Here is a 270,000-nt window from a genome sequence, read left to right as displayed (position 1 = left end):
AATTTCGTTTCGTCGCTTCTTAAGCACCGAACAAGCAATTGTACACCAGAGCGTAAAGAAAATAAAAAGTAAAAGTAGAGGGTACGTACTACGAATAGATTCGCGCCCTCAAATGGCACGTCCTTCACGCTACACCAACATTGCGCAGCGCACACCCTCTCCCAATTTCCGTGCCCCCTGAGTTACTCGTCAGCCGCTGACGGGCGCGTAACGGTTGGCTGACCTGTGACGTCACGCCGGACGCCCACGACGGGGGGGCCAGCGAGACCACTGCGCGTTGCGGCAAGTCGGGCAACACTGGGCCTCCGCGCGCGCGCGCTTTCCCGTCCGCCTGGCAACCGTAGCGACTCGCCGAAGGTGGATCGAATTGCGCGAGCAATCGCACCATCGATCATACGAATCGGCGGGCTGCTACTTTCTCCGCGCGCGCTCCTCGCGTATGCGTCGACGGGCCCTGAGCTGCACTGCCATCCATTCGCACGTCGGCAGAAAGCGTGTGAGTGGCCGTCGGCGGCAGATTGGACCACGTGGCCAGCTGAGGATTGCGAACACACGCGCCTGCATGGACGCCGTGCTTCGGTGTTTGTGAGTGTTGCTTCGTTGCGAACACGTTGGCCACCGAATGCATTTCGTATGCGTGCCCCCCCCCCCCCCCCCCGTGAAAGCACGAATTGGACGCGGAAGCAGCGTCGATTCCTAACAGGCGAAGGGTGCGTGCATCTGCGGAGCTTGTAAGGTCACTTCCAATACCCTCGGCCAAATGCGTTGAACGACCGCGTGGGTACATCAGTTCTGAAAGAGTCAATTCAGTTTCAATTCGATTCACTTCATTATGTGTTCCAGCGGAAGATTTTGGTGTGAGCGAGAAAAATAAAGCTTCATTGTGGGCAGCTTGACGGCGGGTGCTCGCACCTCGTACACTTAGGCACGATGAAAAAGGCGTGAGAAAAGAAAAAGTTGCAAGAACTAAATGAGGCAGTTGCCATTTTGTCCCACTTAAAAGGAAAGATGATCCTTTTCCGTGGAGAGGGAGAAGATGGGAGGAAAGACGGGGAGTCTTCCAGATGCAAGTCCAGTTTGCTAATCCAATTCAGGGGTTTTACGTGCCAAATCCACAATCTGATTACGAGGCACGCCGTAGTGGGGGACCCCGGATTAATTTTGACCAACTGGAGTTCTTTAACGTGCACGCAATGCGTCCAATTTGCTGCGTTATGTAAGCAGGGGAAAGAGAGTTCCGAAATAAAAAGAAAGGAAAAATAGAGAGAAAGAAGAAAGAAGCAATCAAACAAGCACTGAGGGTGAATACAAGCTACATGTGCACCCCCGGATCAACGCAAGTGCAGGTATACAGCTTGTATTGTATAGGAGCTATATGCAGCGCGACTTCGCGTCGGTGATCAAGAACCGACAAGCATTATAAACGCAACCACTCAGTGCCTACAAAGATATACAGTATATAGGCGAGCTATAGTATAGTTACGGTCGTAGTGGGGACAGGTTTGCTGGTGATGTTCTATATAATCCTGACACCCGCTGCTGCTGGCTGAATTAGCATTCTGTGACTAGACAACTAACAAGATTACTGGCTAATAATAGTCCTAATTTATTACCCTGCGCTTTGCAATGACATTTTGCACCATTGCACATGTTAATTTTGTATTGATTTTCGATAACTGTGTTAACTTCACCAGGCTTTTTTACGCTGATGCAAACCAGGAATACTTCGGCTCAGAATGCAATACATTTCCCTATTCAGATGTGCTACCATGAATATTTTCCTAAATAGCGTACGTAAATTACATGATAGTATATTTGACGGGTTCTTTTCTATATTTTTATTCGGTGAATAATTGTGTCGCAGCCCCGTCTCAAGACATGTCAATACCGTTGTCGACGCGTCCAAGTACAGTCAAGAAAATGTTGACGAGGCTGAGCCGGAGTTGACAGCTCCGTGACACCTCCCAGGAGGTCACTGACGTTATCTGTTCGATGCCACACGTATGAAAATGAACAAAATGACAGTCCTAGCAGCTCGGCGACACTGCGCAGCGTCAAGCTGGCGCGGCCAAGAAGCGTCAAATAGCTTTTCCAGACGCTCCTCTAAGCGCCTAAGAAACGACGCTACCAGACAGCTTCCTACCACCGACAACTTCACTTTGTTTCTTGTTTCTTTTTCTTTCGTATTTCTGCCCCTCCGTCAAATAAAAAGCGCTCGGCACTGTAGTAGCGCTCAGAGGAACGCGAGAACACTCTCGTTTCTCACCCACGCAAGTCTCTGCAGGGACTAAAACAAGTGAGAGTGTGAAATGCACAGACAAAGAGACGGGTCTGAACACCACACGAGCGCGGTGGTGTTGAGCTCCGTCTGTGTGTTCCATGGTCTGGGATATTTAGCAATGCAATACCAACAAGCCCAAGCACCCATTCTTCAGGGACGTTCAACAGGATGCCTGAAGATAGAGAGCAGCGAGAAAAAGTGCATAAGAAAGAAGGTTCCGCAAAAGGCATCAAGCAGGAAATAAGGTGCAGTACGCGCTACGAGGTACAAGCTCGGCGCAGTTCCAGACTTCGAGAACGAACTCGAGTCTGCTTCTCAGAGCAGCTTAACCAACTCTCAGACCTCCCCCTCCCCTTCCCTTTGACCACGCTCCCTGCCCCCCCCCCCTCCCCCGTCCCCGGATGCCGTCTTTCTTCACCGGCCAGCCTGCTTCCCTTCGTTTCCCTGGCCGGCGCCCAAACTCCGGTCTCGTCCCACTTTCTCCTGCTTCTCCGTGATGCACCGCGCGCGAGCGCTCTAGCTGCGACCCACACGGGGCACGAGTCGCAGACAGAGAAAGGCAGATAAATAGAAAGAAAGACCATCGGCGACGCAGGGCGAGCTCGGAGGAGCGCGTATGGAGACGGGCGCCGCGAGCGAGCAATCCGAAAACGGAGGCGTTGGTTGCGCTGCTGCTATGTGCGAGCGCGCCAATATCGCCGGTCCGCGTAGTACAAGCTCCCCGGCACTCCCACGTCTGGCGGCTCCTTGACGGACGCCAGACAGCTCGCACCGCGGGAAACCAGCGGGAGAAACAAGAAGGGAGAGCAGAGCAACAAACAGAAAAACAAGACGAAGCAAGGCGAGAGACGCCTGCGCGGGCCCTACTATCCCCGCAGCGCGCTTTGGTCCAATCAAAGCGAGGGGCATAAATAGCGAGTTCCTCTTCCGTTCGGCCGCCGCTCCGCTCCACGGGCTTCACTACACCCCGCTTTCCCTTTCTCTCTCTCCCCCCTCTCTCTCTCATGGCCCGTAGCAGGCGCGGCCGCCCGGCAGATGTGCTGCTGCTGCTGTTCCGCCGGTGACGGCTACGGGCCGAGGCGGGGAGTTGAACTGGGGAGGACGGCGGGTGTGTGTTGCGAGCGGTTCGAAAAAATTCGGCCGGAACGAGCGTGCTCGGGCGGTCGTTCTGCTCGTTTACAGCGCCAAGGTCTGGTTCACAGGCAACGCGTTCCTCCTTCTCCTCGCTGCGTCCTTTTTTTCAGCGGTAACTGTTGCGGTCTCTACCCCGACTTTTTAAATTGATGCACGAGTTCAGCTCAACCTTCCGTCGCAGTGTGCGTGGCCGTGGGGGTTCGGGCCTCTGAGCAATACCAAGTCGTGGAGTTCGGTCTACGGCGCGCCATTCCGCTAGGGAGCGGAATGCAAAATTTCACGAGTATTCTATATAGACAACCAGCGGTGGTGAAAATTAATCCTGGGCCCCCCTGAACAGCGTCCCTCGGAAAACTTCGGCTTTGGAACCACTGACGCGGTGGAGTGATTGGACCACAGCGACGCGAGACCGAGCAAAGAGCAAGCGAGACCCCCCCCCCCCCAAAAAAAAAGAAAATATAATAAAAATATAAAAACAGCACTTTAGCATGCTCAAATCACTTACACATACTTTCATGAGATATGCTACAGTTTCGCCTCCACAAATAATAGCATGCATGTATACTGAACCACCGATAATCATAAGCATGGGTCTACCAGGATTTCGCCAGCTCTCACTGTCAATGTCTCCCATTTTCTGCAACATTACACACTTTTCTTGCTCTCTCTCTCTCTCTCTCTCTCTCTCTCTCTCTCTCTCTCTCTGTTTTTTAATATATTATAAAGGTGAGGACAGACGTTTCTGGACCACATGAGCTATGAAAAATACCGAATTTTGCCGTTGTCAACGCAAACGGCCAGAGACTCACTGGGTCACGCTAGATGGCGTACGCAAGAAAAGCCTATAGGGGTGTGCTAATAGTGATTTTTGGCACCGAATAGAGTGCGAATCGAGTAGTGGCAAAAGCGTATCGAATCGAACACTTTTCGAATAGTTTTCGAATAATTAACAGCCGTTATCATTATTAATATCAAACTATGTTCACATCCTGGTATTATTAAAGTTAGCAAGTTTCTGTCATTACGCAGTGCGTTATGAAGTTTTGTTTATTAACAGCACAAATGGTGCATTATAAGCAGACAAGTAGTTTCTTCCCATGCACCGGACTCTTAAGAGCGTGCGAATGATCGCTATACAGACTGTAAAGTATGGCTACCTAAGTCAAGTAGTCTGCCCCACTATGCAAGTTCTCATGTTTTATGCCTATACTACGCCGACGGTTGTGAAAACTTAACGTACTTTTCTCCGTTTTTATGTTCATTTAGGCGCAGTTCACGTTTTGAAATGTTGGAAAAGTACATTTAAAAAATATTCGCATTTAGAGACTATATGACACCGAATAATGACAATTCGAATACCGAATCGAATAGGACACAATTCGATTCGTTAATAGAAAGTTTCGAATATTTTCACGCCCCCCCCCCCCTGCTTAGATAACATTACTCAATTCACGATGCACGAGCGTAAGCGTCCCAAAAAACAAAATTAGTTTCGCCAGTAACGCGAACCAGTGCACGCTATGACTGGTGAAATGCAATGCGCAGTGAGTCTTAGATTGACTTCTTTAGAGTGGTGTTTGTTGGAGCAAATATTCGCAGATGCAAGCGAGTCATGCCCATTCGAGAAGCAAAATAAATGTGAGTGCTACTCGTTTGTGGATGTTTGCACATGCCGGTGGCGAAGTGGAAATACTCGGCATTTCTTCCTGCTCTTACCTATACCCGGACTTCGCAACTGGTTTCTACTTTATCTTTGTGTTCGTTATCTTGGTCTTGTTTCTTTCTTCGTTCTTTCGTTCACTTATACTATTTATGCTGGATTCGAAACAAGGGACATAAATAATTCAAATGCGGACGAAATTCTTCCGTCGTCCATAGCAGCTTGAAAATTGAGCAATAAAGTGTTTTTTTTTTTTTTTTTTTTTTTTTTTACGAGAGCGCGTGTGCAAGCGAACGCAGCGAGAATCGGCCGAGATTCATGGAATTTGCGCTCCGTCTGTATATGCATTTCCTCTTATTGCGCCACTGTCGATTGTCTCAGGATGTCGTATAACGCAAAATATTTTCCTTCACCGTTGCCAGCCTGCATGTAGAGGCGGTCAACTATATTATTAGAAGTACTCTTCGTAAACATTGTTATCGTTTAATGGCCGAGAGAGTAAATAAATTTATGACGCTTAGTCATTAAAAATATTTATGGTGAATTACGATATGCAACAATGATATATTCAAAGTAAACATGTTGGACGGTTGTTGATCAAATGGAGATCCCACAATAGATCCATAGGCAACTGTGGATGTAGTATCGTACGAACAGCATATACTAACCAAAATTTTGGCCTTGGCGTGCGCCGGCACTGGCTGTTCAGTCAAGTTCCCTTGCAAATGACCGGCAGTACACGGATTCGTATAAACTTCGTCCCTTTGGACTTCCAGCGACCTTGTGGATTGATATATAATAATAATAATAATAATAATAATAATACTTTATTGATGACTTGAGAATTACAGTGGAAGAAATCGGGCCTGCCAAAGCCACAGTGGGCTTGAACGGCAGTGCCTGGCAGACAGCGACAGAGCCATCAGAAACACATTAGACAACAGTGAGAAAAAAAAAACACAAATGACAGGCTTCCCATCACGCATTAAAGTGTCTAAGAGCCTTTCTAAGACCATATTTCGTTTTCACATCTTGTATGCTTTGAGGGAGTAAATTAAACATTGCTGGGACATAATAGTTACGGAGTCTTCGACCATATCTCGTTTTACAGCGGGGTGTAACGTAAGGATTCTTTGGTCTCAGGGAACGAACAGGCACATAAGGAATTTTATACTGACTTATCCAAAAATGCTTTAAGACAACAGTTTCTAGCAGCAAAGAATTGAAATCAGGTAAGGACAAAGTTTTGAACACATCAGATTTGGGGGAGACATCATAAGCAACATGCTTCAGAATGCCACGAAGGACGGAGTTGACCCGGTTTACCAAATGTTGAGCGCCATGACCATATGTAGATATCCCGTACCGGATCACACTGTAGCATAAGGCATGTGCTACAAGCTTTCGGACAGACAATGGCATGTAAAATTTTATATTATACAAAACACAAGACACTGCGCGAAGTTTTTGACAAATATATGCGAAATGAGAGTTCCAGGATAAATCACTGTCAAAAAACACGCCAAGGTATTTAATTGAACAAGCGTATTGCACTGGGGCACACGAACAGTGATTGCAATGTGATGTGTGCAAATATAATGGGGACGATAGGGTAACTTGCTTGACAGGGTTGTGGAAACAGATTAGTTGAGTTTTGGACGCATTGATATGGACTACATTGATATGAACCTTATTCTTCAACAAAACAACAAAAACAACTGAAGAAGGAAGGCAGGGATGTTAACCAGTTTAGCCTAACCGGTTTGCTACCCTACACATGGGAGCGGGATGGGGGGATGAAAGATGGAGAGAGAGAGAGAGAGAGAGAGAGAGAGAGAGAGAGAGAGAGAGAGAGAGAGAGAGCACATAACACAGCAAACACATCGTCACGCTCATTTTGATCCCAAGTATGTTGTACGCTATAATTATTAGCCGCCTATGTCTTTTAGGTTCTACGATTCAGTCGGTTTCAAGACATCGCAAATAAAAGCGATTCTTTAGGATATAAAACAATAATTACGCATTATGTGTGTTACTGACTAAACGTAATATAACATTAGGGACAACTCGAATGCACGGTGGCTGATTAATACGCCGGAAATTTGGTAACCTAGTAAGGTAACGGAGCAAGTTAAAACGCTTAATTCACCGTTCTCCGCTACCGCTTTTCCTTTTTTACAGTTTCACTTTTCCTTCGCTCAATGTATATAGGGCAGCAAAACCGGACGTTCGTCTTGTTGGCCTCTCTACCGTCCATCTTCTCGCTTTCGCCCTCTCTCTCTCTCTCTCTGACCGTTATGAAGTACCATTTTGCGCCAAGAAAGCAACAGAGCCGAAGAACATTAGAGGACGAATGAACGAATCCAAGCAAAATCGCGGGAAAATCCATGTTTTACTGCCCGCGTGTACTCTGCAGTTGAGCCATGATGGCTGAACAGCGGCGGCACCAAATTTCGCTCTAGTATATTTAGCATGAAACGCTAGAAATGACAGTCTGTCCAATTCGCGTGCACGCTTACACGCACATTGTCACATAAAGCGAGCGTGTCTTCCGTACGGGCGACTCACTGGGCACACCAGCGTAGCCGTGTTGCTGTCTACCATACACGCGTATAATCGATGAAAAGTGTGCATTTTACTGTTGTCTCCGTTCTCTCTGTTCAACGCTGTTATATAACCTGGAAAGAAAAAGTATGCCATCTCCTCAGAAATACAAGCCACAGTTATACTTTACTCTTCGTCTGCGCCAGTATTATACATTAAGTGGGTGGGTGCGGAAATTATATACGAAGATTTTCGGTGTTGCGCACGCTTGTCACTCTTGCTGCGGTATAGTGCAGCACGCTGAATTCTTCCTCGTGCTCATAGGGAAGAATGCCTTGCCGAGGAGGAGGAGGGAAAGCGAAAAGCAGAATGCTGGGAGGTTAACCAGAATAACATCCGGTTGGCTACCCTACACCGGGGGAATGGGAATGGGGAGAAATCCGTATTAAGCAATAAATGACTGTTCACGTGAGCACTTTTTGTTGTACGGCCTATTCTGGCCTTGTGATAAGCCACGTGGGGAGAACGAGCAATAGGAAAGCAAGAACAGAAAGAAATACGAAGTATAAGGACAATTCACTTAGAAAGACAAGGTCCCCCGAAAAGTATTCTCAGCTGTGCAAGGTGTTGGACACCGCCTTTCTTTTCCATCCTGGATGACGGTAGCGGATTTCCAAGAACTAAGAGTTCGGCTATAGGTCAGCGTTCGCCCTAGAAGGCGCGGCATATATTAAATAAAATGACAAACAAAAAGGCTGCATACCGAGTGGCAAATATTTCAGACCTTTTGTTCAATTTTTTTTTTCTTGCGCTGACAGGCTTGTCAGCAGCTGTACGTTCCATGAGAACAACAATTGGTCAAGTCGTCTCACACAACAACCGGCCGAAATGGTGATGCGGCTTTGTAACAATCGTCGGCTCTCTCACCTTGATAACTGTGCGAGGACTGCTTACTCAGTTTGCGAACATTCGCTCCTGTATGTTCTTTCGCGTGGCTGGCATTGTATTCACTCATGGAGGAACACAACGGAAAGCACGTGAAACGCGTTTCCGACTTATTTTTGTTATGGCCGGCGCTGCCCCATGAAGTGTCGGTGCGTCGTCATGAAGCCACGCGATTCCATTCATTTCGAGTCGGTCAAATGACCGGAGTCAAGTCAGACTCCGGTCGAATACAAACTTCTGGGTGTGATGCCTAAGCATGAAGATGTTTTAAGACAGCTTGGCAGACAGGACCAGGCGACCCTATATAGAGGGTGTGCCAACTATCATGCACCAAGATTTAAAAATATGCAAATGCCACGTAGCTGGACAAAACAAAGGTAATATTTTTTGCCGTCTCTTGGAGATACACCAACTATTTTTTTATCAGTTCGCCTAACAAGATAAATAGCCTTAATTAATTAATCAACTTCTCAAATATCTTAATTAGATAAAAAGTGTCAATGAGAAAATTGTAGAGCAACATGAAAAACTCCGATACAGCTCTCTGTTGCTCAATACGTAAGGCACCTTGCGAAAACACGCAAGGGGCCACGAGCGGCCAGTCGCGCAGCAGTTTTGCGTGTGTTCGCGGGCTCCAAGCGACGGCAAACAACATTACCTTGGTTCTGTCCAAATAAGTGTCATTTCGATATATTTGAATCTTGGTGCATGTTTTTATATTCTGGCAGCGGCTTTCACATCCAGTCAAAAAAAAAAAAAAAGCATGTGTATACTGCTTAAACACACCTTAAAAACGAATCATACATCAATACATAAAAATAAACACTTAGCCATATATTGACCAAAAAGAAACCGAATTCACGGAGCTTATCGTTCGCAAGTACTGTTTGCTATTCGGCGCCGCGGTCGCCTTCGCTAATAATATTTCCGGTTTCACGACTGGTTGGCATCTCCAGTTAGGACCAGTTTTAGTTTTTTGAACTTCTTTGTGGATCGGGCTCCAGTTCTACGCTACAGCCTGCAAGGTGGATGAATGTTCATGACAAGGAAAATTGTCATCCCCCCAACTTTAGCAGCAAGCTACAAGGAAAACCTATGCTATACGGGCTTCCCACAAAGAAATCTTTGCAGCTGAAGAAACATTAGTCAGGGCCGGCGGATCGAACCCGGGATCGACGCCTTTCCGGAACGGCCGTTCTTCCACCTGAGCTAATCAGGAGGCAAGCAGGTTGCAACGCGAAGCCGAATTGATCGACAACTTCGAAGGACTGGAACCAGCACTGGATACGCCATATTAGTTCTGTGGAATCCCGCAAGGTTGAGGAAGTTACAGAGGGACTGTCCCAGAAAGGCGTTGGTCACTGGTTCCATCCCCGGACCCCTTGATGAATGTCTCTTCAACTGCGCTTGAGGAAAACAGCCCTGAAAAACAGGACAGTGGAGAGAGGAGATGAACACGGCGCTGATTAACAACCAATTTAAATTGCGGGTCGACGTGAATAGGTACTGGAAGCAGATCAGTATACGCAGAAAAACAAACAAACAAGTACAGAAGACATTACTGTTAAGAGTGCTATGTCACCTAGCGGACAAGTACGTGTTTCCGCTGCGGTGCTAATTGATTAGTTAATTGTATCCGGAAGCGATGATGTCTGATATGGCCGAACGAAACTTTGAGTTGTCCTTGATCGCAATAACTGCACCGGCAACGTGGCTCCATTCCTGAGAGGAGAAATAAATTATTCGTGACAGGTTCTGGTGAGGCACTGAATTATTCCAACCTTATGGGTACGATTAATGCGAGAGGAAATGCAAGTAGGAGATTATGTAAGATTATCGCGCAAATAGGAATTGTGGAAATATAGTTTATGAAATAAGGCAAATAGACGCGTACTTCCTCAACAGGCAAATATTTTTATATATAATGCATAGATACTACCAATTATTTCGTACTTCTTTACTATATGTGTCAAAATGACAAAACAAAATGAACAGAAAATCACTGCTGCTCAAGAACGAGCAATACGTCTAATTGCAAATAAACCACGGTACACACACACACTAACCCGTACTTCAGTGCTTTTCATATTCTCAAAGTCAAAGAGCTGTATCCCTATAAGTGGTTGAGCATTGTTGCGTTTCGCCTGCGACACGTGGTTTTGCCGGCGCGACTGCGGCGGGGCGGCAGACATTTTGGCCCGATCGTCGTCGCCGCAACGCTCATCGGCAGGTGTTTCCAGGCGCGACTGCGGCGATGCGACCGCAAAGGATCACCCTCTCATTCCAGTCATTGTGCCCGAACCAGGCGATGCGAAAGCAGGGATCATCCTCTCATTACAGTCATTGTGCCCGACCGGCAGCGCTACAACAGGGTGCTACGAGATCGTGCTCGACATGGTGCTACGGCAGCGCTACGACAGGGTGCTACGAGATCGTGCTCGACATGGTGCTACGGCAGCGCTACGACAGTGTGCGTCACCATTAGCCCATTGTACATTCACGTGCTCGTCTTTTGAGGGGTTCCTTCTTGCCCTCAACTGCGAGAGTATAAAAACAGCTGCCCCCGGACGCCAAAAGGAGGGCTCCGATTTCTTCTGTTGAGTAAAGTGCTCTCCCGTCTCTCTACTTCGGTCAACCTGACCGCCAACTCTTTGCGATGTTAAAATAAACAAGTTGTTTTGTTGTTACCAGTCGACTCATGCTTTGCCGGGACCTTCGGATGCTTCCAGTTGTACCCCAGGCCGCCAGGCCAACGCTACCCTTGGGGCTTGCGACCCAGGTACAACCACGGGCGTCAGCGCCGAGTTCCCAACCGATCGCGCCAGCGGTGCGTTCCAAACATCTGGTTGGCAGCGGTGAGATCGCCTCCGACTTCAAACAACTGTCTGCCAGCGGTGAGATCGCGACAACGGAGGCCAGCAGCGAAGAGATGCAGTTGACTGTATGCTGAGCAGCTCAACGACGATCCGGGAGCAGTGCAACGAGCCCTGTGTGACGACTGGTTGCCTGCAGCGGAACGACTGCGCGGAATTCCTGCCTGCGAGGTTTGGTGAGTGCGGGACTTTCTTCTTCTGAGCTTTGCCAGGCTTTTTGTTAGTGTCAGAAACAGAGCTGGTAATTGTGGTTGTCGTTGCTGCCGGGTTAGTTTGCGGCAAGACAATAGTAAGCAGTAGAGAAAGCAGCATTCAGAGCAGCCATGGATTTGAAGTCGTTGCGCAAACCGAAATTGTTGGAGCTTGCAAGAGAGTTGGGTCTGGATGTCTCAGACAAACTCAGAAAACCAGAACTGCTAAAGGCTATTCTTGAGTTAGAGGCTGAGGATGACGAGCTGTCGGAATGCCTTGAGACCATTGAAGAGAGGGAGACTGCAAAAGAAAAAGAAGAGCGTGAACGTAAAGAACAGAAAGAGCGAGAGCAACAAGAGCGTGACCGTCAACACGCTTTGGAAATGAAGCGTCTTGAGGTAGAGATGGAACGCGCTCGTAATGGAAGTCAGGCACACGGTGCAGGAGAACGCGTATTGTTCAAAATGACTGACCTAATGCGGCCGTTTAAGCTTGGAGAGGACATTGGTTTGTTCCTGGTTAACTTTGAGCGAACGTGCGAGAAGCAGGGGTTCTCTCGGGAAACGTGGCCACAGCGCTTGCTCACTTTGTTACCCGGCGAGGCGGCCGACGTAGTCGCTCGCTTGGATAGAGAGGAGGCAGAGGATTTCGACAAAGTAAAATCGAGTCTGCTAAAAAAGTACCGGCTGTCTGCGGAGGCGTTCCGTCGGAAGTTTCGGGAAAATGAGAAAGGCAAAAGTGAGTCATATACAGAGTTTGCGTATAGGCTTATGTCGAACATGCAGGAGTGGCTCAAAGAAGAGAAAGCGTTTGGTGACCACGATAAAGTTCTGCAGTGCTTCGGGCTAGAACAGTTTTATAGTCGGTTACCTGAGAACGTGAGATACTGGGTCTTGGATAGGCCAGACGTTTGTACGGTGGCTAAAGCCGCTGAGCTAGCCGAGGAGTTTGTGACGCGTCGAGCTCGCGGAGTTAAGGACGGTCAAAAGGGTGAATTTGGCTCGAAGTTTGAGAGGCCGAAGTTCACGCCCATGAGATTAAAGGGGGACACGCGTAGTGAGGATGCGAGTGAAAGCAGTCCGACCAAACGTAAAGAGACGGCGGCAGCCAAACGCAGAAAGCGGTTCGAGATGAGGCGAGCGGGCGTTTGTTATACGTGCCAGAAGCCGGGTCACTTTTCGGCGCAGTGTCCGGAAACAACACCAAAAGTTGTGTTTTTTTCAATAGGCAGCACTGACGAGAACATGAAGCTTCTCGAGCCTTACATGCGAGACCTCCTCGTGAACGGGAAAGAGTGCCGAGTGCTTCGCGATTCCGCAGCTACGATGGATGTAGTTCACCCGTCTTACGTAGAACCCCATATGTTCACGGGCGAGTGCGCGTGGATCAAGCAAGCCGTGGAAGCTCATAGCGTGTGTCTGCCGGTAGCAAAAGTGCTTATTGAAGGACCTTTCGGAGCGCTTGAGACGGAGGCGGCAGTGTCATCTATGCTGCCCCCCCAGTACCCGTACCTATTTTCAAACAGGTCCGATCACCTCCTGCGCGAGAAGGGGCTTTTGTTTGGTGAAGCTAGTGTTCAGGCCTTAACCAGATCGAAGGTTCGGGAGCTCGCTGCAAAGGCGGTAGTTGCGGGGCCGACGTTATCAAACAACGAAAAAGGGTCAGAGGCGCAGCAAGCTGATATTCCGAGCACGCCCGAACTGAATAAACTTGAGTCTGTAACGTTAAAGGCGCCAGATACTGGAGAGGAAACGCCCGACGCGGGAAAGTTAGAAGAGCTATCTACTGATTTGCTCATCGCGCCTACGTCAGACGGACTTGATAGGTTGCTAAAAGTCAGCCGGACGGCTTTGATAGCCGAGCAAAAAAAGGATGGCAGCCTGGAAAACGTGCGCTGCAATGTCAAAGAAGGTATCGCCAGGAAAACTGCGCGTTTTGTGGAAAGAGGTGGAGTCCTGTACCGGAAGTATCTAGACCGCAGAGGAGTGGAGTTCGATCAGCTGATCGTGCCTCAATGCTATCGTCAGGATCTGTTGCGCTTGTCACACGGGGGTTCGTGGTCCGGACACCTTGGAGTTAAGAAAACTAAGGACCGTCTCTTGCAAGAGTACTATTGGCCAGGGTGTTTTCGGGACGCAGACCATTTCGTGAGGACATGTGACACTTGTCAGCGGGTGGGCAAACCAGGGGACAAATCGAGGGCGCCGTTGAAATTGGTACCTATCATTACGGAGCCTTTTAGACGGCTCGTTATTGATACTGTGGGACCTCTGCCGGTAACAGCCACGGGGTACAGACACATTTTGACTGTGATCTGCCCAGCGACAAAGTTCCCTGAAGCAGTGCCGCTTAAAGAACTCAGCTCAGTTGAGATAGTTAATGCACTACTGTCCATATTTGCGCGAGTTGGTTTCCCTGCGGAAATCCAATCAGATCAGGGCACAGTGTTTACTAGCGCTTTGACGACAACTTTTCTCGAAAGGTGTGGGGTAAAGCTGTTACACAGCTCAGTGTACCACCCACAGTCGAATTCCGTTGAGAAGCTCCACTCCGTCATGAAGCGCGTGTTGAGAGCGTTGTGTTTTGAGCATCGAACTGACTGGGAGCTGTGTCTGCCTGGGGTGATGTTTGCTTTAAGGACCGCGCCGCATGCAGCTACGGGGTTTTCGCCAGCTGAACTGGTGTACGGTCGCTCGCTTCGATCTCCGCTTCGCATGCTTCGAGAATCGTGGGAAGGTAGGGGCGACGACCCAGTCGTGGTGGAGTACGTGCTTAAGCTCCTCGAACGCTTAAGAAGGGCACAGGAGTTGTCAGGTGAAGCAATGACAAAGGCCCAGCAGAGGGCCAAGGTTTATTATGATCGGACAGCCAGGGCCCGTCGTTTTGAGGTTGGCGATGAGGTCATGATATTGCGCACATCGCTAAACAACAAACTAGACGTGCAGTGGGAGGGCCCAGCACGAATTGTTCAGAAACTGTCGGACGTTAACTACGTGGTAAGTCTGCCAGGAAAGCGGAAAGCACAGCAAGTTTACCACTGTAATCTGCTCAAACCTTATAGACAAAGGGAAGCAGTGGTGTGCATGATGGTAAACGTTCCTGAAGAGCTTCCGGTCGAGCTTCCGGGACTAGGCTCTGTGACGAACAGGGAAGACACCGGTCAAGTCATTAGTGACCTTATCAGTAAAGCACCGCTGTCGCCCGAGCAGAAAACCGAACTACACCAGCTATTACAAGAGTTTCAAGGTCTGTTCTCTGAGAGGCCTGGTAGGACTTCTGTACTTACTCATGATATAGAACTTACCTCCCCAGAGCCAGTACGATCCAAGGCGTATCGGGTGTCACCCCGCCAGAGCGATATTATGGAGGCTGAGGTAAAGAAAATGCTACAGCTCGGTGTTATTGAGGCAGGTGAGAGTGATTATACCTCCCCTTTGATTTTAGTTGAGGTACCGGGCAAGGAACCTCGTCCTTGCGTCGACTACCGCAGGCTTAATTCCATCACTAAGGATCAAATTTATCCGATCCCTAACATCGAGGAGCGCCTTGAGAAAGTTAGTAGCGCTCAGTTTATTTCCACCCTAGATCTTGTCAGGGGTTATTGGCAGGTTCCACTTACAGAAGAGGCTAGTAGGTATGCGGCGTTCATTTCACCAATGGGAACATTCCGTCCTAAAGTGTTGAGTTTTGGTTTGAAGAACGCGCCATACTGTTTTTCAAGTCTCATGGATAAAGTGTTGCGGGGACAGCAAGAATTCGCTTTACCGTATCTAGACGACGTAGCGATATTCTCCGCATCCTGGTCTGAGCATATGGCACACTTGCGGGCAGTGCTAACCCGCCTGCGCGAAGCGGGCTTGACAGTCAAGGCTCCTAAGTGCCAGTTAGCACAGGCCGAGGTTGTCTACCTCGGTCACGTGATTGGTCAGGGTCGTCGCCGCCCCTCTGAAATAAAAGTGGCCGCTGTGCGAGACTTTCCGCAACCGCGCACCAAGACCGATATTCGGTCGTTCTTGGGTGTCGCCGGCTACTATCAGAGGTACATCCCTAGGTACTCTGATATCGCGGCTCCCCTGACGGATGCTCTAAGAAAAACAGAGCCTCAAACAGTCGTCTGGGACGAGACAAAGGAAAGAGCTTTTAGCGCCCTAAAGAGTGCCCTAACAAACCAGCCTGTGCTACGATCGCCAGACTATACAAAAGGGTTCGTTGTTCAGTGCGATGCTAGTGAGCGAGGCATGGGCGTTGTACTGTGCCAAAGGGAAAATGGAGAAGTAGAACACCCCGTCCTGTATGCTAGTCGTAAGCTGTCCAGTCGTGAGCAGGCGTATAGCGCCACCGAGAAAGAGTGTGCGTGTCTCGTGTGGGCCGTTCAGAAATTGTCATGCTATCTAGCCGGCTCGAGGTTTATCATTGAGACGGATCACTGCCCTCTCCAATGGCTGCAGACCATCTCTCCCAAAAATGGCCGCCTCCTGCGCTGGAGCCTCGCTTTACAACAATATTCCTTTGAGGTGCATTACAAAAAGGGGAGTCTCAACGGTAACGCCGATGGCTTAAGTCGAAGCCCCTAACGTAGGAATCAGCCTCAAAATTGTTTGTTACTGATGTTTTTCTTCCTGAGGCAGGATTTTTTTTAACATATTGCTTTTGTTTAGTGTTTCAAAGTGATGATATGCTTTCTAGTGCAATTTTTCAATTTGTGGACGCGTTCTGAGTGATGCTAGACTACTGTAAGGAAATAGGCAGGGGTATAAAAAGGGGAAAGAGCCTGGCAGGGCTTAGTGAGGGTTGTGCCGTGCTTGCTGACTGAGCGGTTGAGTTTCAGCGTAGTTCTAACGCTTGCCGGGAACGAGAACAAAAATGTGAACTCTCCCGAAGTCACTTTGCAGTGTCCCGTGCGAACCTGAACGAGAGAACGAGGCCTTCTCTGTGCGCTGCGCTCAAGAAACGTCGAGGGACGCCCGACTTCGGTTATGAGCATCATCGAGCGACATCCCTCCGGACAGCGGATGCAGTCCCCTGTCCATCGGGATCTCCTTCCCCCGGCGGGGCGGTCTGTTGCGTTTCGCCTGCGACACGTGGTTTTGCCGGCGCGACTGCGGCGGGGCGGCAGACATTTTGGCCCGATCGTCGTCGCCGCAACGCTCATCGGCAGGTGTTTCCAGGCGCGACTGCGGCGATGCGACCGCAAAGGATCACCCTCTCATTCCAGTCATTGTGCCCGAACCAGGCGATGCGAAAGCAGGGATCATCCTCTCATTACAGTCATTGTGCCCGACCGGCAGCGCTACAACAGGGTGCTACGAGATCGTGCTCGACATGGTGCTACGGCAGCGCTACGACAGGGTGCTACGAGATCGTGCTCGACATGGTGCTACGGCAGCGCTACGACAGTGTGCGTCACCATTAGCCCATTGTACATTCACGTGCTCGTCTTTTGAGGGGTTCCTTCTTGCCCTCAACTGCGAGAGTATAAAAACAGCTGCCCCCGGACGCCAAAAGGAGGGCTCCGATTTCTTCTGTTGAGTAAAGTGCTCTCCCGTCTCTCTACTTCGGTCAACCTGACCGCCAACTCTTTGCGATGTTAAAATAAACAAGTTGTTTTGTTGTTACCAGTCGACTCATGCTTTGCCGGGACCTTCGGATGCTTCCAGTTGTACCCCAGGCCGCCAGGCCAACGCTACCCTTGGGGCTTGCGACCCAGGTACAACCACGGGCGTCAGCGCCGAGTTCCCAACCGATCGCGCCAGCGGTGCGTTCCAAACAGCATGTAGAACACCGAAGTTCTGGATTATAATGGCAGAGTCTTGTCCTTGTACTAAACTCTTCCCTATCTGGTTACGAAACCTGACATTCTGTCCAATGGTGTCAACCTTTCTGTAGCGTAGCACTACATATCGCCAACCGTCTTGATCAAATGTCTTACCTAGGTACCTTAATATTCTCGAGGCAAATACCATTTCTGTTGAACAAATCCCAAAGGGCATGCTGATTAAGTACCTATACATGTTTGAAAACGTTTAGTAATTATTTATCTCACCTGTTCTAGCTGATGAGTGTTGTAAACGTCATTCCTTTATTTATTTGTACAAAGATACTTGTAATATTAAATACTTGTATGTTTCAGTAGAAGTGTCTATGTTATATAAGGGATTTATATTCTATATTTGCTTGTGTTTTTGACGGATGAAAATAAGTCGGTTTTAGTGAATTCTAAATCGTTGTCTTAAACAATCCCAGGCGTTGCTATTGCTCCATTTTGTCTGTACAATGCATCCGTCCAAATGACGTGTGACCTACGGGCGCCGGATGTTTCTCAAGCTGCAGAAAGCAGACTTTTGCTCGGCGTCCGTTCTTCGTGATGTGTAAACAGTACCACAAAGATAAACAAACTTGTATTGTACTATTGAAGTAGAACGAAGACGTACACAAAGTGTATATGAGTGACACTTTACGAATTGTAACTGTCGATACAGAGGCACTTCACATCCCGTACGATTCCTAACACATAAATACAAGCCCCACAATCTGTAGGTGCAGTAATCGTTATGATAAGTGGGTCATTATATAAAAACTTCTATGTTATCGTATCATCACACTAAATTATTGGACATGGGGATGTGAAGCACGCGGGTTTTTAAAGGTGTACGGGGCTGACCGCTAGAAATGCGTGTCTGCGTCGACAACCAAAAGGGTAGACGGCCACACGCTGTTCTCAACGGCGGAGCGAACGCCAAGCCAGACGAGGATCCGCAAACGTCGCTATAGCACACAGTGAACAAATAAATCTGGCATTCTATATGCGCTTTATACGAAGTGCAGAAATAGAAGGCATACAACCGCAAATCCAGGGGCTTGTAAACCGAGCTTGTGTAAACAAAACGCACCAATTCCGCGAGGCACACAGCCTTCGTGTATACAGCAGTTCGTCTTCTGCGTTTACGTAAAGTGGTTTCGCTTCCGCAAATCGCTCGTGTGAACCGGCACTCCTCGCCGCAGATTCATCGCGCGGTTCTTAACACCGACTCACGCGCGTCTCCGCGGAAGGCGAGGCGACGGCGAAGAGGATGCTCGCGGGGGCCCAGGCTTACCGAGCGAGAAAAAGAAAGCGCCCACTCCGAATGAGAAACGGCCCCGCGAACACGAGTCGCGTATCGCTGTCACTTATCTCGATCTGTTGTGTAGACAAGCTGAAAAGTCGCGCTCCTGCGCCGGCGACGACGCAGGCTTGGCCGACGGGGAAGTCAAGGGGGGGTGAGGAGGAGGGCTTCCCTGCACGGGCCTCGGCGACGGAAAGACAAATGACCGGGGGCTCCCGCCCCCGCGACCGACCCCCGGTGCCTTCGCTCCCGCGGTCGTTTATCAGGCCGCGCGCGCGCGCGCACGAAAACGGCGTTCCTCCATGATTCGGTCGCGGCGCCATTTCTCTTCTTTCGCTCGCGCTGCTCCTGCTGCTCCACTGGCGGGCCCGTGAATTCTCGCGGCACATGGTCGCCCTTCCGCGCCGCGGGAAACAGCGAGTCGGCGTGTCGGCGCCGCGCACAAACACGTGGTGGCTGTAGGTCTGCGCGTGGTGTACTTTGTGGCTGCTCCTCCCCAACGCGTTCCGCGATTGCGCTGTATGTAAAATGTCTTTTTTTTTCCTCTCATCAGAGAGTTTTCGCACCGCCCCCCTTGTCGTATAAGCTGTGGGCACATACGGTAACGGGAAGCTTTGCATTCGCACGCGTTCTGCCGGACGAGAAGTCTAAATCAGCGCAGGAAGCGTTGACCCGCGGTAATACGCAAATGCCAACGCCCTCATTAACGTGCCCATCTAGTCAAACGTGAAGCGGACAATGCATTCAGAACGTAATGCACGTTGCTCATACGCTGCAGCTCCCCCGACATTTATTGTTATATATATATATATATATATATATGTTGTGTTTATATACAAGTGCCTGGAGCGGCCAGTCGCGCGGCAATTTTGCGTGTATTCTCGGGCTACTTTCACGCTCGGAAAAACACTTTTATGTAGCACGTATTGAGCAGCAGAAAGCTGTGTCGGGAGTCTTTAACGATGCCCTACAATCTCCTCATTTACACTTTCAAACTAATTATAATATTTGAGAAGTTGATTGATTAATTAGGACTAATTATCTAATTAGGCGGAATGCATAGATAACATGAGCATCTCCAAGCGACGTCAAATAACATTACCTTGGTTCTGTACAGCTACGTGGCATCTGCATATTTTTAAATCTTGATGCACCATACTTGGGACACCGTGTATAATGCACTTCGTCGGAAGTTTGGGTTAGCGTGTTTGGAGAGTGGAGTTGTATAATCTCACGGTTTTGCTGAAGGGGTGAGGGTGCGGAGAAGGGGGAGAGAATTGAAGGAAAAGTAGAGGGCTTACTATACGGACGTACAATTCGCTACCCCGCACGAGTGTAAGTGACTGCGCTCTAAGAAAATGTTTAATTCCTATCTATTTACGATCTCACATAATTCACCACTCAAACTTGGTGCGTTGTATCGTACTATGTGCCAATCTCAACTTAATATGAACTCCGTATTAGCGCGCTCTATATTTTCTTTATACTATATTAATATTCTGTCTCTTTTGCCTGCTCGTTTGTTTCATTTTACTGTTTGCCTAAACGAGAAAGTGCTGCCGATTTCTCGTGCACACGCAATTAATAATAATTATTAAACAAAAATAGTGGGTAGACTACTTGACAACTGACCCGGTCCAGTTCTTTGAAGCACGACATGTGCTCTTATGTTGCTGTTTTGATAATTTAAATTGTCAAAATCTAGATGATCAAAGTGTCTGCCGCTACAGCTGTGAATTTCGGCCAACAGTTATTTCCTTCTTTCAAGTTATCCACTCGTAATCACTGAAAAAGGTCGCCGCTGAAACGTCTGATATCTGCACGCGTTCATACATGGATGCAGTGGCCGTACTAACATCAAGCAACTGAGCCTACTGAACTCAGAAAAAAAAAGAATAAAGAGAGAAAAGAAGAAAGAAAAAACCTTCTCCCGGGATCTCCTTCCGAAACTAAATAACCTCAGAGTGCGAGAAGCTAAACATTTCTGATTCCCCTCACATCTGATTCCCGAAATGAAGCAGTTACACTAAAGAACGAATTCAATATCCTTCACTGCTTTGTTCTCAGCTATAGTTGGCCCTCGCTGAACGTGGTAAATAAAAAAAATATGTTGTATTCCAGTCTGCATAGAAATAATCTTCGCTTGGACCACCTTGTGCTATAAGAACTGACAAAGTGAGCTGGAGCAGGTGAACAAGATTACGAACTTGGACATTGAGTTACTGCATTTAACTGGAAGTCCCGTACAGATGGCCTCTGTAAACTAAGTTATCCTAATCATGTTTTATTCTCGAAAATGCTCAAAAATTCTTAGAGCGAAGCATAGTGGGGGGATTCATTTGAGTATGCTCCATGTGACACCGTGCATATCTTATGGAAACCTGAAGTTACTCCTATAACATATATTTAAAACCACTAAATTATTCCAGACTAGAGATCTGAGGTTATTAAATTTGCGCGAACAGGCAGACCATGCATACCTTCATTTGTAATCAAACAAATAAATAATGTCTTTGTTCGACTTACTACCGTTTCGCGTTCGTTGCGAATAAAATGACCCTAAATCAAAATGATTTTTCAATGTGACGTACTTGTGGCATCCAGGACAATCCCTAGTTCCCTATTTCCAGATAAACTTTTCATACCGATGTCAAGTAACGTTTACGGGAAGTGGAGCATAAGGTGCGCCTGTGTCAAGGCGGGGAATGACATTCCTTCACTTATTATCTGGGATTTGCAAGACACCCCACTCCGAAAACATACTCTACCTTCACAGGTCATTCCTAGTCAACGTCTATATGCACTGGGTGCAGGGACATGGTCAGAACAAGTGCAGCAATCTATAGAAAACTATAATTCCGCACCAGAAATTCCACCTGGTACATTCCTCTCTGATACCCGTTCAATCCTTTTAGCCTTAACTCACTGTCGGGACATATGTGCCTTAATTCCTTCGTGTGTCTGCACCCTTCCCATAATTTTCTTCGAAGGGGAGGGGGGAAGGTCTTTTCGAAGGATGTGCGCTGGGCAACTCTCACACCTTCCGTCACTTGCCTGAGGTCCAACGACTGAAGAACCAGTGGGCTACCTGAGGTGTTCCACTGTAGTTTCTACAATCGACATTCACAACCTGTCGTGGCTTTGCCTGCAACCACGACGGCTATACTCGAGAAATAATTTTGAGAGCTGCCAAGCGCCGAACGAATTAGGCAGATAGTTAGAAGCCTTGCCATGGCTCATGGATAATGTGGCCAGACGTCCCGAATTAGGCGGGCCGCTTTCACCGCTGTGGCCCCGCTTTCCCACGGCTTACGCGCGGGACTGTTTTGTTCTGCTTTTGACCTTTCCGGGCCACTTACGAGAATACTCGAGAGGCAGGCGTCAAAGCAACACACTGCCGCAGCTGAGGCAGCAACTTCTGTGACCTCGTACGGTTCGGGAAACCAGCAGTTCCTCCACCTTGCTGGTGAAAGCGCGGCTACGATCAACTACGCGAGAACATGCAAACTGTTCGCTTTCTGAACCATTGTAAGATTTGCGCGTTCTAGAACCTGCGACCACTGACGGGTCATGCGTTTTCTCTACGCAGCAATGGCCTTCTGAATGCGCTGTATAACAAGCGTAACCAAGTCAAAGCGCACTGACCACGCCGTTCTTATATGCCATCGTGCTTGTCGCGTATGTGGTGTTGCAAGAAAGTGGGATAATGGCGAAACGCGAGTAGAAATTCATTTAAAAGCTTGGAAAACAGTTTTCCGTCACATAAATAAAATTGAAATGGATGTTGAAATGTCGTTTCTATCTCTTTCTCTATATCTATCCTGCTTGGGACTCCGAGGAATCTTCATAAGGAGGGCGTTAACGCATTCATTTAGATACACAGATATGCCGCAGGGCAAGCTTCAAAAAAATAAAAGAAACACATAATTTATATATTTATGTATTATCCCTGTTTGATACTACCATTAAAACATACATATATTTACAGATATGTACATTGTCATAAATATGGGTTATGTATATATTAAAGCAGTCGTTTGCATATGTCAAAATGAATCAGAGGCTTTATTAACTATTGTTCGAAAATTTTTCTAGAGCGTCCTGTGGTAATGCTACATTAGCTGAATTTCCTTGGTCGCTTTTTACCTTCTTTATTAACGTACACCGCGCTGCCTTCCAATACTGCTTTCACGTTCTATGTTTGACGCCAGATCCATAACTAGCCTTTAGTCATGAATAGTGCGCTTCATTTCTGTAACAACACGCGTATACGCTTGCAGCAATAAATTCATCTTAATTCAAAACAACAAAGCGCTCCCGGTCTCTCGCCGATCATACTGAAACAGAAAAGACACACTTTGGCTGCTACCTACACAGAGGTGAGCGTGTACTGAGATTCGGGTGCATTCTGGGAACGATCAATTGCGCATATAAAGCTACCCAAGAAGGAAACCTGATTTTCGAACGGCGGCGCGGAGATTCGGCAAAGCCGTCGCCTTTCATTTCCGCAAGCATAGAAAGCATGCCATGGTACGCGGCAGCTGGCACGGAAGACGAGAAAAGCGAATTCGCGGAAAATGCAGAACATAGTCGAAGGCCGCAGTCACTGTCGTATTCCACAGCTGCAGCTGTTGTGCATACCAATATGAGAGGAAGAAATCGTTTCTTTTTTTTTTTTGCGTGTGTGTGCTTTGTTTTTCATGGTCACTGCGTTCTCGGAAGTTCTCTGCAATTGCACACGAACGTATAAACATCGCCGCCAGTCAGCGGGTCTCGCTCATTGTTTCGAGTTTGAGGTGGGAAGCTCCTATAACGTGAGAGGTGGAACACCACAAAAAGTGCGGCATCAGATTAGACGCGGCTGCAGCGTTCCGACAATGGCAGCGAATAATACCGCAAACACACAATGCCGGTGCGAAAAGAAAAGAAAAAGATAGCCGCGAGTAGCTGTACATGTGACAATCTCGGAACCTTTAGAAATCAGAGATCCTGTATTCTGATTGCTTCAGTTGCCCTACTAAAGGCCAGTTGTGAGTGTGCGGGCAGACGATCCACATAATCATTCCATTCAATAGCATGCACTATATCCATCGCCTTAACACTGCATATTTCGCTGTTTCGTACGGTCACGTTACTGCAGAACACATGAGCAGAAACCTTCGTGACTGAACGACAGGAAAGCGTTGACAATTACGCATCCTGTCAATAAATTTACATGAATATGATTCCCGTTTGAGTGTAGAAAGTTGCTTTCGATCAAATGCAGTTGTGCTCTCCAAGCAAAGCTTCGAAGAATGTTTCCGCGGGCTCTTCACGTCCCACGATGGGCTCCACGTATTGGTCGCTACATGATACATGTAACTGGCCTATCATTATGTTAGCAAATTCTTTATACAACTTGCCTACGTTTTCACGAAGCTGCAGTACGGCGGCGTCCACATTGCTTTACGACTTCAGCTCTAACGTACATGCCGCCGTCCCACCTAACTTGAACAACGAAGACATATTTATTGCGGCAAAAGCTTGGCAAACACGGGCTGTGAGATCCAAACATCGAAAGCTTGGGAACGAAAACGCGTTCAACGAGCACCATTCGAGACATCCCAACCAGAAATCTCCAACAGCATTAATGCGTGTTCGAGTTAATTATGACGACGACTGAACATTCGCGCGCTGAAGTAACAGAACACCGTCACCCTGCTCCCAAACCATTTGTCAAACCGCAATTGGGCATCAGCTGACGGAGGTTAGCCTTAATTCTTGTTCAAGACATCTTGGAGGGTCCTGAAGAATATGAAGTAAAACCAACTGCATAGCTAATGCGAAAACCTAGGTCAAAACAGGAAGGATGCTTCGTTACGTTTGCCCGCGAAGCCTTCCCCTGTACTGCAGCATGCCGAAAATGCAGTCCTTCCGACGAGTACAGATCCGACCCCCCTGGTCTAACGTGGTCACGCACCCATTTGGTTTGCCCTCGTCTCGCCTGCCAAGGGGAGCTCGCGTACTCTCGATCATGTCACGCGGCTTTTGCAACACATGGCGCACATCTTGCTTCCCTTGCCGCGCTGCTACACCCTCGCTTGCCAGGGGCACGAGTTCGCGCGAGCTGCAGCTCCGTGAGGCCACCCTCAGTCTTGTTCTCGGTGCACTGGTATACTGCCCCGTTGCGCTAATCTCAAAGCGGACTCTTTACCTAAAGCGTCGGCAAGAAGGCGGCGGCGATACACTCGGTGCGACAGAGGGCGCGGGAACTACGAGACGGAAAGCATCGCTATCGGCATACTGGCACTGCCAATAGCTTAGACCCCACAACGCTTCATGTTCAGGTAAGCCTGCCGTCTTAGAGCAAAAGTATCGCACTCACGCTCAGACAATTTCACTACAGGGTTTCTTTCCTATGAAAATTACGAGAGAGAACTCTGGCGCTGTAATCCTTCCGTTACCTTGGAAACGGTGAATAATAATAGGTGGAACTGCGCGATAAGTACAGGTGCAGACGTGCATGAGGCGTTATTTATTACACTTCGTCGTTCTAAATTTCCAAGAGTCGATAGCTTTCTATAAACGCGTGTGCACAGAAGCATGCGCACCGGCGTGTTATTTGCAGATTTATGCAGTTATAAAGTAGTATTCTTTGAAGGCGATCGATTTATACAGTAACAAAACCCTCGAAGCCAGAAAGGTAAGTTTAGGCAAATCAACCCATCACCAATCATTTCTATAGTGGCTGAACAGTAACACTCGCAGCTCCCAGACACTAGCACTAGAGTATCCGCTAGTGATATTTTTATTGAAAGTTCTGACAAGAATGCTTGACAACCACAAGTGCCGTGAAGTGTAGAAGCACTGAAGACATCAAATATTATTAAAGCATGTTTTCTTGTTGGTTCCTTCATAGTGTATTCGTACATGAACCTATATTCAGTTGGGACTCTGTATAACTGAAGTGTTAGGTTACGGAGTGACTTGCTAATCTTCAGGTTACCGATAAGTAGAACGTTATCGCGTGATGACAACATACGCGTAAGAAATTTTACTGCAAATACTAAGTTAAGAGAGATAAGGTCGTTAGGTTAAAAATAAGGTGAAGATAGGGAAAAAATGGGTATTGTTGCTTATTACATTTTTCACTTTCACGTTTCAAAACCAGAACGGGTGTTATGTCCTTAACGAAGAACGTTCGGGGGCAGGATTGCGAATACCTATACGGAGCGCTTTTCCTTCGATGTTAGAGATACGCCGAACGAAGCAGACGACGTTGCAGACCAAACAACGTTGCTTACGTGATGTGATGCCGGGTCAAGCAATTAATTCCATAGCTCGCTGAGTGCCTAAGGTAATTAAGGAAGCCAATAATTTGTTCTTACGTGAGCTGTTTTCAGCAAATAAGGATAATTCAATCGCAGCGGTTATGCTTAATTTTCAATTATCACTTTTGCTCTCCGACAATATTGTGTATCATTTTAGAAACCATGGTCAATACATCAAGAAATATCAGCCAAGAAATAAAGAAATAAACGCCCGATGAAATTATCAATTTTCGCCCCGCCACTTTGAAAGGAGAGCGTCGGAAGACAAATTTGTGATTTTCTTTTTCAATACTTTTCTCTTGGAACAGACCTTGTGGATGACTGTGTCGTAACCGTCCATTCATATATACTTGCACTCGTTTGCACTATTTGCGAATTTCCCATTTGCAAATAGGCCTTTCGTTCTACCGGGCTGAGAAATTGAGCCATCCGGGGTCACATATGTCGTATTATTCTTTAGAATCGAATACAACGCGACATGTATGCACTTGTGCACAGAAAAAGGCCCGAACAGCCGTAAACCAAGACATGCTACCTATATATACGAGCACAGGAACGATTGGACAAGTATAAGGCGCAGTCTGAATTAGATTCAGCTTTGAGTAGAATGGGAAATCGTAGCAGTAGAAGGGAAACAATTGTGTGAATAATAATGGTTTCGTGGAAATGTAAGAAACAGTACTGACGTCTATATGTATGTATATCTATATAGCCTCGCAGAAAAAGTTCCTTTTACACGTAACGGCAGTAACTTGATGACGCCACATTCACGATTTCGTGGAATATATGTGGACAAGTCTCTCTGTATATAAAGAGCGCAGTGGTCCTGAAGTTACGCCGATCCTTTTATTTAAGCACTTTTCCCCCTTATTATACCTATTATTTTGAAGAAAGTATTTGCCTGTAGCTTTCTTCTTTCATTCCTTTTTGAAGCTTACGTGTGCGCACACTTTTACACGTAAACGCTCGCAAACATGCTATGGTGTGACGTTGACAACAGCGCCTGCAAGGTTATATGACGTCACTTTTTACGATTTCGACCCGCCGCGGTGGCTTAGCGGCTACGGTGTCGCGCTGCTAAGCACGAGGTCGCGGGATCAAATCCCGGCCAAAGCTGCCGCATTTCGACGGGGGGGCGAAATGCCAGAAACGCCCGTGTACTTTAGATTTAGGCGCACGTCAAAGAACCTCTGCGGGTGGTCCAAATTAATCCGGAGTTCCCCACTACGGCGTGCCTCGTAATCAGATCGTGGTTTTCGCTCGTAAAACCCCATAATTTAAAGCTTTCTCCAATTATTACCCCCCCCCTTTTTTTTTTTTACATTGGAATAGCAGCTGTATGGACTCTCGAGGCATATAGGCGCCGCCGTGCTGTCCTGCTGCCGACGGCGCATGCGCATTCCGTGCGTGGGCCTCCAGCGACGCGCATGCGCGCAGTGCATTTAACTGCAAAAGCGACGAAGTCAAGTGAACGCACCATATATATAGCGCTCCGCTAAATCGGTTCTGCCATGCTCAGGGAAGCTACTAGATCTGGCTTGTTCTTCTGGAACGCACGCATTAGCGCTGCTGGAATTAACGTTGCACTGCTGAAACGCACGTGTGCACATTAGCGTTTCCTGCTGAGCAGTTGTGCGCATACACTGGTCTCACGGGAATGGACAGTGTAAGCGTCAAGTTAAATCTAGGTATTTCCTGTTCTTCTTTCTTTCTTTTTCTTTCTTTCTTTCTTTACTTTTCTTTTTTTTCTTTTTCTTTCTTCTTTTTTTTCTTTTTTTTTTTGAGCGCCGACAAACGCTGCCGGTTCCATTCGGTCTCGTCTCTTGCACCATCGAGATGCGATGCCAGCAACCCCATCGGCGGAGCTCGTTATCAGGCCAACGTTCCGAAGCGCATCCATGATGTAATGCTAAACCTTGTTGTCGCTTTCAATAGAGGCTTCACCTTCGGTAAAACTACACATCTTTAAAGTAGATATCTGCGTTCGGTGCCATACCGGCCACGTTTTGGCATAAGTCAGAAGCATCGCCCACGTGTCATTAAATACCAACTACGTGTTCCTATTAAAAGGGGACGCCCTGTATATATAGGGACCAGCAGGACTCGACGCCCGAAACCTTATCGCTCGACGTAAATTCCGAAAAAAAAAACACACACACACACACACACACAACTCGCCCGGGCTTGCGCTTCGGGAAAAGCGCCCCGAACTGCCTCCTTCGCTTGATCAGCGAAGTGCGATGCACCCTTCGCAAAAGAAGAAAAGGGAGGGAGAGAGAAAGGAGGAAGAAAATGAAGGTTGGCTGGTTGTTGTCGGGCGTCTGTTGTTCGCTATTTTGCGAGTGTACGAGCAAACACCTCATATGCTCCGTGGCTTCGATTCGCACGGCCACTACGAAATCACACACGCATATGGGAGACTGCGGCAAATACACGCGGGAGAAGAGCCATAGCGTCAGGAGAAAAAAAAAAAGCAAGAGAAGCGGTATAAGTACTCCGCTTACGTAGCGCGTCCAGTACGTTCGCAAGCCACGCATGTCCGGGGCCTCTTTCTTTTTTTGGGCATTCTCCAAGCACGAAAAGAAATAAAACAAAATAGAACAAAAGCGAAGAAAGCGAAAGAGGCTGCGTATAGGGAAGGAACGTCGATTTGACTGACAGGAAAACTACGTCCGTCCCGATCTCAGCCGTCGTCGAGTGTGCGGGCATATAAGTGGCGCCCCCTATACGCAATATGAAGAGGGATCCTTCGCATAAGCGCCTGGGCTCTGTTTGTACAAGGCGCGTTCGTGGAAACGACAAATAAGCAAAGGAGAAAGACACGCGTAAAACAAACAACTATACAACACAAATACGGTTGCAAGCAATCTGGATGTGTACCGGGAAATCTTTTGTATGGCCGCGCAGCAGCAGCACAAAGGCTTCCACGCCAGCGGCATTGTCTGTGCGCCGCTAAGCGGTGGCAGGACGCAGTGCTTTTTCTTTTTCTTTCTGCAGCCCAACAGTTTTCGACGCAGAGTTGTTTTCGCGGTCCGGAAATACTTGCCGTGACAAGGACGAAGAAGTCGAGCAGACGCGGCGCGCATGACTCACTCGCGGTGTTGTATCTCCTTGAAGACAAGACGACGCCCGCTTCGAATGCGCGTCGTACGCGAGTGGTGCGCGGAACTTTTTTTTTTTAAACACGAGAGAGATAGATTGAGAGAGAGAGAGAGAGAGAGAGAGAGAAGAAAGGTTACTGCAAATCCAACGCACTTGTTGGAATCAACGTTTAACGACGCTTTCGCCAAACATCTTAATTAAATGCCGTGCAAACAGACGAGTGCTGCCTGCAGTTTTCATTTTGTGTGTAAGCACCGCCGAACGTTCTCGTCACATTCTCCTCCCATCGCAGAAGTTTTGTGTCGCTTGGCTTCGTGGTAAAACCGCATGGAAACTGTTTGCCGCCTGCACCATTTTTTTTTCCCCATGCAGCGTATATATGCCGATAACGTGCCTTCTCTGCAAGATGAGGCAAGACGCGTGAACCCGCACCACATGACCCACGTGACCCCTCGGGGATTACACTGCCTCCCGGATCCGCCCAATTTTCATTGCCTAATCTAAGAAAACGGCTCGCTTTAACCGGCGAGAGAGAGCGAGAAAGCACTTTATTTGCACCCGTCAGGGAGTATGGGTGATCGGGGTGAGACGCAGCTCCCCATTTCACCGGCGAGAAACCGACCGAAAAGACACGTCAAGTACCGAGGAGGAATCCATAAAGAAAACATCCTTTTATTAGAGAAAATATGACGGCTTATATATGTTGCAGTTACGATTTGCAGGTGGCGTTTGCTCTTTCAATACGTAATTCTGTGCACTCATAGAAAAAAAATAAGTCGGCAGGACCAACGCTGGGTTGATACCTTTGTAAGCGTCCTTCAGCATATTATGTTATCTGGCAACGCACACATACACACACTAATATATACATACCTATTACATATCTACGTGTTTATTGTTTTTCACAATAGTTTTCATTGAATGTCCACGCCTTTTCGTACTTTCGTCTGCTTTTTTGCTGACACCTCTTCAATCCGGCCCTGTCGATACTGCATGCAGATCAAACACACAGGTTAGAATAAAGCGGAAGCGAAGCTTTATTGATGAAGCTTATGTGATTATATGCAGATATTGGTTTGGTTTGGTTTCGTTTGATTAGTTTTATGCGGGAATCGTAGTGGGACATGCCCATTCGGGAGGATTGGCAAAGAACGGGCAAACACCCAATGACACATACTAAGTGGCCAAACGAAAGAAGTAAATCAAAGAATTCATTAAATATAGCTCAACATACCCTTAACAGATTGATGGGATTTAGAGATTCCTGTAAGCCGACATTACATGTTCAGGTTTTATGTAGCAAGGCAATTTTTTGTTACCCAAAACTAACATGGACATACTTGGTCACCATACAGGTGTCAAATAGGCTCGTTGGCTGCTACCTTCATTTGGCGCCTGGTAACACCTAGTGGCATCCAGCGTCCCAAGTCAGAAGCAAACATTTAATGTGCATATGTAACCCCATTTGTCGCACTTTCATTGTAGACGTCTCCATATTTGTGACGCATCATTGCACATGTAGTGTTATCAATGTTATTTACTATGTATGTCTATGTAGGTCAAACTTGACTACTGTTTTGGGATTGTTGTGAAATTACAGTGCATCGTACTAGCATCTTCCAGGTCGTGAACATAATGCACAGTGCATTTCACTGTTGGTGGAGTTCAATATTTAATGTAGTAATAAACGTTTCTTTTTCTAAACACAAACGGCCAGAAACTGACGAACGATAAAGTGGGAGGGAAAGCCAAAGAGAGCTGTCGCTTTAAAAATTTGTAAAGAGGCAGTAAGAGGTGTGGTACTGACTATACAACCAATTGCGAGCTCTTTAAAAGCGGTTTACTATACCTTCGATAATTCAATAGCCCTGACCCACACAATTAAGACGGGTTCTGGAAAAAATTTACCTTGCAGAACTCTCGAGTAATGATCGATCGCAGGTTAACAGAAATATAGCCCATCAATATTGCGATTTCAGAAGCTCGATAAACTTCCTTAAAGAAAGACGTCGAAAAGAACGAAGAAAGGGTGGCAGTTGCAGCCAGATATGAAAGGCGCTTTGAAACAACAAACATTACCCAACCCACAAACAACAACAACAAAAAAGGAAAGACCAAAAATAAATGTGTCACTCGTTTCTTCATGTTTCCTGTTTTTTTCTTTCCGTGATTAGACTGCGCTGGCACGCTAATAAAGGCACCTTGTCTTACTGAACGGAAACTATTATGCACACACATTTCCATACATTTATGTCGGCATTAGTTCGTGCACTGAAAAGACAAAGAGAGTTCGCTGTAGTGAATTCGCTGACAAGAATGCTATGGAGACCACGAATACACGCAAAGTGCCTCGAGCGGCCAGTCAGGCGGCAATATTGCGTGCATATGCGGGCTTCTGTCACGCTTGGAAAAAACACTTTTATGTAGCAGATATTGAGCGACAGAAAGCTGTATCGGGATTTTTATCGTGTCGCTCTACAATTTTCTCATTGACACTTTTCTCATTATAATATTTGAGAAGCTGATTAACTAATTAAGGGTAATTATCTAATTAGGCCGACTGAAGAAATAGTAATTTGAGTATCTCCAAGCGACGACAAACAACATTACCTTGGTTCTGTCCAGCTACGTGTCATTTACACATTTTACAACTCTGGCTAAAGTTAGCTCGGACACCCCGTATATGTAAGCGCAATGCAAGCGCAGGCAATTACAGCATCTGGGCGTCGCCGCAAATGCATTATCTGTGACCCGTAAAGCCTGTTGAACGTGACTCCCGCGTTCGTTCATAATATATTCCAGGATTAGGAAAAGCACGAGAATGAAAAGCCCGTCAACTTGACGCGAACCTACATACTTGCTCTCGCAAAGTTGAAGAAAACAAGTCGTTTTTTGCCTATGCCAACCGAGCATATTACTTTGAAATACAGCGTGCGCCACCAGCTGTGCGAATTGATGAGTGGCTATAGCCCAGAGAGTGCATGACCAGTCGTAGAGAGTCTTATTGTCGGCATCGCGCGAAGAACGTTGCAGTAACATGCAATACAGTCGGCGTAATAAAAGTAATCACATGAAGATTTTTTTCTCAGACTACGATGACCGTCAAAAAATCACACTGCCACGATTATTATTTCTTACTTTTCCGTTGGCTCAGGAGATATGTAGCAGCTCCGGAAAGAGGGGGCACATTTGGGACGTAATTATAATAAACGCCATATATGCACGCGCTGCAGCCAATGAACGCAACGTGCTTCTCCTTGCACTTAAAGGGTATCGCGGATAAGGAAGCAGTGAGCAGAATATCGATGCCGCTGCAACCTTCTAAGATGTAACAACATCTAAAGATGCTGCACATTCTATAAACGCCCGCTCATTTAACGCTGTCGAGTCAATCGGCACAAATAAGAGGAGTGGGGATGGATCGGTCCATTGCTGCTGTGCGTTGAAAAACGCAGCGACTGTAGTGTCGCGGCGTATAACACTTATTTGTGCAGAATGTTTGGTAGCCAATGAAAAAAGAAAAACATACTTTTCTTTTCTATTTTCACCGACCTGTCAGAGTTTTGTGTTCTGTTCGCTATTGCTTTGCCAAAGCGTTGCTGATAGGATCTTTTTCCAATTCTTTTTTTAAATGCCAGAATACGGAAACCCAAATTATAACGCAATACAGATGTAAACGCTGCCATACATGAGTTGAGCGCCTGATAGTGACTTGCCGGAGAGCAAAACGATGCGCATTATTTCAGCAACAGCACTTAGCTTGGGTGTTTATGTGGCTTCCTCTACGCCCGAGCAATGTCTCCTATTGCACGCCAAGCTGGAAAAGCCTAAGAAGCTAATTGGTTCCGCTGTACATCAGTCGAACGCACTAGACGGCAGTGTTCCTTATTTGAAATGCAGGCCTACGGCAAGAGCGGACTTGTTACACCAAAATTATAATTACAACACTTAGGCAGGACTAAAGAAGGTAAAAGAAATTATGCAGATCATACGCACGCGTTGGAACCAATGCGAAGAGATTGCGCATTCCTGCCGCGGCTAATTAGATGTTATACAGCTAAATACGATGCGTACCGTTCTGTTTATGTTGACCCCATGCAGCGTGTAACCTCATGCAATGTTTATGTTTGTGCCCTACACCATTCGTAAACAATGCCGAGATACAAACACCAAATCGGGCTGACGCACTGTGTGAGGCGTCGACGCAGTGACGTCACAAACATGATTGCGACGTTAGCATGAGTGTTTAGATGGAAGAATAGTGACCAGAGAGCTGAGACGGAGAGAGAGAGCGAGAGATACAAAGGACAATGGGTGAGGGGTGGACAGAGAAGTGCTGCGGACGTCTAGCAACAATCTTGTGACACAGTCGCACATACCGATTCTGAATGATCGGCCAAAAGTGGGCACATACCCTGCAGTACCTACGTACCCAATGATGCAAGAATGGAGTAGCTCAAATGTTAGAGATATGAGAAAATTGCATAAGCAGCGGAATATCATGCGTTTTTCCACCAAAGAGGTCTGCGTGCTTGGGATGTATACCTATACAGGGGTGTCCCGCATAGCTTGAGCCAAACATAAATGTATGCAAACGCCACGTAGCTGGACAGATATAAGGTGATGGTCATTGCCGTCGCTTGCAGGTACTCATTATTTTTTAAATACCGCCTAATCAGATAATTAGTCTTAATTATTTATCAACTTCTCAAATATTATAATTAGATGAAAAATGTCAGCGAGAAAATTGCAGAGCAACATAAAAAACTCCCTATACAGCTTTCTGTTGCTCGGTACCTGCTGCATAAAAGTGTTTTTCCGAGCGTGAAAGAAGCCAGCGAATATATACGCTAAGTGCCTCGAGCGACCAGTCGCGAGGCCATGGCGTTTACTGGCGTTGACGTATCGCGTTTAAAGCCTTTCGTACGCTGTTGACCGCCATAACCGGCGGTCAGGTTCGCCGCTTCCACGTTCGGGTGAAGTATTGTGAGCATTGTATTTCCCCTTCATCTTCTTCATCTGTATATAAATATTATTCGTCACGGCCAGCGTCGTGCGCTTGAGCACGTGACCTGCTGAATAAGGCGTTGAGGTTTAACACCTGCCCCGCAATATGTATTTGATTTAGAGATTTAGGTAAGCTAGAGTGGCCTTGTATGTTATTCTTGTCCATGGCGCGATTCAGCGATACCACTCGACATGGAATCGCGCTATCTTCGCGCGCCTTTTTCGGCTTTCGTAACAAAGGCAGCGCAAGCGTCGCCATCTGGAGATCAAACGTAGAAAGATCGATGCAATTCAGGTATAAGATTAGGAGACGGATCATCTCGTTTCTGCTTGCTTCATATATACGCGACCAGACTATACGCACAAGTAAGGCAAGCGAGGTCCATTCGATTAGCTGTGTGCGTGATTTCGCGTGAAACAGAGTGACAAAATATTATAAATTGGAATAAACGCTACAGAACGCTGAACAAAAAAAAAAAGAAAGAAAAGAGACTCCAAAGCAGGAAAACAAGCAACAGTTGCGTGCCCTTTAGCTCGAAGTGTGAAAGCAGCGGCAGCGATTTGAAGAGCTGCTGGGAAGCATCTATAATGATTGTTCAATTTTTTTTTTTTTTTTTTTTTGCGGAGTGTAAATTTGCATCTGCGAAGCCGATGTTCAAACAGAACGCCTGCTTGTCTGTCCATTTTTTGCCCTTGTTTCCCTTCTAGGCATTCTTATTTTCATTCGATTCGTTATTTAACCTCCCTGTCTTTCCTTCCTGCCTTCTCTCTTCTCATTTTTTTTTATTATTTAGTGAATGAATGCGTGATGCTTTGTGGCGGAAGGGCCAGGTATGGCCAAAGAGCGTCATGCCTGTGTTGATGAGTTCGTAGTAATGAGTTCTGGGAAGTTGCTTATTAAATGATGCAAAATGGGGACGTAGCTTTTTTCTACACGCAGCAATGCACCGAAATCTGAAATGCCTTACTCAGAAAATAATTTCAAAAAATTAAGAGAAATGAAGCAACAATAACAACGCAAGATACACTAACGGGAGTCACGAGCGTATCAGTAACATTGCTTTTCTATTGGTGATGGTGATGATAATAATTATGATCTTTCCAAGTGAGCGTTCGTTTTCTTACTTTTCTTACTTATTTTATGAATATATATAATTTTGCATATGCCTTGTTTTAAGAATTTTAGCGCTTACTTTACTAATTTTTTTTCATGCTTACCTAGTCGTTCACCTCAATGACTTGGTGTAGCATGGCAGGCATTTAATTACTAACACCTCATGCTCTAAACTCTTTCCGTCTCTCTCTCTCTCTCTGCGCCAAACACAATTCCACACCTGTTTGCGATGTAAGTGCGAGTGGTCACACCATACGTGGATGTTGGTGTGCGTTAACGTGTTTAGCGTACGTTGCTTTGTCCTTTTTGCTTGCTATTTCTTTTTTTTTATTTCCTGAGAAGTTTATTTATGATTTTGGGACAATCTATTCTAACAAGGACAATCTTCCATTTTGCCATGCCCGGAAATTATGGTCGCCCATTATTCAGCTATCGGCTCCCTCTCAGAATCTGAGCCGGAGTGTCACCGTCTGTTGACGTCAAAAAAAAAAAAAAAAAAAAAAAAGAAGCGCGCGTATTTGCAGTTCGAAGAATACGGCCCGGTCAATGGAGAAATCAAGCGAAGGCCTTGTACACCAGAATGACGCGTCTGGCCGCACAGCATGGCGCGGGCAGCATTTCTTGACAAAAAATGAGAAGTCAACGCTACCTCACCCTCTCCGTACCATGGGTATCTTGCCTCTTGCGACTTCTTAACTCCTAAATATGAAACGACCGGCGACGTTTTCAAGATGTGGAAGAGATAAAGAGAAAAAAGAATACGGCAGAAGTACTCAGAATCACCAGCTTGCGAGAGTTGCCAAACAGTTTTGAACAATTCATAAAGCGACAGGACGAGACCGTCGCCTCCAAAAGAGTGTATACCTTAAGTGTGAATCATGTTATGAAATGTTCAAAGGATTATGATAACTAAAATAAAACAATTCACGTGGCTTGAGTCCCCTTCCTGCGCGAAAGATGTTTTGTGGCGTCCGCATGTGTGCTAGTGCCATCACTGGAGAGAGAGAGAGAGAGAGAGAGAGAGAGAGAGAGAGAGAGAGAGAGAGAGAGAGAGAGAGAGAGAGAGAGAGAGAGAGAGAGAGAGAGAGATGAAGAGGAAGGGCAGGGAGGATGACCATATATCAGTCTCCGGTTTGCTACCCTACACTGGGAATGGGAGATAGGGGTTAGAAAGAGGACAGAGAGGAAAGCGTTAAAAAAAGAGTTACACGCACACACGGAGACACACACACAAAAGGCGTTCTAGTTAAAGACGTTCACAAAGGCCGGTAGGTCGCAAAAAGCTCAATAGTGCCTGCACGGCCTTCTTCTGTGACGTTAGGTCCTTCCGGTGGTGTAAAATTCTTTTCTCCGATAGCGGTTGGTCGTTCAGCTGGTCAAGTTCGTGACGAAGGCATTCCCTCTGTGGACTGTACTGCGGGCAAGAGTACTGGAGATTTCCATCACTGGAAATTTCCATGCACCTATATTGCCATATTTGTGTTCGACGTTGCCTTCGAAGCGGTAACCTGGAGAGCTTTCGAGATGATCTTATACACTACGTGTTGTCGCTCGGTTGCAGGACACCATGACGAGGCAGCGATACGTTGCTCTATACGAAGTGATCGAAAGCTGCGGTATAAAAGAGCCTGGTATAAAATTATGCAAAGATGGGGACGTATACCTTTTGTCAATCCTATAAACATGGCCCGAACGCTTATATGCTTCAGCTTACTTCAAGCTTCGCACCAGCACTCTAAAGTGAAAGCATATTTAGCGCCAGCAAACAAGCACTCTAAAGTGTTTATAGGTAACACTGTTTTGTTACCGGACAGTCTTTCTTCATTACGTGTCCAATAAGAAACGATAACACAATATGATTATGGCTCCGTGTTTTCGGAGTTTATTTATTTATTTATTTTTTGAAATTCGGAGGGCATTTTCTCGGAGTTTACATTTTTGGCGGAAATTCGGCGTTTATCGGAGTTTAATTCTCGTAAATCTCCAATTCTCTGAAATTGGGAGTTTAATTTGGCATTATTCTCAATACACCAAAAATCTTAGATGAAATGATCAGTGAAGACGAAAACATCAGAACACGCGAGCGTATTTAAGTTTTCTGGAAGGTCTCAACGCACAAACACATGTATACACACAAGCACAAATACTTGAATACAAGACACCCATGTTTGTGCGTAGTGCAACCTTAAAATTTGATGTAATAGACGCAAGCATACTTTACGAGGTTGCTGTCACTGATGGAAGCGCGCTCCTTTCCATTGATGATTCTCAGCTTTGAAAATGCACTTTGAAACAGTGAGAGCCATAAGACTATGCGCGCAGCGAGAAAGCACTGACCACTGGACAGTGTGAAGTCTCCAAAACGACAGGGGTTAAACAATGTTACTGATTTCATAGCTCTGATAGTTCGCAAAATCCCCTCATGAGCTGGCTCATGTCGTCAGTTTCAAGAAACAAGCCCTTTGTTAAATGTGCGATGGGTGCGGTCTACGAGATATACTGCTGACGTGAGGTAAAGCTTATATCGGCCAAACCGGCCGATGTATCAATGACCCCTTAGAACATGCCCTTTATTGAAAGGCTTTCGATAAAGAACGGAACAGGGTCATATTGGCCGCTAAAATCGGATTTCATCGGATAAATCCGAATTGTCAAAAATTTTACCGGCGAGTGTTTATCGGATTTTTTCGGATTTATCCGAAAACACGGAGCCCTAAAGATGATATAGAGGAGCACACATACAATATTTTTGCCTGTCGGGACGAAAAGAAAGCGAGAGAGATTGTTGTAAGCGCACAGTTAAGGTTGAGGTTAAACCTAATATATCGATTTACATATACCAGCCATCAAACAACAAGTGCGTCACTCTGCTATACAGACATAACAAAAAGCAAGTGTTCTTTTACGGATGTCTGGGCCATAAATCGAAAGGTGTAATGCTTTCAGCAACGCGGAGACCGCACAGCCAAATCGTTTATGCATGCAAGTCGCTTGCCAACAAGCTTGTCCACGCCACGACGACGGTGTCGAAATTGAAAGCTGGCGGCTCCTGCAGTTGCACACGTGTGTCGAAAGATGGAGAGAACTTCTCACGTATTAGTGCTGTTGCGTGTGCACTGGGCAAGCCCGCACGTCCGCAAAAGCAAGCAGAAACATTATTCTTCTTTTTCTTGTTTGAAAGAGAATACAGATTGATTGATTGATTGATTGATTGATTGATTAAACAGGGTGAGCCAGGCTGGCTACCCTGCACTGGGGAATATGCACTGAAAGAAGAGAACAAGGGCGGAAGTTGACGTTACGTACGCGACGAACACTTAATCGAGCGGGCGTCTAAAACCAAGCGACACATTGCAGTCTGCGTCACCGTAAAGTGCAATGACAAGCAATGATGATTGCTGTAGGTTGACGCTCGATCAAAGCAATCAGGCAGGATCTATCACTGCAACATTTGGACGAGAGAGTGACCTTTTCATATTTGAGTACATTGCGTCTAACGCGTTGGAAGGAATGCTTCGACGGATCGGAGCTCAACCAACTGCGCAGCAATGGCTCCCGCGTGGTCGTTCATATATGGGCGGGCATTTGTCTCGACGTTTTTGTGGCACATGCCTTATACTGCGCGAAACGAAAGCAACGCCGGCAGACTTATAAGCACTGTCCGGGGCTGCTCGCTTAAATAGGACGCGTACGACACCCCACGAAGGTAACTATCTTCGTTTTTCCAATCAACGACTGCCGGTCCTCCCTTTTATTATTTGTTCCCCTGGAGGAAGTCAGGCGTCTTATAATATTTGACAAGACGTAAACGGAATCCAGGCAAAAAAAGAAAAAAAAAACGAGAGAAAAGAAAAGAACACTGATGCGCAACGTCATCCTTGTGCTTATATGAACTGTGTAACTCCTCATCCGACCGCCACTCAAGGTTGCTTCGATCCCCCCCTCCCGCTCCTCCCCCCCTCAACGCACACACCTCTCCTTCGGCTTTCTGAGCAATTATAATCCCGCATGCACCGAGGCTATGCCACGGACCGCCACGCTCACCGGCACGGGACGTGATAGAATCGTACAAGCAGGAAAGTACGTGACCCAAACTCAGAATCATGGCGCGCACGCACGGGGCACCGCAAGAGAGAAAAGTCCGCGCATGCGCTCGCGGCTCGCAGTCAGCGAGGGGAAAGGCCGTACAACGAGGACAGCTGCCACAGCTCTCGACGCCGCAGCGCGTGAGCAAGCGATGCGAGAGACCACACGGAAACTTTTAAACTCTAATCTCCCATCTGACGACGTCGGAACATGGCTCGGCGTACACGGAATTGTACGGCGCCGAAGAAAAGAGGGCCGCCGGGACCGCCGCTTCTTGCACCGCGCTGGGGGAATCCGCGGGGAGGGACGCTCGGCGTCGTCGGCGGCGCGCTGTGTCACGACGCACCGGTGAAGTCAGGCGAAAGTGGCCCGCCGCCGCCGCCGCAAGCGAGTCTGCATGCAGTCGTCCGCCTGACTGCCTCCGCGTGACGGCATCGCTGCCGACGCCGACGAAACCTCCCGGAGGGCAGCGACGCCGAAGAGAACTGCGCGTATAATACGCACGGCCGATGAAAAGAAAGTAAGGAACCAAAGAAAAAGAACGAGAGACAGAGCAGGGAATAAGCGAGAGAGACGACGAAGAGACATCCGTATAAGCGAGAAAGCGGGCGAGATGCACGGCAGAGCGCGGCGGAAGGAAACGACGGCCCGAAAAACAAACCCAAGTCATCGCCACCGCCGCCGTAGAATAAAACTCGACGAGAGGGAATGAAAGAGAGAGAAAAAGAAGAAGAAGTAGAAAGGAGCAAGGCTGGCGACGGACGAAGCAGCAACAAGAAGTACAGAGATAAAAGACAAGAAAGGAAACCGCCGCGCGCGCGCGCGCCAGTCAAAGAAAGATAATTCGGCCACAATCTTCACGGATTGTTACCTCAATCATGTTCCGCGTGGTGCGGCGGCGGCCTTGGCTCTATAGGTGGGGCGACCTGTCATGGAGAAGCCAGAAAACGAGTGCGCCCGTTTCCCGGAGGAGCCTCGCTCGCACACAGTTGAATTCGCAACGACCTCCACGGGGCCGACAGCGACGGCGGCGGCGCAGCGGGGATGAAACCCGGCGACGACGTTCGCGGCGGTGGCGGCGGAGGGCGAAGCCGACTCGGTCGTCTCACTTGCCCGCAGCAGACACTACGCTCGCCAACCTGGCAGTGAGCCGCCTTGCTGGCTGTGCGGAGGCATCGCCGACGCCTTGGAGTAGCAGCAGCAACCGCCGCCTCCGGATATAGCGAGCCACGCCGCCACCGCCAAAGCCGGGACGCAAGAGGCGCCGCATGCAAGTGGCACCGGCAGCACCGAACCTCGAGAGTTTAGCAGCTTGGCCGCGCCGCCAACGCCGGAAGGAATGCACTGACACTGAACCGGTGAGCCCCCATAGCTCGTCGTGGGACTTGAGCCGAGAAACGGGCGTACTACTGCCCCTCCCCTCCCCCCATCCCGCCCCCCCCCCCTTTTTTTTTTGCCAGCACATACAAACACACTCCTCTTTCCCTTTCACCTGCGGCTTCGCCGCGAAACAACTGCTGTCTTATACAGCTTTGTTTTCCAGCGAGTCGTGTTCCCGGAATAATCCCCTCGCTACGTTCTCTTCTCTGCGGCGCCAACGGTCATCGACGCGTGCTGTTTCTCCAGCCACGAGTGCTTTGCGTTTCCGTGGAAGCGCCGCATCTCATCTCGATGTCCTTCGCGCAACGCGCGCTCTTCTCCGCTCGTGCGCCGCAGTTTGCCACCGCTGCGTCCCGTCACGCTCCTTGTGTCTCTTCCATTGTTCTCCCTCGCTGGTCCGCAGTGGTCCGTATACATAGCGTCTCAGTGAAATTTCCGGGCCGGGAAGCGATTCGGCCTAGTCAGTGCGCGCACGCCCGCTCTCGCATTCGCCGCGATGCGCGCGCTTTGGGTGCCACCCGTGTTGCCGGTTTTTGTTTGCTCTTCCCTGGCGGCTCCGTTTGTTTGCTCGTCGTCCCCCGTATCTCCTGAGAAAATTCAGCTGGCGCGAAGTGCTGCCTTCAAGTACAATGCGTCACCCGCTCTTGCCACAACGTGGTGCGACCAGCAAGTATTTTCCAGAAGCTTCGTCTGGGAGCCGCAGAGGTGGCTGTGCCACTCTATCCGAAGAATGAACCAAGCAGACAGCGCAATATTCAGATGCATGCGCAAAGGAAGCTAGCGTAGGCTGACACAAATGGGCTGCTGCCAGTTGAATTAGCTTCACAACACAGAGCAACATAGTAAGAAAATTGCTGCCAGCAGCGATGCAGCAAAATGTTTCTGGTGCAATGAAGAAACAAAAGAAACGGTACAACGGCATGTTCATGCTGTCAGACAGTAGTTTACGTGCGACTCCCTTTGAACACCTTGTGAAGCGACCAACGCTTAGATATACAAAAGGAATACACAAGTTGACGCAGCGTGTAATTTGTCTCTCATACTATAGTTGCGAGTAAGAGCACGTGTTGGGGGGGGGGGGGTGCTGTCGCCATCCATCCAAGGCTGTCACGTATACAAAATGAAAAACGCTCCTGATACAAGGGTCAACGTTCGGGCTTACGGCTGCTTTAAATGCGCTGTAATAGTTGCAATATACCTTGTGCGGCTTAAAGACATAACGCCCGGTTGTTTCAAGCATTCACCACGCACACCACTGAAAAGAACGCTTTGCGACGAAATGAACAATCAGCGCTGCATCTTTTGCCTGCGTATCGGCAGAACATAGTGACAATGAGCAGTGATTTGGTAATATTTTCATGTTGTTAAAACCTCTAGACGAATGAGACAAGAAAATTCAGTAAAGACAATTAAGAAATACGCGTTACTTATTCCCTAAACTAACCTGCACAAGCTTTCCACGGAGACGCACAAGGAAAAGCGAAATCGATAAAGAAATATAGAAAACCTGACATAAATCATATTTGCATGAGTGTTATAAGTAATGAGAGTTCATAACTGTGTGCTATAAGAACACCAGTACACGCACACAAACAAATACCATATCGATGGAATAAACTTCGAGCAAACACTGAGTATAAAGAAAGTTGGCAACAAAAACTAACAAAGAAGAAGACAACCCAAACTAAATTGATTAGGCGTTTGTCCACATGTATAATACGAACGTAGAATCAGTACAACACCGACAAAATGTCGTGTATAATAGATGCTTTCTGCCACCGCTTTTTTTTTATCTTCACCTTTGTCGCCGTGAAAATTTTCCAGCGCGAGCATTTATCCCGCCTTCCTTTATTACGTCTTCGCTATTAACACAAAGTTTGCAAAAATCTCCGCGATACGTAATTATTCACTAAGTTATGCAAGCTATGCGGCTTATGTATACGCTAGACGACTATACAAACCCGCATGCAAACAAATATACAAATCTCGCGCTGGGTTTCGGGTTTCGCAGCATCGTCACTTACGAAAGGGACACAGGTGGGTCAATGGGAACGGCTGTCAATTAGACTGATCCAGTGATCTAGTGGCTCAGCGAGCGATACGTCGGCAGGGGGAAGTCTTTGTCGGCTGGTGTCATTGTTTCGCGTTTCGCCCGCTGTCCTCCACGCTTGGCGACCGCACGAGTGCGTGCGGAAGCAGGTGAACGGACGCTCTGTCAATCACTTCATGCGCCGTCATGGCTGGGTGGCTTCCGTATGCCGCATATACCATACACGTTAACAATGCGTACGCATTTGCCTGGCGATTTCAGTTGCGTTTGTCTCCAGATTAGGGCTCTTTTTCAAACTTTTTTCTTTTTTTTTTGAGGAACGGAAAGGGGGTAGGGGATTTGCTCAATTCGTGCATGTTACAACTCACTTAACGGTTTTAGATCGCATTTTTTGATGCCTCTCTTGAGCCATGTGCAAGGTTCTGATGACGAATGGCCTAAGTGAAATTTGTGTATCGCTGGTATTTCTTATCGGTAAGAAAGTGTGACGCTTACGAAGAGAAGTGTGTACATAGTGGAAAATGGGAATGTACGAACGGTGCCATGGCTTAAACATTTAATGCTACAAAAAAGAAAGGTATGTACCAAGTTTGAGGCTTCATACACTTCTCTAAAAAGTTCCTCTCCCGCAAATTTACTGCAAGACACGGATACAGCACACGCGGCAAATTAACAAATAGATGATTAATCAAATTCCAGTAATAACTTTAGGGTTCCTGAGGCAATTGCTGGATTGAAGCCGGCCAATTCGGGAAACATGTGCAATTCATTATCAGGAATCTGGTGACTATAGCACTCGCATAAAGATGTCCTTAACCGAAATTGTGGAGACACTCACTGTCGTTTAACCTGATATTAGGAGGAAGCTTAGTTTTGCACTGCTGGACTAATTGAACTACAGGACATCTACGTTTCTTTTTCTTCATAAAATGTGGGGGAGAGAGTGGGGAGGTCACTTCGGAAGTTGATAGTACATGCAATGTGTGGCTAGTTTGGCATCCCTATTTAATCTGTATGCATGCCTCGACAACTTAAGAGTTTGAACTCCGCTGATGTAACGTGTGACATAAAATAATAAAATAAATGTATGATAAGTAAGGCATTGCTAATTATTTTTTTTTTACTAATTTGGGGTGACAGGAGTGCCCGTGCTGTCAAGTAATTTAGCCGGGGGGGGGGGGGGAGGCTGAAATAGCAACAGCGCTTACAGGTGATTTTTTTTATGAATATGGAATAGCTGAAAACGCGAAAGCACCCCGTTCCAACAGAGAGAGAGAGAGAGAGAGAGAGAGAGAAACAGACAGACATGCACTTACGTAGACCCCCGAACTCAAACCCTCAAATCCAAGCATAACTGGGGCTCACTGGCCGTAGAGCAAAATTTTTACAAGCAAACATATATCGCAATCTTACCGCCCCAGCCCATTTTATGTGGACTTCTTTTGTCTCTCCAGCTTGTTTTAAGGCACTAATGGTCACCTTCCTATTTACAGTGATAGTGTTGAGTAATTTTTGCCATACGCTTCCTTCGAGTGGGCGTTGCAGAATGTTGTAGGAAGTCTAATTTGCCAGCAGACAGCGAAAACGCACTTTTATGGCGAAAACTCGGAGTCTCTTTTCAGCTCCGACGATTTTCGTTCCAGCCTTTCATCATCAGCATCGCAGTGTCACAAATACTGACACAAAGGAACAGAAAGCGAACGGCCTATCACATCATTAGCAGCGCCGTTGCACGACTACGCACCGCACAACAAGCATAGCATGATCGTTGATGTCTAGGGTCGTAAAGTCCATTCACAATTGTTCAAACGTTTTGAAGCCACCACATAACATGCAGAACATGGTGATCCCACCATGCCCCATTCATTTCTACTCTGAGGTGTCGTCTACGTCTCATGCAACCGGAGAACTCTTCACAACTGGTGTCACTGTTTGACAAAGCTCTTGTGGTGCCTCACGGCGGGTGCTAGGTCCTTATCACAGAGCAAGGTCAATAATGTTCTGAAGTTCAATATGTAATGTGATGAAAATTCGCTCTTTCGCTGCACGGCCTCGGAAAGCGGGGAGGGTGGATGACATTCCCATCAACCATGGTGTAATATTGCAACACTACCGAGTGGAAAGATGACAATATCCACTCCCACATCCAAAATTAAGCAAGGAAGAAGCCACCACGTACGCAGACAACAAAAGAATACGTATATCTATGGAATTATCATGCACCGGATGTGTCCCACAAAATTCTCATACATATATGCAGATTTTGTGATGCACCAGACACCCTCCAGAACATGGTGTTGCCATGCCTGCACCGCGAGAAAAAAGAGTCAAGATCAAGATTCAGAACCGCTACAAGTCATCGAAGAAACATGGGAGGCAATGTTAACGGCACACAGCCTGGAGGATCAGCAAAATCTGGTGGACCGGGCCCGGGCCGCGTGATATTAGCGAACGCCTTTCTGGACTGAGAGAACTGCCCGCCTAGGGCGAAGAAAGAACACTTTCTCGCTGTTTCGAACAATAAACGTTTATTCCTCCTCCTCCTCCTCCTCCTCCTCGCTGCTTGACACCAGCCGCCTCATGCCACCCATATACAATAGCAGTGACGTATCGCGTCGAGTGTATATCTACAATGCATGCTAATAATTATCATTCCCTATTGCTGTACCATAAGAAATAAGTTCAGGGGATGCAGTCCTAACATAATATACATATTAAAAGCCTAAAAGCATAAGCTAAACTGGAACAATAATGAAGATGAAGAGCAAACTTTGTCAGAACACGCTCGAAGGTCGTACAAGCAATACTTTATACAAACAACTCAACCGGAGAATTGCTACGTAATGTTACAATATCTCGCGCAGTGTCACGTTTCTTACTCATTTAACACAATTTGCAATGTTCTTAGGAGCCTTACTATTCCATATTGCGTACGTGTTAAAAAACTTGGTATATCAGCTGAGACCGGGAACGTTAAATAGCCACTGGTTTCTGCGGGTTCGCGATATTGAAGAAATGTTTGCGTTTGACCAGTTTTACTACAGTTATCAGTAGATGATTATTTGTTAGCACAGACATCCGCCAATTTAGTAAATTTCTGTTAAAGATGAAGCAGCTAAATGCCACCTTAACTCTAACCATTTTCCTTGGCATGAATTTTCTTTTATCCGTATTATGCCGGGCTACTGTGGGCGGGTTCAGCATAGTGGTAGTCCCTCAAAGGAGCGTGCAATAAAATGAGCGTAATGAGGAGGAGGAGGAAAATTGCTCGCCGCAGGCAGACCTTTGCCGTAGCGTTGCAAAAGCTACCAGCATGCTCCGCCCGAGCGCCACTTATCAAATGCGGTAAGGGCCTCAAGCGCATCACATTCCATCTACTATACAGGGTGTCCCAGCTAACTTTAGCCATAGTTTAAAGATACGCGAATGCCACGTAGCTGGACAAAACCAAGGTAATGACGCTCAAATTATTTTTTTTTTCATTCCGCCTAATGAGACATATAGCCTTAATTAATTAATCAATTTCTCAAATATTTTAACTAGATCAGAAATGTCAATGAGAAAATTGTAGAGCTACATGAAAAGCTCCCGAGACAGCTTTCTGTTGTTCAATACGTGCCACATAAAACTCTTTCCGAGCGGGAAAGAAGTCCGCGAATACACGCGAAGTGCCTCGAGCGGCCAGTCGTGCGGTTTGTGTTGTCAGTCGTGGCTATCATCACGTTTATTTGCCACGAGAAGCACCCCCACCCCTCCCACCCACCCCATTCTCCGCCCCCTTCCAAATAAAGAAAAGTTCAAAACTTCATTTACGCCCATCAAGGATCTGGTTTTACACTGTAAGGATGAAGGTGCTAGACCTGGGACAAGCCAAGCACTCCCCCTATATGCACCCATGGAGGCGTTAAGATGTTTGCCGTGTGTTGTTATCTCCAATTTGTGGCGCCCTACATAACTCTAGCCGATCACTGCTCTGCATATAAGCATAGAGCCGCAATAAAATATAGACGCACGTGCCCGCTTGGCTTGCGCTCCATAGATGCGTGCGTCCGCTATACGTCGGGAGGGCGGATACGCTTCGGGAAACACGAACGGAAACGTGTGGAGACGAGCTTGAGCGCGTCGCTGCAGAGGAGTGATACAGAGTACTCCCCGGACCCTCTTGCGCGGGAAAGAAAGCGCGGGAAACAAAGCGCGCGCAACACGCCCAATGATTAAGCGCGTTTTCGTCGGTGAAAGCGAGGCAGGGCCGTACAGGACCGGTGCGGAACGAAAAATGCGGTCTCGCGTCAGGATGGGCGCAAGAAAGCGTGCAAGCGTTGCCCACGATGGCTGGGCGGCCATGGCGTTCCGCTGCTAAGCGCAAAGTTCGCGAGCTTAGTTCCCCCGAAACATCTAGGCCACGCTGCGATGGCTGCAAAATAAGTTACCTAAACGATCTGTCCATATGTACTTTGGCTTGAGTTCTTTCCTTACTTTCGTATGCTCTGTGTGTTTAATGTCACTGCGGCATTTATATTTGAGGTCTAAATTTCACATTCTCGATCAATTAGTGCAGGGGGAAACAACACAGCAGATGTGACGGTAGCATGCGTTATATATATATATATATACTGACACCAAGGACAACATAGGGGAAATTACTTGTGCTTAATAAGTGAAATAAAGAACCGATAAATTAATGAATATTAAAGTGGAGGAAAAAACAACTTGCCGCAGGTGGCAACCGAACCCACAACCTTCGCATTTCGCGTGCGATGCCCTACCAGTTGAGCTACCGCGGCGCCGTTTTCCCATCCACTTTCTTGGGTAATTATGCGGCCTATAGTAGAACCCTGGGAGTTTTCCCATCAAAGAAAGTGGATGGGAAAACGGCGCCGCGGTAGCTCAATTGGTAGAGCATCGCACGCGAAATGCGAAGGTTGTGGGTTCGGTTCCCACCTGCGACAAGTTGTTTTTCATCCACTTTAATTTCCATTAATTTATCGTTTCTTTATTTCACTTATTAAGCACAAGTAATTTCCCTATGTTGTCCTTCGTTCAGTGTTTGTTGGCTTCTTATGATATGACTAAAAAACATCGAGCCCCTCTGTTAACCCCCTACCTTCTCGTTTATATATATATATATATATATATATATATATATATATATATATATATATATATATATATATATATATATATATTAAATAGACAACAAAGCTTTGATGCGGGGCAAAATAGCCGTCCCGGCATACCTTCCGTCTCGCTCGCAAAAACCGTCCGCTGATTTGATTGTAATAATTTATTTGTCCAACAGATGTAGGGAAGGCTTTAAGCCTTCCGACCTAGACGACGGCCAGGAGTTCTTGGACCCTATAGCGGCGGTTTCGGCCAGTCGGACGGTCTTCAGTTGAATCTCCGGGTCGGAGCTGAGTAATAAGGTCTCCCATTGTTCTAAAGACTATTCCTCCCTCAGAGGGAGCCTGTGGTGTTTTGATCGCACCGCTGGTACGATCTGTTGGGAACTCGGCGCTGACGCCCGTGGTTGTACCTGGGTCGCAAGCCCCAAGGGTAGCGTTGGCCTGGCGGCCTGGGGTACAACTGGAAGCATCCGAAGGTCCCGGCAAAGCATGAGTCGACTGGTAACAACAAAACAACTTGTTTATTTTAACATTGCAAAGAGTTGGCGGTCAGGTTGACCGAAGTAGAGAGACGGGAGAGCACTTTACTCAACAGAAGAAATCGGAGCCCTCTTTTTGGCGTCCGGGGGCAGCTGTCTTTATACTCTCGCAGTTGAGGGCAAGAAGGAACCCCTCAATAGACGAGCACGTGAACGTACAATGTCGTAGCGCTGTCGTAGCACAATGTCGTAGCGCTGTCGTAGCACAATGTCGTAGCACAATGTCGTAGCACAATGTCGTAGCACACTGTCGTAGCGCTGCCGGTCGGGCACAATGACTGTAATGAGAGGGTGATCCCTGCTTTCGCATCGCCTGGTTCGGGCACAATGACTGGAAGGAGAGGGTGCCCCTGCTGTCGCATCGCCTGGTTCAGGCACAATGACTGGAAGGAGAGGGTGATCCTTTGCGGTCGCATCGCCGCAGTCGCGCCTGGAAACACCTGGCGGGGAGCGTTGCGGCGACGACGATCGGGCCAAAATGTCTGCCGCCCCGCCGCAGTCGCGCCGGCAAAACCACGTGTCGCAGGCGAAACGCAACAGACCGCCCCGCCGGGGAAAGGAGATCCCGATGGACAGGGGACTGCATCCGCTGTCCGGAGGGATGTCGCTCGATGATGCTCATAACCGAAGTCGGGCGTCCCTCGACGTTTCTTGAGCGCAGCGCACAGAGAAGGCCTCGTTCTCTCGTTCAGGTTCGCACGGGACACTGCAAAGTGACTTCGGGAGAGTTCACATTTTTGTTCTCGTTCCCGGCAAGCGTTAGAACTACGGTGAAACTCAACCGCTCAGTCAGCAAGCACGGCACAACCCTCACTAAGCCCTGCCAGGCTCTTTCCCCTTTTTATACCACTGCCTAGTTCCTTACAGTAGTCTAGCATCACTCAGAACGCGTCCACAAATTGAAAAATTGCACTAGAAAGCATATCATCACTTTGAAACACTAAACAAAAGCAATATGTTAAAAAAAATCCTGCCTCAGGAAGAAAACATCAGTAACAAACAATTTTGAGGCTGATTCTTACGTTAGGGGCTTCGACTTAAGCCATCGGCGTTACCGTTGAGACTCCCCTTTTTGTAACGCACCTCAAAGGAATATTGTTGTAAAGCGAGGCTCCAGCGCAGGAGGCGGCCATTTTTGGGAGAGATGGTCTGCAGCCATTGGAGAGGGCAGTGATCCGTCTCAATGATAAACCTCGAGCCGGCTAGATAGCATGACAATTTCTGAACGGCCCACACGAGACACGCACACTCTTTCTCGGTGGCGCTATACGCCTGCTCACGACTGGTCAGCTTACGACTAGCATACAGGACGGGGTGTTCTACTTCTCCATTTTCCCGTTGGCACAGTACAACGCCCATGCCTCGCTCACTAGCATCGCACTGAACAATGAACCCTGTTGTATAGTCTGGCGATCGTAGCACAGGCTGGCTTGTTAGGGCACTCTTTAGGGCGCAAAAAGCTCTTTCCTTTGTCTCGTCCCAGACGACTGTTTGAGGCTCTGTCTTTCTTAGAGCATCCGTCAGGGGAGCCGCGATATCAGAGTACCTAGGGATGTACCTCTGATAGCAGCCGGCGACACCCAAGAACGACCGAATATCGGTCTTTGTGCGCGGTTGCGGAAAGTCTCGCACAGCGGCCACTTTTATTTCAGAGGGGCGGCGACGACCCTGACCAATCACGTGACCGAGGTAGACAACCTCGGCCTGTGCTAACTGGCACTTAGGAGCCTTGACTGTCAAGCCCGCTTCGCGCAGGCGGGTTAGCACTGCCCGCAAGTGTGCCATATGCTCAGACCAGGATGCGGAGAATATCGCTACGTCGTCTAGATACGGTAAAGCGAATTCTTGCTGTCCCCGCAACACTTTATCCATGAGGCTTGAAAAACAGTATGGCGCGTTCTTCAAACCAAAACTCAACACTTTAGGACGGAATGTTCCCATTGGTGAAATGAACGCCGCATACCTACTAGCCTCTTCTGTAAGTGGAACCTGCCAATAACCCCTGACAAGATCTAGGGTGGAAATAAGCTGAGCGCTACTAACTTTCTCAAGGCGCTCCTCGATGTTAGGGATCGGATAAATTTGATCCTTAGTGATGGAATTAAGCCTGCGGTAGTCGACGCAAGGACGAGGTTCCTTGCCCGGTACCTCAACTAAAATCAAAGGGGAGGTATAATCACTCTCACCTGCCTCAATAACACCGAGCTGTAGCATTTTCTTTACCTCCGCCTCCATAATATCGCTCTGGCGGGGTGACACCCGATACGCCTTGGATCGTACTGGCTCTGGGGAGGTAAGTTCTATATCATGAGTAAGTACAGAAGTCCTACCAGGCCTCTCAGAGAACAGACCTTGAAACTCTTGTAATAGCTGGTGTAGTTCGGTTTTCTGCTCGGGCGACAGCGGTGCTTTACTGATAAGGTCACTAATGACTTGACCGGTGTCTTCCCTGTTCGTCACTGAGCCTAGTCCCGGAAGCTCGACCGGAAGCTCTTCAGGAACGTTTACCATCATGCACACCACTGCTTCCCTTTGTCTATAAGGTTTGAGCAGATTACAGTGGTAAACTTGCTGTGCTTTCCGCTTTCCTGGCAGACTTACCACGTAGTTAACGTCCGACAGTTTCTGAACAATTCGCGCTGGGCCCTCCCACTGCACGTCTAGTTTGTTGTTTAGCGATGTGCGCAATATCATGACCTCATCGCCCACCTCAAAACGACGGGCCCTGGCTGTCCGATCATAATAAACCTTGGCCCTCTGCTGGGCCTTTGTCATTGCTTCACCTGACAACTCCTGTGCCCTTCTTAAGCGTTCGAGGAGCTTAAGTACGTACTCCACCACGACTGGGTCGTCGCCCCTGCCTTCCCATGATTCTCGAAGCATGCGAAGCGGAGATCGAAGCGAGCGACCGTACACCAGTTCAGCTGGCGAAAACCCCGTAGCTGCATGCGGCGCGGTCCTTAATGCAAACATCACCCCAGGCAGACACAGCTCCCAGTCAGTTCGATGTTCAAAACACAAGGCTCTCAACACGCGCTTCATGACGGAGTGGAGCTTCTCAACGGAATTCGACTGTGGGTGGTACACTGAGCTGTGTAGCAGCTTTATCCCACACCTTTCGAGAAAAGTTGTCGTCAAAGCGCTAGTAAACACTGTGCCCTGATCTGATTGGATTTCCGCAGGAAAACCAACTCGCGCAAATATGGACAGTAGTGCATTAACTATCTCAACTGAGCTGAGTGCTTTAAGCGGCACTGCTTCAGGGAACTTTGTCGCTGGGCAGATCACAGTCAAAATGTGTCTGTACCCCGTGGCTGTTACCGGCAGAGGTCCCACTGTATCAATAACGAGCCGTCTAAAAGGCTCCGTTATGATAGGTACCAATTTCAACGGCGCCCTTGATTTGTCCCCTGGTTTGCCCACCCGCTGACAAGTGTCACATGTCCTCACGAAATGGTCTGCGTCCCGAAAACACCCTGGCCAATAGTACTCTTGCAAGAGACGGTCCTTAGTTTTCTTAACTCCTAGGTGTCCGGACCACGAACCCCCGTGTGACAAGCGCAACAGATCCTGACGATAGCATTGAGGCACGATCAGCTGATCGAACTCCACTCCTCGGCGGTCTAGATACTTCCGGTACAGGACTCCACCTCTTTCCACAAAACGCGCAGTTTTCCTGGCGATACCTTCTTTGACATTGCAGCGCACGTTTTCCAGGCTGCCATCCTTTTTTTGCTCGGCTATCAAAGCCGACCGGCTGACTTTTAGCAACCTATCAAGTCCGTCTGACGTAGGCGCGATGAGCAAATCAGTAGATAGCTCTTCTAACTTTCCCGTGTCGGGCGTTTCCTCTCCAGTATCTGGCGCCTTTAACGTTACAGACTCAAGTTTATTCAGTTCGGGCGTGCTCTGAATATCAGCTTGCTGCGCCTCTGACCCTTTTTCGTTGTTTGATAACGTCGGCCCCGCAACTACCGCCTTTGCAGCGAGCTCCCGAACCTTCGATCTGGTTAAGGCCTGAACACTAGCTTCACCAAACAAAAGCCCCTTCTCGCGCAGGAGGTGATCGGACCTGTTTGAAAATAGGTACGGGTACTGGGGTGGCAGCATAGATGACACTGCCGCCTCCGTCTCAAGCGCTCCGAAAGGTCCTTCAATAAGCACTTTTGCTACCGGCAGACACACGCTATGAGCTTCCACGGCTTGCTTGATCCATGCGCACTCGCCCGTGAACATATGGGGTTCTACGTAAGACGGGTGAACTACATCCATCGTAGCTGCGGAATCGCGAAGCACTCGGCACTCTTTCCCGTTCACGAGGAGCTCTCGCATGTAAGGCTCGAGAAGCTTCATGTTCTCGTCAGTGCTGCCTATTGAAAAAAACACAACTTTTGGTGTTGTTTCCGGACACTGCGCCGAAAAGTGACCCGGCTTCTGGCACGTATAACAAACGCGCGCTTGCCTCATCTCGAACCGCTTTCTGCGTTCGGCTTCGGCTGCCGCCGTCTCCTTAGGTTCGGTCGCACTGCTTCCATTCGCATCCGCACTACGCGTGTTCCCCTTTGCTCTCATGGGTGTGAACTTCGGCCTCTCAAACTTCGAGCCAAATTCACCCTTTTGACCGTCCTTAGCTCCGCGAGCCCGACGCGTCACAAACTCCTCGGCTAGCTCAGCGGCTTTAGCCACCGTACAAACGTCTGGCCTATCCAAGACCCAGTATCGCACGTTCTCCGGTAACCGACTATAAAACTGTTCTAGCCCGAAACACTGCAGAACTTTATCGTGGTCACCGAACGCGTTCTCTTCTTTGAGCCACTCCTGCATGTTTGACATAAGCCTATACGCAAACTCTGTATATGACTCACTTTTGCCTTTCTCATTTTCCCGAAACTTCCGACGGAACGCCTCCGCAGACAGCCGGTACTTTTTTAGCAGACTCGATTTTACTTTGTCGAAATCCTCTGCCTCCTCTCTATCCAAGCGAGCGACTACGTCGGCCGCCTCGCCGGGTAACAAAGTGAGCAAGCGCTGTGGCCACGTTTCCCGAGAGAACCCCTGCTTCTCGCACGTTCGCTCGAAGTTAACCAGGAACAAACCAATGTCCTCTCCAAGCTTAAACGGCCGCATCAGGTCAGTCATTTTGAACAATACGCGTTCTCCTGCACCGTGTGCCTGACTTCCATTACGAGCGCGTTCTATCTCTATCTCGAGACGCTTCATTTCCAAAGCGTGTTGACGGTCGCGCTCTTCTTTTTCTTTCTCTTTTTGTTCTTTAAGTTCGCGCTCCTGTCTTTTTGCAGTCTCCCTTTCCTCAATGGTCTCAAGGCATTCCGACAGCTCGTCATCCTCAGCCTCTAACTCAAGAATAGCCTTTATCAGTTCTGGTTTTCTGAGTTTGTCCGAGACATCCAGACCCAACTCTCTTGCAAGCTCCAACAATTTCGGTTTGCGCAACGACTTCAAATCCATGGCTGCTCTGAATGCTGCTTTCTCTACTGCTTACTATTGTCTTGCCGCAAACTAACCCGGCAGCAACGACAACCACAATTACCAGCTCTGTTTCTGACACTAACAAAAGCCTGGCAAAGCTCAGAAGAAGAAAGTCCCGCACTCACCAAACCTCGCAGGCAGGAATTCCGCGCAGTCGTTCCGCTGCAGGCAACCAGTCGTCACACAGGGCTCGTTGCACTGCTCCCGGATCGTCGTTGAGCTGCTCAGCATACAGTCAACTGCATCTCTTCGCTGCTGGCCTCCGTTGTCGCGATCTCACCGCTGGCAGACAGTTGTTTGAAGTCGGAGGCGATCTCACCGCTGCCAACCAGATGTTTTGATCGCACCGCTGGTACGATCTGTTGGGAACTCGGCGCTGACGCCCGTGGTTGTACCTGGGTCGCAAGCCCCAAGGGTAGCGTTGGCCTGGCGGCCTGGGGTACAACTGGAAGCATCCGAAGGTCCCGGCAAAGCATGAGTCGACTGGTAACAACAAAACAACTTGTTTATTTTAACATTGCAAAGAGTTGGCGGTCAGGTTGACCGAAGTAGAGAGACGGGAGAGCACTTTACTCAACAGAAGAAATCGGAGCCCTCTTTTTGGCGTCCGGGGGCAGCTGTCTTTATACTCTCGCAGTTGAGGGCAAGAAGGAACCCCTCAATAGACGAGCACGTGAACGTACAATGTCGTAGCGCTGTCGTAGCACAATGTCGTAGCGCTGTTGTAGCACAATGTCGTAGCACAATGTCGTAGCACAATGTCGTAGCACACTGTCGTAGCGCTGCCGGTCGGGCACAATGACTGTAATGAGAGGGTGATCCCTGCTTTCGCATCGCTTGGTTCAGGCACCATGACTGGAAGGAGAGGGTGATCCTTTGCGGTCGCATCGCCGCAGTCGCGCCTGGAAACACCTGGCGGGGAGCGTTGCGGCGACGACGATCGGGCCAAAATGTCTGCCGCCCCGCCGCAGTCGCGCCGGCAAAACCACGTGTCGCAGGCGAAACGCAACAGTGGGCATTCCCACGGAATGTGATTAAGATTAGCCCTGGCTTTACATAGCTTACACTGGCTGGAGTACTGACCCGGGTAGTAGAGGCTGCACGACACCGGGCTTGGAAACGAGTTGGTTTGCAGGCGACGCCAAGTGGAGGCCTGGTTCTTGTTTAAGGGTATATCAGCCGGAGGATATTTAACCCGCCCTATAGTCTGTAGTGTTGTGTGATCTCTCTGTAACACACTAAGCGGTCCCGCCCCGTGAAGCCTTCGGCTAGCCCACCAGCTCGGAATGTGAGTCCTCGAGCTGATTCGTGGGCCGCCTCGTTCCCAGCGAGGGAGGCGTGCGCAGATGCCCTGATTATTTCAATTTTCCTGCTATCTCTGCAGGTCTGCAGGATTCTGTTCGCCTCGGGAGAAATTCTGCCTCTGGAAAAGTTCATCACCGCAACCTTAGAGTCGCTGACTATAATTTTGGCTGAAGTACTTGCAATTGCAAGTGCTATGGCAGATTCTTCTCCAATCTGAGAGCAATCCGTTGGAACTGTGCCGCTGGCTTTCAATCTAGTTTCAGCGCTCGCTACAGCTAGGGCCATGCGGCCGTTGCCATAGTGTGCAGCATCATTGTAGAGCACGTCCTTCGAGTTTTTGAAACGCTTCTCAAGAGCCTCGGCCCGTTTCTCTCTGCGTTCCTTGTGATGGATTGGGTGCATGTTTTGAAGTAGTGGTGGGATTATTAGTCGGCTCCGTCGCTTCGCGGCAGGTCGACTTTGATGCCTTCCTGCCCCTCGTAGTTTATGCCTAGCCTAGCTAGGATTTTCCTGCCCGTAGGGCTTCCCGCAAGTCTCTCACACTGCGAGATCCTCACTGCTTCAATAATCTCCTCAAGAGTGTTGTGGAGCCCTAGAGCTAAAAGCTTTTCATTTGCAGTGCGTATGGGAAGCCCCAGCGCCTGTTTTATACTTTTACGTATGATGCCCTCAATCTTCTTCTTCTCGAATGACCTAAAACTGAGGAAGAGAGCAACATAAGCTATTCTACCTATAACAAAGGCCTGGACTAGCGTAACTAGATTCGCTTCTCTCGTCCCGGACCACCTGAATCATCCCGTCCACTGAATAATTACTCGTGAACACAGGCGCACACAAATACACGCACATTGAAGCAAACGAGCGCGCATGTACACGCATACACGCCCACATACAAACACAAGAAAATAAAAAAAAAGAGCACACATATACACACACACACACGCAGCAGAGGTCGCGCTCAAGCTCTCTATACAGAGGGCCTGTGCAACTTGGCGAGATATGTACACAAAGTATCTCTCCGGCGAACACGACAAGTTTTATCGCGTTATCACGTTAACCCGTGAGCGCGGCTAAATTACCGGTTGCTAAAGCACTGTTGGACAGGGCGCAGCTCCGCCAATGGCGAAGTTGTCGCTGCTCGAACACAAGAGCAGCACTATGGAGAGCGAATAAAATAGGCCAAGAGCGCATACGCTTTCCCGCGGACTGTCGCCACATCGCTCATTGGCCTTGCGTCGCCTTGAGCGAGCGTATTCCAGGGTGGCCCGATCGGGGGTGATCGATGCGAGATTTCCGCCTGGCACGGGTTCACACTGTGCTCCTGCTGCTGTACGTTGTTCCATAATGGGATAACGTGCGGACACACAGGGCAAACATATACTGGAAGTGTCGTGGTAGGATTCATAGCAGGCACTTGTGCTCAGGTGCTCACGACACGCATACGCAGGCTGAAGCTCCTGTGTGGTCTTCTCTGAGGCTTTCAATTATAGCCGCTCACTTCAAGGGTAGTAAAGCGGTACATAATATTCATTTCCGTGCCTCTAAAGAGTCGGTTGCTAATTTCACAAAAGCATATCGGAGAAGAACTAAAATATGAGGCAGTGTAGTAATGGGATATACAAAAGTAGTAGACTGCAGATGTCGATATGTAGTGGTCGTGTGTGTTGCAGCGGCATTATGAATGTGAACCTTGCAGCGCCGCCAGAGAAAACGACGGAATGCATTCGAACAACAGTAGAAAATAAAGACGTGATGTCACATACTTCCTAATGTTCTCCTATTCGCCATTTTCGTTGTGCTGCTGGATATCAGCGCATTGAGACAGCGCGAAGCGTTTCACTGTGCTGGCAGTGTACAACAATATGGTGGCCTCGAAGACGTCAGTATACATAACCACCTATATAGCGCACTTCGTACTGAGTTCGACCATGTAAGGCAGTAACTTACACCTTGTACGGTGAATTAATATCCTCTGTAAAGTGCACAATACGTAGCCTCCTCATTTTAACCGTTCAGAACAGCATTGCACTGCATTGTTCGTCTCATGAGCAGCATCATGCCTCTGTCATGCCGTCAACGCTGTTCTTCGCTAACTTTATCTGTGCAAGTAGGGCATATTAATATCAGATATCCAGATATGGTAAAGCTGTCGCGGAATTCACACACACGCACGCACCTAAACACGCACCTTTATATATATATATATATATATATATATATATATATATATATATATATATATATATATATATATATATATATATATAGGAGTCAGCTGACGACAGGCATGAATAATGGGAGATTGCTGGAAGAGGCCTTTGCCCTGCAGTGGACGTAAAAAAACCTGACACCCGCCGTGGTTGCTTAGTGGCTATGCTCTTGGGCTGCTAAGCACGAGGTCGCGGGATCAAATCCCGGCCACGGCGCGGCCGTATCTAGATGGGGGCGAAATGCGGAAAGACCCGTGCACTTAGATTCAGGTGCACGTTAAAGAACCCCAGGTGGTCCAGTTACTCCGGAGTGCCTTACTGTAATGCGTGCCTCATAATCAGCTCGTGGTTCTCGCACGTGAAACCCCGTAATTTAATTAAATAGCCTGACGAGTATACTGATGGTGCCGACGGCAATAACGAAAATGATGAATGGCGGAAGTGGTGCTGAGTGGAAGGCAGCCCATGTAAATGATTTTCTTCCCTGCTGACATAGAAGGCGAGTGAAACTTTTTTTTTGTTCGCAGTAACACAACGGCACTGTTTGCCAGAACGTTCAGCCTTGTAGGACGCGCGGGGCTTCACAGCGCGTGATCTCGAAGAGAAATTGGTCTTTCGATTACCCTTACAAACACCTCGGCTTTTTCGGAAAGTCGTGTGATTTAGCCAGAAACAAAGCGGTGAAAGCATGAACGCCTTTAAATATTAGTCACGTTAAGGTAATTACCTCGCGTTTAAACGGGATCCTTAGCATGGATATGCCCTTATACTGCGTTTGGCTGCGCGTTGCCTTCTTTGAATATTTAATAATGTAGTGAGCATTTCGTGCCCCGCTGCAAAAGAACTTGTTCAAAGCGTTCTCATTCGGGGCAAGAGCACACCCAGCTCTCGTTTCTGCTCGCTATCTAGATGAGTTCAAATTGGCTGAGTGCATAAGCATACGCAGCAGCTGTGGACGTTGTTGGGCGTAGCAGTCCTTTCGCACCGACATAAACAGGTGATAACAGCTACGACCCTAAAACAAGACAAGCACACAAGCACATACTCATTCAGGCACGCACATACGCGCACGTAAAATAAATAAATAAAATTAGCGCATACCTCGGGACAATATCGGGTAAAGAGAAACACTGTGCGGCAAGCCGACTATATACGCAGAGATTTGAAATCATTTTCGGTGGGTTTTACAAGACTCTGCCGCATACGGCTCGCATATTTTGTACGAGGAGGTGCAACAACCGGAGGTTACCTACAGGCATCACGCAAATACCTATAGTTAACTCACACCAACGTACCATACTGACGCTATTCTATAGCTACCGTAATGTTCATCATACTTCAAGAGAAATATAACCGCGAAACTAGATAATTTAGCAAACCTATATCGCAGTTTATGCATATGGCGCACAAGGAAATCACTCGCAATCTTCGTCCCGCATTCCTCTACTACCGCCCCGCACCATATTGACCATAGCACAAAAACTAAACAAGAAGAACGTTCAGGGCCCGCTGGCGTGAGTGATATATCCGATCATGCCGAGCAGCACACGAAGTTTTTCCTCAATTCCTTTCAAACAACGCGTGCGCACACAGCACTTTTCTACCGTGAGCGCCCTTTCAACGTCTGAACCGGTGATCAACATGTGCTCTTCGTTCGCAGGACATTCGTATCAAGTGAAACGGCCATTCGTCCGAAGGGGACGGCACTCAGCGAGCCTTAAATAAGGCCCTCAAGGCGAATTTGTCCCCGCGCAATGTTCGACGCCAGACAAGGAGTCTACACACGAATCTTTCAGCGCGTCAGGGGGAACGTTGGACAGGACAAGACTAAATCGTCAAGTGTACCAAAAAAATAGTAATGAAAAAGAGAGAAAAGAGAACAAGGCGCTGCACACCGAGGCTGCAGTTGGCTTATCGACTCGGCCGCATACACGCGTGGCAGTCGAAAGCCCATCGGCTCCAGAGAGTATAACGCGAATAGCGGGGCGCACAATACAAGGCGACCATGAATAGGAAAAAAGCTCAAGCGAGTGAGTGGTCCCTTACGAGAACGAGCACGGACGCGATGCATTATTGATCTTCGTGAAGCGCTCAACGCCGGCTGTATACGCGACGACCGGAGGGGTGGCCGCCATATATGCATGCGCGACCGGACGCTTCGAGAACGGAACAACTCATGAAATATTCCTCGCCAAGTCCGCGCTCGGGGAGATTTACTTCGCTGCACTTTTCTCCCCATCTCTTCCAGCGTCTCCGCCCACTGCAGCTTCGGAAGATTCCCCCCCCCCCCCACCCACCCTCACTTCCCGCTTTTTTTTCTTTTTTGCGCCCTAAAACTTGCCTCGGCTTGGCTTGGGCTTGTTTCAGTTTTATTTCGTAAGCCCAAGATCGGTCGTGTTTCCAAACACAGAGCACACCACTCGCACGTGCGTGCTCTACACACGGCTCGCGCGTTCGGCGGCTGTAATGGAGACGCGCCGTTCGGAGACAACACAACCACGAGAAACAGTGGTCAGCGCTCTAAGTGGAGGACTGCATATAGGTCCTTCGGTGATACTTGCTGTACGACGGCCAGTGCGGGAAATGCGTCAAGTTCTCCGTTGCTTGCAGCCAAGTCTTCGAAGTACATACATCGAACGGTGCGAAGAGAGAGAGAGAGAGAGAGATGGAAAACATACTGCAAGATATTTTCATACTCGACGTCGCGTCGACTTCGCATGATGCACACATTGCAGGCACGCCGAGAAAGGAGCGCACGCCAGGGTGAACTAACGGGCCCCGATAATGCATCGCGCTTCATCGAACGACCGATTGATTTTCGCGTCAGCGCGAAGCAGGCGACTGATGACGAGGACGGAGAGAGACGGGAAACGACGGACACATGCACACAGCCAGCCTCGTCAAAGGAACGGAGGAAGACGACAAATAAAAAAAAGAGGCACGAAAGACTGTCAATCTAGAGGACAGTGAAAATAAGAGACCGACAAGGCGGCATGCATGCAGGCACAGCCGGGCGGCGTGCGCACGTATACTATATAGATGTGTGTTTGCCGCCCGGTCGAAAAGCTGTCACATCGGGCGCGCTTTGCCATAGTGGCATAGTACGCGGTCCTCGTTGCGCTGGCGGGAGAGGGAGAAGCTTGCTGACAGCCGATACTTTTTCTTCGATCGCGACGAGCGCCATTATGAAGACGTGTCGAACTGCAGCGGTGGTCAAGAAAGGCGCCCGATGAAAGCGAGGCACGGAGAGAAGAGGGACCGATGGAAGGAGATCGGCGAGCGTATGCGCACATGTACACAAAAGCGAAACCACCGGCCTCGCAAGTATGACCGCCCGAGTTCGACGCACCGAGTCCACCGAGGCGTCGTTAATGACGAGGTTCGCAGTAACCGTGTACGAGCAGCGGGGAACGAATCAACGAAGACTAAGTTACGAACTTCATCCTCCCCGGCGATCGTTTCGATCTCTATTTTGTTCATTCATTTAAGTTCTATTTCAGGCTGACGGCAAGTGGTGGTTCCAACGCATCCACTGGGCCACAGAATTGTGGTGCGGGAAAGACGCGAGCTGTGCATAACCGCCAACGCTGTATATGTAGATACTATATATGTATACATGAGGTATGTACATGCACGTGTGTGTTTGTGTGTGTGTGTGTACGTGTGTTTGGCGTGCCGTATGCCGTACCATCTGCGTTTCTCGCTGTGTGTACCGGCGTGCCTGCCGCTGTTCACCGCGAGCTGAGGATGCAAGGTTGCGCGCGGGATTATTTAGGCCCACTCTATCATTTTCGCGGCGCCTCTGACTAGCGTGATGGAAGGTGCGCGCTGGAGCGGAGGGGCTGGTGCCGCGAAGAGAACCGTTGTTCGCTGTTCCACACGACCCGCATTTCGCGAAGCAGCAGGTTGCTGTTCCTGTCTGTGCGGTCACGTATACATCTTCCTCTTTCCGCGTTCACGAAGGACGTTTATGCGCGTTTTTTTTTTTTCAAACTACGCCGACATCTTAATTTTGACCGTGCGTCCCGGCACCCATATACAGTGACGAATGTTTAACGTAGCGGCAAGCGAGATGTATTTGACCGTGCTCCGTATAGTGTTGGCCTAGATACGAATATCAGCTAGTTTTGGCCTTTTCAATCTGCCTAACGAATTGATCGCTGAGATTTACGCTTGTCCAATATTTATGCCGTATACCACATCTGTTCAAAATTTTTCTACACCAATCAGCATATCCTGGTATAAAACTGAAAGCACAAGCCCACCCAAGAGTCCACTGAACGCTCTCTTGGAAACGGGCACTGCCCAATTATTCACCAAGGCCTTGACTCCTATCGTACCTGTCCTCGTTATTTTGAAGAGAAAAAAATCAAGTTGGGCAATATGCTGCTGCAAAAGCAATGGGAAAATTTACCGTATACTTCCCGCTTCAAAGAAGCCGTTGTACTAAAGCCTTGCTTCATTCATCAATTTCTTCACGCACTGCTAACACGAGAGCGAATCAGGAAGTATTTGCCCTTATTTTTTTAGCCAAATTACGGCTGTAAGTACGAAGCCAACAAATCCATTCCCAGCGGTGGGCATCTCTTGGACCGGCCCGACCTTATCTGCCGGTAGCTCCGCGGCACGGCGCTGCTGTCAGTTGTTGAAGATGGCGCTCGTGCTTCACACGTCCACGGCGTACGAGGAACGAAGTGTGACTAGTTTCGTACGGAGCAAGGGCGGAACGCCCATCGAAATCCACAGGGAAATACAGCCCACGTATGGAGAAGGGTGTCTCGCTTTGAGAAGTGTGAGCTGGTGCGGTGTTGTGATTTCGCAAAAGGACCGTGAAGCCACGACAAGAGTCCGACGGTGGGGCCACAGTCCGCCAGACGAATTCTACCACAGGAGGCATATCAAGTTTAGTGCCGCAATGGGACAGGTGCCTGAACCGGTGTGGGAACGATGTGTAAAAATGGTGTAAGGTACGTACAATAGTACGTGTATTTAAAGTTACCTGCATGTACTTTATTTTGACTTTAAAAAATATAGGCAAATACTATCTTATTCGCCCTCGTGGATCACGATTTTAAAGCATGAAAAAGAGTACATTTCGGCTGGCACTCAAGTCTAGTACTCTGGTACTCAAGCTATTATACAAATCTTGTTGCGCAAGGAAGAGGCGGAAAACAAGAGCGACTTGGTCACGCCATCTGCAATCGCATGGAACAGTTCCAAGAACGGAGCAATCTGTCTTCTTTGGCAGCGCCTCGAACGTTGTCGCAGAGCCAACTTCGAATTCTGCTTCCACCTAATCAAGCTATTCAAGGGCCGTTTGTGTTGACGATTCAATGCCTTTAAAATGATTCGCTCTGGTTCAGGAAATCGATTCTCTGTTGGTCGGAGTCCTTATGCCTTGCTGTGAGGGCAAAGACACTGTCAGTCGGAAACCTTTCACATTTGCTCCATATTAACAGTTGCAGTTACATTTCAGTTCCAGGTTATTCGTAGCGAAGGAGCTGGACTTTAAACGTACGATTTGTTGTTGTCTTTTCCGGAAGACAAATGTTAAGGTATTTGGGAGGTACACGTTCATGTATATACGCGCCAGAGCCACTCTGAACACGTGAAGCGAAACGGAACGAAACGAAATCGCTGCTACAGGACGAACCTGCCTGGTGCAACCACATCGCCACCGCCATCGCTGCATGGGGGCCTGTACGCGTCGGAGCAGGAATATGACGAATGCTTCTGTGCGGCTCGCGCAGACGTTCGCGGACAACTTCATTATACGCATTGCGCGATCTTGGGAAGCAGGCTGCGAAGTGAGAAACGATCTGCCCGAGTTAATCTATCAGCGCGCTTCCAACCTTAGAAACAAAGGACGCCAGTTGGGATGCGAAAGAAAAAAAAAAATATGGAATCGCATCTGCCCGCTCGGACCCGCGATACCTTCGCACAGGAAGCGTGCGCCACCTTCGGGTGTTTTTTTTTGTGTGTGTGTGTGTGCGTTTTGTCTTTCGCGTGTGGTTGTTTTGGGGACGACGTGCGCGCACCTGCCAGCTATGCGAGGCGGCTCGTTTTTAATAAAATTGTATTTCCGTCTTCCGGCGCGCTGCGAATACACGTGCACCACCATCGACTCAACGTACTCGCCTTCAAAAAACTAGCGAGGGGTTCTAAAGAAAAAAAATAAAGCGAGAAGGAGGAGCAGCGAACAATCTCAAGAAACGTAAGAGGAGAGGTAAAAAGAAAAGTTTGCGAGCAAACCTGTTGTTGCTCTGGTGCCCCGGGGCGAATGAAAACTCGTTACGGACACGGAAAGCTGAAGGGGAACGCGACGTGAATATATAGGATTTATGAGCAGTCTCCCCGAAGAAAAAAATAAGAGAGAGAGAGAGAGAGAGAGAGAGAGAGAGAGAGAGAGAGAGAGAGAGAGAGATGCGCGCGAACCACTGCGACTTGCTGCCATGCGGCGTAATTAATGGACGAGATTAGCAGCGGCAGCGGCGTCGGCAGCAGAAGCCACGGGTGTCGGGACGAATGCGTATGTGTTTGCGATGCGTTCACACATACTACCGTATTTATACGAATCTAGGCCTATAGGTTATTTCTTGTCCCAAAATGTGAGTTATGAAACCTCAAGTTGGGCTTACGGTCGACGGATTTCGTTATGGAAGTGGACGGAATCGGAATAATATGATCTGCCGCTATACCGTCAACACAAGAAGACACTACTGCAGCCATTGATATCCACTGCCGCAGCAGCACAGTACCACAGGGCACTGTAACGGTAAGCCATTTTGAAGCGAAAAGCTTCACTACGCTAGTCGACACCGCGCTTCGCGCGAGCTGGCGTATGTCGGAATTGGCTCCGTAAGCGTGTCCGGATACGGCGCAGGTGGCCACTGCCGCGCGCCATGCGTCATTGTTTGACGTTCGCCGCAAGAGCGTGTTTATCGCGGAGGCCGACCATATATATAACCGCTTGCCAGAGAATAGGCGTGCGCATTCAACATGGAAGGAGAAGAGAGTGATACTACCGATACAGAGATGCTGTGTTTATGGCTGTACAGAAATCGCAAGACAATGTGCCCAACAATGATGAATAAAGAAGTTTGATAATCCTGAATAACTTATGGTATGTATCGTTGATAAGCAATTTGCATAACTACACAAGGCACACGTGTAGCATGACCATAAGCTAACCAAAGCATATGCATAAGTGAAACCGTAAGCATAACCGCAGGCTAAATCATAAAGCATAACCATAAGCTAAACCGTAAACATATCCATAACTTAAACCGTAAGCATATCCATAAGTTAAACCGTAAGCATATCCATGGGCTAAATCATAATGCATAACCATAAGCTAAACCGTAAGCATAACCATAGGCTAAATCATAAAGCATAACCATAAGCTAAACCATAAGCATCACCGAACCTTTTCGCTTCGAGATATCCAGGCTTAACCTTAGCTAAGCCCAGCCAATTTTTTTTACCGCTTTGAATGCGTGCAGTGCTCGCCATTTTTTTTTTTTTTTTTGCAAGTTCGTTGTATGCGAGACGCGCTGGAACCCAGCACGCAGTGTTAGTACTGTCGTGCCTGTACGGCATTTAATTTAATTTTTTAAATTATACAGAAACTTCAAAGACCGCCTGTGGCAGATAGAGCAATTGCTAGTCGTTGAGCTGCATTGCTCGAAGCGGCGGACATTACTCTCTAAAAGACCTAAATGGATAATTAACTAAATAAAAAGAAATCACTAATTAACATTCTGATTATCTAAACTGCGGCACGTACTGAAATTAACGACTTGTAGCCGGTGAGCTTGTAAGGCATATCCACTCGCAGGGAATACTGAGCATGTCACCGGTTTCCAGACGTTAATTCTCGAACTTTGCGCCAAAGTACCCGTGCCACCCTCAATATTCGCTTTACATTGATATACGAGTACCTTACAAGCTCACGGACTACAACTCGTAATGTGCAGTACGTACTGTAAATTAATTATTTAAAGATTTAGTTAGTACATTCTATGGACATCCGAATTTAAGGGGCCCCTAAGACGCCGGCTTGAAATCGAGGCTGACTTGGGTTCGAGTAAATACGGTATATGTATATGAAAGAAGCGAGGAAGAAGCCTCGCGGCAGTCGCGTACGTGAGCGCATTTGCCATAGATTTGAGGAATGGGTGAGAGTGTCGGGGAAAGGGGGAGGGGGAATTGCCGCGATGATAGGAAGTTGTGGTCGACGCTCCGTAGCGCATAGCTAGCAAGCCCTCCTGCAGAGAGCTGTAGGAGCACCTGCGAGGCAAAGTGGCGCGAATATGCGTTGAGCCCACATTAAATGCTTCCGCTAGCCCTGAGCGTGGCCGGGATGCCTGCCTGCCTCCTCCGCAAAGCCCTTAATGAGCGTCGACCTGCGAGTTTCTCCCGATAGCGACGCTTCACCTCATGGCACCCCAATCTCTTATCTCAGGGCTCGGGAGCTGGCTGCAAGATTATGGGTTCATTTGTCGTGCTTCCTGTGTTAGTCGCCCTCGGACGCGGTACTAAACGTTCGATGGATCGATAAAGCGTCGGCGTCGATACAGATACTTTCCCATCAATTACGACCCCTTTCGTCGGCTTGGAAATGCATCGAAAACCTTTCTTTCCTTCTTTTTTTTTTTAATTTAGTGTTCCCCAGCATTTCGATATCGTACGCCACCCGTTTCTACGTAGGTTATACGCGCGTTAATATTCGCTGGACATACCTAGATTATGTCTACGCTCTACTGAATACATGCAGATGATGCCAGAGGTTGCTCGTAATTTATTACCCACCTTCGCAATTTCAGCCCTTCAGCCCCTGAAGCTACCAGCTACGATATGATAGTTTAGTCGCAGGAGCGTGCGTTAAGTAAGTAATATATGGCTGTACATAGTACAATCACGTCTTGCATGGTGCGTTTTTATGAAACAGCGAGAGCGGTTTAAATCCGTGACGCGAGCACCAATATCACTTGTTGAATTCAGAGGGCTGTGAAACGATCGACTACGGAAGTCACGCGAAACCCTCTCTCCATACAATAATGGGGCACAAAGAGGGTCTTAAACGTAGACTTTGCATAGTTAGACGCAGCACGTGCGTGGAACAATGAATATTTAACAGTAGCCGCGAGGACAATACCCAGTAACAATCGAACAACAAACAGGCCATTCATCACTTCCTGGCCGTGCACTAATATTTTTGTACTTCTAAAGCTGTACATCACGTATTTCTCCCTTTTACACGTCGCAATACCCACACTGTGCAGCTTGGAAGCGAAGTATATAGCAGGCTTTATCCGGCTCATAGCCGAAGACAGCCCACGGGACATAATCGCTTTTCAAAGCGCTTCTTGTTAACGACTGGCATGTTGCGAACGCGAACCCTGTGGCCCCAGAGGCCCGTACCCAGTGCACACACCCTGTACGCATACCCGGTGGCACATATCTTTTGACTGCACTATCTCAATGGGATCGGCCCAAGAAAACCACGGGATACACCATGTACACAAGCTGGGTTGGCTCAGAGAGGAATGCTTCGCATCATTGGTGAGCGCTTCTTCTAGCTGGTGGTGAAGAAAGCTTGCAGGACGAGTTCGTTCTCGAAATTAGATCATCGTACTGTATAGCGCTCTTGCGTGTTTCCACGGGGTCAAGCACGCCGTGTTTTGTGTTTCAACGAGTCGTAATGATGAATAGAAGCACCGCTCCCTCTGCAAGATCCGCCATTGTGGCTGAGGCACGCGTTCGTCACTGAAATCTGCAGCGAATATCTCGGCTTTTTTTGCGCAAGCTATATCTCTTACGAAGATATCGATCCGCGGTTGTAAATACTTTTTTTCTTGCTTTGTTGAAGTGCAACAGTTAAATGCGGTAGGTAGAACCTCTATGGAGGAAGCAATGGTGTACTTCTGCTCATTCTCGCAAAAAGCCCTTCTTCTTTTTTGCTTAAACGTGGAAATGAAGTTGTGTACGTATCGAATGTAGGGTTGTTATTTCGAGGTGCAAGATTTTCAAAACATCTCACGGTTTTCGAAACGCACTTCATGGGTGCTTTTGGTGATCCTTGACGACACAAAGGTCGGTGAAGCGGTACATCATGCTGCCAGACGGGCTAGATGGTTACCATGGATTCTCTATTAGTGTTAGTTGTCAGTGCACAGTCAAACGGCTCACGAGGAAAACGCATGCGCCACAAAGGTGTCAAGGTAAATAAAAAGAAAGAGGGCAGGGGGCGGGGGGAGAGCGTTAGTGGTGTGCGTCTTCTCTTGGTATATAGTTTAATTTCGCGCTCGTAACATGAATGAAGAAGATCTCATTAGATGAGCGCCATATTTCAGGAACGCTGACGAGTATGCCTTGATGGCACTGGTCTAAATCTCGCAACTACACCTACCTGCTCCGTTTCTTATGCTGTTTTTCGTCTAGAATTTCGTTATAGTAACCTTGAGTCAGTCGTTATGTTGTTCCATTTGTACAAGCGTCCCCTCATTTTTTTTTCTTTCTTCTATCGCCCTACTTATGTATATTTTATCTACCCAGTCAGATCATGTATAGTTGTCCCCACCTTGGAAATGACGTGCATTTGATGCGCTGCCGTTTTACTACCGAACATGTTTATCACACGGTTTGTGTAGTAACTGGTCCTCAAGCCGTGCTGACTGTGTTCTCTTCTATGACAGGGGCAAAACGGTGGGAGTGCGGCCTTCGTTTTTGTGCGAATTGTAATATGATAATTACTGATTGCAGCTATGTTTATCTCTCTCTTTCTTTCTTTATCTCTGTCTTCTTGTGTGTTTCTTTCACTTCTGTGACCGCGTTTTATAAACACATAATTAGCATTTATTCCCCTGTTGGGTTTTCGAATTGGTAAGTTCTTTTCTCCTTCCGATTTTATCAAGAGCACCGTGTGGTTCTATGTACGGAATGCAGTACGTCTTTTACTCATGTCATATGTGCGAGCGCGGCTCTTGCTATCAACGTATTTCACTTTATCTCTCTCTCATTTTTTAAAATCTTAACATGCAGATTGTCCAATGCGGTCAAACTACATAGGGGGCCGCGTTTTGCCAAGCTGTCTCTAAGCAGCTCTCTTCGGACTCCCCCTTTCTCCCTTGAAATGAAATAAAGATTAACTGGACTTGTGATGAAACACCTTCCATTCAGTTATATCAGGGATGAGTGTTTTATGTAGCCTCTTCCGAGGTCATTTCGAAAAGGATCGTAGGCAATGTACGCTGTATGATGTCCAAGGGGTCGCGCGATGATGCGAATCCCGTGCCTTCTGGTTAATCAATCTGCATTACGTGAATTTACTATTTCGATCTATTCTGAAGGACACGAACATGATGCTGCGTTTTCATTTAAACAGGGTGTTTGAATAGCGAAAGTTGCGAATTGAATTCAATACGAATATTCGAGCCTGCTTTTTCCCCACTTTTGCATTGAAGTCGCCCTTTACTACAGCATACTGAGTTTATGCTTTTCTCATCGCGAATTCAACATCTTCATAAAACTGGTATACTTCATCGTCATAGTGACTGGATTTTGGATCGTAGGCTTGTACTATCTTTAGTCTATACCTCTTATTAAGTTATGCTAGACATAACGTTAAAATACAGAAAGAGAGCGGTATGGATCAGAGAGCAAACGGGTATAGCCGATATTCCAATTGACATTAAGAGAAAAAAAAAATGGAGCTGGGCAGGTCCTGTAATGAGCAGGTTAGATAACAGTTGGACGAATAAGGTTACAGAACGGATACCGAGAGAAGGGAAGCGCAGTCGAGGGCGGCAGAAGACTAGGTGGGGCTATGAAATTAGGAAATTCGTGGGCGCCAGTTGGAATCAGTTGCGCAGGACAGGAGTAATTGGAGATTGCAGGGAGAGGCCTTCGTCCTGTAGTGGACATAAAAGATGATGATGATGATGATGATGATGATGATGATGATGATGATTCGAAAAGAACGACCTTCGAATATCGAATCAGATACCGAATATTTTCTATATCTAAACAAGGTAATGCATGATGATGACGCGGGGTCCGTTTGGAAGCAAGATGCTTATTTGCGTTATCTAATACATAATACCTATAACAAGTGGTCAAGTGATAAGCTCAGAAATGAGAAACAAATAAAAGGTGATCGTACCTGATGCGCCTTGACAGTGAATGTAAAGAATGAAAAGAACGGCGCGTCACCAGGCACGCATATATAGTGCTATAGATGAAAGACTCAAGTACCATTCGTACTGCAGCACCACATGTCGCTTTTTGAGGAAGCGAAACCCAATGAGTTTGACCAAATTGTAAATGTCATTGCGTAAATTGAGACAGCAAGCTTGTAGGCTGCCTACGACGAGCCTCGTTCTCTGTATCGACCGGAAACTATTGGCAGAAAGTGATACCGTCCACGCATTCTCTCGGGAACTGGCTCGTCTGGCAACCACAGCTGTTCTCCCGAAGCAGAATCATATTCGGAACAGCCTTCACTCGCGCCAGCCTTTACCCCTGCAGAAAGACGGAAAGAATATTCTACACCTTTGAATATAGTGATTACCTGAAACGAACACGAATAGATGGCCCATAGCCAAGACCACTCGATTGGCAATACAAATTTGGAATATTCGCAAGCTCCTACTTAAAAGTGTAAAATATGATAACTATTGTCTAAAATAACACAATATAACTTTTTTCTTTGGCTATTTGGTTGATACCCGGTGAAACCATTCTAGCGCAAATAAAAGAAACAAAAAAAAAAAAAACATCCGCAAGACCAGGTGGCACGGGCACTAGAAAGTTGCGATAGTATACGCAATATCCTCGCTGGAGATATCAAGAAACTTTTAAGCTTGTTGAACGGCTAATAAGTTCTGGCGCAAGTTTTCCGAGGAGTGAGTGCTGTTGCATCAGTGGAGTAGGATGAACTGAGTGGCTAGAATTGAACTATGGAGAACAAGAGAGAAAACAGCACAGAAAGGAAACGACAGCGTCAGGGACCACAGGACAAAAAGGAGGATCATCGCGTCAGCTAGCCACCCAGTTTACCATGTTCCGAAATAAAACACAACTCTCACTCTCATAAAAAAAAAAATCTGCACCAGAATTTATCAGTTTTTCAACAGGCTCAGCCGTTTGTTGAAGATCTCCAGCGATGTTATTGCGCACGATTTGCCGCTTATTCGCGTTGAGCCTACATGTGAGAACATAGCACACATCAACTGCACAGCACCATACACGCATGTTCTCAAAGCATGGCGCGCCTTCTTTTGGCAGTATGGATACAGCAAATCAACGGAGCTTCGTAACACATCTCTCTGGAGTTCAGCTGTTTCTTTGTAAAACTTTTTTACACCGATTAAGGGTGTTGGCTTGTCCCATGAGTAACAACCCGACCTTTATGGCCATGAACATTTGGAATTAACAGCGAGCTCTGACTAAACAAGCGATGAGAAAAGCGTAGTTGAAAACTGTAATAACTATGATCACTTCGGGCGCGCAGAAATATCTGACAAGAGAATTTAACAGCCATGGCCTTGAAAGCTAATTAAGTGAATTTTTCTGTCGTCTGTCGCAGCTATCACAATTTTTACTTGCCACAAAATGTCGGCAAACCAGAAAACTTCATTTGTATATATCTCTATAAAGGTTCGAAAATGTTTAGTGTGATTTATGTAGACCTGCGGCTCTCACCCTCCTCTTTTTCTCTCGGTAGTACAAGTGTGTTGGGTATCTTCTACAACAGCGTGCCTGCCAGAATGTGTTACGTTTGAATAAACACTTATTGAACCCATTGAACATATTTTTTTTTTCAATTTTGACACATTTTCTTCCATTACCCACATCAGCACGTGAGGACAGTGATCATTCAGGGACTCCATCGCTTATTGAACCAGAGTTTTTTTCTTCTTATTCTTATGATCTTGTAAACGTACTCTGCTAAGGGCGACTTTGCATAGAAAAGAAAGGAGGAAGATCATTGCCACCTAGCCGCCGCCACCCTAAGCACCATTAAGCAGGACGAATGACTGAGGCGCGTAAAAGCGCGAGGAGTTTCACGGCTTCTGTTAGGGAAATGTACTTCAGGCGGCATACACAGCCAAAATAACCGAAACTGGCCAATAGGAAAGATGCAGCCAAGTATATATAAACTTTGCTTCGTTCTTCGTGTCAAGCATCCATCTTCTAAAGTACATTACGGCTCGATCGCTCTCCTTGCACCTAACCAAACCTAACGCGCCAGTGCTCTGCGCCGGCCCTTGGCAATCGGTTTATATTTAACCACTAGCGCCACACCCTCCACCACGGCACCTTAACATTGTTGGTTATTTTCTTGCCAAAAGCACCTTTTTTTCCCTCCCAAAGTATTAGCGAATGCTAGAAAAGATACCCTAGTATAAATGGCGCAAAACATGGCTTAAACATGGCGGAAGAGAAAGGATAAAAGAAGTAAAGGAGCATAAACAGGGAGGCAATGCACGACTCGATGGAGCCGCCGCCGGAAGACTTCCTATACCGCCCACCCCTTCGAAGCCATTGGCAATCATTTCCCAATCAAGACCAATTCGCGGAAGCGCAACACGTTGTCCTAATGGCTCGACCGACGGCTTGGTGGTGAACAAAAAAAAAAAAAAAAAGAACCAAGACAAAAAGAACCAAGAGAAGACGTGGACAACAAGGTTCAAGAAGACCATCACGAGGACAGTCCCCCCCCCCCCTCCTTTCCCCAGCGACGAGCAACCGGTGATGGGAATCCAGGGCCCGGAGCTACGCCGTCTCCCGCCCCGTGGCTCGGCGCCGGTCGAGAACCCCAGCGCTCCAAGTGGCGGGCTCGTGCAGCGAAGGTGGCGTCGGCGGCGGGAGGAGGGGAGGCGGTTATATCATTCTCGCCTTGTTAACTCGGTTCCGGGCGGAAAGCAGCCCTTTAATTACAGTGATCGATCAGGACTCGCCCGAGGAACGAAGGGAAGTCTCGATCGGCGAGCGACGTTATACGCGACTCCGCGACGCCCCGAGCTCCCAGCGTCAGCAGCCTTAGCGCCAAAGTAGCCGGAAAGAATGGGTCCGACCGACACCCGCGCTGCAGCAGCCTGCTGCCGCCGTCGCCGCCTCCCCACGTGTGTCAGTGGCGGCGGACGGCGTCTCGTCGGGAACGCTCTCGCGGGAGGGCCTTCGCCGACGAAGGGCTCCTTCCATGGAGTCCGGTCCGAGCCTCTTTAACAGGAGCTGCTCTTGATGGATACGGACCCATACATCACGCGGCAGTCGGCGCTGGAATGCCCTCCCAATGAAAAGGCTCCACTAGCTAGGCGAGCCGACTCTTACAGATCACCGTGACCCCTTAGAGGACACGAGCGCGACAACGACAGCGAAATAAAGCCCGGACGCTCTCTCGGGCACGAACGTGCAGACACGCACAAGCAGACAGATAGCTATAGATACTTGCGTGCACTTACACGCACCTTGATCGTATTATGTCGGCGGCCGGAAAATGTGATTGCGCGCGGCACCATCGAGTCAGAGGAGTGATTTCGGTCTTGTTCGTCGCTCTTTCGGTGAGCGTGTATTCTTCGCCGTATATACTCCGAAACTTCTGTGATCGAGCCTCTGTTTCCAAAGTGTCCCGCCACCCATCTAGGCTTTTCTTATGTTCCTTTTGTCCCCGATTTTTTCAGCATTGTTGTCGTCTTTTCGTGTTGCTGCTTGCGGAGTCCTCGCAAAAACAGCTGTTTCGTGCTGTCGCGTCGGGTCACCACCAACAGACACCATCGGACATTTTGATGGCTCGGAGCTAAAAGCGTGGTGTTATGTTATGTTTTTTTTTCTTTCTTCTTTTTGTGTTTCATATTCTTTTCTTGTGTTTCCCAGCGTGCTTTCTTTTCACCGTTCATCGATTGGCGTCGAGGACGCTTCTGTCAACAACAGTTTTGAGAGCATCCTTCTTTGAGAGCGACCGTTGTTGGCAAGTGACATTCAATATAAAAAATTGCTGCGATGTGCGTTCGAGCAGAATGGAGTGAATGGCGAACAAAAAAAAATCCATAAGGCAGACCTCGCTTTACGATTACCTCGGCAAGACGACAGGAAGTATCGAACATTTTCGGACGTTGTTAAACCTGTCCACATCCGCCACGCATGTATACGAGACACAGCGACCTTCTGTCAAGCCAAGCGAAGACAATGATTTGACATGTTTTGTCCGTGTCTTTCCCCCCTTTACCTGACTTATCGGCTAATCATTACTAACTAGACCTTCAAGTGCTAAACCCTAAAAAGACTCGATACAAGTTACAAGTGTGGAGCTGGCGAGACTTGACTTGCAACATCCACTGGGTCTCGAAGTCTTGCAGTAATATGAAATAACTATACGGCAACGACACCGCGACGGCTGGAATTACGTTTATACAGCTGCGGCTGGAACGACAAAACTTGGCCCACGGCCACGTACAAGTCTGTAATACTACATTGAAAAATGGCTGTTTTGTTTGTAATATTTAAGAACGGCTTCATCCGGATCAACGGAGATAAACACCACATGCATAGGCGCCGGGGCTTCGCGCGAGTGTCATGAATGCGTGGCTTCTGTTGTCAACTATGATTTATGGTCAGACGGGTCGCTCCGGGGCGGACGAAGATTTTGCACGGTCGAGGCGCGTTGCTTTTAATCTGCAACTGGTATAGCTATACAAGAAAAAAAGGCACTGAAAAAAAAAGAAGAGCAATATTTAAAAAATAAAGGAGGCATAACTTGTTTGCTCCTCTTCCTATCTCATTCTTAGCACCGTCCCTGAGCAACTCTCTGGACTGCGGTTCTTTTTTGTACGGTGGAGGTACACATATGAAAGGCGGCGAACACGCATCTGCCATGTTCTCCTCTCGAAAAGAAGGTCTCGGAGAACTTTGTTTGCACTCGGGGCGAGCGTTCAGCGCGCGCGGGGAGCAAGCGTATATCGCGTGACTTGAAGAAATGTACGCGAGGAAGAAGAGCCCCCTGAGAGATGGTGTTTTTGGAAGCAAATATATATGCGCGTTGCTGCATCAGAGAGCAAGCCTGTTTGTACATCTGCATGCATAAGCGTACGGGCGTGCGAGAATTTGGCAGTGCGCACGCCGATATCTTAACCGGGACTAAACCTTATACGCAGGCCGGTAGGAGGCCTACATATAGGCGTCGAAGGTATTAGAGTTTATTAAAATCTTCAGGCAGGCTGAGAACGGTGCTTTTAATGTTTACGAAAAAAAAAACATGCGTTTGTATCTTCGGCGAATCGCGCGTTCAAACAGTGCGTATAGACACATGCTACGCGGGAGCCTCGGACAGCTTGCACCACTTTGCTGCACTCTGGAACCAGCGAAGTCGCAGCTATGTCTACGACGACATGAATTTTGCATGCTCCCTACGACGGCCGTGGAGCACAGTTAGATAAGTTCAGCGTGAGCAAAATGTGACTAGCTAGATGGGGAATTTTTATTACGACAGGCTACAAACATTTCAACCGCCAATTCTCCCAAAGCGCTCAACTGAAAAAAAAAAATATATTAGAGAGCACACTCTGTTACACTGCATGTGCTCCCGAGATCTGATTCGTATACAGGGGCCGCCAAGGATTCAAGTGCAGCGCCTTATAGTTTATAAAAACGGCGAACTATATTCTGTATATGGGACTTCCGCGAGATATATAGGTATACTCAGTGCTGGAACAGCTGCGCCACTTACGCCGAACTGCACCGAGGGCGCTCCTTTGCGCCATCCTGCGCCAAAACGGCACTTTATCGGAAAATTACTCCGAGCCTGCGCCAAAGCACGCTTTAGAGCGAAGCCTTCCTTCCATCGATGCTTCGCAGCTAGAAAAACTGAAATGAAAACCAACAGCACACTATCATCATCATCATCATCACAGGAGAAAGCAGAGGGCCGTCCATATAAAGTTTCTCACTATATATAGTGAGACTCTATGGGGCCATAGGAGTCGTCTTGTTCATCATTCCCGTTTTTTTTTTTTTTCTTCTCTGATGTACGTACAATGTAGGGCCGCTGTACCGTCTTGCTGGTGCTTTCTTTCGATATTCATCGAACCCGCGTGGTACCGTGGAGTTTGCCGAAGGAGTATGTCACATCCTATAGGGTTAAAGGTGGGCGTTTTCGATGTTTATAGGTGATAGCCGGGCTTTGTAAAAGAGCCGTTGCGATCAGAATCGCCCGTGGTGCATAGCTAAGAATGGTATTAGCGAACGAGGGCGAAGTGGTGCACGGCGATAGCCGCCATTCGATGATTGCCGCCACGTTCGTTAACGCAAAACTTTTACGTCGAGTTTGGGTAGCTGCGTTATTTCGGTGAAATAGCGCCGCCGGCGCCAACGCAACACCCTATTTGCTTCTCGCGAATGCGCAGAGGGGCTGACGTTTTCTAATTTTTTTTGCGGCCGCAACACCTTAGCGGCCCCTATTCGAAAACTCCCTTATGTGCGTGCCATGACATTCATAAGTGTATACTACATGATGTCATGTTCCACGCCGGCACGCGTACTAGATCGATCTTGCGGTGAGCCTTCGCCCACAAGCCATGGCTATCGCACTGTGTTGCATCCTGGGTTAATACACACACGTTTGTCGACGTTCTTTCTGTGGTGCCTTCTCTGCGCCATGTCAACGAACCTGGCCATAGCACCCTTTGTGGGTCGTGGTGTGCAGCATCGCGTCCTTTCCTGACCGCGCTTGCAGGGTATACGCCTCGCGCCTCTCCGCAACATAGCGACTATATCATTTAAAGTTTGCATGGTATATCGTGAGCACACGTTCGTTGGACTCTGCGCCAAAAGTGCTTGCTGCTGCACCAAATCGACTTTTTGGCTGCGCCAGGACCTCTGCCGAAAGGTGAAATGGCTTCAACCACTGTATAACGCTAAGTCTTAACTCACGCCTTCGACTATACTGCGCATCTGTGCATAACATGTGGTAAATAATTATGTAGACCAAACGTACAGTTCGGAATGTATGTGAAGCGAAGCTCTCGAGACCCGGTTAAGTGCTGTAAAACTGTTGACCTTCTGCAAAGCGCTTTGCGGCGCAGCGATTACGTGCCTGCCCGGCAAATCAGCAAGGCGTGCAAAACCCCCACCAGGCGACCCATGTGATCGACGCGCCTGCAGATTACGCACGTCTCCTAGATCGCCGCCCACCTTTCAACAGGTCATCTCCAGGATCAGTCCAGGTTACTAATTTGTCTCCAGGACATGCCCATTTTACCCGGCAAGAAGCCGACCAAGCAGACGCGCCGAATCCCGGGAAAGAAGGCGCAGGAAGCTTCGCTTTAATAACAGAATTATGTGCTTGAAGGCTTATATCTTTTGCGCTGGGGATATTTAGGTACTGTTTGTCGTTTCATTGCACAATTCTGCAGTAGGAGAGAGCCGGCCGCTGGCACATCTGCAGAGGTGTACAGGCGCAGAGGGGGCTGCACATAACCACGATTCGTAGCGACGTTTAGTATTGTTTTTGAACTATTAGACAAGGCGGTGGCAGTAGGAAATTTGATGAGGGATTGCGTATAGAAAGCTTCGCTTTAATGCTGCAAGCATTCATCGTAGATTTAATAGCATTTCAAAAAGACATATAACGTTACTCGGTGTATTTCTTATGCTACTGCAACGGAGAGTTCTCTGCAATAAAGTAGCACTGGCGCCGAATGAATAACGCGGGCGCCGTCAAAGTGAAACACCGACAGAGTCCATCGCGACACGAGCAGCTGGGGTGCACTTACCAGCTCTGGGCATGCGCTCGAGTCGTCATCGAGGTGCTCCACCAGCAGGACACCCGCCTGTGGCCTGGTCTAGAGAAGCAGCGAGAAGCTGTATAGGGAAACAGCTGTACGCGCTATACAGAAGCACTTCGATTTACTTTCGCATGCGCTAGGGAAAACAGCGACCACGCGTTTAGTTTCGAAGCCCAGGTTCGCGTCCTGAAATAGCCTTTATTTTATAAACCCGGCGTTGGTCAAGCTCGCTACAATTTCGTGAAACTTCGAGTGTGTGCATTTTGCCTCGCTGACTGTCACTTGGGCGGCGGAGTGCTAGACGACAAAGCGAAGTGGGATCTCGTAATGATGACAATGACGATAAGCCATGGGGCTTGATATGACTGAGCATCTCGAGTTTCAGGAACGAATACTGTTTTATTACGAAAAGAGAATGCTTACTTGCAAAGGCTTCTGCAACAAAAAAACTAAACAAGAAACAAAACAGGAATACTACTATCTTTTAATCTTTCGCACGCCTATTCGTTTTGAGCCAATACAAGCAAGGAAGATATCCGCAGTCCATACAGTCAAACTAGCGGACTCCGCGTCGGAGGACTTGACGGGCGCCGAAAATGAACGTTTCAAGCTCATTTTGATTTCACGGACATCACGGGGACGCTCGCAACATTTGAAATAGCAAAACTGTCGGTCTTAGAATTAGTGCTGACTCTGCATTAGGTATTTCTTTATTTACTTTTGAAACACTGCTGTTGAATCGAGGCTACACACTTAAGCGTCGCCGAAGTGAGTTCATCATGTATACACACTCGCCGGCAAGTGTACTCCGCAGCAACGGTAATACTGACGACGAAGTGCACTGGCTCAATGTGGCACTGAATTTGCCCGTCCGACTGCGGTATAAGATTCGGAGAGAGTTTATACGAAGGAAAACCACGCAGGTCTAGCCGGCGCCCTCCGCTATATATATATATATACTCTGAAATGGTGAAATCGAAGTGTAGCAAGAGTTGTGACGAATGGTGAGGGAACGGGACACATGTCTATTCGAATACACGGAGGTACGACCTTCCCGAAGGAGTGTGTCCTATTCCAGTGCAAAATGCTAATCTCATACGGTGCCGAAGGCGATGCCCGACATGCAGGAACGCAGTGGACAAAAGGTGGCAAATGCAAGCGGCCCCGACCCCAACAAGCACTACGACCGTGTACTATTATCCCCCTACCCTTTCCCGCCGTACAGGGTAGCCAACCGGAACTATCTCTGGGCAACCTCCCTGCCTTTATGTGCACGCTTTCTCTGTCTCTCTGAAGGCCATACTTGTGAAGCATAATCCAAAACGTTACATTATATTGGAGGGCGAGAAAATTAAGAAATATATATATAATAATAAATTTTATTGACCAACCTGCAGGAGGCCGTTAGGGAAGCGGTTACGTGGCTTCTAAATTGCCGCTGGGTACATAAGTGATGTTCAGCTCGCATGACGCACTGATATATGAAGCAGACCAAGCAGACATATGACTACAAACGTGTCTCAACTGGTCACGTTGTCATGTCTCGTTGTAATTCGGTGCAGTAACACGCGCTCCGCCATTTCACCGCCCAGCGGCATGACAATGTCGTCTCATTCGCGTCAGGCACGTCATTTATGCAAATGAGGCTCGCCGCGTTTTGCTGAGCGCAGATCATTGGTACCGATTGCCTATGGGGTTGGAAGAGAGATTCCACACAAACGCACGCGTTCGCTGTTTATCTACACGTGCATTAACATACACGCACTCACTCACTAACAGAGTTAGAGAAAGATAGAATACTGGTCATGGGTTTGCATCCTGGAAGGACTGACCCCAGATGTTCCCGGCACAGTAGTAAGATGTTGAGCTGTTTTAAATGTGCGCACCGTAATAGTGTTCAAGCGGTTCCTGCAATTTTTCATCGCTGTTGCGTTGCAGACGCAATAACAGCTCGATACTGAAGCAATTTCAACAACAACAACAACAACAACAACAACAACAAGATTGTTACCTAAATCGAGAACTTCAACAACGATAGAAGGCCAGTAGTATACGCCGAAACCCAGCACGTACTGAATCGTGAGAAAGCGGCAACTTACGCACACACAGAGAGGTATATAGTACAACATACGCCGCCTGTCCCCAGCAGAAGGCTAACGAGCCAAATCCTGTTAGACACGTCGACACGGTTGCGCGGTGAACCCCGTACTGAGAGCCGCTCATTCTCATACTCCTACAAACAAGCAGGACTTGACTTCGACACGCTCGATGCAGCAAAGAAAGCCACAGTGACCCATCTTGTTCCGTCACTGTGTGCACTGACAGCTTCCGCGGTGCACCAAAGCGCATACTCACCTAAAGACGTCTCCGTCGCTCCTGCAAGCCGGGGCCACGCGGGCGGTATCCCTAAACGGGCTAATCCCATTCGACACGCACCACGTTGCAAACGACAGCGGGCGCACCGAACACGCCGCCGTCTTCGGAAACCCACGCCGTCGCGCACACGCACACACGCATCCGTCGGGTCTCGGAGCTCACCTGCGTACCCACGCTGACGCGCCGCGAAGGGGCAGCCTCGCTGGACGCAAACAATGGACGAACCCCGACGGCCGCCCTCCCTTTCGAGCAGGCGGGATCGCTTCTCGGACTCGGGCAACTTCATTACGGCACCGCGGCTCGTTACCGCTAATTGGCCTCGTCGTTAAGCGTCCGGCCGCGCGTCTTGCCCGTCTTCGTCCGTGCGCGGAGCAGCCACTTCCCGCGGCCGCAGAGCCCGACCACGCACCGTCGCACACACACCGCGGTAACCTTTTAGCGCCGAACTGTCGCTGCCTGCCGCGGCGGCGTTCCTTTCTTTACATTCCTTCTTTTTCCCTTCGATTCTTTCTCCTTCGGTCACGGAGAACATTTCGGGAGAAAAACGGGTTCGCCGCAGGCCGGCCCGCCGACCGACCGCGGGAAGTAGCTGACCGGCGAGAAAAGAACCCGAGCTGCGTACGGGCTTGGAGAGGTCGACAGGTAAGAAAAATTGGCCCCGCGGGAAAAGAACACCGCTGTTTCCCTCATTTGGGACCGCGCCGCCAGTGAGGCAGGAAAGAATGAATGGCGCTGCGGGGAGCGCTTGACCACGCGGCTCGTTTCGCCTCTGCGGCACTGCAAGAACACGCGTGCACTTACGCACAACCACAAACGTTCTTCTGCTACGGCTTCCTTCTTTTTCTTTTTCTTTTTTTTTCCCTAGACGTCGGGGATCTGAGGTGGAGACAAGTTTCCGGGCACGTCTCCTTTCTCATTTTGCACTCTCTTGTCTCTTTATTATTTTATGTTTCTTGTTCCACGTAAGATATTCGGGAAAGTAAAAAGAAAGGGGGGGGGTAATGGGGGAAGAAAGAGGAAGCGAACGTACCGCAGCTTTTGCACATTACTACTGCCTGCACGGCCGTACGTGGACGAAGGTCCGTTGTTCCTCCCGCCGGCAACCCCGCCGGCAGCACGGGGCCGTTTTCGGAGCCGCAGTCCACAAAGGACGCCAGAAATGCGAGGACATTACTCATCTTTTATAAGAGCTGCCAGTGCGAGTCTTTATCGTGGAGGTTCGCAGCCCTTTCGTTTCCTTTTATTACTTTTGACCCTCTTTCTTTGCTGTACATATCATACCGGCGTTTATGGGCCGCGGACGAGGAGAGCTTCGGGCACAGAGGGGTCTTGAAGCGCGCGGGAAGAAATCGGGGGCTTTTTGGTCAGGCCAGCGGTTCCCGACAAGCGCGCCTTTTAGCACGAAGGTGGTAAATTCTTGTTGTCCCTCGAAACGGCACGGGAGCCCCTGCTGGGGACAGGGAAGCTGTTGGCGTCGTTGTAGTTGGGCCTCGGTTTTCGCACGTGTAACGACTAGGGCAGATAACCAAAATAATTTGTCCATTTGAATTGGAGCCTGGGGTTTTACGTGCCAAAACCACCATTTGATCATGAGGTCATTTGAGGTCATTTGATATGAGATCATTTGATCATACATACATACATACATACATACATACATACATACATACATACATACATACATACATACATACATACATACATACATACATACATACATACATACATACATACATACATACATACATACATACATTATTTATTTATTTATTTATTTATTTATTTATTTATTTATACTGTCAACCCACAATGGGTCATTACAGGAGTGGAACAAGTACAGAAAGAACATACAAGGTGCGACATTTCTCGGCAGCTAGGGGAACATCATGCATCAATGTTGATTTTCTAGGTGCAAGAATATTCTGTGCGATGAAAACTTAGGGAAAACAGCAGTTACCAGGTATAGAAGATCAAGAAAGTGTGTGTTGTACACAAAGGCACTCAAAGTGGCATACAAAGGTGATGCATAGAAAGACATACAAAGAGTGTCCAGACCCTAGCAAAAGTAACATGCGGTAGGGATCGGAACATTGCACTTCTATTAGTGTCTTCATAGTTGAGCAAATATTCTAACGAATGAACACTTTCTGGAAAACGCACTATAGAGCACTCATGAACAAATTAGGGTCACAGGGGACAAATTGTGTAAAATATGTAGACCTAACTTTTTCGAGAAATTCACCTATTGTTGCTTTATAGTGTCTGGTAGCCTGTTCCATTCATTTATAGCCTTAGGAAAAAAACTAAATTTAAGAGAATCAATAAAGACAGAGGGAGGGGAGGGGGTATGTAAATACTGTGTCTATGCCTAAAATAGATGTCTGGTTGGATGATAAGGTAATCGTTTTTATTTATGCTAAAGAGATCATGAATGACAAGAAAGAGAAATTTTAGTCTTTCGAGGGAAGTTCTAGACTATAGAGTGTGTAGATTGGCATTATTGTTAAGTTCTGAGGGGGAATCATGCCATCGATACTTATAAAAAAAATCTTAAAGCGAGGCGTTGAATTTTATCAAGTTTAGATTTATTCGTTACCGTGTAAGGGCCTCATATTAATTTGGCGTAGTCGAAGATTGGTCTAATTAACGTTTTGCATGCCAGAATTTTTATTTCAGAAGTTGCGCTATGAATGCGCCTTCTTAAGGCCCATAGTGCAGTGCGTGACTTGGTACACACGTCATCGATATGAACATTCCACCTTAAGTCGGAGGCTATAGTAACACCAAGATATCTATGAGCGGAAACCCTTGTTAAGGAAGCGTTCTATGGAGTATGTTTGAAACAGAGGTTTCTTTTCTCTCGTAACCCTCATGACAACAGTTTTTTTTTTTGTGTTACCATTTGTGATACCATTTGCCATGTGTCACACCAGGTTTTATTCTTTTGCAAGTTTAATTCAAGAAGAGTCTGGTCATCGGGATGTTCTACCTTGTATACAAGACACAATCGTCTGCGAACAGCCGAATGGGTGCTGTGATATTATTGGGCATATTATTAATGAAAATTAAAAAAAAAGGAGCGGACCCAAAACGCCACCCAGGGGTACACCGGATAGTACCCCTGAGGGATCAGAGCGACAGTTTTCAAGCACAACGCACTTTTCTCTGTTGGAGAGATAGGATGATAGGATTTAGTGATCATCGGATTTTTGAAAATTTTATCAATCTTTAGGAGTAATTTAGGGTGGGAAACTTTATCGAAGGCTTTGGCAAAGTCAAGGGATGTTATGTCTACTTGTTTGCGTTCGTTCGAGGCACTTGCGAGATCATGTGTTAATTCAACCAACTGAGTTATTGTCGAGTGCTGCTTACGGAAACCATGTTGGCAGCGATCTAGGATATTGAAATCAGCGAGGTATACGGATAATTGTTTAGAGACAATATGCTCTAGTATTTTGGCACATGTACTAATTAATGATATAGGTCTATAGTTATTAACATCCAACTTGTTACCACTTTTGTGAATTGGAACAATTTTTCGCACACTTCCAAGCAGAAGGAAAGCAGCCAGTAGAAATTGAGCACCGATAGATACCTGTGATGTATTTACCGGTCCACTCTGCATATCTATACAAAAACTCATTAGGAACGTTATCGGGTCCTGGACTATTTCGGCTATCGATGTTCAATATGAGATTGAATACGCCCTGTTAATTTATTTCAGTGTCATTCATAGGGGGTTGATTGGGAATTTCGTCCTAATTAGGTGTGGAGCAATCATCTTTAGTATAAACGGTAGAAAAAAAACTGTTAAGAGACTGAGCTTTATCTAAAGTATTATCCTTATAGTCAGTGCGAGGCGAGGGGTTGACATATCTCCAGAATTTACTAGGGATATTTTTGAGGAATGATACCAAGGTAGTGTTGAAGTTAGTTTTTGAATCTTTAATAATTGCTTCAATTCCTGGCTTATATTCTTGATAACATTATTGGAATGTGGGCTACCAGACTGTGCAAGCACCTGACGCCTTCGCTTTAATCTTCTTTTTGCATGAATAATGTCTCTGGTTATCCTTGGATTTCTTTTTCTAGTGTTCTTAAGACGGTGCGGAACATGACAATTTATGCAATGTTGAACCCCGTTGGAAAAATGATCTCAGAGTTTGTGAACGCTCTCACCAGAACGGTGCATAGTAATGATGTCTTCAAATGATAAGGCAAGGTGATCTAGTATGCATACACCTTTAGCATCTTTAAAATTCGGGATCAACTTTCGCAAGCGGTCCTCCGAGATCCTTGCATCAAGCCTAAAGCATGTGATAACCATCTTGTGGTCAGACATTCCATCCTCAACCGAGCAGCTAGAAAGATAGGGATGTAACGGCTCAGAAAGAAATACACGATCTAGGATTGAGGAAGTATCCGCACACACCCTAGTATGTTCTGAGACAATTTGGGATAAATTAAAGCCGAAGTTGAAAATAAGCAGTTCTTCACAGGATCGAGGTTCGGATGAGCCAGGATCCGCTGTTACCCAATTGACTCCAGGTAAATTAAAGTCGCCAATCAAGCAAATATTATCTGTGTGACAAAAACATGCATTCATATATGCTCTAAGGTTTCCCATTACGCTGTCGGTTGAGCCAGGAGCTCTGTAAAATACACCAACGCAAAGTGAACGACACACACACACAAAATCACACGCACATACATACATACATACATACATACATACATACATACATACATACATACATACATACATACATACATACATACATACATACATACATACATACATACATACATACATACATACATACATACATACATACATACATACATACATACATACATACATACATACATACATACGTGCGTGCATGTGTTATCTCGTTTATGTTTCCCATTTCTTCGTTCTCGTCGTATATTTGTCCGCTTTGGAGTGCTGTAAGTTTCTGACTATTTCAGGCTCTTCTCAGTTGACATTTATTTATTTCTGCAGCCTGTTTGCATTTTCTTTATTGGAATTGTTCTCAATATCAATACCGTGTGTCGAGCAGCCGTTGGCAACTTATGTAACACATAAGCGCGTTTAATTTGTTCTTCGCCAAAGAAAAGAAAGACAAAAAATTTAAGAACATATATGGCGAACTTCCCAAAGTTCAATCAGTGAATCATTTTCTTTTTCTGTTCCATGTTGGTTCTCTCGAAAACGACTTCGCTGATCAACAAGTCTCCCCCGAAAACACGCGGACAGGCGCACGCACGCGCACACGCAGAAGCACACACACACACATGTTTAAACCTCAACACGTACGTACGCAGGCACATAGCCATTTGCAACACGCGCATGTCGTTTTCGTGCTGACATTACCATCACGGCATGCGGCGCGTCCTGCAGGTCCAGTTTCGCGCTACTTAGCGTGTGGCTCCCCTACCGTCTCATCTGCGGGCGGGAAACTTATTTCACGCTAGCCCGTCCTAATGAGCAGGAAAATTAGTCTAAGAAGTCGGTGAGAACGTTCCTTTCTTTTTTGCTTCTTCTTTTCTCTCTTTTTGATTACCCATTTCTAGAACGTCGATGAGGTTTTAAGTGCCGAACCACTTGGCCACCAACCGCGCTGGCAAGCAACGGAACTGCCGCGTTTCCGCGGAAGCGTTTTTCCGCGCTACCAAAACCAGATGCGAAGCTGCGCAGGTTCGCTCGGCACAAATCGCTCGGCAAGGCGCGAAACGAGCTTCCCCGCAGCGCAAGACCAGCCTTCGCAGGCTCGGTCTAAGGGCAGCGTTTTGATGCGTTTCAAGTGAAACTGATGCTTCAGTCATCCATCAGTCGAGGGGAAAAAAATTTCACGCCAGCGCTTCCGAACGCTCCGCGGTTGGCGTTTCAAAGAGCGGCTGCGAGCTCGTCGCGAAGGAGAGAAACAAAGCCTACTCAAAGAGTGAGGAAAGCACTGACAGATCTTCGTCCTGTTACGTCTAGCTTTCTTTTTTTTTTTCTTACTCAAGACGTTCCTTTCTTTAGGACGCATCAATTCTTGTTTTCTCTTCCGATGGATATGTAAGGCCAGTGTTACGATTTGCACCGCCGCACATGTATGCATTACGGCCCTAACGGATAGCCCCTTCCATCCTCCCTTGAAGTCCTTACTTTGTTGTCCGTATTACATCACGATTGCGGATGATGCATGTACGTATACGCGGCGCGATTAGGGCCGAATCAATCATTGGTCTGAATAAACAATCACTCACTGCCGCGCGCAAACTGTGAAGGAGCTCCATAGAGCGGCCGCAGAACCGTGGAGTTAGAATGACATTGCTGATACATCACGCCGGCTTTATGTCGAAATATTTCACAACTCGCGGCCGTCTTGATTGAGGAGGTGCTGGAAGCCGCGGCGGGAGGAAAAAAGAAAAGCGCTCGCGCTCGCGGGAAGTCGAAAATCTCGGCGACGCTCTTCTCTGAGCGGTTCGGAAAACGCTCTCGACACGATGGAGATGCGAACGGGGCAGAATCCCTGTATCACAATGTTTCGACCTATCAAAGGAAATCGTGTTATCACGCAGATGTCACCGCGGAGAGTATAACATAGCTTCACACGACTCGACATTAAACATTTAGATGAATACGCAAATGCGGCCTTCTGCACTCGGCAAGACAGAAAGGGTGAAAGGCAAGAAACCGGATTGGAGCGTCCAGCGGTAACGCTTCGCATACAGCACCCGTTTACTCTGACTCGTCAATGAGATACCGCCAAGTGGTTGCGTCGCACGTTGTATAAACCCTCGAAGCCTGTAAGGTAAACTGCGCCAATTAATTTCTAGACTGTCGGGAAGCAGACGGCACGATACGGTTGCCTATACCTGTAGTTTGGTCGCGCACCATTTTTGGTCAACTACACACAAGTGGGGCGTCAACGGACGACAAGAATCCTTGTCACGTCCCTGGCGAAGACTATAGTCCCTTTGTAAAACGTTAGCTGCAGTGACATCGCTTGTTCGGTCACTGCTGATAACTTCAGGCTTCCATCTTCCTGCTATATAGCCGCTGTTTTGTTTAAATGTGTGTGCGTCAGGGCATATAGTGTAGCGAAGCGAAGGGAACTCACTGGGAAGTTCTATTCCTTATTGAGTTTTTTTTCCTTTACCCCGGCCACCATTGTGTTGTCTTGTGGTACCGCAGGAAACGCCCTCCGCTTTAATCTCCTTTACCTCAAAGGCTCACCATCTTGGTCAAACGCATCCGCAACAGTGATTTGTGGATGAGTATAACGTTGATAACCACCGCCGATATCGAGCTCACTGCTGCGGACAAACGGACTGACCTGCAGCTCAATCTCCGTCTGTCCGCAATAGTAAGTTGATTACCGGACTGCTATAACATACTTATGTAGTGCCACACGGGCTGCTGAAACATACGTAGCCGGACATTATGCATGGCTGTTGAGGAGCAAGTTCGGCGCTCAGCTGTCCTTCGTGAAGGTCCATGTCAGGCCAAAAAAAGAAAAAATAGACAGGGAGAGCGCATTTATTCTTCTTTCTTCTTACCTGCTGCGGCACGCATTTTCACAGCTGTCCATCGCGGTCAGCAAAACAAACGCTCGAACGCCGGCCAACGCAATAGCGTCTTGTACCCAAGCTGTTCTTTTTCTCGGTTTCCTTTAATTTCCTCATACTCAGTATGTGTGCCACGAAGTGTATGCCCATTCTTGCTATGTCATCCAGAATGGCGATGTGCCACTGGGGCACAAAAAGTACGTAATCCTTAAATGTAGCAAGATGCGTGTCGTGCTTCATATACGTGCATGCGCCTTCACTTAGCATTCTTTCCTCGTCAAGCGTCATGCATGCATCGTCTCAGCCCTCCTAATATCGCTGCGTAGACCTATCACGCTGAGCTACGGCCCGAATTGGCGTTTGCACTTCGGCATCGCCTGTGAATGCTAACCACCTGCGGTTGTTCAACGTCAATCCAAATCTACGTACGCGAGCGAGCGTTCTTGCAGTTACTCCCCCCTCCCCCCCTTCCCCTTCGAGAAACGGCTAGCCGCGGGCAGGATCGACTCATGCGACCTCGAACTCAGTAACCCAACGCCATATAAGGAACTATAAGCTAAGGCAGCGGGTCTGGTTTGATTGCACACCACTCGACTGGAGCTTCGCTTCAGATGGATTCGAACCTGTGCGTTAGATCAGCATATTTTTCTTTTTTCCTCTACAGCTTCCGTTTTGCAGCCGGATACGCTGCATGCGCGAGGCCGGCTTTGCGTGGTCGTCAAAACGTGCAATCGGCGCTTGCGACGGCGTGAAACCCGGTTGAGGCTTGTTGCAGTCTTTGTGTTTCATGAAGATGGGAGGATTTCCACATGTGGCTTCGGGATTCAGAAGTAAACACTGCTCTGGACAATGTTTTCATTTCGCTTGTGGCGAGTCTCTGCAGGTTGGACGGCTCGCAATGCTCGAGGAGCATTGTGACCGCCTGATTTCGAAAAAAAAAAATAAAATGAATGAATGTTTGCATGAACTGTATCGCATTTTCTGAGAAGTAGCGTTTGACAGCACATTTCTGAGCGCTTGTGCAGTTCTACTTTGTGTAGCTCTTTGTTCATTGCATTTCATCGGTGCTGGTAGCTGTGACATTAGTCGCGCTATCCGAACAAGAGAGAGATTCAGCGCAGCAAAGGTAAAGCATGCAACTAACATATATTGAGCTACACGCCCCTGCTAGCAGTTCTCATTTGATTAAATATTATTCATAAGCTAAACTGTCGAGCAAGGTGGTGCAACTTCTATGATACTTTAAAATTTGTGGCGACCTTTATTTCAACGGGTGTATTATTCAATGTATACTGCGCCGATAAATTCAGTGGCTCTGTCATTGTATATCTTTTCCCCTTACTTTTTCCCCAGCAGGTGCAGGGTAGCAAACCCCAATGTCTTCCATTTAACTTCGTTACCCTTCCCACCACATTTCTCTCTCTCACTCGCTTTGATGTCATGGACCATTAAAATTACAGTTTAATGCGTGCCTGGTGTTGCGATTAGATAAAAAGAAATATGGAGATTGTGTTTGGGAAGTAACGGTCGGTAATTTTAACTGTAATGAAGAAATTTTATAGTCACATGAGAATGTTATTCACATTGTCTCATTAAGCAGGAAATCATCTTGAGCTTGAAATGGTGAAGAGGCAAATATTCGTACAGAGCGTCTTTTAAGTCTACTCAGTGGTTCTATATATGCTTTGTAAGTTCGTCCCCAGATTTCAACGCAGTAACAGATGGGGCTATGATGGCACAGTGACTAAATGAGCACAGTATGTTTTTTTTTTTAATATATCGCGGTGCAAGGGAGGCATCGAGATCGAGATGGACAGATGAGAGTGATGCACTAGTGAGTCTCCTGAACGTACTCGGAATACGGCCGCTGGATTGAAGGGCTGCCGCAAGGAAGGGTTGGCGCAAGGAGGTGTTGTCGGCGGCGTTTCTTGTGCGTGTTCATATTTCAACTGACCGCTTAACTGAATGTTATACATGTACCCGAAACATCTTTCGTTGTTAAGGAGGAGCATTACGCGTAAGAAATTTCCTGCGTTTAAAGCCGGTCATAATGACCTAGGGCGCCCGCAGTGACAAGACAGGCTATGTCGCCTCATTTCTCTCGTCTCTTCTCAAGTCGTTAACCGCACGGCAAGACGGCCTCTTAAACAAGCGTGCATGGTGATTCTTTAGCCCTCTTTAAGTCCCCTCTTGATGGGACACGCTGTCTCATCAGCGCTGGCTCTTCAGTATGCACCGCGGCTCCGAAACAGGGAAAGAAGGAGGAGGTTGGGGGAGAGAGAGAGAGGAGGAAGGGGCTCTTCATGAACGGCCACCCTCGCAGAACCAAAGGCGTCAAGTGGCGGTGCGCGCTGGAATTCCCGCCGGCTAATCTACTCTGACGGGAGCTTCATTAATTTGCGGTGCCGACAGATTTACCCGGCGCTCTTTATTTAAGCTCATCGCGTTGCTCTGACACTCCGTTCACACACCCCCTGCCACCCCCCTTCGTCCTCTTCCTCATTTTCTATGCTGGCGCCCATTTGCGCCCGTTGAACCCTTTCGGCCCGTTCCTCATCCTCCGAGTATACCGCGCTTTCGCCGTTAATCCTTCTTGCAGGCAGCAGCCTCTCTCCCCCTTATCTGCGTTGCTGTTCCGCTTCACTGGCCCTCATAGCGCGCTTCAACGCGAAATCTGTCATGGATGAAGCGGCTCGGTTAATTTGCCGTCTTTATGACTGCGACGTTTCGGCTTAATGGCAGGCTCACATTTTTATCGATCAGGTGCGTATGCACGACGTAGTATCGACGCGCGTGTGTGAATGAGAAAAAAATCCTTTTCTGGTTCGGCTATAGCGTCGCGCTCAGTCGTCTTCAATAGACCGCTCTATCATAGCGTGTGCAAGCAAAATGAGTTAGAGGCCTGGCGTATGACGTAAATGAAAAATAGCACTGCCTTCACTGCGCGATTCTCCGTGCGTTGCAGGGCGACAGTGGTTCAAGTATGCTGTATGCTAACGTATACGCTACTTGGGGAGCCTAACTGACAGTCGACGTCAAAGATAAACTGGGTGCAGGATCTCGGAGAAGTCTGAGTATTTCCGCATGCCCCGGTATACGCAGCCTGGAATTTATATCTGTGGCCTGCGTATTTGCATACGCGACCAACACAATGTCGGGCTATTTTATTGGCTGCAGGCAAACATGCCGCCAGTAATGCCGCGATATCTGCGCCCCGTAATCTGACGGGAAGCCAGCCTTATTCAGCGATTTGCGTCTTTCCGGAATTCTACAGAAACAAGCGTGGCCACAGCCTGATCAACCCATCTCGTCCGCTCAGCGTGGCTGACATTCCATATTCAACTGCAAACCCTGTGTTGTTACGCCTTCGCGAAGTCGAGCTATGTACTAGAACACCATAGTCTATGGTCGAGCTGCGGCATGTGCGGCAGGTCATACGAACAGCACCGCGGCATTGGCTGGGGGACGCCAGTTTCGATTCGCGTTGTTGCGTTTCGCCTGCGACACGTGGTTTTGCCGGCGCGACTGCGGAGGGGCGGCAGACATTTTGGCCCGATCGTCGTCACCGCAACGCTCATCGGCAGGTGTTTCCAGGCGCGACTGCGGCGATGCGACCGCAACGGATCACCCTCGCATTCCAGTCATTGTGCCCGAAACAGGCGATGCCAAAGCAGGGATCATCCTCTCATTCCAGTCATTGTGCCCGAAACAGGCGATGCCAAAGCAGGGATCATCCTCTCATTCCAGTCATTGTGCCCGAAACAGGCGATGCCAAAGCAGGGATCATCCTCTCATTCCAGTCATTGTGCCCGAAACAGGCGATGCCAAAGCAGGGACCATCCTCTCATTACAGTCATTGTGCCCGACCGGCAGCGCTACAACAGGGTGCTACGAGATCGTGCTCGACAGGGTGCTACGAGATCGTGCTCGACATGGTGCTACGGCAGCGCTACGACAGTGTGCGTCACCATTAGCCCATTGTACATTCACGTGCTCGTCTTTTAAGGGGTTCCTTCTTGCCCTCAACTGCGAGAGTATAAAAACAGCTGCCCCGTACGCCAAAAGGAGGGCTCCGATTTCTTCTGTTGAGTGAAGTGCTCTCCCGTCTCTCTACTTCGGTCAACCTGACCGCCAACTCTTTGCGATGTTAAAATAAACAAGTTGTTTTGTTGTTACCAGTCGACTCATGCTTTGCCGGGACCTTCGGATGCTTCCAGTTGTACCCCAGGCCGCCAGGCCAACGCTACCCTTGGGGCTTGCGACCCAGGTACAACCACGGGCGTCAGCGCCGAGTTCCCAACAGATCGTACCAGCGGTCCGATCCAAACATCTGGTTGGCAGCGGTGAAATCGCCTACGACTTCAAACAACTGTCTGCCAGCGGTGAGATCGCGACAACGGAGGCCAGCAGCGAAGAGATGCAGTTGACGGTATGCTGAGCAGCTCAACGACGATCCGGGAGCAGTGCAACGAGCCCTGTGTGACGACTGGTTGCCTGCAGCGGAACGACTGCGCGGAATTCCTGCCTGCGAGGTTTGGTGAGTGCGGGACTTTCTTCTTCTGAGCTTTGCCAGGCTTTTGTTAGTGTCAGAAACAGAGCTGGTAATTGTGGTTGTCGTTGCTGCCGGGTTAGTTTGCGGCAAGACAATAGTAAGCAGTAGAGAAAGCAGCATTCAGAGCAGCCATGGATTTGAAGTCGTTGCGCAAACCGAAATTGTTGGAGCTTGCAAGAGAGTTGGGTCTGGATGTCTCAGACAAACTAAGAAAACCTGAACTGCTAAAGGCTATTCTTGAGTTAGAGGCTGAGGATGACGAGCTGTCGGAATGCCTTGAGACTATTGAGGAGAGGTCAAAAAGACAGGAGCGCGAACTTAAAGAACAGAAAGAAAAAGAAGAGCGTGAACGTAAAGAACAGAAAGAGCGTGAGCAACAAGAGAAAAAAGAAGAGCGCGAACACGCTTTGGAAATGAAGCGTCTCGAGGTAGAGATGGAACGCGCTCGTAATGGAAGTCAGGCACACGGTGCAGGAGAACGCGTATTGTTCAAAATGACTGACCTGATGCGGCCGTTTAAGCTTGGAGAGGACATTGGTTTGTTCCTGGTTAACTTTGAGCGAACGTGCGAGAAGCAGGGGTTCTCTCGGGAAACGTGGCCACAGCGCTTGCTCACTTTGTTACCCGGCGAGGCGGCCGACGTAGTCGCTCGCTTGGATAGAGAGGAAGCAGAGGATTTCGACAAAGTAAAATCGAGTCTGCTAAAAAAGTACCGGCTGTCTGCGGAGGCGTTCCGTCGGAAGTTTCGGGAAAATGAGAAAGGCAGAAGTGAGTCATATACAGAGTTTGCGTATAGGCTTATGTCGAACATGCAGGAGTGGCTCAAAGAAGAGAAAGCGTTTGGTGACCACGATAAAGTTCTGCAGTGCTTCGGGCTAGAACAGTTTTATAGTCGGTTACCGGAGAACGTGCGATACTGGGTCTTGGATAGGCCAGACGTTTGTACGGTGGCTAAAGCCGCTGAGCTAGCCGAGGAGTTTGTGACGCGTCGGGCTCGCGGAGCTAAGGATGGTCAAAAGGGTGAATTTGGCTCGAAGTTCGAGAGGCCGAAGTTCACACCCATGAGAGCAAAGGGGAACACGCGTAGTGCGGATGCGAGTGAAAGCAGTCCGACCAAACGTAAAGAGACGGCGGCAGCCAAACGCAGAAAGCGGTTCGAGATGAGGCGAGCGGGCGTTTGTTATACGTGCCAGAAGCCGGGTCACTTTTCGGCGCAGTGTCCGGAAACAACACCAAAAGTTGTGTTTTTTTCATTAGGCAGCACTGACGAGAACATGAAGCTTCTCGAGCCTTACATGCGAGACCTCCTCGTGAACGGGAAAGAGTGCCGAGTGCTTCGCGATTCCGCAGCTACGATGGATGTAGTTCACCCGTCTTACGTAGAACCCCATATGTTCACGGGCGAGTGCGCGTGGATCAAGCAAGCCGTGGAAGCTCATAGCGTGTGTCTGCCGGTAGCAAAGGTGCTTATTGAAGGACCTTTCGGAACGCTTGAGACAGAGGCGGCAGTGTCATCTATGCTGCCACCCCAGTACCCGTACCTATTTTCAAACAGGTCCGATCACCTCCTGCGCGAGAAGGGGCTTTTGTTTGGTGAAGCTAGTGTTCAGGCCTTAACCAGATCGAAGGTTCGGGAGCTCGCTGCAAAGGCGGTAGTTGCGGGGCCGACGTTATCAAACAACGAAAAAGGGTCAGAGGCGCAGCAAGCTGATATTCCGAGCACGCCCGAACTGAATAAACTCGAGTCTGTAACGTTAAAGGCGCCAGATACTGGAGAGGAAACGCCCGACACGGGAAAGTTAGAAGAGCTATCTACTGATTTGCTCATCGCGCCTACGTCAGACGGACTTGATAGGTTGCTAAAAGTCAGCCGGTCGGCTTTGATAGCCGAGCAAAAAAAGGATGGCAGCCTGGAAAACGTGCGCTGCAATGTCAAAGAAGGTATCGCCAGGAAAACTGCGCGTTTTGTGGAAAGGGGTGGAGTCCTGTACCGGAAGTATCTAGACCGCAGAGGAGTGGAGTTCGATCAGCTGGTCGTGCCTCAATGCTATCGTCAGGATCTGTTGCGCTTGTCACACGGGGGTTCGTGGTCCGGACACCTAGGAGTTAAGAAAACTAAGGACCGTCTCTTGCAAGAGTACTATTGGCCAGGGTGTTTTCAGGACGCAGACCATTTCGTGAGGACATGTGACACTTGTCAGCGGGTGGGCAAACCAGGGGACAAATCAAGGGCGCCGTTGAAATTGGTACCTATCATAACGGAGCCTTTTAGACGGCTCGTTATTGATACTGTGGGACCTCTGCCGGTAACAGCCACGGGGTACAGACACATTTTGACTGTGATCTGCCCAGCGACAAAGTTCCCTGAAGCAGTGCCGCTTAAAGAACTCAGCTCAGTTGAGATAGTCAATGCACTACTGTCCATATTTGCGCGAGTTGGTTTTCCTGCAGAAATTCAATCAGATCAGGGCACAGTGTTTACTAGCGCTTTGACGACAACTTTTCTCGAAAGGTGTGGGGTAAAGCTGCTACACAGCTCAGTGTACCACCCACAGTCGAATTCCGTTGAGAAGCTCCACTCCGTCATGAAGCGCGTGTTGAGAGCCTTGTGTTTTGAACATCAAACTGACTGGGAGCTGTGTCTGCCTGGGGTGATGTTTGCTTTAAGGACCGCGCCGCATGCGGCTACGGGGTTTTCGCCAGCTGAACTGGTGTACGGTCGCTCGCTTCGATCTCCGCTTCGCATGCTTCGAGAATCATGGGAAGGTAGGGGCGACGACCCAGTCGTGGTGGAGTACGTGCTTAAGCTCCTCGAACGCTTAAGAAGGGCACAGGAGTTGTCAGGTGAAGCAATGACAAAGGCCCAGCAGAGGGCCAAGGTTTATTATGATCGGACAGCCAGGGCCCGTCGTTTTGAGGTTGGCGATGAGGTCATGATATTGCGCACATCGCTAAACAACAAACTAGACGTGCAGTGGGAGGGCCCAGCACGAATTGTTCAGAAACTGTCGGACGTTAACTACGTGGTAAGTCTGCCAGGAAAGCGGAAAGCACAGCAAGTTTACCACTGTAATCTGCTCAAACCTTATAGACAAAGGGAAGCAGTGGTGTGCATGATGGTAAACGTTCCTGAAGAGCTTCCGGTCGAGCTTCCGGGACTAGGCTCAGTGACGAACAGGGAAGACACCGGTCAAGTCATTAGTGACCTTATCAGTAAAGCACCGCTGTCGCCTGAGCAGAAAACCGAACTACACCAGCTATTACAAGAGTTTCAAGGTCTGTTCTCTGAGAGGCCTGGTAGGACTTCTGTACTTACTCATGATATAGAACTTACCTCCCCAGAGCCAGTACGATCCAAGGCGTATCGGGTGTCACCCCGCCAGAGCGATATTATGGAGGCTGAGGTAAAGAAAATGCTACAGCTCGGTGTTATTGAGGCAGGTGAGAGTGATTATACCTCCCCTTTGATTTTAGTTGAGGTACCGGGCAAGGAACCTCGTCCTTGCGTCGACTACCGCAGGCTTAATTCCATCACTAAGGATCAAATTTATCCGATCCCTAACATCGAGGAGCGCCTTGAGAAAGTTAGTAGCGCTCAGTTTATTTCCACCCTAGATCTTGTCAGGGGTTATTGGCAGGTTCCACTTACAGAAGAGGCTAGTAGGTATGCGGCGTTCATTTCACCAATGGGAACATTCCGTCCTAAAGTGTTGAGTTTTGGTTTGAAGAACGCGCCATACTGTTTTTCAAGCCTCATGGATAAAGTGTTGCGGGGACAGCAAGAATTCGCTTTACCGTATCTAGACGACGTAGCGATATTCTCCGCATCCTGGTCTGAGCATATGACACACTTGCGGGCAGTGCTAACCCGCCTGCGCGAAGCGGGCTTGACAGTCAAGGCTCCTAAGTGCCAGTTAGCACAGGCCGAGGTTGTCTACCTCGGTCACGTGATTGGTCAGGGTCGTCGCCGCCCCTCTGAAATAAAAGTGGCCGCTGTGCGAGACTTTCCGCAACCGCGCACCAAGACCGATATTCGGTCGTTCTTGGGTGTCGCCGGCTACTATCAGAGGTACATCCCTAGGTACTCTGATATCGCGGCTCCCCTGACGGATGCTCTAAGAAAGACAGAGCCTCAAACAGTCGTCTGGGACGAGACAAAGGAAAGAGCTTTTAGCGCCCTAAAGAGTGCCCTAACAAACCAGCCTGTGCTACGATCGCCAGACTATACAAAAGGGTTCATTGTTCAGTGCGATGCTAGTGAGCGAGGCATGGGCGTTGTACTGTGCCAACGGGAAAAGGGAGAAGTAGAACACCCCGTCCTGTATGCTAGTCGTAAGCTGACCAGTCGTGAGCAGGCGTATAGCGCCACCGAGAAAGAGTGTGCATGTCTCGTGTGGGCCGTTCAGAAATTGTCATGCTATCTAGCCGGCTCGAGGTTTATCATTGAGACGGATCACTGCCCTCTCCAATGGCTGCAGACCATCTCTCCCAAAAATGGCCGCCTCCTGCGCTGGAGCCTCGCTTTACAACAATATTCCTTTGAGGTGCGTTACAAAAAGGGGAGTCTCAACGGTAACGCCGATGGCTTAAGTCGAAGCCCCTAACGTAGGAATCAGCCTCAAAATTGTTTGTTACTGATGTTTTTCTTCCTGAGGCAGGATTTTTTTTAACATATTGCTTTTGTTTAGTGTTTCAAAGTGATGATATGCTTTCTAGTGCAATTTTTCAATTTGTGGACGCGTTCTGAGTGATGCTAGACTACTGTAAGGAACTAGGCAGTGGTATAAAAAGGGGAAAGAGCCTGGCAGGGCTTAGTGAGGGTTGTGCCGTGCTTGCTGACTGAGCGGTTGAGTTTCAGCGTAGTTCTAACGCTTGCCGGGAACGAGAACAAAAATGTGAACTCTCCCGAAGTCACTTTGCAGTGTCCCGTGCGAACCTGAACGAGAGAACGAGGCCTTCTCTGTGCGCTGCGCTCAAGAAACGTCGAGGGACGCCCGACTTCGGTTATGAGCATCATCGAGCGACATCCCTCCGGACAGCGGATGCAGTCCCCTGTCCATCGGGATCTCCTTCCCCCGGCGGGGCGGTCTGTTGCGTTTCGCCTGCGACACGTGGTTTTGCCGGCGCGACTGCGGAGGGGCGGCAGACATTTTGGCCCGATCGTCGTCACCGCAACGCTCATCGGCAGGTGTTTCCAGGCGCGACTGCGGCGATGTGACCGCAACGGATCACCCTCGCATTCCAGTCATTGTGCCCGAAACAGGCGATGCCAAAGCAGGGATCATCCTCTCATTCCAGTCATTGTGCCCGAAACAGGCGATGCCAAAGCAGGGATCATCCTCTCATTCCAGTCATTGTGCCCGAAACAGGCGATGCCAAAGCAGGGATCATCCTCTCATTCCAGTCATTGTGCCCGAAACAGGCGATGCCAAAGCAGGGACCATCCTCTCATTACAGTCATTGTGCCCGACCGGCAGCGCTACAACAGGGTGCTACGAGATCGTGCTCGACAGGGTGCTACGAGATCGTGCTCGACATGGTGCTACGGCAGCGCTACGACAGTGTGCGTCACCATTAGCCCATTGTACATTCACGTGCTCGTCTTTTAAGGGGTTCCTTCTTGCCCTCAACTGCGAGAGTATAAAAACAGCTGCCCCGGACGCCAAAAGGAGGGCTCCGATTTCTTCTGTTGAGTGAAGTGCTCTCCCGTCTCTCTACTTCGGTCAAACCTGACCGCCAACTCTTTGCGATGTTAAAATAAACAAGTTGTTTCGTTGTTACCAGTCGACTCCTGCTTTGCCGGGACCTTCGGATGCTTCCAGTTGTACCCCAGGCCGCCAGGCCAACGCTACCCTTGGGGCTTGCGACCCAGGTACAACCACGGGCGTCAGCGCCGAGTTCCCAACAGATCGTACCAGCAGACCGATCCAAACAGCGTCTTTTGGTGCAGGTCATGTAAAGCCACCTCTTCTGTTCACTGTAGCCAATTTGCCCTTCACCACGGCTGCTGCAGTGTTACCTGCCTTGCTTTGCCATTCGAATTTTCCCCGGCCGCTTTCGCGTTGTTTTTGAGTGTTTTCTTTTCTTTTTCCTTTTCTTTCCTTTTTTTTTTTTACAGCTACGGCAATGTCGGAGCTTTGCGCAGTCTGCGATGAACTGCTTTCAGAGGATGCTTGACGTGATATATGTGGCATACTCGCAATGCCGAAGTGGCTGTACCACCAAGTTAGGCAAACGATTTGCACTGCAATATCAGTTTCGCCCGTGAATAGGCATGCAAATTGGTCAATGACTTACATCCTTACACCATTTTTTTTGTGTGTGTGTGTATGGGCGTGATTTCTAGACCAGTTTACATGCTTATTCACTTTTAAGGGTGCAAGTGATATTACAGTATGGCTGCTCGCTCTCCACCTTTAATGCTGAATGCAACAAAGCCCGTCCGTCGTGGCTATGCGCATGCCTGCTTGTTGCGCAGCGGCATCGGAGGGCAGCGAAAAGGCGAGCGCGACTTCCGATCTGACCCCATTGTTTGGCAAACGCAAGTTGCAGGTCTGGCGCGCTCGCTAATTCAGCATCACACGCGCGAGAAGTGCAGAAGGGAGATTACAATTATGAGCGAAAAACTGGGGGTTAGGCCTGAATTGCTATGTTCTAGCGCGCACCTCGCGCGAGCTATAGAGGAGAAAAGATGAAAGTGCGGATTGTAGGAAAGCCGGGACGAAATAGTCAGCCGAGAAGTAACACGAGAAAACGAGATCCGAAACCTGGAAAGAGGAGTCACGGAGCAGCTCGAAGGCAGTCATGGAAGAGAGAGAGAGAGAGAGAGAGAGAGAGAGAGAGAGAGAGAGAGAGAGAGAGAGAGAGAGAGAGAGAGAGAGAGAGATTACTGACCATCTCAACATGACTGTTGGCGGTCTTGAGTGGCGGAGCAGAAAGTTAGAAGTGCACGACATACCATTATCAGAGGTAGAAAACCTGCTTGCTAAGTTAAACAACGTGAACTGGTTCCGCGAAAATTCCACATCTGACACTATACACGACGTTTACATCGTATACTGCGACGAGGCTAAATGCTACGCCCTCTAAGCGTGGCCGCGATGAACTGCTACTCGGGCGCAGTAAAATTACTGTCTTCGCAGCTTCCCGTGCCGATCTCGTCTCTTGGACCTTGGCTAACTTTATCATCCATTCGGTGTCCCGCCGCCAGAGCGCTGCAAGCCTCTGCTTTTCGACGATGGTCAGCTGTGGACGCGAGTGGACATAGACATTGTTTCGGTGTGCTTGCTGAGGAGAGACGACGGCATCCTTAGGATTGGTTGCAGTGCACATATGTCTGAGCCTACTGGTTTCTACTGGTGCCTCCTAATCCCATTTGCGTGTTCATTTATCTACCGTTGCTGTATTGGACAGTGTAAGGTGTTAAGATGTCTCCGCTTTAATTCCGGACCAAGCGTATAAAGAGAAATAAAAATATATAAGGCAAATATTTAGCTCGTTTATCTGAGCATTGTGGCGTTTTCATATAATATTTTCTTGCGCATTCAGCTTCATTTTATCTTTACAAAACGTCTCAAAAAATGCCGTTTAAACTCTGTCTTACGTAAAAAAAAAAAAAAAACGCTAACGTCAGCTACTATTTGTACACATGGGGCCGGCGAGATGGTTTCTCTCGTTACCAACTACAACCACTTTGAGGAGTGATTGATTCATTCATTCATTGATAGAACAATCTATTTTGTTGGGTTTGTTTGTTACATATAAAAGAAAAATTTTAATTTCTATGGATTGCACGAAGTAGATTTGCAATTTTGGTGGACAACAACTGCTGAGCATTGCAAAATTAAAACATGAACTCAAGCATAAAGTTTAGAAATACGGAACAGAGTAAGCACAATATCGCGATTCTGTTAAGCGCACCGATTCCTTCTAGTTGTTGGGATAGTTGGTTCATACTTTCTGCAGTGGAAAAGACGCGAAAACAAATGAAAAAAAAAAACGCAGAACGTTCTTTCCTGTCCAGTTGTTTCTTTACATGTTTTCGCGTTTGTTTGTTTCTTTCACTACAAGAATCTTGCACCTACTGAGATCCCACTCTGAAATATACGACTATAATTTCTTAGCGAGACTTTCGCAACACACTCACAAATATTGTAACAACTGCACGCCAACCTATAAAATCATAAATTACACTGGTGGCGCTTGAGATCCTCTGCGAGATATTGTTTACAGAACTGTGTTAGGAGTTTACGGTGCAGAGCTATGGATGTGCGAACTTTGTGCTTCACATTTCTTTTCAGCTCACCGATTTTAGCAAATGTTTGTAAAATATATCAAGTATTACAGCAAAATTCTGCTTTATAGGCCAGTATAGTTCAGCCTTCTCTACTAAATGCGACCAATTTAATTCAAAACGGTGCAGAGGCGGACCAATGATAGGATTTATGGTTTTCCCATGCATATGATTATACAGCAGACATCGCAGTTTGCACCGAAGTAAAGCTTGGAAGGTTTTGTTTGTCGAGACCAAAAAGGACGGGCTCTATTTTACGTATAAGCCCCCAGACGAGATTAGCAAGAGTGAATAAGGTCATAACTACTTCAGTCGCGAATTATGAAAGTTTGTTCCTAATGCCTCCAAATTTGCATATTTCCCTGGAAATATAACAGAAATACTGCAGAAAACATGTATGGCATGTAGCATAAATACAGAACTCACTTCAAATGAGTATTACAGCGAAGCTGTTAGCGTCTCAGTTCTCAGTAGTCGGTACTTTTCGTGCCCGTCTGTGAACGAGGATTATCATCATCAGCAATGGCTCATACCTCCCTAAGCAAGCAAAATTACAATGGCTCATTTCCCTAGTAATGCAGAGGCTACAAACACTGAGCAAAGTGAAGCGAACAGTGCGTGCATTCATTGGAATCACGCATGCAATGTACAGGACAACGCACAGTTCAATAAAGAACAAGCTCAAAACAGGCATCTATAATCATCAGCAATGGCCCATACTCTCGCAAGCAAGCGAAAATGCAATGACTCAATCCCCCTTAAGCAAGGAAAAAATGCGATGGTTCATACCTTCTTGAGGCAGAGGCTACAAGCACTCGGAAAAGGGAAGCGAACAGTGCATACATTCATTCAAATCACCCATACAACACAAAGAATAGCACACGTTTCAATAAAGAACAAGCTCAACAGAAGCATCCGAACCATCAATAAAGCACTGGATACCACCCCTCAGCAGCTGTAGTGAGGATTTCGCATCCGCTTCGCTGGGCATCCACTTTCCCACGGCCGCGATGGCAAGCCGCTTCTTAAAATATTACAAAAATCATGATGCTCTAAATCATGAAAAAAAAATTGATGTGTTGGTTACGTGGATGTATGTACCGGTTATCACTAAGTTGCGCGCCTTCTTCTGCAAGATAGAAAAAAGGCGAATTAACGGCAGCGATAAAGAGAAGCTCGTTGAACGTCTCCTCAGTTCTGCAAGTCCACCTCATAAATCACCTTTGTAATTAATTTTCGTACTAAAGTGACTTATAACATGACTTTTTGGTTAGCAGAAGGTCACGTCTACATTAGGAGCTATGCTCAAGGGGTGTGAGTGCGTGTGCGTACGCATGTGCGTCCGTGTGTGCGTCCGTGCGTGCGTCTGCGTGTGTGCGTGCGTGCGTGCGTGCGGAAATGAGAAATTATAATTATTAGAAATTATATGGAGTCTCAACAAGCAGGCAACGACAGTGATTATGATAATGGCAGGAAAGCGCTGAGGCACAAAGCCTGTGGCGTCCTTACTCTAAAGACACGGATGAATTCCCGTGACTCATCTAGACAGCTCCCCAAACATATCTTGTTTTACACAGGTGCCACTTCAGATGCGGCGTATACAGGACGGAACAGGTGGTTGGAAAGTTTTTCGCGAAATGGATGACTGAATGCGTTCCTCGCCGTCAGGATGCGCAGTTCGGAGTTTTACAAATGAATGAAGCTAACCGCATACAGAAAGTGCAAATTGAATACATTCGTTCAGTTACAGGTTGCAATATTTTGCTAAAAGCTTATCTAATTTCTTTTATTATTTTCATTTTTGCGAACAAATTTATTCATTCCTTTTTTACATATAGATTCAGTTACATCAATAAATTTTTAAGAAGACAATGAAATCATGAACTTCGCCAAAGCACTGACGGACAGCTTGTACGGCGCGGCATGGTAGGGCAGGACAGTATAAAGCGCAGACAGCTAGCACCGCCATTGTAGTTCACAGACTTCACAGCTCTGCACAACATCGTGTGCTTCATAAAAAAAGCCATGCGAAGCCTCTTCAATAAGAGAAACGTTTTCTTTGCTTTATTTCAAAGATTTCGTTTGCGGTATTCCTTGAGAAACGCCTTCCAAAGAGTATCTAATTCAACATCTACACACAATCTTTCTATACGTATATTATAACTTTATAATTGGTCCCATTTATTAGCCGAAAAGAGTAGGTAAGCAGGAAGTTCTCAGCGACCCTATTTGAAGAGCCGCGTTCTTAATAGTTCCCAGCTCACGTTGTGCAACCGATGTCACAGCACCCGCGGGCTCCCGGGTACATCCCTGTCTATTAATTATCTCCATCGGCCGTTGCAAAACGTACCAGCGAATGTGGCTCTGTGGCTATGGAGCTCTGTTGCTGAACACGTGGTGAAAGGTTCGAGTCGCCGCCGCAGCGGCCGCATTCCGATGGGAACGGAATGCAAAAAGGCTCGTGTATTTGATTTAGGCGCACATTAAAGAACCCCAGGTGGTCAACGTCTGTTGGAGCCTCCTCCACTGTATATACGTCATCTTCCATACAGCCGGTGTGTTGCTTTGGGAGGTTAAGCCTTAGGATTTGGTTTTGGTTTAATTTGGCACCTGACGTGCAACTGAACCTACAATTACAGACGGACCGTTTTTGCATTCCGCCCCCATCGTAATGTGGCCACCACTGCGGGGAACGGAACGCGTGAACATGCGTTCAGGAGCAGAAAACATTATCTACGGAACCACTGCAGCAGTTCAATTCGAAGCCTGCGGGCCGCTCTGGTTGTAACATTGAAATAGTAACAAAAAAAAACAATAAAGAAAGAAGCGTAATCACATCAGGAACAACGACAGTGTTATCCTGCACGTCATCAGACTGGGAGTCACACGGATCGACGCCCCAAAGGCGCCAACTTTCAACATTGGGGGTTATTCTCGGACTTGTAGCAAACCTGTCACAGACCGGCTCGAGAGTGTCGCAAGACCTTTATTGAGAACTACAGACGGTAAACGAAAAGGCCAACAAGCAAGTAAGCAAGTCCTGCGTTGTCTTTGACACACGAAGAGGATTTAAACGTGAAATATCGCGCCTAAAGCAGGTGTGATACGGGAAATAGGTGAAAACAACAAAACAAAACAAAAATAAAGAAAAGGAAGTGGCAGCGGTGATTGTTCAAGCAGCAAAAGCTACGTTTATTCTGCGCACCGCGAAGTCGGCCACCTGTGGAGTGCGTATAGTGGCAACCACGGGCACATGCATGTTTACCCAGATTTTTTGTATTAACTCCATGCACCGTCTTTCGCAATGGGCGGGAACACGCTCTTTTTGCAACGCTTTCGAAACTTGCTATAGCCCCAGTCTTTGATCTCTTAGGATGCTACGTTGTTGTTCTTTACCTATAAACATTCTACTAGACCCGAGCAGACGCCAATAAAGAATATGTGACGTCACGGCGACCTGCGCTGCGGATACGTCAGGTGGGCGTTGATACCTGTCTTTCGACTTCGCACCTTTTATAGATTTGATAAACCTCCTCTCAAGGTAAAACTGTCCACTCTGCTATGGAAGACGTTCTTTTTTATTTTATTTATTTTTTTGCGAAGAGAACATCTATCGACACATTATTGTGCGCACTGTTCTTGATGGGAATAACAAAGACAATCACTCTCCAGCGCACTGGGACGACTGGGCGATCGGATTCTGTCCGCGAATGGGCTAACACTCGTCAGTCAAAACAGGCATTGAAAGCCGTGACTTTTGTCTGCTTGTCGAGGGTGACTGGCCATGTGCGAACGTTTTCACTGCATGGCGCTGTCCGTGCGAGCGCACCAACATTAAGCAAACACGACTTTCTTTCCTGTAGCTTCATTCACACCGACGCGACCGAGCGGTTCGGGCTGGGTCACCTCGACTGCTGACTCGACCCGCTCGGTCGAGTTCATCAACTCGAGTGACACGTCGAACTCACCCAGCTCAACTCGACCGCGGTTATGGGCATCTTGCCATCCCTAGTAGGCGAGTTGACAGAACTCTCCTCGACGCCTCGCTCTGCCCGATCCGCTAGCGATCCGCACGGGACTTCGGTGCGACAAAAGAAGGAAATGCTGAGAGCTGACAGCCAAGTGTGCTTACAACCGATCAACCGGTTCCGGGTCAGCAGACAGCTACGACCATGAATGTCGTAGGTTGCTAGTAAGAGACAAACAAATAAATAAATAAATAAATAAATAAATAAATGGGAAAGCACTATAGTCAACCTGTTCTCTGTCGCTTCAGCTGGTCACTTCAGCGTCTTCTTCATTCGGGCTATAGATGTATAATATGGTGTTTGTTTAGCTGCGCCAAATTTCTAAAGATTGCCTATGACAGATAGCACAGTTATATCCCTCGAAGTGAATTCGCTGAATTATTACCATAATGGCAATAATTAACTTTTTAATTAATTGCACTAGGGCTCGCATTTGAGCCTATTAATCGTGGCTAGAGAATTTGCCAAGCATGTCGACTTAGAGCGAATTCTGAAGATGGCACCGGTTTCCAGACATGCGCCACCAAACTTGTGGTAAAAATGCATTGTTTCATTCAGTTAAAAAAAAAACGCAGTTTTATTCATTGAAACCCAGAAGTAGTTGAAACGCCAATGCATTTCATCGGACACATTGAGGTTAATACATCGAAACTGATGTAGTCATGAGAATCCGTTCTAAGTAGATACGCCTTGCGAACTCATATGCGTCCTAAATTAATATAATTAGAAAGTTAATCAGTATTGCCACGTTAATTATTCAATTAAGCATTTCGATTTTTTGTAGAACTAATGGGCCGCCTCAGTCAGTAATTTAGGTCGAGGGTTCGAATTATGCCATCTGTAACAGGAACTTCTTTAAAATTTGATGCAGCTAGAAAAAGAAAAGAAACGCCTGATATATCCACACGCAGTTATTGCTGTTCAGGCACAGACAATACCGTTCATAATCTCATCCTTGCTTGACAATAAAGCTGCACAAAAAGACCAGCGATAAAGTAAAAACAGCCACTTTCATAGGGAGCAAATCAGGACACAGCATCCCTTCGTAGAGTACGTTTGGCACCTTCCTGCGCGAGATCGATTGTGAATTCTCGTTGGCTTAACGTTCCATCTGCTCACAAACGGTGTGGTCCACGTAATTTATTAGACGTCTTTATCACTTACATAAATAAATATGGCGTTGATGTTTATTTAGAAGTAACTGACAATGAAATGCCAACTTGGACATTAGGGTCATGGTTATTCTTTACTCCGAAGACCCACACTATTATGAGTACACATTATATCACTATCCAAATCTTAAAATACTAGTATCATTGTTGTCTTGGGCCTCCTTACTGGTAGACCCGCTGGCCAAGTAGCTGTGTTCACTGCATTTGCTGGTGTTTGGTCTACTGGCCTGACCGCCAGTTAGGTGCGTATACCATACAAATAGCACCAGGTCATCGGTACGTGGCAATAAAAGTTCATGTCAAACCTGGAATCCTAGATGGTAAAATTGCAGTCACAGAAAACAAATAGGCGTAATCAAACAACAGTTCGAACATTGCTAGGCAGACATCCGAAATAAAAGGAATAATGTAACTTGAAAAGAAACACAGAAAAAGAAAATTGACTCTCCATCCCAGCCCTCCGAATGTGGATGACCAGCGAAGCTGCTGTAGAACCACCACTACAACTGCTGCGGGGGGTATGCATTGCATAACTTATGGCTCGGATGCTTGTTTTGAGGTTGTTCTTTATTGAAACGGGTGCTGTCTGTGTATTGTGGGGGTGGTTTCAACGAATGTATGCCCTGTTCGCTTCATTTTGCTGAGCGCTTGTAGCCTCTGGTATATGCCGTGGTCTCACCGGGCGCCGCGGACGTTCCTGACTGCATGGGTTTTCAGGGAACACTTGTCGAAGCCATCGATACGCCTTAGGTTGACATTTCATTCTCTATGGCTCTCTGACTTCGCTGATTCGAAGCTTTGACATTACAAAAGAACGCTGGAAATATCGAAGGTTATCTGCTGCAGACAGGTACGCAGCGAAAGCAAAGCAGGAAATAATAATAATAATAATAATAATAATAATAATAATAATAATAATAATAATAATAATAATAATAATAATAATAATAATAATAATAATAATAATAATAAAGTTGGTTGATGGTATTTCCTAAGCACGCCAGCGGTTCAACAGTTTCTAGGGAACATTAGCTGCTCGCCGGCAATGTTCGCATGCTGCGAATCACCGCGCAGACCTCGCCGCGTATATATTTTTCTTCCTTCCTGGCTCCCGTATCTTTGCGGACGCTCGTCATTCGTGACGCAAGGCGACGTCATCTCGCCGCACCTACGGTCGAACAAAAAGAAGAAAAAAAAAGTCATCAGAAGAGAAACCGAAGAAAATCCGCGTAGCAGGGAGAAAAAGGCGCGAGAGAGCGGGAGCTACAGGAAGCAAAGGGCCACGTTGTGGCAAAGAGCCGGGTCGAGATACGTACGAGGGTGGTAGGGGGTGTGGGGTTGGCTAGGAAAGGGCGAGAAAACACGGAATGCACGATCCGAGAAGCGCGAGACAATGGCGAAATCAATAGATGTCGACTGTCACTCCTCCGGACGACAGGACAATACGACGGCGATACTTTCGCCCCGTCGCCATGATCCCCCCACTCTTCGTTCGCGTCAATAAGAAACAACAGGCCCTCTCGGGCGACAGGGGCGGAGGGGCCGGCGGCAAAAGTGCACGCAGAAGCAACAGAAGTAGAAGAGCAAGTCGAAGAAGCCACAGCTACGTCGCGCCTGTAGCTGCTCCCAGCCTTCGCCGCTGGAAACGATGAAGAGACAAGGCGGACATTACGAGATGCCATGAGCCTCGGAAAGGGGAGGGGGTTTGAGAGGGTGAGGAGGGGGTCGTGTAGAAGCTTGCCTACAACTTCCTCTTTCCACCCTTACTCCCCTTCCTCGACGCGCGAAGAGACAACGCGGACGGCACATGACAGGAATAACAAGGAACGCCACGCAGAAGATCTGCCGAGATGTACGGACGGAGAGAAAAAGGACCGTTTTCGGGCTGGCGGAGGGCTTCTCTCATCCCCCAACTGAGAGGCCTGTTCCCTCTGTCTTGCTGGCGGGAGGCGCACGGAGAAGAGAGACCATAACGCGGACCGAAGAAAAGCTGGTGCTACACATACAGTCCCGATAAAACCGTGCAGTGAATTGGGGGGGCTATAACGTTGGCGTCGTTCTATCAGAACCCCGCGCAGAGATGCTCACACTTAAGGGTTGCTAGTGTCTTCGCTGTCGCGACGCTCTTGGTCCCGAACGACGAGGCATGGGCGTCAGAACATCTCGAACCATAGTGAAACGCGAAAACAGCGTCGCGAATTGGGCTTGTAAGTGTTAACCGTAGCTGACGCCATGCTGCACCCTTGCACAAAAGAGCACGCATTTAGTGTCAGAACGCATAAACTGCCGAGCAGCAAGCAAGCGGGAAGCCGCTACAGCGCTGCCACATTCGCAGGCAGAAAAGACAAACTAGACATTCGCTTCCAACTCCCGCTGCTGGGAGCCCCCCGCGAGAACTTTTTGCTGGACCGATAGGAAATTAGCGACGGGAATCAGAACGGTCCATCGAGAGGGGCACGAAAATGCACTTGGCGGTCGCGCGCCTCCCCAGGTGGACGTCGGGTGGCGTCGGAAACGTCGGGGGCCCGGTGGAGACACGAGGGGACCACGCGACACCAGACACGGCTTTCATCGACCGATCGATCGCTCGAGCTCGCAATCAGTTCTTCAGGTCTCCCCTCTCGTCGGTGATCGCGGGGAGCTCGTTGCAGGCCCTGCGCGCAGTCATCTTCGTTTAGTTTCTGGCAAGAAAATAGCGCTTTCTGCAGCCGTCATCGGACACGCACTCGCCGACTTGTCAGGATGGTCAACGAGATAGCGCGGCAGCGGCAGCAGCATGTGGGCTGCCTGCGTTGGGGATTATTATATAGTCTCGCCTTGTTGTCGGGGACGCACTCTCGACGGAGAAAAGTAGGTCGCGCAGATAGGCGCACACCTTGTGCAGCGATTCTCGTTTGACAATCATCAGCAGCTCGAGAGACGAGGTCGCGGATCGGTGGTGTTCCGTTCGAGGACTTTCGCAGCCCTAATGACGAACCTAAGTATCAGTAACGCTAATGTCTATACATGGGATGAACAAATCAAAACGCACATTCTATAGACAAACAACTGTGGCGACGAGAATTGACACTTCGGGCAGGCCCTCGCCTCGCCATGCCAGCTGATATGCCCAAGGGGTGCCCGAATGCTCACGTGTCTTTCCACCTGTGCTTTCAATAACCAAATGAAGAGTAGTCTTTTTGTTTATTATTAGCATTCGAATAACTGAACGCCGGGGGATCATAACAAGAACTTTGGCATTGCCAGTTTTAAACATGCAAGCTATTGATTATTCTGCAATTAATTTCGTATCGTGTACCGCGCGTTCCCATTGTCTGGCGACTTTTGCACCGGATTTAAAATAAAACGAAACGCGTGAGTTAGTAACATTATCGCCAGGTGCCGTCGTACGTGGTCTCAACTGCGACGATGCCATGCCTGCGGCGCTACGTCGCGTGGCTTATAGGTTGCGTTTCTTCTTTTCTCGCGAATTTATTGACGCTGTTGTCAACCCATACTTTCGGTCACCGTTACTTAATATAATAATATTTGGGGTTTTACGTGCCAAAACCACTTTCTGATTATGAGGCACGCCGTAGTGGAGGACTCCGGAAATTTTGACCACCTGGGGTTCTTTAACGTGCACCTAAATCTAAGCACACGGGTGTTTTCGCATTTCGCCCCCATCGAAATGCGGCCGCCGAACCGTTACTTAGAGGATGCGGTACATATGCAAGATGCGGAATAATGTATTTGCAAAGCGAATCAAAGGCAAGGTCGACATCACCGCCATCGTACTCGTCATGAGCACGCAAACTGTAAGTCGGCTGTGATGCATTTACCTGTGCCCTCCGGCACAGCGTTTGCGGAGTGCCGACAATGATCCACTGTCAATGCAGCAGAACTCGCCTTGTGGAAAGTGACGATCCGACACATTCTTGGCTGCGCATTCCGAAGCACAGCGTTCACGTATACGTCAGGGAAGCTTGCGTGACGACAGCCTTCGGCTTCGCGTGTAGAAATTTAGACTTACTTGGGAAGATATTTCGCAGGAAACCGGTGTCGCGTGGTAGCAGGTCCTTTCTTTTTCGTGGCGGTGATGTCAAGATGTGGTAGTGAACATTGCTATACACAAGCGTGAATCCCCTGCAGGTAGTCCGCCGATCCTCTGAAAAAAAATATATATATAGACAAAACAGTGTGGTTTCGATCGACAAAAGAGAATTAATAACTTCTGCAGATAATTTTCTTTAGTTCACCAATAGTGTGTCACCTTTTATTTTATTTTTGCCTTGTATGAATCACTTTATATCGTAAGTTTGTCAGTACTATGTGACTGTCCCCGTTACGCAGTGCGAAGAAAAGGGCTCGTGACCGCTCTCGCAAAACTGGACAATCGCCCCTTTACAGAGGAAAAAGCTCTAGGACATTGGTCCAGACGGGCTTCGGCACTCAAGGCCTTAAGGGCTTTGTTGAAGTTTTTAAGGAACTGCGAATTGTGCGACCGCCTTTGAACGTTGTAGCGCGTAGTTTCGCGTTACTGTGTGAATTTTCTCTTTTTTTCCCATTTTCCCCCTCTTCTTCTTTGTCCTTTTATTCCCTTTACCCCTTTCCCCAGCACAGGGTAGCCAGCCGGTACTTACACTGGCTAACCTCCCTGTCTTTCCTCTCCTTTGTCTCCTCCTCCTTGTCAGTACTGAGAGGAAAATTAGACAACGCTTGCGCAAGTCTGTAACACTTGCTCTAACCTCAAAGGGCAAACAATTTCGTAAATGCAGACGACACTGATAGGTTGGTCAATGTCCGAATCATCGGACTTGTTGGACCGCTAACTCTAGTTCCGCGTAATACCGCGAATCCTTGTTGAAGCAGGTGTCCTTATTAGATTCGGTAGTTGAGTCAAATTGCTTGACAATATGGTTCACTGCAGCGATCGTCCTAAAATGCACAGTAAATGAAAGGCCGCCGCAAATGAAGAATAAATGTTATGGTATGGTGAGGCAACAAGGGCTGTTCTGCTCATTTGGCATACCCTAGACCCTAGAGCTAAACGATACTCTTTCCTTTTCAAAGTGGTCGTCACCTTGCCCTCATCCCTGGAGTTAGCATGCCCGATGAAGGACGCTATCGTCAGAGAACATATACGCATGTTAAAGATGTCTGTTCTAACGAAAAGAAGAAAATAGAAACCCCGATACGAGCTGCAACAACGCTAATCGAGAAACTAACAATGTGGACAAAGTAAATTGATGACAAAGCGTGCCGCCCTAAGTGAATAAAGTCTATTTTTGCTTTACCGGCACACATTAGGCAGACACGCAAGCACAGGCGACCGCAGAAGTTTTCGGATCACGGAACTGGCGGGAAAGTGCACTTTCCTCGCTACTTTGCCACACAGCACGTAGCTTAGGGGAACGGTGCATTGGTCGCATACGAGGAGGTATTCTCTGCGGTTTTAAATATAAAGGTGGACATAGCGACCTATATACATATATATATAATATATATATATATAAAATATAAAGGTGGACATAGCGACCTATATATATATATATATATATATATATATATATATATATATATACTGCAGACCATGCATCGGTCCTTGCAAGCAGGGCACCCAACCATACAAGGCAAATTAGAAACAATGCAAGTAAAAAAATGCAAATATAGCCATATAAATGCTATACATAAATACAAATAAATATGCATAGCAGAGAGCATATGAGTAACGAACTTCACTAGGAACGTTTCAATACATCGCGGGTCGGGAGTTACACTCAGACACTGTTCTGGGGAAGAAAGAAAATTCGTATCTATTTGTCCCGGCGAAATGAGGGGTAAATGCGCATGTTTGATCATGACGTGTACGTCTTGTCGAGGATGGGGTCCCGTATACCGAGGGGGCTAAGGATAATTCACGATTAATTAATTGCTGTGTGAAATTCAGGCGAAGGACCTGCCTCCGTAACAGTCTCGAGGAAGGGAATGTACTTTGCCACCATTAGCTGTGTGCGTGCGTGCGTGCGTGCGGGGGGGTCTGTACGCTTAAACTTAGAATAAATAAAACAAACAGCCTTTCTCAATATAGAATTTCTTTTTTTTTTTTTCAGGACCTCCTGCTGAAGAAAGCTTTTGCAGTCGGAGGTATACTTAGGTAAGCCATTTCCTTAATTAATTGAGCTCTTACCCGTTCTAAAATAATTATTATGTCCATCAGTCAAGATGCATTGGACGCTGACGTCTGTAACTGTGAACATTTACAGAAAACCTGCCGGCTGCATAAGCAGTCACTGATGCAATCAGGTTACCGTGCGGTGTGCTCTCACATACAAGAAATGAATGAAGAGCAGCTGTGGATGTTTCACGGCGAATGCGCCCAACCTTGCAGCACGCGGATCGTGATCGGTATAGAGCTGACACGTTTCTATGTACGCATGCGCAGTGCAGTGGCGTAGCTTCAGCCGGAACTTCAGGTCTCCCCTCTGACAGACAAATTACAGGCAAAGCTGGAGTGCACGCAGAGTGTGAGCTGCACGTTGGCGTGTTCAGTTGCTGAGCGTTGTTGTTTATTAAGTGATGGGAGCGCCGCAAGGGCGGCAATCAAAATCATAGTCGATAAACTCCTGTGAGTGAAGAATGTAGGAAAAGCGAAACAAAAAGGAAACAAATGTAGAAATGAATGCAAAAGCTAGAAAAGGTAGAAAAGATAGCGTCAGCTAATTCAGACATAGCCTGCTATGCAATAAGTTTTGCGTACCGTGCTGGAACAGTGATATGCGTACGTTCATTCCCAGCGGGCGTTACCATGACAGCTTCAATCTGTACAGCCACGACACACACACACACAAAAAAAGAAGAGATAACCTTATGCATAGCGAAGAAGAAAGCGCGTAATGAATCAGTGCAAGTTCGCATCAACGAGTACCAAGTTTAATACTCGACCGCGCAGTACAACAAATGTGCATTAAATTTGTTGCCACCGGCATTATGTCAAATTTAGCAAGAACTGTCCATACATTAATATTTGGCCACTCACACGAATAAAGAACAATAATAAAGCAGTGCACTTTTCCGCTCATCCTTCTCCCGAACGTGGTTCCGTCTGTTCCACTTTTTACCCGCGGACTTCCTCGAAGCGCACCTCTATCTTTTTCTCGTTCGTCCAAAACCACGCGCTATTTCCTTCCAGGCTCGGGCGTCCGCCCGGTGCGCATAGCTGGGCTCAAGCACGCGCGCAGGCGGGTAGTGCAGTACACTGGTGCACCAGAACTGATTCGGCGTCTCTGCCTGGCGACGGCTCGGAACACCTGGCCCCGTGGGCGATGTCCCTGGAAAACCTCTCCTTCGCGCCGCCAGCTATCCCCTCCTCGCTACCCCCTCCTTCTTCCTCAACTACGTTGGGTCCCGGAAGAGAGAAACTAAATATAATGCTCCCCTCCGGCGCCTGACAGTTATGGATCGGGCCGGGCATGGGGACGCGCGCGAGCACGCACACTGGCTTTCATTGTGAACTTCGGCCCCCAGTTCGAGCTGCGGGCTCGGTGCTGTGCGACTGTGGCGTCCGCTGCTCCTCACTTGTGCCATTGGCTGACGCCCCTCGCCTACTAACGTACCGTACCATACTCGCCCTCCTCCCCCTCCCAACCCCCCCTTCAACGTCCCTTCGATCCCTCCTCCCATTTTAACGAGACTCGGGCCTCCGACTTTTGTTTACGGGTGTCTCAAATAAAGCTCGGGAGTCGCGGTTTGGCACCGATATCACCGTGCCTGATTTCAGCCGCCTTTCTCATCCGACTGCTGGTTAGAGCTCGCTCGTTCGTCACTTAGCCGCGGATTTGCATCGAGGCGAAGTCAAGCGCAGAGCGAGGTGTCGTAAATTTGCGACTCGCGCCAACTCGTTTCCTTCTGCAGGTTGTCCATGGCGCCTTCAGTATTGTGGCTTGGTCTGCGACCAGGGTCGTCAGAGCCCCCAACAACATATAGAACAGTCAAAGAAAGGAGAAAAAAATAAATAAACGATAACCCGGCAGATCTAACGCAATGTTCAAAACTAACTGAGAAAGACGGGCTAGTTGGTGGTCGATATTTGAATGCCTAATGTAACCGCGCAAACGGCAACGGAAGAAAAACGAAACACACTGGACAAGCGCTTGTCCAGTGTGTTTCTTTCTTCATCCGTTGTCGTTTGCGCGGTTACATTATGCTTCAAAGTTCGAAACTAAAAGGCGTTAAGCTTGTTTGCGTTGGCGAGGTTGCAGCAGTATACAGCAGATGACTCGAGCTCAGGCTTCGTCGCCTGTAGCTGTTAGCTGTCACGAGGACGAATGCTATGTACGATGCTTCTTGAAGGAAGAATGGGGATTAGAGTTGTGTGCACAGAGAAGTACGACACATATCTAAATACAGTTTAGGCCTCATATCTCTTACGTGGCAGGGCCCATAAATACTGGGGGATTCGTGAAGAACGGGCACGTACGTACAGCTCCTAATCAGTAGCCTAAGTTGTCTTATATATATCCACAAATATATCCGGCGGGGAAACGAGGACGAACGCCAAACCCCGGAATACAGGCAAAGAAATGCTACATTGAAATAGAATTAAAGTAAGGAAAGAAGAAACAGTATTCAAAAGAAACAATGACCTTAGCAAATCTTAAGCTTTATAGCGTCTAAAGCGGTAATACGGTACAAACAGCGCTTTTCACAGCACTAATGGCTCTGCAGTTACGTTCGCGGTGTTTCCGTCCACGCAAGTGTAATGTTTAAGAAATTCCGAACGTCATTTCATTGCATTAGTCTTTGATATTATATTTATAGCAGTAAGTTAAGGGGTTCGGGGTAAAAAAGAAATAATTTGACGTCGCATCAACTCATTTTGATTTCTTTCTCGTGATTTTGAGTGAACATCACGACGAAAACCTCAGGTAGCGCTCTTTCAGCATGATCATTGTTGTTCAACAAAGCACGCAAAAATAAGCTGGCAGAATGATGGTTCCGCATTCGATGATCAGAGAACGCGATATATACAGACCACGGAACCAGCCCGGAAATGCCCGTTGTCCAGGTTCGAGTTAAGTGATTTTGCTTTGCTTTCGACAAGGTTCGGACTTGAATAATATATCTCCGCAATTAGGGGCACTGTCCGGTATACACAGGGTGTCCCACGTAACTTGAGGCAAACATTAAAAATACGCAAATGCCACGTAGGTGGACAGAACCAATGTAATGTTGTTTGCAGTCACTTGGAGATACCCAGGTTATTTTTTTCATTCCGCCTATTTAGATAATTAGTCTTGATTAATTAATCAACTTCTCAAATACTATAATCAGATGAAAGATGTCAATGAGAAAATTGTAAAGCAACATGAAAAACTCCCGATACAGCTCTTTGTTACTCGATACGTGCTACATAAAAGTGTTTTTCCGAGCGTGAAAGAAGCCCGAAAATGTACACGTAAAATCTCCGTGCGACTGGCCGCTCGAGAGACTTGGCATTTGCATATTTTTAAATCTTGGTGCATAGTAGCTGGGACACCCTGTATATATATATATACAAGGCGCTGCAGCGAATGCTTTCGAAGTTTTTGAATAATTGCCTGTACCTGTTGGCAGAGTTCTAGTCAATGAGCTTTTCTACTCGAAGACGCAGACATTTACTTCCACAAAAAAATTGAAATATACAGTCAACTAAATAACATTTCACTAAATCAGTTTTTACCTAATTACCCTATGGCACATATTGCAATTTACAAATTCCAGGGGCTGATACTGCAAGGCACACGCACTTGAAAAGAGTTGTGTAGATGACACCATTTACGAGATATGCCCGTCAACCTTGCGGTAAAAAAATTAGCTGTCGTTCCACTTACTTTCTTAGCAAAACGTCGTTTTGTGCATTGATGCACAAAATTAACTGCAACGCCATTGCATTTCTCCGCAAACTTCGGGAATCAGTATCGTGAAACTGGTGTCTTCCTGAAAATTCGTTCCAAGTAGATCCATCTTGGGAACTTACTGGCAAGAATTTGTGAATCGGAATATGTGCCACAAGGTAATTAGGTAAAAACTTGATCATTGAATCTTTGTTAATTAATCTATTATCCATTTCAATTGCCTGTGCAAATAATGTCCGCCTCTTCGAGAAGAGCAGCTTACAGACTAAAATTGAGCTATCTGCCACAAGCAAGTTTTAAACATATTTGATAGTGTTCGCTGTGACACCCGGTATGTGAATGTTGAATGAAACCACCACTGTAGCGGTTGTACTGAGAAAGTATGCGCGGTGGAGAAAAGCAGATCAATGTCAAAAACATGAAGGCCACGTGACCTAAGAGTACTGTCCCTACGTCCACAGCAGCCAGCCATTGGCTGCAACGGCCTCCACTGATATAGCGCGGAGGAGAGGAGGCGCCCAGAGGTACAAGACTACGGAGAAATCAACCTAGATACTACGCGAGTTTGTGCACGCGTAGCTAGTCGCGTGAGAAAAACGCGACTTCTCCTCTTTGTGGGTGCGATTTTATTTGAACATTTCCGTATGCCATTATAGCTATCGGTAAAGCCTTCTTTCAATCTACATTGCCTTGCGGTAGCCTTGCGTGCCTTATACATACACATAAGACCGCACAAACGTGTTTGCTAAGCGTATACGAAGGCCTGTCGCAAAAGTTACACACACACACACACACACACACACACACACACACACACACACACACACACACGTCATAATGGGAGTCCGAGCATGACGCATGGCATGTGGGCACGTGCTTGTGAACGCGAGTGTATACGAGACAAGTTTGCGCCAGTTGCAACCAGCTCTCAACGATAGGTCATCTGACCATGAGATTGAGGCGGCCGTCCACGCCACTATACACCTTTTCAATAAACGAAATTACAAGCAAACCGCATGATATCTCCGGGCCAAGAACACAATGCGAGCACGTCGTTCGCAGAGCTTCCGGGCACTTGGTCTTCTGCTATCGTCCGCGTTCGCCACGCCGGAGGAGCTGCGCTTCGCGCAGCCTTGGCCTCTGTGTCGCGCAACAAACAAGCAGCGGCGCCTGGCAGTCAGCCCAGGCGGTGCCCAAGACGCGAGCCACAAGGGGGACCAGTTTGCCTTCTTCCCCTTTCTTTCTCCTTTTTTCTTTTTTTGATCAAAAGAGAGAGCGAGAGGGAGATTTGACCGTCATTAATCATACTGCCACGAAGGACATCCGCATAAATCCCCGCAATCCATCGAAAGCTCCGGTGGGCCAGTTTTATGTAACGCCGGTCCGCGGGCTCTGAGCGGGCCGCGGAAGCCGCGCGCTCGTATGCCAAACACACAAACACGCTTGTTTTTTTCTCCCTTGGCGAGGGTTGGGCAGCGCTGCCGGCTCGCGCAAAGTGCTCTCTCGTCGCCGCAGCCGCCATGGACGAGTCGAGAGCGCTGGCGCGCTCGCATGGTCGCGGATCCAAGCCTGGCGCGCGCACCCCGCGCCCGACGAACGCGGAGGGGACGTGCCCATTACGCCAGAGGCGTTCCGGCCGTGCGCGGCATTATACCGCGGCTCACGCTTGAGCTGCAACGCGAACACACGCACGCACACACGCGCGCGCGGGCGAAGCGCGCAATTTCTTTCTTTCGCGAGGCACAGGAGAGGATAACTTCGGGCGCCGTAGAAGGGGAACGGAGGAAACGAAGACAGCGTGGAACAGGGGGGGTGGGGGTGGAGGGGATGCAGTGGGGAGAGATCTGGATGGGCTTCTGGAGCGCTTTATCCTAACAAGACAGCTCGTCGCTACTGCGGCCGCCGCCGCCGCCGCCGCTCCAATCTCGTGGTGTTGAAATTCAAACGAGGTTTCACCCTCTCCCACGGTTGCACGGCGGCAGCCTCCCTTCATTGCCCGGGCAAGTGTTCCCGAAACCACCCCGAGAAGGGGCGAGACCGAGGCTGCGGCTGTAGGGAGAGGGGGAACAGCGTAGCGCAGTCCCCGCCGCCACTGCACTATACCGGCGGCGACGGCGTCCCGAAAATGGAATCATCGATTTCTCTCGGGGTGCGCAAAAAAACAAAACAAATGAAAGGGGGGAGGGGGAGCAACACGCGCAGAAGCGTTTGCAGCGGCGGCAGCCAGCTTGAAGGAACGGGGAAGGCGTCGCCATCGCGAAGAGAGGAGAGGGTTGCGTATGCAGATGCGGGAGCTGCCCCGCGCAAGCGCTTGCACGTCTCGCAGCAGCAGCAGCAGCAGCGTAGATGCCGGCGGCAGCGAGAGACAGAGAAGGAGAGGGTATATAATGAGAATGCGCGAGTGTAGACGGTGCCGCCGCCACAGGCCCGTCCCAGAGGCGCGAACGCCCCAACAACGACAGGCGCCGCGGCGTTAGGCAATAATAAAAAAAAAAAGTGGGGGGGGGGGGACAGGGGAAGAAAAAGCAAAAACAGCACCCGACTTTTGCGGCTGTCTTTGCTATACTTTTTTTTTCTTGCGTCGCTTCGCGGCGGGCAGAGATTGGAGGCACGTTTGCGTTTGCGAGTCCGGTTTATCGCAAGCCTCGCGAGGAGGGACGAAAGTGTAGATGGGAGAGGAGACGAGCCCAATCTCGTTGTTTTCGAATTCCTATTAAATGGTGCTCCTGAAGGAAGGAAAGTAAGTAGCCCGTAGAAGAACGGTTAAGCGGCAGCGGAGGTGCGAGCATGCCACCACTCTCTCTCTCTCTCTCTCTCTCTCTCTCTCTCTCTCTCTCTCTCTCTCTCTCTCTCTCTCACGCGTTAAACACGTTTCTGGCTCGTCCAAATTTAGACGTGCCAACACGGAGTGATACAACGTACTTGATCGCGTTTGGCTTTTCGTCGCGTTACCATTCGACAGCGTTTACTTCGCTACACCGGCAGATCTTGCAGGAGAGAGAAGGAACAATCTTAGTTTAAGGAAAAGTTCGATTTCTCGGATGACGTTTAGTGTGAGCACAGTTCCTGCGAACGACGTCACAGAAACGTGACTGAGCTCGCGAAGCTTTTAGTCAGCAAGAAAATATTCGGCGGGTGCCATGGATATATGCGCAATAACTTTTGGCCAGTCCCCAACATTCTTAATCATATTTGCGCATCATAGTTTGTGAGCACAGGTCAAGGTTTGGAATACAAACCACGTTGTAACTGGTGCCAAAACTAAGAAGAAAAAAAAGGATATGCAAGCGCCACGTAGCTGGATAGAATCAAGGTAATGCTGTTTGCTTTCGATTGGAGCAAGTCAGACTATTTCTTTTAATATTTCGCATAATTACATAATTAGTTATTATTGACTAATCAACTGCTAAAATATTATATTCAGAGCAAAAGTGTCAGAGAAAATTGTAGACCACGCTGAAAGATTCCCAATCTAGCTTTCTGTTCCTCAATACGTGCATGCCACATAAGAGTTTTTTTTCCAGGTCCGAAAAAAAAAAGAAAACCCCGCGATATGCGAAAATGCGCCGCGCGACCAATCGCGTGGTGCATAGGGTATCAATGTATCCTTCACGAAAACATATGCAGGGATCTTTTTACTTGCCAAGGTTGACGACTGGGCGTGTTGGTATAGCGAATTAGAGGTTGGATTGCGCAACATTTTCACGAGACACGCAGAAGAGAAACACACACCACAGAGCACAGAACACATACCGCAGATATCTTTCTACAACTTAATGCGGTGCAAAGACAGAAGTAATTTAGCTGTATACATACATACTTCTTGTGGATGAAGCGCCCAGGTACAGTGACCTTCATTGCGACACCTGAGGTCGTTAGACGCGCGTCGTGATCGAACGCGCATTGCTCATACGGCTCCGGCTCCAATTTCTCTCCGACGTCTTGTAGAGCTTTGCCTTGTTCAACCGGAACCACCTATATATTGCTTTGGCAGCTTCGGAGTCCAGTGAGTGATAAACAGGCTTGCAGGATCAGACTCGTCGTTGTGTTATAGTGTTTCAGACGCCAGCTTCAGCCAGCAGCATCATGAAATAGCGTGGTGTAGAAGTGGGACCTGAGCGGCTAAGTCTGTCAATGAAACACGCGCGAAGACGGAGTAACATTTTATGCTGCCGTTCTCCATCACATCACGGTTTTCTTGACAAACCGACCTCATCAATCGTCCGTAAGGCAACGAACATTCAGCGCGGTCCTTCCCTCATAGAGAGAGAGAGAGAGAGAGAGAGAGAGAGAGAGAGAGAGAGAGAGAAAGGAATGGGAAAGGCAGGGAGGTTAACCGGATAAGATAGACGAGCTGCCGGGCAGAGCTAGTGCACACCGCAGTATTGTCTTCACATTAAGTGTCGAACATTCGTGTGTACAACTGCATAAACGCCCCTTTATATACTATATACACCACTCTCCTTGGTTAACCTCCATATCTTTCCCTCTTCGCTTCTCTTTCTCTCTCTCTGGCTCTCTCTCTACCCCTTTTCTGTTTCTTTCATGTTCATTTTGTTTTGTTAACTTGCTACACTGTTTATTATTGTCAGTAGTGCATGCTCGATAAATGTAGGAAGGTGAATCCTGTACCTCCGGTACTGCTTTGTTGAAGGGGCTCCAAACCACGGCAGTTGAACTCCACAGCTCACTTTTGTTCAAGACCCTTCTATATTGTACGTTGTGACACAATCGAAATAAATGAAGTTTTCATTTGTCGGGGCTATCGTCGAGTTTATACCCCGCTAAATCGACTGAGTGAGCCTATATATATGCATCGCTCGTCGAGGTTCATTCCGTGCAAACTCTGCACCGTACAATATTGACAAGACGTTGTTTATAAGACAAAGCGTCAGGAATTGGAAGGAAGGAAATTGAGGCTGGCCGCATTAACTGTCTAGTTCGAATGGCTGACTCCTGAAACGCGCCCAGAGAAGAGGGGCAGGTTTAACACTAAAGGGGAACTGGATACGTAACAAGGACAGAGTAAGAGGTGAGAAAATGCTATGTTCACTTTCTATATACAAGATTCGCGACTATAGGTCAGATTGTTCATCGTAGTTCACGTGTTTGGCACAGCATATCATTACAGGCAATACGTTACGCTATAGTCCGTACGTTCACGTCAGGTCGGGCCAGTTCGTTTCCTCGAAGGCTTCTTTATCAGGGGCGCTACATAAAGAATAGGGAAAAATAATGAACATTTCTGCAGGATAAGATATAGTAACAAACCGTTCCCTTCCCTTCGCGTTCCCTTCCAGTTTGTTTCCATCTTCGTCTAGGATATGTTGTTGTGTTGTTCCAGACTTCCTGCCTAATAATTTGATGTGTCTTGTCACTGTCACTGGTTACAAAATTTTCTAGGTGCGACCTTCTTTTTCTCACGTATTTCTGACAACGAACGTTTAGTTTCACCTTTTATCTTTGCTTGAACCAGTATTTGAACCATATATTTTTTTCCCCCATATATTTACCATGTTCTGGCCACTTCATCCTGCGGTAACTGCGCTTTTTTTGCCTGCCTGTGCTCTCGCGATGCTTTCTGTCCCTCAGCGATCGCTTCTCATATCTCCCTGTTCCACGAGCTTTCCGGTTTCTTTTTTCCTTTCCAATGAACATGTTGCTTCTCTTTTCGTATTTCTGTCGTTAGCACACTTGGAAGCTCACTATATTCCCACTCTTTGCTTGGCCATGTGCCAAGTTCTTCCCCAACTCTTGTGACTATATTTGTTATGTTTCATTATGTTTCGTTGAACATATAGTTCAACGAAAGCGCGTCATCTATTAAATGTTAACGTAACTAAAGATACCAGCGTCGCGATAATGGCAACGCATACATGCAGTCTGCGTGGAAACAACTCGCGACCCAGTTCGAGTACCGATACAAAGGAATCCCCAGATTCGGGGCACCGAACATCACTTTGAAGTACATTCACTCTGTAACTCGACCGTAAAACAAAATAGAGTATTTTAGTGCATCACATTTCGAAGAAGAAGTGGTCTGATACGTACATTTCGTCATTGTTGGCCGGGGCCTTCAGATAGCCGGTTCTGCCTATATTCATAGGGGGATGGTAAAGAAAAATAAACATTAAAGATGTCATCTTAATTCGCCTCTAGCAAGCGCTGGTATGCACGCCTTCATGCCAACCGTTTACTTATGCAAAAATTCCGCCAATCTCCATAGCTCTCGTTGAGGTGGTATAATTCATCAACCACCAGCAACGCTTTACATTTAATTAACTCTAAGCTATATAAACTATATACGAGAAAGAAGCTTACGAATGTCATCTCGTGCACACCGCCAAGACTCATTCTGAATTAAGTGTTGGGGGCGGGGGGGGGGGGAGGAGTGAGGGAAGGAGTGGTTCCACTTGTTTCGGTGAACACGTTTTTCACCAGCACGCGCGCACCAATCTCCGGGACGGCTATTTCGGCACGTTTTGCGCAGGGACAACTTCCTGTTGAGACGATACCTCAGCCAGACGTTGTAAACCGGGAACATCCAAGCCCCCGCTGAGGTCGCTCAACATTTTCTGCAGTCCTGTTTAGTTTCGCAGAGAGAAGCCCTGTCAGCGCCGCTAAATCTCACTCCGCCCTCCGCTGCACATCTCTGCATGCAAGCTTGCAAACCGTGTATAACGCATAAATGAACGCACATATAGGGGAGGGTGCACAGTCTACAGTATACACTAAGCACAGAAAAAAGAAATAATATACAGGCAAGAAAACACCCCTTTCTAGCAGGGAAACGTTGAGCGTCTGGAAAGCATGTATACACCCATCTCCCTGTTTTTTTGCCCACCTCTCGTTTGCGTTTCGCGGAGCCAGTCGGCTGGATTCTGTCTCGCTGTAGCAGGAGAAATTGGCAACGCTGCTCGCTCGCAAACGCGCCTATAGTATAACTCGGGTGTTTCTTGGCGTGTTGTCGCAGCTGCAGAAGGCCGCAAGAACTATGGCCACGGTGTATAACTAGCTTCTAAAGTGGCTGTGCATGGCGTCGCAATGCTGGGCTCGAGAACGCGGGTTTAATCGTTGCCGCAGCGGCCGCGTTTCGATGGGCGCGGTATGCAAAAGTGCTCGTGCAGCTACGGACTTAAGCGAACGGTAAAGGTCTCCAGGCGGGTTAAATTGGGTGGAATTTAATTTTAAATTTAAGACACACAAAAGCGCCGCTGCGATTACTGAAGATAACCGAAGAGTGCGAGCGTCTGTGATGCACATCAGAGCCAGCAATTTTCGCTACGTCTCGGTGGCATCAATATAGTTTATGTTCTCTCTCTCTCTCTCTCTCTCTCTTAAATATTTCTCTCCCTTTTCTTCTTTCCCAAGTGCAGGGTAGCCAAACGGTTTCAGTCCTGGTTAACCTGCCTGCCTTTCATTTGTGTTTATTTTATTTTTTTTCCCCCGCTTTTCAAGCGCGTTGGCGAGTCGCAGTTTTGTTGCATTTCAGAGTGACCGCACCCTGGCGAGAAGTAAGAATTTTGCTTCACTCGTCACTGATATTGTTTGCCTGAAGAATATAAACGGCGACCTCCTGAAAAACGCCCGGAGCTTCCACGGAGCTTTCTGTCTGACTAGAAGCACCCTCCGCGAAAACATTATATATATATATATATATATATATATATATATATATATATATATATATATATATATATATATATATCCCTGACACCGGCAGTTACAAAGAGCCCTTTGGCGATATTGTGAGACTCTGTCGCTTACTGAAAACGTATATACGATTATTATTCGCCGCAAGACCACACGTCTGCTGGTGAGCCAATGTCTAAGAAAGTACGAGTGGAGAAAACCAGATTTGCAGTCCGCAAGATTGAGTTGTATGGAAGCCTTCGACTTCTTTTCTTGCGGTGAAGTGAAGAGCGTGAACGCTTCTCATTTTGTGGCGTGCTTTCTTTTTCTCATTCCTTTATATCTGAATACTGCATGTAAAGGCATACTAAGTTATGTTGATCAAGATCATGACACACCTATGAACAGTAAGAGTGTTCCGAGATTACCAAGCATCATGGGAGCAGCTGGTCGCTTACAGAATCCGCTGGTGTGTAAACTTGCGAAAAGGAATGGAAGCGATGGCCATGCAGAAACACAACTAAACCCGGAACTCAAATCGCTCGTTTACGCCTGCTTGGCAGCTGGCATTCGTGAACGTCTTCGTCTTCCTTACTATTTAAAGTAGCAACGGGCTCTACCACTGCTTTGAATTGATCTAAAGCCTTGAAGGTTACCGATATAAGAGCCGCATAATATTAGCCTAAAAAAAAAGAAATCTGCCTCGCCTTAGAATTTCTTATTCTATCGGCTGCGTGTAAGCCGAGCATGTTAGCCACTAGATCACGCGGATTTAGTTATTCATGCCACAAATATATTCTTATATGACATACCCGCATAAAAACAACTGGAGCTAGAGAGGCCTCCTGAAAATGTGCCTATATATTTAAATAGACGTTCCTCTCCTAGGATATGACGAGGACAAAGCCCATGTGGGGTGCGATTGTTAAGGCAATAATGGTGATCACGTATTTACGCACACAGAAGTGCGACATATATCTAGCTACACTTAAGGATTGCGTACCTCTGTTGAGAAAGTACGAAGGTTGTGGGATCGTTTCCCACCTGCGGCGAGTTGTTTTTTCATCCACTTTCATTTCCATTAATTTATCGTTTTTTTATTGCATTTGTTAAGCACAAGTAATTTCCCCTATATTGTCCTTGGTGTCAGTGTTTGTTGGCTTCTTATGGTATGACTAATAAAAATCGGGCCTCTCGGTTAATCCCCTTTTTTCTCTTCTCTTGAGAAAGTGGCACATATGTCCATTCTGGAGGATTGGTCATCGATGGGCACACGCCCGGCGATTAAATTGAAGACAAAGTAAATCAAGGAATTCGTTCAATACAATGCGTTATTCCATTATGAGGACTGTCTGCTTTAGAGATACTATTCAGCTGACGCTGCATGATCAGTTTCATATTGAATATTTTCCTTCCCAGAACAAAGGCGCGATCAGAAGCACTAGTGTGTCGTTATATATATATAACGACACACTAGTGCTTCTGATCGCGCCTCTGTTCTGGGAAGGAAAATATTCAACATGAAACTGATCATATATATATCGCACGCCAAGAAAGAACAAATCTTATGCTTTAAAGATGACGAGGGCGAAATTTTCACCAGAAAAATACGTATTATATGTTTGGGTTTTGCCACATGATTATGAGTCACGCCATATAGGTGGGTGGCTGCGGATTAATTTTGACCAGTTGTGGTACTTCAATGGTCACCTAAATCAAAGTATACGTGAGCGTTCTTGCCTTTCGCCGCCATCGAAATGCGGCCGCAGCGGCCGGTACTCAACCCACAACCTCGAGCTGCGTAGCAGCTAAACGCCAAATCCACGCGCTCTGCTTCGGCGGCTGAAATGCTGACAATGTGCACGAACATATACAGGGAGACAATCGCAACCTCAGCAGCGCTTCACATTTCACCTCATATTGCGCGCGCGTATGCATCTATAGACAAGCGCGTTTAGCCGGGTATACGGAATGCGTCGTCGCTTCACCTTCCTCCGTCTAGTTCTCTGGCGCGCGCTCCGCGTCGAGAACGTATGTAAACCGCCCGCGCCCAACACACTTGTTCCGCAGGTGCAACAGCAGCGGCGGCGGAGGTGGCGGCGGCAGCCGCGCGATGACAATGGGAACAGAGCGACAGACAGATGTCTCGACGACATCGCATCCGTGCGGGAGCGGCTCCTGCGAGCGCGCGGTCGCTGCTGCCGCCGCCGCCGCCGCCGCGAGAGACTAGAGTTGATCCGGTGACTTCCGAGGCACTCCCTACACATTACGTCACGCCGACGCCGCGCTACGCGTATACCGCCGTATCGAGTCGGTCGCGCTACCGCGCTCTGCGCGCGCGTGTGTGTTGCGTCGGAGGATTAAAGCGGTGGCGGCGAAACGACGCGTCGCATGTGCACGTACGCCTCTGTTAGCCGGCTGCTGCTGCTGCTGTTTCAGCAGAGGCTTCGTCTGTGTGGTATCGTGTCTGCGAGTGCAACGTTGATACGCATGCGCGAGCGTGCGCGCTTGTTCGATGCACCAGCGAATCCAAGTGGTCCCCGAGGTCTCTACCGGAGGCGTATAGATACGCGTCGCAAGGCGCGCTCGCCGGCATCGTCGCCCGACTGCCGAACGCGCCTCGATCGGAACCTGTCGGCGAGGTATTGAAGCCACCACGACGCGGTGCAGGGAGTACTGCTCGGCAAACGGTGATCGCGCCAACTGAAGCTACGGTCCGAGCTGTCGGCGGCTGGACTTACGTTTTTTCTCGAAAGCAGTGAGTGGCCACCTGTCGCGTCTTGTTTTGCGCAATGAGACTTCCTTTCCATCTCCTCCCGTCAGTTATGTCCCCTTCTTTTTTTTTTTTTGGTTTTCTTATTTTTCTTACACTACAGGGTTGGTCGCAGCGAGCGAGCGAAAACATTACTCGTAGTCTGTGCACTTAAGTGAGATTAATGAAGCTTCGCATGCATTCTTATTTGTCTATATGGCATCCGCGTTAAGGCATTGCACCGCGTAAAACGTAAAACGGTCGGTTATATTTATATATTCTCGCTCGTTTGTCTGTTTCGTCATTGTGTTGGCTTTTAATTCAATTGAGATGGAAGGCCGTTATCAGTTATGTTACTTGACTTCAATATGGCAATTGTTTGCAATATATTTTGCTCTGAGGCAGTACGGGCCGGCCATACATTATCCGGCCTGAAATCATATGCCCGCCTGTGTGCCGCTTGATTATGTAAACTGCGGAACGGTCTATTGAACGAATCTCTTATGCAGTGAATTGAGACCTGCGCTTATAGAAAGTAGACATAATGGAGCGTTTTGCATTAGTAATTTTGTTTCTGCCTCGCATTCTTCAGTATGCGCTACAGCGAGGATGGCCGCTGTAAAAAAGAGTATACTATACGGTGAATATATATCCTATAGTGAAACAACAACTATACAAGTAGTAGGTTCCCATGTCTCACGCGTAGTCTTTTCAGAGCACCTACTTGACAATTCGAACCGCCAGCAAAATTAGAGCTTCTGTGCTCGCGAAGGCTGCTTCTCAGTGACAAACGCATTCATTGTCGTCTCGCCTGAAATCGGGATTGATTGACTGCCGCATATTGGCATCAACCACTACTGTGTGCACATATGTATACTGCCCGATAAACGTGCACCCAGGTATCGCTTTCTCACAGAAAAAAACGATAACATACCCGTATCCCATACAGGAGGCATCACAGAAACCTTCTAAACACAAAGCTATACATGTACGCGCACCAAGCAGGTTGTGCAGGAGTACAGTTTATGCAGCAGTGCAGGATATACAGGCATGCACAGGGTATGCGACTTCCCAGTGTACCGCATACAGTATAGACTATGCAGTGCTGCAGCGTGCGACCTGTGTGCAGTATACATAGGGCTTCGAAGTATACAGCATGCAGTATTGTAGTTACGAACGGTTTGCATGAGAGAACTCCGCAGGCTGCTGCACACGGTATACACGGTATGCAAATCGCACGCGAACTACACGTATACAGCTTCGCAGCTTACTATACGATAAACCGTGCGCATCCTATTGCAGTGCACAAACTGCATGCATGCGAACCGCTCCACAGTGGCGACCGATTAAAGAACGCAATATTAGTGGCTTAGCAAGGAGCGAAATGCGTGCCTGAACTTGAGCTTGTTGGTACGGCTTCATAACCGGGAAACGGCGCGATTAAACGAGACAGGAGAGACGGACAGGCCAGCGCCTGTCCTGTCCGTGTTTCCTGTCTCGTTTTGTCGCGCTGTTTTCCCGTGATGGAGTGAAACGGGAAAGCTAGAGCACGTGTACTCCTGCCTCTCATGGTAATGTTCGTTTATTATTTCACTTGGCTTAATCGATATGAATAGTATTTTCCCCAAGCAATACTAATTGTAGGCTGTCGTTAGCCTTTAGTTAAAATTATAGGTCGATCCTGCACCGAAAACGTGCCGTGACGCCAGACTTAGTGCCAAACTATAATCAGTGCTGACTGCAAAAAGAAAGGAAGTGGGTTAAATGATTCTTTCAAGGTTTGATGGGACATTTTATTACTGTATTCGGCGAGTACCCCCCGCGACAAAGTAAAGGAAATGCTTTTGTATTCATAGACATATAATTGATAGGTGTGCTTACAATGCGTATATAGATATCCTTTATTGGTTACTATATTTAAAAACTGAGATTTAAGTATTACGTTCTTCTATTGCTCCGTCTTTCCATAGAGGCATATATGCCAGCTTTCCGGCTTAAAAAAATAACATAATCGCATTAATTCGAATACTATTCAGCGTAAGAACTATGAAAACAATTGCGGGCAAAATTGACACAAAGAAAAAGTGAGGCGTTGACTACGTTAAAAGGACCCGGACTCTGCCGCAAACTTCAGCTACCACAATAATCGAGGATTCCGACAATATATTCCACCTAACGAACTGATAAGATATACTGTACCGGCATTTTATCAGGGATGGCGGGCATACTAATCACGTTTCTCATAATCCGAGTCGACTGACTGATTTCGAAGTACCATGCTATTGGTAACTTTTACTCGCAACTAAATTTATTTCCACATAGATAGAAAGAAGGTTAGCTCCGAGGCACCCCGTATACCGTGCAGAATGTGCTCAGTCATCGCGGCCGCAGTAAACGAACTAGCAAGTCATGCGCGAAGGCCAAAGACAAAGAAAGAAGGGAGATGAAAAGAAGAAGGGCAAAGAAAAAAGATGGTGCACGTAGGTATTAGAACGCACTTGCAACTATGACTTTTAAGCGCTGCCGGGTGCGCCACATAGCCGAGCACAGAGCGCGGCAAAAGAGCCAGACAACAGCGTCGCAGCAGGAATGCGACCCGAAAAGAAAAACGGTGTTAAATGTCACCAGTACAGACTGCGGCGTGTTGCCGGCCCGCCAGAGACGCTCTTGCGACGCCAGAGACAGAGAAAAAAAGGAAGAAAAAGTCATCCTCGCGGCCGCCGCGGATAATAAGGCGAAACATGCATCAGCAAGAAGCGCTTCGCACATGGCAACAGACGAACAAGATGAGATGTGAAAAAAAGAAGAAACACGAAAAGATCAGAAGGCATCTTCCGTCTCCTATACAGTGTGTATGTCCGTAGTGCAGGCACCTGAACGTAAGACACAGGGAGAGAGACAAAGATAGAGAAAGACAGAGAGAGAGATGTAGCAAAGCAGCCTTAGAGGCAGAATAAAGAGAACTAAGGCTTCCAAAATGTTACCCTATCAACCGAACCATTTATTAAAGGCACCCGTAAGGACACAATCGCGTAACCTTGTATTAGTGAACTACGCTTCTGCAGCCGCAATATAGCCGCTCTTATACTGAGAAGAGCTTAGGCACAACGACACACACACACACACACACACACACACACACACACACACACACACACACACACACACACACACACACACACACACACACACACACACACACACACGCACGCACGCACACACACACACACACACACACACACACACGCACACACACACACACACGCACGCACGCACGCACGCACACACACACACACACACACACACATACACACACACACACGTACACGCACGCACACACACGCACACACACGTACACGCACGCACGCACGCACACACACAACGATGGTGTAGAGCATCGAACGCGTACTGCGAAGCCGTGGGATCGTTCCTCACCTGCGGTACTTACAAATTGAATTTTAAGAAATGACACATTAATGGGAATGAAAGTGGATGGAAAAACAACTTGCCGCAGGCAGGGAACGATCCCACGTCTTCGCATTACGCGTTCGATACTCTACCATCGTTATATGTGTGTGCGTGTGTTTGTGTGTGTGTCGGGACTCCTCTCACGATAAGAGCGCCTATATATATTGCTGTTGCAGAAGCCTAGTTTACTAATAAAAGGTTACGCGATTGTGCTCGTAAGGGTGTGTTTAATGAATGGTTATATATATATATATATATATATATATATATATATATATATATATATATATATGTATACTTACATTTATTTTTCCCTAAATTGTGTCAGTCGGCGCACCTGTTAGCGACTGACAAATCCGAAGTGTGTGTGTGTGTGTGTGTGTGTGTGTGTGTGTGTGTGTGTGTGTGTGTGTGTGTGTGTGTGTGTGTGTGTGTGTGTGTGTGTGTGTGTGTGTATGTGTGTGTAAATACAAATTGAGACAACGACACATTGATAGCTCTCGCATTAGCTTGCTGTGACGTCTTGAAGCTGGACAGAGTTTAGTCAGGTATTAACTGTTCTTTTTTTTTTCGTAAAAGAGGACTACATTGTATTCGAAAGGAACCAAAGGCTCAGTCTAAAGCAGCTTTCTATAAATTCGTCGTCGTCGTACTTTGAAATACATTGGAGCTCGTGACGTCACACTAACACATCGGCGCGAAATTTAGAAAATGGAGAAGTTGACCTTGGTTTTTCTAATGATAAAATGTTTACCGCCAACTGAACAAGAATGGTGTTTTGAAACGATAAGTTATCCGTATAAATTTATTTATTGTCTCTTCTTTGATGCTGCTTTAACAGGATATGACCCTGACAATTTATAGTCTGCGACTTCCGTTGCAAGTAACTATGCCCACGATCTCCAACGAATGTTGCCTAACACTCTTGGATAATCCTGAATTGGTACGCAGCATGATGTTATCGTTAAAGAAAGCTTTTTCAGAAAAGTACTCGAAGAGATATCGTTGGCGATGACGCATTGACATTACCGCAACAATTCCTCGTTACGCTGGATTTCGACAGCGCCTGTTGGAAGCGGGTTGCTGTTTGTTTGTCGATGGCGAAAGAGCATCACATTTTAGTGGAGATTAAGCAAAATTCAGAGATGCTTACCGCTGTAAAAGAACTGTCCAAATGGGTGACGGTTACGTGAAATCCGCGACGTCAAACCGATTGACGCAATGAACGCGGAAATTTGAACGCGAAATTCAGGCATGATAGCTTGCCCTTTATTTTTACCCAACAGTACATCACTTCCTCCAAAGCGAAGCAAGTTTTGAAGAATGCTGTACCAGTGTAAACTGACCTAACCGTTCTCTTTAAAAGACATGTTAGCTTATAGTTTGATCGGTTGGAAATGTTAGATCACAAATGTTAAGGGAGATAAATACATTTTAGCGCCCTTAAGAAAATGAGAGAAATGTTAGAGACAAGCGTGCAGACATATGTGCAGACACCATGCGACCTGGCCAGCTGATGGGACAGAGAAAAACGAAATGGACTCCTCGTCGTGCGTTAGCAGGAGCAGAAGAGCGTACGCTACATGCATGCGTGTTCTGCAGTGCAGAAAAGACGCATTACATCTGTCTATCCTACTTGATACCCCCCCCCTCTCTCTCTCTACACCCGATTTATCTTTTTTGCTTCGTTCTTGCCACTTCATTCGTTCTTTCCTTCTTCTGCTCGTCATTTCCTTCTTATTATTCACGATTTCACCATCGTCTTCCTGAAGGTACACACGAGTTCCAGCTCGAAGAAAGGCAAAACGTTACATTTGCCGGCGCGAATTTCACTTATTTTCTTCCCATCTTTTCTTGTTTCGCGTTGGTTTCTTCTGTGCTTCCTCCCTTCCACTGACTTTGCCTTCGTCTACGCGGAACACAGCTGTGTCGGCTTTCGGCGTGAGAACAGCGAAGAGAAATAAGCGAACGCGTCTCAGCGCATACAATTGCAACACCAACTGCGCGTATCCACTCCAAGCAGTGCGAGGCAACAATAGACGCCACGCAGCTGCGGGTTCGAGCGCGCGCGATCCGCTCGGAGCCCCGCGTCCCCAGACAGGCGTGCGGCCATGTATGCGCGGAATCGCGAAGAGGAGTCACGTGGTACAGAGCGGCTGTTCCAACGTTGCGCCGAGCAGGCTAGCACAGACGTAGTAATCGCGGCACCTGAAGCGATGAAGACAGGGAGACGATGGAGAAGGACATTCTGCGTGTGCAAGAACGCTATTGAAAAGGCGGGCGTAAAACGTATACAAATATTAAAAAGAAAAAAAAAATGATGAAGGACGACGTTGGAGGAACAAGAAGGAAGTACATTCTTCTGAACTTGCTCGAATAGAGAAAATAGGGGGACGGCACTCTAGAGCTTCCCTTTCCACTTCCCTGAACGCAGCCTTATGCTGCATAGAGTCATCCGGGACGCATGGAAGGCGAACGCAAGGACGTTTTGCAATCGTTTCGAACTACTGCATGCCTCTTCGTGGAGACGAAAGCGAAACATAGCGAGAGATAATTTATGCGCCTCCAAGCGCCTGGCGTGTAATCTCGGTTGCTTCGGGAAACTTTGGGAGGAAATTCGCTTAAATGAATGGCAGTACGAAAGAAGAGCGGTTATCTGTTAAGGCGACTGTAAATAGAAATCATCGACCAATCTCAATACTTATAGCACTTTCAAGTTTTATTTTGCGTGTCTTCAGAGAGGAAAAAGTGCTTAATGAGGCCAATTAAGGCCGTATACGTCAGTTTTCGAATTTGGCGCTCGGACACGTGGTACCAGTGACGCCATTGTGATCACGTGAATTCCATTATATTTTCGCGCTTCTTGTAAACGTTGCGGGGCTAGACCGGCTTACGTACACAGTTTTTTTTTGCAATTGGAAGGAATCGCTATTTAAGAAATAGTGGAGGTCCCTAGGTGTACGGAAATGACTACGTTATTGTCACTTGCCCTTATATCGTGTAGAATTGCGCGCGTTTGTCATAGTGTGGAACAAGTTGCACACGTAATTAATCAGCAGCACTTCTATATGCAGTTCTGCTCCTTCCGTTTTGCGAAACCGATCATCCAAGTAATTATAATATCAGGGCCAGATAGCAGCTGGCGTGAATATGCTAAGCACTTCTTTCTCTTCGTGTGCTGAGTCCAATACAATTAACTTGCACGTTACGAGCTTGAAGCGTTGCTTGTTGATGAATTCACCATACTTAATATATACCGATTGTGTTCTTTCTCAAGAAGACAAGAAATAATTGAGAATCTATGTTGGTTTATGTATCATTGATTGATCGGACATGGCTCTGCACGTCTACAAAGAAAGATGGAGCACCTTGCAATAATAAACAGGCAAAACGTACAACAAGTCCGTGAAACTTAAAACGATCTCACGGGCACTCGTAGGGGAACAGTGTACACTTTGTAGCAATATTTTTAACCAGCCTCTGTCTTATAGAAACGTACTCGCCAAGAGGCTCTTCACAACAGCGGTTGAGATTACCAGTGCAGAAAGAGAGAAAAGTGGGCAAAGAGAAGAGAAAGAAAGAAGGCGAGGATTAGAGATTGGAGGAAGAAAGGAAGGAAATAAGGAAAGAAGGAAGAAAAGAAAGAAAGGAAGAAAGAAAGAACGAGGGAAGCAAGGGAAGTAGAAAGGAAGGAGAAAAGAAGAAATGAGGGGAAAGGAAGGAAGGAAGTTAGGTAGTAGGGAAAGAATGAAAGAGAGAAGGAATTAAGAAAAAAGGGAAGGCAAAAAAAAACTAGGAAGGAAAACAAGAGCGAAGGAAGAAAGAAAAAAGAAACGAAAGATGGCAGGAAGTACGGAACAAACTAAATTCTTGGGTTTTACGTGCGAATTAAACACGATACGATTATGAGGCACGCCGTAGTGGGGGACTACGGATTCATTTCGACCACCTGGGGTTCTTTAGCGTGCGCCATTATGCATGGTGCCATGGGTGTTTTTGCGTTTCGCCCCCATTGAAATGCGGCCACCGCTGGCGGGATTCGAACCGACGCCGTCGGGCTCAGCAGCGCATTGCCATATATGGTACTACCACGGCGGATAGATAGGAAGGAGAGAAACAAACAAGGTATACGAAATGGAAATAAAGGAAAGAAGGAATGAAGGAAATAATGAAAGCCATAGGTTACGAATGTTAAGGCAGTGATGAGCCCCCACGCATAGCTGCATTTGAAATCTCGCTTCTCAGAACCGTCAACCGCGTTCTGTGGCAGGTATTTACTTTGCGGCACTGTAGGGCAGCTTATTTCCTCGCACATTCTGTCCACGGTGACGTTCCTCGATCCGGCGCATTAATTCAGTATTCCCGGAATCGGGATTGTATTTTGGGTAACATGTCTTTTTCCGTTCTGCATTATTTTCCTTGGTTTCGTCGTTGGTTCTTCGAAATCATTAAATACACATTTTTTTGTCACGGCAAGGTCGGAGGTAGCACCTGCGCAGAAGAAAGTCGACGTGTTCGTCTGCTTGTTTTGCTGGCAGAAACCGCGAGAATTCTTGACTTCGTGGCTTTCGTTCTTTTTTTTTTCTCCTTTCGCGTAGGCTGGACACAATGAAAAGATATAGCGGGTGTTCCTGTAACGAAAGCGTGTCCTTACAGATAAAATAATGATTTTCAGTGATGCACCTCAAATATTTGGCACACGTAAAAATATTTCGCTCATCTAAGAACCAACGCGAACGCTAGACCAGATACTTGTTAATTAAGGACTTTGGGATGAGGCACGTAACTGTGCAATTCTTTAAACAATATACGAAGCAGAGCAGTTTGCTTTCAAAACTCGGTGGTTCGCACGAATTCAGAGAATCAAGTGTTCAGATATGCTGCTGAAAGTTTGTATGTTTTCATTCTGCGGGAAAAAAATGCGATGTAAGATAGAACATTACAGGAAGAGCACATCTGGAGTCCGTATTTTCCGGAAGTAGTTCTAGGCCTAATAATCCTAGCAGAAAAAAAATAGTTATCGTCCGAGTACGCGGCCGCTTAATTAAATTCTGCAGTTGTGCAACATGCCCCTCTAATTCAGTATTTGAAAAGGTTATAGTCAGTAGTGAAGTTATCACTATGTTATTAATCGTATCGGCAGTTCTGTTCAAGAAATTTCATGTGCACCATTGGCTATGAAGCTCGACTAACAAATTTAATAATTTTATGTCACATCTTTCATTATGTAAGTTTTTCTATAGAATATGCAGGTTTTTTTTTTCTTTAGTTTCCAGTGGCGGATAGCAGATTTCCAGTCGTCGCGCTCGATTGCTCGAAGAAGCCAACGTTACTTGACCGAAACATCGAAATGCAATATGAACTACAAAATTTCAATAAGTATGTTTGAATCTATTACTTTATGACACATATTGCGAGTTACCAATCATAACCGCTGAGATTTCAAGGCATATCTCATCGCAACAAATTCTGAGGTTGGCACTAGCGTCAAGATGTGCGCCTTCAAATTTGCCATGAGTAAGCTCCCTCGTTCCGCTTACTTCTTTACCAAAGTGCCGCTTCATGTATTGAAGCACACAAGTAACTGGAACGCCAGCGTAATGAATATCACGAAAATGGCGTCATCCTGAGAATTCGTTTCAAGCGGATAGGCACTGTGGACTCACGAGCTCAAATGCGTAAATGATTAGCAGAAAATTGAATTAGTTACATTTCGTTAATTATGCCATTATACAATTCAATTATTTTGCAAGTATAATGTCTGCCTCCTTGTTTTTTATAGTGTCCGCCTTTTGCAAGTATAATGTCCGCTAATCCAGCTCAATGTATATAATTGCGTTATCTGTCGCAAGCGATATTTAAAAAAATTGTATAGTGAGAAAAAATTTTGCAGAAACCATGGACGATGATTGTCAATGTAAGCGAATAGAACGAACGAACGAACGAACGAACGAACGAACGAACGAACGAATGAATGAATGAATGAATGAATGAATGAATGAATGAATGAATGAATGAACGAACGAACGAACGAACGAACGAACGAACGAACGAACGAACAAACGAACGAAGAAAGGAACGAAAGAACGAACGAAAGAGCGAGCGAACAAGCGTTTTCTTCGCCGAGCTCTCCACTAAACTCGCGCGCGACAGGCCCCTCCCTCCTGGCGCTCCCCTCACCTCGGTTGCGAGAGAGCACGTTCCCTTTCCCTCGGCGCCTTTGAACTTGAAGTCTGACCACCGACCACCAAGCAGCACTGCGCCGACCGCCGACCGCCGACCACCTTCCAACCACGAAAACGGGCCAAAGATGCAAAGAAAGCTATTCGCTTAAAAAAAAAAGTATATGTAATATTGCGTCACAGCTTGTTGCTGAGGTCGTTTCTAGTCACTCTCCACAGAGGTGTCGGTCCACTCCACGCACTGTGCATCTTGCAAAAAAAAAAAAATAATTCCTTAACGTACCTCACCTTTCACTGTACTCGAAGGAGCGCAGTTGATTACGGCATAGCGTGGGCTTTGTGTTCAGTATTTCCACAGAGAGTATACCAGACACGCCGAAAACCTGAATTGAAACATATTAAAATGAAATATATTACTGCCGCGTTCGTACTGCAGCGCCCAATAAGAGTTGCGCTACGGCACAATCCCTCCCCCCCATCACTTCTCTCAGTAATAAAAATGACGTATCATTTTTCTTGTAAACAAGGTGCTACCGTAATCGAAACTGCGTTGAGCCATTTTTCGTGCGCATGTTTGTGTGTGTGTGTGTAGGCACTGCCATGCTAGCCCTACGGGCACTGTATGACAAGGTGGCAGCGCCTATACATAATTAAGAGACGTACTCTCGTGTTGCAAATCGTATTGAGCGCGATAGTATACGTGTTTCGTTTTATGTAAGACTACGAGGAAGCGCCGCAAATTTCCCGAACAAACATACATGCCTTCAATTGGAAACGGACGTTCTCAGTGCTCCAACTCAGCTCTGAACACAGAATGCTGAAAAAGATGCTGCAGAAATCATTCTCAGATTGTTATCAGTGACAACTTTCTTATGTAACCCTGTTGTCTATGTCCATGCCAGCTCATGTATCGGATTAGAGAGGGCTCTTTCGATACAGAACCGGCGACAACGTTAAATAAAATAGATGTACTGTATAAGTGCGTCTTGCGCTAAGCCTTAACTGGATAACAGTGATAATACGGTGAAATCAGACATTACACTACGGTACTCCTGGCATCAGGTTACTTACATCGCCCGCACGCTGATGATGCACTGGCCTCGTGTTATCTCTGGGACGTCACGCCGCACGCGGCTTGCTTGTCGCCTGCGTCGATCAGTCAGTACCCTCTATCTTTCTCCCGCACTTTTGCTTTCTTCTCCGCCACTCCAGTTCTTGCCCTCTTTAGTTTATGGGGCTAGGACGCCGCACGTGAAACCACCACACGAGTAAAGTAGACCAAGAAAGATCCCCGCCTTAAAAAATCGCGCAACGATCGACTTCATTGCAAATTACGGCGGTTTACCGACAGATAAGTAATGTCAACTAATATAGCCTCGCACTTGTGGCGTACTTCTTCTAAAACCACAACACTGGACTCAGGAGTGCTGACAGTACGCCGGCTCAAGTGTCAGAACGAAAGCGATCAAATGACAGCGTCTCATTACTCGACAAGTACGTGTACTTTTAAGTAGGAGCTTTGGTAGACGGATTCTCGAAGGTCAGTGAAATGCCGAAATATGCTCCTGTGATTCCGTAGACGCCCAAGGTGAGAATAAATATACCGCGGGGCGTTCTACCGTCTGGCAAAGGTGTAATCCCAGTTGTGAAAATCCCGGGTGCGTCTATCTGTGCTGCTCCGTCGTGTAGATACGGGACTGCATTTCGACAAGCCTACCACGTTCACATCGCCTTAGTAAAGCAAGTAATGAAGCAAGTGCAAAATATGTAGAGACAGAAAAAAGTTGAGATAAAGTCAGAGACGAGGCGTATTTATTTATTTATTTATTTATTTATTTATTTATTTATTTATTTATTTATTTATTTATTTATTTATTTATTTATTACCTGCATCGCCAATAAGGCACTACAGCAGGAAATGTTTGAGTAACAATTCAGCAACGCAAACCAGGTTGACTCCTTGGTACATCTGTACGGTCCACGCTGCAGTTCAAGCTTCTGGGCTTATCTGCGTTAGCCTGTCATTCTCGCCAATACATACAAAACAAGTACCCGTACTCACGAGAGTTTACAAAGCAAGCACGTGTCTATAGTACCACCTGAGTACGTCCCAACTCGCGTAAGAAATGCGATCACTAAAGACCACCTGATCCCACCACGCAGTCGCAAGCAATACGAGAGGGGCCAACAAATTAGCTTTTAAGGAATGATTACTCGTCACGCACGGGTTCGAGTCTGACGTGTCAATACGTAACCGCTCGATACAAAATTGTAGCTTTCCCATCGAACATTTATTTAGTCTGATTGAATACAACAGTATGGCACATATGAGTTTCGCCACGATGGCCATTTGAATAGGGATTTGAGGTTTTCGTTTTCACATTGCCCAGGGGGGCAGCCTCAACGGAAGCATAGTCCGCGTCTCTGGTAGAATCCGAAATCTGACACCTTTGTCGGGCAACACCACCTCAAACCACATTCTCAGAAGCTATCGTGGCTAATCATGGCTGCCCTACACCAGCACCAGTTCTTTTGTTCTCCTGTGGTAACACGGGTGCAACATTGGAGCACACACAAGTAACATTTCTGAAATCTATACTGGCCTGAGCGACGGATTGTAGCATATATATAGGCATGATGGGCAGCCCAGTGTGCGCGAAGCGTTAGTGTCTCCTTCAGTGTTACCTCTTAACCCCTTCTCCTCTACATACAGGATATACAGTAAGCCACGCGCTCGTGCATGCAGATGACCTGCCTACCCTGTCCTCCAATTCTCCCTTATTCCGCCCTTTTAAAGCCCTTGTGACCCATATTTTACCTTGGCAACGACAACCGCACTGTTTTCGGGTTCAGAATTCCGGATTGCCATCCGCCCTTCGTCTGTTATTTCTTGGTGGGCAAAATTTAGAAGGAAAAAAAAAACGGAAGAAATTGTTAACATTTTGTTTCTTTTCATTCAAAAGTATGACTACATCGAAATCTACACAGATATATTTTTTATAAATGTGCAATTTAAACCTATGTCCACCGTATTTACGCCGGAGCGCGCTGTTTGCTTGGCGTTTACGGTTTGACGTTAATCGTTCAAAATTTAGACGTGTACTACCACTGACGTACGTTTGGTATACGTTATAGCCGCTTAGTGAACAGCGACATTTAGGATCATCCGTGACGCGTCCTACATTTCTAAGTGGCACTCTCTGCAGTCTCAACAGAGCTTAGTATCTGCTTTCTCATCTTTGCTTTTCTCGGAAATTGAAGCAGAAACTCTGGCATCTCCAGCTGGACGTGACAGGTGCGCCGCGATATTTGTTACTTCCAAAATAAATCGGTTGCCCACCTGTAAAATGAATGAGCTCAGCGGAGCCCAGCGTTGCTAAATTCCAAGGAAAAAACTTCGCGGGGGCGCGCGAATACATTACAAGCTCTCTGCTGAGTCAGACGCCTCTGCACACCATCTGTACAGGCAGTGATTAAACAGCGTGGGCGTCTTCGCTATATGCCTTTTGCACCTATCAAAAGTGAGAGGTATTTTTAGCCCAAAAGAAACAAAAACAACATGGCGATTCAACGTACATGTTGAAATCTACGTAAAGCGAAGCTTTAGTGAAAGGAATAATTAGATGGGGGGGGGGGGGTCTGCAACTAATGGCGATGCGTTTTTTTTATTGAAATGAAAATAAAAGACAGTGATGTAGTCACCTTATAATGATGACGGCTGCTGCTTTTCTCATAGCAGAAATAACAATATATAAAAGAAATCGTAGTACGAAAACGAAAAGAACCAACGTCACAGGGTCAGAAATTCACAGGACACAGTCGTATACATCCACGAACATATGAAAATAAACGAAAGAGGCGTGCAGTCCATTTACTTTCACGTTATGACATGTTTAATTCCGCGCAACGGTACCTTTTATGCACCACAAAGGTCACAGCTTCAATCTCATGCGAGTTTTATGCTTGTGCACTGTACACCCCTCACAGGACATATGCCGAAATGCAAACACCCACTCGGGCGGATGCACTCTAGTGTGAGACGCCTACGCAGCGAAGTCGCGAGGACGAAGGTGGCTTATGATGCTTCCCGAGGCGATGACAGTCGTCGTCACAGAGGAGCACGACACAAATCAAACAAGCTTCAAGGATTCCGTGTACATTTTGCGCCACAGTGGCACATACCCACTCCGAAGGATTGACAAAGAGGGAACACTTCCTATGGTCATGCCCGAAATTCCAAGCTGATAGCAACGCTCCCCTCGAAAATGTGCAACAAAGGGACCTCCTGCATGCGTGTCTGCAACAACTTGTGTTCCACGAAGGATCACTTATAGACCGCAAAGAAAATTGACGCCTCCTTACCGCATTCTGAAGAGAGACTGGTCTGATTGACACGTGGTGAAACACCAAAGTGATTCTATAAGAGACGCTCGGGCGGAGCAACTGCCCGCCTTGATCGCCAACCTAAACTCACCTTTTGCTAGGACTCACCACCACCACCACCATCAGTATACGCACACACCTAGTGGTTCATACAGAATGGCTAAATAAAAAAAAACGTAAATCAAGGAAACTGCTGAATATAAGGCGATATTTTATTAACAGGTCTGAGTACTTTAGAGACATTTATGGGCCGGGATTAGATGTTCATTTTGTGTATGGTAATCTATATTTTGTTGATACGCAAAGCAGAAGTGCGCTTATTGGCACCACTGTGCCGGTAAGCGCACAGGAGTTATATAAGCCCGCTCGCTGGCACTTGGATTCAGAGCGCATATACGGTTAGTTATATATATATATATATATATATATATATATATATATATATATATATATATATATATATATATATATATATATATATATATATATATATATATATATATATGCCCACAAATATATGCGCCGAAATACAACCGAAATAGCAGCGTGACAACTGCAGCCGAGCGAAATCCGGATCCGGGAGAGTATGCAATGAAAGCTTCGCTTTAAAACAGCAAAATAATGCATTTCCTCTCAATAAGCACAGGTCAATGCAAAAGTAATATTTACCAGGCTGAACAACACGAGGGTTTGAGCTACAGTTGGGGGTAGTTTAAGATTACCCTATCGAAAAAAAAAAAACTCGTATGCCCCATATCCAATATTTCCGTATGAACTTATGGGGGTCCTTCGTAAAAATGCGTGTTTCCACATATCCTATATGGTTATTATCAGTTTAGATCACCCATCTGACTGCGAAACACAACGATGCACTGCGATTGCTTTGAACCAGTTATAATAAACCACTTGGCCGTTTGCGCCTCCTCGTGCTAGTTTTCTCGCTTTCATTCCTGGTCGGTTCCATTCCTGGTCCCTTACGAAGTGGTATTGAAGATTCTTGTTACCTCTGTACCACTGGTTCCGATTGCATATGCCATGCTTCGGTGCTGATTGCTCGGCAGGCCTTGGTTTGTTCGGGTATTCTTGCGTTAAATAAGGGACTGGGAGGAACTAAAGAATGCAAATAGAACGGCCGGTATAGCCGCACATATAGTCAGCACTTCAGTTAATACGTCGGTCGCCGTAATTTGGTCAGTGCGCATTGCGAGAAAGACAGCTTGGCCTCTTTTCTGCAGGATGCATTCTGGAACGACCAGCTTCAGGAATTGGCTGGCTTCAAACTTTAACTTTAGGAACCTCTCATTGCTGTCACGTGAGCACCTTCGAGCTTGCTTGAATCGATGGATGTTCATATAAGTGCAGGAGCAGAACTGCTGCATGTTTACTCAACGCACAGTTGGCTTCGATCTTCTAAACTCAAGAATGTCTTATTTTTTATAGTCGTCATTTAGTAAGTCCCATGATGATGGACAGTGCTCGCGTAACAATAGTATTGGAAAACGCTTTACAGACAACAGGGTGATCTTTATTTCCCTGGCGAAGTCCGGATTGCGGCTTATTGAGAAAAAACAAATGACAGCAGGAGGCATAGCCACCGTTCTTCTAGCTGGAGATATTGAGCTGCCCACTAATCTCTCCACGAGATGTTGCAAGTTTTCACTTTGCGATCCCTCGAAACGGTTGTAAATTCGAGAATCATTCAATAGGAGTCATTAATGCCATGAGGCTAATCACACTGTGTCGGATAAACAGGCACTCCAGTGCTGACCTCGCTTCTGAGTTGCGTGTTTCTTTTTCTTTCTTTTTTCCCCCTTTTTTTGCTGTTGGGAGTAGGTAATCGCGATGACGTCTTTGTTTTAGCCGGAACTGTGGTATACGCAAAAGACCTTACAGAAATTATCGTTGACCATGTCTAGAATTCTTGTAGTGTGAACTAAATGTCAATCGATGTCAGTTTTCTAGTTGGAAAAAATTGTAAGGAAGTCAAGGTGTTCTATAATGATGTCAACCGAAATAATGGATTCACTTCAACGCAATTCAATTTTCCATGACCGATTGTCGCGTTTAATTATTCAGTGTTGATGTATTGAGCACAGTCGCTCAAAAGTCTGCACGCTGCGTTGCATGTCCGCCACAGCTCAGAGCCGACATCGCGGTGACTGAGAATGTAATATACGAGTACGTGACATTACTGAACGAATCCGCTTTTGATTGCTGAGCGATAGACAACGCTTCGATGTTCATAAATGGCGCACTCCGACAGCCCGCGCGAGCGTCGGTATTTGTCTGTTGACACATTTAGAACGAAACGCGCGGAGTCAAGTCGCGCGACACCAGGTGGCGCCGTCCCCCGCAAGACCAGGGGGTTAGAAAATTTGGTTGTAGTTCATTGGTTCTTTTTTTGTTTTTTTTTTCTTCTTTAGCCTAGGTAGGACATTAGGCAGTATATTAGCAAGAGCTTGGTGGCGCAACCCACCGCTCCGTTCCAAAGGGGACGGTCTATTCATTCATTCATTCATTCATTCATTCATTCATTCATTCATTCATCCGTCCGTCCGTCCGTCCGTCCATTCATAACGCTCTGTACAGAATTAAATCGGAAAGCATGGGAGGGGGAGTCGGAATGCTCAGCGACCAGGGAGCCAAATGGAAAAGAGTAAATTCAAAATGTCAAGAGCATGTTGGGTTATAATGCAGAATCTGTGGCAAGAAAACTTGTCTGGGCGTAACGTATTTGTGGACCAGAAATAACTGCAGAGAGAAGAATCAAAAGTTGGTGAAATGCCCGAGTGCTGATATCAAGGGTTTCGGGTATGATGCCGAAATTATCCTATTCAGTAGCATGAATGCGCGCATACAGGATCTAGATGGCTATACCGACAACAACGGGAAGTCAATCTTTGTGAGCAACATAACCTCGTTATTGTGAATACAGGACCTAAGTGTGAAGGGCAGATAACGTGGGAAGTTGGAAATCGGCAATCGACCATTGCAGAAGGAATTCATGATAAGTTCAAAGAAATGGTCACAAACGAGGAAGGCTATAGCAGCATAGGGAGTGACCATACAAACATCATTTCGAAAGCCGGATATGTAGTTGGGAAAGCAAGCAAGCAGCGAAGAATTGCCAGCCCAAATTTAAAAGCGGAGAAATGATAAATATAGCCACAAATGTCGAGGAAGAACTTGGCAAATGGCGAAATAAAGAGTGGGAACATAGTGAGCTTCTAAGTGTAATAACGACAGAAATACGGAAAGAGAAGCAACATGTTCGTTGGAAAGGAAAAAGGAAACCGAAAAGCTGGTGGAACAGGGGGATACGAAAAGCGATCGCCCAACGACAGAGAACATCACGAGAGAACAGGCAGGCAAAAAAGTGAAGTTGCCTCAGGATGAAGTAGACATAAAATGGGAAATATACCGGGAAAAAAATCTATGGTTCAAAGACTGGTGCAAGCAAAAATAAAAGGTGAAAGTGAATGTTGGTTGTCAGAAATACGCGAGGAGAAGAAGGGCGCACCTAAAATATTTTGGAACCACGTACATAAAATTATTAGGCAGGAATTCTGCAACAATAGAACAACGTATCCTAGACAAAGATGGAAACAAACTGGAGGGGGATACGGCATCAAATTACAATCGAAAAATAACAGCCGAATCCTTCCAAAGCAATGACGAGGTTGTGTTTGAAGAAAAAAAGCATGAAAGAGAACCATATTTATACTTTTTGTGCGCAAACAAACAGGGACGAAGAATAGGGGCAACACAAGGACGAGCGCTTTCTAACAACTGGTTTCATTTTTGAAGAACTACTTACTTAAATACCCACAGAACTGCGCGATCTAGAGAACAGAGCACGCCTACAGCGCATATGATACCCGCTGATCTGCGCGATCAAGTCAAAAGAGCAACGTCAATATTACATAATATTGACGTTGCTCTTTTGACTTGATCGCGCAGATCAGCGGGTATCATATGCGCTGTAGGCGTGCTCTGTTCTCTAGATCGCGCAGTTCTGTGGGTATTTAAGTAAGTAGTTCTTCAAAAATGAAACCAGTTGTTAGAAAGCGCTCGTCCTTGTGTTGCCCCTATTCTTCGTCCCTGTTTGTTTGCGCACAAAAAGTATAAATATGAATATGTTCCAACTAGGCCGACTCGCAGTTATGCTAAAGAGAACCAGATCGAAAAGGAGCTGGTGTTTACAAATTTCAACACGAAGAAAGCCGAAGTGAAAATTCAGAAGCGCGTAGCCACAGGGCTAGACAAGGTTCCCGTTAACCTGATTAATGAACTGGGACCAAGAAGTAAGGAAGCTCTGTTGAAAGCAGTAGAAAAAAACAACCTTAAACGATAGGCGAAGACCGGACAGTTGGCGACAAAGTAGAATTAATTTAGTTTATAAAAGTAAGGGGGAGAAATATAGAATTCACTCATATAGAGCGTTGACATTTACGTCGGTAATATACACGTTAACAATGCAGACAATTAAATTAAACTGCAAGCATGGGGAGAGAATAACGGCATATTGGAAGAACTTCACAATGGCCTCAGAATCGGTAGGCGTTTGGATGATAACTCATTTGTTCTTACTCAGTGTATTGAAGTATCCGTAGTAGAAATGAGACCCTTATGTGTGGCTATTTTAGAATTACAGGAGCGTATGACAACGTAGACCTCAACATGTTGTGGGATATTCTGGAAGAGAAAGGCTTAGGCGACGATTGTCTACAGATTTTGAGAGAGATTTGAGAACCTAGGTCCGTTTGCGTTGAATGGGAAAGGATGAGGAGCGAGGAGAAAGTTGATATCAACAGGAAATTGAGGCAGAGGTTCCCTTATCCCCACTGCGGTTTATGATGTACATGGTGAGGATGGAGAGGGCTCTAGAAGGAAGTAATATCGGGTTTAATATCTCATACAAACACGCGGGTGCAGTAACAGAGCAGTAGCTTCGAGGTTGATTTTATGCGGACGACTTTGTGTTGCTAGCTAAAAAGCAAATCGATTTGCAACATCTGGCTATACCTGTGGACAGGAAGCCGAGAATTTAGGTTCGAAATTTAACGTTAAAAAATCAGGTGTTATGGTATTCAGTGAAAACAATGAACAGACAGTGGCAATACAGAGTCAGGAAATACCTCGAGTAAAAGAATATAAAGGCCTTGGTATATGGATAAATGAAGGCAATAGATATATGGAAACACAGGAAAAAGCAATAACAGTGAAGGGGAAGAGAAATGCAGCCATAACGAAACACAGCGCTATGGACATAAAATAGGTACGAGGTGCTCCGGGGTATGTGGAAAGGTGTAATGGTTCCAGGACTTACATTTGGAAATGCGGTTGTTTGCTTGAAATCAGGGGTGCGATCAGGACTCGATGGCAACCAAAGCTCAGTGGGACGCCTCGCATTGGGCGCTCACTGGAAAACTACAAATGAATTTGTGCAGAGTGATATGGGCTGGACAAGTTTTGAAGTGAGAGAAGCTCACAGTAAAATTGATTATGAAGAGCGACTGAGGATTATGGAAGAACCTAAATGGGCTGGGAGAGCGTTGAGGTATCCGCAAAGGAAAAATATTGATTCACTTTGGAGGAAAAGAACTAGGAAGCTTACTAGCAAGTATGCGATCGGTATGGTGAGCAACATTTGAACGAAGAACGTCCAGCGGAAAGTCAGAGAAGCTAAAATATTCTCATGGGCGGCGGCAATGGAAAAGAAACTTGCTGTGAGCAACTACTTAAGAGGAAAAAAGAAATCAGGAAAGAAACAATTTGCGATAACTCAAAAGGAAGCTCAATAGTTCTTGAAGCGAAATCAGGACGCCTTAGAACACGCACCTATAAAGCGAGACATAAGAAGGAAGAAGAAGCACGTGCTTGCTGCGGTAAAGCTAGGGAAACGATGGAACATGTTTTGTTAGAGTGTGAACATATCTGCCCAGCGGTCGATTTAGGCATCTCTGGCCTCCTTGAAGCTCTTGGGTTCAGCGAGAATAGGGAGAAAGTAAACATGCCGGCAATATAGATTAGTAAGAGGCGATTGGAAGACTGGTGGAAGAGAAGTAGGCAAACGACAAACAACGGAGGCGTAATAAACTAAGTTCCCAATAGGGGTTCAGAAAGTTTGGTGATGGGAATTCCTCTTGTGGTGCTTTATTTTTCTTTTATTTAACCTAGGTAGGTCATTAGGCAATAGCTTGGTGGCGCAACCTACCGCCAGTTTCAATCGGGATTCTCGTAGCATCCATCCATCCATCCATCCATCTGCACGTACGTGCGTACGTACGTACGTACGTACGCACGTACATACACACATACATACATACATACATACATACATACATACATACATACATACATACATACATACATACATACATACATACATACATACATACATACATACATACATACATACATACATACATACATACATACATACATACATACATACATACATACATACATACTTACATACATACATACATACATACATACATACATACATACATACATACATACATAAAATTGAACATGTGTTTCGATTTCTCGTGCATGCCCGCCTTTCTGAGTAATCTTGCTCAAAGACTAGAACTATCTTATTTGCAACAGGCGATCTTTAAAAATTCTCTAAAACGTAAAAAAAAAATCATCCCCCATGACAACAATCACGGCTGTATGATTCACAACTCGAACTCTCGCGACAGAATACAGCGAGCTTCCGGTGACTCACCCGACGGCGAGAGAAGGCGCAGCGAGAAGCATTCGATATCAGGAACGCGCTCGCCTGCAGGTGTTTGTTTTTGCCGAGTGCAGTGTTGACGAAGCGAGGGCGCCCTGTGTTTGACCACGCGCGTTTCACCACACGTGAGCCAGGCGCAGTGTTGCGGGCGTCATTTCAGTAAGCTGTTAATAGGTTTATTCTTGATGCATCATGCACCATCGCGACAACCGTTCATTTTCGAAAGGACGATGCCGCAGTGGTCGCAGTAAACGCGCACCGTGACGCTCCGCAACGCCTCGTTTGTATACATACATCAGCAATGTACTGAAGCGGTATGGAAAGTAAGCAGATGTACTTGAATAACAAAACGTGGCACAGTAATTAAAAAAAGAAGGAATGGACTATAACAAATGTCCGAGATTCTTCTGTCTCCTTGTAAAAGTGGTCAGAAACATGTGTAGAGAGAGCAACGAAGAACAGGCGAATGAAAGAAGATAAATAATCTTCCCCACCTTAGTTATTCTGTTAAACAAGTGATACAGGTTCGCCGATGTCGCTCGCTCGCTCGCTCGCTGACTCACTCACTCACTCACTCACTCACTCACTCACTCACTCACTCACTCACTCACTCACTCACTCACTCACTCACTCACTCACTCACTCACTCACTCACTCACTCACTCACTCACTCACTCACTCACTCACTCATACCTTTCTCGTTTTTTTTTTTACCTCTGACCTTTTTTATCTCTATTTCACTAGAATTACAGCCCTGGCTGGAACACTGTAGGTACAAACAAAAACACTTAGATCATTGCGGTGTCGACGCGGGATCCGCATTCCAAGAATTAGCCCCTGACACGCGGACGCAGGGACTCACAATATATTTACGCCATGTTTAAGCTGTTTTGCTTTCAGGTGGCCACTTGCGCGCTTGTTCCAGGTGGCCAACAAGTGCGCAGCATGTCGTAGCCAATCTTTACGCAAGTCCACGACGGCGTTGGTTGGTTGTTGAAGTTACGGCAGGTGTGCTCCCATGGGTTGGTCCACATCTTATACAAGTTTCAGCGTAACCCATAGCAGTGGCGTATTTTCCGAAAGTGCAACCACTGCATACATGAACACCGTTGCAACTCGTCCTAATTGGAAGTAACGAGAAAATGAGAAAAGGAAACGGTGGAGAGGTTCACCCGATAAGTAACCTGTTCTTTTTTTTTTTTTTTACACTCTACGAGGGGGAATTGAGCGTAGGGATAAAAAAGTTCTGCAACACTAACATATATAATGGCAGTGTTCGCAACCAGCCCTGTTATGCACCACAGAGAAATATACGCGCCCATAGCAAACCATGCATTTATATCGGTAACCGCAATGGTGCCGCCGTGTTGCTACGCTGGGCAGGCGTGATGGTGCAAACAATTAGTTCATATAGCCAACTCTAGGGAAAAATCTCGTATGAATAAATAGCTGCACCGATGAATCAAAGGTAATCAGATTACATGCACTTATGTGGTTGCAAATGACATGTTAAAAAAAGAAGAAAAAAAAAGAGGAAACTTCGAACTCTTTATTTATTATTTCTCTGCAGGAAGTATCCAGCAAACCTACTTGCATGGTGGGCCCTCTGGCAGTGATGAGGACGTCGCTGGACGCAGCTGACGTAAAGGTGCGATTCTTTGGATCCTGCATGACTGCGTGCAGTGCCGTGGCTACCTGCAGCAGCCAGTTGTCTCTGTGCTGCATGCTACTATGGATATCGAGCCTTGGCTCGGCATATTGCGTATACCTATCACATTCAGTAATTACTTCCGCAATAGGCGTCGTCGCGCAGCAACGGAAGCAATAATTTCGCAGAACATCAGTTACATTCAGTGCAACCATGGAGAGACGACTCTGGGGAACAGTCATAGCGCGATCGCTTTATTTGTACCCCCCCCCCCCCCGAGTCGTAATGGTATACGTACGAGCCATGTGCACTGGAGGACGCACCAACACCAAGCTGAACTCGGCGAAGGCTCTCAGCTCGCCTCATAAATAACGCGCCTTGTCAGAACCTATTGGCAAACAGATAGCCCCGCAAACGGCCATACTTACGGAATAGGCTTTAACAAGCGGCGTGTGTTTGTGTGCGTACACATATATGCATGGCACTCGCGGATGCGCGACATCGTTAGCGGCGCGCGCGAGGGGGTCGAGAAGAATGCACGGAAAACGGACACGCGAACCCGCTGACCGGGCTCTTCCTGGCATGGCATACGTGATACGAGCCAGCGGCCCCGCCGAATGACTAATGGTCCCGAAAATGCCTGGCAGCCTTCCCTGACCACCACCGCCGCCACCACCGCAGCGTCGTGCCCAGATATCGCTTCCTTCACCTGTCCGCGTGCTAGCGGGCAAGGAAAAAGAAAAACGTTAACAGGAGAAGAAGGCAAAGCACTAAACGGTGGGCGCGTCTCCAGTTTCAAAGCCTCGACAGAATGGGCGCCGCGAGCGCGAGCGCACTGCGGTTTCGGACGCGCAGGCCCGAGCGCGCGCTTGACAAAATCATTAGCATAAGGACATGATGAGCACCGCCACGTATATATACTTATACATACGCCGGCGCCCCCCCTTCTTTCACCGAAGGAGCCGCGCGGCCGCTTCTTCACCGCCTCCTGTGTATTTTACCTGGCGCTTCGAAGCGGACTTCCATTCTTTTCTCGCGGACACCTTCCGCATTTTTTGAAACGCTCGGCGCAGTACCCCCCCCCCCTCCCCCTCCATCAGACGAGGCCAGCGGAGAGAAGCGAGGAAACGGGGTGTATGTAGAAATGGCCGTACACGCGTTTCTGACCGCTCGCTCGCGAGGCGTTGTGTTTAATTAGTTGTCCGCAGCGAGGAAGAGTAATGGATTCTCCCGCGCAGACCGCGAAGCTCTTGCAGCAGCGGCGGACAGCAGTAACATGGCGGGGCTCTCCGTAGCGGGGGAACATGCCAGGCGCCGTCACCGAGGAGCAAACGCTGGACAGCTCCGCGGGCTTGTTCGTGCGTGGGGAGAGCGCAATCTGTCCGGCATTTTAAGTAGCAGCAGCATCAGCAGCACGGCGAAGAAGGGATGCGATCGGCCGTGTGTGCGCCGTTCACATGGTGAGGAAGGACTTGCGAGTAACCCCGTCGCTTCTCTATACGCATTTTAGAATTCTTAACATATTTATACTTTTGTTTATTGCTGTGCCACTTGCGAAGACTGCCGCTTTGCCGATGAGCTGTTTCAATTGGCGCCCACTCCTTGGAGACCCGTAATTCGACCCCTAGAGAAATGGAGCGGCAAGATAATGAACTGGCGCGCGAGTGTCCATCGGTATCCGGGACAGCGAGTGTATAGGCAATGAATGAGATCTTGTTGGAACTGCTTTTCTGTTTAGCACACAGTCTCAATGTGGTCCTCCCTTTTCTTTGTGTGTGCGCGTATCTGCGCCTGCGTGTGTTCTTTCTTCATATTCGCTAGCCAACAGTATTCCGACGCCACCTGAAACCCGCGGTGGGAAAAAAGCAAAAAATAAGAAGGACGAGCTGTGATAAAACCACAATAAACAGCAAAAAGTATATATATATATATATATATATATATATATATATATATATATATATATATATATATATATATATATATATATATATATATATATGTGTGTGTGTGTATATATATATACACAAAGAATGGAACTTAAACTAATCTAAGGCTGCTTTCATACATCGCCGCGGCACATATTTGATGCCATGAATCATGCGTCATACACTTATGGTGTATAAACCAGTGGCAGTGTACGTCGAGTACACTGCCATATACACTGCTTCGGTGTTTCTTTTAAGCTAGTGAGCGCATAAACATACGTGCGCGTCTATCACGTTTATGCGCTTCTGCCGCGAGCAATGTGCATATCGAGCAGCGCGCCGGAGTGAGGAGACGTTGAGACGTTAACGCACGCTAACAGAAATCTGGAGTTGTGGCTGTCGACTCTTTCGGATTCGTTGGTAAGAATCTGCCAAGGTTTCTCGCTCGTAAGAAGTGTTTGTTGTTGGCCGGCCGAGCTTGCTTATATTGTGTTCATTGTCGCGAGAATCCCGTCACCTTTCTAGTGTACACAATAACCACCTTTTTCACTGGGGCCGACACATGGCAGTCCGTAACGGCGGTGTTTGTGTAGTGCGCGAAAGTAGGAGAGCATATAGGTCGCAGTTAACCAGAGAAATTATAGAAGCGGACTACATTCACAGTATATAGGTGACCGCCGCTGCAGCGTAGGCACCCCTTCCATTGCTCTGTCACGACCTGAGCGAGATTACCTGGTCGATCGCAGGGCAATCGAGGCACGTGAAGTCATCTGACTTATCAGTGATCTGCTGGCTCTGCCCATCCCCCTATTCTGTGTGGTTTCCTTGTTTGCCGCGCATGTATATATATTATGCTCGTCCGCAAATTAAGATCAGTTGGAAGTTAGCGCTCTCTACTCGTCTCTGTCCTTCCTTTTTCTACTTTCGTGCGCTACGCAAACACCACCGTTATGAACCACGACGAACTCGGCCAAGCTTGTACTTTAATACGGTGCAGTATTTTATTTTCCATAGCGGGACGCTACAGCGCTCGAATAGAAAATACGTTCGCATTCCATGCGAAGGTACTAACGCAGCCAGACCCGTAAGTAGTGTGCATCTTCGAGTAGCGCTGTGATTTAAAGTGGATGGGATTCGCATTAACCGGTCAGCAGTCGAGATCAACAAGAGATGTTTTGGAGTACTGGTGAAAAAAAAAGAAAAAAAAAGAAAGCAGGGGACAGGATCCGTTACAGGCACAAGTAACGATGCAAGGTGGGTGTATAAGTTTCAAGGAAAAGTGAATAAGATTAAGGAGATATAAACAAAATGCTTGACAGAAATGCATGTACAGTATACCTGATTAGGTCGAGCAGGCTATAGGGGAATGTTTGTCACCGCCCCTTTCAAAAGTGATGCACATAAACCACCACCACCACCATCATCATCATCATCATACATGCGTGTAAACACAAGAAGTCCGCGTACCAATAGTTATCCCTTAAAACAGCATGCCGAGGGCACAGTGACCTTTTTTTTTATGTTCATCGTACTTACACGCATGGTATAACAGCCCGTAACCTCTGTTGACTCACACAGGGGCTGTGACACATCTTGAACGTGAGTTCCCATTTGCCTCACTCAATTACCTGATACTGACAGGGTAATGTGGCTTCGGATGTGGTCTTCCCGCATGAGACGTACGCTGTCTTACTACATGCGGAATCGGTTCAATACGTGACTGTATGCTGTTGCTCAAATGTGGTGGCGTGCGGAGGTGCATACACGAGCGCGCAGAAGCCCGCTCGTTGCACTGGGCATGTGGGTGCCTGACTTCTCTTAAGGCGATGGATTTCCTTATTCGAGTGCGTTTACATCTGCACGTGTTCTTGTTTGGAAAGTTTCATTTGTCTCGCTGCGCTTCTATGACAGTGGGTGGCTGTTGATGTGAACGTCGTGTACTTCTGCGTCTGAGCATTGTGCTGCTATTCCTCCCTGACATAATGTGAGCACGCAAATTGCCTGCCATTCGCCGATATTCATTCATTCATTTTATTTCAGCATTACGGTACATTACAGCATATACGAAAATGCTGGGGGCACAGACTAAAAGGAAGAAGTTTGACGGGGTCTGTACCCTAAAGTTGCACTTTCACAGGGGCAACAACAAATGCTCATTTACAATGTTTACAAGTTTACAATGCCGAAACTGTACTTTTGAAAAGTAAAACTAAAAGTGGTGATATTAACGTTAAAACGAAAATACTTTACTTTTATGCACGACATCAAAATTTATGAAAACTTGGAGAATCTTTTCAGCACAAAATCAAAACTTAACAGCAGCAGCATTACAGAAAACAATGCTGGTTGTTTAAAAGAGTAGGCAATGTATATGCGATCATTTGTTGGTCATAGTTAGTACGGGTCCGCGGTGTAAATCAAAAAGTGATTTCGCGCGTGTCATAAACATGCATTCTTTCAGTCAAATTAGCAAGTTCTTTCAAGCACAGATTGTGTGTTTTAATGCCTTGTTTGTAGCGGATGTTTGTGGTTTACGAGGTGACTGTTCATGTGAAGATATACGTAACACGGTGAGCCTTTCTACACTTTTAGGATTGTAGAATTTTAGAACCGCTAATTCTTGCTGCTTCTGATCACTGAATGAAACTAACCTGCTTATTAACCATTTCTTTAGCCCTTGAATCCGGAATCAGGAAGTGGATGGTGCACGTTAACGGTTGTCCACTGGTTACTCGTGGTAGCGAAGTAAGCTATCCAGCGAATTCAATAATATACATAATTACGCTGGCTAACTTTGTATTTAATTACCTTACGGCACACATTATTAATCTACGAATTGTAGCTAGTGAGTATGCATGCAAGCCCCCCCCCCCACCCCTCCATATCAACTCAGAACAAATTCTCAGGATGGCACCGGGTTAGAGATAAGCGCCGTGAAACTTGCAGTAAAAATGCACCGTTATTCCGCTGGCCTTTTAAACAAAACCCTGCTTCGTGCACTGGAGCACAGAACTAACTGGAACGCCGATGCATTTCATCAGACAATTTGAGAACTCAATATCTGGAAATTGGCTTAGTCCTGAGAATTCGTTCCAATTTGGATACGCTTTGCTAACTCACCGGTTGCAATTCGCAAATTGAAATATGTACCGAAAAGTAAGTAAGTAAAAAAGTTATAAGTGTAAATATGTTAATTATTCAAGTAAGCATTTTTATTTCTCGTATAGAAGTGGAGGCCGCCTCATCGAGTAATCTTCATCAAGGGATAGAATTGTTTTATCTGTCCCAGGCAATGTTTAAAAACTTGATGCAGCTAAAAAAAACAGAAAAAAAACACCTTGCATGCGCATATTTACTTTATATGTTTGACAAGACTAGTGGCACAGGCTAAGGCATTACAACGTTCGGAATGCTTCTTAACACACTGCTCCATAAACATTTCAACAACGCAACAGAACACCAGCATTTATCACTGTCAAGGTTGATTTCTTTCGGCCTCTGTATAGCTGCGAAAAGCGATTTCTTTTTTTTTAATGACATTCTATTCTTTGTCCGATCATATTATTATTTGGGCGCGTCTGTAGAAATGGTTCTGCTTTGAAATCAATCATTCAGAAAATGCATTGTTTCGTGCTGACCGGCGACAAACGTTACCGAAATTTTCCGGGATTACTCACACAAATGAATCAGTCAGCGTGACCCATACTAAAATAAAAACGAAAGAAAAAAAAGGAAATGAAACAGAGAAAGGCTTTTAGGAGTACAATACGCCCTTCAACTCTCTCTCTCTCTCTCTTCCTCAACATATTCGCCTCTGTATTTTGAGCGAAAGAAGCAATAGCCACAGTTCCCCAAGTTTGCGAGCGATGATCGTAGACCTGCAGCATTCACACTGTTACGTCTCAAGGCCTCCAAGGGTGTTAATTGAACGTTTGCCACGTGTCAAACCACTGCACATCCTAACAAGACGGCAGCGCGGCCTGGACAACGACTAAAAGAGCAACGCCCTCTTCCCCCCATTAGCTAGAAACCAGAGAACACCAGCATGAACGAGAGGGCACCCCGTCAAGAATGGGTAAGCGCAGTTAGTTAAACGAGTCAAATCGCCTTGCAGGCTGAGCGATGAAGAAGACAGCGTGCAAACCATCTCCTGTAGGATTCCACGAAAGGGCGAGTGACCTCAATAAAGTTATTCATTCATCCATCCATTCCTCCATCCCGCGCTTCACCTTGCAGGCTGCACAAAAGACGGGGTGGGCTACGACGAACCAGTCAGGTGTCGCCGGATGATTTCCTTTTGCCACAAATTACCAACCAGTTTCGTCGAGGCGTCGTTACCGCGGGTTATGGATAGCCTGGGCGCGGTATCGCAACGGAGTCGACGATGGTGATTCGCTGTTGGACTATCTTCAGACTGCCGACTTGCCTAGGGAAGACGAGGAGATTAAAAGCAAACTTTTGGAGAGTGGGACAGAGGGTCCTAATGTGAAGTGAGACGTGGAGTTCGTCCTGCATGGAGTGGGCTTCCGCACTAGAGCCATGTGACTAAGCTAAATAAACCCCTTTTCCTTCATTTTCTACAACTTGACGTCGTAGTCGATGGGCTTGGTGGATTCCTTGCCCTGAACGCCACTCTAGCCGCGACTACACCTAGCTACACTGTCAGCTTCTTATATCTCTGCAATTCGTTTAGGACAATCGGACAGTCTCCATGGACAAAGAGTGCAATCAACTCCAAAGCCCTCTCTCTCACGTCGAAAAACATGCGACAAATACATTTCAAAATCATTGACGTCCTTTTTTTATTGAAATGAAAATAAAAGAAAGAGGCGTAGTCACCTTATAATGGTGACGGCTACTCCTTTTCTCTTAGCGGAAACAACAATATAAAAAATATGTTGGAAAATGAAAAGAAAAAACTTCATATGGTCAGAAATCCACAGCACAGTCCTATACGTCCATGAACATAACAGTATAAAAGTCAAATGCAAGTTGCACCACAATGAATTTGTACACAAATTCGCAAACACACACAAATGGCCGTGATGTAGACTTCGATGAGCATATAAACAGATGAGGAATTACACAGTGTTAAAATAATTCACGCTCAAAAAAATGTATAACACGTAATATACAAGCACTAATAATTACAAATAATAGAAGAACGTTATAGTGACATCGTGTGATTATTCAGTGCAATACCTAGTATTTGTTAAGGATGCCTGTGTCTTCATAAAAATGTTCAAGTGCGATTAATGCTTTTCGCTGTGCTATTTTGGATAGCCATAGGCCCAGCAATTTTGCGAGTGAGAAAGGTCGATGAGGATCAATGGAGTGTAGCTCTTGTTCTAGCTGCCGTCTTTGCATCTCGTATATGGGGCACTCGAGGAGTAGATGGCGAACAGCCTCGTCGTCGTGGCCGCAGAAGCAAGCCGGGGAAGGAGCCCGTTTGATGCGATATAGGAAATGTTTGGTGCATGCTGTCCCAAGGCCCAGTCGATGAATTAGTGTCTCGGTACTTTTAGAAAGTTGTACATCCAGCTGGTATTTGAGTTGAGGGTTCGTAAAGGATTGATTCCTTTGTGTTTTTATTAACCCATGTTGATACATACACAAGTCTTCCTTTAGTACTCTCAATATCCGTTTTGTGTCCATTGGTGATAAAGGGATGAGTTGAATTTCTGCATCTTTATGGGCCGATTTTGCCAATCAGTCCGCTAGTTCGTTGCCTGCTATACCAGGATGGCCCGGGACCCACTGTAATATCACTTCATGTTTCCTTTCATTAGCCTGAGTTAAACTGTTCAGTACTGCGTATGTTATTGATGCGTGCGGTTGGCTGTCATCGATAATTTCAAGACATGCTAAAGCCGATAAGGAGTCCGTGCAAATTACCCACTTTGTTGGTGTCTCATATCTTTTGATAAAATGAGTGGCTTGGAGAATTGCCACTACTTCCGCTATTGTTGGCGACGACGTGCGTCCTTGTCGACAAGCGTACTATATACCTCTAAGGATTGTATAACATAAGCTGCAGTCGCACTTCTTTTGATTACAGACCCGTCCGTGTAGACGTGAATAGGTTCCTGGTACTTGTCAAATAGGTGATGTAACGCTAATTGTTTTGCTGCTAATGTGGAAACGCCGCTTTTATTTTTAAGCCCTTCGATTGACGTTTCTGTTTTCGGCGCTCGCAGAAGCCATGGTGGGTAGCAGAGGTCTGAGTCTTACTATATAACGCACGCCGGCGCTGAAACTGGAGCACGAAATTCAAGAAAGAATACTTGGCCCTTATAGTCCTCCGCTAATATTCTAGAAACCTTGCTGCAGCGAACAATATTCGAGCCACGAAAACACACTTGTCTAACTAAACAAAGGTACTGTTGCCCTTTAGTATCGCCACTTAAACGTGTAGCGTTCACCTTTACCTGATAGCATCTAACCCTCCGCTACAAGGAAACCCCAGCGAAAGTTAATAGGCTGCACTGAGACACCCCGGCTGACGAAGCCGAGCAGGTAGGTGCCTCAGCGACATTTCACTAACAATGCTAAAGGAAAATGGTGGTTAGAACAGATGTTCGCACTTATGAAACAAATGTATACGTATTTACACCGGAATGAACGTGCTTTCAAGCCGCGAAACAGTCTATCTATTCCAAGCTTATAAGCTTAAAGTTGTGGTTGCACAGCATACGCCCTCAATTTGCTACTTATAATAACTGCTGTCTTTGAATGCAACCAAGACCGAGTGTCTAACATGCACCTGCAATACTATATCCTCGTCCGCTTCTCCACACCTGCAAAGGAAAAAAATTCGTGTGGTTTACGTTGGACAGGTAATTGTTTGCGTTGAAGCTACATATACGCCCAAGCGAAGGGGTAACCTAGCTACAAGAAGGCTCGTAGGTTTTAACTAAGCCTAGGCACTGGATTAAAGCGAACACGGACCCTCTGTCACCTTCTCCTCCATTCTCTGTCTTTTCGCTGTAGAATACAATGCTTAGCAACGTTATCGGTTTACGATGTAACCGACCGCGCGCCACTGAGTTACCCGCAAGGGAGCAGGGCGACCGCTCGTTTCGCTCGATTCTTGTCGTTTATCATCCTCCACCACTCACGCTCTGTGGATCCTGGCGATCAACGTAGATCTAGAGCTCCACTCGACGAAGCCTGATAAGGAGAAGAAATGAAGAATTCGAATAGAACCGTGACATGATGTCCGGATAACGCAACGATTTTTTCCCCAATTATTTTCCTTCGGCGAATAAGTGGAGTATTCGAATATATTGGTCAGGTTACGTTGGGATAATCTATTAATTTCACGTTCATTCCTTTTCCTCATCGTGTTTCGTCAACGGTGGGAGCGGCGCGCTCCGCCTCTACGTTATCATTAGGATCAAGATACCGCGAGGCGTGGATGATAAAGCAGGAATGGAAACCAGCGAATGGAATGCTTACAACACACATAGACAAAACACACAGACAAAACGTTCGCAACGGCCCGCACGGCTGCAGCGAGCCGCAGGGCCCCGTAAGCAGAGATGGACAGCTGAAGCAAGCGCGAGAAGGCAGTCAGCGCGCTGGGTGAGAAGGAAAGAGGGAGGAGGACGAGAAAAAAAGAGGGGAACAACCCGTCGTCGTCTGGCGCTCCATCACCCGAGTTTCGAAATATCGCACACAGAATTAGCCGAGCGTTTGCCGCCGCATGATTGATACGTTCGCAACGCTGCATAATCACGAGCACGGAATGACAAAAGCCGCGCTGCTGTCACGCGCCCGTCCGCCGAGACAGCGCCGTCAGCCTCGACAGTTTTGCCGGCCGCAAGTTGCGCGCTCTCGATTTGCGCTGCAAAGATTCTGAACTGCAGCGCTGGCGCAATGTTATATCGGCGACACACCTCAATTGCAAACACGGTATACGTGTTTCCACCCTGTACTGATATCTCGGGTATATGATGTGTCTTGGCGCGGAAAGATACGCTTGTTTGCAATATGCATGTCCCAGTTCTTGGGCCCTTTGATACTACACTATACATTTCTTATTCACAGTTTATGTGACACAACCACAGCGATTCGTATCAACTCCTATAGCGAAAGGTGTGAGCTATCGTTCAGCAGATTACTTTGATGAACAACGTACACTCGACTTCGAGATCTGAAAAAAAAAAAGAAAACAGTACCAAAATACGTATAGAGCGCAGTTAGTTATTGAGAAAGTTTGTTGCTAACAGCTTGCGCGGATACCCTTCTGCATAGAATTCCGTAAACGAGCTTTGGGCAGCATGGAAGCGCGGGAAAATGCCGAACTTATCATCGTCTGTAGATAAAATAGGTGCAGCGGGAGAAAATCAAGGTATAACCAAAAGAGACGTTTTCTGCTCCTCGATGACTAAATCTCCTCTTCGTTTGTTCTTTGCCTGTATAGGTCAGTGCAGGGCAGGCAGCGCCTACGAAATTTCATTCATTCTTTAGTGTCACGGCTATAAATATTTGTCCGCATGTAGATCATCACTCCTCAAATGAAACACCAGTACGCGCCTCGTTTGGGAACAGATACTTTGTTAGCCTCATTACGGGGGAATCGCTTCTGATCGCCCTCCTTTGTCGCGACGCACAAGGCCCACGGGAAGCAGTCTCTGCACCCTGCTCGCGGCGTGCTGTTAGCGGAGCCGTTAGTACCTCCGGAAGCCGTGATGGATAGCGCCCGAGACCCCGTAGAGCGCGCGGGGATCCCCGGTCTGGCCGTGTACCGCGACGGCGGCGGTAGTACACGGAATCTCTCGGAAACGACGTCCGCACTAGGTTAACCCTCCCGTCCGGTCGATGCCTCCGTTCGATTGCGCCCCTCAGTTCACCTGGCGCTGTTCTTCTTACCTGGCCGAAAACTATACAAGGTTGCCGCAGGACTGCCGCTGCCCGCCGCTCTCGAGAGTGAGGACGCGAGCGCCCGATAGATGGCGCTGGCGGTAGAACGGGGAGGCGGTGTCGCCGGCAGAGGAGGCGTCCCGGCGGCGTGGCCCGGCGTGCGTCCGCCCTCGGCCCCTCCCCGATTGATCGCGCGGCGCGCGGCGCGGCACGCTCGCGCGCCAGTCGGCTATAAAAAAATGGCCAGGCAAGAGCGCGTAGCGCGCGACTCGGCCCGCGCCCTCCGCTAGAGCCGCACACACGGGCAGGCCATGTGTGTCCACAGGTAGTCGCGCCGTTTCCATGGCGACGCGCCGTGTTGTCGTCGCTCGGGGTGTGCAGCAGGCCCCCCGCCGGCCCGCGCGGAGCAGCGCCAGTGAGCAGTGAGAGTTCCACCCGCGGACGACGCGCGCAACAGTGGAAGCAACCACGCGGGGGCCCTGGGCCCCGCCGCTCGCGCATGGGGCAGCAGCCGGTGTCACGTGACGATCAGCGGCCGAACGACAACGACGTCTGAAAGCAAAAAGAGCGCGCCGTTAACCGTGTAACTCCCATCTCCCCCCACCCCCCTCCACGATGAACTCCAATGTGGTGTACGCGAGCATGTGTCACAACGGCGACGGCGCCTCGGCGCCCTACGCTTCTTCGGCGCAGCACTACGACCTGGCGGCGCAGGTGTACTTCCCGGCGGCGCCTGCGGAGAGCGCGTACGGACCTCCCGCGGCCATCTCGTTCCCGGGGGACCCGCGAACGCCACCGCTGCACGGTGACCCTTCGTCGCTCGGCCACCACCCGCACCACCACCAGATCATCAACGACAACAACGGGCTCAGCTACACCAACCTGGACCAGCAAGCGGCCGCAGCTGCTGCGGCGGCGGCCGCCGCCGCCGCCGCCGGCTACCACTTGCACGGCGGAGCGCCCGCCGGTGCGCGCGGCGGCTACGGCTCGCCCGGCGGCGCCAGCCCGCGACCCGCGCCCACCACGGCGACCACGGGCTTTCCGTACCGGGGCGCGGGCGGCCTGGAGTACGCGCACATGGAGCCCGTGGCAGGAGTGCACCACGCCGCCACGCCGGGAGACCACATGTCGCCCGGCGAGCGGGCCGGCATGCACCACGCGTCGGCCGGCTACCCGGCCAGTGCTTACCTCGACCCGCTGACGCTGACGACGCAGAGGCGCAACGGCTACGGCGGCGCCTACGACGGCTACGAGCAGGCGGTGCGGGACAGTTGCCAGCACAACGGTGCCGCGGCGGCGGCGGCGGCGGCCGCTGCTTACCAGGCGTCGTCGCACGCGCTGGCAGCGCGCACCGGACTGTCGCCCCCGAAGCCCGCGCCGGTGCCCACCTACAAATGGATGCAAGTCAAGCGCAACGTGCCCAAGCCGCGTAAGTGTCCGCCACCACGTTCATCCTCTCGCGCTGTGCAGTGAGATGCCGGCAGCGGCCGAGCCGCGGTTTATAAGAGCGAGCGGGCCGCGCTGTCAGTTATCTCCTCGGGCAATCTCGCTCGTTGCGCCGCGTGATTGACACTGACGGTCCGTCCGTCGACGATGGAAGGGTGGGGAGGGGAGTCAGTTCGCAGATGGGTGGCTTTCGGTTTCTGGGCGCCCAGCTCTCGTATCATTGTTGTTCCGGCGCATGCATACGCCATCTGCGCTGTTGACTCCGTCGCGCGGCGTGTCACACAACAGAAAGCGTCCGGTGCCCGCCATGTTGGCTGCTGGGCTCCCACAGCGTCAGTTCTCAATGGTATGCTTATCCCGAATGCGATCGGACGGTCCAGGAAGGATCCGAGCCCATTGTGTACAGGCTAATCGATCTTTTGAAGGAGACGAAGTGTTGGGTTCCTATCGACGGTCAGGATCGAGAGTTTTGCGGAGATGCGCAAATGTATAGGGCACAATTTGACAGTTTTCTATGTGTAAAAAGTGTGCGGCATGATCTCGGGAGTGCAGGTCTATGCGTAGAGGAATTATCATGCTTAAGTCTTCGGAATGATCACGGTGAACCAAAGTGCTCGGCACGGAAGTCCAGTCAAAACTTTCATAACAGGGGCAGTCCTTAACGATTGCCCAAATTACCCTTTAACGAGATTTGAAACGCATTTTGTTGCTTAACTGCAGGTCAGTTTCCGTAGACTTCGCGTGTATAGGGCTATTGCATGTATACTGTTTGTAGCGTGTTTCACAGATGAGCTGAAAAGAATAGTTGAGCCACTTTTTGTACCGAGCAAGCTATAAGGAAAAGACGTTTTGTCGTACTGAATGCACGACAATTCATTTTCTGTAGCACTACCTATATGTAGGAAAAGTCGTTTCCACAGCTTTACGAGCAAGCGGTTCTCGCGATGATTTATCGCCTTGATGAATGGGGTGTTGTCACTTGAAATGTCTTCGCAGGCCATTTGCTGTTGCTTGTTTATACTATGCAAGTCAGCGCACCGTAGAAAAAGGGCAATGTTATAACGAATGGCATAAAGTTTGTATATACAATTTTTATTCCCAATTAATGTACACAGGGGGAAATTTGGCGTCTTAGTAATTAATTATCTAATCGAGTCTTGTAGTTAATAATCTACTTCACGTAACAATAAGATTACGACATCCGACTGCTCAAAACAGAGAGAGCCACAAGATTTGTTTATTGACCATATTAGATCACCGCTGGAGCACATTGTAAATAGTGTAACTATTTATGATGCGCGCAAAATCTTTGTTTACCTACCGTTTGATTACGATCTGGCGAAAGTGTATTACATCAACGTAAGCTTACCATAGAGACGTGATGGTCTGTCGTTAAGCACGCACTGCGGAATTTACAAAATTGGGACTAATGCACATGAAAATTAAGTTGCCGACATAAGCAGTTTTTTCCCTGCACGTAAAAAGAAATAAACAGGAGATGTTGTGTGCTATAACAGTATCTTGCAAATTCTATATATAATCTTGAATTGTCGCGCGAAGTGACACAGACAGCGACTAGAAGCAGATAGGATGAGCGCTTTGCTTCTGCTCTGCTTCTATAGTCTCTGTCTGTGTCACTTCGTGCTACCATTCAAGATCATGTTATATACCGTACGAACTCGCCCAACTTTCTATCCTTTTTCATTACAATTCTATATATATTTGAGGCTTGTTTAGTGCTTGACTGTCATGGTGCAAAACGCCGCCATGCTGGTTGGGAAGCACATTCTCCCCATTGCAATAAAACCAAATCTTACTTTATTTCAATTGATTTCGAACGCTCGTAAAAGATATATGGTAGTCATCGTAATTTAAGAAATTTAGCCTCATGTTTGAAGGCTGATAACTTATGGATTCTGCGTCAATAACTCTCCTGTTTTATTTTTTCTTTGTTTGGTGTGGCTTTTCAACGTTTTAATTAATGATAATAATGAAAAAAATGAATGTTTGAGAGAAAAAGTAATCTGAGAAAGAATAGCTACAAAAAGGTTGTTAATATTTGTTCAGTTACAAACAACAATGTTGACTGATATCGAACGAGAGAGATTGGCGTTGAACATGAAATAAGGTTTAGAAAAAGAAAAAAAAAAGGAATGTATAGGAACCCCCTTCAGTTATTATATCGTGCGGCTTCGCAGTCTATAACATATACGGCGACATATAACGAATATAGATGTCGACGTCATAGTGAAATTGTATGGCTGCAATTAAACCACGCGGGTCTGTTCGAAAGCACATCGGGCGAACGTCAAAACGTGACTCGAGACCGCTGAATTGCGCGCAGGCTAACCTAACCTTAACACGAACATTCACTCAAGCGCAAACAGTGCGTGAGGCTGCATATTTTGGCCTTTTAAACTGCGCTAATCTTATCCTGCCGCTCGCGTCCAGCAGCATGGAAAAGCATCGCTCAGAAGTTCAGAGCCCCTATTCGCCAAACCGTTTTCATAAACGCTGAAACATATTCGTAACAGCGTATTCCAGCAAATCGTGACGTATGATATGTTATTGGCGAAGGCGTGCGGCCAATGGCGAAGATCACTCACAAGCGAAACACTGTGAATTCGATCCGAGTTTATTGAAATTTCTATGCGCAAATGCACGTAGGTATACGTATATTTTCCCGAAACCCCTTGTGTGTACATTATATTGCACGTTGAGTTTCAACCCTTCTCCAAACAATGAAGCGATAACGTGAGGTATTCATCCTGCATACGTATATGGTGTACGATGCACGTGGTACGAAATGCGTGAAAGTTGTTTAACCATATTCTTGCAGCATCAGCTTCCGAAAAATTTGATGTGAACTTATTCGATATAAATCGCGCTATGACGTCGCATGCAGATGACGAAAAGCAGTGGTGAAATGGGTTTCGAACATAGCGTAATGTTGTGAAAATCCCGGATGCGCCGACAACCGTGGCAAGTCACAGCACGATGTTTTATCTTCATCCCTGTCTTTACGCGAAGAAAATCGGTTTTTAACCAAATCGAATGCAACGACATGGTTACTTCGTCCACGTACGCGATTTTGGCTATGAAAGTGGCATGGGAAGAAGACTGTCCTATCTTTTTCTTTTCTTTTTCTTATTAAGGTCGTAACATGTACTGTAGCACTAATAGGGGACCAAATATGGCAGCGGTTATGTCTCAGGAATGTCGCCAGGTATATCAGGAGGATGTAGGATTTAGCATCACGCAGTTCGCAAGTTATTAGCACTGTGGCGATTCAGCGCGCTTTGTAACAGCATTTATATCGAGAGCGAACGATATCGTATCGGCGGTGAGTGTCCGCGAGACATCGCGAAACCGACTTAATTCGCGCAAAAAGAAAAAAAAAAAAAAAGAATCGGTGACGTGAGACACAAAACTTGTGCTTCCTGAGAAAACAGAAAGCTGCAGAGCTAGGCGCGAAGGGTCTCACGTCATCGACATTTTGCTCCACACAATGAAAATTCACTTCGTCAAAGGCGAGCTGCGGTATTTTTTTTTTCGCCATACGTGCGTACATATACTCTTATAAAGCGTGATGGTGTATACCGAGAACTGGCGATGAAACTTCTGCTGAAAAAAAATTACGCTTCCAGGAAATCTCCGTGTTTGGAGGTGTGTCGAAATACCGAATCCTTGAACATATATGTACCTCCTGCCGCTGCATTGTTCACTGCGTGGAAACAAATCATTTGCCTTTTACCTTTGAAGTTCGTCGTTCCCAACTGGGCCGTCGCGTATACCGAGAAACCGTTACTGTAGCTCTTTTTAATTCAAAAGGCAGTGCTTTCTTTGGCTCCTTTTCGTATTGGTCTCCCACTGATTTGCAGTCGTAACGGAACTTACATCAATGTGCTTTGCGACAGCAAAATATGATAAGAACGTGTTGAAGAAAGACTCTGTGAGGCTGTTTGCCCAGCCTCTTGCCAATTTACTTACTTTAGTTTCACCTTACTGCGTGCAATATGTCCAAGCTGTTGAAGGCTGCGAGATAAGCGCAGATAAACGAAAAAGTAAATATACAATAATGCATAAAAGTAATATATACAAAGCAAGATTGACAACCAAGATACATCGTACAGGGGATTGCACCCAATGAGAATTTACGAGTGATACATGACACTCAGAAATGAGTACATGGAAGTGCTTGCTCGCGTAAATGTAGGTTTTGCGCACTGGCTGCATTTATTTCATGAAACTATTAACTACGTATATTCGCGTGGTTGTATTCTAAACTTTCTGAAGTTTGCGAAAAAAGAATATTTATTCAGGTGGTATTTGTACTGCCGCCCAGTGATTCCAAGTTATGCGTTTGTACGCAGTGCGAGCAGGTAAGCTTATAATTTTTAATTTAAATTTAGATGATTTTGCTTGCGATTCATCCACGCGATATGGCTCGATTCTCGCGTCCTCGTTGCTTAGTTTTTGCCTTGATGTAGCGAAATATTTCTCACTGCCTGCTAAAAGCTCTCTCTTCATCGTTCCTTTATCCCGTTCAGCCATGATTTGTGTATCCGATTTCTTTTGTGCCATACTCTCCAGTCTAGTGGCCAGGAAAAATACCACTGGACACTTTTGAACCGCACGTCAATTTAACCAAATCTGCTTGCCCAACATTCACTTCAGATTGCAGAGTACACTGCAACACATGCCGGCTTCACTAAATACACTACCACGTTCGACGGGATCTTAAACGTGCCCTATACGTCCGCAGGTGCTGAAGGAATAGTTTTTTTTTTTCTCTTCCTCCTATAATGCGTGCAGTACCTTTCGCACGTGGCTTGATCCAGTGATTCAATTTCGTTAAAGAAAACGACATGACTGGCTGTACACTACACAAAAGTTAGCTATATACCTTGTAATTAGGAAGAGTCATTGAACAAATACACATAAAGAGCATCTGTACAATCTTTCTTGTTCGTTCAATGAAGTATGGAGCACATTGATATAACATCATACACGGTTTGCCGCAGATCTTTGGCAGTGCATCGTAATTCGTGACCGCAGGTGTTACAGTAAATCTCGCGTTGTTGTAAAAGACCCAATTTGCGTGTGTTTCCCGCATGTTTTCTATCAAAATTGGCGACACAACTATCGTACGCGCACTTCAACAGTGCTGCTGTAGATAATGATAAAATTGGCTCGAGAGAGAGAGAGAGAAAGTCAAAGAAAAAACAGGGAGGTTAACCAGAGATTATCTCCGGTTGGCTACCCTCTACTGGGAGAGGGGAAAGGGGATGCAATAGGTGAGAAAGAAAGAAGGATAAAAAAGAAAGGAAAGAAAACCTAAGCACACACACGCACGTACACAAAAATTGGCTCGAGCTGTGTACAGAACATGCACGCACATAGCGAAAGCTACCACATACACTTTTCTCGGTTGTAAAACGAAACAGCGATATACTTGTCTTCTCGTCGTCGATATTTGTCCGGGCGAGGACGTAGGAAGAAGCATGAACGGGAAACATCACGAATTTTACTTAAAGCTAGGCGGTGCGATTACTGGTATATGCCCATTACTTCTGCTCTCATTAATCCTACTGGCGCTGAATGAGGACATAATGACATCTGGCGATATTTGTATGTATAACCAGGTGCTTGCGCTGCCCTTGCGTCATTAAACACCGCGTATCATCATCATCAGATGCTCAGGTAAAGTGGTGCCAACAGAAACATTAAGTTTAAGATTTGAAAAATGCCGTGAAATTGGCACGGATGAGCGTTGCGATCATGTACATAAGGTCCCATTTGGATAACGGAAACCTTGGTGAGAAAACACTGTGTCGTATCATATGAATTTAGCATAATGCCCTCTCTTCACTTCCTTTAAGCGCTTTCTTTCGTTTGTGCCTTCTTTACGCAGTATAGGCGGGCGTTAGGAAGCAAATGAATATCCGCCGTAGGATTAGGTGGAGTTGACCTCTTCGCAAAAACAAAATCTCTTAAACGGCGAGAAAAAACAAGGAGAGGAGAGGGACGCAGAGAGGTTAACTATGCACGGCAAAGACAGTTACAATGGCATATAGACGTGCGCCGTGGGCTATGTCAGGCGTGATGGGGGCTTTTTTGTTTCGTTTCATTCTTATTTCTTACAATCTCGTATGCACGCGGGCGTTCAACAACAACGGAAGCCTTTCGAGAATACCAAGTGAAAAAACATTCGCATAGGAATGCAGATTTGTCAGTATGTAAAACTATGAACTCATTGTTTCGAACGCCTTGCGTGGTTTCTCCCTGAGGAATTTTTACTAACGGCTACAGAAGTGTCTGTGAAAGTTTCTACGTTTTGCATCTGGCAAGTAGTAGCCGGCAACCCCCCCCCCCCCCGCCCTCCATTTTCTTATCTCAGCCTCCCTATACGTAATCGTGTCATCAATAACTTTTAGAAATGGTGACAGTGCAGGAATACAAATTGTATGCGTTATTTTTTTTTTTCGCTCGCAGATTATAATTTGCAGACACTTATCTCGTGTTTTTATGTTCTAATTATTAAAGGATTTTTCACAATGAGACTTAAAAATCAGTGCGCGCAACTCACGTTTCGTTCAAAGATAAACAATTTTTTTCGACCAGTTGTTTCAATAAACGCGCTTGTATGCGCACCAAGACGGTCTATCGATTGTGGCACTCTTCCTGCGCTCTGCATAAAAATATGATTTTCTTGATCGTGTGCCTGCCCTACATTAGTTGTGCTCTACATTACTCACTATGTTTAAAAATTTACATAGCCGTTGTTTCTCGTGCGACGTCGGCAGCCTCGGCAATACTGTATGCATTTATGCGGTGAATGTCGGGAAAAGCGATGTGAATTGCGGAAGAGGCTCGCGTACATAATTAACCATAAAATCATTCGAAGGGAGAAAAAAAAGACAGAAAATATATAAATCGTTTATAGTCACGCCATTGTCCGAGCCCAACGTTCCCATACATAGCGCATAACACTCATCTCCGGGCGCAAATATAAAGCTCGATTGTACCTTAGGCAAAAAGAACCGCGAACTGTTATGTGAAAAGAGTGGCAGTGGTAAATAACTTCTACAATGTTTCTGTCCCGCCACAAAAAGGGAGGAAGGTGCCAGTAATTTGCTATGCAATTTAAAGCTATTTACTGGCTCCAAACCGCGCGCTGCTCTCTCTGATGTAATGGGTCGAGATAAAATATGAACTCGAATCGTTCCACACAACTTGTAATAAGTTCTATATAGCAGCCGCAACAGAAGAGGGGAGTGCGAATTAATTATCTGCAATATCTATATCGACCTATTGGCTCAAAACTGCGCTCCGTTCTCTTCTATATAATCGATCAATACAATACGCGACTTATGCCCTCGCTGACCGAATTTCCGACATCTGCTCGGAATGCAGTGGAAAGAGCGAAAAATTGGAGCGAAAATGTCCCCGGCACGCTAACTGCCTATATAGCTGAAATCTTTTTTTTCACGCGGACCCCGTGCAATTAATCATTTGAGCTGCGCGAGAGATGTCTCGAAAGCGTCTAAAAAGCTCCGAGTATATATGAAGTAATCTGCGCAGTATACAGGGGTTCACTTATACTCTGTAAGATAGATGACACGATTCCATTAGCCGCCATCGCATGCCTTACGCGCGATGACCGGTCGTCGCTAATTCGCTCTGTCTGCGCTACTCGTATACAAGTGCTTTGAAATGTCGTGTTGCGAATTAGTAGTGATAACTGTATGCGAAAACTCGCTAAATGCCAGCAGTGGTTCCCATTTTACTCTGGAAAGAGGAAGTCAAACGTAGAAAAAAAAAACAACGATACATTTGTCGGCTTGCAAAACTCAACCGACGTACGCTTAATAAGCGTCGCAAAAACAAACGCTCTTACGCCTATAGTACACTTGCTGCTGGGTATACTAGTGAATTTCAGGGAAGATTCTTATAAGGATTAGGTACTGCGTAAAAGTGTGCTAACACATTTATGCACTCTTATAGAAATTCAGGAATTACGTATATAATATTTCTTTCGATGTTAGGAAGAGCGATATGCAAAAGTATTCTGCAGTATTATGATTTTTTTAAAGATTTGTATTACGCATCTCTTACCCTCTACAAGAAGCAGGTACGTCTCACTCTATACACGAGATTTTCCTGTTTATAGGCGTGCTTCTGTCAAGGGAAGAAGTCTATCCTATCACTCACATTTGTTCGTTCCCGTGTCCAACATGCAGCGGTTTCTCGCACGTTAGCAGCCTAGAAAGCTTCGCCTGGTATACGTTACAGATAAAAAAAAAAAAATACAGCGAACAACTGCAATTGCGCTTAGCTCGCTCTAAAATGTAATTGTCCCTTGTCGTCTACGACGTCTTCAAAAGAGAGAATTACGACAAGTGTCCTTTGCCGTAACGTATACCTTTGCCTCGTACATTCTATTACAGCCCATTATTTACAAGTTCTCAATCACTCTTCAAACCATTCAGTATTGCGATGAGCGCGGCCGAACATCTTATTTTAGTTGCGTTTCACACATTGTTGATAGACTTTCACAGCAAGCAAGACAGCCTCGCGTGCGGCTTTAATTGATTGGCTGTTTATTGTCATTTTCGTGCGCTTTTAATTGTCTAGGTCTTGGGAACGTTCACATGTTATTAAGACGTGCGCCGAAGCACATAATTCTCACTATATAAGTGCATATAGAGGCCACGTGTTTCCCAGTTACCAAAACGTCATGACTCCCCTTTGGCAGCGAGTCTTGCCTTAGTTGTTCACGTAGCCAAACTTCAGGACCCGCCTTCATGAAAAAAAGTTCTTACACTAGTACTACACGTAAGAAGCCATGCTAGCCAACAGTGATGCCAGACATATCAATAGTAAACGTATCCAGCCAATGGGAAACAGCATTTACAAACGAAAAGCTGTGGCAATTTGGTCCCAGGGCCGAATTTGCGTATATATTCGTTCGTAAGTGGTCTTTGCCATTGTGTGGCCGCCTTCGCTAATTATATGTCAAGCATCAGGATTGGCTGGGACCTTTTTGTTAAGAACAGTTCTTCAGCGTAAGAACATTTAAAAAAAAAGTTCCTGCTCGTTTGGGCACCAGTGTCTCTATGCATGATTAAGCGCGACACTTTTCCATATATTTCCACAGTCGGTGCCGGAAACATTCGCGTATTCAAAGTTGTTCGGCTGTTTGATGCTTGTTTGTCGAATAATGTAACCGGTAATGGAACCACGAAAAGGCTATTTGGACTGCAATTTACTGCTTGTTTGCCGAATAATCTACATCAGTGATTTAACTGGTATAATGGAACCACGAGAAAAATATTCGGACTACAATTTGCGGCTTGTCTGCCGAATAACATGAGCGAATGTTTCAACTATAGCCATTAATCGATGAATTCAATATTTAAACTACGATCCACACTTGCGCACCAAAAAAAAAATGAGAAAGAGTAATTGTGCAATCGCAAAACACGACCAAATGCGGACGATTACAACTATACGAAATCAGCTGTAACGCATCGCGTGTAACTATTAAAAAAATGTACGGCAACCTTCGCAAATATCTCTTGATATAATACGCGAACGTTGCTTGGCAATGTCCGTTACAGGGCGTCCCCTGCGCTTACGTAATACCCCGATAATGTGCAGATTTGTACAATGGCACCTTATATACGGCATCGGATATGCTCGTCAAACTCCCAATTCTCCGCCGCGCGTGTACAGCTCGTCGATTCTCAGAAACACCAGTAGTAGCACCGAGTGGTCGGTACACACTGCTGCTCTGAGGCAAGCGTGCCGAGATGGACCAATTTTCGCATCAAGCGCCCCGTATGCGCCGAGGCGACGGGGTGAGTTCAAAACGCACAGAACGCTGTTCCTCGGCGAATCGACCGTGTCAGACATGTACGCGTTGTGCACGAAGCAGGGTGCGTGCAATAGCTGCAATGACGAATATAAAAATAGGTACCTTACATCGAATGGACTGGAGAAGAAAAAAAAAGTCGGGGCCATGGACGGCTACTGAAGTGCAAAAACGCGCGATTAATGCCTAAAAAGAAATTCCGATGTATAGGAGTCTGAAGAACTGCTACTATAGAGCGTTGTTGTACGTTATGCGTGAAACACTCCTCGCGTGCGCATTCCTGTTCCGCAGCGTAATGTTTCTGCGACGTGCACCTGGAATGTCCTTAAGCTTGTAATAGCTTGCGACGTATCTTATGCAGAAATTGTAATGTACACGGTGCGTATACTTGAGCGGCGTGGGAGCTACGCGCGTCTGCGTTTTAACTGTATAACTTACACCAATATTCTAGGAAACTATCATAACAGGCGTTATAAATTTCGGTCTGTCTTGATATGTAAGTGCTTGTTTGATCTTTCAGAGAAATGTGCGCAGGTGTGTTCGGAGCACATATTTATTGCGCATAGTTTGACTATTCAAAACGGAGTAGCCGACATCTCTCTTGATGTGCTACATCCAACACGCATAGTTACAAAACGGACAATACTTAAAATAAACGATAAATCATTATTGATTGTCGCTTCAGCAATCGCTCGACCTACAGCCAGCTGCCCGGTGAAAGAACATAGATTTTTAAGTTACTACCGAAGGAAATGAAGGAGACACTTTTCTTCAGGATAAGTCCCTACTACTATGCTAGTTCAGTTAGTAGTAGTTACTAGTTAATGGTAGTATGGTAGATAAAGATGAGGAAACAGGAAAAAAAGAAGACGCGTTCCTGCCGAAGGTGTATATAGTACGCAACGGCAAACATCCGTACATACACTTAGAGCGAATGTTAGGCCAGTCTTTCTGTGAACAGAAAAAACATCCTTATTATTATAAACTAGTGCGCTTCAGGGTGCTAAGGAATAGCATAAGTAATCTCTATATTAAAGGTTACGTATACGCAAAAAAAAAAAAACATTCCCACAGTGCGAAGTGCGAACTTCTCGTTTCCTTCTCCTCTGCGAATCCACTTTCCCCAGTGCAGGGTATATATAGCCTACAGGGCTCAGCCGGGTTAATCTGTCTGCCTTTCCCTGATGACTTCTCCCTGTCTCTCGCTCCGACCGAAGTATAGTCAACTTGTACGTTGTTAATCTTTGTTTTATGTGTTAGTTGGTATCACGTTCAACATTACGTAAACATTTGAAGCCGTCATTGCTCAAGCAGTAATATCATGTTTAGTTCATACACAAAAGTAATGACCACGTGCTACTTAGACGTACAATGCAAGAGAGAGGGTAACAGAAAGAGAGAAGTGAGCCAAATCTGCAACCAACTTGAGCATACGAACTCTTTATGACAGGTGGTGAAATCCTTAACGCCGAGGAGGCGACAGCAAATGCATCATGTAGACTCTATACATAGCTAAAAGGAGAGGAAACGCGTTAGAAAACTTCGTCGGCCGATTTTGTGAAGCAAAATTTAGTCTGCATGTTGGAACCGTTCTATGAAATTGGAAGAAACGAAAAGGTGCGACTGATAACCCTCAATCAGGCCATTCAGCCCGCGAACATGATGTCAGTTAATGCTATGTTTCTATTAGCCACAAGCAGAACGCGGAATTGTGCTGGAGTTTATTATAGCCGCAGAACAAGGAAGGGTCACACAAAGATAGCGCTGCAGTCGGTCACCAAGTTTTTTCACTCTGGGTGACTGCAGGCATTCATTCCACAAATTCCATTTTTAAAGCGTATGCATCTTCACCGTACTTCAATATATATCCCTCCCCTTTCCCCTTCCCCCGTCTAACGTAGCCGACCGGGCTGAGTCCTGGTTAACCTTTCTGTTTTCATTTATCATTTTCTCTCTCTCTCTCAAAACGAGTGCATGTGCCACTGCCATCCGTCTCAATAGAAAGCTTCGACTGATCGGTTCTGTGCTTTATCTGTTACACAATGAGGCTGCCCTATATGATCGCAGCACAAATCCACACGCGGTAGCGGTGTCGACGTGCATGATGTCTGCGCTGCGTGCCATATGGCCTCTGACTTCAGGCGCCGCTCGATCTGGGAGCCATGCGTACAGACTATAGAGCTTAATTTCTAGAAAAAAAATTACTATAGAAGAAATTCTGGCGCTGCGATCATTCATCCAACTTGAGAATTGCGAATACTGCAGAAGAATATGCCTAAGCTTCGTGCTTTTGGCTCGAAACGTTCTTGTGACGTTATTTATTACGCCTCATATTTCTCTCCCGATTTCTAAGCAGTCATATACTTTGTCAAACGCAGCAAGGCGAATAATTCTCCACCGGCATGCGTATAATCATGCGAATCGCTGAACTGATAACGCGAGGTGTTTTTGAATCCAATTGACCTGCGAAGTCGCACAACCGTTATAATGCAGTTCGAAAGCATACGAAGTTCAGGCGAATCCACGTACCAACGTGCCACCGTTCCCATGCTCGCTGAACTTCCATACTTGTGGCTCCCGTATACGACACAGCCGCCCGAGCTCCTCCTAGTAATTTTCGTAGCAAAGTCGGTCTCGTACTCTATACCATTGGCGCGCAACATTCGTGAAGCACCGCCTTGTTTTTGCGGCTCGCTATCCGCACGGCTCTTCGCACTCGTAGCGTGCAGCTGCGTTTCGAGTCCTCCTGCGCTACTGCTGCTGCTGCTACGGGCAGCCACGCCGTCGCACGAGGCCTGCGCACACACACGCACACGTACACACACACGCACACGTACACACACACGTACACACACACACACACACACACACACACACACACACACACACACACACACACACACACACACACACACACACACACACACACACACACACACACACACACACACACACACGTACACACGCACGCCTCGCGGCGTCAACAGCGAGCAAGCGAGCGGGCGGCGTGCGACGGCGATCTTTTGCGCGCCTTGGCAACCTCGCAGCGCGAACATGTGTCGCCTGTCATTGCGCTGTCACATCCCCTCGCGAGGAGCCTCGATATTGCGCCGCGACGGGCAGTTGGCAACGACGCGCTCCATGTCTACATACGTCGCGCAGCGCACCGCGCCCGCCGTGCATGCTCCGGTCGCACTCCTGTAGCATTCTGCGCACGCCGTCGTATAAGTCGCTCGACTATATCGACAGCGTGAGACGAAAAAAAAAAAGAAAAAACGAGCTTCCATTTCGAAACCAGAGACGTATACCCCGCGCGCCCGTGCGAGTGACGCAGACGAGCAGAAGTACATATAAGCAGTCGCTCACGGATCATGAATGCATGGTGTATACATATATATCTGTATTCATCTGCGCGCTTTCCTGCACGTGTACGTATACCTATAGTATACCCGTCCAAGCACTGCAGATTCTTTTTTTTTTCTTTTTTCGCGATACTCTGTTAGGGGTGCGTGTACTGCGTGTGTGGCGCGTGCGTCTGTGAATAGACGCGTCTGATACGGCCGTTGAGCTACGCGGCGTGTTTTTTGCTGTCCGCAGGAGTGCACGGATCAGTGGTTTTATGACCGATCGGCGAACCACATGCGGACGCCTGTATGTGTGTGTATACGCACGCGCACAACAGGCGATGCCGTTGTGTAACTCGAACGTTATATGTGTGCGTGCCCAAGTGTTCCCCGTCCGTCACCTTTTTTTTTTTTTTTTCAGCGTGGCGTGCGTGGATACGTTTGTAATGCGCGCTATGTGCGCGACCCCAGGGTCACATTCTGCCTCCAGCGTTCAGTCGGAGCATCGGGCCATCGTTTTTTTCTTTCTCGCTCTTCTTTGTTTCTTGCAATTAGTATTCATCCGCGTGTGGTCTTCTTTTTCACCTTGCAACTAAGCTTTAGTATACACAGCCGCCACGCAGTGGGAGTTCTAAAGAAACATTGCGCCATGAATTTCTCGGGTTCGATTTGAATGCACGCCGTGTGCATGGCACGGGCACAAACACTGAGATGTTGCAGGAATTCACTTATGCTACCTGCGATTTCGGATGCCGCACGTATCGGGAGAAATAGGACACAGTTGGTATTCGAGGCAGCGCGCAAAAAAAGAAGAAAGAACGAAGAAGAATGCTATTTTTCTTTTAGATTTTTTCTTCCTCGCAAAGCTACCGCTTGTTAGCATTCATTTCTAGACACTATACCGTCTACCTGTAAGGTTTTACTTATGCAGCGTGGAGCCAAGAGGAATATTTGTCCCTGAGTATAAGGTGCGATTTGTCACCGTGTGTATATACAATGCCATTTGTGTATACAAGCCACATAAAACGCTCCCGCAGAGAGCCAAGCGAAGCTGGTAATTTGCCTAGCCGGTGTGTGTGTGTATACCGCGGTCAACAAGGGCATTCGCTTATCCTTTCTTCGACCTCATTCAGGATGCCAAAGAAACGCTGCATATAAATCGTCTTTTTTTTTTTAACAATGCATGTTTCGGGCTTTCATTCATCGCTTGCATCCTTATAAGAAATCTGAATAACGATCAACTTACGAGTATCTCAGTCTGCATGTAAGTGGTATTGTAGTGTGGGCAGCGCGGCTGCGTCACGATCCGCGGTTCAAATCAATCAAGTTTTACACAATGTGCAGCAGACAATATACTTTTGTACAGGTCTATTCGCTATCGAAGTAGGTTGGCTACAGTTTCTTCTTTCACGCGGTGTGCGACGCAGTCATCAGAAATACGGGAACAGGGGACCCACGGATAAACGGGTAGTCCCTGGGTTTCCTGTACGAGGGTTCGCGATCTTCGTGTCGTACATGTATTGTGAGTACTAAACATGAACAGTCATTAAATAGTTCCTTTCACTGCCATCTTGTTGGTTAGTCAAGCGAGGGAAGAAGAAAAATGATATAACTACATCTACGCTTGCTCATTCCAAACGGTCTGGCTGTGACAAAGAGCTCAAACGAACGGACGTTTCCACATCACTCATAGCTTCTGCCTTCTCACTCATGGCAGCACCCCGCTAGATTTCGTTTCAATTTGGTTTGCGAAACAATCCTAGTCGTTCTTCCGCATACGCGAGCTCCGCATAACTAAACTTTGACGTTGGTCAAATGTAGCTTCCGAAAGTTCGTTACTGGAGAGCCCGAATGGCTGACGCCCGTATTTCGACACCGTGCTTAGAATGTCTGATGAATCAGAAAATATACATGAAGTCAACATGTGTGCAATTTCTTCTCTCTCTCTCTCTCTCTCTCTCTCTATTTATTATTTTTTTTCTGACCACGCTGTGTCTAGCTCGGTCATTTCACGTGGTTGTCTCGTGTGTCCCACATTTCGCTCCTTCGTATTATCCCCTCTCGGTTATCCTCACTTTCTTTTATTTAGTGACGTTCGATCGAAGCGCTCCATGTTGCGTACTACCGCAAATTTCTTTATTCTCACGTAGTAAACTTAGAAACCCCAGCTGTATATACACGTATACCTTTAGCTGCAGATTAAACCGTGATAGCCTTGTTTTTTGCTCATTGAACACACAAACTCAAATAAAGTTTTAGCTCGAACAATCCTCACATTTGAGTTATAGAGCTTGAGTTAAACGGTTACTTGAACGTGTTGCACGGGATTCCAAAGACATTAAATTGTATTCGCAGATTGCTGCGTTTCTTTTCGGACGTGAAAGAAACAACGAAGAACGACGAACACACACGGATATGGAGCTGTGGACTGGTTATTATTCACTCGCGCGAACGCATCAGATGTATATGATGTGACAAAAATAGGCATAACTACGAATTTACACTGAGATTTACTAGAACCATGCATGCCTGTCAGTATAAACAAAGAACGCTGATGCTTGCTTTAGGATTCTGGCTTTTAGTACGTAATTTAAGCCTCTGTTTGGCTTACGCCACGTTCTATTCCGTCAGTCGTTTCTTTATCTTTATTGTTCAATATTTATTCCTCTCTCAAATTTCTTATTAGCCTGTTCTTCGGCGGCCGAATTTCTCATGCGATCGCGTCATTTAGCAAACAGCAACTGGTGCTAGCTTCTCACATTTACACACCCTCTTCTCTCTGACCACGCATTCTATGTAGGACTTGCTCATACGAGTAATAACCAGTTCATAGTTGCGCAGGTGTACATCTGTCGTTTTACAATGCAAGCTTTTGTTGCTGTCTTCAAGTTTCATTCTCGATGCCTCTATACAGCGCATGTAGTTGTTTAGGCACACACGTGCAAAAAAAGAAAAAAATAACTGCTGAGATTTAGGCTGCTTGCCCTTTCTTTGCTCTCATACATTGGTTTGAGTTACAGGCAGTGACAAGCAAACTGATTCTGGGTGTTTGGATATCACATAAAAGTGCTTTTGAGTCCTATTAAAATGCATAAATGTATTTTATAGGCATAGATATATGTATATATCCAGATAGTAAGATGTTAAGGTTTCCCAAATAAAATGGAAAGGAAATGTTAGGATATTTTCGGCATAACATTTGCTATGCTAACGATGTATACTTAAATCCATCGAATAATTGACGGTGAAAAATTCACGGTGAAAAGCAGCGGGAATCCAACACGAATGGACAGAAGAAGCACACAGACGAGCAAGCATTATTCATAGAACAACGCTTGCGTTGGTGCTAGGTGGAATAGCCGTATTGGGAAAGAGCGCTTACACATTAAATCGTAATGTTAGCGTAGCACTAAATTCTGCACAATCTTGATGTCGCTGTGATCGAGCGAAAGGCCTGAAAAGAACGAAGCTGCAGGGACAGAGGAAATAAAAAAAAAAAAAGTTCGAAAAGCGGACCCGCATCTATAGAACGCGTGCGAGTCGAACGCAACGGCTTCTTTTACTGGTCGCATGGTTCGTCGACGCCTTCCGCCGTCACTAAATTTATCTGCCGCGCAGAGGCCAATCGATGAGGCGATCGCTCGCGGGCTGCAGTGGGCGCGCTCCGCGGACCGGATAACGGGAGGCCCGCCGGGCGACTACAGCCGGGGAAGCGAAGGCACACTACATACACTGGGGGCGATGCGAAGAACGAGTCGACGTTTTGTCATATACATCAATCGATCGGTTTCGAGACCCCCCCTGCGGGGAAGTTTCGATTTTAATACCCGGAACATTTATCCGTCCGCTATGGCAAGAAGAGCACGCACGTATCGATCCGAGTTTTTGACGTCTCCCGACAGCGAATTGCGTTATATAGGAAACTCGACTTGTCAATATTTCATTGCTTCCGCCGTCGTACACGCGCCCTCGCTCAGTCGCGCGTCGATAAATGCGAAGTGAACTGTTTCTTTTTTTGCCCGTCTCCGTGTGTGTGTGTGTGTGGGGGGGGTCTGCGTGGGACGCCTTCGTACTACTATGGTTATCAGCGCGACGATATGCGTGGGAAGTTAAAGAAGTGAGAGAAAAGCGAGCTCTTTCTCGTCACTTTGTCTTACTTCCACATAGATCGTCACACTGCTAACGAAAGATGGAGCATTATACCCACATGCCTGGTTAGCCACCCTTGCGTCATACTACTTGCCGAGCGTCACGGCGAAGTTGAACGCTGTCCGATATAGCAGGAATTAACGGCCGTTCACATGATTCCGTAATGTCGCATGACGCTCAATGACATTCGTTTCACATATATATGTTCGAATTAGTAAGAGGAACAGTATTGCAAATATGTTACAATCAGTGGAAGCTACGTAGAACGGCATTAGGAGTGTAGTTCAGGTGAACGTATATACAGAAAGCCATATATCCACACTCTGAACAAAGTTCACAATCTTTGGGTTGTATTTTGTCCCCAAACAATAATCGTCATCTGTTTTGCCCGCATTTCCTTTCTTTAACGCTGCGAACCCACTTCCTAGTCACGAACGGCTTGCAGGTTATCAGCTTGACACAGCATTCTCGACCCGAAAGTAGCGAGCGCCGAGTTTTCGAGAGAGCAAACGCAAGCAACGCAGATGACGATTACTGTTTGGGGAAGAGGTAAGCCCCAAAGGGTGTAAACGTTTTTTAGAGTGCACTTCCTGAAACTTCATGGCGTATACTCAACCTACCTCAACTATATTCATATGCTGAACGAATCTGTATATTCCATCTGTTCAGTGATTGCTTCTTCTTTTGTCTGGTAAGCTTCGATAGGTCAAGCGAGCTCGATGTGAAATGGCAATTTATTGCCCGAGATAATAAGAATATAGTGGTCACGTTTACAAAGTATCGATGCTGCACCGTGGGCTGTGAAGGATGCCGTAACGGTCGACTAACGAGCAATTTTCACCACTTGAACTGTTAAATTTGCACCAAACTCCAAGCGACGCTTTCTGCGTTCTTCCCGTGTAGCTCAGTGCCGGCGATTGCTGCCGCAAATCTTGCACCCGGGACACCGTATGTTGTGCTTGAGAGCTATGCGCGCGGAACATCCAGGAGCGGCAACGAGGATCCACCTGTGCTCACATTTCGAGGCGCGACGAATTCCAGAACTTGTTCTTCAGTTTGAAGCATACTATGTATTCCACAAGTGTGTGGGAGTTGGAGCACAAGGATACATCTTAAATTGCGATTTAAGAAAGGCACTCGGTTGTCGACTCTGAAAGATCCTATTTTTCTATGTATGTGTACTTTATACATTAAGCGCTCTGCGAGCCATGCGTGAGCGCTTAGCACGGGCTAGCCCTTGGCATATACTTACAAATATCGGTGCAACTGTGTAAGCGTGAGTTCAGCGCCTGCGCACATATTGTAACCATCACGACACTGGGTCATACAGGTGGGTTTTCAGTATGCTAGACATCTCGCTTCAGCGGCGCACTTTCGAGCACATTGCGTTTATACGTGTTACGCAGAATAATAACAAAGCGCCGGCAGTTGGCATCTGTGTTGTTCGTGGCGGGCAATATAAATTTCGCCCACAGCAGAGTTGCAAGTGAAAAATACGTGTTCGAACGCATCCGGCTGAAATTAGCGCGACAAGAGCGCCTCTGTTTCCCCATTTGGAGGCGTCGAAGCCAAATTTTTCACATGTGTATGAGGCGTTGCCCCTCGCAGCTGTATGATCTACAATAATTTGTCACTGTCATTGCGACATATTTTCTGCTCTGACGCTAAAGCGCACAAATTGAGACGTATGTCGTCCGACAAGCCGAGCGATATTTTAACAGTGCCCGGAAAGGCAGGCCTCTTGTGTCATACTTATAGTTAGTTGCTCAATGCGCTTTCACAAACTCATGCGCAAACACTATAGGCAACATCGCTTTTAAAAACAGAAAGCATTATAGGGAAGAGAAAGATGGCGACCGTGATCATATCTAGGTACTTGTGCGTCAAAGACGCGCGTACGAAAAAAAAAAGAAAAGAAAAGATGATTTATATCTAACCTACCGGTCGGGGTCCGGCATTTGTCCTGACGCCAAAACCTGATGCCAAAACCACCATATGATTATGACGCACGCCGTAGTGGGGGACTACGGATTAAACTGCACCATGTGAGGTTCTTTAACGTGCGCCTAAATCGAAGTACACGGGTGTTTTCGTATTTCGCCCCCCCCCTCCCCCCAGAAGTGCGGCCGCCGTGGCCGATGTCGTGCTGAGCAGCCTAACACCATAGCAAACACACACACACACACACACACACACACACACGCGCACACACACACACACACACACACACACACACACACACACACACACACACACACACACACACACACACACACACACACACACACACACACACACACACACACACACACACACACACACACACACACACACACACACACAAAAACACACACACACACACACACACACACATATATATATATATATATATGTTCCTACCGGTTGCCCGGTAGGAACAACCTCAAATGGTACAGTGTGCGTTGGTATTGGACAGTATGCACAGGTTGTTTTACGTAACTTGAGCACAACTTTAAATATATGCCAATGCGACGTAGCTGTATCGAACCAAGATAATTTTTTTGCCGTTGGTTGGACATACCCAGATTCTTTTGTATTCCACCTAATTAGATTATTAATCTTAATTAACTTCTAACTTAAAAGTTAGGAGAAAGATGTCTATGACAAAATTGTAGAGCAACATGAGAAACTCACGACACAGCTTTCTAGAGCTTGGGTGCGAGAAGTCACACTTCGAGGAGCAAATTAAGGCACTCGCGAAGAAAATATTTATTGAATTTGTCTAAGTCGCGGCAGCTAATACGTATGGAACATTTTTAAAAAGTTAGCTTTCTTTTCTAGGGCAGTAAAATAAAATTACCGTTAGATATTGAACAAAGGCCCGCCGCAACATTTATTGATAATCAGACAAGGAGACGAGTGGTTGTCAGAAATGCAGATGGAAAATTTTATAGGGAGCAATAAATTTCTCGCTACGGCAACCAGAAGGAAAACTTGCGCTGAAGCCGTTCGCGCACAATGAGAATCGTAGGTTGTAGTTTGATTCTTCCCCTACTTTGCATAGATTCTTTGAGGAAGCTCTGTAGAAGCTTTGTTGTATTGTCACCTGCAATTATATACTGTGTTGTGTGTTAGCCCCACATCTTTCTTAACAACAGCCGACTGCTTCCCGTGTACTACATAGTACGTTTTATAACGAAAAAAACAGCGCGAAAGCAAATCACCAAACGCACTCTCATTAAGTGCTTCTTAACTTTGGCCCATGCTTGATTACTTTCGATATATAAGCAGTTTTTTTGCCTGTGATGTCCTAGAATCTATTGAATGACCGAAATTCTATTATAAATGAAGCCAATTATTACCAAGCAACAAACTTACAATTGAAAGAGAAGTTGAAGTAGATTACATTAGCATCACATAGACCTTCGAACTCAGAAGGACGAAAGTTACACAAATAAATGTGCAACCAATTACTCTCATGCTAGCCGAACAGCTAGACTGGTGGCAGACGCAGAAACTAGCGCTGAATTTCCCCCTATACCCGCCAACAACCTTCTGTGGCAGCACGACCAAAGCTACGAAGCCGAAGCACAATTTTTTTTTACGGCGCATCTGCATGTAGTCCGCGAATGCCTGCAACTGGAAGCTACGTAGAATAAAGCAAATCGTACAAATGATTATTTTTTTTTGTTCGAGATTTATTGCATTTCAAGTACAAAGCTTGCTTAGGAAATTTATGTTTGTTACTTGTTCCTTGTTTCGGCTTTCTAGAGTCTATGTATGGTTTTCATGGTCTTGTAAACCACCAGCATGACATCGGCATTGCTTGGCGTAGTAACATAAAAGCAGAAGCTCCGCTTGTGCGAGCGCATAGCTTTGGTTGTGTTTCCCCAGAAAGTCTGGAACAGCTAGTACTCCTCTTATATATATATATATATATATACGTATAATAAGAAAACTATCTTTATACTTTCACGTATATATATGGGTCCCTGTTCAGAATGGAAGCTAGTCATTACACATTTTAGTGATGTTTTTTGACCGGAAGGCATTTAGCCTGCCACTTGTCAACTAGACAAATTATCTAGCAATACCGTTACGTGCTCCGATGTGTGTGCAAATATTTTGTAATATATTCTGAAGTGAAACGAAGAATGGAAACAAGAAAGGATGAAATAAAAGATCTACAGTTCACCGCAAGAATTTGCGGAACAGTGAATTATGTACGAACGTAATTTTGCGGCACCTTGTGGCCGCCGACCACACTGCAGGGCCGCAGTTTGACGATTGTATTTGGAAGTAACTCGGTTTTCTTGCGGATCCGGTGCTCCCAAAAAACTTCGCGTTTGGAACTACTCGAGGACGCGCTGCTACTCAAACTGTCGGGGTTGTAGTGCGCACAGTATTGCGCTGTATCTGAGTCCTGCGCAGATTCGCGCGAGTAAAAAAAAAACAGCAGAAAAGAATAACAAGTAAACACAAAAAACAAGAAAACAGCAGAAAAAGCCTTCCGTTACCTAACTCCAAGCATTCTGTGTATGTCGTTTCAAACTCACTTCGTGTATAGCTCACTCATCGTGGTAATTAAATGCCGTAATGTTTGCTATGTGCAAACGAGAGTCGCGAAGCTTTGTTGGTCTAATCCACGTGAAACATGACGGTTTATAGGTAACCTCAATTACGTCATACATGTCACTACTGGCGCGTGCCTCAACACAGGATCGTCACGCTTACAGCGACGGGACAAATAGATAACACTTACGCTCAGTCACATCTGCCAACGCATATATAGCTTGCGACTATAAGTATAGTGCATGCGTCCACGTGTGGCAGATACCACGCGTCCGGTATCTGCCAAAATAATCTATAAGTACTGAACGTTGCCTTAGTTGGTTTGAATTTATTGCTGACGTTATGGGGGCCACATAAACTAAACGAGAACTTGATAAGCAGGCTAACACAAACGCCGATTTTAAACTAACATTTTATTAACATAACTGGCAGAATATATAGTAACACGTGGTATGTTTTTGATTTGTATGTTTTTGATTAAAACGTGTTGAAAGGCGGTGGCGCTTGTGTTCACCGTGTCTACATTTTCCGTCTTCGTTTACTTTCTGCGTAGCCACGGCACAAGAAATCAGTTATTCATATCACGTCTAATGCGAGTCATCCTTGTCATCGCTTCGGCGTGCACTTTAGAATCCTCAGCTGTGCGTGGGCATAGTTGAAACTGGAAACAATGTAGCCGACGTCCTGCGTAACTCGAAATCACCGAAAACTATTCTTTAAGTCAAATAAAAAGAACAAAGTGTTGCTAAACTGCGCGAGCGTTGACTCAGCGGGTGTGTGAGGTCAAGCTTCCCCTGCATGCTTGGCCGGCTCAATTCACTCCGCCCTGTATAATGCCTGGTGCATTTTTGTTTCCACAGCGCGACGAAGAGGGGCAACGTGTAGTGGGAGAGGGGTCTTGTTTCTAAAAACTGCCGCGCCGCATGCATTATCAGTGAGCCTTTTTTTTTTTTTCCTGGTGTCTTCCGATCTGCTGACGCCCTGGGCGGCACGAACCCGACGCCTGCGCTCATGGAAACAAGAAGCAGAGACAGCGCCTCAGCGGCTGAGTTATTCGCCGGTTTGAAGCGAACTTCTATATACGTTGTACGCCTGAACTAAATATACCGTACAGCGTTGCGCAAGCTATAGAAGCGGGTACATGCGACCACTCGGGCTACGGAATCGCAGCGTTGCTCCCATGTCGTTACCGCGGGACGACGTGGTTCGCTCCCATAGGCGACCATGAGACGGGCGGGGGCTATTTGGGAACAGCCAACTGCTGATCGTTATGGCGTGCCGACAGCTTTGCGAACACGGTATTTGATTGGCCGACACCGGCTCAGGCTTTTCACGGCAGTGCACGAATGTACCAGACACGGACGACAGCTGGGGCGCGCGCGCAACCTATGTCCCAGCCACGGCCACGAGTGGGGGGGGGGGGGGGGAGGGTTGTACACGTCGGCGTCCCGCCGCGGTCGACTATGACGACGACGAGGAGGGTCACGCGCGCGCTCGGCTACCCCGCGTCGAGGCAAGCATGCACGCTGGGCCACCGACCACACCCAAACGCCGCCGCCGCGTGGAGCCACGCATGCCTCGCTCTGCGCGCCGGAATCAGTGGCACGAACCCAATTAGTGCGAGTCCCCCTTCTCTTAAACGTCACTCGGAGGGGCCGACTGGTTGGTGCACTTCTCAGGAAAAACTGGTTCCCCTCGCATCCCCTTCGTCTGTGCCGCGCGTTGCGTTGGCAGAGGCCGAAGACGCGCGTTGCGAGCACGAACCCAGTCCACCCGCCCGCCCGCCGAGCACAAGCTCTAGTTTTTTTTGTTGTTCGGACGCTCAGCGCGTTATAGGCGGCCGGGCAAGCTGCAGGACCGAAGTGTGCGCAACGTACGCTCGTTCCCCGGCCCGGTACGCCGTTTGCAGTTTTGCTTCACGTCTGCGAGCATTCGGACTGCTGCTGTTCTTCTCGACACCCTAACGTCCCTTTTGTTCTCCGCAGGAGGCGGGCATGCGCGGCCCCCTTCCCAAAGACGAGACGTGTTAGCCGCTCGCGCGCGAGCATCTCTATAGCTCGGGCCAGTTGTCGGCCGACGCGTTGCGTACGAGGGCAGCGCGCTGCTCAAGCTTCCCGCGCGCGCGCTCGCATTGTGTGTTCTGCTCGCCAGCAGCAACAGCAAGGGGGGGGAGGCCAGACGTCGGCGTCGTCGGTGGTGGTGGTTTCGAAATTTCGCGCACGTTAAGCAGGCAGGAAGAAAACGCGCTTTCTCGCACCCAACTCTTGTTCAATCGCCGCTTCGGCTGCTCGTTTCGTTCCGATTCCTCGTCCCTCAACACGCTCTCTCTGTACGACACCCTCTCTCTCTTCTCTCTCTCTCTCAGAAAACCTCACCGCTACAGCAGCAGCGGCAGCTGCTGCTGACGTGCAGTTGTTGCCTTCGTGCCTACGAGGGCTATAGGGACCCCCTCCTCTTTTTCTTTTCTTTTTTTTTTTATGCTCTTGAAGCGCAAGGCCGCCCAACCACCGCCGCAGTTATAACCGCTCCGAGAGAGCGAGCTCGTCCGCCGGCAATCCGTGGTGCCTGCGTCGCCATGGACCAAAGAATCTCGCCTATTGAGGACGTAATCCAGTTCGGCGGCGAAAGAAATACGAGTGCTGACCTTGGCCGAGCTGCCAGCGCGCGAAGCGGCGAACGCGCGCGCCGGCGGCCCAACCGCATACGCTCGTGCAGGCGCTCTCTCGCCTGTCCGTCAAAAAGAAAAAAAAAAAAAAGCGATCCGCGCGCGAGCATGTGCGTGTGTGTGTGTGTGCGATGCTATCGAAATTGACTCGGCCTTTGTGACGGCGATTGGCAACTGCCCCCTTCGCAGCGCTTTGCAATGGATAGCGACACGCTATCAGTGCGCGCTTGCAGTCCCTGTAGGATTATTTGGCTGTCAAGTTGTGAGGCCGTCGTGTGGACCTGCGACCGCGTTCGTGCGCGCTGCGCGAGTTGACGCCGCTTGTGCGCCGAGACTGTTTAATGCTTTAGCATAAGGTGGATGGCTTAAAGGGCAGACGGAAACGCTTCGCTGCTCCATAAGACAAAAAATCACAAACAACACGCGCAATACGATAATTGTTGTCGGACGCATAGTATCATATTCTACATCTCGATTACTGAGACTTACATTACTCAGGTTTGGGAACGTCGCTTCACGGGATCTTTAGGGTGACATAAATCGCATTGACGCGTCGCACTGTCGAGACGATCCAATCGCGCTTCGCCACGAGCTTTCTCTTTGCAGGTGTATAGCATTTACAGCGAAAAAAAGACTGCATCAAATGTGTGCACGTGGAGAGTTAAAATTGCGCTATTCTCGCTCTTATTGCTCTATACGCCTATTTACGCTTATATACCTGCTATTTCTTGTGTCACAAATTCAACAGAGAGAGAGAGAGAGAGAGAGAGAGAAATAAAGACGTGTCCGACCAAGTGCAACTGAGACATGTTTATAGCGATCAGTAGGCGCATGCGAAAAGCAAGATAAATCTGCTGTCGTCAACGTCATGCAACCGAGCTATCGATCTGATACCAAACGGGTCACTTCAATTTGTCATCGCCGGCGATATACGCAAGGTTATCACGCGGCCGCACAACGGCACATTAATCACACCACGAGGCACCCGTGCGAGAGAAGCTGACCTGCCCGCAGGCTGTCTCCTGCTATGTACACGAACACCGGTTATCCTCAGAAGAAGCAAGGCTATTAAATGTCTGCTGTTGACCACCGTATACTGTATTTCAAGCGTGCGCACATCTCCGGGTAGAAAGGGAACGCCTCGGGTGCTCGTGTCCCCGCGTCTATACTGCGTACACGAGCGGGCCTCGACAGGAAGCTAGAGCGCTTCGATGTCCACCTCGCCCGCTGCTCCGTACGGAGCAGTGGGCTAGGTGGACGTTAAGTGACTCGAGGAACCGAATCACTCGACGACATCGAGTCACTCGATACCGCTATACGCTTTCTTGAGTGAAGAGGCGAGTGAAGGATCATTCTACAAGAACACGGGTTTTACTCACTTTACAATCGCTATGCCTGCTCCTTTTCGTGCGGGAATGACGCATGCGACAATGCAAATATCAGATAGAAAGAAATGTCACAGGTCGAGCAAAGGAAGAAAAACAAGAGATCTGAACGGAACCAATGTTGTCCCGATGTCGTTTCAAGGGGGTTGGGGGAGGGTATTCTGTAAGTGCCCGCCTGGTGAACGTGTCCATTTCGTCTGCTGGTGAATTGCTGATTTGCTGGAGGAACCTGTCTCCTTGTGATGCATGCCCCAGCCCAGCCAACCAGATCTTCATAAACAGACGAGATGGACATAGGTGGACAAATGCAGAATGACCCTGCTCCCCCTTGCCCCTAGAGCTACAAGTGTACGTAATGCGAAAAAACGTTTACTTTTGTACATATATCATGTGTTACAGCTAATGGCTGTTAATTCCAAACTCTCAACACAAAGTTGCTTATCGTTTTTTTTCTGTTCTTTTTTCTCATCTTTCGCACCCCTTCCCCGGTGCAGAGTAGCCAACCGCACATATCCTCTGATTAATCTCCTTGTCTCTTCTTCTATTGTCTGTCCCTATCTATGCACCTCGTCTTTCGAGTTGGATTCCGTGCACAACTATAGATGGAAGAGATTTTCATGGCCATATCGACGATGCAGCTCATTGGTAAACAACTATTAATACATAACTTCATGTGGCTAAAGCTCTCCGGTAGTGTCCTGTTCGTAGGAAGAGTGAGCAAAGACGGGGCATGGTTATCATAGTGTGGACCATGAAATGAAACATAAATGTTTCAGCAAGAGTAGGCAGCTTACGAATACGAACAAGAGACGTCGAACACGACAATTCCGATAAAACGCCCCCCCAATGCCAAAAGCAGCAAATAACGGCCCTCTGGGAGCCCTGCCGTTGTGGTTCGTGCTATACATGGCACGAGGGAGCCTCAACCGGAAGGTCGTTCAAGAGTATTGACGTAAACCGCCGTTCCCGCAGATCCCTTCAACAGCTGAAATTTCAGTGAAGTATGATAGACGCCCATCGGATATACATGTCACACCTAAATAAACAAACCATCATGTATATGCAAGATTTATCAAAAATGTGAATTTTACCCTCTTATGGTGAAGGTAGCAGCTCTTCTAATTTTGCAAGATGCTTGCAATCACATAAGGCAGGCGTTTGACCAGAGACCATAATGTTGGCAAGGTATTTTTTTAAAACCTCCTTGAATGTTGGTTTCGTGCAAGCACGGAGTAGCAATTTGCCGAGCTGACACATCAAAACAAAATATAGACTAGCTCGTATCGGCGGTTACACTCTGCGCACAAAAACCATGTTCTCACTTTGTGAAGTAATGACTTAGCGAAGCAGTGTCCGACTTTCCGCTGTGGCCTGTAAATCGCGCTGTAGTTCTCAGTTTTCTTTCTTTCTGTCTACCCTGATGCGCCAAGAATGGAGAATGACCTTCTCCATTCCAAGAGGGTTCGGTAAGTAAAATTTTTGTGGCATTGATGAACGAGCGGAAAGCGTTATAATGCGAATGCCGGGCTCAGAAGCCACACCATCAGCACCATACTTTCTCAGATATAGTGTGCGTGGCATTTCGCGAAGCTTCTACTCTGCCTCGAGATCGGACCCCCCCCCCCCTCCCGACTCCTCCTTAAGTGTTTCTGGTTATACCATGAGTAGTTATGTAAAATGTATGCGCTTGCTTGGTTATAACATGGACGTGCGGGCACTCTATAGATTTTCATCCCTAAGTACCTGTATACGATACCCGTTGCGGTAGCCCTTGTGACGTTACGCTGCCGCGATAGGCTGGATCCCGGCCGCTGGAAGCCGAATTTCGATGAGGGCGAAACGGAAAAGGGCTCGTTTGCATAGGTTTAGCTGCGCGTTAAAGAACGCCAGGCGGTCGAAATTTATCCGGAGTCCCCCCACTACGGCGTGCGCCTCATAATCAGATTGTGGTTTTGGCAAGTAATACCCCGGAAAATATGTTTAAGCTTTAAGACCTTCCTATTTAAATTCTTATTTTTTAAATATTTCTATTGCGTGTATGCTCACCCTCAAAGGTGCTAGGTGAGCGACCCGCTTATCTGGCCTTGAAAGTGCTTTGAAACCGCAACGTACTCACAACGAGAATGTCTTCGCTGAGCATGAAGCGACGCTTCTAGCAGTTAACGGTATAACGACTTTTTGTCTCGTTCATATGTGAATTTCCTTTTCCCCTGTGGATTTAGTATGTGGATGTGGATGGGAGAAATGCGTGCGTGTTGTATGAGAAAGTGGATAGCCTCAATTTCATAAATGTGCGTTGGTATAGCCGGTTCGTATCTATACTTTACCTTTCCGTTTCTTAGCGATTATTAAACAACAACGATGCTGAAAACCCACAGTCGACGTTTTCGTTCGCACAGCGCATGCAACCCGCGGTCGTCGACATATACTCCATCACTACGCCTTAAAGACAGCGGAGTATAAAACAAAGATGGTTTTGCAAGCTACCCCCCGGACAAACACCGCGCAGGCAGTGGTATCAGCTCTGGTCATCAGCGCTCCATTGCTTCCTTTACGAAGTAACGAGCGCGTTAGCTTCCAAGCAAACGTACTTGACGGTGATTGTATGTCTATGCTCCTTTCTTTCTTTATTTCTACTTTGCTATCACTTTACCTCCCCCTCCCCTCTCTTCCCAGCGTAGGGTAGCAAACCGGATCTACACATCTGGTTAACCTCCCTGCCTTTCCCCTCTTCCTCTGTCTCTCTCTCTCTCTCCCTACAAAATAATTTTCTTTTTTTTCTTTATGATCTCAAGTGCCTAAATATTTCCACCCTATGAAAAAGGGGCAGTGGTTGAGGTTGATGTATCATCTCCAGATCTGTAACTGACGTTGCTCGAGAACATCATGCAGAGTTACCAAGGGCATGGCGGATCTGGTGAGGCACGCGCACCTTCAGAAAAATTTTACAGCGGCTGCGTTGATCTAGGCTGCCTCGACGTTTTTCGTTCCGTGTCTCTTCGTCCCATATGCTTTGCGTTTACTCGCCACTTCGATTAGCTATAGCGTAGCGTTACGAAAATGCGCGCTAACTGACTCCCGCACACAATACGTGGTTGCTACGTAACTCACGCAAGAATGCCCGCGCGTGCTTACACGCAGCCTTTATTTGCGAACGAGGCATGCCGCAACGCGGTTAACCGGTGCAGCCTCTCAGCGGCCGCGTATCATCGAACGACGTCTCGCGCGGGCGTTCGCGGTGGCGTTGCCGGCGGCCCCTGCATGCAGTGTCGTCGCCCCAGCGACCTGCTGCAGGACACAGTCCGCGCAAGCTCGACCGCAATCAACACACTCTCGCTGACAGGTCGGTGGCGCGGTCGGGGAGTTCGGTGAGACGGAGCTGCGCGCTCGGCTGCCGCGATGTTTGGCGATGGAATAAATTGCCGCCGCACTCCGGGAGAAGCGGGTCACGGCTCTGAAAACGTGCCGAGGAAAAAGAAAAACGCGAGGAACGCGTGCGGCTGTTTTTCCCGCGAGTCAGACGTGGTACAGCTATACTTCCATATGGCCGTGGCACTTGCAGCTTGCCTTGCGCAGTAAATATAGAAGCCACTGCGAGAGAAAGCCGCATAGGTTCTCAGTATCTGAGGACTTGGTGAACAAAAAGCAGAGGCTTCGAAAGTCGTCGGTGTACTTTGGGAGTTCTGTAACGCAACGGTTCATAATCATCAACCTATCATTTACGTCCTCTGCAGGAGGAAGGCCTCTCCCATCGATCCCCAATTACCCCTGTTTTGCGCCAGCGTGTACAACGGGATAAAAGTTGCATGAGCAGAGGTAAGGTGGCTCAGAGGGGTCGGCCGACGTTTCGATAGGTGCGCCTATAGAAACTTCGGCCAGCCTGTTTGATCCACATTACCTCTGTTCATCCAATTTTTGTCCTACTGTGTGTTTCCATCTCTCGGCTCACGTATTGACCTTGAAGTTTCATCGTAAGCGATGGTTACTTGCTCCTTAATACACTGTACCGCAAGGCGTTATTCCACAAAAGAATTGGGCAATGTGGAGCTAAAGCTGAACAGGGACCGCCCTTAGCCACAACACTGATTTCGGTGCCGCTGTATGTAAAAAAAAAAAAAAGAAAAATCGTCAGACAGCTACGATTCGACAGGCTCTCAAAAATCTATTTGTCGTAATAAACCAAGGGAGAGACTTGTTAATGGCGTCCTTCTATAAAGATTTTCTACATTCATTTGCAGAAAAGAACCAGGTTCAAATATATACATTTTGTTGATTCGTAATACAAAGATACAATCGAATAATAGGTACTATGCTAAACTGAACCTTACTATCATTGACCTTGTTTTGCGGGTTTCAATGTGAGACAGGCAATGATACCACGAATTTATTCGACCTAAAACAGTTACTGCAAGCGCCATGATGGTTCTAAAAGCTTTAATGTAAAAAAAGTAAAACCATCAGCAAGTACACTGAGAGTAATTCAGTACATGCACGCCCAAGGTGTTTGTGCTACCTTTGATTCCGGTGTCAAACAGTGAATAAAATAGAGAGTTTTAGTATAGCGTAAAATCCTTGCGTTAGCGTTAGCGTGCGACGCAACGCTAACGCAAAGAAAGACTGCACTGCGCGGCACAAGGTAGTGTTTTAGAATAGCGGAACGGAGAAAAGCGTTAACGTTAACGCAAACAAATGCAGCGCCATCTAGACGTAAAAACACAAAGTACTGAAAAGCCAAATCCACACGAAATGTCGAGCTTATCCAATGCCGAATCCGAAAGTCTGTCCCTAAGTCAAACTTACCGAAAGCCACAGTCGCTGCGTTAATTACGTATGTAGGTGTTTGGTTTGAGCGTTGTTTTGTCGAGAGTCGCGAAACACACCCATTATTCTTGGCAAGCCGCGATCGAGTGTTCTGTGGGACCCATATTACGTGTCCTTTTTAAGTTGGGATGACATAGACGCCCTCATGCTTCGGGAACGAGAGCGACCGCGCAGGTTCTACGTGTCCTCAAGATCCACTCATCATCGAAGCTATTACGGAGGGGACGTTTTGCCCGGCAATTTCGCTTCGAGAAAGCGGATTTCCCACTTTTTTCCAATTTTTTGCAACGGACGCCTACCTTGACGTCCGTCCGAATGGGTTCAAGGCGAAAACCTCCTTCACGAGGTTCATGTCGTCGTCGTTGGTAAAACGCACACGCATTGCGACCACAGCACCGACCACACTACTGTGTTTTGCCGCGGAAAACGTGACATGCATCGGCTTGACATGCGGCTGTACAACAAGCGAACGAGCGAAATACACTTGGGCGCCATCTCGAGGCGGATACACCAAACACATTTAGCAAACCCATAGAGTTGTTCTACTAACTCTATGAGCAAACCCGCTAGTAAAGCCTACTGCTCGGCTAATCGAGGACGTATATCGCAAACAACGCCCATTTGTCACCTGTGCGCCGCTGCCGAAGCATGATCACACAAATCTAAGGCGAACACGAGCATTATTGGGGAAGGATAGAGCCTAGCAGTGCAGGCAGACGACTCGATAGATCCGAAGCGGGCTGCTCTCACTTCGACTAGCGCCGCCATCTTGCCGTACGTAAGGCTCCCCTTGCGTGCGTTAGCGTTCAACGCTAAATCCTGAAAATAGCGTACGTACGTAAGAGCTCCAGCAGCGTTTACGTATAGCGCATGCGCAGTGTGGTGCACGCAACGCTAACGCTAACGCTAACTCTTTGCGTTTGCTGCTTTACGCTATACTAAAACTCTCTAATAACTCGCGATCCTATCCGGAGAAGAATCGAACAGCCTACAAGCAGCTTTCTCAAAAAGTTCACGGATTAACTTTAACATGTTCGTGCTTTATGTTTTGTTTCATCACTTCGTTTACGTCTTGGATGTCCTTAGAAATTTCGCCTCGGCTCCCTTTCTGGAAGGTGCGCATAGTAGCGATTTGCATTATATCCCTGTGATTTCTGCAGCTGACATTTGCTTGAACTCTGTCTTCTAGTATTCGCTTACATATCAAATATTCTGCAGTGTCATCGAGCAGACGCTTGGCTGTGTGGCATATATCGTACTATTTTTCCTATAGTTTTCTTATGTCGTTTAGTTTACTCTGCATTCCAAGACCGAGGTAATGGCGCGATAATGATCTGCATGTCGCAGTGCTTCACGGCGGTTTTCTTTTCCTTTTTTTCATTTCATTTTTTCGTTTTCTTTTTTTGGAGTGAGACATTCTCGCAATATGGCAAAGTAAGTCTTGTAACTTAAATTCGAACAGGTTCGATTAGTGATGTCTTTCTTTTTTTCACTATCATTGTTAGATTGACAGCGCTAACCGTGCCTTGCAAGTTGTAATTTACAGGTACATAAACCGGTGAATATTCCGTCTTTAAGGAAAGTGAACCGTGATAACAGCCAACAGTACATCGCCGGCATATCGTATATATACATGCGCCCTTCTTCAATCTATAGATGGTCTTTACGAAAATCAATATTTGCTGTATACAGTGACTATGAAGAGAGAGAGAGAGAAAAAAAGTTTAAAGATCGGAAAGGTAGAGAGGTCGGCCTGAGAAGCCTGTCTCTGGTCTGCTGCTTCTCAACTGCATGGGCTAAAGGGTTAGGGAGAGACAGGGGAAGGAAAAGGGACAAATGAGGTGACGATACAAGACTATACAGTGACTACTAGTGATCCGTCAAATGTGCGGTACATACGCACACTGTGCATACAGTTCCTACACGCACTGCACGGGCTTTCTTCAGCTTCTTGCAGATTAACAGAGTTACGACTCTGTTAATCCTGTACAGCTAACACGCTGTCTGTATAGATAATTTCAACAGACAGCCAATACACACTCTACAGGACTTTGCGGGTTAATGACTTTGCATACTTTGCATAAACGATATGTGTAGCTGTTGTACGAATGAAATGAGAACTTGTAGGGAGGGTAGTAATCAGCTTGTGAGGTGTCATTAGACATTGGATAGGTTATCTTATTACCCGAAGTGGCTAGTGTTGCGTTTCGCCTGCGACACGTGGTTTTGCCGGCGCGACGGCGGCGGGGCGGCGGACATTTTGGCCCGATCGTCGTCACCGCGGCACTCATCGCCGGGTGTTTCCGGGCGCGTCTGCGGCGGTGCGACCGCCTGGGGATTTCGTTCCAGTCATTGTGCCCGAAACAGGCGAGGCCAAAGCGGGGATCTCCTTCCAGTTATTGGGCCCGAAACAGGCGATGCCGGGGCAGGGATCTCGTTCCAGTCATTGTGCCCGAAACAGGCGATGCCAAAGCAGGGACCATCTTCTCGTTACAGTCATTGTGTCCGACCGGCAGCGCCACGACAGTGTGCTGCGCAGCGCCACGACCAGGTGCTACGAGATCGTGCGCAGCGCCACGACATGGTGCTACGGCATCGCTACGACAGTGTGCGTCACCATTAGCCCATTGTACATTCACGTGCTCGTCTTTTGAGGGGTTCCTTCTTGCCCTCAACTGCGAGAGTATAAAAACAGCTGCCCCCGGACGCCAGAGGAGGGCTCCGATTTCTTCCGTTGAGTGAAGTGCTCTCCCGTCTCTCTACTTCGGTCAAACCTGACCGCCAACTCTTTGCGATGTTAAAATAAACGGGTTGTTTCGTTGTTACCTGTCGACTCATGCTTTGCCGGGACCTTCGGATGCTTGCAGTTGTACCCCAGGCCGCCAGGCCAACGCTACCCTTGGGGCTTGCGACCCAGGTGCAACCACGGGCGTCAGCGCCGAGTTCCCATCCGATCGCTCCAGTGTCGGATCCAAACATCTGGTTGCCAGCGGTGAGATCGCCTACGACTTCAAACAACGGTCTGCCAGCGGCGAGATCGCGACAACGGAGGCCAGCAGCAAAGAGATGCAGTTGACTGTATGCTGAGCAGCTCAACGTCGATCCGGGAGCAGTGCAACGAGCCCTGTGTGACGACTGGTTGCCTGCAGCGGAACGACTGCGCGGAATTCCTGCCTGCGAGGTTTGGTGAGTGCGGGACTTTCTTCTACTGAGCTTTGCCAGGCTTTTTGTTAGTGTCAGAAACAGAGCTGGTAATTGTGGTTGTCGTTGCTGCCGGGTTAGTTTGCGGCAAGACAATAGTAAGCAGTAGAGAAAGCAGCATTCAGAGCAGCCATGGATTTGAAGTCGTTGCGCAAACCGAAATTGTTGGAGCTTGCAAGAGAGTTGGGTCTGGATGTCTCAGACAAACTAAGAAAACCGGAACTGATAACGGCTATTCTTGAGTTAGAGGCTGAGGATGACGAGCTGTCGGAATGCCTTGAGACTATTGAGGAGAGGTCAAAAAGACAGGAGCGCGAACTTAAAGAGCAGAAAGAAAAAGAAGAGCGCGAACACGCTTTGGAAATGAAGCGTCTCGAGGTAGAGATGGAACGCGCTCGTAATGGAAGTCAGGCACACGGTGCAGGAGAACGCGTATGGTTCAAAATGACTGACCTGATGCGGCCGTTTAAGCTTGGAGAGGACATTGGTTTGTTCCTGGTTAACTTTGAGCGAACGTGCGAGAAGCAGGGGTTCTCTCGGGAAACGTGGCCACAGCGCTTGCTCACTTTGTTACCCGGCGAGGCGGCCGACGTAGTCGCTCGCTTGGATGGAGAGGAGGCAGAGGATTTCGACAAAGTAAAATCGAGTCTGCTAAAAAAGTACCGGCTGTCTGCGGAGGCGTTCCGTCGGAGGTTTCGGGGGAATGAGAAAGGCAGAGGTGAGTCATGTGCAGAGTTTGCGTATAGGCTTGTGTCGAACATGCAGGAGTGGCTCAAAGAAGAGAAAGCGTTTGGTGACCACGATAAAGTTCTGCAGTGTTTCGGGCTAGAACAGTTTTATAGTCGGTTACCTGAGAGCGTGCGGTGCTGGGTCTTGGATGGGCCAGACGTGAGTACGGTGGCTAGAGCCGCTGAGCTAGCCGGGGAGTTTGTGACGCGTCGAGCTCGCGGAGCTGGGGACGGTCAAGGGGGTGGGTTTGGCTCGAAGTTTGAGAGGCCGAAGTTCACGCCCATGAGATTAAAGGGGGACACGCGTAGTGCGGATGCGAGCGAGGGCAGTCCGACCGGGCGTAAAGAGACGGCGGCAGCCAAACGCAGAAAGCGGTTCGAGATGAGGCGAGCGCGCTTGTGTTATACGTGCCGGAGGCCGGGTCACTTTTCGGCGCAGTGTCCGGAAACGACACCAAAAGTTGTGTTTTTTTCAATAGGCAGCACTGACGGGAACATGAAGCTTCTCGAGCCTTACATGCGAGACCTCCTCGTGAACGGGAAAGAGTGCCGAGTGCTTCGCGATTCCGCAGCTACGATGGATGTAGTTCACCCGTCTTACGTAGAACCCCATGTGTTCACGGGCGAGTGCGCATGGATCAAGCGGGCCGTGGGGGCTCATGGCGTGTGTCTGCCGGTGGCAAGGGTGCTTATTGAAGGACCTTTCGGAGCGCTTGAGACGGAGGCCGCAGTGTCATCTGTGCTGCCACCCCAGTACCCGTACCTATTTTCAAACAGGTCCGATCACCTCCTGCGCGAGAGGGGGCTTTTGTTTGGTGAAACTAGTGTTCAGGCCTTGACCAGATCGAAGGTTCGGGAGCTCGCTGCAAAGGCGGTAGTTGCGGGGCCGACGTTATCAAACAACGAAAAGGGGTCAGAGGCGCAGCAAGCTGATATTCAGAGCACGCCCGAACAGAATAGAATTGAGTCTGTGGCGTTGAAGGCGCCAGATGCTGGAGAGGAAAATCCCGACGCGGGAAAGTTGGAAGAGCTATCTACTGATTTGCTCATCGCGCCTACGTCAGACGGACTTGATGGGTTGCTAAGGGTCAGCCGGACGGCTTTGATGGCCGAGCAAAAAAGGGATGGCAGCCTGGAAAACGTGCGCTGCAATGTCAAAGAGGGTATCGCCAGGAAAACTGCGCGTTTTGTGGAAAGAGGTGGAGTCCTGTACCGGAAGTATCTAGACCGCCGAGGAGTGGAGTTCGACCAGCTGGTCGTGCCTCAATGCTATCGTCAGGATCTGTTGCGCTTGTCACATGGGGGTTCGTGGTCCGGACACCTAGGAGTTAAGAAAACTAAGGACCGTCTCTTGCAAGAGTACTATTGGCCAGGGTGTTTTCGGGACGCAGACCATTTCGTGAGGACATGTGACACTTGTCAGCGGGTGGGCAGGCCAGGGGACAAATCGAGGGCGCCGTTGAAATTGGTACCTATCATTGCGGAGCCTTTTGGACGGCTCGTTATTGATACAGTGGGACCTCTGCCGGTAACAGCCACGGGGTACGGACACATTTTGACTGTGATCTGCCCAGCGACGGGGTTCCCTGAGGCAGTGCCGCTTAAAGAACTCAGCTCAGTTGAGATAGTTAATGCACTACTGTCCATATTTGCGCGAGTTGGTTTTCCTGCGGAGGTTCAGTCAGATCAGGGCACAGTGTTTGCTGGCGCTTTGACGACGGCTTTTCTCGAAAGGTGTGGGGTAAAGCTGCTACACAGCTCAGTGTACCACCCACAGTCGAATTCCGTTGAGAGGCTCCACTCCGTCATGAAGCGCGTGTTGAGAGCCTTGTGTTTTGAACATCAAACTGACTGGGAGCTGTGTCTGCCTGGGGTGATGTTTGCTTTAAGGACCGCGCCGCATGCGGCTACGGGGTTTTCGCCGGCTGAACTGGTGTGCGGTCGCTCGCTTCGATCTCCGCTTCGCATGCTTCGAGGGTCATGGGAAGGTGGGGGCGACGACCCAGTCGTGGTGGAGTACGTGCTTAAGCTCCTCGAGCGCTTGGGAAGGGCACAGGAGTTGTCAGGTGAAGCGGTGACAGGGGCCCAGCAGAGGGCCAGGGTTTGTTATGATCGGACGGCCAGGGCCCGTCGTTTTGAGGTTGGCGATGAGGTCATGATATTGCGCACATCGCTAAACAACAAACTAGACGTGCAGTGGGAGGGCCCAGCGCGAATTGTTCAGAAACTGTCGGACGTTAACTACGTGGTAGGTCTGCCAGGAGGGCGGAGAGCACAGCAGGTTTACCACTGTAATCTGCTCAAACCTTATAGACAAAGGGAAGCAGTGGTGTGCATGATGGTAAACGTTCCTGAGGAGCTTCCGGTCGAGCTTCCGGGACTAGGCTCAGTGACGAACGGGGAGGACACCGGTCAAGTCATTAGTGACCTTATCAGTAAAGCACCGCTGTCGCCTGAGCAGAAAACCGAACTACACCAGCTATTGCAGGAGTTTCGGGGTCTGTTCTCTGGGAGGCCTGGTAGGACTTCTGTGCTTACTCATGATATAGAACTTACCTCCACAGAGCCAGTACGATCCAAGGCGTATCGGGTGTCACCCCGCCAGAGCGATATTATGGAGGCTGAGGTAAAGAGGGTGCTACAGCTCGGTGTTATTGAGGCAGGTGAGAGTGATTATACCTCCCCTTTGATTTTAGTTGAGGTACCGGGCAAGGAACCTCGTCCTTGCGTCGACTACCGCAGGCTTAATTCCATCACTAAGGATCAAATTTATCCGATACCTAACATCGAGGAGCGCCTTGAGAAAGTTAGTAGCGCTCAGTTTATTTCCACCCTAGATCTTGTCAGGGGTTATTGGCAGGTTCCACTTACAGAAGAGGCTAGTAGGTATGCGGCGTTCATTTCACCAATGGGAACATTCCGTCCTAAAGTGTTGAGTTTTGGTTTGAAGAACGCGCCATACTGTTTTTCAAGTCTCATGGATAAAGTGTTGCGGGGACAGCAAGAATTCGCTTTACCGTATCTAGACGACGTAGCGATATTCTCCGCATCCTGGTCTGAGCATATGACACACTTGCGGGCAGTGCTAACCCGCCTGCGCGAAGCAGGCTTGACAGTAAAGGCTCCTAAGTGCCAGTTAGCACAGGCCGAGGTTGTCTACCTCGGTCACGTGATTGGTCAGGGTCGTCGCCGCCCCTCTGAAATAAAAGTGGCCGCTGTGCGAGACTTTCCGCAACCGCGCACAAAGACCGATATTCGGTCGTTCTTAGGTGTCGCCGGCTACTATCAGAGGTACATCCCTAGGTACTCTGATATCGCGGCTCCCCTGACGGATGCTCTAAGAAAGACAGAGCCTCAAACAGTCGTCTGGGACGAGACAAAGGAAAGAGCTTTTAGCGCCCTAAAGAGTGCCCTAACAAGCCAGCCTGTGCTACGATCGCCAGACTATACAAAAGGGTTCATTGTTCAGTGCGATGCTAGTGAGCGAGGCATGGGCGTTGTACTGTGCCAACGGGAAAATGGAGAAGTAGAACACCCCGTCCTGTATGCTAGTCGTAAGCTGACCAGTCGTGAGCAGGCGTATAGCGCCACCGAGAAAGAGTGTGCATGTCTCGTGTGGGCCGTTCAGAAATTGTCATGCTATCTAGCCGGCTCGAGGTTTATCATTGAGACAGATCACTGCCCTCTCCAATGGCTGCAGACCATCTCTCCCAAAAATGGCCGCCTCCTGCGCTGGAGCCTCGCTTTACAACAATATTCCTTTGAGGTGCGTTACAAAAAGGGGAGTCTCAACGGTAACGCCGATGGCTTAAGTCGAAGCCCCTAACGTAGGAATCAGCCTCAAAATTGTTTGTTACTGATGTTTTTCTTCCTGAGGCAGGATTTTTTTTAACATATTGCTTTTGTTTAGTGTTTCAAAGTGATGATATGCTTTCTAGTGCAATTTTTCAATTTGTGGACGCGTTCTGAGTGATGCTAGACTACTGTAAGGAACTAGGCAGTGGTATAAAAAGGGGAAAGAGCCTGGCAGGGCTTAGTGAGGGTTGTGCCGTGCTTGCTGACTGAGCGGTTGAGTTTTCAGCGTAGTTCTAACGCTTGCCGGGAACGAGAACAAAAATGTGAACTCTCCCGAAGTCACTTTGCAGTGTCCCGTGCGAACCTGAACGAGAGAACGAGGCCTTCTCTGTGCGCTGCGCTCAAGAAACGTCAAGGGACGCCCGACTTCGGTTATGAGCATCATCGAGCGACATCCCTCCGGACAGCGGATGCAGTCCCCTGTCCATCGGGATCTCCTTTCCCCGGCGGGGCGGTCTGTTGCGTTTCGCCTGCGACACGTGGTTTTGCCGGCGCGACGGCGGCGGGGCGGCGGACATTTTGGCCCGATCGTCGTCACCGCGGCACTCATCGCCGGGTGTTTCCGGGCGCGTCTGCGGCGGTGCGACCGCCTGGGGATTTCGTTCCAGTCATTGTGCCCGAAACAGGCGAGGCCAAAGCGGGGATCTCCTTCCAGTTATTGGGCCCGAAACAGGCGATGCCGGGGCAGGGATCTCGTTCCAGTCATTGTGCCCGAAACAGGCGATGCCAAAGCAGGGACCATCTTCTCGTTACAGTCATTGTGTCCGACCGGCAGCGCCACGACAGTGTGCTGCGCAGCGCCACGACCAGGTGCTACGAGATCGTGCGCAGCGCCACGACATGGTGCTACGGCATCGCTACGACAGTGTGCGTCACCATTAGCCCATTGTACATTCACGTGCTCGTCTTTTGAGGGGTTCCTTCTTGCCCTCAACTGCGAGAGTATAAAAACAGCTGCCCCCGGACGCCAGAGGAGGGCTCCGATTTCTTCCGTTGAGTGAAGTGCTCTCCCGTCTCTCTACTTCGGTCAAACCTGACCGCCAACTCTTTGCGATGTTAAAATAAACGGGTTGTTTCGTTGTTACCTGTCGACTCATGCTTTGCCGGGACCTTCGGATGCTTGCAGTTGTACCCCAGGCCGCCAGGCCAACGCTACCCTTGGGGCTTGCGACCCAGGTGCAACCACGGGCGTCAGCGCCGAGTTCCCAACAGATCGTACCAGCAGTCCGATCCAAATACTAGCTACGCCGTAGCGCTGCTGAGTTGAAAAATTTATCCACGGAGCCCTCCCCCACGGCATCTCTCAAATCGTCTGTCATATATATATAAGGGCTCAAGGATCCGCGCACATTTACGGCCGCAAGCGGCGACATTTCATCTGCCTCTGCTTTCGCGCGACGCTCCCGGACTGCGACACCCTCGCGGTTGCTCGCGAACCGTGGCGTCAGTTTCTGGGAAGCGAACGTGGCTGGTGCGCATCGCGGCGGCGGCAGCATCGTCGCAGGAAGGACGGCGACGCATGCAGCGAAGGCGGGCGCAGGATGCGAGGTCTCGCACGCGCGCTGCGCCGCAACCGAGAAACATCTGCCGGGATTGTGTTCGCGGCGCGTTGAAGGAGCGCGCGAGCGGCGAAAGAAGAAGAAAGAAAAGAAAAGCCAGTACAGTATAGGGGCGAAACGAGCGAACGCGTAAAACAAGGCGTGCGAGCGAGCATACAGGCAGTGCCGTTGCGCAGCTGCCGCCCTCTGCAGTGCCGCTGTTCCGTGTGCGTCACTCCCCCCCCCCCCCCCCCCGAACGCCCACAAGGAAAAGCGAGGCGCAAGAAAGTAAGAAATGTAAAGAAAACGATAGAAGAAAGAGAGACAGACAAACACACACACACGCAGGCATAGACGGTGCGCGGAACAGCGTGCAGAAAAACGCGTGCAGCCCGGCAAGTTGGCCTCCGCCTGTATATACACAGCTCTTCAACACACACGCTCTCAGAGGCCGCCGTCGAGCGTGTGCAAGTGCGCGCATTCTCCGGCTGTTACCGCAGCTGCTCCTGGCCAACAGCGCGTCACTCCCCCGGCGAAAGCTTCGGAGTGGGAGAACATACATACGGGCGTATAGGAAAACGAAGCTTTTTTGCATTAGGCGCGTTCTCGCTTATTTCTCATTCTTTCGCCTTATAGCGCTGCTCACGCCTACAATTCCGCGCCGGCGCCGGCGTGGGATCTAACAGAAACGTGATGACGTATATATGCTGCACGGCGCGCATGACTGATGGACAAAGGTGTCGAGAATGCAGAACATGCTTTTGCCTGCACGCGGCGAACGTCGTGCGTAATGATGTAGACTACAGCCTTCCAGCCGGTATACTTATGAAATAACAGCAACTGCAGGTCATAGAGGCGTCGGCAGCTGCGAACGAATGTCAGCCGCCACAGAGGATTCTCAGAAGGAAAGCAACATCACGACGCGAACGGGAGTTTTGTTTCTGACGTGCGTTAGCTTGAAGTAGGTGCGATGCGGTTGTGTCATGTGACTCTGCCATTGGAGCGTTCAATGTCATCCGCAGAAGCGTAGCACGCCATTGAGACAACCACCCTTAAACTTCTTCCCTTGTAGGACAATAAAGGTAAACAGCAAATAGTGTTCAAAAATAACGTACAGCGCGAAGGACAAGGACTGCGAGAGACGGCATACACAGCGCTGTGTTACACAGCACATACACAGCAAAGAGTGTGCCTGTATTGATTTTTTAGATAGATTTGTCCTTTCAGCTACATAAAGTACGCAAAGCTCGTGAGGACAAAAAAAAAAAAAAAGAAAACACTAGCGAGTTACTTACCTTCAATCCGCTTGCGGTACGCAAGTTTCGAACGGATGTTTGCAGGTTGCCCATTAGTCATTTATTGAGTAAATGAGGAAGACCTTAAGTACGCATGTTTTACATATAGATATAATTTCTATAGATATATATGCACTCAATTTTTGGGAAAGATAAACATAGCCGAGCAATGTTACTGATAACTGCCGCAGGGTATTTACCAACTATAGGGATGTGTCGCTGTTCCTAATAATCATCGTAACATGTAAAACATATCCAGCAATTACACACCCACCATTAGATAGACCGTAAACACCCCCCCCCCCCCCCCCCATTAACCTCACCAGTCCTCTCCAAAGAATACCTGCGCCACCAATTTCCTTTTTTATTTAGCTCTCCGCAAACGTGCAATGTTGCGACAAGCGCTGGCGAGTGACATATCGATTGCTGCAAGGGGCAGTGTGCTTTGAACCACACACGTTTCGCCAATGCCTGGCTGAAAAGGTACACATTTGCATCGACATCTGCCTCGGCGAAGGTACATATAGCATAATAAAATACAGAAGCTGCGACTTGGGCACCGAAATGATGACGTTATGCGCACACTTCGTAGCCATGGAGACCTGTAGAATACCAGGCGCATGTACACATCTATATCCCCTCATTTCAGTTTCGCAATCAACACAACTCTTTACTCTCATTTCACGTTCCTTTTGTAACAGCGTCGCAAAAAAAGAAACAAGTCTGGATAAATTAGCTGAATCGCGCTTTGCAATGGTATTGTTAGACATAAAAAAGCATTAAACAACCGTGCGGGCTCAAAATTTGCAGTTTATTTAAACTTAAGATGTATGCTTAGTAATCGTAAACAAATTCCGGGACATTGAAATATTGTTTAAAGGTCCCAAACGAAACATAGCTAAGAACGCAAGCAAAAGATGCTAGTAGCACTGACAACAATTATCGAGATTAATACTTTTAGTAGAGAATATAGCGAATAAATGACTTTATGTATCATTTTTAACAATTAAAAACAAGATGACATGTAATATTTCAAGTATTTCAACTCAACGTTCTTAAAATTTTCAAGATATAAATCGACCACAATTTGTGCGTATCTGACTAGTTGGCGCGACAAACAACGAGCTGTCACAATGTTATCGCAAGACTTTAAAGGCGCGGCGGTGTAGCACATTATAATGAACATGGCTGAGTCCGCTTGCACGGTCCAAACCTTCGCCACAGGAAGGAGAGACGGTGCAGCTATAATATGAACAACTCATGTCTCACCCCCGTGTTCATAAACGCATCTTAACTTGAAGCCCTTGCTTGACTCGATTTAAACGACGCCTGTCGTGAAAGCGCTGAAGAAACCGCAATGAGCATCTTCCGCACGCGCGTGCCAGGCGTCATATAAATCAAGTCAAGCGTGGGCTTCAAGTTGAGGTGCGTCTATGAATGCGGAGGTCAGAATTGACTGTGTACGCGACTTGGAACACTTTGTTGCATGTGTATTAAACGCACGCATGCACCGAATAAGCACGGTGCATTATGTGCTCGCTGGACATTCTGTTAGCTTCCGCTGTCCTGCGGTTGTATCGTGGCCGCGCCGACGTCACTACTTCATTGAGGACGACGACCTATAATATTTCTCTTGAACTTATATTTAGTTATGAAGGCGTTTGTTCCTCATACGCTGTTGATTGATGTATACTTATTGTGATGGATGTGGAAGTATACTCGCAACCGACTTGTCGCCGGCCTCTGCGCAGCAATAGATTGTGCAATGAATGAAATAGTAGTGCGGATGGAAATAAAGCTTACAGCAATGGATCAGTGCACCGCAGCGTACTCGACGCTGACATTTGTTAAAAAAAAGAAGAACACAAATGTAAATAACCATAGAGCACGTCCTGCGACGTCTTTATGAATGGGCATGCAGGTCGAAAGGTATCGAAAAAACGCAGTCCTTCAGCGTACGTACTCGAAGCAGTTATCTTAAATAAGAACGCAGAAATACCTATTTCGGCATAGTTTTTGTTATAGCCTGCAGGAGTCGCCGAATAAATCTGAATAGTGAAGCAAAGAGGACAAAGTCATGCTTGTAATGAAACAGTGAGAGTTCCAATCAGATATTTCGGTCTGTTCACTCTGTATATTGTTCTCCACTCCCTTCTGTAACGGTATAGGAATAAATAAATAAATAAATAAATAAATAAATAAATAAATAAATAAATAAATAAATAAACAAATAAATAAACATTCTATGAAATCAAAAGAAAAAGAATTAAGAAAACTGCGATATGAAGAAATATTTTCAAGAAATCAATTGCTCGGCATTCGATACTTAGACCCTACATAGCTACTATTTGGGCTTTCAATTTGCGTTCTATTTTATTCAATTCCATTCAATCAATCCATAAATAAAATACCGTGTGCTGTAGATATAGCTATGAGGTAACATTGGTCATAAAGCTTTTATGTCATGATTTATCGCTTTACTGTGCACAATAGAGGCACGCTCCCTGGCACTACATTGCATATTAGTTAAACCATACTATGCGGTGGAACTGATAACGCAAACACTCGCGGATAAATCGCAACAATGCTTCGAATTCGCTTACGTTCATTTTTGTGTGCAGCTTTTCAGCGCTCTCTGTTTTCACTTCTTGTTACGCCACACTTTAGGAGTAATTGCCACACTTTGGGAGTAATTTGTTGACATATGTTATTTTGATATGTTCTGTTTACCAGACTACAGAACTTCTGATTATACGTGGTTGGAGGCAGAAAGTAAAATTTAGACAGATTATGCTCTCGAAAAATCGTAGCGTCATATTATGGGGGAAGGAAACAAGGGCGCGCCCAAATAAGCACCGTGCAGGAGAGCTAAACTCAAACGCAATTTGTGTTATCCTAACATAGACAAAAATTTTAAAAAAGCACAAGAAAGACACAGGTACTGACGTAAAAGTGTGTGTGTGTACGCGTTCGTTTCTGCGTGCGTGCGTGTGCGTCAAACACGGCACATAAATCACAGGATCCGGCGGTAAAATTATTGCCAATAGACTTATACTTTTTTATACGTGCTTCTAGTCATTATATATATATATATATATATATATATATATATATATATATATATATATATATATATATATATATATATATATATATATATATATATTCGAAGCACGGCGAACTGCAAGATAGGGGGACGTTGGACGAGCCAGTGAAACTTCAGGCACTTCTAAGTGGTATCTTTAGTAACGTGATCGTGAGTTGCCACGTAAAAGCAACTAACTAACTAGCTACTTAGCCAACTACAGTTAACTAACTAAATACATGACTGCGTGTCACTGCTGTGCCGAGAAAACGCTTAAAAGTTGTGGACGCAGAAGACGATGAACTGGGACTGGCGTACTCATCCCATAACTGCAATCTCATCGTGGTTCGCGTTTAAACTAGCAGGACATACTCGTCGTGTTCAAACGTAGTATTGTTCAAAGTTCTGCACCCGATTCCCACTCGGAGTTCTGCGCAGTGTAAGTTGCGTTTTTCACGAACCGCTCCATATGGCGCAAAAGAAGTGCTTTGTGGATACGCGTCAAAGAATAGGCGTTGCGAGACCAGCAAGATAAAAGCAGAACCAACCCTTTGAGCATGTAACGGTCTTAAAGTACGCACCCATGAAGGATGACGCACTGATCTTTTCAACATCTTCCTTTCTCAGAAAGCCTCTTCTGCGCAGGCGCTTGTTTTTCCTTCGCTGCGTCACGACCTGAAATTCCATCGTTTTTCTGTGGGTTGTCCGTCAATACGCCCTGTGTTTTCTTGATCAGCGTCAATGCTTTGCAAAATAAAATAAAAAAGCAATTGTTCCCGAAGCCGTGCCACGTATATTTCAGAACGAGAGAGGGGAAAATAAAAAGAAAGGACACGAAGAAGGCTTTAAAAAGAAAGCATGCTCCGCGGAGTGCGGAAAAAATAAATGGAAAGTAGGAAACACAGAAGGAAGAGAGGGACACCGCCAGGCGTTTAGGACCCGCGGGCAGGTGGAAAGCAAACAGAGCCATTAGAGCGCTTATTAAAAACGTGTCCATATTGCAGCTGCCACGCGAGCAACGGCTGACTGCGCGCAGTAGGTTCAAGGGAAGCCGATAAGCTCATCAGGAAGGGGGACAATGTAACGGCTTTGTGTTCGACGCACGCGAAGTCACGCTCCCCGGCGTATAGGCCCGCGTTTCGGCATACTGCGCAATCAAGCGGGCGATATGAAAATGAAGCCAGACAGAACGGCGGCGGCGGCGACGGCCGGCCTCGTAGGAAAATATTAAAACTTTAAGCGGTTAAGAGCGCCCGTGCACGCGATTCGGAGAGCCTTTTTCCTTTTTCCTGCCGGGATGTTCTCCTCGACTGCTTTTGTATTTCTTCGAATTTTTTTGTTTAGCGCACGAAGGCCACGGCTTCGAGAATCGTCTGCGGCTTATACGATATAGCTTTCAGCGGCGTACAGTGTTATCGCGTTTTCTTCTTTCTTTCAGGTTCAGTGATAGCTAAAACGATCTATTAATGATGCAAAGACAGACACGATGGCGATAATAATAAACAAGGCCTCCGGATTCAATGCATGCGTCGCACAAGTTTTATTAATATGCGGCTGGATTCGATGCAAATTAGGGGCTTACTTGTACGCGTGCTCCACGGGACTCCACAGTCTGTAGTCTAATATAAATATTGCCCCCGGTGTTTCAGAGAGAGAGAGGGGGAGAGAGAGAGGAAAAAATGAAAACTTGGAACTGTGACAGCCAGCTGCTTTTCATGTCTTTCATATACGAAATGAAGTATACCTGTGAACTATCGATGCATTTGTTCGTCGATTGTATACTCTTAGAGCTTTTGTGTATATATGTATTTAAATTGGAGACACCTAACAATCAACCTCGCTGCCGTTACCGGCAGATGCAATAAGTGCTTTTTCTTGTCTCTTTTATTACGTTATACAGTGCTCTTGTAATGAATGGAAAGTTCATAGAAAAAGAAGCAAGTGATCCAAGGCAGCTCTTGTAATAACGTATAGGATTGACCCGCGTGTGTGCATAAAACGCTTGCTGTGAGGGAGAAATTGATATATATTAAAGAAACGAAAACTCCGTCTGTATGTCACAGTGACTGATCATCGCATTGTATACCGCTGCAGCCTTCACAACATTAACGCGATAAGGATTGTTACGGCAAGGAAATTGAAGCTTAAGGTGATTTTTTCGCTATGCCATAGAGAAATGCCATAAAATAACCATTTTTAAGCCTAAGCTAGCCCGGAAGATGGATACGACATTTGCAAGTTAGAGGATCGAAGCATGGCCGAGGAAGGTTCAGTGTAAGTCCAATAACATCACCCATTGAATATGTTTAAAAATTGCAATGCTTTCGTGCCGACTGATTCGTCCCCAGTCAACGTACTGCAAATGACCGACGTGTGAGTACTTCAAAAAAAAAAAAAAAAGAAGAACATAAAAGAAGAGAAAACTAAAAGAAAAACAAATCTTGTTTCTTGAACCGCTATATGTCTCATGGTGACTTAAATTGAAAGTGACTGATTTGACTGCGTGGATTAATTCGGTCAATCATACCTGTTGAAATTGTTGGCGGCTGTTGTATCACCTGCTACCCCACGAACGATAATTTATTTACCGATTAAGGCATACGATCACATGAGGCAGAGTGAACGTACTGAAGCAATAAAGCATCTCGCAAAGATTCCCCAACTGTGACGTTAAGTTTGCTGCAAGACCGTGTTGCTGCATGTTGCTGCACATTACCAGAGAGTGAAAAGTGAAAACTGCTGTCGCACCTTTTCACTTTTATATCGCATGCACTTCCTCCCTCCTCTATCAACATGCTCACGTGGCTATACTGCTCTAGCATGTATGACAACGTCACGTGAGGCCGGTCGCCGAGCCCGATATCGCTCCTGGATGTGCTGAAGATTGCGCCCGAGAGGCGCTCTTGACCTGGCATGTTATACGACGGTGAATACAGAAGCCGCGGATTTAGTTTAGATTACATTTGGACTTGGGCAGTTACGCTTGCCAATTGGGAAGTTCAGGACATATATTAGTTGCGATGCTGAATAAACAAAGAAAGAAATGTTTTCCAGGTACACCGCTTAGTGACAATTTTGATCCGTGTGCACACTGTAAAATAATTTGCGCCCTTGAAAGTGAGAAAGGGCGTAAATGTGTATATAACTCACACCCTTATGGTGTCAGTTATATAACTGACACCCTTCGGGTGTGATTTATATAACTGACGCCATAAGGGTGTGAGTTATACACATTAACACCCTTTTTCACTTTTAAGGGCGTAAATTATTTTACAGTGTGGTCGTTCAACGGGGCGATTTTTTTTTTTATTTAACCGATGAAATTCATCGTGCGCGAAAGCGCGTGCAAAAGTCCCATTACGATAAAATAGCTCCGATCCGTGGTTTATAAATTTGTACGTGTCTTTCGCGGTCGAAAAATTTAGCTTTACAGTCGCAACCAGCGTCATCTGAAGCATTATTTGCCGACTTTCTTCAGCATTCGATAGTTATTCCTAGCCGGCAGCTGTTCAGTGTTCCACAAGACGCACTTATAACGTAACATGTTCCGTCTAGACTAAAACAATGACTTTGGAGCACTTTTCCATCTCAGTGTACCAGGAATAGGGAAAAAGTCTGAACTGTCGTCGCCTGTGCTGAAACAACTGTCTCTGCTTCTCCTGCACGAGAGGTACGCGGACAGTGAGCACATTTATACTGATGGTTCCACAAACATCCAGTGTTCGTCCGGTGCTGTGGTTGTCCCCAGTAAAAGCTATTACCATCAGCTTTAGGACTGACCACCCTACAACATCAACATCTGCAGAACTAGCTGCTCTTCGCGCTGCACTTTGTTTCGTCAATCGGGAGCCACCTCGACAATGGTCAATCTTCAGCGACTCAAATGCAGCCCTACAATCTGTACTATCAGCTCTGCGTCGCGCGCCATTCGAACAGCTCGTATTCGAAATTAGATGCCTACTCCATACATCACAGGAGAAAGGACACCACGTGACGTTTCAGTGGCTGCCAAGTCACTGCGGCGTCAGTGGAAACGAAAACGCCGATAATGCCGCTCGGGCAGCTCTTCAAGACGCACAAGAAGAGGCCATATCGCTTTCACGATCCGACGCAGCTAGCAAACTTCGAGTGCTTGCACAGGAGATCACGCTCTCTATATATGTCTTTGCGAGGAGACGCTGGAACACATTCTGTGCGACTGTCCTGAATATATAATGTTCAGCGACAGTCACTGGCATCCGTTCTAGCACACCTTGACACTAGACCATTGTCCCTCGACACGATTTTCACATGCCGCCGACAGAAGACATCGCAGGTGAAGGTGACGAAGGGACTACTTCGGTTTTTGAAAGAGACGGGATTGGACAAGCGGCTGGGACAGTGATATCACGTACCATGCCAGATTGATAGACTCTAACGGACGTTGTGTGTGTGCTGTGCTATGTGCTCTCTCTCTTCCCCTTCCCCATCTTTCATCGCCCCCGTCTCTCTTCCAGGTGTAGGGTAGCAAACTGGTTAAGCTAAACTGGTTAACCTCCCTGCCTTTCCTTCCCCACTTTTTCCTTCCTTCCTTCCTTGGAGCGCTTTCCTATCCCGCCGGTATACAAAGTATGTATATGCCTCATGCAGTCACAGCACCGAATCTTCAGAAATTATAGTGGGCATAGAAAAAAACAGAAAGAAGAAACAATAATGATTGCGCGGCCGGCGCTACGTAAGCGTAGCTGCATAATGAATATTAAACAGTGCACACAAGCGTTGAATACAACTTTCGTAAAACATAAACGAAGACAAAATCACGCGGAACCGACGCACATGTTGGAATCTACGTGAAGCGGTTAGTGAAATGCTATAAATTTGCCCATTTCATTCCTGGCTCTTTGCCGCGGAGGAAAGATGTGCTCTCGCGTACCCGTGCAAGGCAATGTGACAAATTTTATAAAGGCTTCGTTTTTCTTCTTATTTATTTTAAATGTGTCGGCCTCACTTGTCGGCCAGTTACCCTTGATGGTATGTGCCAATCTACCGCCAGTTTCAATTACTAGGAATCTCCTTCACCTTTCGACAACACAAACACGAAGGTTGCCACCAGCATAACGTTGCATTGCATGGGCAAACCGACAACAATTACGCTGTTTAACGGCCTGAGGTCACCCTCATCTGTGGCAGACGTGGCGTAGAAGTTACTGCTCGTGTAAACCCGCTTCAGCTACGACGTGTGTTTATCCTTCTGCGTGGTACAGGTCACCACGCGGTGTCACGTCATAGATATTTATAGTGCAGGCTCAAAATACGAACGCGAGGCTGCTTGGGGCCCAATCTACGGAAATATACAAATTCTATTATGTTTTGTTCTATAAATGAGTAGCTGTAAAGAGATCCAGGTAGAGAGCACCACTGCTACTTTTTCGTCTGTGTTCTGGCAGCAAAAAACAAAAGAACAAACGAAAAAAGACAATAAATCATGATAGCAACAGATCAGTTAAACGTTTAATGATATTAATAAGTATGTAATAACAGACAATATATACCTTAAGTAAGGAAGTGAAACTGTTTTCTCAAATCCCGCGGTTTCGCAAACTTATGACGCCGACCAAGCACCTGGCTGTTCACGAGCGCCATCTTTATTGGACAGCTTCGCACGGGAATGAAATCATTGCACTTAACTACTGAGCAACAGGCCATCTGCCTCGCCGTTAGTACCTTCGCCCCGGAGAGCGACTCGGAGTCGCGCCGGCTTGATTAATTCCGGGGCGACCCCCGTCGCGGGGTGTTTCACGCGCAGCCGTCGTCCCCGTCGTCTTGATTAATCGAGCGTGCCAAACGCTTCGTGCCTCTAAAGAAAAGGGGGAGGCACCGGGCGCGGTTGAGGGGGGAGGCGAGCTGGAAAACGGTCTCGGGTTCTTCTCCTACACGCTCGAGTCCCGAGCCCCTCTCACGACAGAATTAGTGCGCAAGGTAGAGGCAGTGTACCAGCCTAGGGAGCAGCATCTCTAAGAGGCCATAAAGAACCTCCCGCTGGCACTGGGTACAAGCTCGCTGGCACGCGTCGTTTCTTCATCCCGGCACCGCCAGCCCGCTGTTGCCCCTTGTCTCACTAATACCGTGCACTGTTGTACAGGCGAGAGCAGCGCTCAAAGCAAGACGAGCTGCAGCTGTCGAACACGGAAAGCTGATCGCACTCGAAGGTAGCTGGTGGTCGACCGACGAATCAGGACGCCGAACTGTACGATGTCCGCAGCTCCGGCCAATCGAGACAGCCACTCCTCCGTGCTTCCGCTTAGCCCGAGAATTCAATCCTACATTGGCTGACGTCGGCTGCGGTTCACGCTAGCGATGCACCGTTTTAGGATACAGTAGCTGGCGGCGTGCTTGCGCTAAAAGTGTTGCGGTGAGGCGAGGGGCTGGAACCCGCAGCAGATGCCGCTCCTAATGGGCGCCCATAATTCCTGGCACGTCTGCGGCGGAAAGGATTGAGCCCGCTGGATGCCACCCTCCCACTCCACTTCCCTCCTTTCTTCTCCCGCGGCCTCAGCGGCTCTTGTGGCTCCAGCGGGCGATAAGTGGGGGCTCGCTTGATTTGGCTTGTCTGCGCAGTGGCCGTCCTTGCAGCCGCAACCGCCATAGGCTCGTTATTTCCGCGGATGGTCGTGACGTGCACGTGGTTGGTGCTCGCGTGCGGTCGCGGCGTCTCTGGATGCTATACGCAACTTGAAGGGCGTTCAGGTTTAGGGAAGCCTCTGGGCGTTTACCCCTTCCTCATTGATTTCACCCTCTCTATATTATAGTTGGTTCCCTCTTTTCCGTTCTCATGGCATAGGGTAGCCAAGCAATCACTTTTCTGCTTAACATCCCTGCCTTCTCTCTTTTTGCCTCTCTCCACACCGATGATGGTATGCTCCAAGCCGCTGATTATAACGAGCTTTGCTGCGCCCATGCACATATATAGAGAGCTTCGAGCAGCATATAAGTTCTTAATTGTGGCAACGATGTCATTCCGGCTCTGTTCCTTCTCACGGTTCGTCATACTCCAGGGTCGGCCGGCAAAGAGCGCTGGATAACAGGGAAGGAATAGGGAAAGGGTCATAAGGAATTTTCGCACTGTACCGGCCTTTCCTTACAGGGGAAGGCTAACCTTCAGCAGGCATTCCTAATAAAGTTGCTTCGCACTGTACCGGCCCGGATTGCTGCAAATTAATTTATGGTGTGAAATGCCGGTGGTACGTTTATGGTGGGCCAGCGGCCATTAGAGCCGAGGAAAGCATAGAACAAAGCACGATTAGAGCTTTAAGTGCTGCAGATGTTCGAACTCACACCGAGGTCTGCTATAACTCAGCCGATCGCCATGTGCACCGGTGACTTAGATGCTGCAACAGGTGATTTTTGTATCCTTATTCCGCCATGTGTCGGTACAGGGATGACAACACCTTTAAAACCGCTGTGCGAGAAAATGAACTGGCACAACTTGTAAATCATAACGTGGCGATACACGAGCACTAACTTATCGAATTGCAATTCGATAGCGAACGTCTGACGACTTCGACCGAGAGGTCACCGTGATGATAAGCATAAATCTCGTCGCTCGAGAGAACTTCAAGATTGTTTTCGAAAACCGAAACTTTTATAATTGATTTCTTGTCAGAGTTCCATACATTATAATGTGCGACACCGTCCGGCCTCTGGCAGGCCTCAGAACCAGCCATCTATACCCGCTCATGGGAGAAGAAAATTGCTTTTTGAAACTTTTACTCCTCAATTCCATGGGAAGAAAGAATTTAGCAACATGACATAGTGTGTGTGTATCCTTCTCGCTTTGATTCAAGACATATGCAGCTAACCAACTTGCTCATTCCTGAATACCATTAAACTCGAACGCCGCGTTCTCTGGCAGTAGCTTGACCAGCAGACTGTTTCAATGGCGTTCTTTTTTTATAGTTTGAGAGTGTTACCAATGTTCTTCAATACCCCCCTTTCTTAAGAAGTACTGAATGACCCGGATGGTACTGTAGTTATGCTGACCTCCAATGGAAGCGGCTATATATGGGCCCAGTTTGTTGACAGAGGGAGCCGCTTATAGATCTCATCCGTGAAGTTTAGATGTTTTGGGCACTGTATGCAGATGGTTCACGTGTTCGCACCAAACCGTTAACACTTTCACTGAGTGCGCTATATACTATACTGTATATACGAAGCGTTCCTACAGAAAACCCGCAATTCTTCAGCTTGTAGATGAAGGGGGCATAAGGCGCAACTTCCTAGCGATGGCAAAGTCGCATGTCAAATTCAGAGCTAAATATATCAGCTGCATGCAATATATGCATGTCCTTGAATGCGCCTGTAAACGTTTCGGCAAACTTCATGAAACACTGGCTCTGCTGTGAACCATGGCGTGTCAGTCGGTCAGTCGCATTGCAAAACTCTTTGAAGAAGGAACCTTTGAGAAACTGCGGTGAAACTTCATCACTGGTGCTAGTGCAGGCTAACACGAACCTCAGACTTGTTTACTTGTATGTTATGCATTGTTCACGGAAACACGGAAACAAACGGGACAAGCAATTGTCCTTAAGTGCATCTCGTCCTTCGTACCTGCGCGCCGCATAACTTACACGTAAAGACGACAAACCAACTGATGTGCCCGCACATGTCCATTATGGTCGTAAGGTTATTATGTATGCACCTCGCACCTGTGACTGTTACAGTGCCGATGCCCGCGATAGCACTTCAAAGTTTCTTTACCAGTCGCAGCAGCAACATCAGCCACCAAAGGCAAACCAGACTGGCCAGTTTGGGCCTGGCTCTCTCCAACGTGTGCATACGCGTCTTTCGCTTCTTATAATATCCGAGATGCCCAACGGCGGCGCCTTCGCGATCGCGCTTCCTCTTCAGATCGCTTCTTCGCATCCATACTCCCAGCACCCAGCCGTGCGCGCGCGCGTGTGCGTATCGGCTGCATGGGCGAAGCTCGGCGACCTGCGCGATGCGACCCCAGATCCTTCATTCCGTCGGCGTGATCCACAATCCAGTGGCTGGGGGGTCCGCGCATTCGTCGGGGAAATCCATCTTTCGCGCGGCATTTCGCGGCGGCGTCGGCGTCGTCGCGGCCGGCCTTGCGCGTCCAAGTCCGGCCGCACGGAGGAAGCTTATCGAGAAGAGGCGCAGACCATTAGTCATGGCGCCGCGTGTCCCCACGGCCACGTCCGGGGGGGCTCTCCCGCGACGCGGCTTGGCTTCCCGCGAGCATCCCATAAGCTACGCTCACGCGCCCGCCCGGCCAGCCAATGGCTGCGCCGTATGCCGGGGCACATGTGGCTTGCCTGCGTCTGTGTGCTCGCCGCCGCCGCCGCCAGTGAGGGCGTTGTTACACGTGCCCGCCAGTCGAGCTCGGGACCCTCCCCTGTTCAGAGGGCGCGCATGCGCGGAGGCAGGAAACTGCATCTTGGGTAGTTTAACCACAGGCTGTGCCTGTCGTTCACATTCTGTCCATTCTACAAAAAAAAAAAAGAAAAAAAAGAAGGTAGTCAACGAAAGCTCTCGGCGGGTCAAGGAGGGCGACGACGTGAATGCCGGCAAAATTTATTTGCGGAGTTGTCCGTGTACGTTAAGCAGCTTTCCTTCTTGGTCAGATATTTCCCAATCAAAGAGAAAGCGAGGCAGAGAGAGAGAGAGAGAGAGAGATTTTGACACAGAAAGTTGCACGTATTGAGTGTCACAAAAAGGTAACCGACCTTAGTTTTTCTTTTTCTTTTATTTGTCCCTAATTACTTTCTAGGGATGCCGCTGTTATCATGAAGTCTGCCGCAGCTGCCACATAGACGCATCGCTGAAACATTAACAATTTTTGACAGCTCCAGCGCAGCCAATCTTTGCGCGATCCATTTATATGCGAACATACCGCGAAAGCGCGGAGCATCTTAGCATCGCTATAGTATACATTGGAATCAATATAAGTCGCCTTTAATCCTCGATCAGAAGGTTGTAGTCGCTCTGTACTTCTCAGCAGGGAACATCTACTTGCTGTTGATTTTTTTCATCCTGATGCGTACAACAAACATCTCAAATGTAGATGATTACCTGGCCCCCAAAATTATCCGTCTGTGTACATCGTGGTCTGGCGAACACCACAGTGCTTGACCTGCGAGGGTCCACTCCCTTCTGAAAATTTCATATTGTTTAAGAACGGAAGGAACAAGTTTTCACAAAGAAAGGAAACACTCATTTAGAAGAAATTGCGCAGGTACATAGGCACGATCGATAGCCCTTATTAGTTGAGTGCTACACAAAAGAGTGATGACCTGGCCCACCGTACATGGAAGATAACGACATGGAGGGCGTACGTTGCCAATAACATAGATGGCATTGTTATCATCCATGACGATGATACCGATGACGACGGGGACAGTGGCGACAAACAGAATTATATTTCCTATTAATATCTGCCGATAGATGTGTAAATGATAGACTTGAAATTGAAGCACATAACGAACGCCACTAAATATGAAAAAAAAAAGCTTCCTTAACAGTTATTATCGTAATGCAGTCATCACGAAAGCGAGGGTGGATGTGGGTAATGTCCTTGCACCTGCAGAGCATGATGATGGTCTGTTACGCAACAATGGTGAGTGGCTTGCGTGCTTGGGTCGCTTGCTGCCGCTGGTGGCGCTGCAATTGCTCATTATGCGTGGCGTAGCCGGTAAACATGCTCGCCGGAAGCAGCATATAACGCCGCCGGATTGTGCATTGGGAAAGTGTTGTTCACCCGCCATGTAAATGAAGCGCAGAAAACTCCCGGCGTTGCTGCAGCAAGCCGCTGTTTTACAGCGCCGTCCGGATGTTGTTCTTCCTATAGTCCGCGAATCTGCTGCACCGAGAGGAAACTGGCCAAACACGTGACGGGACGCGCTACCGTAACCTTGAACTGCGAAATTCAAGCGCATGCACCCGGTAAATATAGAAAGGGCCCGTGAGCCACATCGTAAACTCGCAACGACACGCTCATTGGTCGTGCATGCATGAATGCATGTTCAGATATAGCAGCAGTCACAGCGGGGTGCTTCTCCCGGCTCTGTACACAGCCACAGTCAGTAGCTGTGTTGCGTCGGCTGCACCGCACATCTATTCAGGGACGCTGCGGCGAAGCCAGCGAGCGTGATTCCGTTTGTCTGCGTGGCGAAATATATGAGCTGCTGCGACGGTGCTAATTCCCGATAGTCACGTGTTTTCCTCGTTCGGTGCGCCCTTGCGCGGCACAGCAACTGCAGACACGGCTGAACCATACTTCCGCTACGCAGGCTCAAGAAGGACAAGGTGGTGGCGCAAGCATGGGAGCTAAAATATAGCGACTCGTTTCCCGTGCCGCGCGTTCGCCTGCATGTCGAAGTGCCCAGAAGAACGGCATTTTGTAATATCGGCGCAGCATCACGCGATGCAGTGCTAATTAGGAGACGCATAACGATTTCAAACGCTCAATCGTGAACACAACCACGCATACCCAATTAAGGAGATTTGAACACATCAAATGAATATGGCGCGACAGTGCCTCGACAGAGTACATGACGAATTGTCGAACCGTGCAGGAGGGTCGCTATATGCGTGTTACATGCTAACGCCTAACATGCACAGATGGCGTATAAAACGTGACATGTCACGCTTTATACGCCTTCTGCGCGCGTTATAAGCGTTAGCATGCAACATTGAGCTTGCAGATACAACACCTCCTATAGACAGCGTAAAGCCGGTGCACTTCGATCCATGACGTCAGGCTGCCTTGCCCGATTGCCATAGAATCTAATGAGAATGCTCCCGAGTCAGCTGCGGTGATATTGAAGTCGCCGCTTTCGTCACGCCAGTGCTTGGCAATGGAAATTTTGGTCGAAGTATCATGGCGTCAAAAGCAGAGTGCACAGGCGCTCTGGTAGGGCGCATTGGCATATAGCGACCCTCGTGGAACACTTTATATATACCTCATAGTGCTCGTCGCGTATATAATACTCTGCGCATGTACGACAATGGAAATTTAACGATGCCGTACATATACGGCATAGATGCGCGCGCGACCTTATATATATATATATGGTAATACGACCTTGTACCTAAGTACTGCGTTTTTCAATGCAAAAGCATTTAACGCACTACCATAAGGGTTTGCGTGAGGCAATACGGCGTAGCTACGCACCGACCTTTTGGCATGCGGCAAGCGACTATGGCTTAAGCGGTCAGGCAATTCATTATAGGTTCAATGGCGACAGGGTGGGGGATGCATGGCAACTATCATATAAACCGGAATTACTTATTAAGCTGGTATACGTATTAACCAGGTTTTACTGTAGTTAGAACACACCGTCCGAGGAGTTCAAGCGCAACGGTAAACCTTGCTAGTATTCTTACGTCTTGTGGGTTCTTATATTCATAGTTTCTCCTAAGAAGACTGTCGGAGGGAAGTTTAGCATGACTAAAATTTGAGCAAATCGGTAGAGATTCATGTTACTGAAAGGAATGCGCGCCAACGCGAACACAAAGAGCGAAAATGTAAACGCATATGCCGAGAGGACTCCTGCCGATGCGATCGTTCAGTTATACCCCGGGTACGACGGTTAGTACATGAATCTGTCTAACTTTCGCACTTGTGGCTTCAAGCGTCCTTGGGACATTGTCGATTATATTGCTTTATCTTTCTAAACTTCCAAGCACTCGTAGTTTTTGAAACACCGTAGGGCAATTGGTGTCTTCATACAATCGTAATCATTGCAAATTGTTGCATTTTGAACATGACCTGTTATTGAAGTGTTAAGGTCCCTGACTGCGAGCTTACTGCAATCGTTGAAAGAAAAGTGTGCAATCATTGGATTATACCGGTGCTGACATATGAGGCAGAAACTTGGATGTTAATTAACAAAGAAGCTCGAGAACAAGTTAAGGACCGCGCAAAGAATGATGGAACGAAAAATGCTAGCTGTAACCCTAAGAGACAGGAAGAGAGCAGTGCGGATCAGAGAGCAAACGGGCACAGCCGATATTTTAATTGACAGTAAAAGAACAAAATGTAGCTAGACAGGCCACGTAAAGCGTAGGGCAGATTCTGTGACCATTAGCGTTACGGAATGGGTGCCAGGGAAGGAAAGCGCGGTCGATGACTGCATAAAAGTTGTGTAATGTTACGTCTCAACCCCACCCCCCACCCCCATTACCTAGAAACCAAAGAAGAGGATGAAGGAGAGGGAACCCCGTCATTAATGGATAAGCGCAGTTAATTAGACGAGTAGAAAGACAGCGTGTATTTCGGCTGCTGCAGGATTCCCCAAAAGGCCCTCAGCCCGCGCTTCACCTTGCAGACTGAACAAAGGACGGGGTGGGCCACAACCAACGAACCAGGTGTCGCGGGATGATTTCTTTTGGCACAAACTACAACCATGTTTCTTCGGGGCGGAGTTACTGCGGGTGATGGGTAGCCTGGGCGTGGTATCGCAACAGAGTCGACGATGGTGACTTGCTGCTGGACAGTCTTCAGATTCCCTAGTCGACTCGCCTAGGGAAAACGACGGGATTAAAAGCAGATACTTTTTCGAGAGTGTGGAGAGAAGGGTCCTGATGTGAACTGAGACGTTAACTTGCTCCTGCATGGAGTGGGCTTTCGCACTGAAGTCGTGTAACTAAGCTAAATAAACCCTCTTGATTCATTTTCTACAACTTGACGTCGACAATCCCCTAAGACAATCTGTTCGTTGTCTTAAATAAATCAATAAAGAATCAATAAAGAAAGTAGTCGATGGGCTTGGTGGATTCCAGGCCCTAAACGCCACCCTAGTCGCAACAGTAGGTTGATTCATTCATTCACAAAACTTTATTAGGGTCCTGAAGCCCGGTCTTTTCAAATCGACTCGGACCGCGTTCACGTCGGCACCGTCAGGCCGAGCCTTATGGCGCCATCGCGGACCCTCTGGACAGCCCGTAGTTCATCTTGATATGAAGAGCTTGATGTCATGTTATGCGAAATTAGAAAATTTGCAGGCACAAATTGGGATCATCTGGCACAAGACAGGGGCAATCGTAAATCGCTGGGAGATGCCTTTGTCATGCAGTGAACGTAAAAATATGATGAAGAAGAAGAAGAAGAAGAAGATGATGATGATGGTGATGATGATGATAATGATGGTGGTGGTGGTGGTGGTGAAAATCATCAACATTCAAAGTGAGAAAGAGAGAGAGAAAGAGAAAGGCAAAGGAAAGACAGGGAGGTTAACCAGAGATTATCTCCGGTTGGCTACCCTGTACTGGGGGAGGGGCGAGGGGATGCGATAGGTGAGAGAGAGAAGGATAAAAAATAAAGAAATATAGAAAAATCAAATCATACACACATGCACGTGCACACAAACTGTTTCTGTGGGTACTGTCACGCAGCCCGGAAAGGCGATCCTAGTGTTATGCGGTGTCACCGCACAATCCTGCGTCACACAATGAAGTCACAATCTGTCAGAAAGTCCAGTGTCTTTTAAATACCGCAGCAGCGCCTTCATAGCCGATCGCGCTGATGTTCGCGTAGGCCAGCTTCCAAGGATCTTGTTTTCTGTCATTGGGCGCTTGTCCAGTTTGTCAAAGGTGGCTGAGCAAAGTCAGAAAGCCGTTTGAAGCCGGAAGGACGAACCGCCATGCTTACAGCATCCATAGGCACGACCTCCAGAGCTCTATCTAGTAATTTTACAGCGGATCTGTACAGTGCAACTAGAAGCGCTTAAAAGCGCTGTATGCCAGTGTTGACGGTTATCTGAAAAAAAAAAAAAAAGAGAGATCGCACACAAAGTTAATATCTTGAGGAAATGTGGGGAATGTTAGGGCAATCTGGAGACAAATCCTGAAGTGTGTGTGTTAGCCGTAAAATGAGATCTGCTAAGCCCTCCTTTCCGGCTTTTAAAGGCGCTGTTTGAGGCGAATAAGAGGCCTGTTCAGAGGCTTAATATATGAAACGCTTACAAAGTGTCCCCGTTTATCTAGGAGGGCTGCAAATGGCAACGATGTGATACTTAGAGGCAATTGGGGCCATTCTATGGATATACAGTACACCGAAAGTTCGATGTGTGTAGGTTAATTACGTGCTTTGGAAATAATTACTGCGAACTTGTCTTCCAACTTTTTACGCCTCATAGGAGGCATGTACAGAGGCTTTCTCCCCATCTCATTTGTGATCTATGTATGCGAGGCACGTTGTCGTTGTTTATATTTTGTTGAAGTGGGAAGCATGTTTAGAGCGACGAACGATAAATATTTTACTTATGTACGGTAATTACAGCCTTTGCATAAAATGCCTCATTTAGGCGTTTCGAGGTGTCATACTGATGTTATTCACAATGTTTCCCAGAGTCCTAAGAGAACTGCGCAAGACAGCGGAGTAAAATTCGGTGAAAATGAGAAGCATGCTATTTGTAATCTGAGGCGAAACATTCATTTTCCTGCTTCAACTAGGAGCATTCCAAATATTTACTGAATCCTTGTTTTTTATTATTTATTTATTTATTTTGCATGCGTAATACAAGGTTCGCAGTTTGTTTACCTGATGTCCTCTGTTAACTGAACGAGGCACCTTGTTTATGCTTGGTGAAAGTAAGAGCCAAGTTGTGGATATAATGCGTGAGAAAGTTCAAAACGGTGTCAGCTTTGCAATAAATTACGTGCGTGCACGCAAACGGCCAGTCCTTAACATAATGAGTTTGTTTTACGAGCGGCGAAGACCCGTCGCCCTGGCAAAACCCGTTGGCGAAACCCGTTGGCGAAACCCGTTGCCTTGACGGAACTGCAAATGTCATCGAGATCAAATTTATCGAAAAGTGGGGGAACGTTACGACAAATGTGTGAGCGAAGGTAAACGGGCGTGGAATGAATACAGTCGTGGTAAAAAAAAAAAAAAGTCCTTCAGCAAGTGCTCGAAAGTGTTCTATGGCCATTTAGCGCTGTTTCCCAGTGTTTCGTGAAAATTCTACGTTGCACCAAGTTTACATTTCACTAAAACAAGGAGCTCGTTATTTGTTATGCGTACGCAAAGTTAGAAGTGTACTATAGTTACGGCCGTAGCAGTATGTTATGTATGCAAGCGATTTGGAGCGTTGTAGGTGTGTTTTATGAACAACACCGCATTTAGTCCGATGCCATGGGAGAACTACGAAAGCCACGGAGATCAAATTTATCGAAAATTAGGGGAACATAATGGTCACTGTTCTCGCGAAGTAAAATATGTGAGGATTAGTTACTGGCTTTGTAAAATATTCCTGAAGTGCCCGAAGTCGTTATATGCGGGCAAGGTTTCAAACGGGCTAGTCATATGCGGGTAATACATTGAAGTATGTGGTTTAATTACAGGCAACTGAAATTCTTATTGCAACTGCTAGCTTCGCTGTAAATTGGGTTGTAATTTTGCATAGTCGCACAAGTGTGCTGTGTATTTTTGTAGGAAACTATATTCCTATATTAACATTATTGAAGCTAATTTTCAGGTGCGTTGTGTGCGATACATGTAAGATACGTTGTATGACGACATTGTATTGGTAAATTGCAGTCTGGGTAAAACGCCACTGTGGATTACGGCATCGACTCCAGGAAAACCAGAGCATATATTGGTGAAGGTTGCGGAAAGAATTGGCTGAACAGAATTGGCTGAACTGTCAAAACTGTCAGTGGGGTCAGAGATAACAAGGGAAATGTCATCAGCGACTGCGACGATATAATAATGATATCAGAGGAATTCTATACTGAATTGCATAGTATTGAGAACAACCACGAAAGAATGCTTGCACGTAGTTGGAAAAAAGTGGAAGTTTTGTTTGTGTATAACGAAGGGTGAGTTTAGAGTGGTTCCGTAAAACATGTTCAATGAAAAACGTGCAAGAAAAAGGGATGAAATAACAGCGACTGGGATAAAAGATGGCGAGATATTGTGCTCGAAATGCATGCGACCATGGGGTTCGCCGAGCCTCATGGCTTCAAATGCGCCAGAAATTTAAAAAAAATGCGACTATAATATTAATCTGTAAGAACTGAGACGTCAAAAATCGAAGAATTATAGGCCCATTAGCTTGCAAAATATTCACCAATGTAATTTCTAAGGGAGCCATGGTAACACCTGGGTTCAACAAACCGAGCAAACAAGATAGCCTTAGAAATAATAATCAACAGTTTATCAGACCTACGTCATTAGCCAGGTAATTAAAATGTCCTCGGAATATAACCAACCCCTATATCTGGCCTTCACTTATATAATAAAATATAGTTCTATTAAATAGAGACACCACATTCATGGAAGCATTGCCTATTAACTGAGGCATACCTAAATATTTTGGTAAATATCCGGAGAGATTCCACGGCCGCCACAATTTTTCACAAGTGAAAGAACTGTCAAAAATATTGTTAGGCAAGAATACACAATATCTCCAGTTCTAATGATCGCATGCTTGTAAGAACTACTCAAAACATTCAACTGGAGTGGATTACTTCTGATGATCAACGGGGGAACGTATCTCAGCAACCAGCGGCCCATAGATTACACTGTCTGGTTCAACAACGCTGGAGATGACTTGCAACAAATGAATGAAGGCCTTAATTGGCAATATCTAAGGGTAGGTTTGAGGACTAAATATTCAAAATATTTTGGTGATGCTTAATAGCCTGGCAAGGAAACAAGAACGGCAGTGAGCGTCTTTAATCCGTGCAAGAGTACATTTATCTAAGTCACAAGAAAACCCTGGACCCTGGACTCCCAAGTCTAGACCGTCCACTTTCGTATATCTCATTGAAAAGAAAAGCATACAATCAGTGAATTCTCCCAATGCTAATGCAGGGCGCTGCAAACTGTAAGATAAAAAGTAGATAGAACTATAGGTGTAACGTCATAAGATTGAATTACGGTAATCTGAATTATATAGAGAGCAAACTTGTGTTATAGCTGATATTCTAGTTGTTATTAAGAGGAAGAAATCAAATTTCAACAGGACGTGAAATGGCGAAGGGCAGCTGAGCATACTGATTATGAGGGTAACAGAATGGGTGACAAGAGAAGGAACAAGTAATCAATGACTGCACAGGATTAGATGGTGCGATCAGATAAGGAAATCTGTGATGGTAGTACGACGCAGGCGGCTAATGCAAGACAGGATCGATTAAACATTTCAAGAAAAGAATATCTTCATGCAGTCGACATATCAGCGGCTGAGGACCACAATGTCGTATGAGGACAATGACTCTCATTTACCGCCTAATTTCTACCAATCAAAAGCTCTCATAACATAACAAGCAAAAAGGAACAAGTAATATATACACTATAAATAATACTTAGTTATTGCGCCTGTATTGTTTTTTTTTTCTATTTCTCTAATTCAAATTTACCCCGCTTGTATGCGGGATACTACTGCAAGCTGGGTTTTATGGTGCCTAGAAAACCTAATTGTTTGCAAAATGTAGTCAGTTACAACATCAAGACATATGGTTAAAATCTTGGCAGAAGCGACAATGAATATACTGTCAAACCGAAAAATGATATCTCCAGTGCACAGCTCTGATAAAAAAAAAAACTCCTCCGTGGGCTGAAACACTAGGCGTGTAACAATGTTCCTGGAAAACGTAGCTCCTTCTGCCACCTAGCTGCTGATATTTCATTGTTTAAAGACACGAATTCCTCGGCCCAGGCTTCTCAGAATTTCAACCCCGTGCTGTAAAAGTACATTTTCTATAATGCTACCATTCCAAGAAGCGCGAGAATCACAGAATTGTCTAGCTTCCATACTGGAGTACCTTTCGTGGCGGAAAGCATTTTTGGGAAAGCAAATTTGCTGACTATGCTATCGGATTTCTCCGTTGGAAGCATTCTTTTTCTCCTGCGAATGTAAAAGGAAATGTTAACAAATGTTACTGAAAAGACTACACGATACAGATTGCTCTTGTTTTTTTTTTTCTCACTTGTGCGGTTGCCTTTCGTTTTATGGTAGGAGTTTTGAATATTGTTTTCCCACTTAATTTTTATGAACTTCAGGATTAATTTTTACAGTCCTTCCTGCTTGCGACGTCAAATATGCGGCAGCAGTGAAGTACGCACGACCAACACAGCAATAAACAATAAAGCCCCAGCGAGTTAAGCAAGGCTGTACTCTGATAGTACAGGCACAGTTATAAGTAGATAATATATTTAAAAAATATTACGCACAAACCCTGTAGTCACAGGAAACTTAATGGAATAAGCTAAGTAAGACACGAAAAACACAAAAATATGATACATTCTTGTGAGCATATTAATGAATTTTTCAGAATGTGCTCAGACGATTCATGCTACTATCGGGTGAGTGAACGATGAGAGAGAGAGAGAGAGATTATTTTTTCAGATAAAGGGAAACCGCCGCTTCGGACTTTCCACGCATATGGGCAATAAAGCTTTCTAACCGTTAACTGTTATCGGAAGAAATGGATGCTCACATGTGCGTTAATATAGCACGAGTATTCAATGATTTTGATAATAGAGTTATCGTGTTATTTGTCAATTAACAAAACATGAGTGACTATATGTATATATGCAGGAGTCTTGAGGCACATAGCACATACGACATATACCCTGTAAATGAAGTGATTATGGAAAAGGTTTCAGGGCCATGAAATATTATAAATCGCTATGCACGCATCATATTACTGATGAATAATAATTATATTTCATCGCTGTTTTAAAGGTGCGTAAACGAGCTTTATTTGAGGAATGGGCAAGCGTGCAAAAAATAAAGTCGTCTGAACTTTGAGAGAATTTCAGAGCCGGAGGAATGCTGCAACCTGCAGTTATTCTTTTTTTTTTTATTTTTTAGCATTGTTCATAGCAGTCCGGCGTTACTGCTACTTCATTTGAAGCTTTTTCAAGCGTTATTCTTCAATAGCCAATACTTATACTTTGCTAACACCTTATGCTGAGTTCTTTTCTTCTTTAGTTCGGTAGGCATTAACTGCTGGAAACCAGGCTTGATCGTTTTGTTACGTTTTGTTACGCTACCACGTGCGTCAACCTGTGTTCATCTATGGATATTTTAATCAGTATAGGTTACAGATGCTACGCGCAGCATTTGACTGCGACACCAGTGCCGGTAACGTCCAGAAGCAATACATCTGCTCAGCATTTTCGCAACATAGCTGCTTTCTTTTTTCACCTTTCAGAATGGCGGGGAGGGGGGGGGGGGGGTCTTTGAATGTTCACTTTTGTCGCCGCTTGTTTTTATCAATATTTTCCTACTTCTTCAAAAAATGTACACTTTTGGTCACTTCCATTGGTTTCTATAGTATGATGTATGGAATAGCGTTTCGGAAGACTCTGTTACAATGCGCTTCTCTTGTGTTCTTCCTGATATTGGTTCATTCTGCTGACGGGCTGTTTCATTTCTCATGTAACGTAATTATTTTTCTTGTATCTTCGAACCGAGGGTCCCGTTTTCAGTATTGCCAATGAAATGACTCATCTGTGCAAATATACGTTGTAGTGTTGTTTTATGATTAATATGCCACATCTCTCTATACATGAATACGTATTTAAAAAACGACGGCGCAGTAGAAAGCTCCAAGAATAATTTTTACCACATGAGATTCTTCAAAGAAAGCAAAAAAAAAAAAAAGAACATTCACTAATGCGCACCCTATCAGAATACTGCAGCCACCGCGATCGGTAGTCGAACCTAAGACCTCGCGCTCAACTGCAGAACGCCACGGCCACTGATCCACCGCAGCAAATCACGAGACGCGAACATGGGACATCAGAAGTGGGTTGTGGAACTTACTATCCATGATAAACCACACACAGTCTTCGGGTTGGTGTGTCCGTATCTCGACAGCTGCGAGCACTTTGTTCCTCGTGGCCTCGTGGTCCTCGTGGCTTCCTCGTGGACACAGTCATACTCATCTCGCTATAACTGCCAGAAATATGACTCAGGCGTTCATGACGAAGTAAGTGTGTCGACAGGAAACCCCCGTCTGTTCTGTACAAATATATTATACACGGATTGCTACCGAGATATTGAGGTAGATGGGGTGATGTTGCTAGGTTGAGGCTGCTTCAGTTATCTATACGTTATCTTAAGATGCCGTTCTCGGCCCATGGCCTGTTACTATACACTTGCGAGTCCAACAACGAAAGCATGATTTGGGTCCCTGCATGTCACGGGACTGGACGAACGGGTTTATTACATGACTGCTGTGTAGTGCATAGATACGAATTCACTCCTTTCCTCATTTTCACCCATTCCTAAACTTTCATTTCCTTTCCCTCCCCGCTTTTTTTTTCCAGTGCAGAGTAGTTTTCTAGAGCGCATCAGCTCAGACCGAACACTCTGCCCTTTCTGTAAATAAAATGTCTCACCCTCTGGACTTGGTGTGCACATTAAGTTGTGTGCGCAACTGATGCTCCCTTTCTCTCTTCTTTTTAAAACTCATTTATCCCCTCCCCTTCAGTCCAGGGTAGCAAACCGGACGTGCGTCTGGTTAACCTCCCCGCCTTTCCTTATATCTCGCCCTCATAGAGTCATTCGTGCGCTACTGCAGCTTCTGAGGAACGCAAGCCTCACGAACGATTTTAGTCCTGCTGTGCGCACTACACTTTGTCTGGGGAGTGCTCACTCTCTCCCACTTTTGCTCTTTCTATTCGCGCTTTTCCTTGCCCCCAGTGTAGGGTAGCAAACAAAACACTCCTCTGGAATTGACCTCTCCGCCTTTCCTCTCCATACTATCTCTCTCTCTCTCAGCATAACTTGTAGTTGGCGGCACTGCCTTTCTCTTTAACACTCTCTATATATACACGTGCATGCGCGAGCTCGCCCTCGTCCCATCGCCGCAACCGACGCCTCCTCCTCTCTCTCGTTCCAGTGCCCAAGCACGAGTACGGCGGCTTCGGCGCGGGCGGCGCCGGCGGTCCGTGCGGGCCCAACGGCACGGGCCGCACAAACTTCACCACCAAGCAGCTGACGGAGCTGGAGAAGGAGTTCCACTTCAACAAGTACCTGACGCGCGCGCGGCGCATCGAGATCGCCACGGCGCTGCAGCTGAACGAGACGCAGGTGAAGATCTGGTTCCAGAACCGCCGCATGAAGCAGAAGAAGCGCATGAAGGAGGGCCTCATCCCAGCCGAGTCCTCACCGCCGGACGGGGCCGCGTCGGCCGGCACGCTATCGCCGGGAAAGCTGTCGCCGCCGTCGCCCCAGCAGAAGGACAGCCAATGAGCCCCACAGCGTGCGGCCAAAGCTGCCTGCATGCGGCGAAACACGACATGGGCCAGTGTCTAGACCCTTCTTCCACGAGCTGTGTCAGCCCACGGCCGCCACGCGTTAAACCCTCCCCTTGAACCCGGGGCGCACCACCACCACCGCCGATTCTCGATCCGTCTCTCTCGTCTACGCGTATTGGCGGCCGTTCGACCAGGCTGGCCATTTCCCCGCGCGTGGCCTGCCTACTTCGTGCGTGTATCTCGAGTACAACACAAGTGCCGCGCAAGTGCAACGTGGGTGCAGTGCAGGCGCATCGCTTCTGTGCAACTCTGGTGTAGAGCTCGGGTGAATTATAGGCCTGCTGCTCTGCTGCTCCCCTCGTGCAGCTACGGAGCTGCGCTTGTGCTGCCGCTGCTCTTCCACTTCCGGCGTGGCGAATACGAGTCAAACCGAAAAAGCAAAGAAAGGTCCAAACTAAAAGGGGAAAATTAATAAAATATTGGCCAAACATTAAAAACGCCGGCAATTCAATTTCATGCTCGAAGCGTATAACTCGCCAAAAAAAAAAAAAAAAACGAAGAACAACCACTGATCGCGCATTTGATTTTCTGTAGAATTATTTAGCAGAGATCGTGACATTTGTTTCGAAATCACACGCAGAAGTTGAAGTTAGCAGAGATACGTCACTTGCGATGAGTGAAGTCTGTACGACTAGCTTCCTCTCCTCTCTCTCTTTCTCTTTCCTTCACTGCCATCGTACTAGTTCCACGGTGCGGCCAGCCATGTAGCGCATTGAAAGCAGCACGATCCGTGTAGGTTTACTAAGTCAACCGCTGCGTGTTACAAGACAATTGTTCAGGCGCTTTAAAGATAGCCCATTTTCATATAGTGATCTCAGTGGCTCCTATATCCGCATCCCGTCAAACACTTGCGAAATATTCGAATGCATACGCTTAACACATCTAACTCAAGTTACCTATCCGTCACGAGTTTCGACCAAAAACGAAGAAACCGTTTATTCATGCGTCAAGAAAAAACTGCAGCGCATAGAATTAGGCAACATTAAATCAATGCTCTTTTTCTAACGTCGTAGCATTTTTTTTTTTTCACGCTATAGTAATACTCTGTGTGACTTTTCGAATAATCTATCTGTCTCAACTTTTGAACAATCCATCCGTCTCAAGCTTCGGTGCGCGTGGTAGGCCGCAATGGCGCCATTAGAAACTCGAGTGACGCCTAGCAGAGAAAGGGCGCCAACGAGGGCGCACAAGGGAAACCTTCGGTGTCAGAAATATAAGCAAGTAGCGAAGCAAAGCGGAGAAAGCATGGGAACAGTTCGCCCGCCGTGCTGGGGGCGCCACAGTCCTATAGAACGCGCCACGCCTGGCTTTCCTTCTGCCGTTTTCTTCATTTCATCGCAGGACCAGTTTGATTCTCGAAAGCCCCGCATCCAATCGCTCTTGACAGCCGTCGCTTGTGGGTGAATCGCGTGGGTCGAAGAGCGAGGCGGGAGCCAAAGACGCGACGAGCGGCCGCTTTCCAACGCGCCTTCACGAGGATGTTGTAGGAAGTCTGAAACATAAGCGAGGAAAATAGTGCGGGAAAAAAAAGAAGAAAGACCTTGTTTCAGGGACGTATATGCCCTCTTGACACACAGTCCGATTCGATGCTAGCTTGTAAGAAAACTAGCTCTGCTTTCTTCAAGCGGATGGCAGGGCTTGAGAGATGTTCGCACTGCATGCCGAAATCCTTCAACATCGTACGCAAGAGCGCTGGAGTGGTCATGCTTCATGATGATAACGAATGGGCACAAGAAAACGTTAAGTACAGTGTTTCTGCGCACATTATGTGCGTGTATTTCATTGCGCGCAACTGAGCAGAAAGAAACAACCTTGCAAAATAATTATGACTCGGGCATGTGAATGACGTGAATGTGGCATGGTTCGTTCGAAAAAAAAAAAAAATCACCTGTTAGTTCATCTTTCAGCTCAGAGATTTGTTGCACTCTCTTTATATTTCGAAGAAAAACGGTCTTGCGCTTCTTCTACTTCTTCTTTTTACTTTTTCTTCTTTTTTTGTGGTAAAAGTGACAGGCACATTTCCGAATTGTCGGGCATGGGACTGTTCCAGTCACGAGAACTGAAAGCTTTCTCTTCTAAACCTGCACAATGGGGAGAGTCCTATAACGGATGAGTTTCCATTGATGGCCTCTCCACTTAGCAGCCGCCCGAGAGCCTTGAAGTATCTTGATATTGGTTTACGCATGTTCGAACATGATTACCAGAGGTCAGCTTTGCTATTGCGTAAATGTATAAAAATTTGATTCTGGGGTTTCAAGTGCCAAAAATCACAACCTGGTTATTAGGCACGCCGTTGTGAATGATTCCGGATCAGTTTTGACCTCCTGGGTCTTCTTCACGTGCACGCCAAGCCCCGTAGATGAGCGTTTTTTGCATTCCGCCCCCTTCGGAATGCGGAAGCCGCGGTCGGGATCGAATCGGCGACCTCGTGCTCAGTAGCGCAACGTCATGCTGACTGAGTTACCTCGGTATAACTATATGGAAAGAGAGAGAGAGAGAGAGAGAATGTTGGTGGGAGAAGGCACTAGCGTGGTGGTGCGCCCATCCGCGAAGGCCGTCTGCACAGCGTCCTAACAGCAGCAGCTAGCGCGCCTTCAAGGGAAAACAACACAAGAAGGCATACAAGCCCGAAGACAGAGACGCTCACCCGAGCGACCACTTTTTTTTTTCTTCGCTCATCAAAGTGCAATGTCCCTTCTCCGTCGCACTGAGCTCGAAGGGGAAGATGATTACAAACTGCCCGCTGCACTCTGCCCTTCTCCCCTCACCCCTCGTGCATCCCCACCCCCTCACCCACCAACCTCAACGGACAGTGAGTGAACAGCCGGCGACAGGACACCGACAGAGGACGCGACGAACGGCGAACTGCTTGTCCCCAGTGTGTCAGTGTGTCCGAGGGACCTCCGACGACAAAAATAGAGAGAGCGCGGGCACACGCGCATGGACTCTCCCAGTGATGAAAAATAAGCGTGTGCGCATACTGTGATCCATTCGAACATTCTTACTTTTTTTTTTTTTTTCTGGCACGCATGCGATTCTGGCTGCGTCTTTCTTTCTCTGATGCCACTTGTATGTGTGTGTGTTTCTTCTGATGTTTTCTGCTGATTGTCTTTCTCTGCCGGGACCATCTTGTTCTTTATTTTTCTTTTTTTCTTTCTTTATCTCGCTGCATATGGCCCGGCCGCCGTTATTCAGGAAGTGAAGTGCTGCTCTATTATTTTCTCCGTCCCCGGGACGACGAACCCTTGTACATTGCGTCATTTTTTTCCTCTTATTTCTTGTGACATACCGTTGCTGTTATTGTTTTATTTTGGCTCTCTGGCTACCTTATTTTTCTCGTGCACATCGGGGGCAGAACCAGTGTCTTCTATACAGTGTCTATGCTATACTATACAACGTGGCGACGCTTTGGCGTCGTCGTTTCGAACAGGGTATCTACATTCAACGCGCGAAGGTCGCCCGCGAAGTATCCGCCGATTTGAATACGCTACGCACGTGGACAGTATTCGTGGCGTGAGTTCTTGCCGGGTCTCGGACTTTTCTCTGGGCCGTGACATCTTGTCCGATCACAAGCGACTCAGTTATTCCAGATAGAGTGACATGGGCGACCGAGCGCTATACTGTTGTAAGTCACAAACCATATACTTATACTAGCAACACCTGGTGGTGACGCGTGCAACGGCAGCAGTCCTCCTCGTGCAATTGTTTCAGAGTGCTAGATCTTTCGTCAGCCGGTTCTGATTGCAGAAGAAAATTATCATAGTTCTTTCCTTCGTGTTCCTTAAATAAACACGCAGAAAATACCAAGCAGCAAAAACGTGCCCATATTGCAAACTAAACTGAAGAGTCTGTGCTCACCTCCGATATCGTTCTTGCGCATGGAGTGGATGTAGATTGGCTATTTGGGTGATAGATTGAAACGGCTGTGCTCATACATTCTCATATAAAATGCTGGAGTTAACCTGTGCCTCAACTCCTTCCTTTGGCTGATCGTTGACCACGCAGCTTCACCACAGGCACTTCTGCACGCAGCATTTGGGATTTGGTAATAAATGTGCTACACTTGTCGCAAACAAAACGCGGAGGACCAGGCTGTAGCTGTACGCGCAACACTTCGTCATCTGTTCTCTCTTCGAACATCCGCTGTAAAAAGCGGCTGTGTGACAGCTGATCCACGCTTGATTATATTTATTAGATTTTTAGCTGACTTAGAAGCGTTTTAAGCTGCATTAAATGCGAATCTTATATTTTCGGAGGTACTTTATGCCACATCCACACGACTGAGTTTGCGATTACGCAAACGCTAACCTTAAAGCAGGGTGTCACTACTTTGGCAGGAATGGACACAGCTTGGCATTTTCGATTGTAATGTGCGAGGACCAGGGTGAAAATATTGGCCTTTCTGAGGGAATGACGTAAATGGTCACGGTCGTTCACTGACAACCACTCTAAGCCGTCATCAATATAGAGTCGTGAAGACTGTAGCCATCAATAAGAAAAAAAAGAAGAAAGAAAGCTTGGGGCTTGTACCGGGGAACCTTGTATTGCTCGCTCGATTAGCGTGCGTATACAGTACAGTTCTTGTTCTCTAGTGCAGAAATGAGAGCAGTGGCTGCGTCTTACTTAATTGCATAGATGTCTTATGAATGACAAAGTTTATGAGGCTGGTTGTTGAGACCTGCCTTATCTGCATTACGTGGACTATCTGAGCAGATAGTTAACCATTGGCAGGGAGTCGAGAGCTTTGTTTTGACGTCACTGCAGCGTAAATCTTCGAACATGCACTTATCCTCGGCAGTCTGAATTCTAAGTTCCAGCTTGCAACGATTTCCTCGTCGCTGCAAAACAATAATCGATGTAACATAGAAATTAATGATGTTCTAATGCAGATACTGAGGGTTCCAGTATAGGTAAAGCGAGTTACATTCTGGCCATTGTCCCCTTCTGTCAAGTTGCTGAATTGCTTCATCTAGCATTCTCTTATCGCCTCCAAAGTGGGTCATTCTCCAGGATTGGTTCAATGGAGAAAGCTTCACGAAATTAGTTTGCACGACAGCAACCTTGGTCTATACGAAGCGCCGCGCTCCTACAGATGACGTTTCGCTTTCCAGGGCTCCCATTCTGCCTTTACTAAACCAGGAGGGACGTCGTAAATTGTCACTTACCGATTGCACCACAGGTACACAGTGACTAAAATCTTTACTCGGCATAGTGTGACAGTTGCTCAAAAGAAAATAGCGTTTCCAAACCTCTTACACTGCAGACACCTTCCCCACTTTTGGAGCCCAGAATACGGGCCAACAAAACAACATAGGCTACATGCAAAAAGAATAGCTAACGTGCAAACGCTGATAAAAGTGAGCGATATACCTTCGGTCGAGACAGCGCACCAAAATTTCGACAGTCCTCCGACAGCCGTGCGGCCGCTTCTCCCGTAATTTACTTTCTAATGACACCAATGTACCAACTGGAGAGCCATGGGGCACGTATTGTAAGAGTTGTCACGTCAACGCACTCGAGTGCATTCGGGATGGCAGATGCTTTCAAAGCCTGAGCACGCCCTGCCTCCTTAACAATACACGCCCCGAACGCACGTAATGTCAATAAATTCGCCCGGTCTGATACACGCCTGTATGACGAGTCTTCGCTTTTCTTTGAGAATGCACATTGACAGACGTCGTTCGCGAGTGTGTTTTTTAACTGCTCAGTGTAAATAAGAGGCCGTTCAACGCGATCGCCCGAATCGCGCGGGCTGAAGCCGCCGATCGCGCGCATGCGCGCATCGGAAAGAGAGAACTTCGACAGTAGCGCACGCTGCACGACGCATGCGCAAAGCGATGGATGTACAGGGAAACGCGACAAAACCAATCGGAGAAATCAGGGTCGTGGAGCATCGCAGAGACCGTTCTCTTTTACTCTCTCTCTCTCGCTCTTCTAGATGCTCCACGTTAGATATATAAATAAAGCAGTCTATAAATAAATATATATTATATATATATATACATATGATTCCCCGAATTATGTACAGGTTTTAAAGACGTCTTATGTACAGTTTCTACACGCATTCTACTGCAAGCCTCGGGAGACTCCGGAGAGGCTGAACACGCCGTGCACATTTGCGTTGTTGGTGCTTACGTTTTTTTCGCCTCGACTTTGCCAACACGCGGCATCGGCTTCTGCCGAGGCTCCACAATCGAACAGGGTATCCGAATATAGGCCTTATGTCCTCGCCACGTCGTGAACTGATTTCGCGACATTTTAGGAGGGAAGTGGTAAAAGAATGTCGGCGCCTGAGCTTGGATAGCTTATTTCTCGGTTTTGCATCACATCGCCTTAGAGAGAGAGAAAGAAAAAAAAAAAGAAAAATGGAGCTCGCGCCGGGATGTTTCAGATGTTGTAGGTCTTAGAAGCTCTGTGGTTCACGCTTGTGCTGTCAGAAGGCACGACGGGAAAAAAGGAAATACAGAATATTGGTGCCGATGGTGGCATTGTTGTTCCGCGTAAAATCTGTCTATCTCTACACTTTACTCTTTCGGCTTTTTTTTTTTTTCAATGTAAAGTTGCTTTCTGCTCACCACCTGTCCCGTGCACTTTCTCGTTTTAACTTATTGTGTTTTGCGAGGAGGCGTTTGCGTTTCTGTAAACGATGACTGAATAAAAAAAAAAGTAAGTCAGAACGTGAAATGTCTCGTCTGTATACATTATGCACATGCGGCGACAGTGACTGCGCATGTAGACGTGCGTCGCTGATGTCTGCGCGTGCGGATCTGTTTCCTCTCGGCTTGTGTGGAGCTGACAGATGCTGGCCACTAAAAGGGGGTGTCCACAGTTCCACGTGCTTATCGATGCGCTTAAGCATGCAGTGCAGACTCGTTGTGACATCTTTGCAAATGCAAATTCCACGTCTGCGTCTGCATAGCAAACACGCATAAGCTGGACGCAGAAACTCGGCAGAGACGTTAGAAACGAACACTACGTACAGGCTATTAGCTACTCGTATTGTACTCTGCTCGCCCTTCGTAAACTGCAGGGGTGTGAAATCAACAGCACCTTGTCTGCCTATTCTGTCTGTAGTTTACGAACTGTTTGACTTACCCGTGTGCCAGCAGTACCCGAAGAACACACTATGGTAGCAATCTGAGCGATTGTTCCACACTTTTTGTTCACGTTGCATGGAAATCCGCAGGGTGTTGCAGGCCTCACCTAAGAACAAACTGTCATCCACCTTACAATTGCGATTTGGCACTGAGGTGACATTTCAGGCTTCCTCGAAAAGAAACTCCTTGCAGTTGAAGAAAAGTTGGACCGGGTACCATATTTTGCTTTTCAAGGACGCCAAAATGCGTCTCTTTGCAGCATTTCGTCATAATGTTTCTACTTGTAAGAGAAAATAAAAATAAATATGAGAGCGGTTCAGGGGCGGTAAAGGTTGGAAGTGTGGCTTTGTCTAAGGCAAGCAGGCAATGCAGCATATAGCAAGCGCCATAGATTTTGGTAGTTATACGCACTATATGATAGAAGCCAGTTTTGTAAAGTTGCGAAAGGAAACTTTCAAATATGCTCATTCTCTGAAGCATAAACAACTTATGTTGTCTGATATCTTAGGATGCGGTAAGATCCGTCGTTACTGAGCACATTACACGCTTGGGTTCTTGACGGCCATATAACTGAAGACACTTCTGAAACTCACACCAGACTTCGCAGTTAGTAATAAGTCAGCCTGCTTGGAGCGTTTGAAAGCTTAGGTTAATTCTTGACAAAAAAGTATATCGAAACTCAGTACAGTGTCAGCGCTAAGTACTTGAGCTATAATATAATAGCATTGTGAAACATTCAGGAGATCTCCGATGCAAAACTCTGCGCTGCTGCGAGAATAAATTTTCATGACACTAGAGGGCCGGCATCAGGCAGGTCAGTATAGTAGCGGTTGATTCCAAACATTTGTTCATGCATAATTAGGGTACAAACGTCAATATATGTCCCGTGACGTTCACATTATTTGCGCCCAGTATGGTAAAGAGAATACAAAAATTTAAGCTGGTGTATGCACGCACGATATCTGTATACACTCATTTTTAGGCATTATATGCACAAACCAGCAACACACAACAGCAATCAAAGCCCTGAGAGTTTGCAGTGTGAGATACACAACATAGATCATCATCAGAAATAAAAATATGTAAAACACTGAATCAACAAAAACTCAATTTTCCTCTGGCCATGTCTTACAGCCTGGAATTGGAGCATACTCTGATGTGGTCAAATGGGCACATCTGTGTTGTTACCCTCCAATTCGAAAATACATGGTAAGTAAGTCAACGAAAAAAGTAAATATTTTCGTTGCACCTGCACTTTCAAACGTTTCCTAATGATTGGCTGATATATTTGTTAAAGACGTTGAACACTTATTAAATTAATATAATGGCAATTATAAATGTATTGAAAGTAACAGTGCACTTTTATATCAGTTTCATTAAACCTATATGAAAACTAAAGACATATGACCTCAGGTTGGTCGCCTGACCTCGGGACTCTTTTCTGCTTATTCATTTTTTGCAATCATGTTTTGATAAATTCAAATAATCTTGAACTTGATCGTATCACGCATCTATTCATCGATCGTATAACATGTGCAAACATAATTATTAGAGACCTTCATGCTGTAATCACATAGACAACGTTTACGACGGTCCAATAGCTCTTTAACTACATATTCTCTTTCAAGGATTATCATGGCGACATTTTGTGCCAGTGTCGAAGAGACTGGCCACTGTGATGACGCAAGCAGAGCAGTAGATGTATTCTCGTTGACTGGTAGTGGAATAGGCTTCAGATGTCCTTGGAACTCGTTACACCGACTTATACTGAGGTTAATGCGTTGTCACAAAAACTGTTGCGTGAGCGATTGCAAATAAGGTGGCTATCAAGTTTAGCATAGAACATGCCGCTGAGAACTGAAAACACTTCAATACACTGAATTATTCGGGAATATATGAAATTAATCACCCATAATATCAACGTTAAATGCATTTGCAATTTTCTTTTTGGTAGCACATCTTTCGCAAGAAGAACTCGCTGATATCAGTGGGATTCCGCTATATGATATGTATAAAAGAACTACCAAAGAAACAAAGCAAGCTTTCGGCGACGACCATGGTCACATGGTTAATTACATACCTGTACTACCAATGAACCCATATTGGTAGCTGAGCGATTGCTCTTTTGACGAAAACAGCGTATTACATTTTCTTAATTGAATGCTGCTTGAGCTGTTACTGCCTTTTGTGTTTAATGTTCAGCGACAGTCCCTGGCATCCGTTCTCGCGCACCTTGACACTAGACCATTGTCCCTCGACACGATTTTCACATGCCGCCGACAGAAGACATCGCAGGTGAAGGCGACGAAGGGACTACTTCGGTTTTTGAAAGAGACGGGATTGGACAAGCGGCTCTGACAGTGTTATCACGTACAATGCCAGATTGATAGACTCTACCGGACGATGTTTGTGTGCTGTACTATGTGCTCTCTCTCTCTCTCTCTCTCTCTCTCTCTCTCTCTCTCTCTCTCTCTCTCTCTCTCTCTCTCTCTCTCTCCCTTCCCCATCTTTCATCGCACCCATCCCTCTCCCATGTGTAGGGTAGCAAACCGGTTACGCTAAACTGGTTAACCTCCCTGCCTTTCCTTCTCTACTTTTTCCTTCCTTTGTGTTTTGAATTCGACACTTTGACCTTCGGCGCCAGTGTGGCAAGATGTATTTGGTATATTTCATTACTGTCTATAGAAACAGCTCGCACAGGGACATGATCTATTTTTCTTGTATCGGTTCCTGTGAGCAATATACATCTATATATATGCAGACCTTCAGCATAAATCGAGAAGTGCACCTCACAAGTACAGTCGAGAGCAAAAGTCTAGAAGCCAGGGCATTAGCAAAAACTTCAAATTTCGCCTATCACAGCAATGTAAAGTGCACTTGCCTATATGCGTTGCAGTGGTCGAACAGGCACACGTAGCAAGTACAAATTAATATCAGCTTGCATGCTTACTCTACGAATATGTTTTTTTTTGTGCACGCATATACAGCTAGCTTTCTGAATTGTAGCCAGCACGGGAATCTATGGCTACGTATCCGCGAGTTATTATTGTAAGAGCAGACAAGCTATGGGGCCGTCATTGCATGCCGCCCACTGCGCGTGGCCGTTTTTTAGTGATGTCGCGCGAGGACAATAAGCACAAAAATATTTAAAAATAGCACACACACACACACACACACACACACACACACACACACACACACACACACACACACACACACACACACACACACACACACACACACACACAGACACACACACACACACACACACACACACACACACACACACACACACACACACACACACACACACACACACACACACACACACACACACACACACACTTCGGATTTGTCAGTCGCTAACAGGTGCGCCGACTGACACAATTTAAGGAGAAATAAAGGTCCGCTGGCAACATGCGATGACTCACTCGACGCTTGAACAGGTTGTCTAGCCTAAACACCGGGAACGTAGCTATAGCGGCCCGCGCATGCATATTCGAGCAGGGCAGTGCGCGCGTGTGCTTAGCTGGAAGAACCGAGAGTGCTTCTTTCTTCGTATCTGTATTCGCGGCCGCATATTCGAGTCAGAAAATCCAAGACGAGGAAATAAGCGCAGCAACGCTTTCGGATTGACACAGACGCAGTGGTCCGTACGCGAGCCGCTGCCGCCGCTGCGTCTTTCCTGAATTTGAGGAAACGCGGAATGCAAACGGGAGGAAAAAAAAAAAAAAAGTCCCCTCGGTACTCGCGTGACTTTTTTCTCTCCTGCATGCGTAGCGTATCGCGCTGCAGTAAACAAAGTGAAACAAAAAACAAAAAAAGAAAGTAACGCCCACTTTTGGGAACGTCTATAAAGCGAAGAGCCATCGATGCACCCATTCTTTTAGTGCCAATGTCGTCTAAGCCAATTTATATCAAGCGCCACCACATAACTGTTACGAGATTGATTGATTGATTGATTGATTGATTGATTGACTGGCTGATTGATTGATTGATTGATTGATTGATTGATTGATCTCTAGTGGCACAAACACCAAATATGACCAAAAAGTGCCATGCAAAATAATGATTAGTTGTCTATGGAAACATGAATTGCGAATGGTAGTTGTAAGTAACATGGCTGTAAAGAGGCCTAAAAACAGTTGCTGTAAAGTGCGGAAATATTTCTAAGGAGTAAATGATGACAATTAATAGCGACGGGGGCTATGACGATAAGAGTTCCCATACAAAACTGTTCCGCGAAGTAGGAGTTGCTATATGGAGCGTGGATATCAATATAAGTTAATTGGCGCTCTTGATTTCGTCTTTATTTTGGTAACGCCCTCCTGGCGGAAGGCATTACGGAGGTGAGTGGTCACATTTAGTTCGATATGTTAGCGTACAATAATAGCCACTGCTCACTTCCGTAACAGTGTTATGAACAAACATCATTTCCCCGGTATACAGCGTTAGCTAAAGTGGACCAAAGCTACTGATGCTTGGTGATGGTAACTGTGGATCCGGGAAGAGATAGTTTCACTAAAGCAGTGCTCTGAGGGTGAAACTGCAAGATTTCGTTAGGCGTTGCACAACCCGATATTCTTTCTAGAGGGCCAATGCTAGCCGAGACGTGATAAGACGGAATGAGAAAATTGTTGGAGAGAGAAAAATTGGGCTAGTACACTTTTTGAAAAATAGGCACAACATGGGGGGGGGGCGCAGCAGACATTCTGGTTAAACAGCACAACAGACGGCAGGCGAAACTTGCACTGTATACGAGTGCTCCCTTACGTAACACTTTGCACTTCGTATTTCGTGTGTCGCTCTATTCAACCAAAGTGAATGGAAAACTCACTTAAATCCAACTTTTCCAGTGCAGCAGACGAAAAGCATGCCATGGCGTTGAGGGACCTTTGGCTAATACGAATACAGGCGAATACAGTCAGACGACTGTAGTGGAGCAAATAAATCATTGGAAAACACTGTGTGAGTATGCAAATGCGGAACTTGGAGCACACGTTCGCGTTAACAATTTTGTGGACAATCATGGAGTCAACAACTCATGAAAGCCTGCCTACTAAAAGTCATGAGCTGTTTGGAAGTCGTCACGCGATCAGAGACAGAATTGGCTTCAGCGTGCAAACAAAACCAGTGAGCATTTCTAGCTGAATCTAGATTCCTCTCCCTATGGAAAAAAAAAAGAATATGGCATGCCGGCAGTCGTCGTCATTTATTGTTGCGAGTAGACATGTTTGCAATTCGAATTGACGTGTTCCGCAAGCCCCTTGAGATGACATTTCAATTATAATCTCACTGGCAACTTTTGTCAGGGTACAAAGGGAGAGCAGAATTATATCGAAAGCAGACTTCGTGACCCAGCGTTTTTGCTAAATGGACCGATGAGGCACGACAGGAAAGAATATATCGCAGATTCTGTCTGGCTTCGCAGAAAAGAGCCACATGGTAGGCAGTTGTGTGCCTTCCAGCGCCGCCTACACAGTAAGTATGCTGCAGTACCTGTGTTTTGGTATGAGGTTTAACATTAGCTATAAAGTGGATCTGTTGACTTTGGGCATTTACCGTGCCTTCACTGAATGGATAAGCTGCCGAGAGCTCCTGGCGGCCTGCGCTCGGTGCATCGTTACGGGCCACACGACGAGGGTGATAACCTGCGGAGAGTCGTAAGGGCGAGCAACTGGGCGAGAAGTCTTCTGCTGCACATCCACATATCTTTCCAGGTGAGTAAGTTCTTTTTCCTTCGTATTCTTCACTTTAGTGCTATGCCAGAGTTACCTACGAGCATAATTCTCACAAGAGCAAACCTGATATCGTGCTTATGTTAACAAGCATAGTACTGGTCATAGTAGTCATGTAGTATATCGCGTAATAAATATTGTCCCTCGCGATATATATCTATCGTATATATTGAGAGGCTCAAGCCTGCTGAATATAGCTATTCCGTACGTTGGTCCATGGGTGCTCACAACAGCGAGCTAACGCGCGACCGGCACCAACTTCTGTGTATCGTGTGAATTCATTCTTCTGCGGCAGAGAGGGACAGCAGAAGCAACAGTTGGAGAGGTTAACCGGAGGACAAACTAGTAGCAGTTTGCTGCCCTGCACGGAGGAAGCGGTAAGGGTATGTGTTTGCTGGTGTATGTCTCTCTCTCTCTCTCTCTGTTCTTCACATGTGCTTCACAGCTTGTAGAATGAAAAAACACACTATGTTGGGATCCAAACTACGCAAATCTTGGTTGGAGTTAGCGATCGGTAGCAGCAGTATCCGATGACGTGAGAACAGACTCGTCGCCGGCAGCTGTTAGCTGTATGCGTCACAAGGACGAAGGCGACGTATTATGCTTGTCTAGGGACGAATCTTGGTGATAGATATATGCACAGAGAAGGACGACACACACCTAAGTAGGTTAGAGGCTCCGTACCCATCGCGTTACAGCGGCACATTTCTACTGGGAAATTGGATAAGAACGGGCACATATATAATGCAATTGTACATGCTGAGTTGTACATACTCAGTGTTGAAGTCTGTTCAGGCCAATGTATACCCAGCGGCACAATTTCAATGCATCAATGAATTATTCCTCTCCTCTTTCTCTCAGTGTCTCAAGTCGCCTATACTCAAGACAGTATCTTTCAGATTATCATATCATCATCATCAGCAGCAGCAGCAGCAGCAGCAACAGCCAATTTTACAAATTCATTTTTTTTAATGTTCACTGCAGGGCGAAGGCTTCTCCTGCCATCTCCAATTGCAGGACGAAAGCCACGTTTTCCACTAGCTGATTCCAACTTGGGCCTGCATGTTTCCTAATCTCATCACCGCATCTAATTTTTCGCCGTCTTCGACTGCGCTTCCCTTCCATTGGCACATTCTGTAACTCTAATGGTGTACCGGTTATCCACCTTACGCATTACATGGCGTGCCCAGCTCCACATTTTTTTTCTTTTGATGTCAACTACAATATTGGCTATCCCCATTAGCTCTCTCATCCCCACAGCTCACTTGTTGTGTCTTAACGTTACGCCTTACATTATGCATTCTAACGCTCTTTGCGCGGTCCTTAACTTGTTCTCGAGCTTCTTTGTTAACCTTGAATTTTTTGCCCCATATCTTAGCACCAGTATAGAATGCAAGCGTTGTACACTTTTCTTTTCAACGACAGTGGTAAGCTCACAGTCAGGATTTGGTAATGGCTGCCGTATGCACTCTAACCCATTTTTATTCTTCTGTGAAATGCCTTCTCATGATCATGGTCTCTTGTTAGTCATTGACCTAGATAAACATAATTTTGCACAGACTAGAGACTGACTGGCGATCCTGAATTCCAGTTCCTTCCGAAGGTTATTGAACGTTACTTTGTCTTGTGCATATTAATCTTCAAGCCCACTCTTACACTTTCTTGGTTAAGGTCGTCAATCATGTGTTGTAATTCGCCGCCAGTGTTGCTGCACAGGACAACGTCATCTGCAAACCGAAGGTTGCTGGGATATTTGCCGTTGATCCTCCCTTCTAAGCATTCCCAGTCTAATAGCCGGAATACTAAGCATGCAGGGAAGAGCATTGAAGAGATTGTGTCCCCCTGGCCTGACCCCTTTCTTGATAGGCAATTTTCTACCATTTTTTTGTGGAGAACCATGGTAGCTGTGGAACTTTTGTAGATATTTCCCAAGATATTCGCGCATGCTTCCTCTACTTGTTGATTACGCAACGCTTTCACGACTGCTGGTGTCTCTACTGAATCAAGTGCATTTTCATAATCTACAATATATATATATATATATATATATATATATATATATATATATATATATATATATATATATATATATATATATATATATATGGCCTACGTACGTAATTGGCCACGTGACTGCGCAGCCAATGGGGAGGAGGTGGCGCCACGTCATCAGTGTATAAAATGAGCGCGCTGCCTCCCACACGTCACTTGCCCCTAGATTTTCACCGGTGCTGTGCCTACTGTGGTGGACACTCTACGCCATGTCATGAGCATAAAATAAGCCGGTGTGTGGCCAATATATACGCAAAAAGAAACACTGAATCAGCTGTTGCGTTTCGCCTGCGACACGTGGTTTTGCCGGCGCGACGGCGGCGGGGCGGCGGACATTTTGGCCCGATCGTCGTCACCGCAACACTCATCGCCAGGTGTTTCCAGGCGCGTCTGCGGCGATGCGACCGCCTAGGGATTTCGTTCCAGTCATTGTGCCCGAAACAGGCGATGCCAAAGCAGGGATCTCATTCCAGTTATTGGGCCCGAAACAGGCGATGCCAAAGCAGGGATCTCGTTCCAGTCATTGTGCCCGAAACAGGCGATGCCAAAGCAGGGACCATCTTCTCGTTACAGTCATTGTGTCCGACCGGCAGCGCCACGACAGTGTGCTGCGCAGCGCCACGACCAGGTGCTACGAGATCGTGCGCAGCGCCACGACATGGTGCTACGGCGTCGCTACGACAGTGTGCGTCACCATTAGCCCATTGTACATTCACGTGCTCGTCTTTTGAGGGGTTCCTTCTTGCCCTCAACTGCGAGAGTATAAAAACAGCTGCCCCCGGACGCCAGAGGAGGGCTCCGATTTCTTCTGCTGAGTGAAGTGCTCTCCCGTCTCTCTACTTCGGTCAAACCTGACCGCCAACTCTTTGCGATGTTAAAATAAACAAGTTGTTTCGTTGTTACCAGTCGACTCATGCTTTGCCGGGACCTTCGGATGCTTCGAGTTGTACCCCAGGCCGCCAGGCCAACGCTACCCTTGGGGCTTGCGACCCAGGTACAACCACGGGCGTCAGCGCCGAGTTCCCAACAGATCGTACCAGCAGTCGGATCCAAATATCTGGTTGGCAGCGGTGAGATCGCCTCCGACTTCAAACATCTGGTTGCCAGCGGTGAGATCGCCTACGACTTCAAACATCTGTCTGCCAGCGGTGAGACAGCGACAACGGAGGCCAGCAGCAAAGCGATGCAGTTGACAGTATGCTGAGCAGCTCAACGACGATCCGGGAGCAGTGCAACGAGCCCTGTGTGACGACTGGTTGCCTGCAGCGGAACGACTGCGCGGAATTCCTGCCTGCGAGGTTTGGTGAGTGCGGGACTTTCTTCTTCTGAGCTTTGCCAGGCTTTTGTTAGTGTCAGAAACAGAGCTGGTAATTGTGGTTGTCGTTGCTGCCGGGTTAGTTTGCGGCAAGACAATAGTAAGCAGTAGAGAAAGCAGCATTCAGAGCAGCCATGGATTTGAAGTCGTTGCGCAAACCGAAATTGTTGGAGCTTGCAAGAGAGTTGGGTCTGGATGTCTCAGACAAACTCAGAAAACCTGAACTGCTAAAGGCTATTCTTGAGTTAGAGGCTGAGGACGACGAGCTGTCGGAATGCCTTGAGACTATTGACGAGAGGTCAAAAAAACAGGAGCGCGAACTTAAAGAACAGAAAGAGAAAGAAGAGCGTCAACACGCTTTGGAAATGAAGCGTCTCGAGGTAGAGATGGAACGCGCTCGTAATGGAAGTCAGGCACACGGTGCAGGAGAACGAGTATTGTTCAAAATGACTGACCTGATGCGGCCGTTTAAGCTTGGAGAGGACATTGGTTTGTTCCTGGTTAACTTTGAGCGAACGTGCGAGAAGCAGGGGTTCTCTCGGGAAACGTGGCCACAGCGCTTGCTCACTTTGTTACCCGGCGAGGCGGCCGACGTAGTCGCTCGCTTGGATAGAGAGGAAGCAGAGGATTTCGACAAAGTAAAATCGAGTCTGCTAAAAAAGTACCGGCTGTCTGCGGAGGCGTTCCGTCGGAAGTTTCGGGAAAATGAGAAAGGCAAAAGTGAGTCATATACAGAGTTTGCGTATAGGCTTATGTCGAACATGCAGGAGTGGCTCAAAGAAGAGAAAGCGTTTGGTGACCACGATAAAGTTCTGCAGTGTTTCGGGCTAGAACAGTTTTATAGTCGGTTACCGGAGAACGTGCGATACTGGGTCTTGGATAGGCCAGCCGTGAGTACGGTGGCTAAAGCCGCTGAGCTAGCCGAGGAGTTTGTGACGCGTCGAGCTCGCGGAGCTAAGGACGGTCAAAAGGGTGAATTTGGCTCGAAGTTTGAGAGGCCGAAGTTCACGCCCATGAGATTAAAGGGGGACACGCGTAGTGCGGATGCGAGCGAAAGCAGTCCGACCAAACGTAAAGAGACGGCGGCAGCCAAACGCAGAAAGCGGTTCGAGATGAGGCGAGCGCGCTTGTGTTATACGTGCCAGAAGCCGGGTCACTTTTCGGCGCAGTGTCCGGAAACAACACCAAAAGTTGTTTTTTTTTCAATAGGCAGCACTGACGAGAACATGAAGCTTCTCGAGCCTTACATGCGAGACCTCCTCGTGAACGGGAAAGAGTGCCGAGTGCTTCGCGATTCCGCAGCTACGATGGATGTAGTTCACCCGTCTTACGTAGAACCCCATATGTTCACGGGCGAGTGCGCGTGGATCAAGCAAGCCGTGGAAGCTCATAGCGTGTGTCTGCCGGTAGCAAAAGTGCTTATTGAGGGACCTTTCGGAGCGCTTGAGACAGAGGCCGCAGTGTCATCTATGCTGCCACCCCAGTACCCGTACCTATTTTCAAACAGGTCCGATCACCTCCTGCGCGAGAAGGGGCTTTTGTTTGGTGAAGCTAGTGTTCAGGCCTTAACCAGATCGAAGGTTCGGGAGCTCGCTGCAAAGGCGGTAGTTGCGGGGCCGACGTTATCAAACAACGAAAAAGGGTCAGAGGCGCAGCAAGCTGATATTCAGAGCACGCCCGAACAGAATAGAATTGAGTCTGTAGCGTTGAAGGCGCCAGATACTGGAGAGGAAAATCCCGACGCGGGAAAGTTAGAAGAGCTATCTACTGATTTGCTCATCGCGCCTACGTCAGACGGACTTGATAGGTTGCTAAAAGTCAGCCGGACGGCTTTGATAGCCGAGCAAAAAAAGGATGGCAGCCTGGAAAACGTGCGCTGCAATGTCAAAGAAGGTATCGCCAGGAAAACTGCGCGTTTTGTGGAAAGAGGTGGAGTCCTGTACCGGAAGTATCTAGACCGCCGAGGAGTGGAGTTCGATCAGCTGGTCGTGCCTCAATGCTATCGTCAGGATCTGTTGCGCTTGTCACATGGGGGTTCGTGGTCCGGACACCTAGGAGTTAAGAAAACTAAGGACCGTCTCTTGCAAGAGTACTATTGGCCAGGGTGTTTTCGGGACGCAGACCATTTCGTGAGGACATGTGACACTTGTCAGCGGGTGGGCAAACCAGGGGACAAATCGAGGGCGCCGTTGAAATTGGTACCTATCATTACGGAGCCTTTTAGACGGCTCGTTATTGATACAGTGGGACCTCTGCCGGTAACAGCCACGGGGTACAGACACATTTTGACTGTGATCTGCCCAGCGACAAAGTTCCCTGAAGCAGTGCCGCTTAAAGAACTCAGCTCAGTTGAGATAGTTAATGCACTACTGTCCATATTTGCGCGAGTTGGTTTTCCTGCAGAAATTCAATCAGATCAGGGCACAGTGTTTACTAGCGCTTTGACGACAACTTTTCTCGAAAGGTGTGGGGTAAAGCTGCTACACAGCTCAGTGTACCACCCACAGTCGAATTCCGTTGAGAAGCTCCACTCCGTCATGAAGCGCGTGTTGAGAGCCTTGTGTTTTGAACATCAAACTGACTGGGAGCTGTGTCTGCCTGGGGTGATGTTTGCTTTAAGGACCGCGCCGCATGCGGCTACGGGGTTTTCGCCAGCTGAACTGGTGTACGGTCGCTCGCTTCGATCTCCGCTTCGCATGCTTCGAGAATCGTGGGAAGGTAGGGGCGACGACCCAGTCGTGGTGGAGTACGTGCTTAAGCTCCTCGAACGCTTAAGAAGGGCACAGGAGTTGTCAGGTGAAGCAATGGCAAAGGCCCAGCAGAGGGCCAAGGTTTATTATGATCGGACAGCCAGGGCCCGTCGTTTTGAGGTTGGCGATGAGGTCATGATATTGCGCACATCGCTAAACAACAAACTAGACGTGCAGTGGGAGGGCCCAGCGCGAATTGTTCAGAAACTGTCGGACGTTAACTACGTGGTAAGTCTGCCAGGAAAGCGGAAAGCACAGCAAGTTTACCACTGTAATCTGCTCAAACCTTATAGACAAAGGGAAGCAGTGGTGTGCATGATGGTAAACGTTCCTGAAGAGCTTCCGGTCGAGCTTCCGGGACTAGGCTCAGTGACGAACAGGGAAGACACCGGTCAAGTCATTAGTGACCTTATCAGTAAAGCACCGCTGTCGCCTGAGCAGAAAACCGAACTACACCAGCTATTACAAGAGTTTCAAGGTCTGTTCTCTGAGAGGCCTGGTAGGACTTCGGTACTTACTCATGATATAGAACTTACCTCCACAGAGCCAGTACGATCCAAGGCGTATCGGGTGTCACCCCGCCAGAGCGATATTATGGAGGCTGAGGTAAAGAAAATGCTACAGCTCGGTGTTATTGAGGCAGGTGAGAGTGATTATACCTCCCCTTTGATTTTAGTTGAGGTACCGGGCAAGGAACCTCGTCCTTGCGTCGACTACCGCAGGCTTAATTCCATCACTAAGGATCAAATTTATCCGATCCCTAACATCGAGGAGCGCCTTGAGAAAGTTAGTAGCGCTCAGTTTATTTCCACCCTAGATCTTGTCAGGGGTTATTGGCAGGTTCCACTTACAGAAGAGGCTAGTAGGTATGCGGCGTTCATTTCACCAATGGGAACATTCCGTCCTAAAGTGTTGAGTTTTGGTTTGAAGAACGCGCCATACTGTTTTTCAAGTCTCATGGATAAAGTGTTGCGGGGACAGCAAGAATTCGCTTTACCGTATCTAGACGACGTAGCGATATTCTCCGCATCCTGGTCTGAGCATATGACACACTTGCGGGCAGTGCTAACCCGCCTGCGCGAAGCAGGCTTGACAGTAAAGGCTCCTAAGTGCCAGTTAGCACAGGCCGAGGTTGTCTACCTCGGTCACGTGATTGGTCAGGGTCGTCGCCGCCCCTCTGAAATAAAAGTGGCCGCTGTGCGAGACTTTCCGCAACCGCGCACAAAGACCGATATTCGGTCGTTCTTAGGTGTCGCCGGCTACTATCAGAGGTACATCCCTAGGTACTCTGATATCGCGGCTCCCCTGACGGATGCTCTAAGAAAGACAGAGCCTCAAACAGTCGTCTGGGACGAGACAAAGGAAAGAGCTTTTAGCGCCCTAAAGAGTGCCCTAACAAGCCAGCCTGTGCTACGATCGCCAGACTATACAAAAGGGTTCATTGTTCAGTGCGATGCTAGTGAGCGAGGCATGGGCGTTGTACTGTGCCAACGGGAAAATGGAGAAGTAGAACACCCCGTCCTGTATGCTAGTCGTAAGCTGACCAGTCGTGAGCAGGCGTATAGCGCCACCGAGAAAGAGTGTGCATGTCTCGTGTGGGCCGTTCAGAAATTGTCATGCTATCTAGCCGGCTCGAGGTTCATCATTGAGACAGATCACTGCCCTCTCCAATGGCTGCAGACCATCTCTCCCAAAAATGGCCGCCTCCTGCGCTGGAGCCTCGCTTTACAACAATATTCCTTTGAGGTGCGTTACAAAAAGGGGAGTCTCAACGGTAACGCCGATGGCTTAAGTCGAAGCCCCTAACGTAGGAATCAGCCTCAAAATTGTTTGTTACTGATGTTTTTCTTCCTGAGGCAGGATTTTTTTTAACATATTGCTTTTGTTTAGTGTTTCAAAGTGATGATATGCTTTCTAGTGCAATTTTTCAATTTGTGGACGCGTTCTGAGTGATGCTAGACTACTGTAAGGAACTAGGCAGTGGTATAAAAAGGGGAAAGAGCCTGGCAGGGCTTAGTGAGGGTTGTGCCGTGCTTGCTGACTGAGCGGTTGAGTTTTCAGCGTAGTTCTAACGCTTGCCGGGAACGAGAACAAAAATGTGAACTCTCCCGAAGTCACTTTGCAGTGTCCCGTGCGAACCTGAACGAGAGAACGAGGCCTTCTCTGTGCGCTGCGCTCAAGAAACGTCAAGGGACGCCCGACTTCGGTTATGAGCATCATCGAGCGACATCCCTCCGGACAGCGGATGCAGTCCCCTGTCCATCGGGATCTCCTTTCCCCGGCGGGGCGGTCTGTTGCGTTTCGCCTGCGACACGTGGTTTTGCCGGCGCGACGGCGGCGGGGCGGCGGACATTTTGGCCCGATCGTCGTCACCGCAACACTCATCGCCAGGTGTTTCCAGGCGCGTCTGCGGCGATGCGACCGCCTAGGGATTTCGTTCCAGTCATTGTGCCCGAAACAGGCGATGCCAAAGCAGGGATCTCATTCCAGTTATTGGGCCCGAAACAGGCGATGCCAAAGCAGGGATCTCGTTCCAGTCATTGTGCCCGAAACAGGCGATGCCAAAGCAGGGACCATCTTCTCGTTACAGTCATTGTGTCCGACCGGCAGCGCCACGACAGTGTGCTGCGCAGCGCCACGACCAGGTGCTACGAGATCGTGCGCAGCGCCACGACATGGTGCTACGGCGTCGCTACGACAGTGTGCGTCACCATTAGCCCATTGTACATTCACGTGCTCGTCTTTTGAGGGGTTCCTTCTTGCCCTCAACTGCGAGAGTATAAAAACAGCTGCCCCCGGACGCCAGAGGAGGGCTCCGATTTCTTCTGCTGAGTGAAGTGCTCTCCCGTCTCTCTACTTCGGTCAAACCTGACCGCCAACTCTTTGCGATGTTAAAATAAACAAGTTGTTTCGTTGTTACCAGTCGACTCATGCTTTGCCGGGACCTTCGGATGCTTCGAGTTGTACCCCAGGCCGCCAGGCCAACGCTACCCTTGGGGCTTGCGACCCAGGTACAACCACGGGCGTCAGCGCCGAGTTCCCAACAGATCGTACCAGCAGTCGGATCCAAATACAGCAGAAAGAAAAAGATATCAATCGAAAACACTTGACCAAACGGACTCTATTTCGCATTCCAAAATGTGCGCACTCCTAAGTGTCTCTGCCGATGTTTCATGATCATGTCGCTGATATAAAACACGTAGGAAAGTGTACCAGTTTCAAATTTTGTAGCATCAAAGGTAACGATATTAATGTGTGGACCGATAAATAATGAAACAAAAGTCGTCACATTTATTTCTGGCGTTATATCGTGTAACGAAACGTAATGGGCAGCACGCCATAGACTTTCCTGAATCACTATGCGCAGTCACACTTTTTGCGTGGCTTTAGGCGAGACGCTGCCTCGATTTAATGTTAAATTTGTTGCATTAAATTTACATATTAAAAGCTTAACATCGAGTCGCTGCTGTTTCACGCATTATTTACTGTGGGAGGTCCAATAGGCGCATTGAGTTATCACACAAAAGAAGATGAGAAAAACCACACGTGAAATATGTTTCTTTTTCTTTTAAGTTTGGATTCGTAGCATCTTTATTGTCTTTTGTGGTGACAGCTTATGAAGTGTAGATAGGTACTGTATGTCCATTTTATACAACTTTGCAAATAACATCTACAGCACGGATACAGAGTGCCCGATATTAGAGGCGCAGAGTGAAGTGTACGTTTTTTGTTGTGTTACGTTGATTCTGGGCAGTAAAATGGCTCCTTAGCAGTGTCGTACCACTGATTTCAAGACATAACACTCTAACGTATTGCATAAATCTTCTTCATTTTTTTTTGTTTTCTCAAAGCTATACAGTATGTAGATACGTTTGTCAATTTTCCTTCCTTTGTGTGCGCAACCTCTAAGCGTAAGTGCCTCGTTTATATATACAAGAAAAAGACGTACTTCGCGGAACGTATTATATGCTGCCGACTTCAAGAAAAAAGACAATTATGCCAGATTTGTATAAAACAACATTCATATATTCTGCAGGCATGACAAACCTCTGCAAAATGGATGACACAAAGTTTCCAGAAAACAGTTTTCGTTGAAGAAAAAGAAAAGAAAGAAAGCCGCTGGGTCTAAGAGATCTTCGAAAGGGCGGCAGTTTATTGGTGCGCGCCCAAGTTGTTCAAGTATATTCCGTCCCAGCGGCCAACAAATCAGGCACGTTGCCCGACCCTCCTTGCAGAGTGCGTGGCGCGGCGGTGCGCACAGAAATAGGGCGTCCTCGCTCGTTGGCTTGGCTATCACGCCTCGCCACGCTCGCGGAAAACAAAGATGAAAAACGCGCGCACACACACGAGAAAAAAGAAAAGAACAGGCAGGCAGGCAACCCACGACAGGGCCGAGGCCCACCAACGTCGATGCGCACAATCACGACTGCGAATCTCCTTTTCCCCTTCGCCGATTATCCGCATTCCCGAACGCTCCCAGCATGAAGCACACCGCGGCCAGGTTCCGGGCGCACTTCTTCAATCGCACCCGATCCACACATGCGTGAAGGATGCGTCACAACGGCATTTCGGCTGAGCCCTGCAACCGCAGTGGCTCTCTAAACTTAATGTCATTTGCCCCTTTTTAAAAGCGTGTTCCTGGAAGCCATAGAGCATTTGAGCGGTGTTTCCTCAGTTCTTACTCGGTGTTGTACGGTCGTTCTTAGGACCGTTCTTGCACGGCCGTTCTAAGCGATATTCGCTTGACGTGATTAAAGCTTGTCGAACATGGGATGTCTATGGTTGGGCTAACTATTTGGCAGGGCAAAGTTTATACTGAGTAACACAACCGCTTATTCTCTGAAGAGAATTCCCCTTGAAGAAACGTTGCCTCCAGCCGCTACGGTACTTTGTTCGACTAATGTTGATCGAGTTCAGTAACCAGGGTGACCGAGTTCTCGGCGCGCCCTTTCTCCAACACTGGCCTCGGTAATTAGAGCGCTGTCGTCTGGCAGCACAGCAGTATATATATCCTTGCTTTGTAATAATAATATTTGGGGTTTTACGTGCCAAAACCACTTTCTGATTATGAGGCACGCCGTAGTGGAGGACTCCGGAAATTTTGACCACCTGGGGTTCTTTAACGTGCGCCTAAATCTAAGCACACGGGTGTTTTCGCATTTCGCCCCCATCGAAATGCGGCCGCCGTGGCCGGGATTCGATCCCGCGACCTCGTGCTCAGCAGCCTAACACCATAGCCACTGAGCAACCACGGCGGGTATCCTTGCTTTGTAGGATCACGCCTGCATGCCGCTAACCGCGCAGTCTCCGAACCACGAAGCGAGCTAGTGGTCCGTTACTTTGTCATTCCTCTAATTTCGCACGTGCAAAGAAGACACACGTAAAGCGGCGGCATGCTCCGCCATTCCTTCTCGTTCGCCGCCACGCCGGGAAACGAAGTACGTACGCCACGGATCGGTTCCGAGCATGATTCATTGCGCCATTCTTCGAACCGAGCCGCGAACCGCTCTGTGCAGCGGCGCCTCGTTAGAGCGGTCGGCAAACCCCATGCATCGTTTGTATACCCACATGCGCGCGCGCGCGTACAGTCCGGCGCGAACGCTACACGTGTACGACGTGCATACTATCGCATAAGAACACGACGCTAATCGTGAACACACATAGATGAAAGAAGCAGGAAAGAAGAACGCTATACACTAGCGTCGCTCGCCCAAGGGGACCTCGTTCTCACCATCATCTATGCGTGCGTGCAAAGCTTTTGTGAACGCATCCAGACTCCAGAGCAGTGTGTCTGCCTGACTGTTGCCCGCTGGCCCCGCGCCTCAAAACGCCGAGGAGCCGAGTCAACATTAATCGGACACATGCGCGATTCGCGTTCGGAGGGTTACGGGGAGAGGAGGAAAAAGAGGGGGAAGTGAGAAAGTTGCCCCCCTTCTCCGTGGCGTTGTTCGTATCTACCCGGCAGTTCTACGAGCGCCTTTAGCGAGGGACACCTTCGAAGAAGGCTTAGCGCGCTCCCTTCGGCGGACTGCATGCTTGCGCGGGACAGGCGGCGTGTTGCCGAGCGCGCTCGCCTCATGCACTGCAAGCCTCGCGAGCGTGCCTATACGTGCGTACGCGCTGCAGCCACGACGTCTGCCGCCTTTGTTCGCACGCAAGTGGGTATTGGCAAACGTCAAACAAGTTGCCCGGGCCGCCCGTTCGTGAAATGCGCGGCAGCACAAAAGCAGGCGCTATCGGCGAAACGCGCGCAACAAGCCGCCGAGAAAGGAGCCGGAGACAATGACGAGCGGCCGTCAAGAAACGGAAATTGAACTTGCCGCTCGCATGACAAGCGCGCCCGTTCCGCTACTTTTCCTTTTCTTTCTTCCCCTTCACACTCTTTGTTCTTATTTTCTGCCTACAACGTGCTACCGCTGCGGCTGCTGCACTTTTTTTTTTTTCGTAGTATATTAAGGCTCCTCTATAGATACTTATCCCGAGATCTGAATTTGCAAGTCCGGCCGAATAATCCCATTTTTGTGGAATTCTTTTATTCCCGAGTCTCAACAGTAGGCTACGAGTGAAAGCGTGTCATGGAAAATTGCGGTTTCAAAGGGCCTGTGCAGGTAAGCTAGCCAATTTATGATTTGAGTGCTGTTCGCTACTTGATTCGTTGGCTGTCCCTGAAGTTTTCAGTCACCGTGTTCAAGCACCCTCCTATAGGGGTCGTGCAAGGACTAGTGCAATGCAGGGTGAAACCCATTTGCGCAAACAACCAATTACGTGCGATTGTTACTGTAACCCTTCATTAATTTGAGTGTGGCGTACTCCACTATGTTTAGTATTTGACTCGGCCTATATGCACACTAGATTATAGTTTTGATACCGAGCGATGACGAGACGCTGCGATATATACGCGAACAACGGGCACAAATAAAACGTTCTCACAAGCCCAACTAAAAACTCGTACTCGTGAAATGTATGCCCCGTTCTCTGAATCGATATGCTTTACTCGCTCCGAAATTCAAAGGCGTGGGCTGCGTATATCTGGAGGAACGCATGTAAAATGTGAACAATGAGAAAGGGGCTTCAGGAACACTCCCTTTGCGCTGCTAAGCCCACGGCGTTGCGGCATCGAATGCCGGCCGCGGCGGCCGCATTTCGATGGGGGCAAAATGCACTCGTGTACCTTGAACTGGGTGCACGTCAAAAAACCCCAGGTGGTCAAAATTAACCCGGAGTCACCCACTACAGCGTGCCTCATAATCATGTCGTGGTTTTGGCACGTAAAACCCAAGAGTTTATTTAAATGATTTTTAACACTCTCTTCAACATATACACGACCACAAAAGCACCCTTGCGGCCGTGTCGCCTCTACGTTGGAACAAGAATCAAGAACATTTTGGGAACTTGTGCGCAGGTTTGTGCGTGGAGTGCTACGGATGCTTCGCAGTGTAATTATCCGCCTGAAAAACTGGGACTATACTCGCTCACTGATACAAACCACGTCAATGGAAGGCATGTCTACATAGCCATTAATTGGCACCATCGATAGCTGAAATTCTGAAGTGCGCCGAAGCGTTGCAGATTCCCGAGCCGTTTCGGGATCGTCGTTGTCCACTCGCATTTTAAGCATCGTGGCGTCATGTTCCCGAGCCGAGCAGTCCTTGCGGAAATACGTGCGCTTCGAGAACCCCCTTGCAAAGGCACCTGTAAATACCAACTAGTAGGGCACAGTGGTGACCGGTAGCTATGTTCAGGCAACAGTGAAGCCGGTCATGTGTGCCGCAGCCCTGCCCATGCATGCAGAAGTATAAGCGCTTCAGGGATTCCCTCCTCACTCCTCTCATCGAAGTAATGCTGAACACCCATGTAATTCTTTACCACATTCCGTTAACCATTCCGCTACCACTTCACCTACATGAGCTACCCTGTGGTGCCGTTATCAACATCCACCTAATCCCACGCTAGGGAAGATTAGAATATACAGCGACTTCAGTGTTTGGGTATGTTGTTAACATTTAGCAAAGCTTTCAGGTATGTGAAGCACTCTAACGGCGACAATTAGCAGCCGCAACCTGTTATGGTTACGACAAAGTCATTTCCGACGGCATTGTTGTTTCTGTCAAGAACAGCTAGATGACTGCACAGGCGTTTCTTTCGAGGAACCCGAATGGGTTTCCTTTGTAGCAATTGCTACGAACGGGTGAACGTCTGATTTTCCATTTATTCAAGACTGCACAAGTTGGAACCAGAGCCGATTACACAGTTTTGAATGATGGTATGTTGGCCATGGTTGGCACACCCGGGTATCAAACCGGATATGCGTCTGGTTAACCTCCCTGCCTTTTTCCTGTCTTCTACTTATATAGCTCGCTCTTTCTTGGCCATGCTGCGAAATGCGCCGAAACCGACGAAGAGCCCACAGATTTACACTGCCGAGTGTCGTCCAGGGATGTTTCGAACTTACACTGCAAGGGCACAAATCACTAGGCACACCACCACTGAATATTTTGTCAATTATGCTCCACAACTACGTTTAAGTCGTCCAGAGGTGTCCGACAGCCATGGTTGATTTAGATTTTTTTTTCCCCGCATATCGAAACGAGCAGTATCATGGGCACTCGGGGTTCAAACGCACCTTCCGACGAATCCACCGCAATTACCATTGCTCTGAGCTCACTCGAACCGTCGAGCAGTACGAACACTTCCCATGACAGCTATAGAGGCAAAGGAATGCGACTGCAAAACCAGCTGGCTTGTTGAAGCCTATATAAGGCCACCTGCATTTGTACATTAAGCAGCGTTATGTGGCAGCTGCAGGTTGGCATGAGTTTCATCAAATTAGCACGGACTTGCATGAGCTTGCACCAGCACCTTCAGCAACGTGTAACGAAGAAGAGAGCATGGCGCTTAACCCAGGTCGCGCCCGGTTGGCTACCCTGCACTTGGAAAAGGGGAAAGAAAGAAAGGGAAGGAAAAAGAAACTCATTCTATGCTCACACACCTGCATAGAGAACGTTCATGGTTATATTGCGCTCAGTTTTACAAACACGATATTAAGGAAGGACAGGACGTGGACCGACGATTGCGCTTCGTCGGTCCACGTCCTGTCGTTCCTTAATATCGTGTTTGTAAAACTGAGCGCAATATAACCGTTAACGTTCACCAACTAGCCCCCTTCATTGCTTTACTGCATAGAGAAATATTCCCTGACAGCCACAGACGGCCGCACACTGCAGCCTATTTCAAAAAAGCACTGCGCCACTTTAAATGCCTTGTGCGTATAGGGGAGAACTTCGGTCGTGGTTGTGCCGAATCTTCTCCTCAGACAGTGCCTTGTCGTGTATACTTCTCGCTTAGGCGGGCCTGGCGTTCTCTGCTAACACAAGCTCGCATATCATCTTGTTGACTATGGAAGGAGCCAAGAGGCTCCAACGATCCTTACAGCCTGTGTACAGCGATCCACACGTTTCATCATCTGAGCATAAAAGCTTCAAAGATCAGGGTTTCCATCAAGATCAAACTGAAGGCAACCCTGCAGATTCAAGAAACTAAGCATGCGCTTATTATGTTACGTGTGTGTGTGTGCAGTGTAAAAAAGAAAAGACAAATTCGTTGCTTTTTCATGTGCTCGCTATTACAGTTGACACGATGAATCAGTAATAAAATTTTTCTTATGCTATTCTCAAAGCGCGTAGAAGAACACCACTTGTTCCATAGAAACATTTCTTTCACTATATATTTGGCATAGCATTTGCGCCCTTGCTCAAAGCCTATATCAAGTCGCCGTCTTCTCTCGTTCTAAATTACTAGACTTAATAAACGTGAGTCGAAATTGGAATCGAAAAAAGAAAGTACCGCCGCCCCTCCGCGCATGTGCGTTTCGAAGAAAGGCGGACAAAGTCATCACCGGGCCCCGTCACGTACTCGGACGACCGGGCGCGTACGTCGAGCTCTCGGCTTGTGCACTGCGCGGACACAAGCGTCGCCCATTGTGCTGCCGTCCCAGCCAGTGGCACGCTATACGCAGGCACGCACGTGTGCGGGCAAGGTCTGCCTGCAGGGCGCCGCTGCGCCCGTTGTCTCGCACACTGCATTCGAAAGAAGCGAAAGCGGAACCTGCCTCGTTGATATGCAACTGCAGTAATTGGCACAATGCAGTGAGGACTGGAAGTATGAGAGAGAAAGAAAATAAAAAAGAATGCCAGCGCGAGGACTACGGTCGAATACAATAACGAAGGACGCGCAGCGGCTATATGTGCATCTGCCCGTTCAAAGCGTCTCGGTAAAGTGAGGAGCTATTAATCACGCATATTTATAAGGGCGGCACCGATGCGCCGTACTGAAACCTGCGGTACTTCATGCCGTATTAGTACGAAGGCATGTTTTTTTTTTTAATTGTGGTTTCTGTATACGGTGACGTGGCGGTTAGCCTCTCCCCGTGAGCCAAACGGGCCAGGTGTTGTGTGTGGTTCAAGAACGCGTGCCGTGCGATTCTAATTTGGCTGCATATTTAGTGGACCCACGGCCTTGACGCCGGTCAGACTCAACGTTTCTCCGTTACACCTCCTGCGTGCTGCCACCCGCCAGGTTTCCGAGATACACGGATGATTAACAGTGTACGAGACAGCCAGGTACGAGGCCGATATACATGGGAAACCCGTTGAACAGCTCACGGCTTCTCGCCAAGGCAAAAACTGCGCGAATTATGAGTCGCATAGTTGATGATAATAGTGGCCGAATGATGCAGAGGTACTAGCTGCACAAATGGCCAACTTCAACAGCGAGATAACTAAATTTTGAATGCAGCAAGTGTTGCGTTTCGCCTGCGACACGTGGTTTTGCCGGCGCGACTGCGGCGGGGCGGCAGACATTTTGGCCCGATCGTCGTCGCCGCAACGCTCATCGGCAGGTGTTTCCAGGCGCGACTGCGGCGATGCGACCGCAAAGGATCACCCTCGCATTCCAGTCATTGTGCCAGAACCAGGCGCTGCGAAAGCAGGGATCATCCTCTCATTAGAGTCATTGTGCCCGACCGGCAGCGCTACAACAGGGTGCTACGAGATCGTGCTCGACATGGTGCTACGGCATCGCTACAACAGGGTGCTACGAGATCGTGCTCGACATGGTGCTACGGCATCGCTACAACAGGGTGCTACGAGATCGTGCTCAACATGGTGCTACGGCAGCGCTTCGACAGTGTGCGTCACCATTAGCCCATTGTACATTCACGTGCTCGTCTTTTGAGGGGTTCCTTCTTGCCCTCAACTGCGAGAGTATAAAAACAGCTGCCCCCGGACGCCAAAAGGAGGGCTCCGATTTCTTCTGTTGAGTGAAGTGCTCTCCCGTCTCTCTACTTCGGTCAACCTGACCGCCAACTCTTTGCGATGTTAAAATAAACAAGTTGTTTTGTTGTTACCAGTCGACTCATGCTTTGCCGGGACCTTCGGATGCTTCCAGTTGTACCCCAGGCCGCCAGGCCAACGCTACCCTTGGGGCTTGCGACCCAGGTACAACCACGGGCGTCAGCGCCGAGTTCCCAACAGATCGTACCAGCGGTCCGATCCAAACATCTGGTTGGCAGCGGTGAGATCGCCTCCGACTTCAAACAACTGTCTGCCAGCGGTGAGATCGCGACAACGGAGGCCAGCAGCGAAGAGATGCAGTTGACTGTATGCTGAGCAGCTCAACGACGATCCGGGAGCAGTGCAACGAGCCCTGTGTGACGACTGGTTGCCTGCAGCGGAACGACTGCGCGGAACTCCTGACTGCGAGGTTTGGTGAGTGCGGGACTTTCTTCTTCTGAGCTTTGCCAGGCTTTTGTTAGTGTCAGAAACAGAGCTGGTAATTGTGGTTGTCGTTGCTGCCGGGTTAGTTTGCGGCAAGACAATAGTAAGCAGTAGAGAAAGCAGCATTCAGAGCAGCCATGGATTTGAAGTCGTTGCGCAAACCGAAATTGTTGGAGCTTGCAAGAGAGTTGGGTCTGGATGTCTCAGACAAACTAAGAAAACCTGAACTGCTAAAGGCTATTCTTGAGTTAGAGGCTGAGGATGACGAGCTGTCGGAATGCCTTGAGACCATTGAAGAGAGGGAGACTGCAAAAAGACAGGAGCGCGAACTTAAAGAGCAAAAAGAAAAACAAGAGCGCGAACTTAAAGAACAGAAAGAAAAACAAGAGCGTGACCGTCAACACGCTTTGGAAATGAAGCGTCTTGAGGTAGAGATGGAACGCGCTCGTAATGGAAGTCAGGCACACGGTGCAGGAGAACGCGTATTGTTCAAAATGACTGACCTGATGCGGCCGTTTAAGCTTGGAGAGGACATTGGTTTGTTCCTGGTTAACTTTGAGCGAACGTGCGAGAAGCAGGGGTTCTCTCGGGAAACGTGGCCACAGCGCTTGCTCACTTTGTTACCCGGCGAGGCGGCCGACGTAGTCGCTCGCTTGGATAGAGAGGAAGCAGAGGATTTCGACAAAGTAAAATCGAGTCTGCTAAAAAAGTACCGGCTGTCTGCGGAGGCGTTCCGTCGGAAGTTTCGGGAAAATGAGAAAGGCAAAAGTGAGTCATATACAGAGTTTGCGTATAGGCTTATGTCGAACATGCAGGAGTGGCTCAAAGAAGAGAAAGCGTTTGGTGACCACGATAAAGTTCTGCAGTGTTTCGGGCTAGAACAGTTTTATAGTCGGTTACCGGAGAACGTGCGATACTGGGTCTTGGATAGGCCAGACGTTTGTACGGTGGCTAAAGCCGCTGAGCTAGCCGAGGAGTTTGTGACGCGTCGAGCTCGCGGAGCTAAGGACGGTCAAAAGAGTGAATTTGGCTCGAAGTTTGAGAGGCCGAAGTTCACGCCCATGAGATTAAAGGGGGACACGCGTAGTGCGGATGCGAGTGAAAGCAGTCCGACCAGACGTAAAGAGACGGCGGCAGCCAAACGCAGAAAGCGGTTCGAGATGAGGCGAGCGCGCGTTTGTTATACGTGCCAGAAGCCGGGTCACTTTTCGGCGCAGTGTCCGGAAACAACACCAAAGGTTGTGTTTTTTTCAATAGGCAGCACTGACGAGAACATGAAGCTTCTCGAGCCTTACATGCGAGACCTCCTCGTGAACGGGAAAGAGTGCCGAGTGCTTCGCGATTCCGCAGCTACGATGGATGTAGTTCACCCCTCCTACGTAGAACCCGATATGTTCACGGGCGAGTGCGCATGGATCAAGCAAGCCGTGGAAGCTCATAGCGTGTGTCTGCCAGTAGCAAAGGTGCTTATTGAAGGACCTTTCGGAGCGCTTGAGACGGAGGCGGCAGTGTCATCTATGCTGCCACCCCAGTACCCGTACCTATTTTCAAACAGGTCCGATCACCTCCTGCGCGAGAAGGGGCTTTTGTTTGGTGAAGCTAGTGTTCTGGCCTTAACCAGATCGAAGGTTCGGGAGCTCGCTGCAAAGGCGGTAGTTGCGGGGCCGACGTTATCAAACAACGAAAAAGGGTCAGAGGCGCAGCAAGCTGATATTCAGAGCACGCCCGAACTGAATAAACTTGAGTCTGTAACGTTAAAGGCGCCAGATACTGGAGAGGAAACGCCCGACGCGGGAAAGTTAGAAGAGCTATCTACTGATTTGCTCATCGCGCCTACGTCAGACGGACTTGATAGGTTGCTAAAAGTCAGCCGGTCGGCTTTGATAGCCGAGCAAAAAAAGGATGACAGCCTGGAAAACGTGCGCTGCAATGTCAAAGAAGGTATCGCCAGGAAAACTGCGCGTTTTGTGGAAAGAGGTGGAGTCCTGTACCGGAAGTATCTAGACCGCAGAGGAGTGGAGTTCGATCAGCTGATCGTGCCTCAATGCTATCGTCAGGATCTGTTGCGCTTGTCACACGGGGGTTCGTGGTCCGGACACCTTGGAGTTAAGAAAACTAAGGACCGTCTCTTGCAAGAGTACTATTGGCCAGGGTGTTTTCGGGACGCAGACCATTTCGTGAGGACATGTGACACTTGTCAGCGGGTGGGCAAACCAGGGGACAAATCGAGGGCGCCGTTGAAATTGGTACCTATCATTACGGAGCCTTTTAGACGGCTCGTTATTGATACAGTGGGACCTCTGCCGGTAACAGCCACGGGGTACAGACACATTTTGACTGTGATCTGCCCAGCGACAAAGTTCCCTGAAGCAGTGCCGCTTAAAGAACTCAGCTCAGTTGAGATAGTTAATGCACTACTGTCCATATTTGCGCGAGTTGGTTTTCCTGCGGAAATCCAATCAGATCAGGGCACAGTGTTTACTAGCGCTTTGACGACAACTTTTCTCGAAAGGTGTGGGGTAAAGCTGTTACACAGCTCAGTGTACCACCCACAGTCGAATTCCGTTGAGAAGCTCCACTCCGTCATGAAGCGCGTGTTGAGAGCGTTGTGTTTTGAACATCGAACTGACTGGGAGCTGTGTCTGCCTGGGGTGATGTTTGCTTTACGGACCGCGCCGCATGCAGCTACGGGGTTTTCGCCAGCTGAACTGGTGTACGGTCGCTCGCTTCGATCTCCGCTTCGCATGCTTCGAGAATCGTGGGAAGGTAGGGGCGACGACCCAGTCGTGGTGGAGTACGTACTTAAGCTCCTCGAACGCTTAAGAAGGGCACAGGAGTTGTCAGGTGAAGCAATGAGAAAGGCCCAGCAGAGGGCCAAGGTTTATTATGATCGGACCGCCAGGGCCCGTCGTTTTGAGGTGGGCGATGAAGCCATGATATTGCGCACATCGCTAAACAACAAACTAGACGTGCAGTGGGAGGGCCCAGCACGAATTGTTCAGAAACTGTCGGACGTTAACTACGTGGTAAGTCTGCCAGGAAAGCGGAAAGCACAGCAAGTTTACCACTGTAATCTGCTCAAACCTTATAGACAAAGGGAAGCAGTGGTGTGCATGATGGTAAACGTTCCTGAAGAGCTTCCGGTCGAGCTTCCAGGACTAGGCTCAGTGACGAACAGGGAAGACACCGGTCAAGTCATTAGTGACCTTATCAGTAAAGCACCGCTGTCGCCTGAGCAGAAAACCGAACTACACCAGCTATTACAAGAGTTTCAAGGTCTGTTCTCTGAGAGGCCTGGTAGGACTTCGGTACTTACTCATGATATAGAACTTACCTCCCCAGAGCCAGTACGATCCAAGGCGTATCGGGTGTCACCCCGCCAGAGCGATATTATGGAGGCTGAGGTAAAGAAAATGCTACAGCTCGGTGTTATTGAGGCAGGTGAGAGTGATTATACCTCCCCTTTGATTTTAGTTGAGGTACCGGGCAAGGAACCTCGTCCTTGCGTCGACTACCGCAGGCTTAATTCCATCACTAAAGATCAAATTTATCCGATCCCTAACATCGAGGAGCGCCTTGAGAAAGTTAGTAGCGCTCAGTTTATTTCCACCCTAGATCTTGTCAGGGGTTATTGGCAGGTTCCACTTACAGAAGAGGCTAGTAGGTATGCGGCGTTCATTTCACCAATGGGAACATTCCGTCCTAAAGTGCTGAGTTTTGGTTTGAAGAACGCGCCCTACTGTTTTTCAAGCCTCATGGATAAAGTGTTGCGGGGACAGCAAGAATTCGCTTTACCGTATCTAGACGACGTAGCGATATTCTCCGCATCCTGGTCTGAGCATATGACACACTTGCGGGCAGTGCTAACCCGCCTGCGCGAAGCGGGCTTGACAGTCAAGGCTCCTAAGTGCCAGTTAGCACAGGCCGAGGTTGTCTACCTCGGTCACGTGATTGGTCAGGGTCGTCGCCGCCCCTCTGAAATAAAAGTGGCCGCTGTGCGAGACTTTCCGCAACCGCGCACCAAGACCGATATTCGGTCGTTCTTGGGTGTCGCCGGCTACTATCAGAGGTACATCCCTAGGTACTCTGATATCGCGGCTCCCCTGACGGATGCTCTAAGAAAAACAGAGCCTCAAACAGTCGTCTGGGACGAGACAAAGGAAAGAGCTTTTAGCGCCCTAAAGAGTGCCCTAACACGCCAGCCTGTGCTACGATCGCCAGACTATACAAAAGGGTTCGTTGTTCAGTGCGATGCTAGTGAGCGAGGCATGGGCGTTGTACTGTGCCAACGGGAAAATGGAGAAGTAGAACACCCCGTCCTGTATGCTAGTCGTAAGCTGACCAGTCGTGAGCAGGCGTATAGCGCCACCGAGAAAGAGTGTGCGTGTCTCGTGTGGGCCGTTCAGAAATTGTCATGCTATCTAGCCGGCTCGAGGTTTATCATTGAGACGGATCACTGCCCTCTCCAATGGCTGCAGACCATCTCTCCCAAAAATGGCCGCCTCCTGCGCTGGAGCCTCGCTTTACAACAATATTCCTTTGAGGTGCGTTACAAAAAGGGGAGTCTCAACGGTAACGCCGATGGCTTAAGTCGAAGCCCCTAACGTAGGAATCAGCCTCAAAATTGTTTGTTACTGATGTTTTTCTTCCTGAGGCAGAATTTTTTTAACATATTGCTTTTGTTTAGTGTTTCAAAGTGATGATATGCTTTCTAGTGCAATTTTTCAATTTGTGGACGCGTTCTGAGTGATGCTAGACTACTGTAAGGAACTAGGCAGTGGTATAAAAAGGGGAAAGAGCCTGGCAGGGCTTAGTGAGGGTTGTGCCGTGCTTGCTGACTGAGCGGTTGAGTTTCAGCGTAGTTCTAACGCTTGCCGGGAACGAGAACAAAAATGTGAACTCTCCCGAAGTCACTTTGCAGTGTCCCGTGCGAACCTGAACGAGAGAACGAGGCCTTCTCTGTGCGCTGCGCTCAAGAAACGTCGAGGGACGCCCGACTTCGGTTATGAGCATCATCGAGCGACATCCCTCCGGACAGCGGATGCAGTCCCCTGTCCATCGGGATCTCCTTCCCCCGGCGGGGCGGTCTGTTGCGTTTCGCCTGCGACACGTGGTTTTGCCGGCGCGACTGCGGCGGGGCGGCAGACATTTTGGCCCGATCGTCGTCGCCGCAACGCTCATCGGCAGGTGTTTCCAGGCGCGACTGCGGCGATGCGACCGCAAAGGATCACCCTCGCATTCCAGTCATTGTGCCAGAACCAGGCGCTGCGAAAGCAGGGATCATCCTCTCATTGGAGTCATTGTGCCCGACCGGCAGCGCTACAACAGGGTGCTACGAGATCATGCTCGACATGGTGCTACGGCATCGCTACAACAGGGTGCTACGAGATCGTGCTCGACATGGTGCTACGGCATCGCTACAACAGGGTGCTACGAGATCGTGCTCAACATGGTGCTACGGCAGCGCTTCGACAGTGTGCGTCACCATTAGCCCATTGTACATTCACGTGCTCGTCTTTTGAGGGGTTCCTTCTTGCCCTCAACTGCGAGAGTATAAAAACAGCTGCCCCCGGACGCCAAAAGGAGGGCTCCGATTTCTTCTGTTGAGTGAAGTGCTCTCCCGTCTCTCTACTTCGGTCAACCTGACCGCCAACTCTTTGCGATGTTAAAATAAACAAGTTGTTTTGTTGTTACCAGTCGACTCATGCTTTGCCGGGACCTTCGGATGCTTCCAGTTGTACCCCAGGCCGCCAGGCCAACGCTACCCTTGGGGCTTGCGACCCAGGTACAACCACGGGCGTCAGCGCCGAGTTCCCAACAGATCGTACCAGCGGTCCGATCCAAACACAAGTTATTCTGCTTCGATTTATGCATTTACTTTATTCTTTACTTATACATTTCTCTTATATTGGGCTCGTTCCGCCAAAGGACAGCTATTGTTCATAGCTCAGCAATCATACTAGCATATTATATACCTGTAGTGTTGCTGGCCTTTAGTAACCATCAATATCGCACGCAATGCCCACATGCCGACTGTTCTGTAGGCAATGATTGCAGATAGAATAGTTCCGAAAACATGATTGCAGATGAAATAGCTCCGAAAACATGTTTTCGGTTGAGATAGACGAGAAGACACGATTGCAGATCGAATACATTTCAAAATTGGCAGTCCTACATGCTTCTACTTCTGACTTAAGAAAAAAAGTGCTAATTGATGCCCACGGAATGTAGGCAGCAACCTTAGGACGTCGCGCCATTGGCTAATAGGATTATAGGGGAGACCTACTTTTCCTCACTTTTTCGCGTATTAGGTTGCCTATAAGAGTTCAAAAGAGGCATGTCGAAGCAACGTGGGATAATTTATTCTCTGTAGAGCTGCCAAACAAATTGAAGTTACATAGAATATTATCGCGAAATGTGCAGATACTCCCAGGTTCAGCATTCTTCAGTAAGACCCATAAGCACGCCACGTGAAGCAAGGCTATGACATTGATAAACGCAGCTGATAAAAAAGAGAATATGAGATGCAAAACATCTTAGACTGTGTTTTTCTATGATAAACCGTTTTTGCATAAAATCTCAGATATTCAGATTTGCGGACACATCACGATTTCAGATCTGCCAATCTCTTAAGTGGTGTTCAAGGCGTATGTCTCCCTAAAGGCCGAAAGTCCTGGATACATACCTACGATACATATATGTATATGCAGGGTTTATGTATTTACCCACGGCTTCACGGCACACTATTTAATTTATGCAGCCGCTGTCACGCCAAAGTTTTATTATTTACGGTTTCTTCTTACCAAGCAATTCCATCTGTTGGCCTGCAAGTTCAATTGCTACATATTTGACAGACCACCGAAAAATCCAGATTGGCATGGGACTTCATTGCGCACGTGATTCCTAACCTTTACAATATTTCACCGTACATTTGACAGTAAATGAACCTTCATGAACTGAAGAACGGGAAGGAACTATCACAACAAACACAGCGTCACCAACAATATCAGGATATTGAAAAACGGCCTGCTGCAAATCCGGCGATGGCATTTCATCGCGGCATTTCCTTCTTTGTCATAGAATCGGAACGACATGCTTGAACTTTCCAGTCAACGAAATGCAGCAGTAATTCGAGAAGCTTCCTCTGAGATCCAGCGATTAATATTCTAGTAACTAAGGCTCATTCAAAGAACCTTGCGTGTTTGAAATGGAATGCCGAGCAGATGCACAGCGAGCGTAGCTCCTTTAGCCAGAGTGAAGTACGCAGCTATAGCGGCTGTGTGCGGTGTATATTTAACAATGCCACTTCTAACAATACGCGACGCGGTGACATGGGCATAAGCATATTTCTGTCTAAACGAAAGAAACATACTTTGTCGCCAATGGTGCTTCTTTTCTTTTTTCTCAGTGCACGTATATGCACCTTTTGAAGCCAAAGCCATGCGATGAGATCCTGCCAAGCATTCGATCCTACGCAAGCATTCGCACTTTAGAGGACATCATGCGTCTGCCAAATGCTGCACCGAGTAACGGATGACAAAAATTTGGCTGCGGCACGGTCGTTTAAAGTTGAAAAACGAGCTGAGAGATTATCAGGCAGACCGTTGATTCTTGTTAAGATCTATATATATTCAGCAAGCACATGCTGCTCTGTAGAGCACGTTTAGGCCGCAAGACTTAAGCCACGATTCGTCCCCTGTGGCATAACCGATTCCATCATCTTTGCTGCGACGGGGGACGCTTCGCGATAGCAGCAGTTATTTGTCAAACAAATTTTGGATATAACAACTCATTCATCGTGATTCCAGCCTTTCGTTTCCTAATCACGTTACGACACACTGCCTATATATGACAATTTTGTACTTAATACTACAAAACACGCAAATGACAGCACGAAAATAAGGGGCAATGTGCCTGGACACAGTGCCTTGTCTTGCATCTCTTGTGGTGAAAAGAGTTGAAATGCCTTTGATTAGCCGAGAAATACTTAGGATTGTGCGATCGCAGAGAGAGGCAGGGACAAGCAGTTTGTGCATATTTCGCTAACGCTTCCGCATAAGGGCGATCTGCAAGCGTATAAATACGTGCACCTGTTTCGGATAAAATCTTCGTTGAGCTTAGCACTTACGCCCGCCCACTTGCTCCTCTCCATCATTGCGCTTATACACAACCCTAGATATGTCTTTCGTTGCTTCATATTGCGAGACGCAAGTTACGGCATTGATGGAGCTATATACCCTACCGTAGCTTCTGTACGCTTCTGCACGGGCGCCTGAAATCAGTGGCAGAACATACTGGCGCATTGCGGGAAAAAAAAATCATAATAATAACTCGGCACAAACAACCAATCCCGAAGACTCGTTACCCTTCGCGGCCACAAGAGTGCGCTGCAACCGCAGTCTCTAACACACGGAAGCATCACGTTGTTACCAGTCGTCGCGTACCGGGGCGACCCCCCCCCCCCCCCCCCAACCCCCTCCAGGCGTTACACTGCATGCCACGGCGGCGCTTCGGACAACCTCGAACAGCCGATGCCGCGGAAACTCGTTTCTTTGAACCGCGAACGCTGCTCGCATACGCGTCTCGCCCGCTCTCGCACACGTGCGAGGCAGCCAATCCACGCGGGCCCCCAAAATCCCATTGCGCGATGACGAGGCAAAGAGGGTAAGGCTTCAGCTACAAAAAGAGGACAACGCAATAAGAAACGTCAGGCTCGCGGCGCACCGGAACGTATAAAACAAAAGCCGAGACTGCGTGCATGCTATATACACGCCGCTGCCTGGAGCAAGCGCTCGGCGCTGAAATTAATCATTCCTCTGACATGTCCTCCAATCACGTCTGCCTAAAATTTGACGGAACTCGCATCCGCGAGGAGCGTCGTTCTAGGGCCACGCTCTCGCCGCGGAAGGGCGGGTGTCTGCGCGTACGACCGGCGTGGGTGCCTCTTTACGTTTTCATCATCTTCTTCTTCTTCTTCCTCTTCCTCCTCCTCGCCGTTGCTGCATTCGCGAGCGAGGATCCGCTCCGGTGTTGACGGTGCGCGCGCGATCGAGCCTTTCCTGGCTCTGCATATGCAGGGAGCGCTGCCGTACACAAAGCCAGGCCCGTGTTTCGGCATATGATGATATGTGCGCAGGGAAGAGGCGAGATAAACAAAAGAAGTACAGAAACAAAAAACATAAGATTAAGAAAGAAAAAGATGTACAGAGAGAGAGAGAGAGAGAGAAAGAGAGAGAGAGAGTTGGGAGCGTTGGTTGGGAGGGCGGTGTAGGAGGGAGCGCTTCTAGAGAGGCTGCAGTATACTGCCGGCGGCGGCTGGCTGGCTAACTGCAACACACAGAGACCCCCGCGCGGAATGAGTCACTGGCCTCTAAGGCCGACATCGCCGGCTCGCTGGGGAACGAACATGCCCTGCGTCTCGCAGTACTGCTTTGCAACGCCCTCTAAGCTTAGGCAGCACGCCGGCCGATCCCAGGCGGAGCTCGCGAAACCCAATCGTCATTAGGGTCACCTGACGTCGCGAAGGCCGTACAGGATGTGACGCAAGGGCATTCGACAGTTTCGTCTTATAGATATCTTTGAGTTGTTTGTTAAGTTATGGTGGCTAGTTAAGTGATTAGATCCCAAAGGAAAGAAAGCCCACCAAAGTGCCGGTTATTCCATTCATCAGAAATCACCTATAGCGACTAAGGAATTCAAGAAAGAAACAGATTGACGAATCATATTGAACAGCATGCTATGCCTCAGTTAAAAGACAAACTGAGCCTATTGCTATTAGCCTTTCTGAGTTAAGTTAAAAGGGGGACTAAGCACATTGCATAGCAGACTATATGCCCGAGTTGAATTGCGTTGTATTCCACCGTTACCTTTCCTTTCTCTGTCGTTGAGTTGTTCCCTCTCTCCTTTCGCTGAAGCTGTCAGTTATGTAAAGCTCGCGAGTAAAGCGGCTGAGTCTCGTACACCAGGTGCTCCGATCTCATCGTTAAACGGCGTTCTTACTGAAGGCCGCGAATGGTCGTTCAAGTTCGAAAACCACTGCAAACTATAGGCGCCTCGATTTGGCTACGCCCACCACAGCATTCAACGGTGCTGCATGCCGTTTTATCCGGATGGAAACATAACTGCGCCTGTAAGAGCGACTTCGCCGCTGAAGCCGACCTTCCCTCTCTCTCTCGCTCCCCCAGCCTGCCGCAAAGGCGACGGACTCACAATGGCGTCCGCCGGCCACGGATGAAAACGTGCCATTGTTTTTTCGAGGGAGCAGCAGTGCGGCAACAGACGCGCCCTTTGTGCGAAGCTCTGCACTCTCCCACCGTTTCGTTTTGTTTGGCGTCGACCGTGATTAATTTTGAAGAATCGCTTCCTAGACAACGCTTCCTCATCTGATCCTTTCTCTCTCTCTCTCTCTCTCTCTGTTCTCACTCCCTGTCTCGCTCCGCTGTTTAATTCCGGCACTGTGCGAGTGCTTAGGGCGGAATTGATTCTGGCGGTGGTGATTAGGGCGGAAGATATGCCGTCATAATTGCGCCGCTAACGTCCAGCAGAAGGGTAAGGGAGGGCGCATACAATAGCTGTTCGCTGCTAATTTTTCGTTTGGTTTTGCACCTGGCTGTCTTATTCACTAAAATAAGCGCATAACACACACACACACACACACACACACACACACACACACACACACACACACACACACACACACACACACACACACACACACACACACACACACACACACACACACACACACACACACACACACACACACACACAGAGAGAGAGAGAGAGAGAGAGAGAGAGAGAGAGAGAGAGAGAGAGAGAGAGAGAGAGAGAGAGAGAGAGAGAGAGAGAGAGAGAGAGAGTAGAAAGCATCGGAGGATGACTGTCAAAATCGAGAGTAGAAAGCAACGGATGAGGACTGTCAAAATCGAGAGATAGCTTCCCGGTAGACCTGCTGAAGTACGCTGCTGGAGACACATGTTGGCTATGTGTATCGGTTAACGCTGTGATGCGTGTGGACACCATGACGTTGTACTGCCATCTTGATGTAGCTTGTGTCACAAATGATGTAGCTTGTCACATCATTTGACATCATCAGCTGATGTCACAAATGTCACAAATGATGCAGCTTGTGTCACAAACTACATCAAAGCTTTTGCAGTGACACAAAACGAGCACTTGCATCATAATTGGCCGACTAAGTGACTACCTTTCATTGTGGTACAGTCTTCGGGATCGACCTCGCTCTCAATATCAAGATTGGTCAAGTCGAGGAAACGGTTAAACCCACCAAGTCAAAAGATAGTCAAGAGTCTTTCTCTGGGGTCGGCCCAATGAAAGCACCACATGACACCATGTTCGAGATACGCGCCATCAAACTTCCTGTCAAACTACACTGTCGTCCCCTCTACTTTTTTTAACAAAACGCCGTTTTATGCATTGAATCACAAAATTAGTTGGATGGTCAAAGCAATTCTTCGCAAAGTTCGGGAATTATCTCGAAACTGGTGTCATGTTGAGAAATCGTTCCAAGTGGATCCGCCTTGCGAACTCCTCGGCTACAATTTGTAAATTGCAATACTTCCGCAAGGTAATTAGACAAACACCTAACACATTAATTTTACTTTAATTATTCGATTACGCATTTTGTTTCCTCCTGTAAGCAAGGTCCTCTTCTTGGAATAGCTAGACCGGTCCGGGGAGTATAGAATTGTGCTATCTGCCACAAGCGATACTTAAAGATTAGTCGATCGAAGTTTCCACAGAAACACCAGGTATATCGATAACAGGTGTTTCAGTGGAGACCTTAAGCAATTCTGAAGCCATCGTGGTTCCTGCTCGACGGCGTGTGATGAATTTAAATGTCCGCGCATTTGCGACGAGTTGCTTATTGCCTAACGTTTTTCCATACGCGAGCGATTACGCGTGAATCGATACAGCAGTGAAGCGCGGCGCAGGCCAAAATGATACGGTCTCACAATTTCTCGGAAATCCCGCGAAACGGGCAAGGAGATATATGGAGCTGCGCGAAATGAACATCTCACTCTGTGCTTCACCTGTCTGCGTTAATCATCGCGGAAAGGGGGCCAACAAACATAATTTATTGCAGTTTCTGGGGTCTTCCGCGCATAGCTCGCGCTCGCGAGAGTATATATACGCGGACCGCATTAGACACAAACGATTCAGAAATACATGTTTTTCTCCGCGGTGCGCGCGTCTGCAGGCCAGCGAGTGTAGAGAGAGCGCGGCGACATGCGGAGAACAAGGGCTCCCCATTGTTCAAAGCGGCTGCGCACGCGCGCACGATAAAAGCGAGCGGACAGGAATAGGCGTCGCCCTCGCGTGCGCCCTCTCCGGAGTCGGGAGCGAA

General features: G+C 47.6%; 1 protein-coding gene across 3 annotated transcripts; it reads left to right on the top strand.

Annotated features, from left to right (window-relative positions):
• Positions 1 to 40,573: 40,573 nt before the first annotated feature.
• Positions 40,574 to 233,584, top strand: LOC142583165 (homeobox protein Hox-A1-like). 3 transcript variants are annotated; one of them, XM_075693518.1, is made up of 5 exons: positions 40,574 to 40,709; positions 111,306 to 111,349; positions 147,821 to 147,898; positions 159,385 to 160,120; positions 226,490 to 233,584. In XM_075693518.1, exons 3-5 carry the CDS (start codon positions 147,845 to 147,847, stop codon positions 226,840 to 226,842), a joined length of 1,143 nt encoding a protein of 380 aa, XP_075549633.1. In that variant the 5' UTR covers positions 40,574 to 40,709; positions 111,306 to 111,349; positions 147,821 to 147,844; the 3' UTR covers positions 226,843 to 233,584. The 3 variants fall into 3 exon arrangements, with proteins under 3 accessions (XP_075549633.1, XP_075549632.1, XP_075549631.1); XM_075693517.1 differs by lacking the exons at positions 40,574 to 40,709; positions 111,306 to 111,349 and adding an exon at positions 124,973 to 125,478; XM_075693516.1 differs by lacking the exons at positions 40,574 to 40,709; positions 111,306 to 111,349; positions 147,821 to 147,898 and having other exon boundaries at positions 158,873 to 160,120.
• Positions 233,585 to 270,000: the final 36,416 nt, after the last annotated feature.

This window comes from Dermacentor variabilis, chromosome 5, assembly GCF_050947875.1.
Source record: "Dermacentor variabilis isolate Ectoservices chromosome 5, ASM5094787v1, whole genome shotgun sequence".
Lineage (NCBI taxonomy): Eukaryota > Metazoa > Arthropoda > Arachnida > Ixodida > Ixodidae > Dermacentor > Dermacentor variabilis.
Note: the sequence above shows the minus strand (reverse complement) of the source record. Positions and strands in the feature narration are given on the sequence as shown.

What these genes read in the sequence shown, in the direction of transcription:
- LOC142583165 (XM_075693516.1), top strand. Translation starts at nt 159,307, where the DNA reads ATGAACTCCAATGTGGTGTACGCGAGCATGTGTCACAACGGCGACGGC. An exon ending in GCGCAACGTGCCCAAGCCGC is followed by an intron (nt 160,121 to 226,489) that starts GTAAGTGTCCGC and finishes CTCTCGTTCCAG; the next exon opens with TGCCCAAGCACGAGTACGGC.